Source organism: Leguminivora glycinivorella, chromosome Z (assembly GCF_023078275.1).
Source record: "Leguminivora glycinivorella isolate SPB_JAAS2020 chromosome Z, LegGlyc_1.1, whole genome shotgun sequence".
NCBI lineage: Eukaryota > Metazoa > Arthropoda > Insecta > Lepidoptera > Tortricidae > Leguminivora > Leguminivora glycinivorella.
This window is the reverse complement of record NC_062998.1, coordinates 10247021-10519104: the sequence shown is the minus strand read 5'-3', so window position 1 is coordinate 10519104 and position 272084 is coordinate 10247021. Positions and strand designations below refer to the sequence as shown.

Genomic DNA, 272084 nt, shown 5'->3' with positions numbered 1-272084 from the left:
TAATATGCTCACGCGACGCGGCAAACTTTCCGTCTTTAAATCCGTAGTGAAATCTGTGCAATTGTTTGTTTGGATGCAAAATGTGGAGTGGTGGAGAGTGACAAAGGGCCATATGAAAAAAACTTTTCGGCAACATGTCCCTCAGCTCGATCCTTTGCGTTTTCTGGCCAAACACTATCCGAAATCAGGACCTATGGAGTATATGCCAGCAAACACCCATTGGTGAGGAAACCGCGACACAAAAAGGAACATGAATAGCACACTATTTGAAGAAGAGAACGAAATAACGCAACCATTGCTTTCGCGACGCGCATTTATTGTGTAAAATATTTAAAGGTCTAACCAGGACGTATTTTTTGACTGAGTAAAATGACTAACTATAGTGATTTTAAAACTATACAATAGTAGTTTGCTCCGAATTTAAAATTCTCATTCGTGGAAAACCAAAGCGCAACTTTTTGATTTCCAACTCAATTAGACCAGTGACATCTGCATATATTTTTCGTCACATTTACGAGTAAATGGGGTACTTACTTAACTCTCAGAATCCATTCTAATGTTATAAATGGGAAAATGTGTGTGTCTGTTTGTTTGTCCGTCTTTCACGGAAAAACGGAGCGACGAATTGACGTGATTTTTTAGTTGGAGATAGTTAAAGGGGTGGAGAGTGACATAGGCTATTTTTTGTCTCTTTCTAACGCGAGCGAAGCCGCGGGCAAAAGCTAGCGTTATAATAAAGCAAAAAGTGAATATTGCTTCTAGTTTTTTATGACTAAATGAATCGTATTGCTTTTCATAAAAAACATAAAAGAACAAATTTTATATGTCACAGCTCCATCGTAAAAGTCCATGTCAACTTTAAGTAACTGACACCGCTCATTGTATTATCTATTCAAATTTCAAACAAAGTACCTATTTCAACTGATTTTGAATGAGATAATAGTATTTTATGCAACTGGTGGTTAAAAGAGGTCAAAAAAGGTGAGTGGCGTGGGTAACAATTTGAGGCGAAGCCGAAAATTGTTAATAAAGACGCCACGAGCATTTTTTGACTCAGTTAAACACCGTTGCATACAATACTTTTTCTACGACCAAGCACTTATTTTGAAAGAAAATTATAAATTCAACAAATACCTACTTTCAGTCATCTTAGTTATCTAGGTGGACCGCCTACCATTTTGAATATGCAGTTTGAGTGCAAACATGAAAATAAAACTGTCTATGGTATGGTTCTTTGAAGCCTGGCCACTAAGACGAATCGAGCCGAGTTGAATCGAGTTCTATACATTTGAATGCGATTCGACGCGTCGCCAATGAACGCAGCAGAAAACGAAGGAGTCTCAGAATAAAAACGAAAACGCTTAAAGGACAAGGATATTTGTATTCTAAATGCGATACTAATATCCTTATTAGCAGGATCAAGAAGGTCAGCAGATATAAATAATGAATTCTTATTGCTATTCGCAGTCTACGAGTGAAAACAAACGTTAACTATTGTGACTTAGGCTAGGCCGGCGGTTTGAACTAAAATGTAAGTTGATTTATTGTAGCGTTATTAATAGACTTGTTAATACATAATATACATAATAATATATTCGACGCAACAAATGCTATGAGATAGGAAGGCTTGGCGAGAGCTCGTGAAGGCCCTTTGCACCTCTATGGTAACGTTGGACTACAAGAACAACATGTTTTCGGCATAATATGAGAAAAGTGCGAGGTAATATAGCTACATTTGCTACAAAAATAATAAAACAACAAATCAAAGACAACTAGACAACTAGGGAACAAACCAAATTATTTTATTGAATATTTTTCGATTTGTTCTTTTTTCAAGTAGTCACACTACTATATATAAATTATAAATTTAAATAGATATCATACACGAAAGAAAAAACGGCAAGGCCCACTGGTGGCCGAGCCGGGAATCGAACCCGGGTCTTCAGCTTACGCGGCTAACGTCTTCACCACTAGACCACCCGCCCCACCTGGCCAGGCGCGCGCCGGGCGGGTGGTCTAGTGGTGAAGACGTTAGCCGCGTAAGCTGAAGACCCGGGTTCGATTCCCGGCTCGGCCACCAGTGGGCCTTGTCGTTTTTTCTTTTGTGTATGATATCTATTTAATTTTATAACAAATCAAAGCTTATAAATATTTTTTTAAAAGGAATAAAAAGTAAGATTGTTGATACAGCAATACCAAATAATACTAGGGTCAATTACTCTTGCTGACTTCAATTTAGCTAGGTACTGTACTGTAGTTTTTTTATCCGATAAACGTATCTTAAAAGCTCTATAGATAGGTATTGCTGTTAAATGTTACTCAAAAATAATTTTGTTATCCTATGAAAGTTAAAAAAAAAAACGAAAGAATTTGATTTGCGACTGATTATTAATTTATTATAGTAAAATGTAATTGTTATACCAAGTAAAAATGTTTTAATCTTTTGGTTTATTAATCGTGAAGCAAAATACCATCGTATTATACTGAAAACATGCAAAAAAGGTACTATTTCGGCACTTTTAATCCTCAAGGCCAATCCGGCCGGATCCGGATCCGCCGGATTGGGGCTAAAATCCGGCCGGATCCGGCCGGATTGGAGGTCAGACCGGATTGCAATCCCTACTACTGAATAAGCGTGTGCAGTTACGAAAAGTCTCAGTTTTGTGACGACAGTTAAGCACGAAATCCTTGTGAAAATCGGCTTTTTGCCTTGTTTTAACAACATTATAAAATAGTCTACGAAATGTAGATTTTTCTTTGAACAACTCTCACTAATTGGGTACTTACACTTTTTTATGAGGACTCCACTCTCACTAATGGTTAGTACAGTTTTCTAGAATATATTTTATGTTTACGTGTCATCTAGTATAACATAGGTATGTACGTTACTTTCAGCGTGCTACCTCTGTTACGATCAGTACGTGTTCTACAAGAGCAAGTCCGCCGGTCTGTACAGCACGAGCTACAGCCTGCAAGGCGTCTTCCAGTCCATGTTCTCCAAACACCAGACCTGGCTGGCGCTGCTCATCATCCTGGCTATCATCCTCGTCGTCGTACTCCTCATAGTCATCTTCTTGAGAAGCAGAATCACCATCGCTATTGCTCTTATCCGTGAAGGAAGCAAGTGAGTACTACGATAACATTTTGAGCGAAAACGCTTGCAATTAACATGGTTTATTTAAACAAACGTGTAAAACTTTGTTCAAGAATAAAGCATAAGCATAGCATAAGCATTTATTGCATACATATTAGGTCTTAATTAGGTACATAATATGGACCCTGCAAGGGCGCAGCAATCTTAACCTAGGTATAAGTATTAATCATAAATAGCTTTGATCAATTTAATTTGACAGCTTCTTTATTAAATTCCAAATTGGTAGTTCCAACCTATGTCTACTTTAATCTAAAACATCATTGTTATAATAAAATACGCGACAAATTGTTGTTCCTTCTAATGATAATCGACAAATGAATCTTTTGATATTTCCGCAGAGCCGTGATCGACATAAAGTCGACGGTGTTCTTCCCGATATTCCCCTGGATAATCCAATGTGGCGTGCTGGCTTACTTCGCCACAGTGCTGGTGTACCTGCTGTCCATCGGCGAGCCCGAGTTTAAAGTCGTCGGCATGAACAACACCTGCGACTGCGGGGGATTTTATAAGGTAAGTAACTATAACTAGCCACAATCTTGACTAATAGATAATCTAAACAGTCTTGCGGAAATGGAGATGGATCGGTCATACCCTTTGAAGAGGAGCTACCAACAGCGCCAGTATCGCGTTTGAGTGGCGGCCTCAAGGAGGGAAGTGAGCCCGCAAACGCCCCGTACACACCTGGAGGCGGAGCGTTATTGAGAACGAGCTGACGGAATATGGACTGAGCTGGAACGAGGCCAAGGCGGTGGCTCAAGATAGAAAGGCATGGAAGGATCTTGTGGAGGCCCTATGCACCTATGGGGTGCCTTAGGACATTCAACAACAACAACAAACAGTCTTCGGTTATATTGGTTGACTACAAACGCTGTTCGAAACATCGGGATATATTATGTATTACAAATTCATTATACGCGATATATTCCGATTCCACGTAGTTTTATTTTTCACAATCATATTCATATAGGTAAAGCGGTAACATGTGCCCTTAACTCTTCAATAGAGGCACCATAAGGCTCGATGCGATACATTTGATATATCCATGAACATAATTTAGCAAAGGATTACGAAAACCCTTCATACATTACAATATAGGGAATGCTTTATTGATGGTAAAATCGCTTTGTATTCCCTTATTTGCAGGACCAAGACACCTGCAATCCGTCGGTGTTCATTGAGAAGTGTAAACAGGTTGGGACGAACAGGGCGTGCGAGGACGCCATCTGCCACTTCTCCGGCTTGGCCAGTCCTCACGAGGTCAACTACATGCACTGTAAGTTTGTATACCTAATCCGTTTTAGACACTGCCTGTCCCCAGTCCCCGTATTAACGATCAAGAGGATCTCTGGCGTCGGTGTTACTGCGAGATGCGTGGTGCGAGGACGCTATCTGCTACTTCTACGGCTTGGAACTCCTTCTTTCCTTGTTCTCATGGTTGATTTTTTCTTGTTAAAAGGTAAGGTAACATCTATCTACCCTCTAACGTTTATTAAGTATTGATTAATCTCCACAAACTAAAAAACTTTTTATGCCGAGAGTAGAAGTAAATTACCTTATTGCACGCAGAAATCTCTTCATCAAGTGTCTTTTTTAAGCACGAGCCACAATTAACAGATCCTTCGTAAACAACATCACTTAACAAAAAACCCTCGAAGTATCGGTCCCTACTATAACGATTGGTTTGTCTTTTGTGCAGTTGTGAACTTGCTGGGCTGCTGCTGGGCGATGTTCTTCATCAGCGGCTGCGCGGATATGATTCTCGCTGGCGCCTTCTCCAAGTGGTACTGGACCTTTGACAAGCGGAAGGTGCCTTTCTGGACACTTACTGCTGCTATCTATAGAACAGTTTGGTAAGTTGGTGAAGTTTAGGTGCTCCTTAAGTTGTGTTGTTTGTAACAGACCATTTTCTTTGCATAAGTATCGTTAATATCGGTGCCAATACTGCCAATGCACCTATTTGGACTGGTTTGGGTGCGAGGGTTTTTAGCTTCGACCTTCTAAATCAGAAAATTAAATATAAATTGAACAAGCTTGCCGTACGTCAGATACATTCGATCCTTGGTAAGTTGGACGCCACAGCCCAACGTTATAACACGCACCTCTTTAGGTACCATCATCACATTTCCATGTTGCTTTTTCATGAAACTAAATTGAACTACTCTGTAATTTTCAGCTTCCACTTAGGGACCGTGGCATTTGGCGCCCTGATCATCGCCATCGTCCGCGTCATCCGAATAATGCTGGAATACATCGACCACAAATTGAAGAAGTTCGACAACCCCTTCACGCGCTGCATTCTCTGCTGCTGCAAGTGCTGCTTCTGGTGCTTGGAGAGCTTCCTAAAGTTCATCAATAAGAACGCGTATATAATGTGTGCCGTGCATGGGAAGAACTTTTGCACGAGCGCGCGAGATGCGTTCTCTCTGCTCATGAGGAATATCATAAGAGTGGTGGTTTTAGATAAGGTTAGTTAACTTTGAGTCGTGTAGGTGACAAATTTTAAGTAGGGTAGACACATCTGAAACGTGGCTCGATGCTGGTGATTCCTCAGTATGCGATGTGCATAGGATAGGATATATGTATAGGAATACATAGAACGCAGTTCGATGCTAGGATATGTATTTCCATTTCACTTACCTAGTTCGCGTGGCTGCAGCTGCACTGTGCATTCAACTGCGAAAAGCGATATCACAGCTGGTGGTAATCGATTAGATGATGCGTAGGCATGCACAGTGTTTCGCATACTCGTATTTACTTGTACAACGCCCAAGCCTGGAAATTATCTACTCAAATTCATCTAATACATAGTTTCGTATGACTAAAATACTTATCCCCTGTTTCAGGTGACAGACTTCATCTTCTTCCTATCCAAGCTGCTTCTATCCATCGGCGTGGGCTTCGCTGTGTACTACCTGATGGAGTGGAAGCTCGTATACGAGGTGACGCAAGGCGAGCGGCTGCACTCCAACTATGTCCCGGCCATCCTGCTGGGTGTGGCCACCTATCTCATCAGCACCATATTCTTTAACGTGTACGCTATGGCTGTGGACACGCTGTTCCTTTGTTTTTGTAAGTAGTGACTTCATTATGCTTGTTTCTACTTTACCATTAACGCTTTTTGAGAAACAAGGTTTTTATGAATGTGTGGTGGCCATGAAATTTGTTTTTGCCGGGAAGAATACCTCTTCATGTATAGTAGCGGTCACGTGGGGCGGGAACAAATAGTACCTAATACTGAATTGAATATATGATACTAGCTTTTGCCCGCGGCTTCGCTCGCGTTAGAAAGAGACAAAAAGTAGCCTATGTCACTCTCCATCCCTTCAACTATTTCCACTTAAAATTTCACGTCAATTCGTCGCTCCGTTTTGCCGTGAAAGACGGACAAACAAACAGACACACACACTTTCCCATTTATAATATTAGTATGGAAGTATGGATGTACATTACATATCATCCAAAATGGGTGAATGTAGGTACCTAGATATACCTACAGCTGGTACTACAACAGAAAAAACTGCGACACGAGAAATACTCGTACTTATAAATTGCTAAGCGATCTATCACGATCCTTAGGGCTAATTTTGCTCTGAAGGGCCCTGACTCGGCATTACAAATGCAACGTGTCTATTTTTGTTCCGACCTATATTTATTCAAAGTGTTGTTACGCATCGCTATGATTTGTGGTCTCATTTCAAATGAATCGTTTGTTTCAGTGGAAGACTGCGAGCGGAACGACGGATCTTCTGAGAAGAAGTATTTAATGTCGAGAGATCTTATGAGGATACTCGGTAAAAAGAACAAGAAGGATTAATTCGAGTCATTGTAAATTTGGAGTACTTCGTTCATCTAGGTATATGATATAACTCAAGTACTCGTTACCTAATGCAATAAATGTAAATGTAACTTTTTCTACGACTATCTTGTCCAAAGTATTTATTATGAAACTATTTGTAAACTTTTACATTTTTATGCGTCTTTTCAAGTACCTTAATTAACCAATGCTACAAGCCAAATATAAATAAACAGGTTGCAGTTACATACGTAATTGCTGTTGTTGATTATTTTGGATCGAATGTCTCAAAATAATAATAATTATATTATAGCATATTTAATACTGATGTGCAATTAAGTGCCAGCGATTATCTAATTTTATAATGTTAGTATTTACGTTACTAATTGTGATATGATTGATTATAGATTTTTATTGATATACTTTTAGATAATTGGGCTGTTTTATTTTTAACCGGTTCTTTGTGACCCCAGACTAGGCAACAAGCCTCGTAACACCAGGCCACCAGTAGGTACTAAATTCCTACTTCACAAACTCGAGATAATAATTGACTCGAGAGAGAAGATTCTTTCTTACGTGCAGTTTTATCCCGCAATTATCAATAAACCAGCTAGTGTGCTAGCCTGGCCTCTACTACCTAACTCAGCTGGGTTCAAAAATTCGACGTTAGTCAAGTAACATGAGTACAGGCAGTAGGTAGGGAACTGTTGTGTCAATCAATATTTTTCTCAAAAATAAGGGCAAGTAATTTGTCACCTCACAAATAAGTTCCAATTGTATAACCTAACCACAAAATTTAAATTTTGAAGAAACCCCCCACAGTGGACCGATTCCCATCAAACATGGCTAAGAATAAGAACACTCCCGAGTCCCGACTAATTCAGCTTTAAAAAAAAAAAAAAACAATATAAATCGGTGTATCCGTTCGGGAGCAGACAAACACGTCAAACTTATAACACACAGTGTGTGTGTGGATTGAGTGAGCACCTTCCGAAAATAAAAAAAAATATGCTGATCATTTAGTAAAAGTTCTAAAACAATTGTAAAACGAATCTCTGAATTTGTAAAAAGATAAATCAAAAGATACAGCCATTAACATGTGCTCACTCAGTTCTCACAAACTACCAACGAAAACAGTGAATATATTCATTTAACATATAATATTTATATACTAACATTTAGTAAAAAATAGGCCAACCTACCTCTATAAATATTAGATCACCTAGTGACGTATTAAATTTTTTACAAATAGTTTCTTATGCTCACTCAATCCACACACTTTGCTGAATTTTGATGAAAAACATAAGATTTAGACCGCTATTATATGTGTATAGTTTAGTAAAAGTGAAATAGGAATTTGTAAAATACAAAACGAACCACTAACGTGTCAGGTTTTTTTATAATAAATTTTTGTAAGTGCTCACTCAGTCCACACGTTTTGAGAAAGTTAAAAATGTAAATATCTTACGATTTGTAGCACCTAAGACACTCGAAAGTACTTCAACATTTAGTAAAAATTTTTACTAAATATCAACCATCTAATATTTTATATTCGTTGTCTGGTTTTAAAGATATTCAGACATAACTTTTCTCATACAAATGTATCAAGTAGGGTGACCACACTATGTCGGCTCCTGATTTTCCCCACCTTCCCATTGTCATATTGAGATTGGGGAGTTTCGTTCGTTCAATTTTGATAATATTAAACTAATACCATATTAATTATCCATCTGCAAACTGTTTTTAGGTTATGTTCTTGGCCTAGTGATGATGTGTATTGTGTAATTTTTATCGACGTCAGGATAATAATCATATCGACATGCATGCATTAAAAAGGACATGAATGATAATTGGTAAGAAACAAAGAATATAATACTTCACTAGTAAGAAACCAGAACCTGGTAATCTAATCGCGCTAACAGATGAGCGTACCGGATTTGTAAGTGGGAGCGAGAAATAGTTATTCTTTTCTCGCTCCCACTTACAAATCCGGTAAACTATTATCAAAATTGAACGAAACTCCCCAATCTCAATATGACAATGGGAAGGTGGGGAAAATCAGGAGCCGACATAGTGTGGTCACCCTACTTGATACATTTGTATGAGAAAAGTTATGTCTGAATATCTTTAAAACCAGACAACGAATATAAAATATTAGATGGTGGATATTTAGTAAAAATTTTTACTAAATGTTGAAGTACTTTTGAGTGTCTTAGGTGCTACAAATCGTAAGATATTTACATTTTTAACTTTCTCAAAACGTGTGGACTGAGTGAGCACTTCAAAAATTTATTATAAAAAAACCTGACACGTTAGTGGTTCGTTTTGTATTTTACAAATTCCCATTTCACTTTTACTAAACTATACACATATAATAGCGGTCTAAATCTTATGTTTTTCATCAAAATTCGGCTTTTCAAAAGTGTGTGGATTGAGTGAGCATAAGAAACTATTTGTAAAAAATTTAATACGTCACTAGGTGATCTAATATTTATAGAGGTAGGTTGGCCTATTTTTTACTAAATGTTAGTATATAAATATTATATGTTAAATGAATATATTCACTGTTTTCGTTGGTAGTTTGTGAGAACTGAGTGAGCACATGTTAATGGCTGTATCTTTTGATTTATCTTTTTACAAATTCAGAGATTCGTTTTACAATTGTTTTAGAACTTTTACTAAATGATCAGCATATTTTTTTTTATTTTCAGAAGATGCTCACTCAATCCACACACACACCACACACCCTGTCCTTTTTGCGTCGGGGGTTAAAAAGAAAAGGAATGAAATAAAAGACTTCGTACGAATCCATAAGATGTTTAATTCTATGCTGCGTAAGAAAAGCGACGTCCAGCATAGCCTCGGGCGCGAGGAAGTCCTTGACCGCATCGTACTTGAGGCTCTCCTCGTAGGCGAAGTTGATGCTGGTGTCATCGAGCATCACCTGAGACGCCACGAGCGCTGCGATGCAGTTCTTCACGCGCGCCATGGCTTCGCGGTCCGCCAGGCTTACGGGCTGCAAACATAATGTATACTTCAAAAGGCATTCCTAACACAAGTTCAATAAGATGCCGGATCACTCTTCATTTTTAACCAAAGGATGAATGCATCGAAAGTATCACATTTTTATGGCCTGTTAGAGGGGGCGTCACATTCTAACGAGTATAAGTGCCAAAGTGATGCACGACGCAATAGGAGATAAGACCATGATACCACTGCAAATATGATTTATTGCAGAATTGTACTACACCTAGAATTTTTTAGAATAGGGGTTCACTAAAGCTTCAATAGCTACTCCTCTGGTAGTGTAGGTACCTGTACAAACACCAAGTTCCAAGCAATGCACGAGCTAGCAGACACTCTTCCATTATGGAGTCCAGTGAGAAACTGTATACTTAAGAATCAAAGAAAAAATTTCAAATCTGGCTGTTGTGTACAGCTAAGAAGGTGGATATTGTAGTGATGATAGCTTAACTAACCTGTGTTTCATAGTTCTGAATTTCTTCTTTATTCTCCTCTGCCATAATATCCTGCCGCTGGGGGCTAAGCCATATGTAGCCGTTGTTGCCAATGATCATTGATATGCCACAGGGCAGATTGTGGAAATGGTTTTTCCTCCGCTTTATCAATGATGGGAACACCTTTACCAGCATTCCTTGGGGCAACTGGAATGTCATTTATTACAAATTAGTTATTTATAGTATGTGTGAACAAAGTACTTTGTGAACAAAAATCAATATAGTACCTAATAAAGTGTTAGTGGCAAGGAATGAAGAGGAACTAATTAGTTACTAGCCATATAGTAAAAACTATCATACCTTTCCATATTTCAAGCTCCTAGTGTGCAGTGACAAGGATCCATCATGGAAGACATTCTGCACCTCAGCGCTGATCAGATCACCTTCTTGTAAATGCTTCCTCATCATTTGCTCGTCTTCTGCAGACCTGCGGCGCTACAACACAAACTTTATACAGAACCAATATTTGGAAGACTTAAATGATATACTAACTAGGACACTTTTTTTATCAAGCCTGGTAAGTGCCTGGTAGGTAAAGGAGTTCAATAACAGAATAATTATTATCTACTACAATTATTACTACTGTACTCTATCTACAAATAATATAAAAGAAACGAAAATAACTTACTTTAAAATCTGACATCCTATCCAATATTAATTGGGAAACCACTTATTTTAAAAATAAATATAAAAATTGTTATTTATGTAGAATAGTTGAGGAGTGTCTTTTCAAAAGGACTTACTTCTATTGGTCAACAAGGTTTATTTCTCTAGGAAGACAGATAAAAATAACCTCCGTTGACTTGTAGAAATAAGTCCTTTTCAGACACTCCTCAGTTATCAAAATTATCAACATATACATATAGTTTTCAAAGATAGCAGCGATGACCTGGCATAGAACCAGAGTATATGGAACAACAATTAATACCATAAAAGTGGCATATATATTTAGGAGTGTCTCCCGACAATAATTATATGGAAAATATGACCTGACCTATGCTATATGGAAAACAGTACTTAAATTTTTAGTGTCTCATACAAAACTTTGTTAATAGAAAACATGATATCATTCTGGTCTTGCAGATTGGTTAAATCTGTATTTCTTGTAGTTTAGTGGCTTGTGTTGGTCATGAATGAAAATCGGTTATAAAAGAACTAATTTCATTTTGCATGTTATAAATTGTTCTTAAGGTTCTTCTGTTGGATTAGTAAGCGCTCAATTGGGTGTAACGTAAAAATTTATAATACTTACCAGTTCTCCACCAGGAAGATTTACAGCTGAGAGCTGCAATATTGAATCCAAACGTGCATTGGTCTCCACCTTCCATCGCTTCTGCTGGACCTCAACGACCCTCCCGACCACTACATCGCCTATTTCACCTACATAGCGGCTACGAATAGGTTGGATGCAGATCAATTTGTTGACTTTCTGCATAACTCCGGCCACAGACGCCACGAGATTGTCGTCAACCGATGATGTTCCATGGCCACTGAAAGATAAAATTGTATTCATAAAACATTATTGCGTTTTTACAATCTGCTCGAATACTGTACTGGTTTTTATCAATAATCTTACCGCATAAAATCTTGCATGCCAGTTATAACCTCTCCAGGCGTATAAAACCTGGGTAAATCTGTGCTAGATGCTACACTATGATTAACCCTTTCGGATGCTAATCTGATAGAGACACGACCAGACATTTTAACAGATATTATGAACTACTTTACAACAAGATAGGAAAGGGAATTAAATTTCACACATAAAATAAGTGTAAACATTGAAGCAGATTCCTTCCATACATTTATTATGACAGTTACTACCTACCATAGATTAGCTACATGCGAAATAAAAAATGGGACTTCGTTTTAAACTTATAAGAAATGTACATTTCTGATGTTGGCTAACTGGATTTTACGTTGAAATTACTCTAAAATAACGAAGTTGTATTTATTGTACCATAGATTATAAACCGATTACAAGAAAAAAAATACCACGATTATTTTGACACTGACAGATCACAGGCAAGCAAACTGCAAAGTTGCAGGCTGCACGACTAGCATAGCGTCTAAATAGGATGTTTAAAATTTGTTGTTCTGAGTTAAATAATTAAATCACCAGATTAATAACAATGTCTGCTGCAAACGCAGCGCCCATCACCGCTACGGACAGCCTTACCCAAGCTTTGAAAGCTAATATCATCCCTAACCAAGAGTACTTATTACAGGTAAACTATTATATTCATGTTATTTACACTGTTCTAGTTTTGTACTATGATCTAATTTTGTAGATTAATTGCCTATAATGCTCCTCCATTGATTCAGACTAACGCTAAGCAGCTATTATTAGTTCCAAAAATAGTATTTCTCTAAAGGTTTTGTGTATGTGACAGGGTTCAGTACTGGACTCTGCTGTGGAGGTTTTGTTGCATAGGCTGCGTGGGCTGTGTGATAATGTGGACGCCGGCCCAGAGACATTTGACGACCAAGAAGTATGCTTCAGTCTTCGAGATCCTAATCAACAGGTGCTGTTTTTACTAGCCTTGCTAAAATAACAGATTTGTACAGTTTCCCTTTCTTGTAGTGTCATTTTTATTTCAGTTCATTTACTAAGCAATATGCAGAAGTTTGACTGAAACAGAGACAACAGAACATTTTTAGAAAATTCTATAAATATTGCGGTACTACTAAGTAGGTACAATTTCAAACTTGTTCTAAATAAACAGTTAGTCTATTTTGTCAAAGTTTAAGAAAGTCTTTTTGAATTATTGCCATGTCAATCCTGTTCTGTTTGAGTGACCACACTATGTGGGACTACAGAATCAATTTCTGTGGTAAGTTTTGTTAGCCCATTTCATGCCTTTAGAATACCAAAATGTTCATTCAAGTATTTGTATCAGTGCTTATTGCTTAAAATTGAAATTCCAATCCATAATTTCCAGACAGCCCCTCTAATGCTACGCGTGCGCAAGGCGCTGGACGCGCGCGACATGCCATACCAGCTTCGCTACATTGGCCAGCCGGACCTAGGCGACAAGAACCGGCCCACCGTGGTGCGTTCCAGCCTTGACATTGCCTGCAATGGCATGCTGCTCGAGTTCCTTAGTGAGCTTGGTTGCCGGATCGAGTTTGAATATAGTGTTAAAGGTGGGTCATCTCCGCAGCAATTTTTATAACCTGGGCTGATGTATTTTAATGTACACAAGCTGTAAGTTGACTTGGTGTTGACTCTGTTGCCCTTATTTATTCCTTTTGAACAAATGCAAAATCAATATGACAGAGCCACCTTGTATGTAAAACAAATTAGTGAATAGATTATATTTGCATTTACAGGGTACATGTTTCGGAAAGGAAGGATGAAGATAACAGTTGCAAAAGTATTCAAGATACCACAGAACTCTATGCCTCCTGAGCCTATTTCACAGAGCTATCTAGTTGAGCTCTCGGTAAGTGTATTGTTATATAATTATTAGTTTATCAGGTAGACAATATTTCTTGTATAGCATAATACTATGTAACTATTATAACCAAAATTTTTAATCAATTTGCTACAAATCTGAATATGCTCACTTTATGTCAATAAAATTATTCTGCCCACTTGGGAAACCTTTTCTTAACACTACCTTCTACAAGTAAATGCAGTAGTTACCAAATTTCTTGATTAGCAGCCATTGCCGCGCGCCAGCACGCAGGGCGGACGGGTTTGGTTATGCCATTGAGTCTTCTGTACGTATTTATTCTGTGACTAGAGTCCCAAATCCTGATGGTTGGGTTTATACGAGACTTTTATGCTGCTATTGTTGATCTGTCAATGTACATATACTTTTATCACAACATTTGTGTTGCAAGCTACGCTCACCACAACATAATCAACCATGAAGGTATAGCGGATCTTCGCATATGAGTCGATTGATTAATACTGCATTATTATTGTCAGGTGCTAGCCCCTCAAGGGCAGGACGCGATCGCCGAGGATATGCGCGCGTTCGCCGACCAGCTGCGACCTCTCGTGCAGCTCGACAAGATCGACTACAAGCGGCTCGGGCACATGACATAGCCCATGTTCCTGGCTTAGGCCGCGCCGACCGCCCCCGCCGCCGGTCGACGCCGCCTCAGCCAAGCCCGCTGGAGGCTACTCTTGATGCGATTGCGTCTGTTTCACTTCGTTCGTATCCTTTCATGTCTACAAGTAGTCTTACACCTTTCATTTTTAAACCCTCGAACACCTTGTCCCGGTATACTATGCACGCAGACACCAGACAGTTTATACAGTTGTGAGCTGTGTTCGCCTGTTGACTACGTGCACGACGGGCACTGCTCTCATTTTGTGGGCTTTTCCATGTTAGTTAGTATGATGTATTAATTCTAACGGCCGCCACTAGAATATTAATGTTGGACATGCCCATAAGATGACGTGCATTTGTGACAATTAGCTCCATTCTGCCACGCACGTTGCCAATAATTGGCTAAGCATTTGATGTATTACTTTTTGCGATTGTGTAAATAATAACAATTGAAGGTTAGTAGTTCAGTGGTGTTCAAGGGGTTCTTAAATATGACATTATACAGCCAATGCCATATATAAAATACTATATCCCTTTTCTTGACAAATTCATTTTAACTGTGAGTTCCATTTTCATTTGCATTGTCAGGCAATGTAAAAGTGTATCAACATTAGAACATTACCTATGATATTTTATGGTATGTACTGATTGATGTAGTGCATAATACTTTACCATCATATTTTGTCGGAAATGTTCGTATTTGTCGTGTTGATTAGTACTGGTCGTACTGTGACTGCTCAAATAGCATGAGACCATAGTGCGTTTCCGTGAAAATACGATGAAAAAATATTTTGCACTACATCTGTACTTACCTACTCATAAAGTCTACATATATAATAGTATGTATTAATATATTGCTAAGAAAAAGGATATAAGTATACATTAAACACATGATACCTAATCATAGTTATACAGTAGCATTAAGGTTATGCACTTATATTACAACAGGTATACAATAATTATGCAAGTTATTCATTACTCATAAGAAGACATATTAATTATCTACATCTGTAGTTACGAGTAGGAATAATTAAAATTGAATGATTTTATGTGAAATATTGATAATAGTCCAAGCATTAGCGTACAACTAATGCATGTATTTAGACGACAATTTCTGAATTATATTACTATGGAGTTATGGACCATAACCACGTCTCTTCTGTAGACACCAGCACCAGCAGCGGCTGGTCCATACAAGCCGATTCCCACCGGCTTGTCTAAAATTGATTACCTATACTAGTAAAGTACCTAATGTTAAGGTAGGTTTATTTTTGCTCAGTGTTGTTTAGCAAAAATGTTCACCAGCCGCCAATGGTAGACATTCATAATCAATAGTTATCTTTCATTTGGATATTGGGTGCACACAGAGATATTGACTTTGTATAGATCTTTTTGCGCTTTAATAATGCACAAATTTAATTTACCTACAAAATGTAACAAAAATAATGGGATCCTAAATTATTGACAACTTTTTTCGTATCCAACGTATCGTAATTATCTTTCTCTATCACTCTTCAATATTGTTGTGTCAGTGACAATAGGGAATATTACGGCAATATTATTACAGTACTATCACAATCCAAACGATAGAGAAACTTATGCATACTATGCATTGAACAGTCTTTCGACAAGTTTTGATTATAATATTGACATATCAAAGCAGTTTGTTTACGACGTGTTGCTTCCCTGTCACACTTACGTGCGAATTTACAAGTTGGACAAAGGGGCAAGACGAACATGGTTTGACGGCCTACCAGTGGCGGGGCGTCGATACAACTCGATTCCCTAGGGGTTCCCTAAAATTCTCCAGTATCTGTAGAAGTCCATACAAAACAGATCCCGAAAACCCCTCCGGCTTTACCAACGAAAATTTTCACGCCCCGCCACTGCGGCCTAGGTAATATTCCCTATTGCGTCGGTCGTCAAGGATTGGTATGTTGTGTAGCCAGAACGTTTTAGGTACCAAACGCTTAGCCTGGTTTGTGTCATGCGGACCGACCGCGTGCGGAGCGATCCTCACGACCAATTTGTATGAACGCTCCCTGTAATGTAACGCTCCCTGTACTTCATACATTTGGTGCGATCGGATCGGTCCGCGTGACATTAAAACCAGCCTAAGGCCCCATTTAGACGGTACGAGAACTTATATGCGAGCTAATATACATTGCGGTATTTGATGACTGTGCTGAATTGTATGTAACCTCAACAGCCCGCAATGTAAATAAAATCGCATGCGAGTTCGCGCGCCGTCTAAATCAGGCCTTAAACAAATTCCCAATATTTTTGTTACGACTCGTATATATTGCACAGTAGTCGTCAATAATGATCATGAATGGATAAAGTGATACGTATTGAATAAATGATTTATTAAGCGAAGTCCGGGTTTTTGTGCGCTCCGATGACCACCACGTGGTCCTCGTCGTAATCGTTGTCCTCGTACTTGAGCCCGTGCACGTACGCGAAGTTGCCGAAGAACAGGCACTCCCCGTAGGTGGTTTGCTCGAAATCTACACAAATAGCCCAAATAGGCAAACATTTAGGGTCGGCTCACACCGGAATGGCAGCGGCCGACATATTTAAAAAGACGATACTGGTCTTTGACTTGACTAACTCAAACAGGTCGCGCGGCGCCGCGAGTGGCCGCTGCCACCCACTGTTCGCCGCTGCCATTCCGGTGTGAGCCGATCCTTACTTATACCTACTTCGAAAAGAAAAGGACGGGCATGCGGCTACTAAAAATAGTGCCAACACAGAGGTGATATTAGTAACACCAGCCTAATGCGAGATAAGCCTATATCCAGGGCCGTCTTTCACCCATTAGAGGCCCTGGACAGGGGTACTTTATGATTATAGGGCCAGTATGACCATAGTAATAGACCCCCTATTACTATGCCTGTATCCTATATGACCTATATCTCCTGAAGTCTCCCGCCAGTTATGACCAGACTCTGTCCAAGGCGGCAATTAAGAGGATACGGTAGCGAAAATGCTAAAATGGAAAGGAATGCACGTTTTGCGTATTGTATGTTTTGCTAGTAGTGCGCATGTTCAGATTTACATTATGCGATTGTACAATGTGCTTTTGTACGTTTTATCTTCTGCACATTTTGCATATTTAGCACTTTTGCCTGTTGTTACATTTTGCGCGTTGTGTAACATTTTGCGATAGAGGGGTCTCGCCTATTCAGAGAGAGAAGTATGCTCGAAAATTGCGAACTTTGGTGTTCGTGTCAGACTTGTTACCAACCAGTAGCATGGATACAGTTGTACAGATCCATTACGCAGTGGTTGTCGAATATGTACGTGAGGTTAGTTGTGAAGTCGAAAGCGCAGATTTTCCGGTAGTACGTAGGACAGATGCCGCACCTGCAAAATCATCGTGATGTAGGTGAAATAATAAGTCAAGGAACAAGTATGACATACACATACCAATATTAAAATTAGTTTTAGACAACTCTATTCATAGGCACTGGTCCCACCAAAAGCAAGTAAGCGATCGATGAGCTATCGACGTTAGAAATGAGCAAAAGACAGTCACATATTTTTTTAGTTCTACTTGATAATATCTACAGACCTGTGTCCGTCCGGCGCCGGATGTTTTCTGTATGGCAGTTCACTAAGGACATTATAATAACCTGAAACATGTTAGTTAGATAAGTTGTAGAAAGAAAAGGGACACTGGTGGCGGAGCCGAGAATCGAACCCGCATCTTCTGCTTACGCGCCTATCGTGCTCAACTGCTCTACACCACCTCGGCAGCCGCGGTACCGGTGTATGTTATGTTATCCCTGAAGGCTAGGCGCCTTTTACCAACTCTAAAGGCGAACAATGTGTGCTTGTACACTCACGGACTTTAATTGTTGAGCCATTTAGAGGCCATTATAACTTTGTTATTTCATAGTTAAGCTATGTCGTATCCAGTATAAAATGAGCTAGAAATGGATCCACAATTAAAGTCCGTGACTGTACCTATTATACGAATCCTTTACAGGCTTACGATAGTTATGATGGTGCTGCCATCTATCGAACTAGGGAACGAATCAAATGAAGTTGTAAATAATTCTTTTTCTGGACCAGATTAAGCTTTTTAAATAGCTATTTTAGCCCTAATTGAAAGAGCAGTCAGCTCAAAATACGGGCTTCATAAACATTTTAATAAACAAAACGATTTACCAAATAAACATATAAAAACTGTACAATGCAATAACCGAGGATGCAACATGGCTGCTACATAGAAATGTAAGAGTATAGGAAGGTTATCATATCGCTTAATTAAAATTATTTTATTGCTAGTTTAATTTTTAATGAAATCGTCAGACTTCATTTGGAAATCAGTGTTGTGTAACATTTTTGATTGTGTCTTGCCTTCTTTTGCGCGTTTACAGTGTTCAACGTAAGATATACAGTGTGTAAATGGAATACGGGCAAATCTCCTAACGGCGGTTAATATGGGTCATAAGAAATGTACCTAAAAATATTGTCCATAGTCCATACAAAATAATTCGGCCTGCAATGTAATGTAAAAAACACTTGCGTTAGATGAATGACCTTTAGGCACGCCACAGATGGTCTTAAAAATTCATTATGTTATAAAACCGCCTTCAAAAAAAAAAGCGTGTTACAAAACACGGAGAAACTAAAAAGCCAAAAATAATAAACCTTCGAATTCAGATTTCTTATCGGATTGCAATAATCTAAACATCCAAATTATAAACAAATCAATTATTTTTGTAGTCGGTACCAGACCTGTTCGTCGCCTTGCTATTTCCTGTTTGCCCTACCCAACCATACGCAGGCTGGTCCCGACTCCAAAAATAATTGATTTGTTTATAATTTGGATGTTTAGATTATTGCAATCCGATAAGAAATCTGAATTCGAAGGTTTATTATTTTTGGCTTTTTAGTTTCTCCGTGTTTTGTAACACGCTTTTTTTTTTGAAGGCGGTTTTATTTTTTGTTAAAAAGTTAATTTATTTGTTGATTTTTAGTGGTTCCTAGTGATATTATATGTATCAGTCCGAATATATGTACAGTAGTGAAAGAATTGTCCTTTAACTCCTAACCATTGAGGAGTTGACCTTCCATCATCAGCTCTGCCACACAAAATTATTACCATCAGGCGCAAATACTGGTGCACCTTTGAAAAATACACAAAAAACATTACATGTGCCTATAACATTTGAAGAGTTCCCTAGATTTCTCCAAGATCCCATCATCAGACCACGACTTGGTGCCAATGGGACCATCTCGGGGTTATACCCGTTCGATCAAAAAAAAAATTTTGAAAATCGGTCTACGATTCTCGGAGATATCGAGTAACATACATACAAAAAAAAAAAAAAAAAATCAGTCGAATTGAGAACCTCCTCCTTTTTTGAAGTCGGTTAAAAAAGATTTGTATGCAATGTGGCGTGCCTTAAGACGCTGACAGCACCCAATGGCCTTCACGCTAGCTTACACTGTCTAATCGTATGGGAGTAAGTGAGAGCGCGATGTCACTAAAAGAGGGCGGTTAGGTATGAAAAGTGCGGAAAAATATTAAAATAAAATAGAAAGATGCATTATTTGTGCAAAATGTTTCGTTAGTGTTTTATATATGTATACCTATTTTTGTTAATGTAGTATTAATTAAAGACAACTAAGTGAATAATTGAACGACACAGAACCGTTTAATGACGAACTCGAGACCAATCATTGCAATTTTTTTCTATCGAGCCGATTTCATTAAATCGTGTATCGAGTACGGCTATGTTCGTTGAAATATAATGAAGAATAACATATAATTTACTTGCCTTACTAAGACTAATATAATAGTCTGTCTTAAAAAACTGCGCAAGTTACATCAATTTTATGCAATTGGGTGTTGTCAGCCCCTTAAACGCTCATACCGTGTATGTAATGTCATTAACTGTCATCGCAACCATGTGTACAGTAACCTACATTACTGCTGATAATAATTTCAAAAATTTATTGTGGTTAAAATTAAGGATAACTTAAAAACACCTCTTAATTTTAATGATAATACCAAGGACGATATAATACGGGACAGACAAAGCCCATACAAAAAAGCGTACCCCTGAAATGTATGGGACTTTTAGGCTTAAAACTAGATGGCGCTGTTTCGTAGCCTGGAAGTAGCCAAAATCATATTTTCCTCAAATATTTTTGCGTGTTTTTAGTATTTTTTACAAGAAAAAATGATATGCTTCTTTATTTTAATATCATAATATTACGTGAATGTACACATTTTGAAAAAAATAATTTGTAGGCATTATTTAATAGGTGGCACTAAAAAATCGGAATACGATTCTTAGTATGAAGACTTTAAATCCTACATTAAATTATTCTTGATAATACTGGTGAATTCTATGTCTGGGTCTGGGTTAATTTATCGGCCGTAGAAGGCATACACACTGTATTGAAATATCTTGTATGTTTTAGTGCTAACTGTCCCAGGCTGACCCGCCCCGTTCACACTGAAAATTTTAGTATGTACGAGTAGGTACCTATAGGTATTCATGATTCATGAATTTCATGATGCATGTAACAGCGTCGAAATATCGCGAGCTCGACAAAAATCAAAAAGGTACCTATCCGTAATCACTGTCTAGATCCCGGTCAATATAATTCCAAAATAACATTACACACATCAACGTTATTAACATTTATTTAGACAATAAATATTATTTAAATAAGTCCAAATTTGTGCGGCATACCTATATGTAAAAAAAAAGAAACTGTGACTGACTGACTGACATATCAACGCACAACCGAAACCGCTGGCCCTAGGGATCCCAAATTTGGCTCGTAGGTTCCTTATAAGGTGTAAAGGAGCTCTAAAGGGTTTTTCAAAATTCACCTCCTAAGGGGGTGAAATGGGGGTCCAAAGTTTGTATGGGAAAACACGTACGCGGGCGAAGCTGCGGAAAAAAGCTAGTGATCATATTAAGTAGAAAAAATTGTTATTAAGTAACTTTGTACTAAAGAACAAGTGTACAAGAAATGTGTCCTGTAACGTAATTGCCGGTTTCAAGCGCCGTACCACGGATCACCGACACTGTCTTGATAATTATAATGAGATATTAATTTATATTTATTATTTACCTACACGACATTACATGTGCCCCGTAACCCCTAGGTAGATAATGCTGACCAGACGTCCGAAGTCCTTTAATAGCTTCGTAAGCCGATTTTACACTGACCGATTTGTTGTAGACGTTGTAGTTCATTAAAAATTAATTAAAAATGTTTTTTTTGTAACTAAAGTAAAAACTATCTAAGTTGGCATCAATATACGACACTCTTATACCGTTGGAAGGGAAACACTGCACAGTCCACGCCATAAAATTCCTGTGTAATCCTAATATTCCTAATGAAAATATAATATTATTATTTTATCGCACCGTAATTACAATAGATATAGTATTATCTATGGATAGAAACATATGTAATAATATGCATAATAATCCATAGGGATGTGACGACCCCATCGCCCATTGGTTTTACCAGTGCAATCAGTCAACGCAGGGCAGCTTGTGGCGAGCTGTTGGGGAACAGCGACCCCACGTACCCGAGTGCTCCTGGGGAGTTCTGTTACCCGTAAGGCGGGTGGGTGGGACAGTACTCTCTACCTCTGGCTTGCCTTGGCTGGCCGTCCAGAGTGGAGTCGTTAGGGCTACATGCCCCAGGGGTGGAAGTGAAAATTTGCATAAGACACGAGTTGGTACAGTGGCTTAACAGCCACTGGGCAGAAAGCGGTGTACACCTCTCGACACCCTTGAGTTCTCACACCGGTGTTGCCCTTGAGCCATCTTGGATGTCGCTTTTTGTGGGGGGCCATCTTGTGGGGACGAGTCACCGTCTGCCGGAAATAAAATTGAATACCGTTTTATTGGCAGGCGTCCGAAAAATTTTTTATCCATAGCCCAGTATTTAGTCCATCACTTTCATCAAAATAGACCAGTTCATTTTAGATTCCATTAACTCTCAAATAGTCCTTACACCCTGGCGGGTGTTGCCTCTGCGTGTGTGGGCAAGGGCAACATCCGCTCGGTGTACCCCTTACATTACATTAAAGTGTCGAAAGGGCTTCTACGCGTTGGCTTCGGCCCCGCGCACGCCTCCCAAAGGTCCGGAACACCATTGTTCCGTGATGGGAAAGACATACTAATATTATAAATGGGAAAGTGTGTGTGTCTGTTTGTTTGTCCGTCTTTCACGGCAAAACGAAGCGACGAATTGATGTGGTTTTTACAAAATTATGACACTAAATAGTGAATTGGGGGTGGGGCCCCCAGATAGTTTTTTTTTTTCGAAGGTGGGGTATCAATGGAAAGGTCTTTTATGATATAAAGTTTTCTAGAGTGACATCCTAGGCTGTTTATTGTCTCTTTATAACGCGAGCGAAGCTGCGGGAAAAAGTTAGTTAATAATAAATAAGCAAATAGGATTAGTTATTTGTTTTACCTACAAGGGGGCAAACTTGTTTAAAAACGGCACGAATATTGAACCACGAGCGTAGTGGTTCCAGAAGTGAAATTGAACAAAACCACACCAACACAAGAAACATACTAAAACTGAATAACATAAAAACTCAATCAAATCCGTCAATTTAATTAACATTCATGATTCAAAATAGAACGTAAGTACCTACCTAAATTATATCAGCCAGTTTAGGTAGGATATCAACTTAAAATTTCTAGGAAGGTATGGAATTACTTTGCACTCTTGTTGATAAAATTCAATTTTGTCGCCTGTCTTTAAAGGATTTAGGAGAGCTTTTACCAGTTGGTGTGGTGAAAAGAATAATTTCACCTTGGACCATTAACTCGAATCCTTCTCTACTCTCTGGATTGTGTGTGTGTGGATTGAGTGAGCACCTTCCGAAAATAAAAAAAAATATGCTGATCATTTAGTAAAAGTTCTAAAACAATTGTAAAACGAATCTCTGAATTTGTAAAAAGATAAATCAAAAGATACAGCCATTAACATGTGCTCACTCAGTTCTCACAAACTACCAACGAAAACAGTGAATATATTCATTTAACATATAATATTTATATACTAACATTTAGTAAAAAATAGGCCAACCTACCTCTATAAATATTAGATCACCTAGTGACGTATTAAATTTTTTACAAATAGTTTCTTATGCTCACTCAATCCACACACTTTTGAAAAGCCGAATTTTGATGAAAAACATAAGATTTAGACCGCTATTATATGTGTATAGTTTAGTAAAAGTGAAATGGGAATTTGTAAAATACAAAACAAACCACTAACGTGTCAGGTTTTTTTATAATAAATTTTTGTAAGTGCTCACTCAGTCCACACGTTTTGAGAAAGTTAAAAATGTAAATATCTTACGATTTGTAGCACCTAAGACACTCGAAAGTACTTCAACATTTAGTAAAAATTTTTACTAAATATCCACCATCTAATATTTTATATTCGTTGTCTGGTTTTAAAGATATTCAGACATAACTTTTCTCATACAAATGTATCACGTAGGGTGACCACACTATGTCGGCTCCTGATTTTCCCCACCTTCCCATTGTCATATTGAGATTGGGGAGTTTCGTTCAATTTTGATAATAGTTCACCGGATTTGTAAGTGGGAGCGAGAAAAGAATAACTATTTCTCGCTCCCACTTACAAATCCGGTACGCTCATCTGTTAGCGCGATTAGATTACCAGGTTCTGGTTTCTTACTAGTGAAGTATTATATTCTTTGTTTCTTACCAATTATCATTCATGTCCTTTTTAATGCATGAATGTCGATATGGTTATTATCGTGACGTCGATAAAAATTACACAATACACATCATCACTAGGCCAAGAACATAACCTAAAAACAGTTTGCAGATGGATAATTAATATGGTATTAGTTTAATATTATCAAAATTGAACGAACGAAACTCCCCAATCTCAATATGACAATGGGAAGGTGGGGAAAATCAGGAGCCGACATAGTGTAGTCACCCTACTTGATACATTTGTATGAGAAAAGTTATGTCTGAATATCTTTAAAACCAGACAACGAATATAAAATATTAGATGGTGGATATTTAGTAAAAATTTTTACTAAATGTTGAAGTACTTTCGAGTGTCTTAGGTGCTACAAATCGTAAGATATTTACATTTTTAACTTTCTCAAAACGTGTGGACTGAGTGAGCACTTACAAAAATTTATTATAAAAAACCTGACACGTTAGTGGTTCGTTTTGTATTTTACAAATTCCCATTTCACTTTTACTAAACTATACACATATAATAGCGGTCTAAATCTTATGTTTTTCATCAAAATTCGGCTTTTCAAAAGTGTGTGGATTGAGTGAGCATAAGAAACTATTTGTAAAAAATTTAATACGTCACTAGGTGATCTAATATTTATAGAGGTAGGTTGGCCTATTTTTTACTAAATGTTAGTATATAAATATTATATGTTAAATGAATATATTCACTGTTTTCGTTGGTAGTTTGTGAGAACTGAGTGAGCACATGTTAATGGCTGTAACTTTTGATTTATCTTTTTACAAATTCAGAGATTCGTTTTACAATTGTTTTAGAACTTTTACTAAATGATCAGCATATTTTTTTTTTATTTTCGGAAGGTGCTTACTCAATCCACACACACACTCTGGATTTCATTTAAAAATCCTTAATTGCAACATGCAATGACAAGCGTCTTATTTGCCAAACGACGTATGAAGGGTACAATAATGAGCAATCTTATGCTTTTTTCGTAGGTGATGCCCGTGCCATGTTGCATTGCATTAGGCAGCGTTCCCACTTATGCGTCGCGTGTCTCGGGGCGCGCAAAGGGCGTCCGCGCCACGCCACCTGAGTGTAATTCAAAAAGCGTCTCCTCAGTACATTTTGTATAGGAAGGACGTAAGGCGCGCCGCCAAGCGGCGCGGCGCACAGTGGATCGAAATGAATAAAAAATGGACATTCGCATTTTTTTCCAAAAATCCTATTTTAAAAAATGCTCTTCGGCTTAAAATGATATGAGAAATATAAAATGTTATATAAAATTTTTCAAAATGAGGCTTATTTTAAGCAGAAAAAAATAAAATGTGTTTTTTTTGTATGAAACTGAAAAATAGGTATCTTATTGTAAGAAAACCGTAACCGATCCCGCTTTCAAACCTTTACAGTGTCATTGTCCTACTTTAGAACAGTAGAAAATAGTAAAAACCTTATCTGAGTAGGTGCCCGTTATTTTTTTGTAGTCCAATCAAAAGTCAGTAAATACAACATTTTTCTTAGTGCTTTATTTTTTTATTTTCATAAAAAAAACGGTATATTCATGACAATTTAGTATAAAAATAAAATATATATGACATTTTGATACAGATAAATACAAGTTTTTACAAGGAAATGGTTAAAAATTACATTGAAATCGAAACATTTATTGCGATGTTTTTAGTAACTATGATAGTAACAAAAAGTTAAAATTTACTTGAAATCAACAATAACAATATAAGTTATAAAAAAAATACATTGTATAGATCTATTTTATTCACCACCTTCTTCTACACTTTCAAACATTTCTATATTTTCAGTGTCATCAGTGCTTATGTTTTCTATTATTAATAATTCCAAAGCTTTAGAAGAGAGGGTCTTTTTAGTCGCTTTACTTAGCGGTGGCCTCAAAAAAGACAATCTTGGATCAGATGACACCAAAAAATTGTGCAATATGTCTTCGTTTGTTTTTGTTCGGCTACATTTTCTAGAATGATGCTCCCTCACATTGCGAAAATCTTTATTTCGTGCTTCTGATGCTTCTTCTGACATCTTTCCGATGGGCAGCATACCAAAATGTTCAATTATGGAATCAATAGCTTGTGGACACTGGGTATATCCCCACTTAAACACTTACTCTGGGATTAACCCTTTATGGTAGATAAGTAACTAACGATAATGAATATGATCTGAGCAATTAGTATAAATGCTTAACTTGCATTATAGCGAGGTTGCTAATGTACCCATTACTTAATTACATATTATTGTAAAGGTTAGAATATCTAAGTTATAAATTAGTGAAACGATTTGAACGTTGATATTTCAACGACACATCATTATTTATGATTATGAGCATATTGTGAATGTGCTTACTAATCTCCATGTTTTGAAGTACAGAAGAAGGTGGTGAATAATAAAGATTTTTAAAATGCATTTTTTTAAATTGTCATAAATACACCGTTTTTTTAATATAAATAAAAAAATAAAGCACTAAGAAAAATGTTGTATTTACTGAATTTTGATTGGACTACAAAAAAAAACGGGCACCTACTCAGATAAGATTTTTACTATTTTCTACTGTTCTAAAGTAGGACAATGACATTGTAAAGGTTTGAAAGCGGGATCGGTTACGGTTTTCTTACAATAAGATACCTATTTTTCAGTTTCATACAAAAAAAAACACATTTTATTTTTTTCTGCTTAAAATAAGCCTCATTTTGAAAAATTTTATATAACATTTTTTATTTCTCATATCATTTTCAACCGAAGAGCATTTTTTAAAATAGGATTTTTGGAAAAAAATGCGAATGTCCATTTTTTATTCATTTCGATCCACTGTGCGGCGCGCGCCCCGCCGCCGCCACGCCACCTGGGGCGCGTCTTACGTCTTTCCTATACAAAATGTACTGAGGAGGCGTTTTTTGAATTACACTGAAGCGGCGTGGCGCGGACGCCCGTTGCGCGCCCCGAGACACGCGACGCTCTGGTGTGGCCGGTCACTTAGGGGTAAGAGGAAATCGTACGTTGCTCCTGGAAAGTTATGTATGAAAATCTTGGCAGGAAGATTTTTTTTGATTGGGATATGTACATTATAGGCCGAAGTTATTTTTCATCATCCCTCCCCATCCTCCCCCACTGCGTCACCCCTCTTCCCCCCCTTAAATAGCCGAAAATGTGGTTTTTCTCAATTTCTGACAAAACCGTTGAAGATACAGAAAAAGCGTGTAAGAACAAAGTAATCCTTAATAAATTTACTACAAATCATTCATTGACACTTTGGTTCTAGCACTTATAGTTTTCGCGTGATCCATCACGAAAGTTGGTCCTTTGCTGCAATTTTCTTTAGTGAATGTTAAGTTTTCTCCCAAATTGCTTACGAAATCTGTTTGATATTACTAAAATATTATAAACTGAAAATGAATTTCAGGGGGAAAAAATCACTACCATGGGTGGAACTTGAACTCACGGCTTTTGGATTTATACTCCAGGGCTCTACCAACAGCTACCAAAAGCTCATCCCCAGTCAGCGATATACTATATGGATCAATGGTACTCTTAGCGACTACTACCGTGAAAATATTACGTCTTAAATAGTTACTGGAATTCCAAGACATATTGGAAATTCCACCCATGGTAGTGATTTTTCCCCCTTAATTTTATTTTAGTCATGAGTTTACAATATTTTAGTCATATCAAACAAATTTCGACGATTTCGTAAGCATTTTGGGCGAAAACTTAACATTCATTAAAGAAAATTGCAGCAAAGGACCAACTTTCGTGATGGATCACGCGAAAACTATAAGTGATAGAACCAAAGTGTCAATGAATGATTTGTAATTTATTAAGGATTACTTCGTTCCTACGCGCTTTTTCTGTATCTTCAACAGTTTTGTCAGAAATCGAGAAAAACCGCATTTTCGGCACTTTAAGGGAGGGTAGAGGGGTGACGCAGAGGGGGGAGGAGTGGGGAGGGTTGATGAAAAATAACTTCGACCTATACCGTACATATTTCAATTAAAAAAAAATCTTCCATTAATTATGCCGAAATTTTAGCTAATTTCCCCGTACTAAAAGGAGGCGGTCGATTTTCGTTGTCTGAGTACCCACAACACATGCCTTCTTGAGCTTACCGTGGGACTCAGTCGATCTGTGTAAGAATGTTCTATAATATTTATTTATTTATTTTATTATTTATTTCATTATGGAAAAAAAATATAATTCATTGGATTGCTATGCCGATACGTTTCATTTCTATCGATTTTTTAAATTGCCTACCTACTTAAAAAAATTAAAAGAAGAAACCCGATTTCATTTTTCAGGGTTCCGTACCAAAAAGGTACAAAAGGAATCCTTATGGTGCCGCTCTGTCCGTCTGTCACATTCCTAAATATCTCGAGAACTAATACTTATGCTATCGATTTGAAATTTGGAATAGTTATGAACATTGTTAACCTCTACAAATTGAAAGTATTATTTTTATTTATTTATTAATATTAATTATAGAAATTGGCCAAAATGAAAGAGGGGCAAACTGTAAATGTCAAGCTACTGTGTCCAATGGGGTATCGTTAGAAAGAGGTCAAATTGAACATATCAAAACTATTTTTTATATTAAAAAAATAAACAAAGAATTTTGAAGGAAAATGTAAAAAAAACGCATACAATAATGGTTATCTGTGAGGAAAAATAATCCCATTTCATAACCGGGTAAGCAAAGAAGAAAAAATATTCTTTGTAGAAAACTGCAAAAAATAATGGTTTTCTACGAAGAAAAAAAATCCTATTTCATAACCCAGTTAGCTAAGAAGAATTATTTTTCCTCATACAAAACCAGTTATCAAACTTGGTTATCTACGAGGAACAAGGGTTTTTTTTTCCTATTTAGGTATGTTCAATACTGTTAATATTCAGGGGGAAAAAATGAGATCTCCGTTTGTACGAAAAGACGAATTCGCTCGGTCCGTCAGTGTCTTGCTATTATCAAAACCGATTAAAAGTTTAGCCATAATAAGCTACAGGTCACTGACAAAGTCAAGTTAATTAAAGCAGTAGGTAGCTGATACGGTGACTCATTAAGATATGTAGCTATGATCGAGACTTCCTCGTCTCTAGGCGAAAAAGTTGCAGTTAATAATAGAAATGTGGAAGAAGTATCCAATGACAGAAGCGCAAACTGATGATGGCTAAAACTCAGTCGTACATTTCTTGGAACTCTTTACTTGTAATATCGTTAGTAGGTATTTAACTATAGGTATGGGATAGCTATTATAATACGTAGGCGGGTGGATCCATGGACGTCATTAAGGATCCGTCAAGTCATGAGTGAAATCACTCTTAGGAATCTTATGACTGGGTCTACAATAAATTAATTTTCCCTACACTAAGGGCCACTTTTTTTTTTCGAAGTGGAATGCGTTTACGCATTCCCCCAGCCTTCAAAGGGGCCAAGGTCTTACGGGGGATATGTGGGACTCGCTCCATCAACCTGCTGCTCCTCCGAGTGAGGAGCGCGGGAGGAGAATACCCACTAAACCACTCTGGGCATACGACTTGACTGTTCATGAGGGGGGGACCGTGGGCCCAATTGTGGTCATTCTCCACAGTACACTAAGGGCCACTTGCACCATCCGCTTAACTCAAGGTTGGTGGTCTATCAACTGTCAAATTCCATATTAAATGTTGGATAACGTCGGGTTAACCCTGCATTGTCGGTGGTGCAAGTGACCCTAACTGATACAGGCTCTCTTGACATTTGAAAAACGCATGAGAAATGTTTCATTTTATCCACATGTAAGTAGGTAAAGTAATTTTAACATGGTACCTATCTTGACTGGAAGAATTGACTTTTTAAATCATACATTATTTTCGTTTGGTTTGAGATACCTATTTGATGTTTTACTTTACAGTTAATGTTTATCTCTGGTTGGTATGGTTGGTGTCCCCTAGGTCGTAGTGGCAAAATGTTTCTTTCATTCTGTGACAAAATTGTTAAACAAAATTTCTTCGTGCCATCAATCAAGTTTCTTATCGAACCCCACGCTTTGCTTTTGTGTCCATATTGGGTTGGTCCATAACTTTCGCTTGTCCTGCTATCAATATTATTAATATTAAAGAGCTTGCTTCAATTTTATTATTAATAAATTGCATCTATCGCTTAAGCCGTTTTGAGAAATTATTAGAAAATATATGCGCATCTGTGCATTATGAAAATAAAACCCAAGTAAAGCCATCAAATTGACTTGTGAAATCGTTAGGTAGTTACGAGCGTCGAAGTGTTGTGGAAATGCGATGCGTGGGCACGGACAGGCGCGCAAACCTGCTTGGTTGAGCTTGTCTAATGATCTGGTTGCAGCGGGTGGGCCGGCGGGGCGCCGCCGCCCGACCAGACTTGACGGCGCTGCCTGCCCGCCAAGAACGCTCGACGGTTCAATCCTTATTCTAGTCACTTTGGAGGCTGAATTAATCTTATTTTATGGAAGGGAATGAAAATACGCAGGTACCTCAAATGACACTTTGGCCTCTTTGTGCACTTTGTATGTATGAAATGATGTACCTACGTAATACAAAATGTAATGTGCGCGTTTAACGTTTTCCAATTTCGTCTTGACCTTTTACTTTATATCTTAAAAAGAAAATAAACTATGAAAAAATAAAATCGATTAGTTGAAATAACCCGCCAGTCGAAATAGTCCCCCTGTACTTTATAAATAGTGTTAATATTGTTTTTGGGTCAAACATAGAGGAATTGTTGGTGAGGGGTAGGTATGTAAATAGGGGTACTTAAATATACCGGGTGCGGGTAATTAATGGACAACCTTTTAACCACCAAGAGGGCACCTTATACTGGTCGTATAATGTCGATTTTCTGTACCAGTATCTATAAGGTGCCCTCTTGGTGATTAAAAGGCCTGTCGCCTGGTTTTCGAGATTTTCACACTTTTAAAAATTTTAATACTACCTAAAATTTTAAAAAATGTGTGAAAATCTCAAAAACCAGGCGACTTTTACTAAACCTTAATGTCGATTTTCTGGACCAGTATAAGGTGCCCTCTTGGTGGTTAAAAGGTTGTCCATTAATATCCATTGAAATTTTAAAAAGTGTGAAAATCTCGAAAACCAGGCGACTTTTACTAAACCTTAAAGTCGATTTTCTGGACCAGTATAAGGTGCCCTCTTGGTGGATAAAAGGTTGTCCATTAATTACCGGGCACCCTGTATATCTTTTGACTTAATAAATGATTTTAAAAAAATGAGCTACGAAAATACAAGCATAGGTCGTACCTAAAGTAAAATATTTATACAAAAATAATTATAAGTATATTAACATGGAACAATTGAGTAACTATTAGCTAAGGTCTGAGTCACTGAGGTATGAATTACAATATTATGTGGTAGGGCATTTGTAACTCGATCTGCGGCCTTCGTCGCGCCGCTCCGCTGCGCTGCCCGCGTGTCTGTGCATTCAGTAATCCCTTAAGAATGCCCCTTACTCATTAATGCCCTTAATTGCTAAGACAGCTCTTTGATAAAACGTTACTGAGATTATTATTATGGTCAGCCAGGTGTTCACGTGTATGTGTAGACATTCTGGAAACAATAGCAGTTCAAACAACACAAACAACGCTTACCGTGCGTTACAAGTAAGCGTTGTAGCAATCAGACATCGCAACGCTGATACCGTAACTGTACAATAATTAACCTAGGTAGGTTGATTTAGTTAGGGAGGAAAGGTCACAATGATAATTGATAGTACATGACATATATGTCCTAAGTCCCAATTGTTTAGTGCAACAATGTCTTATTTACAATAATTTATGCAAGTAAGTAGGTACATATATGCTTTTAACTCGTTAATTTTTCTACCACAGAGTGACACCAAAAATAAATTAGTTTTTTTGAAAAACAATAACGACTCCAGTAATGGATCCCCCATTATGGACTGTGAAATAAGTTTAAAATTTTACTTTTAAAGCCAACTGATACTCAATGAGTCAATTTTATATATCCCAAATAAAATTAGTTTGGGTTATTTTAACATAGGATTGTTTCTTGTAATTTTTGGTTTCGTAAATTGTTCCTTGTCCATCATAGGAGGTACGCAGTTTTTCGGTTCCAGTTATGGACACTCGCAAAATAACACAATTTCTTTATATCTTTGGAGTAACAAACTAGTATGTTTTATACCTTATTTCACGGTTAAGTAAAACTCAGTGCAGTAAGTAAAACTCAATCAAGTTTACACCGAGTATTATTTTTTTAATTATTTGATACATGAACTCAAATATCTTAGCAACATTACTAAGAAATCGTCCGGATATTTTTTTTTCAGGAAACTGATGACTTTTATCTTGCCGCCAAATCCTTCAGAAATAACCGAATTAAATGAAACTTCAAAATTAAGCAGCTCTGTGACTTGTTTATGGTACAATGCCGTCAGTTTTTAGAAAATAATTTTAGATACTTATTTTTAAGGATTTGTGTTTTTTTTTTGTCATTATGGCATCACCGTCCATTATAGGGTATTTTACATTAGGTACCTACGTACCTTATTTCCACGATATTTATCATTCCGCACAGAATCTCCTCATTAAGAAAATTCCTCACCCCAATCAGTAATTAGGTACCTATAGGTACGAGTAACGCTAGGTAATTTACAAACTATAATATAATATGCAGATACGTATTATCACCGTAAGTATAGTCGAGTGCAATGCATCGAGTGTGGCCTCCATGATATGGGTACTTGCACGTGATGTCAAGCAAATCGCAATTAATGCATTTTCCCAACTAAATAGCCATGGCAAATTCAATTGCACAGGTTACTGCGCTGCCTAGCTCTGTAATCAGAGTAATGTACAGGTACGAGTATGAATCTGAATGCATAGGCTGAAGTAATATTTCATTCATTATTTATGAACAAAGCATTAATTAAAATGAATATGGTTAAAATAAAAATATATTTAAAAAAACATTGAATTGACTGCAATTGAAGTGCAAGAATATTCGATTTGTCTTTTGTTTTGTTTTTGTGGTAACATTATATTTTGTGTTAAAACTTCGAACACATGGGTTTGATGGGATACTAGGGTGAAATTGCTAATAAAACTTTTCCAATCATAGATATTGTATAATTTATCCACAAAAGCTTTTAATCATTTCATTTCAGATCACCCTGTATTAGTTGGACGTCTTTTCACACACAAGTGACAAAGGTAATGGGTAGTAGTACTCTATAACTAACTGCTGCCTAGTACTTACTTACACCTAACATTTATAGAAAACATTATTCATATGGCTTTAGTGTACAGTCACCGGCTAAAATAAGTGATGATTTCTGTACCTTGTCGCTTTTATCATTTGACAACTTCGTATGACATTTCAAACAAGATTCTAATGTGTGTATGTATTTTTTTTGTAAATTACCTAATGTTGTGTTGCAGTAAGACATTTAAAAAAATGTTTTTATTTTATTCATCTTAGCTAACTAATCGCTCATTTGTTTTGACCCCGTTAAAATATTATACATTTATATTGTTCCGGATACCTGTACCTAGTGTAATGTTACTCAAAGGTGTATAAAACTATACGAATACGTATTATGTACCTACTGTCACAAAGTCTGAGAAAAAGGCAAAATATCCTCGGCGGCTTTTAAGTGGTCCTGAGGAGCAGGGGCGTATTTACCCTAGGGCCATGGGGGTTCTGACCTAGGTCGACATAGCGGGTTCTTTCTTAAAATTATGTAAATACTTTATTATCACTTAATGGGGCGGCAATACTAACTGGACCCGGGCGATAAATCGGTTGCTGCTGGGGAGCCGAACACGTCCTTCTCAATCAAGTCTTACATGATCACGTACGAGACGTAGGGGATGCGCTCATGGCTGGATGTGTGATAGTCGGTTTGGTTGAGGCAATTTTAACAGAAAATATCACTGAAATGTTATTGGCATGTATTAGAGTATCAAGACACTTTGTTTACCGAGAATTTGCCTAGCACGGGACGCGAAAAGTAGATATTGAAATATTTTTTGCTGTGGACGCTTAATAGATAGTGTGCTAATAGTGGCGCTCACTCTCTACGCACTTACGCATTCATACGTAATTAGGTATCTATTAATGCGTTAATGACTTCAATTCAAGTTCTTCAAGCTTCCAAAATAAAGAATCGTCTAAATGAATATGCCTACGTAAGAAAAGAAGCGTTTGTCAATAATTATAATCACAGCGAAACGAAATGGTAAATCGGAGTCAATCTCCCCCATCCATGTAGCTGTGCTTAGTGGCTAGTGCTTGACAATCGCTTCAGGCTGTGAATGGTTTTTCAATTACCTAGTAGTGCACGCTTGACCGCCTCAACTCAGACCCCTAAATGTTTGCCGAAGTACGTTTATTTATAGGAATGCGTGACCGGTGGCGCTAACGCATCGGCTCAGGGTGAGTGCAGTGTAGAGCGACTAGCGCGAGGCGCCACTTTCACTGTGGGTGTGTACGCGCATGCCGCGAGACCGAGACTTCAACCGGCCCAGCCTATCACGCATCCGGCGTCGAATGATCACATTTGGATAACGTGTGGGTTCTGTAGGTATATACGTATCGATCGAATGACTAATAATCTGGTCGGTTGGCGGTTTATATGTATCATATAAATATATTTTAGACAGGTGAGTTATGTTGTGGATAAAGAGAAAAGAAAGCAGCGCTTGCTACTTATCCAAGACCTAAGTGATTCCTAGTATAAATCTCATCTCATACAGAGCTAGGGCACGTTAAACAGGGCTCGGGGTGGGGGACAGGCAGCATCGGCTTGGCGGCGCTTCGCCTGCCGATAAATTATACACGCACACCGACACACGTTACAACTAACTCGACCCACACACTCGCAAACCATGTTTCCACGTCACTGCACACATTAGCAGGTATCTGTACGTTTAAATGTAGGTATCTGTTGATCCAGAACACTGACAGTGTCCACAAGCGGACCTATTTATTTTCTTTGTGCCGATGCTATTTCAGTTGCATTTATCTGTCACATGTATTGTATGCAAGTAGGATGGTACCACACATGTTAATAGTGGTGTAGAGTAGGTACAATACAAACAACTAGATAAACACAAGCACATTTTATAATTTTATTGTATTAATGGTACGTATATTATGATTTGATCATGGTAACTAGTTATCAGTATCAACAACACCTTCATTAAGAAAGTGACTAATTAATAGCGTCCGTTTTTAACAAAGTATTTATTATAAAATAATAATAAATAATTTGCACCCATTCTTTGGCATATTCTTGCCCTACTTCCAATGACAAAGTAAGATTACCAGTATTACCACAGTGGGTATGGTATTCTTTGCCCGTTATTATTTAAAAACTGATAGGTTGCGTTTATCACTCAGCCGTAGTAGTAGTAGTCCTACGCCTACGGCTCGTGAAAAGTCTCGGAGAGGTAGATCTCAGTGTTGTCCAACATCCGACCTCCCTCTGCTCGGCCTTCGACATCGCGCCGAGGTCAAGTCGCATGTCACCGACGTGGGTTGGACCTGTCCAAATATCCTGATCTTTTCCTCACGATGCTGTACCTTCCCGTGCCTTTTGTGTTACCTGACTTGTACAGTCATTTTGCTGTGTCACACTGTGGCAGTGGCGCATTGTATTGTATTACAAATGTCAACTACGAGTACTTAAGTAGAATCAGTAATGGAATCGATACGACATGGAGGGAAGTTTCAGGTTTGTCCAAGCCTATGTAAATTTCTGTACATAGAGTAATTTATAATCTGTGCGGAATGATACTTGTGATTGCGTCGTAAGTAAATATTTAAGAATTGCATGTTAATACCTAATTGCTAGATTTTAAGTACCCATAGTTACCCAGTCAGAAACTGGATCTTTTGCCCGACGTGACATGTTAGCATATGCAATGCACCCGAGAAGATCGGCCACAATAGCGAATCGTTGTCTAATCTTGTCACAAAACAGATTCCCACAATAGCGTGATGAGGTATTTGATTCCGTCCGGTACGCAACGCGCGTGTGTGTAGCGCCAATGTGTCGGTGGCTTAGCGTGGTGTCGGTTTCCGAGAAGCGGTTAGATGTGGCGCGGGCGCAAGGCGCGGGCGGAGGGGGGCGCGGCCCGGGCGCCTGCCCTGCCAGACAACTTGTCGCTGAGCCCCGCTGCCCGCAGCTCCTGCCCCGTTGCCTCTCAGCAAATTACTTGGCGCACCCATCGTCTAACCTGTTCGACGCATATCACGCATACAACTAATGTGTTTTTAATACAAACTAAATTGCGTTCTTGTGGTCATCATATTTTGCTGCACTGAGTTTTCCATTGGCTGTAGGTTACAAAAATATAGATACTTAATTAATTAGACATATCCTGTTATGTTAGGTACCTACACCTACGAATAAGCCTGACTTTTTACCATGAAAGATATCAATGTTACAATAGATATACTTACTTATCTTGAACAACACACTGCATACTTTTACAATGAATACTTACATAAGTTATGACAATTATCAATTCACGAGGGTGGGGTGGGTAACTAACCAAGAGCAATGACTACTTATTTGTTTTAGAAACCAGGTCAAACACTCATTGCACTCCTTAGATTTGTTGCTAGTAAGTATATATCGATAAAAAAATGTCATATTAAGTATTTATTTTTACTGCTTTTCGTAACTAGCATATTATTCGTGGATTAACAAGTCAAACAAAGCTGCTCCACGTATCTGGCTTATCAGGGATTACGCGTCAGAAGCACCGGAGGCATCATCCCGTTGCGCCACGATATTTACGACTTCGATTACGTCCTCTCTCGGGTGGTCGTGTTGTGCACATACCCAATGCTTATATACATCTTATCAACCAGAGTTTATCAAGTGGCAAGCGGTTACACTTAAGATGTCCACTACAAGACAATTACCTACCTAAGAATAGGTACATTAAAAATGCATTCATATATTACGTTAATTAGATATATTTTGTATTTTTGATCCTATTGACGCCGATGCATCCGTTAGATCGTCATACTTCATGCAATATACCATGGAAATTTGTATAGCAGCAAAGGCATACATGACATATAGATATGCTTTTATTTCTCAGTCCTTTTTAGGGTTCCGTAGTCAACTAGGAACCCTTATAGTTTCGCCATATCTGTCTGTCCGTCCGTCCGTCCGTCCGTCCGTCCGTCCGTCCGTCCGTCCGTCCGTCCGTCCGTCCGCGGATAATCTCAGTAACCGTTAGCACTAGAAAGATGAAATTTGGTACCAATATGTATATCAATCATGCCAACAAAGTACAAAAATAAAAAATGGAAAAACATGTTTTATTAGGGTACTCCCCCTACATGTAAAGTGGGGGCTGATTTTTTTTTTCATTCCAACCCCAACGTGTGATATATTTTTGGATAGGTATTTAAAAATGAATAAGGGTTTACAAAGATCATTTTTTGATAATATTAATATTTTCGGAAATAATCGCTCCTAAAGGAAAAAAAAGTGCGTCCCCCCCCCTCTAACTTTGGAAACATATCTTTAAAAAATATGAAAAAAATCACAAAAGTAGAACTTTATAAAGACTTTCTAGGAAAATTGTTTTGAACTTGATAAGTTCAGTAGTTTTTGAGAAAAATACGGAAAACTACGGAACCCTAACACTGAGCGTGGCCCGGCACGCTCTTGGCCGGTTTTTTACCTCTTACAATTGAAATATAATTTTACAGATTCATTCACAGTACGTCATGGTCGGGCGTCGTTCCTGAAATAAGTAAAAAGTCACTGTCACGGCATTGACCCTCGTTGCGAGGCGAAGCGTCCGACATTACGCCAAGGTTAATGAGATGACTGATTCTACAAATTTGTCAATGCGCGTCAGAGCCCTGTACCATGCCTGTACCTCAACTCGGAGTGCGACGGATGTGCGAGCTTTTTATACCCTGCAAAATATAGCATATATACGTACGTATACAGTAAAAAAGAGGCGTATTTTATGGACTTTGCACCCCAGGTTAGCCGCCTCATTCAATTACGATGAAGTATTTAATTTTCTAAGGAAAAACCTGCTTCAGCTCCCCAACAAGAGCCTGCCGCCCCGGACCATGATCTAGGGTAAATACGCCCCTGTGCACGTCACCCTTGTGTCCAAAAAAAATGTAAAGAATTCTAGAACGATATCCCTAAATACCTTTCAACAAGTACCTAGTAAACATTACATTTTAGGTATAATATAACCGAAATCGGTGACTAAACACACATGTACCAAATATTCAAGTACCTATGGACTCGCGGGCGGGGCGAGAGCGCAATTTGTGCTAGACTGGCTGGTGGTCTACCTAGTACCTACCTATGAATTATGCCATAAGTTCGTTCTATTTTAGTCTCCTCCAACTTCTGCTTTAAAAAATAAAAACCGGCCAAGTGCGAATCGGATTCACCCACCGAGGGTTCCGTACAAACTTTCTTTCAAACTACCTAATAATCTTATGTTTCTCATTATAACTCTATAATGACTTCACTAGAAGCTAGAAGTACTAATGAGCATTATTGTGTATAGCGCCATCTCTCGGTACCCCACTTGACTTGAACTTGAAATTTACAGTTTACCCCCCTTTCATTTTGGCCATTTTCTACAATTAAAAGTCATAAATTAAAAAAAAAAATACTTTCTACTTGTAGAGGTTTACAAGGTTCACAACTATTCCAAATTTCAAATTGATAGCGTTAGTAGTTCTCGAGATATTTAGTAATGTGATAGAGGACAGACAGGCGGACAGAGCCGCACCATAAGGGTTCCTGTTTGTACACGTACCTTTTTGGTACGGAACCCTAAAAAGCTTAAAAATGAAACGGTAGCAGGTACATAGTTATTTAGCTCTCTTACTGAGCTCAAGATAACAGTGTCTAGGTATACCGACCTACTTCAATTTGTACATTTGGTAAGTACTTTATTATTGAATTTCTCAATAACTTTCTGCCTTTCAGTATTAATTCAATTAAGTACAAACTACGTGCAATCGAAATGAATTAAGTAGGTATTTTGTATAAAAATTTACACAAGCAACTAAGTAGAATACCTAGTCAAGTACTTACATAAATTCAATGCAATCAAGTTAAAAGCGTGTCTATTGACGACTGAGATTTAATTGATATTTATTTATATCCTACTTAAGTCCTAAGGCTAAAATGTAAACATTACGAAGAGAAAGGAAATCTTAATATGTCCTTTCATATAATTTTAGAAATATTTGGAACTTTATGCACGTGAAACAGGTTCCAAGACCAAGTAAGCACTTATTTAATTATAATATTGATATTTATTTAGAAATGGATACCTACAGTAGTCACTGGGCACTATCCGCCTGTTCGAGCAGCCAAAGTCAAAGGGCGGGCGGACCGATTGCGTCAGCGCGCATTCGCTTCGTCCACGACTTCTAAAGAGCGCCGACACCTATCACTTTGGATAAGACAGACGTATCAATTAACCCTAAACATTGCCAACTGTTTGCGTTGTTTTCGTGTGAAAATCCTGAAAAACAAGCAAACTGACGTCACTTAAAGTTAATTGAATGGAAGAAATGCCACGTGACTCCGAGAGAAAATTGCTGGGGACCTCAAATGTTACGCCACTGAGCAGGGTGTTCTTCGCTCACAGAGGACACTGGCAATGTGAGCCGCAGCACAGTGATAATATTATAATTAGTCGAAGTCGGTGTGAGTAATGGCGTCGGAAATAACACGCGCGGAGCGCGTTGGCGCCAAGCGGGGCGATCGGCGCAGCCCGAGCAGCGCGGACGCACGTAGCGCGACCATCATTATCATCACAGATTTTTCTTCTTGTAAAGGATTTTTAATGAGATGGGCTGTACTATAAACGTAAATTGAATGTTATTGCCAAAATATTATATGACTATCGATAGTAGAGTTTGCCTACTTACCTAGTATCCGACGCGCTAAGCAGTTTCGTTTTCGTTTTATGCCGAAATAAGTATGTAGTGTTTACTACAGGTAATTTTTCTTCATAAAAGCCTAGTTAAATACAGATGAATAATTCCATTTGGGTATCTAGTCTTAGATTCACATGGAAAGGGAGCGGGTAGCTGATGGGCAACACCGCACGGCCGCGCCCGCGCCGCCGCCTCGTCTGTCTTGTGACTTGAGCTATTTTAATGTGCTAGTGTGACGGCGAGCTGATTTATTTTGAAGTTTAGCTCTAAGAGACTTAATATGGCTTCTATTATGAGTGCTATCTCTATACATAGGTATTAAATTTTCGAACTTAGAGCTTATTGGTGAAGTCAATTAGGTATATTAGTTTACCATGCATGAGAGAAGCAGGTTAGGTTAGGAGATTTTAATACGAGGAATGAAGACTTAAGACTATTTACCAACTGAACTGACTTCTTAATCCTCCTAAATCCTTGAGATTGCTAAGTCGTGACATTTGGACGGTGATTTTTTCCCAAACCGCACCGCACCGCACCAGGCTGCTGATATAAACCAAAGCAGAAGCACTCGAAGGCACTCCGGTGTCTCCGGTCTCTCAAAGTTCGTTTATTTTTTTTTCACCACACCAACTGATAAAGGCTTACTTTGCTATTCGAAAACAGATAGCAAAATTGCATTTTATCCACAAGAGTGCAAAGTAATTTCATACAAATTTCAACTTGAAGTCTTCAGCTGGCTGGTATCATTTATGTGTAAATGATGATTTTGAATCATAAATATTGATTAGATTGATAGATTTGAATTTGATTTAGTTTGATGTTTTAGTTTGTCAGTATTTTGTTCGTGTTGGTGTGGTGAAAAATGTTGTGTTTCACTCGGTGGCAAAGTTTGTTTAACCTTCGTGCCTTGAAACCCTCGCAACGCTCAAGATTCAATTTTTGAACCACTCGCTACGCTCGCGGTTCAATATTGGAATCTTTTGCTTGCTCGGGTATCAATATTGGCACGTGCGGTTAAAAACAACTTTGCCCCCGTGTAAAACAAATAACTATTTTTCTTTAGTTTGATTAGATCGTTGAATTGAAATAGCACAATTATTTAGTTGAAGATTGTTTTGTAGATATCATATCACACAGTCGTCTTCTACGACAGCGCGGCACCCATACGAGTAAAGAAAAGGGGATGGTGAAATTCTTAAACCGGCATAACTTGCGCTTTAAAAACGCTTATGTACAAAATCCTGTAGATGGCTTTGGCAGCACTGTAGGTAATCTAGACACGTGGTAGCGTGTCAAGCCAAGTTCAAGTAAAAGAACTGGCGAGCAGCACCGTGCGTAATATTACACGACCATTTGGAGCCACTTTTGACCCCCTCATAATTCAAAAACTATTTTAGGTAAACGTGTCAAATTTGGCTCATATATTGAGACTTGCAAGATATATATCGACGCTGGAACGGCTAATTGACTAACAGACCATTTTTGGGCATATGGAGTTATATATGTCGCAGGGAAATGGCCAAAACAGAGATTTGATCAAATCTCTAAGGGATTTGATCAAATCACACAGGATGTCAAAATGGCGAATCCATTTCATCATTTCTCTAGAAAATTTCAGTCATTTGACTAAATCCCTGACTCTGTTTAGTGATATCACAAAATCGGCCAATAGACACGCCAAGTTTTGTCATTTCACTAGATTTGTTTAAGGATTTGATAAAATCCCTGAACCACGTCAGTAAGTTGACGAAACGAGCTTATAAAGTCAACTAGTTTTATCATTTCGCTATATAGAATAAGTGAAGAAACAAAGCTAAAAATGTTTCATTTTAAATTATTTTCATATTTATTAAAACATTTTGTCTTTTCACTGAACTTGCTTAGCGAAATGATAAAACTAGTTGACTTTATAAGCTCGTTTCGTCAACTTACTGACGTGGTTCAGGGATTTTATCAAATCCCTAAACAAATCTAGTGAAATGACAAAACGTGGCGTGTCTGTTGGTCGATTTTGTGATTTCACTAAACAGAGTAAGGGATTTAGTCAAATGACTGAAATTTTCTAGAGAAATGATAAAATGGATTCGCCATTTTGACATCCTGTGTGATTTGATCATATCCCTTAGTGATTTGATGAAATCTCTGTTTTGGCCATTTCCCTGCGACATATACATCATTGGAATCAGCGATTTTTTCTGCGTCTAACGAGCCGGGTTTCAAAACGATCTGATGACTTTTTTGGCTTGTTAGCAATTTGGAAAAAGGCAATTTACTAAAAACATTTTCCCTAACAAGCCACATTTTTTGACAAATTATCGAGATACTGGCTATATATTAAAGCCAAAAACACTTGTTTGGAATTTTGGATGTTAGTTAATTACGTTTAGTGTATTAATTTTATATGTTTTAGTTTATTAGTCATTTAACCGGAATCAAAAAATGTTATGATTGCACGTTAACCATTTTTCTAGAACCGTGATATTAAAGAACTGCACGTTAGCCGTTTATCCAGAACCGCGGCAGTCAAAAACTGCACGTCAGCCGTTTATCCCAACCGGCGAAATAGTGGCTTAGGTGGTTTACACAAACACTTTTCTAATTTTATATTTTTTTAAAAACAATCTGAATGTATGACACAATGCTGTTTTATTTAATTGAAATTATTGTATTATGTTTAAAAAATGCATAATACACTTACAATATCTTGCACAAATAAATTTAACTGAATTATAGATTCTTTCATGAGAAATACAATAGTTTTCAGTATGACATCTCATCTAAAAACAGGTGTTAGTTTTTGGTGAAGTACCTTTTATTTATACCAGTGTTTCATAATGTTAGCTAGTGGCTGTTATGCATTTTCTTCGATTCTACTTTTGTTTGAAACGTCTTATTATATGTTCTTTTGGGTTGGGTTTTAAAGCTAATAGTTGCATAAGTTAAGTATCCATTCCCTAAGAAACTATGAAAATGGTGGTTAGACCTTTATCCTGGCTTTGAAAAAATGACAATTGTCTAACGTGCACTTTATTTCGTAAATACGTACATATATCGGAATACAATCATATTGATCAAATAAACAACACAAAGACCTCCAACTTCGTGGTACGTCACTTTATTGTATAATAAATAAACAAAAAGTTATGATTTTTTTTTCCAAAAAAAACATTATATTGGTTCTCCTGTAAAGTTTGCAAAATGCACGTAGTTATTTAGATAATAACGTCCAATATCGTCATTCATCATCATCCTCCTTGCGTTATCCCTTGCGTTTGCCACGGCTCATGGGAGCCAGTTCCAGATGACCTAGAAAGTTGAAATTTGGCATGCAGATAGGGAATCAGGTAAAAACACGGGAAAAAATCAGAAAATGGTAAATTTTGATAAAAAAATTCCCGCGTTAGTGCTTACAACTAAGAGTATAGTCGACTTTCGTAATTATTACTGTATTAACTGGGATTTAGAATTAATTATTGTTTCAATATTTAGCGCATATAATTTATCTACAAAAACTAATGATATCCCATCAAAAACATAAATGTGAAATGAGAGCCAAGTTCAATAAGATGATACATACTTGGTTTGTTAACTTCAACGAAAAAAGAAGTGAAATCTAAATGGGTGCCAAGTTCAATGGTCCGTCCTGAAATTTATTTATAACAACATAAAATATAATTTCTTCATATTACTTAGGATAATATATTGTAGTCTGAGGTCAGACTTGGCTTCCAAAATTGGGCTTGCTGGCAGAAACTAGTCATCCAACATAATAATTCGTATATGAGAATGAGAACTCGCCAAGTCAGACCTCAGACTACAATATATTATCCTAAGTAATAAGGGGGGGGGGGCGTCACGTGGTAAAGGCTCAGGCCTCAGAGGGGGGTCTCGTGGTCTATGTGTATGGCCAACCTAGGCTCGGGGGGGGGGGGGGTCATGAAGTGAAGTGGTCATGTTTTATTTAGTTTCCTTACGATTTGACAAACCACATGATATCCGGTTTACCAGTGTAGGTTCACCGTAACGAAACTTATGATCAATAGTTGGAATTCCCCTTCGGCGGGGTAATTAACATATTACTTTCATTCTTTCATTTAATTTCTGCCATCTCATATAACAATCGCATTTTAAAGTATACGGAATCTATATTTTTGGATGAGATCGAGTCAGATAAAATAAAACCTGGAATAATCTATAGATAGTAGTTTTAGGCAGTCAAAGTTGTACTTTAAACTTACTTTAGTAGTCACAGTTATCCCGCTTGACCTTTCTTTTTATTATTATTTATTTTAGCGCCATTATTAATTGAAATACATAAGTAGTAAGTAATAAAATCAAATGTACCTATTAAATTTACCAAGACATAATCATTTTATCCCTGATTTAACTATAAGTAAGTATGTTTGTGTCCAGTGTCACCTTAAATCGTCCTCAGACATGCGTGCATTACATTGAATAAATCGAGGGTCCTGGCCGAGTAGAGCGATTTGTTGCGCACCGGCCCAGTTTGAAATGAGAACCTATCAACACGCATTATCAATGACCGTGAGAGGACGACGGGGGGAGTCGAAGGCTAAAACCATAATACAAAATGATTACTTGATGGACGGCAAATCACACCGCGAGGGAGCTTGATGCCTACCCGCGCGACACACTCTGAGCTGTTTAGGACCTCAAAAAGGAGTGTGCGTGTGGATTAAGTGAGCACCTTCCGAAAATAAAAAAAAATATGCTGATCATTTAGTAAAAGTTCTAAAACAATTGTAAAACGAATCTCTGAATTTGTAAAAAGATAAATCAAAAGATACAGTCATTAACATGTGCTCACTCAGTTCTCACAAACTACCAACGAAAACAGTGAATGTATTCATTTAACATATAATATTTATATACTAACATTTAGTAAAAAATATGCCAACCTACCTCTATAAATTTTAGATGACCTAGTGACGTATTTAATTTTTTACAAATAGTTTCTTTATGCTCACTCAATCCTCACACTTTTGAAAAGCCGAATTTTGATGAAAAACATAAGATTTAGACGGCTATTATATGTGTATAGTTTAGTAAAAGTGAAATGGGAATTTGTAAAATACAAAACGAACCATTAACGTGTCAGGTTTTTTTATAATAAATTTTTGTAAGTTCTAACTCAGTCCACACGTTTTGAGAAAGTTAAAAATGTAAATATCTAAAGATTTGTAGCACCACAGACACTCGAAAGTACTTCAACATTTAGTAAAAATGTTTACTAAATATCCACCATCTAATATTTTATATTCGTTGTCTGGTTTTAAAGATATTCAGACATAACTTTTCTCATACAAATGTATCAAGTAGGGTGACCACACTGTGTCGGCTCCTGATTTTCCCCGCCTTCCCATTGTCATATTGAGATTGGGGAGTTTCGTTCAATTTTGATAATAGTTTACACATATAATAGCGGTCTAAATCTTATGTTTTTCATCAAAATTCGGCTTTTCAAAAGTGTGAGGATTGAGTGAGCATAAGAAACTATTTGTAAAAAATTAAATACGTCACTAGAATCGTCCTACGATAAGTCTGCATAGATTTTAATAGCCCCGCCTCTGCAAGGGTTAAGTAAACGTCATAATTTCATCAAAGTTTGACGTTTAAAATAACATCTGCACCGGCGAGGGTGTGAAAATCGTTGCAAACTTATCGTGGGACGATTCTAGGTAATCTAAAATTTATAGAGGTAGGTTGGCATATTTTTTACTAAATGTTAGTATATAAATATTATATGTTAAATTAATACATTCACTGTTTTCATTGGTGGTTTGTGAGAACTGAGTGAGCATATGTTAATGACTGTATCTTTTGATTTATCTTTTTACAATTTCAGAGATTCGTTTTACAATTTTTATTGTCATATAAAACAATCAAAGTAAAAATATACCTATACAAAAGACACTGAACATAACCTACTTACAAAATAAAACTTAAAATAATGAACTAAAACTACCTAAAAATAAAACTTAACGTAATAAACTAAAACTACCTAAAAATAAAATTTAAAATAATAAACCTTGCCCGCGTGGCAAGGTACCATCACGCAAGCAGCATTCCCGCGCTGTATTGCGATTGCAATCCTTTGCGCGAGAAAACTGCCCGCGCGAGGGTCCCCCGTTGACTCTCTCAACCGCCTGCCCAGCTCTCTGCAGAGCCCGCGCGCACCGCCGCCCCACGGACCGAGTGTCTCGACACCAAAAGCTACAAATTCGTAGTTGGTGCCGAGACAGCTATATTTATTTCTTTTGAAACGCTCTCGGGCGTCAGCCGCCGACCCGGCATTTTTAGTGGTGGCTGAAATGTAGGACGCTGCCAGCGTATCGGTGCAGGTAGCGTCCCACACCAGCGCACGGCCCATCCTCCAGGGAATCAACGACATCCCATCAGGGCGCTTGCCGTCGTCCCGCGCGATCTGGGGTTCTAAAGCAGCTGGGACGCCGGCACTGACGAGCGATCGCCTTAAGATGTCGTTGAGTGCCGCGTGGCGGGACAGGCGACCGGCGCCCGAAGAGCAGGATAGTCCGTGGTGCCCGAGACGATCAACTGCGGCCCCGCAAGAGGTGCAGCTGTGGTCAACACACACATCAGCCCCAACTCGGAGTCCTACTGCAATTCGGAGGGTTTGCGGGTTAATGAATGTGCCTATGTGTGGTGAAGGGTAGGCATGTAACCATTGTCCAGACTCGGGCCGGGATACTGCCAGGAGCCTTGCGTGGTCTTTACCCGAGGACGTATGGAGTAGGGATTTTAGGACGGTATCACAGGCTATGTTATCCCAAGCTCTCTGCCCTTTAGGTCTGGAAGGTATTTTTAAGTTTAGTCCAGCTACCCAGGCATCCTTGGCCTCCTCCATGCACGCGAACTCCCAGTTTGATGCCGCTGGGGCATTGAGGATTTTACCTGCGAGATCAAACGTGCTTATGGATTGAGGACAAGAATGCCGGCAGAGCGACACTAGATATTTTTCGTGTTCCTAAACCGCCGAACCTAATGGGCAAAGAAGCCTGAGTCCATGACTGGTCACTGAAGCGAACATTTAGAATTGATTCAACTTGTGCCTTTAGGAGACTGTCAATAGGTTGAACCAGATTTGAGAATTTCCAGATAGGGCAGCATCGAAGCAAATATGTAAATTGGTTCCCAAATTTTCAAGCAAAATTTTAAAATAAATAAGGCTGAATGACTACTAATTTTCACCAAACGATCTGAGTTAACACGAAATTTGGAAATAGATTTTGCCAATATAGATGGAATAGCTTCATCAAAAATAGGGGACCCGAGTAGATGGAGATTGTCATTTGATAGAATTTTAATATTTGGTGCTAAATTTGAAAAACTTTGAAGTGTCTGTGACGCGAAAGAGGGATTACAATTTTCGGAAATGTATAATTCACATTTATCAAAGTTAAGTTTTAGGCCAATGTCGCTAAACTTTTGTATAACTACAGATAAATCCGTTAGAACGGATTGAGTGTCTCCGCCGATGGTGCCATCGTCCAAATACCAAACATTCAGCTTGGATGTAAGATTGTGAATAACTGAGTTAATAGCAAGGCTAAAAATGGCGGGGCCTAAAGGGTCACCCTGTTGGCACCCCACGGCAGAAAGAATTTCGCTATCCTTATAAACCAATTTTGAAGGACCATGATAACATTGGAGTAGAAAGTTGTATATTTCTGGCACATGATTTTTGATTACACTAAGCAAGGTATCTCTGTTGACGGAGTTAAATGCGTTTTTCACATCTATTTTTAAAAGAACTTGACATGCATCTGTTTGGACAAAGGTACGTACGGCGTGCACGGCGGCTTCGCAGCCACCACGGGTTCCAAAACCGACTTGCACGGGCTCGAAGAGTTTTTGTAGCTTAGCTCGTGTATGCCGCACGCACACTTTTGCGGCTAGCCGCCGGAATGTGGAACCAACAGCAATGGGGCGCACTCCACCATCCTTCTTTGATAGGGCTATAAGGTTAGCTCCGTAAATTATGGCAGTCACATCTTGGCCCACATCTCCTGCTAGCATAAGATTTATTAGTTTTGTCAGGCTTTGGGAAAGTTGTTCGCCGGCTACACCAGTGCCATGACTAGTAAGATCTATGAGGTGTTGGGCGGAGATACCATCCAATCCTGAAGCCGACCCTTTAGAGAAAGATAATAAAGCTGACATGATGTCTGTGCTTGTGGCGAGTAGACAATCTGAAGTATCTGTGGGAGAATCAGCAAATATTGGGGTGGAAGGGCCTGGAGGATGTTTAGCTTGTAAAGCGGCCGTTGTTTCTGGAGTGTCAGGGGCTAGAGAGTCGGTTGAAAAGAGAAGCCGTGCAGCTCCTTTAAGGTCGCCGTCATGCACTTTGTCTTCAACTTTTTTGCATATATTATAGTTCCGGTCTTGGCGTGGACAGGCGACCGTGATAGAAGGCAAAACAGAAGCACGGATGTTGTTTTTAATTTTTTGTGTTAGACTAATATTGTCATTATTTCTAGACACGTGTAAAATTTTGAATGAAAAAGTGAACAGTTCACGCCAGGAATCTAAGTTATTATAATTTATGCATTTGTCTATAATACCAGCTAGTGCTTCCGCCACTGCAGATCTGGCACCACGTGGAATGCGTTTTATTAAAGGAGTTGTCAGTTTAAGCTTGCCGAGAAATGTCTGGAGAGGAATTTCAGGCTGAGGAGGTGTGGATGAGCAGAGTGTTGTTTGGGGACTCGGAGCGAGAGGAACCAGGCACACCCGAACGTGGTGGATCCGAGTCTGATGTATGTGAAGGCCCTTTGGTGTAGTAAAACATTTCCTACACACGCAGCATTCCATTTACAGATCAGTTAATAATATAATAAGGCAATACTACTAAAAAAACATAGGTAACATAACTAAGTACACTAATAAGAAAATAGGAAACTTACAGTATAAGTATGAAAGATATAAAAATAAATAATATGTAGCACAATAATTGTCCAAACGGCTCGTTCAACGGATGTAGGGTCAATTTCGTCCAAGGTAGGTTGGCTCCGAGTGAGGAGTAGGAAATGAGTTTGCCACTCTTCTTACTGGTCACCTTTAGAGTGGCAAAAATGCACTTGCACTGTAATTTACTTGGTAATCACATCATGTATCTACATGTATTTGATAAAACCACTGAAAATTGTCTGAAAATCATGTTGTTTATATAAAATTTTCATTTTGACAATCAGTTGTCATTCTGATCAAAGCAGCTCAAAGGTATATTTATGTGCTGAGGCGGAGGTCTCCACGCGGAGGCTTTGCAGGAGGTTACACACTGTGGGAAAATCTTAGTTGTGCTGAAGAAATTTCCTAAATATGGTAAAACATTATTAAATTTCAGGAATACTTTAAGTTTTCGTGTTTATCCGTTGCCAAGGGTTTGACATTCATAAATTGACATTTTACAATTGTTTTAGAACTTTTACTAAATGATCAGCATATTTTTTTTTATTTTTGGAAGGTGCTCACTCAATCCACACGCACACAAAAAGGAAAAGTTCAAACTAGGATCACTTATTAGAAGGTTCAATGTCCTGGGCCTGGGACTCGTGAAGTAATGACATACATACATACCTACTTTCCGCGTTGTACTATTTCATCAGTTCATCACACATCCACGGTGTGCACGCAGGCATAGTGGAAGTTATAGAATAGCTTTTTCCCCTCACTAGCTCGGAAACACGAGTTTTGTCCTTTAATACCAGCGGGTAAAAACGCATTTTATCCACTAGTGGGTAAAGTAATTTGACCTTGAATAAAGTCAAATTAACTGCTTTAAAATTGATAAAAGTAGGTGAATCTAGTAATAAAGATGATTTACCACCTGTGGAACTACTGGAAGCAGTGATAAACGCATTTTTTGCGTTGTAGTTTCCTCGCTATAGTGAGGGGAAAAGTTTTGTGTTACACTCGGGTGCAAATGTATTTTACTTCTCGTGTGTTAAAAAACTCGCAAGATCAGGATTCTATTCTCGAACCACTCGTCTTCGCTCGTGGTTCAACAATAGAATCCTTTCACTTGCTCGTTTTTCAATTCCACACTCGGCGTTAAAATACAACTTTGCCCCCTTGTATAACAAATAACTATTTTTTATGAGTAAGGAATTGTGATTTTTTAGTAGTTTACCTTATTTCACTAAAGTAATATAATAGGTTTGTAAAATATAATAGGTATTGATTAGCTCAAAGGACCATGCGGATCACCCCAGACTATTTAAATCTTCTAGTTTTATCCACTCAAATTTTATTTCAAATAAAGTATGCCGGTCTTGCTCGCACTGACGTTATCATAATTTAACTATTTTAATTTTTTACTTTTTTACATACTTTAAACTTGGAGCGTAAGAATATCGCAAGACGTGATTTAGCTATAAAGACTCTCGTTTGCTATATTAAATTTACGTTACGTCCCATGTTACGCAATGTTTTATTCCCTACAATTTAGCGTATAAATCGCCAGTCTGAAAACGCTCTAAATAACAATTTAGCTTGTTAATTATTTTCCGAGCAATAAAAAATTGTACCTATCTAACAGTGGCGGCTGGTGAAAATTTCTGCTAGGCAACACTGAGCATTAAGAAACCTTACTAATCAATTTTAGGCAAGCCGGTGGGAATCGGCTTGTAGGGACCAGCCGCTGCTGCTATTTAATAATATGTAATTAGTATGTACATCCAAGCTGCAAGTGTATAGGTACATATTCTTCTAACAAACGGTCAGTCCTGATTTTATAAGGAACAACATTAGTCGGTGACCACAAACAACACTTCAAAAGGGATTTCTGGGAGAGACTGACAAAGGGGCCGCCTAATAACCGGCTGTTTGCGTCGAGGAAACAAACTCATTCAAAGGGCCAGCGCACAATGCTCGCTGCAGGTAGGTAAGCGGCCAAAAGAGTTATCTGTCGCGAGGATCAATCATTGCATTATCGTAATTGGTTCCGGACTGGAGCTTGAAAAATAAGTAATACTCTGTTGGCAATAGCGGGCGCGCATCGTTCAAGTCGCTATATTAGCGCACGTTCTTTCAGGTGGGCAGTAGTATTAGGAGTTTATGCTAGTTGCTGTCAAACTAAATATAAAAACCCAAGTAAAACGTACATATACTTATAATTCACCACCGTACTTACGAAATCACAACACCCTTATAGGTTATAAATATTTATAATAAAGCTAACGTTGCTTATCTTTAATCAAATGACAAGACACTACAATTCTCAGTATCCATAACGTTTTCACAGCGTTAATTGCTAGGATTTACATCATCATAACTGAGAATTATAAAGTAGGTAGGTATTTAATATCTGTTTCACTACTGTAGAATGGCCGTGTGACGTGACAGTTCCAGCAACGCAAGCTTAAGTATTCTTGCATAATCAAGTAAATATTATAATAAATTATCCGAAGCAGACTTCGCATCTAGTGCGGCTGGTGCCGTGCCAAGAATATCCTTGACATCATCGTGGGCTGTGCTATGCTACAACTTGTGCTTTATGGGCCATCACATCGCGCGGCGCACTCGTAAAATATCATATGGCTTCGGAGTACATTCGCAAATGCAGCAGCGTGCGGGAAACGTGTGCTACATTCATCTACTTATTAAGCGTAACAGATGTTCGACCGCTGCCAAAAAGCGCGATGTTCTTCTCAAAACACTATTTTAACGTTAAAATGTCACCTCAGAAAAGTAAACGGGTGCTAAAGCTAAAAAGAACTGATTTCGAAGGACTCCGATTTTAGGAACTATGATTGGGTTTTTTTCTACAAGTTCTAATCGTTTCAATGACAACCAAATTCTTAAACTAAATTTTTAGTAAGTAGTAAAAGTCTACATTGTTGGCAATTTAAGGCCCAAAGTGATCTTTACATTTAAAGCTCCAAGTTCAGGGCCACCCTATATAAGGCAGGGCCACGTCCGTTGTAGCCGGTTAAACAGAACTTAAAAACATAATTATAGCGGCTCATTAGACTTTCCACGAGTTAGCAATTAGGTACCGTTCGTTGCCACTGCCGCGCTGTATTTCTGTATACGCCCTCGCGAAAACTGCAATTTGACGATTTTTTGAAAAATATTCTCCTTGGTCTTAAATATCTGGCTAACCACGCCACACCAACGCTCGATGACGCAACTGGGCAAAATGTTCCAAGTTCGAAAATGTGACGTGACGTCTGTCGAAGACGCCAACGCGTCAGGCTGGCCGGGGCACGAGCACCGAAATACTTGCTGCTTTAGAGCCAGCCCTACCCTCACAGAACGGACGTGAATCACTGGCCATTAATAATCCAACCTCGGCCACTTATATTTACTTGCAGATACGAACAATTACAAGACAAGTGTTCTCTCTGAATGGCCAGTCCAAGACCGTAAGACAACGACACCCTGTGGGACTGCGACGGTTACTTCCTCGGGCAAAACATCAAACATCTATCATCAAGCCAAACAATAACCAAGTCGTTATGGTTGCGAGAGCACTGGAGCAGGGACGGTAAATTAATACAATTAATAAACAGCTGCAGGTATTTAAACGATCTCCTATTAATTAAAAACGAGTTCTTGTAAACTGAACAATTCGTGTTTTTGCGCGGTAGGTAGTCGGGCGTGGGCTGTTCTATTGAAGCCCAAACGGTGGGGCGCCGAAGTAAATACATACATAGCAGGCACCTACACCTACAGTAATTCATACTTATAATATAAATAATATACCAGAAGATATTTTCAGAGTTTTCATTTAAACTACCGACGACCGGTCTGGCGCAGTCGGTAGTGACCCTGCCTGCTACGCCGCGGTCCCGGGTTCGAATCCCGGTAAGGGCGTTTATTTGTGTGATGAGCACAGATATTTGTTCCTGAGTCATGGATGTTTTCTATATGTATATATAAGTATTTATATATTATCAAAGACATATATAACTCCGTATAGACAGATAAAGTCTAAGAAAAAAACGTACCTCATGCAGTACCATACAGAAAAAGGTACGGTGGCCTAGATGGCATTACACCTTTGGGGTACGCTCAGCTAGATGGCGCTAATATTAATATTTGACATTTTAAAACATATCAAGCTAAGAATATGGCCCAAATTGTCAAAACTGAGGTTCAAAAGTTTCAAGCCTGTGTCAAGAGATGGCAGTCTATGCACTGTGATTACACATTTTACTTCGACAGTAACTCTCTATAATACTCGATCCTCTTTGATATTATATACATATATCGTTGTCTGAGTACCCACAACACAAGCCTTCTTGAGCTTACCGTGGGCCTCAGTCAATCTGTGTAAGAATGTCCTATAATATTTATTTATTTATTTATTTATGTAATGTTTAAAAAAAACCATGCAATTGATTTAAGCCTCCGCGACATGAGCGTTTAGAGAGCGTGGCGTGAGCGGGGCGCGATGAGAGCGTACCGCCAGCGCCGCGCCCCGCTCACGCCACGCTCTCAAAACGCTCATGTGTGGCGGAGGCTATAGTTAGATTTTTTACTGTTAACATTTTCCTCGTGCTGATCTGATGAAAGTCTTGCTTTTGGTTCGATTGCCATATTTGTTTAGTTGTTAACAAATTTTTCCCCTCACTAGCTCGGAAACACGTGTTTTGTTAATACCAGCGTGTAAAAACGCATTTTATCCACTAGTGGGTAAAGTAATTTGACCTTGAATAAAGTCACATTAACTGCTTTAAAATTGATAAAAGTAAGTGAATCTAGTAATAAAGATGATTTACCACCTGTGGAACTACTGGAAGCAGTGATAAACGCATTTTTTGCGTTGTAGTTTCCTCGCTATAGTGAGGGGAAAAGTTTTGTGTTACACTCGGGTGCAAATGTATTTTACTTCTCGTGTGTTAAAAAACTCGCAAGTTCAGGATTCTATTCTCGAACCACTCGCTTCGCTCGTGGTTCAACTATAGAATCCTTTCACTTGCTCGTTTTTCAATTTCACACTCGGCGTTAAAATACAACTTTGCCCCCTTGTATAACAAATAACTATTATCCCCTTGGAAAACAATAGTTCATTGTGCAACGTGGGACGGAAGTTGAATATTGCTAACGATAGTAAGTTAAATCGCGACGGCTGGCCGGAGCGATTAAAAGATTTGAGTTGGTAATATTCTTACACTCCGAATTACACACAGTGTTTTTCATCATACTAGAGATTTCTAAACTCCCTAGGGAAAACGATCTTTCTATAACTCCCCTCTGCCCAGCTAGCGTGCAATATTCAGTGGGATGAAAATAACTAATATCACATCACTCATTTCGAAAGGGTACTATAATAAATATAATAATCCATACTAATATTATAAATAGGAAAGTGTGTGTGTCTGTTTGTTTACAAAGTCCGTCTTTCACGGCAAAACGGAGCGACGAATTGACGTGATTTTGTAAGTGGAGATAGTTGAAGGCATGGAGAGCGACATAGTGTACTTTTTGTTAGGGTTCCGTACCTCAAAAGGAAAAAACGGAACCCATATAGGATCACTTTGTTGTCCGTCTGTCCGTCCGTCCGTCCGTCTGTCAAGACCCTTTTTCTCAGGAACGCGTGGAGGTATGAAGCTGAAATTTATATCAATTACTCAGGTCTACTGTCCCTTGAAGCTGTGAAAAAATCAAACTTCTAAGCCAACGCAATCAAAAGATACAGCCGTTTATGCCGCAAATTTTCGACACTTGCAAGGGAATCAAAACCTACAGGGTGCTTCCCGTGAACTCAGAATCTTGAAATTTGGTACGAAGCAACGTCTTATAGCATAGATAAAGGAAAAATTACGAAAACCATAAATTTTTAGTTACATCACATAATATATTTTTTTTAATAATTTTAACCTTAATACCATTTCCTCATAAACGCGTAGAGGTATTAAATTGAAATTCATACCAAATACTCAGGTCTATAATACCTTTAAGCTGTAACAAAATCAAACTTCTATGTCAACGCAATCAAAAGAAACAGCAATTTAAGCTGCATATTTTGAAACTCGCAAGTACTCGCAAGGGAATCAAAACCTAAAGGGTACTTCCAGTCGACCTAGAATCTTGAAATTTGGCATGAAGCAACGTTTTATAGCACACATAAAGGAAAAATTCCGAAAACCTTAGGTTTGTACGGAACCCTCGGTGCGCGAGTCCGACTCGCACTTGGCCGGTTTTGTTTCTTTCTAACGCGAGCGAAGCCGCGGGTAAAAGCTAGTAATTCATATTTTCGTATTTTTTCGTAAGTAGGTGATGCTGATGTGAAAAGGTAAGCAAATAAATTGAATCCCTCACTAAGCTTAAGATTCCATTTTAGAGTCCCACGCTACGCTCAGGAATCTCAGGATTCAATTATTGAATCCTTTTGCTTCGATCAGAATTCATTTTACGCCTCCGCTGTATATGTTTAAAATCGAAATTTTATGTGACGTAATACCTACGTAATATATGGATGGCCCCTAAGTACGTCGCTCTTTTTAACTGTCATACTTGGGATTTTTAATGAATAAACATAGAAAACATTTTTTGTGAAAATTATTTAACCCCTTATTAAATTTCTATGATCTTTAGGGTCGTAAAAACGTTTGTTTTACATTTGTTTGCACCACGTGTTTTATTGCCCGTATAATTGTTTAACGTAATTTAAAATTTACTGCAAGAGTTTTTAGTTGCTGGTAGTCCTTGACGTTATTCTTTGAGCTCATTGTTTCATTTACCATGCACGTAAACGATTAACATGTTTATTCGTCATATTCGATAAACAATAGGTTAAACAAGCCTAAAGTTTGAAATTATGTGCAGTGAGTGGCATCAACCACAAAATGACGGACTGATCAACGTCACTCAGAGAATCGACAAACTTCCCGTATCGTGAAGTTTAAAGCAGACCGAACTTTTAGTAAACGACGAAGTTGCACTGAATATGTTTCAAAGTGCAAAAGGGCCGGTGCATTAGGTAATTCCGAATGACAGAAATGCTCGAATAATTTCAAAAGAGGAATCTTGATATGATGGAAATAAAAGTGATTTTTATGCGACTTTCGTAATTAAGCGACTTTCGGAATTACCCTAATGCACCTTACAGAGAGAATGCAACCCTAAATAAACTATATTCAGCATCTTTTATGAAGTTCGGCTACTTATTCCAATATTGCGTTTAAAGACAAATGACGGATTATATGAGTTTTACTGTTTTAGTCCTGACAATCGAGAATATAACCCAATAATCAACAAAAGTGTCGTTTTGTGAGCCTAAGTGCGTTTTCACATTATCCGATCCGATATCGGATGTCGGACCGATATCCCATACATTACAGGCGCCATCTTGGATTTTTTCTATTGAAATCCTTCCGACATCCGATATCGGATCGGATAATGTGAAAATGGCCTAACCTAACACGAAGAATGGCAACCAGCATATCGTCCTATTACTGCATAGTGCATTATACCAACTAATTATTATGTGTAAAAAAGTGATTGTGGAAATATGAGTTTTAATTTTCAAACAAATTATCTCAAAATCACTTTTTGTATAGATGGTGGTTTCTGTTCTGCCCGCACTCTTGCGCAAAGTTGTTCATTTTTATTAGGGTTCCGTAGTCAATTAGGAACCCTTATAGTTTCGCCATGTCTGTCTGTCTGTCCGTCCGTCCGTCCGTCCGCGGATAATCTCAGTGACCGTTAGCACTAGAAAGCTGAAATTTGATGCCAATATACAGGGTGGCCCATTCAAATCGGTCAGTATGGGAAAGTCTGAAACTGTAAGACATACGAAGAATTGTTCTTAGGAACCATGTCACCGATTTTGATAAAAAGAAAAACTGCATTCATACAATTAAAAAAAAAGTGTAACCAGCTGGGGAATCGAACCCGGTTGTTTTGAAAAAATAAACTTACACTATTTCTATTCAGATATCGTTTGTGTAGGTCTTAAGCAGTAAATATCTCTAAGAAACATAATGTCTAAAATAAATAAAATGCATTTTTTTCACATACTTTAATTTATCATAGTAGGTGTTAAAAGTGACCACCGTTACAATATTCAGTAAGTTCACTTCATCTTTACAACAGTGTACAAAAATAGCTATAACACCGTTGAAGACCTAAAAGTAGCCATAGAGTCAACTTTAACGCAGATTCACCACATGAAGATACAAAATGCAATAGTAAGATCGTTACCTATACGTGTTGAATATTGTATTGAAAAAGACGGTGGTCACTTTGAACACCTACGTTACCTATGATAAATTAAAGTATGTGAAAAAAATGCATTTTATTCATTTTAGACATTATGTTTCTTAGAGATATTTACTGCTTAAGACCTACACAAACGATATAGATCAGTCAATGAATGCTCAAAAGGGGGGTCTAGGTGGAATGGCCGAAAGCAGAAAGTTTCACTACGGGATGTTGTTAGGGGTAGTCAGGAGACATACATACTAAAAGTCCTCGGACTTTGGACGTGAGCTCGAAGAGGGGGGGATGAAAAAAGGTCCCATTTTTTAGTTTTTTGCTCATATTTCAAAAACTATGCGTCATACGAAATTTTGGTTTACTACACCTTGAAAGCTTATAAAATTCTCTATAACTTTGATCTAGAAACTTTTTTTCTATTCTCAACCATTATCTAGGTATGAGCTCCAAAAACTGTTAATTTTTAACCGACTTCAAAAAAGGAGGAGGTTCTCAATTCGACTGAATGTTTTTTTTTTTTTTTTTTTTTTGTATGTATGTTCCTCGATATCTCCGAGAATTGTGGACCGATTTTCAAAATTTTTTTTTTGATCGAACGGGTATAACCCCGAGATGGTCCCATTGGCACCAAGTCAAGGTCTGATGATGGGATCCTGGAGAAATCGAGGGAACTCTTCAAATGTTATAGGCACATGTAATGTTTTTAGTGTATTTTTCAAAGGTAAACCAGTATTTACGCCTGATGGTAATAATTTTATGTGGCTGAGCTGATGATGGAAGGTCAACTCCTCAATGGTTAGGAGTTAAAGGATAATTCTTTCACTAGTGTACATGTATTCGGACTGATACGTATAATATCAATAGGAACCACTAAAAATCAACAAATAAATAAACTTTTTAACAAAAAATAAAACCGCCTTCAAAAATAAGCGCGTTACAAAACACGGAGAAACTAAAAAGCAAAAAATAATAAACCTTTGAATTCAGATTTCTTATCGTATTGCAATAATCTAAACATCCAAATTATAAACAAATCAATTATTTTTGGAGTCGGTGCCAGCCTGCGTATGGTTGGGTGGGGCAAACAGGCAATAGCAAGGCGACGAACAGGTCTGGTACCGACTGCAAAAATAATTGATTTGTTTATAATTTGGATGTTTAGATTATTGCAATACGATAAGAAATCTGAATTCAAAGGTTTATTATTTTTTGCTTTTTAGTTTCTCCGTGTTTTGTAACGCGCTTATTTTTGAAGGCGGTTTTTTAAAAATCGTTTTTCCCCCCACTTTTTGCTTCATACATTGCTCCATATCTTGAAAAATATTTATCTTAGACAAAAGTTTTCTTGAAAAATCTTGTAGATCATTCAAATACCTTTCATAATATGTGTACATATACTTCTGGGTCATGTACCGTTGAATAATTATACGACTTTAAAACGAAATGAAACAACAAATGTATGTGATAAACGTGTAAAATATGTATTTCATGCACATGATTGTATTACGATGCTGTATAAATGCATTCACACAACAGGTAACAATACAATTAGCTGTACATAAAGGCCTTCTCACACCCACATCTACCACTACTACAATATGTAGTGCACCGGCAAAATATTAACTTCAGTATTTCTTCCGGAACAGCTGGTACTTTGGTTTGCACAGGAATCAGTAAGTAGCTTTCGTTCCGTGCCATCCCCATTCATCATCCTCCTTGCGTTATCCCGGCATTTGCCACGGCTCATGGGAGCCTGGGATCCACTTTGACAACTAATCCCAAGATTTGGCGTAGGCACTAGTTTTACGAAAGCGACTGCCTTCTTACTTTCCAACCCGAAGGGTAACTAGGACTTATTGGAATTAGTCCGGTTTCCTCACGATGTTTTCCTTCACCGAAAAGCGACTGGCAAATATCAAATGACATTTCGCACATAAGTTCAGAAAAAAGTCATTGGTATATTAGCGAGGGAGGTAAAAAAGTGTGGAATACTAATACAACTAACTAACTTAGTTTCGGAGGTAAAAACTGCAAATAACAGCTTAAGTTACAATTATGTCGTAACTCTTAAAAGTGTTCTACTACTATTCTATTTTTAATCAAATTTTAACGTAAAAAAAAGGTTTTTACTTGATGAATACTGGACCAAGTGCGCTAAAATACTCGTACTCTTAGATCTAGAAATCAAGTACTCTTAGATCATAAACTGTTATAAATTTGAAATTCTCATGACTGCAGAAATAACCTCATTGATTTTGTTAAAACAAATCCGAATTTTTATGTTATTACGTGAACAAATATGTTAGTTATGTTACTTTGTACCTTTGAACGGCTCTCCTCTGTAAAATCATGAGTTTACACTTGCCTCAGTATCCTTAGGAGGTATGGATATAACTTACACGTGTTTTAATTTACTCGCTGCCTCTTTGGGCGGGATGATACTAATCGGTCTTCTTTGTTTGTTTGAAATGCTGTCGGCCTCACACCTTACTACTGTCAACACTGCAATCCTCTATAACCTTGTGTGTTACTGTGTTTGTTGTCCCAAATAAATCAAACAAATTGAAACTGTTTCTTCCATGTCATCTGGATAAGATGTGACAACTATATCTCAGACAATATCCTCCCCGCCGTTATCATCAGTGTCTTCCTCTATCCTGGGGGTGTCGTTGACTTTCGATCCGGAGGTTGCGGGTTCGAACCCGGCTCGTACCAATGACTTTTTTCTGAACTTATGTATGTGCGAAATGTCATTTGATATTTGCCAGTCGCTTTTCGGTGAAGGAAAACATCGTGAGGAAACCGGACTAATTCCAATGAGTCCTAGTTACCCTTCGGGTTGGAAAGTCAGATGGCAGTCGCTTTCGTAAAACTAGTGCCTACGCCAAATCTTGGGATTAGTTGTCAAAGTGAACCCCAGGCTCCCATGAGCCGTGGCAAATGCCGGGATAACGCAAGGAGGATGATGAATGGGGATGGGTACGGAACGAAAGCTACTTACTGATTCCTGTGCAAACCAAAGTACCAGCTGCTCCGGAAGAAATACTGAAGTTAATATTTTGCCGGTGCACTACAAATTGTAGTAGTGGTAGATGTGGGTGTGAGAAGGCCTTTATGTACAGCTAATTGTATTGTTACCTGTTGTGTGAATGCATTTATACAGCATCGTAATACAATCATGTGCATGAAATACATATTTTACACGTTTATCACATACATTTGTTGTTTCATTTCGTTTTAAAGTCGTATAATTATTCAACGGTACATGACCCAGAAGCATATGTACACATATTATGAAAGGTATTTGAATGATCTACAAGATTTTTCAAGAAAACTTTTGTCTGAGATAAATATTTTTCAAGATATGGAGCAATGTATGAAGCAAAAAGTGGGGGGAAAAACGAATTTTAAAAAATTAACAGTTTTTGGAGCTCATACCTAGATAATGGTTGAGAATAGAAAAAAAGTTTCTAGATCAAAGTTATAGAGAATTTTATAAGCTTTCAAGGTGTAGTAAACCAAAATTTCGTATGACGCATAGTTTTTGAAATATGAGCAAAAAACTAAAAAATGGGACCTTTTTTCATCCCCCCCTCTTCGAGCTCACGTCCAAAGTCCGAGGATTTTTAGTATGTATGTCTCCTGACTACCCCTAACAACATCCCGTAGTGAAACTTTCTGCTTTCGGCCATTCCATCTAGGATCGTTCGTTGACCAAGCTAATATCTGAATAGAAATAGTGTAAGTTTATTTTTTCAAAACAACCGAGTTCGATTCCCCAGCTGGGTACACTTTTTTTTTTAATTGTATGAATGCAGTTTTTCTTTTTATCAAAATCGGTGACATGGTTCCTAAGAACAAATCTTCGTATGTCTTATAGTTTCAGACTTTCCCATACTGACCGATTTGAATGGGCCACCCTGTATATAATTATATATCAATCACGCCGACAAAGTGCAAAAATAAAAAGTGGACAAAAATGTTTTATTACGGCGCCACGTGAAAAATGAAAAAATCACAAAAGTTGAACTTTATAAAGACTTTTCAAGGAAAATTATTTTGAACTTGATAGGTTGAACAGTTTTTGAAAAAAATACGGGTAACTACGGAACCCTACAACTGAGCGTGGCACGACACGCTCTTGGTCGTTTTTTTGTAAAGTCGAAACTTCAGGGGGCCATGTGTACTGAAAAACGTCGTACGATACACGTGCGAAAAAGGAAATTCGTGACTTCCTTTTTTTCATAATAAAACTACCGTGAGACACAGACATATTAAACATGTAAAATCGGGTAACTCACGTAAAATTGTCGAAAGTCTTGATCTATTAATATCTAAAACTAATCTCAAAATTTTTAACACTAATGATTAAAGAATAAATAAATAATAGTTATTTGTTTTACAAGGGGGCAAAGTGGTTGTTTGGCCGCGCGTGCCAATGTTGATGCTCGAGCGGGCGAAAGATTCCAATGTTCAAAGGGTTCAATCTTGAGCGTTGCGAGGGTTTCAAGTCACGAAGGTTGAACAAACTTATGAGCAAAATATACTACATTCAAGATTTATAATAACAATATTTCTACGTTGTGTTTTTCACAAATACTGCATAATGGGTACTTACTTATATATATCCATACATAAAAGCCTTTTGGTCTTTAGAATCTCACTAGTGGTAACACTAATACACACGCGCGCGTACACACACACACACACACACGCACGCACGCACGCACGCACGCACGCACGCACCTACACCCACCCACACACACACACACACACGCACGCACGCACGCACGCACGCACGCACCTACACCCACACACACACACACACACACACACACACACACACACACACACACACACACACACACACACACACACACACACACACACACACACACACACACACACACACACACACACACACACACACACACACACACACACACACACACACACACACACACACACACACACACACACACACACACACACACACACACACACACACACACACACACACACACACACACACACACACACACACACACACACACACACACACACACACACACACACACACACACACACACACACACACACACACACACACACACACACACACACACACACACACACACACACACACACACACACACACACACACACACACACACACACACACACACACACACACACACACACACACACACACACACACACACACACACACACACACACACACACACACACACACACACACACACACACACACACACACACACACACACACACACACACACACACACACACACACACACACACACACACACACACACACACACACACACACACACACACACACACACACACACACACACACACACACACACACACACACACACACACACACACACACACACACACACACACACACACACACACACACACACACACACACACACACACACACACACACACACACACACACACACACACACACACACACACACACACACACACACACACACACACACACACACACACACACACACACACACACACACACACACACACACACACACACACACACACACACACACACACACACACACACACACACACACACACACACACACACACACACACACACACACACACACACACACACACACACACACACACACACACACACACACACACACACACACACACACACACACACACACACACACACACACACACACACACACACACACACACACACACACACACACACACACACACACACACACACACACACACACACACACACACACACACACACACACACACACACACACACACACACACACACACACACACACACACACACACACACACACACACACATACTCACACACACACACACACACACACACACACACACACACACACACACACACACACACACACACTGCACACACACACACACACACACACACACACACACACACACACAGAGCGTGGCACGACCATTTTCGAGAACTGGCGCAGGTAAGTACTTGTAGTACGGTACTTCGCGGTCCATCCCAAGGCCGTATTGAAGAGCAAGTTGCTGGTGAATGATCCTGGCTACGAGATTATGTCTGTGCAAGTACTCGCCGTTAGCTAGATGAGAACAACCGGAAATGATATGCCTGAGTGACTCTCCGGGACGGCGGCATGCCCGACAAATGTCGACCGTACCGTCCTTCAGGATATATTTCCGGTAGTTGTTCGTCATCATAACTTCGTCCGCAATTGCACAGGCAAAACCCTCGGTTTCTCCGAAGAGGTCCCCGAATCGTAACCAGTTCACCGATGCGAGCAGATCTACATCGGGTCCCGTGAGGGCCTTGTAGAACCGCCCGTGTAGCTGCTTGCTCTCCCATACCTTATTATTATTATTTCCTTTATTTATCTTCCTTCTTAAGTTAGGTTTTGTACAATATGAGTATAAAAGTAAAATAAAAATAACACAAAACAATATAAAACATATAAACACATTATAAAAAACCTAACCTAGGGTGCCGCCAGCAGCGGGGCAGGGCCCAAGCTGCCGGTGGTTAGGGCTGCAGAGAGAGGAACCGTCGGACTATCCGCGCCGTGTCCAAGATCACCGCCTTCTGCATCTGGCCCTTGATCCATCCACCTAGCGAGAGTCTCTTAAGATGGTGGTCGAGACTCATTATTATTATTATGTTTGTTCTTTACATATCTCGGGACCATGGGGTCCCGGACCTTTGTAAGGCATACGTGGGGCCGAAGCCAACAGCGCAGAGGCCCTTTAGAACAGTTTAATCTAAATGTAATGTGACACAAACCAGCGATTATCCCTGTCCGCACTATAGTAATGCACCCAAGGACAAGCCCCGGTTAGTGTAGAACTATTGTAAGATAAAGGTACAAAAAGAAACCGGGCAAGGACGTATATAAGGGGGGGGTTCAGGGGGTTCAAACCCCCCCCTTAGGCAGAGCCGGATTAAGGGTAGAGCGACTGGAGCGGCCGCTCTAGGCGCCACATGGTAAGGGGCGCCAAAATCGAGAATATGGAAAAATCCATACAAATAATTATACGTTGCGTGGGCGCGCACATACTTATCACAAAATGGCGAGAGGATTCGGAAATTAATCCACCTATTGAAAATCTAGATTTGTAATTCAGATTAAGTGGAAAGTTGCACCATATTGCCATTCATAAGGGCGCTGTTGCTAGGGCGCCGTAAAAGGAGGATTCTAGCCCTTGACGAACCACATTGTGCGGCGAATGGCAAAGTTACGTCGCTATCCAAATGCAAAAATATGAGTCTACCTGATAGTCCAAAGCGGAGTTCCTCATAAAGCCAAAGACGCAAAACGTCTCAGGGAGGCGCAATTTTGTGAGTCGCAGCAGATGGTGAGCGAATTTCAAAGCACTCAGATCACTTAGTGGCAAAATACCGAAATGGGCGTCCCGACGGTGACGATCGAGTCCGCAGTTAATCTCTTAATTAACTCTTAAGCATTAATATAAAAATAATAGATATGGCGAAATATAAGGCCTAAAAGTCGGGAACATAGGCGCCCTGTGAAGTCAAAATACCCCAAAATATTTCAAAGACCGCAGCTCTGCAGAGTGCAGATGCAGACGATAAAAGCTTGAAAATTCGCGGATTCGCCGCTGGCGGGTTGTCTTAATTAATCGAGTCAATAGGAAAAAAAATCGCGCTTACTATTTATAATTATCTGCTCTTTTAGTTAGGACAAATTCCGAATCTGCTTTCCTGACTTGGCCACTATAGTGCCCCATTTTGTTTGTTATTTTGTGTACATGATATTCACGTTCAGCCACACGTAACTATACTAGGGTGCGACTACGAAAGTTCAACCATTTATCCCTTTCGCACTCTGTCTGATGAAATCCATAAATTTTGTATTGCGTTAATCTTCAAATTACGGCATTACTATGAAAAAAATTTCGCGCTCGCTACGCTCGCGATTTATTTTCCTGCGTAGTGAATCTTCTTCCCAAGAGCGCCGAAAATGTATACCTTGGCGATGAACTAGTGGCACCTCGTACAACTGGTCGCCAAACCCATCGCAATAATGTTCCAGGGGAAACTGCGGAGATATACTACCGGCGAAACGTATATTCCTTTCTTGGAACATTTGATATCCGAGTTAGATCCGAGTCATTGGTCAACCCTGGAGCCTGAAAAAAAACCTAGACCTGCTATTGGGGCCATCGACCAGTGTGATCCAAATTTCTTTCCTTCGATCAGAAAGTTGCTATTGATACTGGCCACTTTGCCAGTATCAACAGCAACTGCTGAAAGAAGTTTTTCAACCTTAAAAGGTTAAAAACATTTTTGCGTAATAGGACGGGACAAGAGCGCCTCACGGGGCTAGCCCTTATGTCTATCCATAGGGAAATAGCTGCCGTAATAATAGACGCTAATGATATTGTCAATCAACTAATTTTAAGAAGAAAAGTTTTATAACGAAGTAGTGTCTTTTATTTTGCATCATTATTAATTAAATGTTTGAGACCTCTTTTTATCCGATTGAGTTCATGACCCGGACCCCCCCCTTAGACTTTCTATATATACGTGCTTGAAACCGGGCTATTATGTTGAGTTGCTAGTGGATTCGTAACCGGTGCTATTGGAAAAACTATGGCACCTGCCTTACTCATATGTTACAAAACATGACAAAATAGGCAGGCGGTGACTCGCCAACTCACTATATGGGTCCCCGAAAACGGCCGCTCGCACGGAGCGACAAGGGCACAACATAGCGTGAGGGACTCAGGGTGTGGAGAGGTGTGCGCCGCTTTCTACCCAGTCTTATTATTATTATTATTATAATTTTTGTATCCTATAACTAATTGTGCATAGACACCTATTGTCTTGTATATTGCGTCTTGTCTAATGTTATTTTTTACGTACCTAATCCGGGAGAGGTGGTGCTTCCTGCCGTCATACAGTTTTTACTAGTACGGAGGAATTGTTTCCTACCCTATTTTTATGTACAACATACCCACTGTAAAGTTATAATTATTTACTAAGGAAATAAATAAATTGAAATTGAAATTGAAAGTCGCACGACATGTTTCGCTCCGTACCGAGGAGCATTTTCATTGAGCACGCGCGATGCCGATGATATCCCGACGCAGACTGCGGGCCGCAGTTCGCTGCGACCGTTGGCTAGGCGCGGAGGTCGGCGGCGGCAGGGGCGGTGCGAAACTACCCTCACTTTCGGCATAATTGTCATTTGTTGGGTTGCACACTACACTCCTTTTTTCGCACTTGTATCGCAATGTACTATTTAACACATAGTCTGTGTTTGCAATGATATAAGGATATAATATCCTCGCACCTGTGTATCGTCGTAGAAGGCGCGCGACGGCCCTCGCCCCGGCTCGGCCCGTTAGACCCGCCGTCGCCGCCGCCGCCACCGCCAGACGGCTCGTCGCCCGCAACGACCATAAACATAAAAATGCTCAAACTGAGCTGTTAATGCTATTCTTGGCTTGGCAACTTGTACACGATATTCTGGAACACCTGATGAAATGATACACAAAGATTGAACAAGGCTCGAAAAAGTACCTACATCCCTATTATGTGGGAATTGTGGGATGTACTTTTTCGAGCCTTTTTGTATATTACGATACAAGTGCGGAAAAGAGGAAGTTCGAAACGAGTGGTGATAATCGACACGTTACGAATTTCCTTTTCGCACATGTATCGTACGACTACGACGTTTTTCAGTACAGATGGCCCTCCGAAGTTTCGACCTGACATAATAATGAACCACTTCTCTACGTGTACTACTCTACTAGTAATCTCATAACTCCCGGAAAAAAGCTTTTTCTGTAACTTTCGCTACGCCTGCGTGCAATTACACCCGTACTATTAAGCAAGTATGATAAAAATAGGAACTAACACTTTCTGTTTTAAATACCGTCCGCGTCCTATGCGAAAGGTTTGATGGTTTGAACTGTACAGTCAGCCAAAAAAGTGGTCTACCACTTTTCGACCTTATTTGTTTAAAACAGAGTCAGAAAGTGGTAAACCACTTTCCTGGCTGACTGTACCATGCAGAGTTTAAATTGAATAGAATAGAATTTATTTCAGTATAAAAACACAGTTATACAATGCATATACATAAAGAGAAGAAAATAAAAGACTTATAACTAACATGTACACTGTAATTACACTGAAAAGGTAACCCGGTCCTACTAGAGCTTATTGCAGCTGTAACCTACACATAATATGACGTAGGTATACGATTTCCCATGATTCATGTAATAAACGTTACTGATTAGCCTGAACGATTTCAAGCCCATACAAAATAGCGTACCCTTGAACCTGAAATGTCCGGGCCTTTAGGTTTAAAATTAGATGGCGCTGTTCGCAGCCTGGAAGTGGCCAAAATCATATTTTTCCCAAATATTTTTGCGTGTTTTTATTTTTTATAAATATTTCTTTATTTTTTTACACATTTTCAAAAAATAGTTATTTGTTATACAAGGGGGCAAAGTAGTATTTTAACACACGAGAAGTAAAATACATTTGCACAAAACTTTCCCCTCACTATAGCGAGGAAACTACAACGCAAAAAATGCGTTTATCACTGCTTCCAGTAGTTCCACAGGTGGTAAATCATCTTTATTAAATTACTAGATTCACCTACTTTTATCAATTTTAAAGCAGTTAATTTGACTTTATTCTAGGTCAAATTACTTTACCCACTAGTGGATAAAATGCCCTTTTACCCGCTGGTATTAAAGGACAAAACACGTGTTTCCGAGCTAGTGAGGGGAAAATCATATTGTAGGCATCATCAGTGTAGTTATATATATGGCGCTAAAAATCGAGGTACGATTCTTAGTATGAAAGTATGTAAACCCATACTAATATTATAAATGGGAAAGTGTGTGTGTGTCTGTTTGTTTGTCCGTCTTTCACGGCAAAACGGTGCGATGAACTGACGTGATTTTTAAGTGGAGATAGTTGAAGGGATGGAGAGTGGCATATCTCTTTCTAACGCGAGCGAAACCGCTGGCAAATCTAGTCCTATACATTGAGTAATTACTCAAAGGTCCTATATAAATAATCTTTGCTGATAGCTATTGCGCCACTTACTAACAACATTGATCAAGAGATTCAAGAGTGATAAGAGAGAATAAAGATATCTTTATTAGGTATTTGGAATTTGGACTTCCATCACTTTATTAACGGTTACAATTAGTGAGAAGAAACTTCATTTTCGTTGGTGCAAGTGGCCCTTAAGACGATACGGTAGGGGTCAATTCTCCATACAAACGCTCTCGAAGTCTCGACTATTTCCTCCCTGGTTTTAGAAGATAGAGCAATGATTTTTTCAACACAGATTGTTATTATTTTTTTCTACTCCCGTGTTGTTATTCGTCATTTACCGTGTCGTGCATAGATTGTTAAAACCCTACATAAAAGATGCCCGCCCCCGGCCGGCGCCCCGCGTACCCACGCATACGATATAGCTCTTACAGCATTGTTAGGTAGCCGTTAAGGGATATAGCGGGCTTCGGGGGCGCCGGCCGGGGGCGGGCGGCGGCGCGGTGGAGTGCGAGCGACAGGGTGAGTGCAGAAACATTGCAGAGGACAAGTCAAAATACTTGTAGGAAACAGTGCGAATTTCACGAAAGTTATTCTAGAAAACTATTCAAAAGTATGTGCATGGTCGTATAAAAAGTATTGTACGCAACGGTGTTTAACTGAGTCAAAAAATACTCGTGGCGTCTTAATAACAATTTTCGGCTTCGCCTCAAATTGTTACCCACGCCACTCGTCTTTTTTGACCTCCTTTAAACGCCTGTTGCATAAAATACTATTATCTGTGTCGGAACGTTTTGATTTTTTTGATATTCTGCTTTTTAAAGACTATAAAAAAAACCTTGTACTTTTGGCTGTTGAAAAAAGTGTAAACAAACCGGAGCTGTCAAATTTGAGGGTTGTTTATTAGGTAACGTTTGGTTCCTGATTTTTTTTTTCTCTATTTAAAAATAAATTGAGCTCACTACTATTTTCCATTTCATTCCACTAACATGTTTTGTTTAATTTGACGAAACATAATACACCTTCATGAATACAAACATATCGTCGTTACATTTAATTAATATTATTATTTTCTTCAGGGAATCATGAACCAAAAAGTACCCAATTTTGCAGGGGTTTAAAACTCATGGTTGCATTTTAATCTGGATGTAACACTACTAAAATAGAAAGGTACTAGACCTTACGCGATTTTTAATTTTATCTGTTTGACATTTTCCATTGCTTGTTATCAATCATCATCATCATCTGTTCGGTCTGTTCCAAATTTGATATTTGTGTTTCTGAGCTTCCGTTTCTCCGTATGAGATGATGATTGTTATATTTATGTATTTTTTATACTAGGTGGTAGTTTAGTTAATTCAGTAATATTTATAGGTACCACATTAATTTGATGAAAGACAGAGAAATATAAAAAAGCAATAGAAATAAAATTAAGACTATCTGTGCATAAAATAATAAAAAAAACCGGCCAAGAGCGTGTCGGGCCACGCTCAGTGTAGGGTTCCGTAATTTTCCGTATTTTTCTCAAAAACTACTGAACCTATCAAGTTCAAAACAATTTTCCTAGAAAGTCTTTATAAAGTTCTACTTTTGTGATTTTTTTCATATTTTTAGGGTTCCGTACCTCAAAGAGGAAAAACGGAACCCTTATAGGATCACTCGCGTGTCTGTCTGTCCCTCTGTCACAGCCGATTTCTCCGAAACTACTGGACCGATTTACTTGAAATTTGGCACACGTATGTAAACCTGTGGCCCAAAGACGGACATGTAATTTAATTAAATGAAATTTAATCACTTTTGGGGGGTAAAATTGAAAATTAAAAATCAAAGTTATTAAAACTATATTGTGTTACATATCAAATGAAAGAGCATTTTACCAGCATCTGAAATATATATTTTTTGTTTCGGTAATTTAGAAGTAATTTCAGAAAATAAGCAAAAAATGACCATTCCCCCCCTTATCTCCGAAACTACTTAGCGTAAAATTTAAAAAAAAATACACGAGATAGCCCTCTACCTGTAGATTACAGGAAAACCTATTAGAAATCTACAGTCAAGCGTAAGTCGAACTTAAGAGAAAAAAACTTAGATTACGAATTTCACTCACTGCCGCTGCAAGTAGTTACTAAACGTCTTAAAATTGTGTAGGCGCGTTGGACAGGTACAAAAGAAATTAATTTCTGTTTCGTTTTGTTTCAGAAATTGTTAAAAAAAAAATTCATTTTCCAAAATGACTTAAGTTCCTATTAAAAAGGAGGCGCTTAAGACCGTTTAGAACTTCACTGACCATAATATTGCCCACATAGGTCCAAAAAAAGGTGTATATATACGAAAACAAAAAAATTGTGCCACCGACAACCAAAATCTGAAGTCCATTTTGCTCTATCTCTTATCGTTTCCGAAATATACGAAATTGAAAATACGAAATTTAGTGTACGTTGCCATTACATCTCGTCAGGCGCTCATGACCTGTTTGTATGGAAATGTCGAAATCCGACTCGCACTTGACCAATTTTCATAGAAACTTGTGTTTTATTATAGTTTTGAAGGAGGTTTCTTGTTTTTAACCACCAACGCAAAAACGACGGAGTGTTATAATAATAATAGGTTTGACGCTTGACATGTCTGTCTGTCTGTCTGTGGCATCCAGGTGGCATCATAGCTCCCGAACGAATCAATCGATTTTGATTTAGTTTTTAATGTTAAAAGTTAGTAGGTATCGACCGTAAATTGGCGAAATCCAACAAATTAACACATGTGATGGTCTGATGGACCCTGCCGTCTATAATAAATTGCCGCAATATGTGGTTGAAGCGCCTAGTGTGTTGAACTTTAAGTATCGCTTAAAAAATTGGCTGGTCGAGCACCCGTTCTACACTTAAATATGACAATTTTTTTATTACCTAATTAGAAAAATATTTTTGTTCATTTTTTATGTGAATATTGCCTAACTTTTTGTAATTTCAATCTTCTGTCTATTTATTCTCTAAGTATTATTTTTGTATGAATATTATTTTTTTAAATCAAATCTTGACGGAAGAAATTTGTACGGAACCCTCGGTGGGCGAGTCCGACTCGCACTTGGCCGGTTTTTTAAACATAGGGTTCAAAAGTTAGAGGGGGGGACGCACTTTTTTTTCCTTTAGGAGCGATTATTTCCGAAAATATTAATATTATCAAAAAACGATCTTTGTAAACCCTTATTCATTTTTAAATACCTATCCAACAATATATCACACGTTGGGGTTGGAATGAAAAAAAAAATCAGCCCCCACTTTACATGTAGGGGGTAGTAAAACATTTTTTTCCATTTTTTATTTTTGCACTTTGTTGGCGTGATTGATATACATATTGGTACCAAATTTCAGCTTTCTAGTGCTAACGGTTACTGAGATTATCCGCGGACGGACGGACGGACGGACGGACGGACGGACGGACGGGCGGACAGACAGACATGGCGAAACTATAAGGGTTCCTAGTTGACTATGGAACCCTCAAAATAAAATAAATAAATAAAATAAAAATATTTCGTTCTATTATATGTGTTTAATGGTGAAAACATATGTATATTCTTAAGTAAAACGCAATACTTTATATATACGTTATTTTATTCTGATGAGGACGATGACGACGATGAGGATGAAGACGAAGATGATTCTGTCACATTTATTATTATTCTGTCGGCCAAATCGTCAATCTTGTTGTCTAACTCTTTTATTTTCTTCTCTTCCTTGATGACATGTTCTTCGCATCTTCTCCAGTTTTCTAGTTTCACATTAGCAATGTGCGTTTGCCGACCCATTATAAACTTGTACTTACACTCGTTTTGTCTTGTACATGTGTATTTGGTAAAATTAAGCGAAAGTACATGTTTTTGGAATGGAAAGGACTATAGTAGTGAGCTCAATTATTTTTAAATACGAAAATTTTAACAGGAACCAAACGTTACCTAATAAACAACTATTTGACGGTTTGTTCACAGTTTTTTTTTAATACCTAAAAATACAAGGAATCGCATTGTTACTCTCACCTTACTTACCATTTATGCGTTTATAATCATTAAAATTGGCTCACCATAAATAAAAAGTACCAAGTAAGTAGCCACCTACAATTGTGTTCTTCGATCTGGCCTTAAAAGGTTCACTACCACTGGATCTGTCAAATTTGACGGCTCCGGTTTGTTTACACTTTTTTCAACAGCCAAAAGTACAAGGTATAGAGCCAATCAAAAATTTCCAAAAACGGCCTTTTTCATTGTGGCGCAAAAAAAGGTGTAATACTCAAGATTGGTAACAATTAAAAAAAATCTAAACGGTCCGATATAGACGGTTATTTGATTGTTATTCAGATTCTCAAATTTCGTTCCGATTGATTAAGTTTTAAAGGAGGAAAGAGTCGAGAGCGGAACCTCGATTTTAAAGATTTTTTTGAAATATCTTTTGTTCTTAATGGACAATTTTTTTCGACAAATCTAGTTAATAACACTTGTATATTTAACTAAAATTACCAAGTTGAAAGGAGGGCTCCTTTCCAGTTTAGCATTTTCGCTACCGTATCCTCTTAAGGACATGGGTATTTAAGTAGGAAAATACCTACATATTTCAATTCAACAAAAATCATGATGACAACAAGAAAACGCTGCTGAGCCGATATGAGAGCACATCGCTAATTAGGAAAAGGAACGATATGTTATACCTACCTACTATTATTACCACCAAATAATAATCTCATAAATGACTTGCAAATCTTGCAATATGATAAATTATAAGTTAATTTAATACGTACTGAAATCTTCCCTGTTATAATTTATTTGTTTCATTTCACATTATGTAATTCTCATTTGCAGTGATGTGCGGTGCAGGGTTAAAAATACACATATATGTAGGTACAGTAGGTACATAAGTAATAGGTATATGTATCTTACTCATGGTCCTCATGAAACATAGGTAACCCATAATTTGCTACTATAGAGGATATTAGCCTATTATTATTACGTACTGCACAGTTGGACTGAATCACAGAAAACGATGAGTTGTCGTCAGCGCAGCGCTCGCGCACGTACGGCTGACCGAGTGACGCATTTTGCATCCGTAGGCTTATCTGCTTTATCTTAAACGTCAATTGAAAACCAATGAAGGCATTTATACACAGCTTAACACATCCACATAGAAGCTACCTGACAGTACTCACGTACCTACTGTTGTGTGGTACCTCAAATAACGTAATGATATTATTGAATTATTAAAAATAGATTTAGATGACAGGAATCGTGATTGGTTGAAAATCGATGGAATTCTTGCAGCACAATCTAGTACTGCACAGTTAGAGTATTTATTTTAATTGCAATATTTAACTGTAGGTACAACAATTTCACTTAAGCAAGCATTTAGATAATAATTAATATACAAATATATCATACACCTATATATATTATTTGAATGGTTCAAAGCATGCTTTTCTTAATGTTGTATAGGCGCCCACATTTTTACATCTTTAATTTTTTTTCCGTTTTGTTTTTCTTTACATGTCAATATAGTATTGATACTCTGTTGGACAAAATTACTTAATGCATTTGATTGAGTACAAAATAATAATAATACTTAATAAAAAACAAACACTGTTATCTTTACAAAACAATTTCTTTTGTATGTAAAGTATTAGCTTCGTAATTCTTATGTGCAATTAAGGAAACTATAGGTCTGGTTTTTTGTTGCTTATTTTCTGTTATTTCTGAATCTTATACTTTTAAACGAGCAATTCTTGTATATTTATTTATTTATTTATTTATATATATTTTTATTTACACTGACGATCTCGGAAACCGCTCTAACGATTTCGCAGAAATTTGTTATGTGGGGGTTTTTGGGGGTGAAAAATCGGTCTAACTTATCCTTAGGTCCCGGAAAACGCGAAATTTCGAGTTTTCATGCGTTTTTCTTCGCGCGCCATCTCGTGTGCAGTAGTTGTACTGTTAAGACAGAATTCTTTCGGTCGATGTAAGTACTATTTATTGCAAACACTAGATGGCGACACAGGTCAAGGCTAAAACGAATAGAAAATACACTATTTGAGTTTTTGTGGCGAAATGCGCGCCATCTCGTGTGGAGTAGTTGTGTTGTTAAGGCTGAGAATTTTTTCGCTCGATGTAGGTACTATTCATTTTTGAACTAGATGGCGACACATGTCAAGGATACGAAACAGAACCGAGCGAAGCTCGGTTACCCAGATATTATCTTTAAAACCAGACAACGAATATAACATATTAAGTAGATGGTGAATATTTAGTAAAAAAATTTACTAAATTTAATGTGTTCTCAAAGGATTGATTAATTTTATATTGTTAAAGTTAAATACCTCTAAGTAGGTACATACCTATGATTTTTTTTTGTTCAACATGTTTCATATAGAAGTACTTATAAAATTTCGTATGCCAATACGTGTAGTTATTTTATCCTTTCTAGCTGGTTAAAAAGCGTCGTGATGATTCAAATGTAAGTTATGTCATTATTCACGTTATCATTATACTGCAGCAAATTAAATTTGAGTAAACTGGTAATAGTACATTACGATTTACGATACAAGTGCGTAAAAAAGGAAGTTCGAAACGAGTGGCGATAAATTAAAACACGACCGAAGGGAGTGTTTTAAATCGACACGAGTTACGAATTTCCTTTTTGCACGTGTATCGTACGACGTTTTTCAGTACAGATGGACCTCTCGAAGTTTCGACCTGACATATAATTAACCACTTCTCGCACTAGTGCGTAAAAAAAACACCAACTGTACTGAAAAATGCGTTTAAGGTGCAATGAAACCATTACGTTATAGGTAGGTACACGTTTGATTTATGTACATAAGTAGGTATCTGTGATGTTGTGCCATTGACCTAAACAAATTTTAATTCAGCCATACACAATACGTATTTCCTATAGACATAGCAAAGGTTAAGAAGCTTAAGCTCTTTTTTTATTTTGAGTCCCAAGAATTGGAGAAAGATAGAAAATGCTGGAATATAAATGTATTCCACCTTATTATTTAGTACCTGATGATGATATGATTGTTACGCCGCCGTCAGAACTATGATGGGTACATAACCATTCGTTGTGTGTCGGCGTGATGGAAAGGAGATTAAAATTACTTTTAGCTGTCCGTTAATGCTAATTTAACGACTGCTTTTAATAACTATTTTGAGTGACAGGTTAGTGTACGTATAAGGTATTAGTAGATCATAAAAGCCTAGTACTTAAGCTACTGTAGAGACTTGCACAGCATCAGTGTGCTATTATGAGTGCAGCAACTAAATGTAGGTACTTATATATGGCATATATATAGTGGTTATAGTGTTTCTTCGACATCATGATTAAAATAGCCTCTTGCCTTTGCGATTAAGTCCCACAGAAAAGTCGAAAATGAGATGTCAGCACTTACAGTAAAAATAACAGTAATGTAAGATACCCAGAAAGTACTCAGTGGTACTAGACTGGAATATAATAGTATAACATGTAAACGATTATTAATTACGGTTTAACCATAACTTCGTCCGACGCTGCGCACGTGCGGCTCGTATTCTTTCTAAGGATTTTGTAGCATTTGGATTTCGTGAACATCAAAGCACCTTCCGAAAATTAAAATTATGCTGATCATTTAGTATAAGTTCTAAAACTATTGTAAAACGAATCTCTGAATTTGTAAAAAGATAAATCAAAAGATACACTTATTAACATGTGCTCACTCAGTTCTCACAAACTACCGACGAAAACAGTGAATGTATTCATTTAACATATAATATTTTTATACTAACATTTAGTAAAAAATATGCCAACTTACCTCTATAAATTTTAGATCACCTAGTGACGTATTTAATTTTTTACAAATAGTTTCTTATGCTCACTCAATCTTCACACTTTTGAAAACCCGAATTTTGATGAAAAACATAAGATTTAGACCGCTAGTATATGTGTATAGTTTAGTAAAAGTAATATGGGAATTTGTAAAATACAAAACGAACCACTAACGTGTCAGGTTTTTTTATAATAAATTTTTGTAAGTGCTCACTCAGTCCACACGTTTTGAGAAAGTTAAAAATGTAAATATCTTAAGATTTGTAGCACCACAGAAACTCTAAAGTACTCCAACATTTTATATATTTCAGCATTTTGGGACTAAGCTGTTTTGAAAGTTGGGTCAAATATAGACAATAGAATCATAATAGTTAGATATACTGTGCAACAAACCCAAACCGATTAAGAGACATTTAACAGATAATTGCAAGTTTTGTAACTTTAACAAGACTGAAATAATCTCATAACAGTCATAACTCTCATAAGTGTTCCTGGGAGGAAAATTTGTAAAGAACACTAAAATAGCGTGTTTTGACAACTTCATAGCCCGATATTAGATTAGGTACCTACGCACTTATCGCTAAAACTTTGTACTATGTACTTACTATAATAGTTATTTGTTATACAAGGGGGCAAAGTTGTATTTTAACGCCGAGTGTGGAATTGAGAAACGAGCAAGTGAGAGGATGCTATAGTTGAACCACGAGCGAAGCGAGTGGTTCGAGAATAGAATCCTGAACTTGCGAGTTTTTTAACACACGAGAAGTAAAATACATTTGCACCCGAGTGTAACACAAAACTTTTCCCCTCACTATAGCGAGGAAACTACAACGCAAAGAATGCGTTTATCACTGTTTCCAGTAGTTCCACAGGTAGTAAATCATCTTTATTACTAGATTCACCTACTTTTATCAATTTTAAAGCAGTTATTTTGACCTTATTCAAGGTCAAATTACTTTACCCACTAGTGGATAAAATGCGTTTTTACCCGCTGGTATTAAAGGACAAAACACGTGTTTCCGAGCTAGTGAGGGGAAAAAAGTAGTAGGTAATCTAAATGTTATTAATGTAGTAATAAGTATATCCTATTTACTCAGTTCCGGACGTTCCGGTAACAATTATCATCGCATGTTACTTATAAGAGTTATAAGAAAGTAGCCATAATTAAGAAATTAATGAAATATTATTAGGCCTGATTTAGACGGCGTGCAAACTCGCATTCGATTTTAGTTACATTGCGGGCTGTTTAAGTTACATACAATTTTACACAGCCGTCAATACCGCAATGTAATAAAACTCGTATGCGAGTTCTCGTACCGTCTAAATCTCATCTACTAAAAATGGGAGAAGAGATTAGTTTTAAAGCGTGTACTAGTATATACATTTTGTAGGCATGTGAGTAGGGTAGGGTAATTTTATGATGGTCTACAATAAATCTACCCGCAATTATTGACTTCAACGAATTTATATGTCATGGACTCATGGATCATATCACCGGTTCGTTTATTAAAACACCATCAGCGTTGAGTATTAAAAAATTAGTCGTTAAGCTCTTGTGTCAAGTTTTGCCGGCATCGGCAGTGACATTAAACCAAAATATGGTGATAGGATCACTTCAGATTCCCGAAGGTCAAGGTGACCAAAACTAGGAACCCCAAGTTAACTCAAGGAAAAAGGCATTTTCATGAAAAATTTGATACTTCAGGATTTGCCTGGTTTTAGGTTTAGCTGCCTATGTCGATAGCGTCGACATACTCATGCATACTTACTTGTGGTTTTACGATTAAATTAACCACATTTGACAGACACATCATCGTCACGCAGCAGACGACTAAGGAACTTCCCATACAATTTAATGAATGCTTTAACGGTAACAGACGGTTTGGTGCAACCGGCCCTAAGTATTTGTTTGTTTGATCTGCATTTTATAGCTGTCGCACGCAACATTGTTCTGGTCTTTAATGTTTCTTCTTGTCCGGTATACCCTAAACCCTAACCTTCGAACTGTTGCATCATCGTAGGTGCACATTATACTTACCTTTTGCGATTTATATCGAGCAGGACAAATATTAATAACTTTGTTAACATGTGACTGTTATTTTAACGACGTGTTTTTTCTTTTCAAAGTACCTATTACACAATTTACACATGATATTTTCGTAAAGTAGGTATAATTACTTAAATATTTCCTACCTACCTTCAAATTTGTAAAAGAAATCGGTATGCTATGCTACCCACCTTACCCAGGATAAATGGGTTGAGTCCGATAAAATTAAAGTCTGATTAACCCTATAAGGTCTATAATTAGTATAATTTCCTACAACCCTACGAATTATAGCGCCGTGATGCATATTATACCATATGCAATTCCTATCTGGACAAACAAATGGTCTATCGATGAAAACGAACGATGCTGAGATATGGCTGAGATGGCGTTAGATTACTTTGTGATTAGTTGAAACAAAACCTCCTAACTAAAGTGCTCATCAGTGACTATCATTTTCATAACCACAGGATTATCTATTTAATCACACATTGTTATTCTCGAGAATCTTCTAATAAGCATAATTTAATTAAATATTTAGTATACCTTCAATATAGTAAAATTATAAGGTTCATTACTGCACTGATTTTAATCTATTATTAAATAAGCCGATTTTAACTTAGTGAATATTTATGTATTACGCAGGTAAAATTAAGAAAAAACGTATTTTCAGGTCATGAATTTAAGCCAAAACTAGCGTGTACTGTACTGTACCTAATTTATAACGGTAATGAATAAGGAGAGGTAGGTAGGTATTCGCCAAAAGCACATAATATAAATTCAAATCGCTTTGCTATAAGTAAAAATCGCAGACATAAACAAAGAAACTTAACATAGGTAGGCATCGGCAGACAAAGGTTTGTTAGTTTCATCAATTTTTCGATGAGCGGACAAAAGATATTCCTGGAAAGGGAACAATTCGATATCCTTCGGTTAGGGCGGGGGGTAGTTTCGGAGAGTCGAGAATTATCATTACAAGGGAATCGGGGACTAAAGAGGCGGCAGGTACCGGGCGCGGGGCGCCGGCGCTACCTGCGCAAGCGGCCCGCGCCCGCGGATTAATCAAAATGCCTTTTATTAAAACAATTCTCTTTATTCATTCATTATAATAGTAATAATTGCATTAATACCTAATCAATCTTTATAATAATGTACGCTTCATAAACTCCACAATATAAAAATAGGTTCTTATACAATACACAAAAATAAGCAGTCATCTCGAGATGACGGCATAATGCACTATGGCGTGTGTACATTAAGGCACGATGATGGAGGGCTACGCCCCGGGAGGCGTCAGGCGGGCGTCGGAGACTAGATCACAGGAGGAGCGGGGCCTGGCCCCGGCTGCAGGCTCTCATCTGAGCGGCGCCGGGAATGAAGGCACGGGTGCGCACCAGCGCGGCGCGGCGCACGCGGTCAGCGCGCAGCCCGCGCTCGCCGGGCTCACGGGCATGAACGCGTGCAGCACGTGCACCTGCGGCGGCGGCGGTGGTCGCTCATCCTCCTCGTCAAGGTACGGCCGGAACAACTTGAACGGCTTGCGCGCGGGCTCCGGCGCCGAGCGGGGCACGAACGCAGGCTGTGGCGCGGGCGGCGGGGTGGGGCGCCGCACCGACAGGTCTATCGGTTCAGGGCTCACCGGCAGCGGCGTGGGCACCTGAACAGGCGGCGTGGGAAGTACTGCGGGCGGCGGCGACGGCAGCCTCGCGCTCTCGGGGGAGCCGGCGGAATATGGCGGTGGTGAAGGTGCCGGCTGCGGAGCTCGCCTCAGCAGCGCGGCGCGTAAAGCGGGCTCGGCCTGTAGCCACTTCTGAATCTGACGGCGATGGATGCCAAATTTCCTGGCAGTCGCGCGCTGGTTCCCGCGACATTGAGCGTCACGTCTGTAAGCTTCGAGAACTTGAAGTTTGAATTGTGGTGGGAAAATGCGGCGCGAGCCAGCGCGGCCGTCGGGGCGGCGGTCGGAGGGCGAGTGTGCGTGGGCGGCGGCCATAGTGTGGACACGTGTGCGCGTGGCGGCTGTCGGCGCCGGACTGACTGTCGGCGGATGTCGGCGCTCGCTGCCCGCGGCACCGCCGCACCGCCGACCCGCGCGGCGACGTGAGCTCGCGACGCGAGCCGAGTGTGCCCATAAAGGCCGGTTCACAATGACCAACAAAATACACTTGTTTGTTATGTCTTAAAATTATTTAAGGTGTCTTATTCATCAATTTCATAACGGATACGAAACGCAGTAGGGAATTATTGAAATTGGTCTATAATTCGTCTATAAAAACACATTTTCAGTGTTAATAAGTTCAGTAGTATATTTTAAGTTTATTTCACAACAACGTAAAGCGTAAACTTGTTTTATTCTAAACCTATTTTTTTTATATTAGTATTTGTAGGTAAGGAAAGGCTAGTAAAGTTTTTAACTAACAGCTAGGGTCAGTTGAAAAGCAAAACTATCAGCACTTATGAGAACAATGATAATTATTCAGTCAATAAAAGTTTATTTTAACTCCTACAACACAAATTGTATCGACAGTCAAAGCATGATGTTTTATATTTTTAATAAAATAAAGAACAGTGTGAACGTCTGCCAAGGCAGTAATCTCGCTTGCCTCATTCTCGGCGTGAAAAAATGCCGCAAGTGGGAGCCGATAGCACGTAGCGCCACCATTGCTATCTTTGTTTAACCCGTAAGGCGCGGCAGAGAGAGCGGGATAGATACTTGCCCTGCCTGGCCGCTGCTACATCCGTTTACGAAACAAGTTTGCATGCGACGTTGCCGGGCGGAGCAGCGAGGCGCGGGCCGCGTTCATGAGCTCAGGGTGGGGGGCGCGGGCGGACAAGAATGCGCACGGAACGGCAGCGACGCCGTCCGCGGCAGACAGGGTGTCGCCGGCTCGCCGCCGTAGACAGGCCGTCGCTCGGCGGCGCTAGCCCCCCTGCACCCGCGCGATCCCTCCGAGCCCGCAGCGTACATCAACAAGTTATTTCGGCCCAAACCTGTGTATGGTCAGAAGATCTCAAGTGATATGCCGCGTGGGAGTGCTTATTGCGTTTTGAATCGCATCGATGGCTTAGCGCCATCGCCGTTTCGAGGAAAGTTGTTTTTTTTGGTGCGAACGACGGCCGCCTGCCGCGCTGCCTTGCGTCCGGCGACCGTGAAAACAGCGATCCACTCCCCTAGCGATCAACTTTTAAATTATAGGTTAATACCTGCGTGCTCCTATTTAGGTACCACTGTAAACTGAAATGGGAATCGCATCCTTTCTGCTATCTTGCAGATCTTCTTGGATCAGTTTCTACATAACCAAAATGTAGACGCATCCTCAGTCGACGTTTAAATTTAGGGTAGTTTGTAAATTTTAAACTTTAAAGTACCTACTCCAACCGTCGTGCGTCGTCGTTAGGTGTCTTTTTAGAGTTCCATACCAAAAAGATACAAAATAACTCTTAAGTAAATAAATTATGATGCGACTCTGTCCTTCTGTTTTCGTTTCGTTTGATTAGCGAATTGCGCCATTTGAACATAACCTATAAAGGTTCCATATTAGGTACGATTTTTTGTTTTATTATACATAGGATAGCATAAAACTCAAGAGTAAAATTTGTTTTACATTTAAGTTTTTCAGTAAAAGTATAAAAGGGCAACTTAATGCCAAGAGGCATTCTTATGCATGGACAATACGTAAATAGCAAGTTTGTGTGCAATTGTGCATGCGTTTTTTTAGATGTGGGTAGGCAATATAAACACATATCGTTCTTAGAACTTAGAAGTCTATAAAACCGGTAAAATAAAGAGAATCGACCCATTTAGAAATTATTGAAAAGTAATAGCGAGTTTTTAGTTTGGACATTAAAAACTAAGTGCCTCACGAATTACTAACGAAAATTTCATTATAGTTAATGCAATATTTATTACCATTTATTTTAATTACATATACATATTCATATTTGACGTATGCACGTTAATTGCGTTATTCTGTTGCAAGAAGCGTTTATTGGTCAATAGCCGCCATCGCCAATTGTTATTATTATCATTATCAATCACTAAGAGAAATAATTTTTAAGAAAAAAAAACCGTCGCCTTTCGGGTTCTGGTGAAAGCTACTTGCGAATGTTGGATTATGTAGAAATGTGTAAGTATTTTTTAAAACTGCTTTTAATGCTTTAATTATTAGATGGCAACACAAATGAATATACTTATAACGTTAAGGTTTGAGGAGCTTCCTCAATTCCTCATGAATCTGATTACATTATAAGAAATCGAAGCTTGACAAACTTTGACTTGAAAACTCAATATGCTTAACAAACATAACTAAATAAATGTCACTGTTCTGAACTTAAATGCATGCTTTTCTTACAAAAATACCTAAGTCACTATGAGTGTGCCGTTCAGATTTGAGGAGTTAGGTTCTGACTATCATCAGCAGTTCCACTGTACCAAATGTCACTGTTCTAGACGTAAGCGCATGCTGTTCTTATAAAAATGGCAAAGTCACTATAAGCGTGCCGTTCAGATTTGAGGAGTTTGGTTCTGGCCATCATCAGCAGTTCCACTGCACCAAATGTCACTGTTCTGGTCGAAAGTGCATGCTGTTCTTATAAAAATACCAAAGTCACTATAAGCGTGCCGTTCAGATTTGAAGAGTTCCGTTCTGGCCATCATCAGCAGTTCCACTGCACCAAATGTCACTGTTCCGTACCTAAATGCATGCTGTTCCTTTAAAAACACAAAAATCACCATATGTATGCCTTTCAGATTCGAGGAGTTCCCTCGATTTCTCCAGGATCCCATCATCAGAACTGGGTTCTGAGAAAAATGGGACCAATCTGTATGCATATACATTCAATCAAAAAAAAAATTTCTAAATCAGTCCAGTAACGACGGAGACATCGAGGAACAAAGAAAAAAAAACATAAGACGACTTGATAACCGTCCTTCTTGAGAGATATGAGGCGACGGTTAAAAACAGTACGATACAAATTTAGCCTTTTGTTGCAATAATGACTTATTTATTGCGACAGAACAGAAACAAATAGGGGCACGAAACGTTTGACTCACGAAACTGACAGTAAGTTAACTACGAAAGGGCCTTTCATAAATTATAATCGGGTATATATATAATAATATAAGAAGTGGCGATTTCACCGCCTGTCATCGACCAAAGCTCCGTGTACGGAACATTATGCATTATCATAATTCACAACAGTGGCTGAATATGGGATGAAGCTCCATACACCGTTCAAGAACTACTGTGCGATTTTCGTTACATTGCATTGTAGTATTTGGTCGACCGACTGAATTCATTGCACTCTGGAATCGTAGTTTATAAGTAGGTATAATGTAATGGAGATAGATACCTATTGTATCTAAATGGTGCTCAACTTGGTGAAGAAAGGTATAAGAATGTAAATAAGACCTGAATTTCACAGCTACTGAATGACTGGAATGAGTGATTTAAGCTCGATTATTAAAATCAAAGACACGAAAAAGATGCCGAGAAGAGAAAATACATATTAATAGTACGTTTGATTTGAAATAGTCGAATCGGATAACAGAAACGAGTACTTGTATGTACTCGTAAGTATGTAAAATATAGGCGAGGATTCTGTTTTGTATTTTTACACCGACCCTAGATGTCTTGAACTTGAAGGCAAAGTAAATTATAAATTTAGTATTTTTATTATTGCAGTTTATTAAAAAAAATGATGTCGGTAGGTATTTAATAAACGGTAAAGCGGTAAGTAAGACTATTGATGTAAGTATAATTTATTTTTTGCTCAATATAAGTTTCGATTATAGATAAGGCAGAAGAAGCTTTTTTTATATTTTATAAAGAAATGTTAATCAGATGCTGAGAGTGCCGACTTGCCGAGAGCTGTCGAGAGGTTGAATATAGTCTTCATAAGTAGTTAACGTATTACAAGACCTTGCTTGGTGGGCAATATGTTAATATGTCGGCCTAGCTATATCATCAATTATTCAAAAGTTTTTCCTGCTACCTATGACATAAAGGGTTATAATTTAGTACTTTATCGAGAAACCAATGTTTGACCTAGTATTTATCCCCCGGGTGTGTTTTAAATTAAACGAGTATTGCGAGGTTGTGTCACTTGTGTCTCGAATTGGCGGGGGAATATTATTCCAACACTTTGAGGCTAAATGCCAAAACTCCCTTGGAAAGCAGTTGTCTTGAGTTTGTACGGAACTAGGATAGGTCACTTGCTCTATTCATTTGAAGATTTAGGTAATATGACGTAATGCGTACATTTAGTTCTTAATTCAGTATTTTACAATAATGCAAAAACCCTTTCACGAGTTTATTTAAGAATAAATAAACAGGGTAAGTACTTGACCGTCTGACTTGAGGTTTCTCAACGTAAATATTGAAACGATAACATATTTGTAGACTATAATTTATGTATCTGAAAATTTTAGTACCTACTTACCGGTCGATCTTTAAGACTTCAACAAATTAAGCAATTACACAGGAAAAATCTACATACTTGCTAAATGTATGTATAGTAACTAATTTGCTAATACGTACTTGAGATTAATGAAACTATTAGTAACATCAATCCGACGACCGGTCTGGCCTAGCGCGTGGTGACCCTGCCTGCTACGCCGCGGTCCCGGGTTCAAATCCCGGTAAGGGCATTTATTTCTGTGATTAGCACAGATATTTGTTCCTGAGTCATGGATGTTTTCTATGTACACCGTGTCCAATAAGTTTGAATACAGCACAAATAGCCAATAAAACAAAATGAACAAATAGTTACTACATTATTATTATATTTTATGAATGGCACTCTTATTTACTACATTCACAACAAATGTTTTGGAATAACTCCAGCATTAACTTGTTTACCAGCCTCAAACGCTTCTCAAACGGATCACACGCGGCACGCACCGTTTTCTTCACATTTCATCCCAAATACTCTCGATAACCTTTTTGAAATGATCTAGGTTTATGATTTTATAAAAATTTAGTCTTCAAAGCATGTATGACCATACAAAATAGTCTAATACGCCTAAACCTGGAGGCCTGGGTGGCCACTCATGTTTCGGATAAAAAACTGCCAAATTAGTCTGATACTACGCTAGAATACCATTTGCCGAATGTGCTGGAGGTGCGTCTTGTTGGGACACATGATACTCATTCCCAAGCATCCTTTTTAACTTTAAGGCATTTTTTCTCCAAAACCTTGGTTTTAAAGAAAAAAACGTTGATTTTAACGCTTTTATCTGTAAGTACTGAAGGTAGTTTACCTCGCTTACATACTGCATCCCACACCTGGGCCGATGGTGAGCTCTGGAACCTAGGCACATTTTTCTAGTTGCCCGGAACGTTATCTATCCTCGGTACCCATAATAGTTTATTTTGGACACGTGGCGTCTGTTTTATCACATACAGATTCTCCTTATAAAAAATAACTCGTCACCTGCGTGCCGAGCAAGTATTTTGTTGGCACTTTACCTCTTTGTTTTTCTTAGACACTTCGGAAATTTCATGTACTTTGTGCTTGTATTTTATTAAGAGGAATATACTCTTTAGTTTAAATAAGAATTTGATGGCCTGTGATCCCTATATCTTTAGAACTGAGGTAAAATGTGAGTATTCGGACTTATTGGACACGGTGTATATATGTATTTGTATATTATGTATATCGTTGTCTGAGTAACCCACAACACGCTTCCTTCTTATGCTTACCGTGGGACACTCAGCCAATCTGTGTAAGAATGTCCTATAATATTTATTTATTTATCAGTTTTTGTTTACCGTAAAACCACCCAACTAATGCTGTCCTTCCTGATACTTTTCATGGTACACAAGCTTTTTCATATAATTACAAAATATATAGGTATTTATGAGTAAATGTCGAATAAAGTTTGAACACAAACAAGCCGTTTCACTGTATGTAGTTTTTTCTCTCATTTATAAAAATAGTTTACATTATAAATATTATAAACATGTCATCGAAGTAATAACAACACGTGAAGGAAAATTCGTTCGACTTAACTTTAAACCTAAAGTAGTTGAAAGTTTTGGAGTTTGGGTATTTTACGGTACTTTCTACTGTGTATTTCACTGTGTAGATTGATCTCGCCATTCTCGCCAAACCGGAGGGCAGTCATCTGCGCAAGTACATTGATTCAAATTACACCATGCTAATATGGGGCCCACGCAGGCGGCGGGCTAAACAACTTGTCTACTGAATCAGCTTGTATCTCTTGTAAGTACCTACTTTATTTACTAGGCTATCTAAGTATCTATCCATAAAATAGGTACTATAGCTTCCTGAGACCTGGCACGGCATCAATTGTTTCGTTTCAGAATCTATCAAAGTTCAATATGTAGGTACAATAGACTGTTACAGGGAATCTTAGGAGGATGATTTGTAATAAATAAATAAAAATATGATTAATATATTACTTATATATGCATGGGAAACGTTCATAGTAAAAGGAAAACAAATTTCAAATAAAAAAAAAAACAAAATTGAAATTACTATCCATCTTTCCTTCATTTAAAAGGGGTTTATTTTCTTTTTCTTCGTATTACTTATGTTATGAGCTATCAGTTGGCTCTTCGTTCTGAATCAAGTCAAGGTACATAGCTAGGCCATAGATTAGACAGCAGGTATAGGCACCTACTTACAACTCTAGTGGGTCCCGTGTAGGTAGTGTAGGTACTAACTAACATTTTTCTACTCTGCTTAATAGTTCACCTACTTAAAGGTTTTTAGGATGTCTATGTGAAATCAAACTAGGCGTCCCTAATAAGTGAAATTCTATTCCCATATGTATTTAAACATAGGTATCGTTTGTACGGATTTCTGGCAATCATGATAGCAGCATCATATGTAACTGTGAGAGTCAGGCGAGCGATCACGATGTAGTGCCCGCTGACAAGGTCATGTGCTCGGTAATTTAATCCACCATGACATCATGGCGTTGGCCGGAGTACAGTGGAGTAATATTCCGCCGACCACGCTCGTTTTTGCACAAGTCCGAGTACCTCGAATAATTAAGCAAGTACTGGAACAGCAGAGGCGGACGTGGTCGCGGAATGTAGGTAGATATACAAGCTGTTATCTTGGTCGTCCACCTCCTTATATTACACGTGCAAACTCATTCTCTGCATCAAGCAAATCTCTGCAACGATGTAGGTGGCAGTGGTGGTATATTTTGTTAATTTCTCTGGTCAGAACACGTAGGAACTATCGAACCAACTGATTCATTTTCATACCCACTCGGCAGATAATTCGTTTGAATCTTTCAAATATGTAAGGTCTATCGCTTATAATGCACTTAGGTCGTTTTAAATACTAACGAAATTATGTTACTACACACATGTCAGTGTCTAATAAAATGATAACAAGTTCATGACCAAGGAAACCCTATCTGCAAGCAAATTTCGATCTACTTACATTAAGACGGTTTGACAAAATGAGCTTATGGTGGGTCATGTATTCATGATTTAGTTGTATTGGTTCGATAATACTTAAGCTATCTGTTACTCTGAACGTCGGCAAAGCACTTATCAAGTTACAAGGCAACTATAATGAGTAGATAGGTACACATACATGTATTGTACCTAACTTGTTTTTTTTTTCAGTCAGCTGCAAATAAAATATACTTCCCAGCATAGAAGTATATAAGCAAAAGTACCAAGTTAATTCGATAGTTTTGCTGACTGTACAGCATCAATATTAGCGGATGAAACAATGCACTAAAAGTATCTGACATCCTGAAAAATTTTAAAACTTTTCTTCAGATTCGTGGTCAGACTGGAGAGGTTTTTTTGTCTCTGACTCTCTTTTTAGTTCGCGGTTGCAGAAGATTCTATACTTCTGAATTCTGAAGCGTTATTTATCGGTTCTACATACAGTAAACTAGTAAATTGTTTTGCTGTAGTTTAGGACTACTAAAGCCGTATATGTGTTATGAATGGTGGTTAACTTTTCATAGTAAGTGGATACAACCACAGGATACAACAAACGTGTCAAACTAACGGCGGCTGTAATACGATGGTACCATAACACTCAAATGAGCTAATCAAAGTAATCAAACCCACAGACACATCGACGCCGCAGCCTGTTCGCCATACCAATGAGACAACAACGAATACAAAACACACTAACAACCAGCGACCGAACGAGATAAGAACCCAAGTACCCATAAAATAAAAGCGGTTATCCAAAGCGGAGTTCGTAGAGCTATAAACTTCAGTTTTACTCGATAGAATACCAATAACGACTTATGCTGACTCCAGAGCGGAGAATAATGATCCTTCTACAAACCAACTAGAGTGAGAAGTACTCTGTGTAGAAATCTTGAGAGCAAATGGAGGCAAGCGTCGAGCGAGCACACGTGCGTTCGAGCCTCACCTAAATGGAATGAAGACCAGTTTGGGCATAGTAGGTAAATCTCTTAGGGCCCATGCCTATTGCACAATGGCTAACGAACAAAGGCATTGAGTTTCATTAAACATTAGCGGGTTGTATAATATATCAAAGTCATACTTAATTTACGGGACCCCTTTCTTTCCCATAAACTTTTTGGTCAGAATTTCGTTAGTCATAAGTTGTTATTCATATATTTTGTGGTCATAAACATCACTAGTCATAATTTTTGTTACGAATAATGCTTAATGGTACTAACATTAACAACCCATAATATTGGATGCCATAACCTTAAAAGTCATAAAGTTGATGAGTATAAAATTGAAAGGCATAACAATAATTATCCAGAAATATTACTAGGCATATTTTTGAAGCCCTACTGATTGTTCTGCATACAGTTTTAAGGCATAAACCTCATAAGTCATAATCTTTGTTACGAATAACGTTTAATAGTTCTAACGTTTAACAACTCATATTATAGAATACTATAATCTTAGAATCAAGAAAGTTGATGAATATAACATTTAAAACGGATCCCTTTGTTAGCCAGATTATCATTAGTCATAATTCTGAAACGGTTTCATTAGGGTCACCTATAGATAGGTTAGGTTAGGTTTGTTTTATGGCAATCCTGAAGCGTTACGCGTTTTTGAGAAAAACCAAATTATGACTAACGAAAATGTGGACAATCGATACATTATACCTTATGACTTTATTGGTAGTCCGCATTTACCTCACGTCCATTAGAACAGAAATAGGACCCCTGCCCCCCTTCTACTCGTTGACGAAGCCGAATACTACAAAAATCAGCATGCAAAGGAATCAGAACCTAGGTGAGAAATGAGGATTAAAATACTCAATGAGCTCACTGATTTTCCCGCCAAGAAATGGCGGGAAAATCAGTGAGCTCAACGAGAAAATTTTCATTTCTCGGGTAGGTTCGTTAGTTACCTTGTGTCATTCCGAGCAGAAATAGGAGCCCCGCATAGCGGGGCTCCGTCGAATCGCTAGCGGGGCCTAATATTCTTAAAAGCGACATGAAAAAATTAAACACATAACATGTAAAAGACAAAATGGCGGGAAAATCAGTGAGCCCAACGAGAAAATTTTCATTTCTCGGGTAGGTTTGTTAGTTACCTTGTGAAAAACTAAATTATGGCTAACGATAGTGAACACGAACAAACATTATGACTTCAAACTTAATGAAAAATAATATAGATACCATTGAATGTTATGATTAAAGTTCAAATCAAGAAAGTTGATGAATATAACATTTAAAACGGATCCCTTTGTTAGCCAGATTATCATTAGTCATAATTCTGAAACGGTTTCATTAGGGTCACCTATAGATAGGTTAGGTTAGGTTTGTTTTATGGCAATCCTGAAGCGTTACGCGTTTTTGAGAAAAACCAAATTATGACTAACGAAAATGTGGACAATCGATACATTATACCTTATAACTTTATTGGTAGTCCGCATTTACCTCGCGTCCATTAGAACAGAAATAGGACCCCTGCCCCCCTTCTACTCGTTGACGAAGCCGAATACTACAAAAATCAGCATGCAAAGGAATCAGAACCTAGGTGAGAAATGAGGATTAAAATACTCAATGAGCTCACTGATTTTCCCGCCAAGAAATGGCCCAACATGGCATCAGTGAGCCCAACGAGAAAATTTTCATTTCTCGGGTAGGTTCGTTAGTTACCTTGTGTCATTCCGAGCAGAAATAGGAGCCCCGCATAGCGGGGCTCCGTCGAATCGCTAGCGGGGCCTAATATTCTTAAAAGCGACATGAAAAAATTAAACACATAACATGTAAAAGACGAAATGGCGGGAAAATCAGTGAGCCCAACGAGAAAATTTTCATTTCTCGGGTAGGTTTGTTAGTTACCTTGTGAAAAACTAAATTATGGCTAACGATAGTGAACACGAACAAACATTATGACTTCAAACTTAATGAAAAATAATATAGATCCCATTGAATGTTATGATTAAAGTTAATGTGGACAGTAATCATTATTACTTGCGAAAATATACTTTACGACAATTATGACAAACATGTTTATTGCTTTCAACATTATGTCCATAATACAAAATGCAATTTGATTATTATGCCAAACAAAGTTTATGACTAACAATAATGATGACTTGCAAAAATCTGACCTCCAATTTCTGACATTCAACTTTATGACTAATGATAATATGACTAAGTATTAAAAATTATGACTAACGTTATGGATTGTAAAAATCGGACTAAAAAAATTATGGGAACCAATAGAGACCCTTAATTTACTCAACAGATTAATACATTGGCGCTAATACTTTTCCCACCATTTTACGAAAGTTTAAGAAACACGACCTTGGATATTATAATCTTGGCTGTGTGTAAAACAATAAAATAACTGACGGTAAATAATAACGCGTATATTTAATAGTTTAAACAGTCCCTATCAATTCTATTGTCATACTTCGTCCCAGGTACCTACCTACCGCGATGTCGTTTATTTCCAAGTATAAGGATGTTGCTATTGTTTTTGTGGCCCGGCCCATAGAGATCAATAACAACGATAAATGTATTTACCAGAACTTCGGATTGATACTTCTCAAACGTTGACTATTATTTGTTCCTGGCCGGGGCAGGGTTAATGAGCATTTGTCTTATGTTCTTATTCTTCTTATCAGCCGTTTTGGGTAAAATTAGACTTTTCAAGACTCGAATAATATCTGCATCTACAGTATTTTAATGCATGGTTAGGTGTAAAATTTTCTAGTGACTCTACCCACTCGCGATATTTCTAACCTAACCTTTTCTGGTAGCAGTAGGTACGGGACGCAGTAACGCCGGTTTAATTTAATGAATTTACTCCAAAAGGTACTTTTATGAAGTTTTTATCAAACATGCGTTTATATTTCCATATGTTGTTTTAACAATTACCTAAATGTGAGGAAAAACTAATAAATTATTGATTATAAGATAGCCATTCATGTAATTCAATACCTATATACTATTTTTTAATGAACCAGACTGTTAAATTTATGTTTTTCATTGGCCGTTTACCACGAATACCAAGACAGACAATCTAGGTCCATAGAATATTCGGATTTCGTGTGATATGTATTTTACAGAAACTTCGACCGAGATAACTCAGATAATACTAGAATCAATTAACAATCGACCGTATATCCATACTAATATTATAAATAGTATTATAGTATATAAATTTGAAAGTGTGTATATCTTTTTGTTAGTCCGTCTTTCACGGCAAAACGGAGCGACGAATTGACGTGATTTTCAGGGTTCCGTAGTCAACTAGGAACCCTTAATAGTTTCGCCATGTCTGTCTGTCCGTCCGTCCGTCCGTCCGTCCGCGGTTAATCTCAGTGACCGTTAGCACTAGAAAGCTGAAATTTGGTACCAATATGTATATCAATCACGCTGACGAAGTGGTAAAATAAAAAGTGGAAAAAAATGACTTGTGAGGGTACCCCCCCTACATGTAAAGTGGGGACAGATTTTTTTATTTCGTTCCAACCCCAACGTGTGATATATTGTTGGATAGGTATTTAAAAACGACATTATCCGACGGTCTCTTACCTCTGTAAACGTGCCCGCAATACTAGAGCCAACCGGTAGACCCGACGGAATGTCGCTGATACCGTGGAGGATGGGACGAGTACTGGTGTGGGATGCAACCTGTGTGGACACACTGGTCCCGTCTCATCTTCACGGTACCACAAAGAAAGCGGGCGCGGCTGCAGAGGGTGCAGAGACATATAAAAGACGCAAATACGGAGGTCTCGACGCCAATTACAACTTTGTTGCTTTTGACGTCGAGACCCTCGGTCCGTGGGGCCCGGGCGCCCAGATTTTATACAAGGACTTGGCGAAGCGGCTGACTGATTCTACGGGGGACAAAAGAGCTGGCAGCTTCCTCGCTCAACGTATAACAACGTATTGCAATTCAGCGAGGAAATGCTGCCAGCATCTTGGGCACTATACCTCAGGGACCCTCTTTAGACTTAGATTTTTAGTTTTCTTTTTAATTGCATAGTTTATGATATTTATTGTATGGAATTTTTATTTAAGTGTTATTAATAAAGAAAAAGTTAGTAAACATAAAAATGAATAAGGGTTTACTAATATCGTTTTATGATTAAATTAATATTTTCGGAAATAATTACTCCTAAAGGAAAAATAAAGTGTCCCCCCCCCTCTAACTTTTGAACCATATTATGTTTAAAAAATATGAAAAAAATCACAAAAGTAGAACTTTATAAAGACTTTCGGGGAAAATTGTTTTGAACTTGATAGGTTCAGTAGTTTTTGAGAAAAATACGGAACCCTACACTGAGCGTGGACCGACACGCTCTTGGCCGGTTTTTTAAGTGGAGATAGTTGAAGAGATGGAGAGTGACATAGGTTACTTTTTGTCTTTCAAGCTGTCCGCAATTTTCGAATTTAACGCGAGCGAAGCCGCGGGCAAAAGCTAGTTTATAATAATTCAATTTTGGGTTCCATTTTGTTGGATGGATGGATTGATACTTAGGACCATTTTGTTGTCCATCCGTATATTATGGTTGTACATGTTTAGACGAACACGTGAACGTTCTCAGGAACACGTGAACAGTGCGTGGAGTTGATATTAAAACCATTTACGAGTAAACAGGTTTTCAATCTTTTGTCTGTTTTGTGATCGAGAAAGAGACTACACTCCATTTATTTATAAACAACATAAAAATAATACAATAAACACTTAAATTAAAACTTACAATAAAACTTATAAATAAAATATTTGGCCCAGGTCTTGCTCGTTGGGTAAGGTGCCCAGAAGGCTGGCCGCATTGCCCCGCTGGATAGCAATGCTGATCCGCTGAGCAAGGTATTGACCAGCCCTCTGGTCACCAGAAGCGTCTATAAGGCGCTTAGATAGCTCCTTGTAGAGGCAACGCGCACTTGGCCCCCACGGCCCCATGGTTTCGACCCCAAACGCCGCAAATATGTAACTACTGCCGAGGGTGACATACTTGCGACGCTTGAGGTCTTCAGCCAATGATGCAGCCGCCCCAGCACCAACTTTGGTGCCTGGAACATGGGACGGCGCCAGGGTATCTACACAAGTAGCATCCCAGACAAGCGGCCGACCCATACTCCAAGGCACCAGCGTCATTCCGTCAGGCCTCTTGCCGTCAACCCTGGCCAGTCCATTGGGTTCGAGGACGGCCGGCACTTTTGCACTAACAAGGGCCCTCCGGATGACATCGTTGAGGCTGGCGTGGCGAGGAATTCTCCCAGCACTTCGGCTGCATGAAAGGCCGTGGTGGCCAAGATTATCCACCATAACTCCGCACTGACACCGATGGGGCACATTTGTTGATGCCCCTATTCTGAGGCAGGTAGCCAACCGGAATGTGGTATTGTCCAGCAATGTACCTATTGTGATGGATGGTAGTGTCTGCAGCCACAGACCCGACTCCCATTCCGCAGTAGCGAGGAGGCGAGCCCGATCAGTCGAATCAAGAGCCGTCTCTAGAAGGCGGTCCCTTGTTAGACGACAGAGAGGTTCGTCCCATTGCCTCTGCGAACATGGGTTGACAGGCGGGTCTGTGTTGGGGCATGTTAGCTGCCAAACATTCTTGGCCTCGGTACAGTGCGCAGCCTCCAGGACCCCAATGGAAGGGGCTAAAATTTTCCCGATGAGGATTTGAGCACCGTGTACCGAAGCCAAGAAAGCAGGCAGCGCCACACTAGAAATTTTTCGGATGCCCAAGCCGCCCAACCTGATGGGTAGGCTAGCCTGGGTCCATGTTCTTTCGCCAAAGGATATATTGAAGATGGTGGTGAGAGTTTCCAAAACTAAGTTATCCAAATTTGAGATCAAAGAAGGGTGTTTCCAGAGGTGTGAACCACGGAGGATGTATGTAAATTTTGGTACAAATAAACAGTGTTTTATGATGCAATATGCCGAATGTATGTTAATTTGAGCCAGACGATGTGTAGATGCTTTAAAATTTTCGATTTTTGTGTCTATGAAATTATTAAATGATTGGTCCATGATGGGGCAACCAAGGAGGTGAAGCGTTTCTTTGTTAATAGTTTTTATTCCAGGAGCTACTTGTTCGAACTGTTCAAATACTTGCTCTTTGTTTGGACAAGTCTCTGAAACAAAGAGTTCGCATTTCGAAAAGTTGAGGGATAAGCCAATGTTTTTTAAGTCAGTTTTTAATTTTTCTAAATCATCAAGAACTGAAATTGCTTCACCACCGAGGGTGCCGTCATCTAGGTACCATATGTTCAATTTAGAATTTAGATTTTTAATTATGGGATGAATGGCGAGACTGAATATTGCTGGACCGAGAGGGTCGCCTTGTTGACAACCTACGGAAGAAAACAAAGGGTCAGTTTGGTAGAACAATTTAGAGGGGGAACTGTAGCACTGCCAGAGAAAGTTATAAGTAGATGGAATTTTATCCTTTATTTGTGTCAACAAGGCGCCCCTGTCTACTGAATTAAAAGCATTGGAGACATCCACCTTCAGAATAACATCTCCTGCTTGGCGCTCTACATATGTCCGTACAGCGTGGACAGCAGCTTCGCAGCCGCTCTTGGAGCCGAAACCGAGCTGTATAGGCTGCAGTTCGGAGGCAAGGTCCTTAAGTATAGCGCGGCATGCTATCTTGGCTGCGAGTCGACGCAGAGTGGAGCCAACCGCAATGGGCCGAATGCCGCCGTCTTTTTTAGTCAAGGCGCATAGGTTGGCGCCATAAAGGATGTCTGTAATCTCTGGAGGGACTTGACCAGCCAACATGATGTTTACAAGGGCCGTCAAGTCCTTCAAGAGATTTTCCTTTGTGTCACCGCAACCACAGTACAGGAGGTCTTTGAGATGCTGTGGAGACAAACCGTCAAGGCCTCCTGCAGAGCCATTGGGAAATGATAGTATGGCTCCGAGAACATCCTCGGCGGAGGCGGTCAGAGCGGGATGGTTGGCTTGAGGGGGATCTGGAAGATGAAGGTTCGGGTCTGAAGGTGGATGTTTAGCGGCGAGAGCTGCGAGGGTTTCCGAATTGGCCGGTGCCACTGCATCATCAGAAAACAAGAGGCGGGCGGCTCCTTTAATATCACCATCAGAGATTTTAGTTTCAACTTTTTTGAAAGAGTTAGAAAGAGACTTAATTTGCTATCAAATTATAAATCCGATAGCTTAGTTCAATAACTAGACTAGCTACTGTAAATATTTTAAAATATTAATTAACTTGTCTCGCAATGTACTACAATATGAAAATATTAATAATTTAATTATAGGAACTTCATTAATAAACTCCTATTATTTGGTTCAGACTTCAGATATAAATTAGAAACATAATACAAATTCAATATTATTTTGTCATGCTTGATTCTAATACAAAACTTGATACGGATTTGATAGTCGACCGAGCCGACAACAATACAACAATCTAGAAAACGCCAATCAAAACTTAAGTAATTTATGTAAATGGTCACTCAAATTCTTATAATAATTGAATCGGAATCGAGTACTACAGCATTTAAGCACAAGTTTACTCTGCGGACACTCGATGTACGATTGTCATCTAGGCCCATTGAGGTGATCAACATAATTTTGATCGATTACGAATAATATAAGCGTTGGCTGGATGCTGTGAAAGACATGGAAGAGAACGATCTCACACCAGAGGATGCCAAAGACCGGTCATAGTGAGAATATTGAGTCGGAAAGCGGACTCTGGCACTCGCCTGGATAAACTGAAATAGATCCATACTAATATTATTAATGGGAAAGTGTATGTGTCTGTTTGTTTGTCCGTCTTTCACGGCAAAACCGAGCGACGAATTGACGTAATTTTTTAAGTGAAGATAGTTTAAGGGATGGAGAGTGACATAGGCTACTTTTTGTCTCTTTCTAACGCGAACGAAGCCACGGGCAAAAGCTAGTATTATATACGAAAGAAAAAACTTCAAGGCCCGGCCCGGCCCACTGGTGGCCGAGCCAGGAATCGAATCCGGGTCTTCAGCTAACGTCATTACCACTAGACCACCCGCCCGCCGGATGATGACTACTTGAATAAACAACAAATCAAAAAATATTTAATAAAATAATTTGATTTGTTCCTTAGTTGTAATTCCTAATGGTTAGGTTAGCTCTTACTAGCACTCGCTCTGTGCTAGTAATATCTACACGACCAACGACGCTGCCGCGTTTAACATGTCCACAATATATGCATTTAATTACTCGTTCAACAGTACACCTAGTATAAAGTTTATATAAGAGCTCATATGCAAATGCGCATGAGGTAGAGATATGGATATGCGTGCGACAGACGAAGGCGCCGGCGCATCGGCGCATGTGTAATGCGTTCCATTTCTCACGGACGTTTACTTTAAACAAATAAGAGAACTATAACGCGTATTACTGCACCGACCCGCTTGAATAACAATTTCCACATTCCATTATCATTATACAGACAAATTAAGTATTCATTAGTTAGCTTCACAATACAGGTCATAAGTGTAGGTATTTCCAGTAAATATCCATTTAATTCTGGGAATATTATCATTAGCCTAATCGTCGTTTATCACGTCAATTAGGAAACTCGATACTGATAGGAAACAAAACAAACTAAGATGATATGATATCGACATGTCAAACAAGTCTGACATTAACAACTATTAAAATCGAGGTTCTTTGGTGTTTCCTTACCATAGACTCAACCAGATATAGTATACAATAGGTATTATATTGTTAACCAAGGGATGGAAGGTATTTACCCATTTCTTCGAGGTAGTTTTAGATGAAATGGTACCTTTCACGAGTCTTAAAAACTCTGTACTTAGTTCGATTTGAAATCGAGGAATATACACGTGTATTAAAACATGACGAATAAACTTGTTATTCCTCAGTTACATTTTGAATCTATGCAACTTGCTGGAAATTGTCAGACCAGATCTTCCCTGGTCATGTACTATACGGTCAGAGTATAGGAATGAATCGAACAGCTCCACCCCCTTAAGATAATTATTATGATTAGAGTCCCCACTTATGTGATATTCAATAAAACCCATCACGTGGCGCGAAAATGTCCAACATCGGCAACCGGTTTCGGGGCAGTGGCAGACATAAGCATAATTGCCGTATAAGTTCCACGTCTCGAAGACACATAGGCCCTTTCTGGTAGTGACGAGTCTGCCGGCCTAGCCGGAGTGATAATCGTTGACTTTACGTGGCGATCGAAACGCAGTCTGGCTCTTTCGCGCCACTGCCACTACAGAGGAGCTATAGGGAGAGCTAGCTACGATACGCTTACGAAGCGTAAGCGATGGTGACGTTGGCTAGGTACCCTGGTCATCATGTTGTGCGCCCGCCCGGTCAGTACCGGTCTCTCCGCTCGCCTCATTCACATTACGCTTTCTACGGCGACGATTGTAAATAATAAAATATTAAATGCGCCTGTCTAAATATCAGGTATAACACGATATCCTTAGTGGGAAACTGTATTTTTCTTTTACAAACATAATTTACGCACTAAGACTTATAAGTGACCAGGATTCAAGTCAATCAAAATTAAATTAATTCAGTTAATTTAATTACTTGAGAACGGATCTGAGTTATTGTTTACTTAAATTGCTATTACAGTGGTTATAAGACTATTCTAATGAGCTCAAACTCATTAGGGCTAAGCTGTTAATAATATTGCCGAGGTTCAGGTCATAATAAATGGCCAACTCAGGTCCATCTATTTAGATCCTAATAGATAATTAAACTATATGCACGTATGCACCACAAAATACATTGTTTGCTCCGTCATGCAAATGGGTCGATTATTTTTTAGATTTTGATTAGTTATTGTTACTTTGTTTTACACCTGCCCGACCTCGACCGGACAAGAATCTCATAAGACAAGTGCTGAAAGTACAGGGCATAGAAATAATATGCTGGGCGTTATCTAGAATTCTTAGGTATTTAAATATGCATGTACATATAATACCTTGATTAACGCCACACACAATAAAATCACTGCAACAATCATCTGCTAAGATGTCGTGGCCAATGATGATAAAAAAAGTGGGTACTACTATGCTGTGGTTACAATGATTAAGCCGCTTCGGGCCTCCCATTAATTATAATAAAATATCTGACTAAAAGTAAACTCAAACAAGATAGAAAGTAAGTAGGTACATACGAATAACTACTTTAATTTGTCATGTACGTACATTACAAAGTTACGAGTCCATGGTATATTTCATGTCTTGACCAAGTTAAAAGTAAATGAAGAAATGAATATATTTGGTCATAATAAATGATATAAAACTGTTACTATTGTTTTGCACAGGCCACGGGCGGCGCCTACGTGCCACCACCCGCGTTGTCGGCCAGTTACGCCGTTTCAGTAAATACTCTATGCACTATCGCTCAATGCTAATACTGACACGATCACACGATGTACCTACTGTTTCGCATCTGATAATGATATCATTGCCACTTGTCCGCGCCGACTGCAGCGGAACGAACAGAATATCTAAATACTAAGATTATTTCTTTTGTCTCGGGACAGTAAGAAAATGGAATTGTTGATATAATATTACAAAACAGTTTCGTAGCGACGTTTTTCTTTAAGGACACCTGTACTACAGCTAGATGTGATGATTATGTTTAAATACGGTATGTGCGAAATGTCATTTAATATTTTTCAGCCGCTTTTCGGTAAAGGAAAATATCGTGAGGATGAGGAAACAGGACTAATTCCAATAAGGCCTAGTTACCTCTGGGCTCGAAGGTCAGATGGCAGGCACTACGCCAAATCATGGGATTAGTTGTCACAGCGGACCCCAAGTTTCCATGAGCCGTGGCCAATGCCGGGTTAACGCAAGGAGGATGATGATGATGATGATGATGTCCGTATGTTACGAAGAGTACCTACATTTTATACGAAAACTCGAAGAACGCAAAACTTAGGAGCATTAAGCAGTTTCAATAGTAAATAAATAAGTACCTCATAATGTTATAATAGTATTTTATGCAACTGGTGGTTAAAAGAGGTCAAAAAAGGTGAGTGGCGTGGGTAACAATTTGAGGCGAAGCCGAAAATTGTTAGTAAAGACGCCACGAGCATTTTTTGACTCAGTTAAACACCGTTGCATACAATACTTTTTCTACGACCAAGCACTTATTTTGAAAGAAAATTATAAATCAACAAATACCTACTTTCAGTCATCTTAGTTATCTAGTGGACCGCCTACCATTTTGAATATGCAGTTTGAGTGCAAACATGAAAATAAAACTGTCTATGGTATGGTTCTTTGAAGTTTGAAGCCTGGCCACAAAGACGAATCGAGCCGAGTTGAGTCGAGTTCTCATACATTTGAATGCGATTCGACGCGTCGCCAATGAACGCAGTAGAAAACGAAGAAGTCTCGACTCTGCGAATTGGTTTGTTAAGTTGTTAGCAATGTATTTACTGAACTGTAACAGCTATATCGTGCTACTGCTACTAAATGTTTTCAGGGTATAGACTAGATAGACTTGTCCTGACATCTTTTATGTAGGGTTTTAAAGTTCTATGCACGACCTTGTAACTCACGAATAACAGTACGGGAGTAGAAAAAATGATAAAACGAGAAAATTGACCCAAGAATATACCGATGTAGTTTTGGACGTTCTTACTGTTTCTTTTTAGACAATGATTAACTTTTAAGAACTTTCAAGTAAAAAATATTTTTTATTTACCCAAATTCGTTTTACCAAAAACGTCTTAGGTAATATTATGCTAACACTAGCTAATAGCAAAATCAGAAAGTAGTAGAGCACAGTAGCTAAATGATACAAAGTGGGGCTGTGTGTATTATCTGCAAGGAATGGCATCGTCACAGGCTAGTCACAGAGTTACATAGCAATTACGAGTAGGTATCTGCAATTGAGCGTTAGGTCAGTCACCGCATGCAAACTCGTGTGAGTCGTATGCAACAGATTTTTGCTCTAGCATAATACATAGGTGCCTAATAGATACACATATTGTTAGGATTCTTGGACTAAAGTTACTGCTATATAAGAAACATCCCTAATTACATAAATTTGTGTATGTCAGGGAAATAGGATTTTTTTTTAAATGATAGGGGAGATGCGATTCTCGACAATAATTAAGTCTTTACTATTTAGTAACATAGCTATGTACGTTATAAGTTTATTTACTCGTGTATTTATGCTTCTTATAGGTGTGTTGAAAAATATCGTATGAAATATTGATCATTAGATACACATATCGGCGTAGGGTAAAATTAGGAGTAAACAGTTTTAATATAAATATCAAATGCTCCGAACTCTTGTGAGAAAAAACGAGTGAGTTTGTATGAAAAATGATTTCGCGCGGTATTTCTCTTTCTTTTTAACATAATCGAAATCGTACTAGTAAATGTATAACGTGTTGTTACAAATCACAACGACCGTTAAACAGATGGTAGCCATATACCTATCTATAATTCCGATGCGAATGGCCTGGAAAATGGCAGGATGTTTATCGCACTGTAACATTATCAGTCACGCGGATAAATCCGTTGCATACGTTCTCGATTTCTCGACATCATAATATATTATTATCTCCACTTTGTTTTGGTTTAAAGGTGAACATCGCTAGTTAGACTAATAATTAAACAGGCATGCGTACCCATAAGATAGAATTATATTGTACGAAAATACTTTTAGCTTGTGTAATGCAGAAGGAACATATTCCCCCCAAAGATTTTTAACTGATATGTTTCAATTTTGCTCCATTACATGCACCCTTTTAAGGTGCCAAAAGTCTGCAAGGTGATAGTTGAAGATGAACTAGTGCACTCGTACCTAAATTTTTTACCCGAAAAGCACATTTTTTGGATCTTTTACCCTCTGAATCTGCTTGACAAAAATATCTAAGTGGTAAATTATATAAGTAATACATATTTTGAGCGTGTGTGTGTGTCGACCTACGTAAACATTAGGACAATTACCTAGCTATTAATTTAAGAAACTGATTTTGTTTTATCTTTTGTTATACAATGTACTGTACTAGGTATACAAAACGAGTTCCAGTTTCCAAGTTGGCAGTTATTATCGATTTACCTTATTGATTAAGTTGACATTCTAATAACATGTGGCTACTTATTGAGTTCAGGATCTAACATGTATATTGACGCGGGCAGCGAATGCGTCATCGTCATCAACCGCAGCCAAGTCGAAAGGATTTATAGGCATAAAAATATTATGGTCACATACCTACGGCTTTTCAGGCCCCGTAGCCGAATGGCATTTCTCCGACGCCAAACGAAAGCGATACGCCGCTGGCTCTGTCGCGCCAATACGCAAGCGCGATAGAGATAGATATCTACTAGCGCTTCGTTTCGTGAGCGTTTCGTGAGCGATTGTGCCATTCGGCTAGCCACCCAGGAAGGACTGTGGAACGAGTCACGCGAGTCTGATTCGTGATTCCGAACGACGCTCGTATAATATAAACATTGCCTAACTTACTGATGAACTCAAAGTCTAAGCACAAACTACCAACCCAGTTAGTATTAATAGATCCTGCAGCCAGCTAGTCTGGTCTGAGCGGTCTTAAATGTAAATGAATCGTTACTGTAGCACGCTGGTGCCATTTATGCAATGGGTGCCCGGCGAGAGCGGCCCGGCGCCTAGCCAAGTGACCACGGCCATCTAATGCAATCAGTTATTTGTAGCTCAGATTATTCCATCGATTAGATCATAGCATTAATTAAACACGACTGCCTCGATATAAAACAAAGATTACACTTAAATGGCTATAAATTAAAAACACGCGAAATTAGAATAATTAGGTATCCATTCAGTATGTGAGCACTGAGCAGTAAGTTCAGTAAAGTTATGAAAAGTACAGTTTTCCGAACGCAACAAAAAAACACGATCAGTGAGAATGACAGAATAACTAACACCCGCTTATATTGAGTCTTCAGTGCGAAACTTCCTTTAGGTACCTACTCCAATTAGCTCCTTGGATTGCAACTGTAAATGAAACCTATAAAATATTTATAAGATTTAATAATCATAAACATCATCAATATTTATGTACCTATCGCAGTATGCATTCTTTTTTTAGCGAATGAGTAGATACCATCAGGAAAGCCACATTTACCTATAAGCATGCACGATAGATAACATAGATATTATATTAGATAGTACCTAGATATAATTCATATCCGCTCTAATCTAATCATTGCAGTAACGTCTTTTGATTTCAAAGAAACGAAATATACACAACAGTGGAAGAAATTGACGCGACGTTTGTCATCACGTGGGATGGACTTCCACAGGCGGATGTAGATAACATTTCACTGCGATGACATAATATATTTACAATTATACATATGTACAAATACAGATAAACCTATACGAATAAAGCTGTAAGAACGTAGAACTGTAAGTGTAAGTACCGTGGAGTATGTTTTACATATCAGATTGCGTGTTTACTTGTTTAGTCTACTGCGATTAAATTGTAATGGTCTTTCTTCAGGCTCTTTAACACGTTCGTTAAACTGAACTGCTCTGAATTGTAAACCTTAGGCCGTTTTCACATTATCCAATCCAATATCGGATGTAGGAAGGCTGTCAAAGGAAAAAAATCAAAGATAGTGCCTATAATATATCAAATATATGTATAGGATGGATATCGGTCTTACACCCGATATCGGATTGGATAAGGTGAAAAGGCACTACATTGAACGTGTTAAGACGAAAGGGAACGACCGAAGTCATTATTTTCCTGCCCGGACAGGACATTTACATTTTTGAAAATACATTTTATTATAATTAAGTAAAAGTTCGTGTGGTAACGGGTTAAGAATTTCGCCACCCCCTTTCTTCTGTGGGTATCGTAGAATTGGACTGATTGTGGCGTATGCGAGAGGCTAGCAACCTGCGATATCTCAATTTCGTTTTCCCCTCACTTACCTCACTAGCTCGGAAACACGTGTTTTTTCCTTTAATACGCGTAATAGTATTTTATACAATCGTGATATAATACAAAGCTTTTCAGTCGAGTACCATGTTTAGGCCACGAAGCTTACTGAGTGGCCTAATAGTACGGTACGAGAGTGAAAAGCTTAATTATATCACTATTGTATACAATACTTTTTCTATGAGTCATCATTTTCATCATCAATGGACGAAAAATATCACCCACTAGTGGATAAAAACGCATTTTATCCACTAGTGGGTAAAGTAATTTGACCTTGAATATAGTCAAATTAACTGCTTTAAAATTGATAAAAGTAAGTGAATCTAGTAATGAAGATGATTTACCACCTGTGGAATTACTGGAAGCAGTGATAAACGCATTTTTTGCGTTGTAGTTTCCTTGCTATATTAGTGAGGGGAAAAGTTTTGTGTTACACTCGGGTGCAAATGTATTTTACTTCTCGTGTGTTAAAAAACTCTCAAGTTCAGGATTCTATTCTCGAACCACTCGCTTCGCTCGGGGTTCAACTATAGAATCCTTTCACTTGCCCGTTTTTCAATTCCACACTCGGCGTTAATATACAACTTTGCCCCCTTGTATAACAAATAACTATTTCATTAAAAGAGTGGCACTTAAACGAGGAGTTTCATGTGCTCTGCCTACCCCTTTATGGTATAAAGGCGTGATTGTATGTGTGTACAGCCCTACGTTTAATTGCCGTGAAAACTAGGAGCCAAAAACTGATTAGTTAGGAATACATAAAACTTTGATGTAAAAATGATAGTTAGCATATAGCTATGCTCAAAAATATTGAAACAGTCTAAAACAACCAAATTCGGTCAAATTAATTTTCATCATGTCGATACCCAGAGAGGAAAGAAGACTATCGAGGATCTTCTCCTAAAACTTTAAAATACTTTTTTCTACTCGTCGACTTCAATCTGTCAATTAGGACACCACAAACTAAACTATAAGTGCTAGCTTTCCGACACTGTGATGTATTGCCAGATTAGTTACTAAAAAAAACGTATAAAACATTCTTCAATCAAATTGACTTACTTTTCTTTGTATTATACGAAAAAAAACTCAATCAAAAACCTTATTTCTCCGGTATTTACCTCCTGCGTACTATGGGAACACTAATAATAAAAAAATATGCCCGATATGTCAGAATTGTCAAAAGTCATTCACCGATTCAGATATTTATTTTGCGAAATAAACGTTTTTCGACGATTTACTTAAGTTCTGCGCTATGTATTGCATAGTGAACCATTGTGGAAGTAAATGGAAACCGAAATCCGACGTAAAATTTCACAAGTAAGTACTTATTTTACCAAAATGTTCATAAACCTCGCTGGCAATAAATTTTCTGCTATTTTGCTTGTAATCTTGGTTAGTTCTTATCATTATATTGTTTTCATTGTCTCAAATTATATCAAAATTCCCACGAATAGGTTTAGAACGATAAATATGACCTTTAAAGAAAAATAATGCTATGTGTGGTTTTACGACTAGGGTGACCAATCTTTTTTCTTGCATGGTATTTACTCTTATTGAATGGAGCTAAATCTATCAACTTGGTACGGTTTCTATGTTCATAGTTCATATCACAGTATAATAATACCAACTTTATTGTTTATGTCTTTACAATTAACATGAATAATATTAAACTTTTCAGTGTTCCAAAAGATGAAGGAAGGAGGCAGCGTTGGCTGTCGATTGTACCGATAAAAGGAAATGTTTCAGAGCGTTCGACAATTTGCAGATTTGCACTTTAAGCCTGAAGATTATGACACAGAAAGAAATTTTAAAAATCGGTCCAGTAACGACGGAGATATCGTGGCATAAACATTAAATTGAGATACATATATATATATATACATGCGAAGAGAATTGAAATACGTACGAATTGAGAACCACCTTCCTTGAGATTTGGGGCGGCGCTTAAAAATAAAGATACTGTTTTAAAACGTCCTAGTATTTCATTATTTCCCCATTGACAAATACTTCCCTTATATTTTTGTGGCTATTCCCACTAGTTACCACCAAGTTTTTACCTGTCCTAACTACTGGGATTTTCCCCACATTGTTAATTACCACACCGGGGTTGATAGCTACTGGGATTAGTTTTCCCAGTAGTTACTACCAAAATATTATTGTGATAGTTTAAAGTGACTGAAACATTTTTTAATAAATACAGGTGTCAGTAAAAGAAAAGTTATATTTTAAGCCTCGTGTTGCAACACTCACCACGCTCTTATTCTGGAACGGTTCTGAAAAAAAAATCCCAGTAGTTTACCACTGGTAAAAACTGTACCGTATTTTGTGGCGTAAGGCAAAGTAACTGCAGAGTGGTATAGAAATGGACCTTATTGGCGGTTGACAAATTAGTAAGGTGCATTAGAGTAATTCCGAATGACAGAAATGTTCAGATAATTCCGAAAGGGGAATCTTGATATGACGGAAATAATGGTGATTTCTATGCGACTTTCCTAATTAGACGACTTTCGGAATTGCCCTAATGTACCTTACTTTTTGAGTTTGTGAGGATGGATGTTCACTTTCGTGATAAAACGATTGATCGGATTTGAATTTAATAAGTTACAAAATTAATCAGTCGTATAAACGTAATACGTCAAATTCCGCGGGATATCCCTAATGTATGCTTAATCATGGACATTGGACACCCTAAAGAAAGAGATGCAAGACCGGCGTGACGTAATTCAAGGTCAAATTTTCTGGCTTCAACGTAATGTTCGGCACGCAATATCCATGGTATATAATATTCTTGGTGCTAGCTTTTCAGTGTTGGATACTCTATGGCAGGGCAGTTCCGACTCAACTATAATATCTCATTATAGTTGACTTTAGTTAACTGTAATAATTTCAAAAATAGAACTTCATACAATTTCTATACTAATTTGCGATACCTGGCAAATTGTTCTGCATCTGAAACACATTTTTTTTAATCTATCGTGTTATCGACCAATCAGAGATGGTTATTATAAACAATTGGTTGCTAGGTAATTCGATGTTGATACAATAGTCATACTTGTTATGGAGAATTTTTGGCCAAAAGCTGCACTTTTGGATGGAAGCAAGCCGCTTTGCATGGTGATAGTAGACATCATAGTAAACGATTTTTTCCGAGGATATCGAAATTTCATCCCTTAGGAAGCCGAGCGTAGCGAGGTGTTTTATGAAAATTAAAAAAATTCTCTCTTTTTATTGTATCGTCCGATTTTGACAAAACGTATCTCAAATGAAAGGTATTGATTTGTGTAATTTAAAAAAAATACAAAGAAAAAAATTTGAAAGAAAAGTAAGAAAAAAAAAAAAAAAGTAAATTTACGTCTCGCACTGAATAACTTCAAAGAATGACAGACAAAATGTACAATGTCGATATACGAGTTTTTTTTTAATCGAAGACAGATAAATTTTTAGTTGAAAACTGAAGACCGCATCGAAATCAGATTAGCATTTTTTAAGATACAAGTTGCCAAAGTTGGGAAAGATCGCTTTATATGGCCACTTTGAAATTCCTTTGCCAGAAAGTCAGAAATAATATGTTTTTCTGACACAGAAAAATACATAGTAACAGTACACATCAAAATAAAATTAAAAATTCCGAGGATATTATAATTTCATCCCTTAGAACGACGAGCGTAGCGAGGTCGGTTACGAAAACCGAAAAAAAATCTCATTTTTTTGTACGTGGTCCGATTTTGACAAAACATGTTTCATTTGAAAGGTATTGCTTTATGTAACTTAAAAAAAAATATTGAAAAAAATTGGAAAAAAATGTAAGATTTTTAAAAAAAAACCTTAATTTTCGTATCACACTGAATAACCGCAAAAAACGGTAGACACGGTGTATAATTTCGATATATGATTTTTTAAAATTATAGACAAATAAATGCATGATTATAAACTAAAAACCGAATCGAAATCGAATCAGTAAAAATGAAAAAAAAAAAAATGAAAAAGTTTATTAGGTTAATATAAGGGGGTTACACAACGAGGTTGGGATTTTCTTTTAAGCAAAATTTGCTTGTGACAGAAAACCCCGCTCTTCCAGAAAGAGAGGGTATAAACCAAAAAAATTGTGTTTCTAAGATCAGTAGTTTTTAAGATGCAAGTTGTCAAAGTTGGCTTAGTTTATAAATAGTAGTGTGACTACTTGGAAAAATAACAAATCAAAAAATATTCAATAAAATAATTTGATTTGTTCCCTAGTTGGCTTAGTTTGTTTATATGGTCGCTTATAAATTCCTTAGCCAGAAAGTCAGAAACATTATATTTTTCTTACAGTTAAAAGTATGCAAAGGTAATAGACATCATTATAAACATTTTTTTACAAGGATATAAAAATTTCATTCCTTAGAAACCCTTAGAAAGACGATCCAATAAAAAAAACTGCCTTTTTTTTGTTTTTCGTAACAGACATCGCTACGCTCGGCTTTCCAAGGGATGATTTTTTTATATCCTCGTAAAAAATTGTTTATTATGATGTCTATTACCTATGTATACTTTTAACTGTAAGAAAAATATAATGTTTCTGACTTTCTGGCTAAGGAATTTATAAGCGACCATATAAACAAACTAAGCTAATTTCGATTCGGTTTTTAGTTTATAATCATGCATTTATTTGTCTTTAATTTTAAAAAATCATATATCGAAATTATACACCGTGTCTACCGTTTTTTGGGGTTATTCAGTGTGATACGAAAATTAAGGTTTTTTTTTTTTTAAATCTTACATTTTTTTTCCAATTTTTTTCAATATCTTTTTTTTTTAAGTTACATAAAGTAATACCTTTCAAATGAAACATGTTTTGTCAAAATCGGACCACGTACAAAAAAATGAGATTTTTTTTTCGGTTTTCGTAACCGACCTCGCTACGCTCGTCGTTCTAAGGGATGAAATTATAATATCCTCGGAATTTTTAATTTTATTTTGATGTGTACTGTTACTATGTATTTTTCTGTGTCAGAAAAACATATTATTTCTGACTTTCTGGCAAAGGAATTTCAAAGTGGCCATATAAAGCGATCTTTCCCAACTTTGGCAACTTGTATCTTAAAAAATGCTAATCTGATTTCGATGCGGTCTTCAGTTTTCAACTAAAAATTTGTCTGTCTTCGATTAAAAAAACTCGTATATCGACATTGTACATTTTGTCTGTCATTCTTTGAAGTTATTCAGTGCGAGACGTAAATTTACTTTTTTTATTATTTTCTTACTTTTCTTTCAAATTTTTTTTCTTTGTATTTTTTTTTAAATTACACAAATTAATACCTTTCATTTGAGATACGTTTTGTCAAAATCGGACTTACACAATAAAAAGATAGAATTTTTTTAATTTTCATAAAACACCTCGCTACGCTCGGCTTCCTAAGGGATGAAATTTCGATATCCTCGGAAAAAAACGTTTACTATGATGTCTACTATCACCATGCAAAGCGGCTTGCTTCCATCCAAAAGCGCAGCTTTTTTTCATAACTAGTATGACTACAACAGTGAACGACGCTATTAACATTAATTTTAACTTGAATGATGATATTTTTCGTCCATTGATGATGAAAATGATGACTCATAGAAAAAGTATTGTATACAATAGTGATATAATTAAGCTTTTCACTCTCATACCGTACTATTAGGCCACTCAGTAAGCTTTGTGGCCTAAACATGATACTCGACTGAAAAGCTTTGTATTATATCACGATTGTATAAAATACTATTATACATAGAATTGATCTAATCCAGAATCGGAATTTTCTTCTGATCGGAATAGTGAACGAGCAGCTTGGTCGTGGTCGGTGAGAGGAAACCTGTTTCGTGGGACCGCGTCCGTGGGCGTCTGCCCGCGTAGTGTCGAGGAAGCTGCTTCGGCGATACAAGTCAAAACTATACCGGCGTGTGTAAAGTACCGTATTTTTGTATGAGCATGCATAGAGTAGTAGGTAACCAAATTTGTAGATTTTACCAGTATGTACACGTTTACGGGCTTTTATTATAAAAAAAGTTCTACAGAAAAATCATGAATGATGAATATGATAATATGTATATTTTCACCTCACTAGCTCGGAAAGCTTTTTATTCTTTAAAAACAGATAGCAAAATCGCATTTTATCCACAAGAGTGCAAAGAATATTTGAAATCCGAACGTGTCATTAGTTACTTTTTTAAATATGATTTCAAATAGATTTTTCTTCTTGATTCTTTTTGAAACTTTTGTGGTGTCGGTCGCTGCATCGTGTTGTGGAAATTGTTTGTAATAAACGCAAATTGACTTGAATACTAGCTGTGGCCCGTGGCTTCGATCGCGTTACATTCGAAAATTGCGCAATGCTCCATACAACCCCCCCCCCCCTTAATGAAGTAGGGGATTAGAAAGAGACAAACGTAGCTTATGTCACTCTCCCATCCCTTCAACTATCTCCACTCACGTCAATTCGTCGTCGCTCCGTTTTGCGGTGAAAGACGGATAAACAAACACACACACACACACCTTTAAGATTTTTTAAAAATGTTTTATTTTTATAATACATATTAGTAGGTATGGATTTAGGGGTTTAAACGTGGAGTGGAGAGGTATATTGACAGACATAAAACTACATACAAACACAGACAGATACTTTTACGAGACTGTGTTTCCTAAATGGAGTGTTAACCCGAGGGTTAACCCACCATTTTCGTTGGTGCAAGTGGCCCTTAGAGATTTAAGCATATTAAAATAGTTGGCTAAAAGAGTCGTGTAATGTATGGGGTCCAATACATCCACGACTCTTGTCTATCCGAACAGACTCAATGTATTTAAAAGTAGATATATTGAATCCTGAACGCAGCGAAGGTTTACGTGGGTATTTTACCAGTGGCATGACGAGGGACTTTATAATAGAATACTGAAAACTGAAAATTTATTAATTTAATATACTGTTCTAGACCATATTTGAGGCGTTCAATACGTTTTATCAAATTTATGTTGTTACACTTGAAACTTAAGTAACTTTTTAAGGTAAGAAGAGTAGTAGGTATACCAATTATACCAAAAGCAAAAAATCTTGTCCTAGAACATATGTCACTTTGAACTCCCTTGTTAGCTAAGAAAAGTGCCACTTTGGTTCCACCTAACAGGGAAGACTAAGTCCTTTTTAGGGTTCCGTAGTCAACTAGGAACCCTTATAGTATCGCCATGTCTGTCTGTCCGTCCGTCCGTCCGTCCGTCCGTCCGTCCGTCCGTCCGTCCGTCCGTCCGTCCGTCCGTCCGTCCGTCCGTCCGTCCGATAATCTCAGTAACCGTTAGCACTAGAAAGCTGAAATTTGGTACCAATATGTATATGAATCACGCCGACAAAGTGCAAAAATAAAAAATGGAAAAAAATGTAAAGTGGGGGCTGAATTTTTTTTTCATTCCAACCCTAACGTGTGATATACTGTTGGATAGATATTTAAAAATGAATAAGGGTTTGCTAAGATCGTTTTTTGATAATATTTATATTTTCGGAAATAATCGCTCCTAAAGGAAAAAAAGTGCGTCCCCCCCCTCTAACTTTTGAACCATATGTTTAAAAAATATGAAAAAAATCACAAAAGTAGAACTTTAATTATAAAGACTTTCTAGGAAAATTATTTTGAACTTGATAGGTTCAGTAGTTTTTGAGAAAAATACGGAAAACTACGGAACCCTACACTGAGCGTGGCCCGACACGCTCTTGGCCGGTTTTTTATAATAGGTGAGGTGAAAATTTTTCGCCAGTATCGGGAGCCGAAAACGGACAAACCGACAAACGCTCGGTAAATCGAACAGGTTGTGATTCAGAGGAAGGTGGGTCCATTTAAAACATCGCAAAAAAACTAAGGTGCCAATAAAGGGACGGAAACCTATTATTTGTGTGTCATTCTGGTATCGAGACTGAAGAAAAAATGAAGGGTCCCTTCTAAAGAAATGGATGGCTCGGAATACAATGAGCCCTTTGTGCGCGCAGGCGCCGATCGGTCTGGGCGCGCTGCGCGCGGCGCGCCGCTCAGTCTAGCCCGCTCGGCTCTATCTATCTGATACTCGTATTATTCGGACTCGCTTTGTCACACACGTACTGCGATCCCAATATGGCGGTTGGGACGCGCGCGGCGCGGGCGTGCGTTACATCTGCATACAATGCTGTCCCCCGCGCCGCGCTCCTCGTCGCCGTACTCCTGCCTGAGCCTGCGCCTGCGCTTCCTTTCCTTAATAACGACAGTTTAATCCGACACACAATGAATCCGCTTGCTACCGTTTACCGACCATTGATTCGACGCTAGGAAATCTTTCGTATAATACAATACATGCATTATTCCGTAACAAAACGATTTAAAAAATTCTAAGGCTTGCCACAGACAGTCTTAAAAATTCATAAAAATTAAAAAAAATTGTATGCAATCTGACAGTTCAAACTGACACTGACAGATCTGTCAGTGTCAATTTGCATACAATTTTTTTTATGATTATGAATTTTTAAGACTGTCTGTGGGAAGCCTAAGTGTAGTAAGTGTCAATTTTTAGGCGCTTAGTAAAACATTCCTTATAAGTAGTTCTTTTTCTAGACTAGAAACAAGTGCAACGCAGATTTTGATATCTAAGTACATTAAATTACTTGATACGTAACTTTAATTATTGTAGTTATATATACAGTCAGTTCAATTACGAATCAAAATTAACAATCACTAAAAAAAATATAACTAATCAATCTAATCATGATAAACGATTTCTATGTAACCGTCGTCGTGATTTATACGTTTACCTACTTATGCAACCATTATACATATGTATATTAATATACCTATGTATTATATAAATACAGCATTAATCATTCCTCACAAGACAATTGTGATAGATACGAGAATAACGTGTCATAACATCACGCCACTGCAGTGCTACGTCGTCACCTGACTCACCGTCATTTGCCTTGACGCAGCAATTACTATGAATGTTTATAGCTAGGCACTTGAAACACCGGCATTCCTCCTCGACGAACGTCCTCCTCTGTGTATCATAATTATACCAGCAAACTGATTTGAAAGACATCACATGACCTAGATGATCAGTATTTTAAATCTTTCTATTTATGATTAAGAATTTTCCAGCTGCCCGAGATAGATATCCATTTATAAAACACGCACATACTCGTACACGTTATTTTATAATATTAAGTTGAAACACTAACAAGTTTTCAATCTAATGTAAGTATAATATAGTGATGCGACGCGATCCCAATGCTTGAATTCTCAGAAATCTTCCGCGGTCTTATGGCATCTCTGATCCTTCGTCAAAAAAGATAACATCAAGTTAGCAACACCTTTTTCGTTAAAATATCGTTCCATTTAAAAGATCTGTTTTTGTTTCTTTCTTAGTTCTTGCATGAAACATAAGTTCTGTTTATTTGAAATCGGAAAAAAACAAATGGTATATTCTTTGGAATAAGATATAAATAATACATGTAGTCGCTCGAACACATCGGCTGTAGTTCAATGGGTCCAGCCATATAAGTTAGCACAAAGTTGTTTTCGAGCCCTCACATTCTTAGTCTATAGCTGCTTTACATTATTGTGCATTTAATTGGCTCGCAAGAGTCGGTCCTTATGCCATTTATGGTATGTTGTCGAGAATCTAGTTCTACTTGACTGGCGAGGAGGCAAGGCGCGGCTTTACGGGGCTCTCAGCTCTTGCTTTCTTGCATAGTCTCTCCATATCACAGCAATAACTTCTTGACAATGAGACATGAATCTGTAAAATCTGTTCTGCTGGTTTATTGACGCCTCGTTGTCAATTTATAAGTGTTTAAATCCCCAAGCGCACGATTGTTTCGAGCGATATCCTCAAGCGTTTTTTGTTCCACGTAACGACGTAGAGATCCACTCAAAAACATGACAGATAGACGCGGTCAGAGCAGGATAAAGTGCATTCTTGGCCCATTCCATTCCATCCCTCTGACCCGCGGCTCTCCTATCATGTTATTATCTTGATATATTTTTTGTCAGTTAGTATTTTAAAATAAGTTTAGTGTATAAAATAGTCAAGAACTCAAAATGTAAACCTACCGAATAAATAGGTACTTAATACATTTTGTAATATGCGTTATTCATATTTAATTAATTTAATTATAAATAAATATATACTGTAAAATAGATTGCAATTTCGGACAGAACGTGTCCGAAAAATATTCCGCACTTTATTTCCTTTATTTGTTTCAGTATTTTAGCTACTCGGGCATTTTTTTAAATTAAAACGCAATATGTGGTATTAGAGAATGTAACGTATGCGGAATGAAATCTGGACAAAGTTTTGATATCGTACAAAGTAAATAAATAAACTAAAATAATGTATAAATGCCAGATTAAAGTTTACATATCCGTCATTTAAACTGGTAGTTTCATGAGTATTGGATTCCTTTTCTCGAAATGATGGTCAATCGAGAAGGACGACCTAGCGAAACTGTTTGTAATTTCTACATACCAATTTTCTGTGACCGAATGCAAAAGCCCGAGGAAAGTTTTGTAGGAAGGATTAGAAGCTAACAGTCAATTTATAATATTTTTGCGTCCTTTTTCTTTACAAAAACTACCGCAACAAAGCGTGGTTCAAGAAAACATTACAGCATTGGCAAGTTTTCTGGGAGAGATTTGATTAAAAGAAATGTCGGCCCCCTAAGGCACAAAATCTTACAGAGAGCTCGAGACAGCATTCGAATGGGGCAGCGAAAGTGATAAAAATTATCTTGAAGACATGAGTATCGATACACATTCAAAAAAAGTTAGACCTATAGTCTTCAAAAATAAAATAAAAAACTTTGAAAATGCTGCTACGCCGTTAAGTCAAAAAATGTAAAAAACAGCTGTTTTTGCATTTCTGGGTTTATGAATGACTAATAATATGTCGAGTAAATGGAATTTCATGACTAGAAAACTATTATTTTGAGAACACTAATGATCGGACAAGAATGTGAAAAATGTCGAGCATACGACAAAAAAAGTTATTATCACATGGAAGATAAATTTGGACCTTAAAAAATGCTAACATTGGTTTTGTCGACACCGATGGACATAAAGTATCACAAGTTCTGTTAGAAGCTTCTCATTGGCGAAAACTAACTCTTTTATTTATCGATATTCAATACATAATTAAAATCACGAAAGATATCAAAAATAAACTATGTTATATTAATTTTATAAGACATTGAATTTTGTCCAGATTTCATTCCGCATAAGTTATAAATTAATCAAAAAATCGGGGCTATCAAGCGACGCTTGATGATGAGCTTGTCGCGTTCTTGGCACAAGTATGCAACAGTTTTTCAATAAATTAAAAAAAAAGGAAAAATAACAAAGTGTTTCAAGCTTTCAAGGTATGAACGCTCACGCATCCTTGTAGCTGCTAATTAGATATTAGTCAGGGGTGTCTAGTAGGGGTCGGGAACAAATTCGACGGATGTCGCGCCGCTTCCGCCCGTGCGCCGGTGACGCCATTTGTTGCAAATTAGAACCAACAGGGCGGCGTTCAAAATCTTCAAACGCACCGCTCTGCGTGTTACTTTACTAGCAAACATGTGAGCGTATTAGGCTACGCTCTACGCTAGAATATACGTAGAAATAAAATGGCCCATGCTTTTATTGCCGACTGTACCTTTCTTTCAACAGTCATCTACTGTTCTCCGAGGAGTTTCTTAAAACCCCTTACTCGATGAGGATACGACATTTCATAACAGAGTTCCTATAACCACCTTTCTGCTTCATCATCTGATCAGCTGCATGATACCATAATATTGGATTATCACATAATTATGTGTGCAAAATTTCAGCTACTACAACTACTTACTTACTACGTTTTGACCCAAACTAACATACTAACAAGGCAAGTTAAATTTAAAAGCTTTTAATAAAAATACTATCAGATTTCACGGTTAGGTTGTTCTATCGATTTATATATGTAGCTTTATGAATGTTAACTAAACATCAATTTGTACAAAAAGGCAACCGGCAATCTTCCTGGTTTTATTTTGGTATAATTACAAAGTTTTTTAAATAACTAAATCTCAGATGTAAACCCCAAGTGGAAAGAAAGTCTCTGTTTGGAACGTATCTGGGACAATATCCTTCCAATGTTTAAAATTCATGTCTTAAATTAAATTAAGACTTGACCCGTGTTAAAATTGTTAAATATTGTAATAATCATCATCATCTTGCGTTATTCAGGCATTTGCCACGGCTCCGCTGGGATTCGCTTTGACAAATAATTCCAAGATTTGGCGACGAAAGCGACTGCATTCTGACCACCCAACCCCGACGGGTAACTAGGCCTTATTGGGAATACTTAGTCCGGTTTCCCCACGATGTTTTCCTTCACCGAAAAGCGACTGGCAAATATCAAATGACATTTCGCACATAAGTTCTGAAAACTTATTTAAAAACCGATAGGCCACTAGCGCTTTTTTTAATAAGTAATAATTAAGCAATATAGCCCATCTAACCGAGAATCAATCAAAGCTGTGGCGCCATTTAAATGGAACTTTTTTTTCTTTACGTATCCGAGGTAAAAGTTACCAATGTTTTTTCTTAGACTTTATTTGTCTTGAGTTACGAACATATTTTACTTAAAATGTGAAAAAGCCACTGAAGTCATATTCCGTGTAGTTTCATATTTACTTATTTATCCATACTAATATTATAAATGGGAAAGTTTGTGTGTCTGTTTGTTTGTCCGTCCTTCACGGCAAAACGGAGCGACAAATTGTCGTGATTTTGTAAGTGGAGATAGTTGAAGGGATGGAGAGTGACATAGGCTACTTTTTGTCTCTTTCTAACGCGAGCGAAGCCGCGTGCAAAAGCTAGTAGCTGATAAACTAAAATAAAAAGGTAAATCCGGTTATCTGACACCATCAAATTTTGAATCTTTATTTACCGACATTGTATGACGTAGGACGTTGCTCGTAGCTCTTTTAAGAAGCAGATGTTCTAGTCGAGACACATAGCGCCATCTTTGGAAAGACCGCGGGATTAGCTAAGGGGTGACTGACTATAAGGCCTGATTTAGACGGCGTGCGAACTCGCCTGCGATTTTAGTTACATTGCGGGCTGTTGAGGTTACATACAATTTTGCACAGACATCAAATACCGCAATGTAATAAAACTCGTATGCGAGTTCTCGTACCGCCTAAATGGGCCCTACTGGTCAAAGCCTTATTAGTGCAATTCCCGAAAAATTTGTACATTTGGATCACGTCTCCGATTTTGATAAAAATTGGTAGGCTGATAGAGTCCATGATGCTGAGCAAGATCCACTAGGTTTCCCAGTGTCCTATGTAGTCTGTATGAAACCTTCCTTTTTTGTTACCAGATTTCTATACATTTTCGGTAACAAAAAAAGGAAAGTTTCATACAATCAACCTAGGACATTTTGGGAAACCTAGTGGATCTTGCTCAGCATCATGGACTCTATCAGCCTACCAATTTTTATCCATATCGGAGACGTGATCCAAATGTACAAACTTTTCGGGAATTGCACATAATAGGTACGCCAGGAACAAGTACTAATATCATAAGGGTCAAATGTAAAATGTACTTCTGTTCTGTTATAACTTTAACTGGTACTTAGGGTTCAAAAGGGAGTAAACATGTCGATCGAGAGACCCGAAGGAAACCCTTGTGCCTAAACCATAGAGGAATAAGTAAGGGAATATTTGTATAGGCATAGTTATAGTGACATGTAGTGACAATCACGCGTCAAATAGCGTGAATTATCAGTATCACTACTCGATACTAGGTGGCAACAGTGTTTCGTCTGCCAAAAAATTAATATTAGAACAGTTTACAACTTATATTACAAGCAGAAGGAATTGAAAACAGAATACTGATTAATACTATTGTAATATTAGCTAAAAATTGGTGAACATTAGAATCTTCGTTCGTCGCGACATCTATTGACAAGTAGCAGTACTGATAATTTACGCTTTGTGGTACTGCTTTAAAAGTTGTACAATAGTTTAAGTATCTTGGCCACTGGGTAACCGAAAACATGTCAGATAATGATATCGAGAGGGAGCGCAGGGCGTTGTGTGTTCGGAGCAACATGTTGGCTCGCAGATTTGCTCGTTGTAGTAATGAAATAAAGCTAACGCTTTTTAAAACATACTGCCAAACATTCTACACGTGCAATCTGTGGGTCAATTTTACGCAACGGGCATACAGCGCACTGCGTGTGCAATATAATAACGCGTTTAGGGTGTTGTTTGGGCTGCCGCGGTACTGTAGTGCGTCAACTATGTTTGCTGAGGCGCGCACTGATGGTTTTGACGCAATAGTTAGAAAAAGGTGCGCGTCACTGCTCAGTCGTCTCCGTGACAGCCCAAACAGTATCCTAAGTGTGCTGGCGCAGCGCTGGGACTCGCCTTTGTTTGCGCGGTGGGTCCGGCGGCTGCACGCGCCGCCAATCGCCACTCCACGTCGTTATTAAATTTATTTATATATAGTCAATAGGTATTAAGTTAGTTTTAGTACTAACATAGTTTTAAGGATTTGTGATATTTACTAACACTCTATGGATTTTTAATTTTCGAAATAAATATATTGAATTGAATAATTTACGCTAGTTGACGCGTGATTGTCGCTAGATGTCACTTAACTATGCCTATACAAATAACTCGCATTTACTGATGTATGGAGTTACAACTCTTCCCTTACTTATTCCTCTACGGCTTAAATGTAGCCATTAAAAGAAAATCTTTTGGTAAAATAAAAATAAAATATATTGAACAAGGCGAGGGTTTACTGGTAAAACCCGATAAATCGAAATAATTTGTCCTTGAAATAACATTGTGGAAATTGCACATAGTTCGAATTTCTAAAACTACTTTTTTTATGGGATAGGAGGCAAACGAGCAGACAGGTCGCCTGATGGTAAGCGATCACCGCCGCCCATGGACACCCGAAACACCTTTGCTCAACTTATCAGGTTTCACCAATAAACCCTCGAAGGGTCTGTAAACTGGTTCATGAACTGAATACGGCATTGAAAGATCGATTGAGGATTCTAGACCTGAGGCTGAAAGACCGTTAAACCATGCTATTTCAGTCAGTCTCAGTACAAGATGTACTGTCACTGACTGAACTAGCATGACAAATACGAATAGTCCTGCGGCGCTGGCTATATTTTGGGCCCTAAGTTAAAAAAATATTAAAGTCGATTTTGTTTTCGTTTATAAATACATTGATAACATATAAATTTAACATTTCGTTTTAGGTCACATTCCTAGGGTGCTTTTTTAGTAATTTGGTAATTTGTGGTTATAATTTTTAATTTGACCTAATGTGGTAAAAAAAATATTCGAGAGAAAAAATGTAACTGTATTGCATTTAGAATGATATTTTTAGCGTGTATACGTAGTTTGGGTCAATTTACTCGAGTGCTATATGACAATTTGTCATACCTAGCGAAACAGACACAAAAAAATATTCATGTTAAAAAAAATAAGAAACGTCGCATTGCCTCCTTTAAATATATCAATAAACTGAAATTGTGTTTTCCTACTCCAGTGCTTGATAAAATTTGTGATAATTTAGCAAAAATAGGTGTTTACCATTCCAAAAAAATATTAAAGTTACTAGAGTTCTTATCTTATTAACTAAAAAGACAAGATAAATAAGATACGTGAATTTGGGTAAGTTTAATAGAATGCTTCGAAAAATAATACGGTATTAATATTTGCGTTCGATCAAGTCAAGCGAGCGCAGTGACGCGGGTAGTGTAGGTATTATGATACCGACCGCGCGGCCGTGGCGCGGCAGCGGGGAAGGGCAATGACCTCTCTCGACATTCGACAAACCGCACGTTGTGTACAAAACGCCAAAATTTATTTCAACTGTGCGCATCACGCTATTTAATGCTAAGCCTGAAAGGGTTGTATTTGATAAGACTACTAGAGTAACAATTTTAACTTAATATACCTATTTTCAACATGCGTCAGTAAATAATTTAATTTATAAATAATAAATTTAGTATACATCGTGGAATCTACTACTACTACTGCCAAATAAAATAATGCGATTTATCATCTAAGTACTTTAGACTTATATTTAAGCGTGTCACTCACTATGCAGGTAGCTGAGCGCTTATCTTTCAATATGAATCCACATACATAAAATATATATAATTCAATGAGCTAACACACGCGCCGCCGATTATTCATATTTTATTTTGAAATACATGTGGGGAATCGACGTTGGTACGAGATCATATTATATCGTAAAATGGTGAGGAATTTATATGTAGAAAATACAGGATTATAAAGCAAAATACAGGATGTATTTTTTATAACCGGCAATATTTAACGTGGTGAAGTCATATAACTGATATCGAATACAAAACACTAAACGCCCAATGGACTTGCCTCGCGTGACGTCACGTAGTGTTTTTAGGGTTCCGTAGTCAACTAGGAACCCTTATAGTTTCGCCATGTCTGTCTGTCCGTCCGTCCGTCCGCGGATAATCTCAGTAACCGTAAGCACTAGAAAGCTGAAATTTGGTACCAATATGTATATCAATCACGCCAACAAAGTGCAAAAATAAAAAATGGAAAAAAATGTTTTGTTAGGGTACCCCCCCCCCTACATGTAAAGTGGGGGCTGATATTTTTTTTCATTCCAACCCCAACGTGTGATATATTGTTGGATAGGTATTTAAAAATGAATAAGGGTTTACTAAGATCGTTTTTTGATAATATTAATATTTTCGGAAATAATCGCTCCTAAAGGAAAAAAAAGTGCGTCCCCCCCCCCCCTCTAACTTTTGAACCATATGTTTAAAAAATATGAAAAAAATTTTTTATAAAGACTTTCTAGGAAAATTGTTTTGAACTTGATAGGTTCAGTAGTTTTTGAGAAAAATACGAAAAACTACGGAACCCTACACTGAGAGTGGCCCGACACGCTCTTGGCCGGTTTTTTAGATAAAAATTAAACGAAATCTTTCCTCAAATTACTATTAAGCCAATCTTATCCTATCCTACCTGTCGTTTAAACAAAGATGAAATAAAATAACTTAATTCTTTGCATGTTAATTTGGTTAAATATAACTTATATATTTTCTTTAAGAATATCATATACTTTTAAATGAGCAATTCTTGTATATTCATTTATTTATCAATTCTATATTCTATTCTATTTTTCTATAGCTGCAACCCGACTGACATTTTTCCAAAAATAGCCAGGAGATTTTGCAGGTGGCAGTATTTGGTGTGGCTGTGGTAGTATAGAGGTTGATCTTGCGACCCCGGAAAAATCCGACCGTCGGTCTACCGGTTCCGGGTAAAAAAATGTTGAACGGTCTGGCCAAACGGCAGGAGATAGCCGGGGGGTGCTCGACCAAAATGTCATAGAGGACCCTGGGCAGTTTTTGACGCCACCATTTTTTTTTTTCAAAATGGCCGACTTTTTTTTGAAGATTTTTCAAGTTTGTCGTAGAGTGCTCAAATTTTTGTTGTAGAATCTCCAAGAGGCCTTGATCGGAATGAAATAAAAGAAATTGAAAAATACTACAAATGTGAGAAAACTGGCCACTTTTGTTTTGTATGGCAACTTTTAAACGGTAAGAGATAGCCGGGGCTGCTCGACCAAATGTCATACAGGGTTTTAAGTAGAAAAAAGTTTCATTAAAAAAATCAATATGGCTGACTTTTTTTTTAAATTTCAAAATGGTCCTAGCGCGCTGAGATTTGTCACACGGGTGGACGGCCACCCGAAGATTAGCTTCGCTGAAATTTGTTATGTAGGGGTTCTCGGGGTTGGAAAATCGATCTAGCGTAGCCTTAGGTCCCGGAAAACGGCGAATTATGGAGTTTTAATGAGTTTTTCTTTCGCGTTAGTAAACGTTAAATATGGTCGTTAATTTCGCCCCGCGCACATCGGCTGCGCTTAGCTCAGTCGTACGAGGTCGGTCTAATGTTCGCAGACAGATTGCAGGTGTCAGGTTTTCGAATCCCGGCCAGAAATTAAGTTTTAATTTTTTGTTTTGTTTTTTTTTGTTCTTGTATTTATAAGTTTTTTTTTCTAAAGACGTGATATAATAAAATAGAACCGAGCGAAGCTCGGTCGTCCAGATGTTTTAGGATATTATTTATTGATTGGCTGCAAGAAATGCCTAGGAGTATTGGCCGAACGGTAATTAACAAAAATTACACAGTCAAAAGGTTAATTGTCATTAACCATTAAAAATTAATGAACGCCAATTGTCATTAAAGTTAATGTATTTCGAAAAATAACAAACAAATTATCATCGTAATTAAAGAAATCGTCACGGTGAGTTCGTGGGTGAGCAGTATCCAAGATAGAGCTGACACTGAGCTGACACTGGCTCGGCTGTACCTAGTAGAACTCAGGTTTGGTACAATATAGAGATTATATAAAGACACGCTGTTTTGGTACGACTCATCATGATAAGCGCTTGGGAAAGTAGTACCTAAGCTTTAGCTCATGCTGAACCCTGAGTCCTGTTAGCGTAGCCAGCGTTTTTGGGTATCTCTTTATGATATCACTGCATGATTTGTTTTGTTGATTTTTACGCTGGGTGACGTTTGCTCTTAACGCGGTTGTACAAAATGGCCGAGGCGATGCAAGTCACGGACGTCTGAAAACTGTCACGACTTCGAAACTAGTCTCCAAAGTACTATATAAAAAGTTTTCACAAAACAACAGTTAAAGCTTTTGAAATGGTTGATACTGTAGGTATCTCGAAAATAATAGATACATCATTTCCTTATTGAGGAATTATACTATGAAATAATAAAATCATCCCCTATCAAAAATAAACACGCCAGTGTTAAAGCCTGTTAAAGGTATGGCAAAAATCATCGTTTTGAACTATGATTTTAATATATATCCATAATTTTAAACAGGCCTATCACAGCTCTCGTTAAATATTACTTAGATACGAGAGACTAATACGATTGGTCGGCCGAAGGCAAGACAACTCATTGTGATTCGCTGAGATGCTGCTGCAAAAGAATACAAATAGATAAACCTTTTCATTAAACTTAACTATCTTATAATTTAATCTGGGGGCACGGCAGTACCCCCGCCAAGTCGAGCACGAAGCCAACACTGCCGTACCATCCTTTACTGGAACCATTTCGCCGCATTTTCAGGCCCCTATTTGAGAACCTCTGGATAAGACCGGAACGCAGAAATTTTCGTCGTCTAGTAAGCTATAATAACATACTTAAAACTCAAAATTGCAAGTCTGTACGTCGCAACACGGGTGAATAGCCGCCCCAAGATTAGTATACAAAAAGAAAATTTCTAAAAATTCAAAATGGCTGCCTTTGAACGCCAATTGAAATTTGTATGGAGGTTTTTTTAATCGCCATAGCTCCGTAACGGTAGGAAAAAGGTTAAAGTGCTTGAACTAATGTTGTACAGTTATCTTAGGTCCATCGAATGGCATTTACAAAATTTCAAAATGGCCGACTTTGAATTATTTTTTTTTATCTTCGGTCCGAGCGCGGTAAAATTTGGCACGTGGTAAAAACGGGGGCCAAAAATAGGAATGAGAATTTTTTTTTTTGGAAAAGTCAAAAACGGCGGCGAGAGGGGACAAAGTCAAATTTCCCAAAATCAAAGTCGGTCATTTTGAAATTGTGTAGTTCAAGCTTTTTTGACCTTTTTCCTACCGTTACGGAGATATGGTTATTAATTGCCCACAAAGGCTGCCATTTGAAATTTTTCAATAATATTCTTTTTGAATACTTATCCGTCGGCCGTCCACTCGTGTGCCAAATCTCAGCGCGCTAGGACCATTTCGAAATTTAAAAAAAAGTCGGCCATTTTGAATTTTTTTTAATACAACTTTTTTCTACTCCGAGATCTGTATGACATTTGGTCGAGCACCCCCGGCTATCTCTTACGATTTAAAAGTTGCCATACAAAACAAAAGTAGCCAGTTTTCTCACATTTGTCGCATTTTCAATTTTTTTTTATTTCATTCTAATCAAGGCTGCTTGGAGATTCTACGACCAAAATTAGAGTGCTCTACGACAAACTTGAAAAATCGTCTAAAAAAGACGGTCATTTTGAAAAAAAAATGGCAGCGTCAAAAACAACCCAGGGTCCTCTATGACATTTGGTCGAACACCCCTTGGCTATTTCCCGCCGTTTGGTCAGGCCGTCCAACATTTTTTTACCTGGAACAGGTAGACCGACGGTCGGATTTTTACAGGGTTGCAGGACAAACCTCTATACGGCCACACCAAACACTGCCACCGGCGGAACCTCCTTCTGGCTGTTTTTTGAAAAATGTCAGTCGTGTTGCAGCTTTATATTATACTAGCTTTTGCACGCGGCGTCGCTCGCGTTAGAAAGAGACAAAAAGTAGCCTATGTCACTCTCCATCCTTTCAACTATCTCCACTTTAAAAAATCACGTCAATTCGTCGCTCCGTTTTTCCGTGAAAGACGGAGAAACAAACAGACATACTTTCGCATTTATAATATTAGTATGGATAGATAAATGTAAGTAAAAAAAATACATACGTATTTTGATTACCATTTTTCTAAGGTAGGGTTAAATTCGAAACCAATTGAGGTAATGTCGAAAATCTGTAAAAAGGATACTAATGCCATATAATGAGAATAATTACAATAATGGCTACCGCAGTCTCACCACCTGTGTTTGCACACACGCGCGCGCACAGAGACACACGCGGCGGGGGACTTTGTTTTATAAGGTGTACAGATATATTATGCCGCCGTGCGCTTCGTGTCCATTATAAATGAAAATTAAGGAAAATATAGGAAATAATATTCAAGTTACAATTTATTGTTTTTGGGTTTTGTATCCATTTGCATCCATAAATATTTCCCGTCATAAAAATTACACCCTGTATTGTGGAACTAAAAACTGAAATCAATAGTTACAATAATATAATCACGGTGTATGAATAGGAGCGCCGGATCGAATTAGGTACTTCAATATCGGGACAAAAGGTTCTGGAGTTTCGAGGATTTCGTAGGGAAATGTAAAATAATAGTGCATTAGGGTAATTCCGAAAGTCGTCTAATTACGAAAGTCACATAAAAATCACCATTATTTCCATCATATCAAGATTCCCTCTTCGGAATTACCAGAGCATTTTTGTCATTCGGAATTACCCTAATGCACCATAATAAAAATTTACGATAGTTTAGCTAGTTTACTTCGTTTATTTTAGATAGTAGACCTTTACGTGTTTTCGACATTTATAATTGGTCTGTTTTCGTTACTAATATAATAAAGTTCTTAAGGTTACCTACTATGTATAAGTTTTAATTGGGAAGACTTACAAAAAAATCGGGAGAATCCCGCCAAAGCCCGACCCTCTGGCAATCTTAAATTATGTATGACTGCGCACGAGAAGTAGGTACCTACGCCTCGTGTCACAGCGCGGCGTCGCGCCAGCGGCATGCGCCAACCTGATTGGCTATCGGTTGCGCGCCACACAGCGCAAAAATTTAAAATACTACTCTATTGCGTTGCGTTTTATTCTGCCAAATATTGAAAACCCATGGATGAAAGTGACCCAAATTAAAAATGATGACTTGATATCATTTTATAATAATATAGACGTCAACTTATTAACATGAAATTTTTTTTCAGGCTTTGACAGGGTTTTTATTAAAAAAAAATTTTTTTATATATAAGCAATGGATAAAATGTGACACACTTTAAGAAAATATATATATAATAATGTCCTGAATGGTATAAGACTTCACTTACCAACTCTAATATTTTGTTAGGTGTTTTAGGGCCAATATTAGACATTTTTAAAATATCATTAAACCCATGGATGAAAATGACCCAAAATGCATATGTACATCGGCAACCACGTTGTTTTTATATAGATACAAATAATTTCTTCTCGAATATTTCTTTGACTGAACACTGCTTAAAAATAGAAATACCTAAATTTCGAGCTAAGCAGGTACCTAGGACGACCCAAAATATTATTTTTATATTTGATCAATAGTCTAAAAACTATATGCAAAAAAGAAGCAACGTGAATATTATCGAAACCTCAAAAGCTATCGCTACCCGACTAGAACGCTTCCGGAAAAATACGAAGGAAACCCTTTTCGCACTACATCTGCACCCTAGAAGGCAAAATGTGCCGAGAAAGACCGAGAATGCTACGATAATAATAAAGCTTTTGGTTATATGTATGTAACTGCTGTGCTTTAATGCAAAGTTGACACTACAACACGCGTCCGATTTATCTCTTGTTTGATGTACCTACATTTGTGTCAACACTTATTATTGACCCTTGATCTAGCAATACGTACCTACACATACCTACAACTAACATCGTAATAGATTTAGATACTTACTGCATAAATCTTCTATGTTGGCCTCCTAGATAACCTTTGACGAGCTGGGAGACCTCTTTGCATTATCTTGAAGGCATGAAGTCATACTTAAAATATTCCATCAGTGCAATCTTAACTTGAGACATATTCAGGAGTTCAGTACTACAAAGAAATTATTCTAAACAGAACTACCAGGCACTGTCTTGTCTACTTTAAATAAATCGCAATAAGCAAGTAATGTTGTGTGGTAAAAATAATCAAAAATGTATTTGTTCGATTTCATTTTCTTATTAAATTTTGTTGAGTAGCAATCTAGCAATCCTCATTACGTCTATGTTTGCTACAGTAATCAACTTTTATAATAAAGCAACAAAAAAGAAGCAAAGAGGATCAGAGGCGGATTAGTCTACTGAGACTCAGCGCAACTACCTGACACAACACAAGCCTTGTTTTCACAAAACATCTGATACATATATGTATTTATAGTATACTTTCAGTAGTCATACTATTCAATATACTCTATGTTAGTATCTCTCACAATGGGCAGAATAATGCTAAGTCAAGATGTCAATAGATTGCGCCGCAGCTAAAGAAACGCTTATCGCTATATCACTCTTCCTTATTAGTGCGACAGAGACTAATCGTATCGTTCGCGACAGCGTAAATGATTGGCATATTAGCCAGATCTTCTAGAGTCACTAGACAATATACTAATCCGCCACTGAAAAGGATTGTTAACCTCATAAGATTAATGAAGAAAACTATTTACTTGTGTACACATTTACTTGCTTAGACTACGCCCCAAACTTCTTCAAAGGCGGAACACAACTTGGCACACGTTAGTGCCGCCGAGAGAGGGTAGTTGCTAACAGATATAACATCCTCGGCATAGTCCACTTCCACTTTCCCATGTGCCATGGCGCCCACGATGAGGACAATAGGGCTCATCATTAGGAACGAGTTCCCTGCAGCTTTGCACTGTCTTAGAACTAAAGGACATGGTGATTTTCTTGACTCCCACGGGAAGGTGAGCAGTCACCGGATTTTTAATGACCTTCAAGAGCTTCATGGGACCATCTGATGCTCTGATAGCGAATTTATGGAGAAGTTGCACTGAAAAATATTGAAATATTAAAATTAATAAAAATAATAAGTAGACTTAAACAAGAGTTTATATGTATTTTAATATAAAAACTATATTAGTGTTGCCTTAGTCATAAATTTCATTCAAATTATGAATTACAAACATGTGTCTCGTATGATCATGTGAAATGAAACTAGCACAGGGCCAGGAAAAGTGGTGTACTAGAAGAGAGACCTATTCTCAGCAGTTGGCGATAAAGGGCTGATATGATGATGATGATGATTACATATTCATAATTGCTATAAGTGATGTAAATTTGCATAGCATAAGATTTACCACCTATTAATAAATATGTATTAATCTTGAAACCACAATCAAATATGCAATATAGTATTTATCTTTACTTTTATATTAAATGTGGATGTTGTAATGTAAGTTTTATAACTGCATTTCAAAAAATTTTGAAGGTGATAGATTAGTTAGCTGATTTTTTGCTTCATTTTGTAGTTAAATATAATATTTTAACTTCTGATTAGCAGAAACGTCTGCAATCGATGCCACTAGGCTTAGAATAAATTTAAAAGTGGAAAATGTCTGCCTTGGGTGAGACTTGAACTCACGGCCTCTGGATAAATATTCCAGCGCTCTGCCAACTGAGCCACCAAGACTTCAACCAAGCCAGCGAAGGCAGACATTTTCCACTTTAAAAAAAAATAATATTATTATAATATTGTTGTTAAGCATTTTTATATAAACACATTACACACAATCTTTTTATTTGTATTTTAGGAGTAAGATTTCATTGGCACATAACATATTTACTACAAAGTGAGCAGTAGCTAATAATATAATATGTATTTTCTGGTTACTAGTAAAAATTGGCTATGAACTGAAAATTCACCTAGCAACTATGGTTATATCCTGGCAGTCAATAAGATAATCTTACAATATACTACTATAAGTTTATGCCAAAAATATTATCAAGATTTTTTTGATCCAAAAAACAATAAGGAACATGACATCATGGCAAGTGCTAAATCATTAAATAATTTCGCATAGCACATTCGCTACAGGCAAGATTTCAACATTACATCTCATACTAGTTCCAGATTAAGGGGTTCCCATGTCACGCTACAGGTACAGTAATAGTTTTATTTTGTATTAAACATAAACTTCTAATATGTTGTGGCAGGCAAGTATGGTCACGCGATAAATGATAAACCATCCCGCACTTACAAATAGTGCGATAGGTACGGACCAATGTTTTATCATTTATCATGCGACCATGCTATCAGTGCAGCACATTGCAGAGCGTTTTATACATAAATTTGATTACAATTCTAGCTTGAGAAGTGCTTCAGCAGGTATTAAATGTACATAGCTTTGTCGGATTCTACTCACCTAGACTAGACAGAAAAATAGATTTTGCAAGTAAACAGAGTGATACATACCCATTAATCCAGCAAATCTCTTGAATGTTCTCGGTATCCGAGTTTGTGGATTAATTTCTATGAGCACATTCTTTTCAGTATGAATATAGACTTGAAGTAGACCAGCCCGGTTTAGAGGCGAGTCCATCAACATCAGGAGGGACTGGTGCGTGATGTCAGGCCGACATGAGCCTGGGTCGCGGTCATTCTTACGAAGAATGTTTGCATGGTCATCGCAGTTTAACAGCTCAAAACTATTCCCAGCCTGAAATTTTATAATATATATCCATTATACATACCATATCACTTAAACTTGTCTCATTCGTCGACAAAGTTAGGTAAACATCAGAATGGAACTAACCTTACCTTCACTGTTTCCAACTGAGCGCCTTCTAATATCACTATTAAACGTTTTTCCTGTTTCTTGATATGAGATGTGACTAAATGTCGTGGAACTGGGTCATACTCGAACTCATTGTCTTTATCATTAAGTTTTCTCTTCTTACCCATGGTGGTTTTCTATTTTACGCGTAGTTTCTTAGTAAACAAAAACGCGTGTCAAGAGGTTTTCGCCTCTTACCAAATACGACGTCGAGCCGTTCTCACAATATTATGAATTACTTCTGATTTACCTATTTACAAGATTAGAAAGAATACCAAAACAAAAAAACCTTAAATAATTACACACGTGCTTACGCGAATAAACACGTGAAAATGAAAATGGCGCCAGGTGACATATATTTTTGTTGCCAATGTAAATAATTTGTTTAACTGTTTTCCCATAAACAGCCTCAAAATGGTTTAAATTTTCCATATATAGACCACAAAATTGTTTCAAATATATTGAAAGTTTCTCATTAACTTATAGATCATTTCATTATTTATGATGTTATGATGAATTTTCCTGTTCAATCCGTTCAATCTTTTCCATTCACTATAACTGGCAACATTGTAGACCATAGATAAAGTAAAAATTGCAAGAATAGGAAGGAAGAGATTATCCTGACAAATTGTATGTAGGAAAAACACATTTGCGCCAACATGTAGACAATAAAAACCCAGATTTTGCGATTTCTAAACTTCTTGTATCTGTGTCCCGAACAGCCTTGAACATTGACAGCCGAAATTGGATGACAGAAGGAGTAGAGAGACATCGAGCTCGAGTTCAGTGTTGTCACATCTACCTATTTATAGGTAGATCTACCTATTTTGCCTCCCGTCTACCTGTCTACCTATTTCGGTCCTAAATCTACCTATTTTCTGAAATATTACTATTGTAGAAAATTCTCCATGCGTGTTACGAAATTAAGTTTTACCTGTCTTATAATTACAGCATTTTACTTAAATCGGAACGTGTTTAGTGAATAATCTGTGGCTGTCAGCTTGAAAGTCTTGATGTTTGACAGTTTTGACACTGACAGCCTGGTAGTGACAGTGACAGTGTCATTTGACAATGACATGACACTGACACTTCTGACAGCCTGACAGTGGCAGCTCTCGGAGACGTTAGCTTGTGTTTAAAATATTTTAACAAAAACATGTATAAACACCATAAAGAACTCACCAAGTAAACCAATAAATATATTTTTAATGGTTTAGGAGCATTTTTAATCATTAAAACTGGACTTACCTTAGATGGTATTAAAACAGGTAGATCTACCTATTTTTCGTTTCTAATTCTACCAGTTTCTACCTATTTTTTCACCCTGGTCTACCATTTTGTTCAAATTGTATGTGACAACACTGCTCGAGTTGCAGAATAAAAAATTGAAAGGATTTCTTTTCGTTGTGATAAGAGGACTTATAATTTAATTTATTTAAATGCGTCGTTAGCTGCTTTGTGTCAATTTTGTAATGGCGAATGACAGAGAAGTATTGCGTGAAATATGGGACGGAAAGTTACCAATATGCTTTCAATTACATCAAGAAGAAATAATGGAAATCCAGCAGCCCGATCCGTTCTATGTAATGGTTCCAAGATTAAGTTATTTTCCTTTGGTCACTGATAAGGTAAAATGTTCTTTTAATACTAATACGTTAAGTTTATATCGTTCTACACCAACATGTTTTCCTGTCTAACAATAGAATTAAGTATAAACATATATTTTTGGGTGTTACATTTGTGTGATTCAGAGTGTAAATGTATATTTCCAGATGAAAAGACATTTTCTAAGATATATATCTCAAGAAAATTCAGATAATGAGATGTGGTTAGATTTCAATGGACAGCCTCTCAAGTGGCACTATCCAATAGGGTTTTTGTTTGATCTCTTCTGTGGGAATGACCCTCAGCTGCCGTGGAACCTCACTGTGCATTTCACCAAGTTCCCAGAAGCTGTTCTCCTGCATTGTCCCAACAAGTAAGCTTTTATAATTAATTTCTAAATATAGGTTCATTCATTTTAGTTTTATCATGTAAAATGTCACTAGTCTGACACTTATGTTGACTTTCTTAAGCTGGCTCTCCAAAACCTGATGTCAAGACAATTTGATTTACTGGAGATTTGAGCAAATCCACAATATTGTCACTACTTTTAAAAAAACTTGTATCTTCGTCTGTCAATGAAAAGGAAATTGTAGTAAGTATGTAACCCTTGTTAAGTCTGGTTAGCTTTAGTCATAGTCTTTAGAATTGTTCTTCAGCGTAGGAAAAGTAAATGTAATATGTAAATGGTAATGTTTGTACTGACTCCACGAGACAGGCCTAGCCTAGTGTGGTGGTCGAAGGTAAAAAGCTTTTGTAACACTTTTTGGCAAATAAACTATTTTTATTTTATTTTTTATTTATTTATGTATGAAATGCATATAGACTTACTGCGTTTTAACTTAAAAGTAGTGACGATATGTATATTTATAAAAAGAATAAAATTGTGTAATTTAACTAGACTATCAAAGTGCGGGATTATCAAGATTTTATTGTATAATCAATAATCATGCAATGTTACCCACATTTTTTTTAAGTAGTCTAAATTGTGTCCCGCTGCTGGGCAAAGGCCTACCCATGTTATTATAATCTGAATTTTAATCTTTTATCAAATTTCACATGTACACTAAAGTTGCAGTAATTTATAAAGAGTTACCTACCACTCATACGAGGGCTGATTGAAAAGTTCGCGGCTTAAATATGAAATCAAAACCAAAGTTTTTTTATAATATTTTTATTTCTCTACGTAGTCCCCGTTAAGGTCTTTGCACTTATTCCATCTGGATTCCAAAGCCATTATACCACTTTTAAAAAAAATTTCCTCCAGGCCTTCAAAATAGGTATCCACTTCAGCTTGGACCTCGTCGTTGGTCAAAAATTTCTTACCACCCATGTGTTTTTTTAAGTTTGGAAATAAATGGAAGTCCGATGGTGCCAAATCGGGTGAATAAGGCAGATGCGGCAATAATTCAAACCCGCAATTATGAATTTCTGCCATTGACTTTAGTGACGTATGCACGCGTGCATTGTCCTGGTGGAAAAGAACTTTCTTTGTCAGCACTCCAGGTCTTTTTACTTTCAAAGTCGACGTAAAAGTCGACGTAATCGACGTAAAAGTTCGCAATAATAGTCCGAGTTTATAGTCGTACCTTTTTGGAGATAGTCAACCATTATTACACCCTTTGCGTCCCAGAACACTGATGCCATAACTTTATTTGCCGACAAAATGGCCTTTGCCTTTTTGGGTGGCGGAGATCCAGCACGAACCCACTGTTTTGATTGCTGTTTAGTCTCGGGCGTATAGTGGTAGACCCATGTCTCATCCATAGTAACATATATGTCCAAAAAGTCTTGAGGGTCAGCTTCATACAGGTCTAGACAGTCGCGTGAAATTGTTAGACGAGTGATTTTTTGTTCCACTGAAAGGAGCTTTGGAACCCATCTCGCCGACACCTTGGAAAACCCTAATTCGTTAACTATAATGTTTTGAGTTTTTTCATAGGAGATGCCTACGATGTCGGCTATTTCTCTCACTTTTAACCGTCGGTCTTGGATTATCATTTTGCATACAGTTGCCACATTATTTGGATTGGTCGCAGTAGTTGGCCTCCCGGAGCGAGGGTCATCTGCGATACTGACTCGTCCCCGCTTGAATTCAGCTGCCCACTTTTTTACCATCGTATATGATGGACCGGATTGCCCTAATGTACACTGCATATCTTCATAAATTTGTTTCGCAGTCAATCCTTTTTTATGAAGATATTTAATTACATCACGTTGCTCCAAATTGTCCATTGTGAAAAAACTGCTTACACGTATTTTTAAATGAGAGGAAAAACTTATTTTAAAATATTGCATTTAATTAAAATTTCGCGGGATGACAACTAAATAATGACAGTTCAAAATGACGGCAGAAAAAGAAACTAAGTTTTTTTTTTAATGGTCAGGCCGCGAACTTTCCAATCAGCCCTCGTATAAAAGAACCATCATAAAAAACTATCATTAGATAAGAAATCTAAACCGTGTATTAATCTTCCAGAGATGTTGTGGAAGCACATTACATGTCCACAGTAAAGGAGGCAGATGTTCTCAAGCACCGGGGCCAAGTCATGTCTACTATGCAGAAAAAAGATCACAATCAGTTATGGCTTGGCTTACAGAATGGTAAGGAACTTATGTTGTACCCGGGGCGGCTCACTCCGCGATTCTTTCGCCGCGCTACAAGTACATCCTGGCGGCCGCGAGTTCGCGGCCTACTCAGGGGTGGCGTGCGTTCTCACGGAATGCACGTTCGCACTTTCTATTGTTACTTTACGTCGCGAGTTTTTTTAAGGTTCATATGCGATGTCCGCGTGTCGAATGGCTAATAATACTTAGTTAAATAGACATCATGAATAAAATAAATACCATAGGACATTCTTACACAGATCTACTACTAATTAAGTCCCACTAATTAAGTTCAATAAGGCTTGTAATGTTGGAACTTGAACAAAAATATATAAATACAGTATATTTACCTAGAAAGTACCCAAGACTAGAATATAATAGTATAACATTTTATGTGAGTATTAATTCGTTTTAATCCATAGGTAACCCTATCGCCGGACGCCGCGCACGTGCGGCTCGTTTCTTTGTAAGAATTTTGTAGGTATTTAAAAAGGCGGCATTTTGTAAACATCAAAGCAGTGGGCCTTCTGTACTTGTACTATTATATATTCTGTGGTTATACCATATTTCAGTCCAGTGGTGGGCAAACTTTTATCATTGAGGGCCAAAATGTTTAAGGCAGGCCAGATTTACAGCAAAAATGCAATTTCAGTACAATGCTGGCCATATCACATGCTATTTTGAACGACCGTTGGATGACCGGATAAAAACCCCTCACAGACCGGACACCACTGTTTTAGACCTAAAAAGAATATATTTTAGATCTATAATGTTTAAGTAGCGACTGACACCGCATATCTTGTCATACCTACAATGTTAAAAACTCAATTTCTTTACAGACAAATTTGACCAGTTCTGGGCCATAAACAGAAGACTGATGGAGTCGCACGGGGACAGCGAAGGCTTCAAGCACATTCCAATACGAATATACTCCGACGACGGAACCTTCAGTCAGCATCTAGTCAGTCCAAAGAACAGTGATAACAGTAGGAAAATACTCCAGCAGATGGTAGCAGAACTATTTCCGGATAAGCCTGATGGTTTGTGAACTTTATGTTACATGTAGTTTTATAATACATATGGCAGTACTTTAGTTACTTTACTGCCAGTTGGCTTTATAGGCGAAGCTTGAAACTGAAACTTAAAATACAAAATCATTTATTCAGCAAATACAGAGTATTCATTAAAGTTAAACAAATTAAATTAATAGAAATATTAACAACTAAAAATATTAATCATAAGCAAAGTAAAGAAGTTAAGAATAAAAATAATGATCAGAAATCTATGACACAGGTGGTAGACCTTTAAATATCCAGAATTCCAGACTATACAACTTCACGGCAAAATTCCGGTGAAGTACAATTACGGCTGGCGGCGCGGTTACAATTACAATGCTGGTAGGCAGAGCCATTGTCAGACAAGGCACTTTATAGATCTCTCCCTTCAGTAGGGAGATTTGTAAGCACCCATGAAGCTGACATGTTCACCTACCGTCAAAAGCTTCGATAAATTTAAAAAAAACATTGAATTCGACGGAGCCGTCGGTGACAACCGTAGATCGGCGCCAACCTGTTTGCCACTATAGTCGCGCCATGACATAGCCGAACTATTACGAGTTAAGGGTTTCTGCCAATCTGCCATCTTGCAACATAAAATACTAACCTTGTGCCCTCGACAGTAGAAGCAGGCTCCCCCTCTTCCTCCTTTTTAAATTTTAATTTATTTATTTCCAGTGAAGTTACGGACGCACGGCATCTTGATACCGCGCGACGCGCCGCTACAGTGGCTGTCTGAGCACCTTAGCTACCCGGACAACTTTCTGCACCTTTGCTTGTGCTAACTTTGCTTAATAGTAACATATATACTTAATCATCAATAAATTTAACGCATTCCTTAAATATTTCGTTTTAACTTTGTCTTATATACCTGGAAGCAGCCTGGGACGAGCTTAGTAAGCTATATTTTTAGTCCCATCAAAGAGAAATTACATTGACCGAAAAAGATGATTCCAATTTGAAAATTTCGCGGTTATAACACCATTGCATAACTGCCTAGGGAGAACGATATTTCTATGACTCGATCCGCCTGCGTGCAATTCCACATTTACTGCGGGTGTTTAATGAAAAGGAACTACTTCAATGTGGGTTTGTTGCAATCGTGTCTAAAGGTAAATAATAAATAAATGTCGTCTATCAATGAAATAGTTATTTGTTATACAAGGGGGCAAAGTTGTATTTTAACGCCGATTGTGAAAATACATTTGCACCAGAGTGTAACACAACACTTTTCCCCTCACTATAGCGAGGAAACTACAACGCAAAAAATGGGTTTATCACTGCTTCCAGTAGTTCCACAGGTGGTAAATCATCTTTATTACTAGATTCACCTACTTTTATCAATTTTAAAGCAGTTAATTTGACTTTATTCAATGTCAAATTACTTTACCTACTAGTGGATAAAATGCGTTTTTACCCGCTGGTATTAAAGGACAAAACACGTGTTTCCGTGCTAGTGAGGGGAAAAGAAAATTGTAGTAAGTATGTATGGATTGAATACATAATATAGACTTACTGCGTTTTAACTTTGAGGAGCAGTGTGAGATACATTGAGATACAAGATTTTTTCAAAGTAATGACGACGATGCTCTTATAATATAACTTAACTAGCTTTTCCCCGCGGCTTCGCTCGCGTTAGAAAAAGACAAAAAGTAGCCTATGTCACTCTTCATCCCTTCAACTATCTCCACTTAAAAAATCACGACGATTCGTCGCTCCGTTTTGCCGTGAAGGACGGACAAACAGACACACACACTTTCCCATTTATAATATTAGTATGGATTGACTTGGATAATGTGTATGTAATAAAACAAAGTAGTACTTGTAAGAGTTGTAAGTAACATTTATTTTTTAACGTTGATGGACGAAAACATAATATACAGTATAAAAAAAACTTAATTTATTTCGATTATTAGGTATCACTGCCATCACTGCGGAACTTGATAAAAACGAAATAAATAAAGAATGATGTCATGCTACCCAGAACTATTTATAGCTGAGCTTGAGATCCAAAAGCACAAAAATGACACAACATTATCTTGGTACAAATAAGGAGGTAACTTTCCAGAGAGATTCGTAGCTCGGTGCGACGTTCTCAAAAAAAGCGTTCGCTTGTAATAAGGACGCGTTGACAGGTTTTTTGTATAGATACGAGCCAATTTCGTCCTTATCATGAGCGACAATGTGGTAACTTTTATTGAAAACTCACATATTCAGATATAAATTACTTAATATAGGACAGCGCAACTGTACAGTCAACTACAAAGAGATGTATCCACTTTTTCACCTTATTACAACGCAATAAGGTGAAAAAGTTATTAGCTTTAGATTCCAATATACCTATTTTTTTATGATCTCGTTCCCAGATTCATACTTGGAGAGTGCTATGTACTCCTTAATTGTCATTTTGTATCAGACTGAGAACTATAAGCAATTAAATCAATTGTGTAAGATGTAATACATATGATGTGGATGTACTGTAATAAATAAACAAATAAACAAAAAAGTGGATACATCTCTTTGTAGTCGATTGTACATGTTAATTGGCAGATTGGCACCATACAAAATGGAAGTAGTTAGTAATATAGCATAACAAAGAAAATATTTTTTGGGATTACGGGTTAACCATTTTTCCCCTCACTAGCTCGGAAACACGTGTTTTGTCATTTAATACCAGCGGGTAAAAACGCATTTTATCCACTAGTGGGTAAAGTAATTTGACCTTGAATAAAGTCAAATTAACTGCTTTAAAATTGATAAAAGTAGGTGAATCTAGTAATAAAGATGATTTACCACCTGTGGAACTACTGGAAGCAGTGATAAACGCATTTTTTGCGTTGTAGTTTCCTCGCTATAGTGAGGGGAAAAGTTTTGTGTTACACTCGGGTGCAAATGTATTTTACTTCTTGTGTGTTAAAAAACTCGCAAGTTCAGGATTCAATTCTCGAACCACTCGCTTCGCTCGTGGTTCAACTATAGACTCCTTTCACTTGCTCGTTTTTAAATTCCACACTCGGCTTTAAAATACAACTTTGCCCCCTTGTATAACAAGTAACTATTGTTAGATACTTTTGTCATGCTTGCGTATTTTACTGAAAGGCCACAGATTAAAAGTTAGGACACCATTTAAGTATGAAAAAATACTTTTAGATCTCTTCATTTTTATAATAAATAGTGTAAATTAGTAGCTAATCATTAATTTAAACATATTTGTGTCCACGGCCGGCAAAACGTCACATTATCTCACTTACCACAAGGACTATCCTATCAAAGCGACGAAGTAGGACTTTGCCGGCCGCGGTCACATATTAAGGTACAAAGCAGAACATAGTTCTATTTAAAATAAGAGTATCTAATACTCATACTTACATAAGTCGTGTTTTGTATCCATAGATAGAATAGATCTTATCTTATGACAATAACATAATCTAAATATAGTTTATACCTCTCACGTAGAATAGTCATCCCTATGATACTTCAATAGCTGTCACGAAACTGTTTGGAGACATTTTTTCAACTCAAAGTTACATTACAAGCAAAGACGATATAATACGGAACAGACAAAGCCCATACAAAAAAGCGTACCCCTTTTAGGCTTAAAACTAGATGGCGCTGTTTCGCAGCCTGGAAGTGGCCAAAATCATATTTTCCCCAAATATTTTTGCGTGTTTTTATTTTTTATGAGAACGAATGACATGCTTCTTTATTTTGAACATTTTGAAAAAAATAAAATAGGTATTATCAGTGTAGTTATGATAGTAGCTAGCACTAAAACTCGAGGTACGATTCTTATTTCTTAGTATGAAGATCGTAAATCCTATATAAATTGTCCTTGATTACAAGTAAAATTAAGGAACAGTGAAGGCAAGCATAACGGGCAAGTAATTTCAAATGTTTTACATTATTAACCATGTCCTTTGGACACACGTCCCCTAGTTGATATTTCCCCCTGAACCTTATTAAAAACACAATAACAAGATACTTCGTCAAGTTATTTTTGAATGATGCCTGACCAAAATACTTTAAGGAAATGTCACAGGCAGCAACATTCGACGTGAGAGAACGTGTTTCTGAAAACTTCCTACTGGCATCATAGATTAAATATATGATCATACCATCCCATTGATCCCATACATTAAAATGCGACCGCCTAAGAAAGCCATAAATCTATGTAAAAAGTGACACAACGCCATCTACAAGTATAATCGAAAGCTACAAGACATTTTTTTTTGTGGCGCCATCTATGTGTGTAGTGTATGCGCGTTCTTAGGCGGTCGCATTTTAATGTATGGGATGGTATGGTATTCTTATAATTTAATGGCATAAAAGCCGAACTAAACTGCCGGGCTCCTAGACTGTTCTTTTAATGTGTAAAATGATAACTTTGACCTGTAACCAGGTTCGGCGGGCAACTCTCATGTCATCGATTGGCGACATCTCCCTATTTAAATATATGATTACCACGGGAAGGGTGCCACAGTATCTCGCCCGCTAGATCTATCCCACTTTTTAACTGTATTAATTAAAGAGGTACTTGTAGTCTAGGTACCTCGCAGGCGCAATACTGTCGCGCCAATCATGTCCTAGCCCGGCTGGTAGGTACAATGGCTCACAAGCTCAAACACAAGTTCGAATCTTGGAATAAAAGTGAACACGATTTCTTAAATTGTCACAATTGAAACTTATTTTGCCTATTTATAGTTCACTGTTTTCCTTCTTCGGTTTGTGCTTCTGTACTACGTAGGGAATGTGCTTCGTGAACCTCTTGCAGCCGTTGTTCGCGAAAATTGGCTGCGCCTCGCTCGGCCCGTACGTTATTACCGACATGGCATCTCTAGAAATTATAAAATTATAGGATAAGATCAAATATGATCTAACACGACTATTGACGAAAGTGAGCAATGAAGAATGGATTAAATTTTAGGATTTGATAAAAAAAACGAAAGGGATGATCTAAGGCGCAAGTATTAATCGCATCGCGCTAGGTAATGCGAGCTAAGCCTTAAGCCAGGTTTAGAAGAGCAAGTTTTGAAACAGTAGTATATGCAAGAAAGAGATGCAGATATTCGACTGTTTAAGCTCCTCTCAGAAATAGGGTATGGCCGATATTACATTATCATATATCTTTGATTATAGGTCTGTATGCCTCCCTTTTTTTTTCAACAAGAAGAAAAAGGACAACTTACGCCATCATCTGGTCCGTGGGGTCGGCGACGCCGTGCGCGCGCAGCTCGGCCAGCGCGCACTGCTCCACGTGCTGCTGCTCCAGCGGCAGGAACGGGATGTAGTGGTCTATCAGGTGGTTCGCGATCGTCGACGATTGCTTGAAGCCACCTGAAAACAAAAATTGTTAATTCTTTTATTTCCTCTCATGTCCCATTGTCTGAAATAAAATCTAATAATTTGACCTGCTTTCCGGGTTTTTGAGGTTAGTTGGGTGACAATGCTGATGATAGAGTCAGTATGAACTTATGAAGTCATATGTGATAAAATTACACCAAATTCTGTTCAGCGGTTTTAAAATTGTCTATGAGTAATATTCAGGTACCTAGTTGCCTGTGGGAAAAGAAGTACAATCAGAGATACAATATACATCTTAGGCATCTTAAATATACCTACGTCTATTTCATACAAAATAATAATAGCTATTATAAAAGTTTATACCTGTAAAATATGCCGTTTTACGAATGATAGGTTCAAACATGTGGAACTCTACATCACTCCTCTTCACTCCCTGTCCATAGAGATCCAGAAGAGTGGAGGCTATCTGACCTCCTCCAATATTAGAGATGAATATGAATATGCTGTTTCTGAAATATAAAAATTTGATCTTTAGAGTAGGTATAAATATTTTTACTCATAAAGAGTAGCAGGGAATGGCAGGTCTACCAAGCCTCAGACAGACTGAAATTACCTGTCATAGAATGTCAAATTTCATACAATCACCTGCACTCCAAAAGCATCCTAACCTGACAGAGGCTGAAAAAGTTTTCAGAGCCTACCTGGTTGAGGATACGTTCCCTAACAGACACTTACAGCAAGGAATCAAATTGAAGCTCATAACTTTAATGAAAATACATGGTGTCCCTAAAATCAATGCCAAAACGAAAGGGGGCGATAGGGCATCTCATTAGCTATCACATTAAGCAAATTTGTGAAGTGAAAGATGTCATATAAAATGTTGTTGGTTTTAGGGACACCAGGTAGAGTTAGCAAGATAATCAACCTTGACAAATAAGCTTTTGTTTGTACTAACCTAAAGTCAACCCCATCTACAGACTGATGGTGATCTAGGAATGGCTTCACAGTGTCAAGAATGCTGGGACACATGTCATGTATTTCATCAAATATTATTAGAGATGTGGGACAGCTCTTCACAACCCTGAACACTTCGGACATTACTTCCTTCTGTAAAATGTAAATTAATTTTGTAAGCAATAGAATAGTCAAATAGAGAAAGAAGACAAAATTTTTCTGTGATCTTTTTATGTGTAGGTACATTATTAGCTCTTTTTAACTACTAATAAATGTTAATATGAATGTATAGTGATTTATTTTGTAAATTCAAGAGAGAATAAATCAAACTGATGTGGGATGTAAAACAGTTTATTAAAAAGATAAAAAACTTAAGACATCTATTAAACATGGGTCCATTGTAGGGATGTTACGAATATTTGCATTCGCATTCGCATATGCTAATGATTCATATTCTTTTAAACATTTGCATTGACATTCGCATTCGCTTCAAACGATGCGAATGTTTTGCGAATGCGAATATGTGCAAGTCGCAGCTTGTTCCTCGCCCTACTAATTGCTACTTGTCGACTGTCGACTCGCGCATGCGCAGATAGCTCAAATTCGTACGGCATGAAGTTCGTACTCGGCATTTTGACCAATATTAAGCATTTTTACCTAGCGGGTTGTTGGTGATTGCTTGGTTTTTATTTTGGTTGTTTATGAAATTCAGCAATATTCGCATTCGCACACTCACATTCTGAATGTTCGCATTCGCGAATGTGACACATGCGACATTCGTGACATCCCTAGTCCATTGTTAGGTACCATGCAGGGAAAAGTTAAAGGCCAGCAGGGAATTGTGTAAGCATCCATGAAGCTGATATAAATCACCCAGTCTCCAAAGCCTCAATAAAAACAAAATTAGAAAAAAAAATCCACAGGTCAAAGATACCTTCTTCTTGTCCAAATCCTCACAATTAAAGTCTTTGTCTCCCATGAACAACTTGACATACTGGCTTTTAGTGCCCTTCTTGTATAGAGCCTCAGCAATCATATTAGAGGCATAGTTCTTGCCCACCCCTGACCAACCGTGAAGACTGATCACTAGCGCCTTCCGGTTGCTGTTGTTGAGCACTGCTTCTTTGTGTGCACTTATGATACTGCCTAGCTCATTCACTAAAGGCTGTCCAAACATATACTTGGATAGTGATGACTTTAACTCTGAAAAAAATCATGACATTGTTTAAGATATTAAAGCAATGCTTACACATTATAACAGTGCTAGCTTGGGTAATTTTTAATGCATACAGTATGGTAAAGATGATCTTAAGTAATCAACTTAATACAATTATAATTTATTAAGATTACTAACAAACAATAAATTAAGTTAATACTTACTCTCAATGTCATATGGGACATATTTTGCATTACAGCATTCCATGAACCGACAATATGAGTTCTCTTTTATTGTATCCCATTTGTACCAACCACCTGTTATAAAAGCTGCACCCATCAAGGACATAGTGATAAGCTCTGCAACCATACATTCTAGCAGACCACAAGTTATGATCAATATTAGAAGTAGACTACAGTATTTCATTTTGACTAGTCCTTAATCTGCTCAATTTCTTAATAAGGAGCAAGTAGTTGATTTCCCCAAGTATGCAGCTTATTGTTTTTCTTAACTATTTCATATTTAGTTCCCTCAAATTTGATTATTACAAAGACCACAGGTAGTTGTTGGAGCTTCTGAAAAATATAATTTGTAAGATTTTAAACACTAATGGAATTGATTAAATCGAGGTATTTTTAAGGGGCCATATTTTCTATTTTATTCACTCTTACCCAATATGTTACAGGTACCAGTGGACTTTGAATAAAATCAAATAAAAATAAAATTACGATATCGTGCGTGCTAAGAACAATATGTACTATGACAGCATCGCGATCGTGACAATGACAGTTGCCATAATTAAGAGAGCGTTTGGATTCTTAATGAGTTTCCTTTGGTTTGGAGTTTGCACTCCAGTCAGAAGCAAACCCATTGTGAACCAGTCTAATTTACTCATTTTCTGTTGCAAAAAATGCCTGAGTACAACGTTTTGGTCTTGATTTTATAATCAAATGAACTAAAAGAGAACCCTATTCAAGCCCTATTTCAATAAGATATACTGGGATTCTTATCCGGTTTCTGAACGTCCTTCAAACACGTCAAACTTCACGAACTTGTAAAAAATAACCTAGACGGGGCCGGTTGCTTGATTTTGTATAATTTTAATGTTATAAATACCCATTGTGTTACTAATTGTTTCGTACCACCTCTTTACCAATTCCGCTTCCAGATATGCCGTTAAACTAATGCAAACTTTATTATCATAGTTTACAACTTTGAAAAGTAACTTTGTCGTGTCAGCTTTAGACATGGAGAAAACTAAATTTAAAGTAGAATCCGGAATACAATTGTTAACAAGATTGTCTACTAGGAAAACTACAGTCGACAACTTCTACCCAAACCTGTTTCAATCAGGTCCAAAGCCAGGTGAAGTGATTGAAATATTTAGTAACAGAAGCTGTTCATTCCTACTGATAGACATGATTGCCGAAGCTGTACTTCCTATACAATTTGGTGGTGCCGAAAAAGGTGTTCTAATCATAAATACAGATGGTCACATTAGCTTGCAAGCATTAACTGCATCATTACAGAATAAACTTCAGACAAAATATAATCTTGGCCTTCACAACAATGACTATCCAATGGTGCTCAATGATATGATTGATAAAATTTTCATATTGGATGTTTTTGATGCAACTCAACTAAACACCACATTTCAAAACTTAGAAAATATTTTAACAAAACATAATAGTATATCACTATGTGTGGTTGATACACTGACAGCATTCTACTGGTCAGAACAGAACTTCAAGATTACCAAGATGGATATTTATTTGAGAAGTCTTCTTCGTGTTCTACAAAAATCTGTGCAAGGCCATGAAGTGACTTTGTTATACACTCGGCCAGAGTACTTTAGCTCCAGCAAAGATTTAGTGGAGAACACTGAGGCTTGTGCTGATGCCCCTACTTCTGAAAAAGTGAATTGCAGGATACAAGTGTTACAGAATGAAGATGAAACCTTCACTGCAAATGTCACAACATGTAGTCATATCACCAGAAATAATTTTAAAATACTATTTGATAAAATAAGTTGGTTGTAAGAAAAAGTCTGTAAATAACTTCAGTTGATTTTATTGTGCTGCTATAGTATATTTTCTAACATTTTTTTCATGCACTTAATGTAATTAAAAAAAAGTATAGAAATGATGTAGAGCTAAAATAATAGACTTAATTTAATACATAATAATACTAAGAGATCAATCTTATAAAAGTTAAGAAAAGGATGAGATTCAAAAGATCTGATATCACTATGATATTTGTGTTTCTTAGAATAAAAGTTATCATTTTTTGAATTTGATATTGTTAAGATTAAAACCTACATAAACTACAGTGTCTACAGTACATACATAGTTTTCCAATAACCATTCCAGATTGACTTAAGAAATGTAAATATTATTACCAGTCTTAGTACTATCAATGTTAAGATATTTGTGTAATACTACCCAGCGTTTCCATTACTACTGGTTAAAGTATAAGACATATATTATAAACATCAGATTTTAAGCTGTATATGTTGTATGATTGGCATGATTAGCTAGGCTGTTAATGTTAATTTAAACCAAGTGAAACCATTTTTTATAAATTCTTTACCCATAATTGTCCATTTTTTTATCCAAACCATCATTAAAGAGATTGACTGCTAAATTTATTAAAAGCACTTAATATCACATTTTTAATGGATTCAGATTTTATACCAACTGTGTATAGTTTCCTATCCATTTATAATTCTTATAACTGAGCTGGCTCTTCTGGGTTACATCACACAATACATGAATAATGTTAATATATAAAATATCAGTACAACACCTATTGCTTTTTTTTTTATTTAAATCAGTTCCTAATGTGGCTAACAAATGTTCAAGTCCTATGTGATATTTCTACTAATACTACTACTACTATTGTGATTATGTTTTGTGCAAATAAGTAAGAATTGTGAATTCAGTATTGTTAGCTGTAAGCTATAATCCTATTGACTTACTGAGTAGGTTACATCATTAAATAAATAAGGTATGTGAATGCTACTAAGCCATGACTGAAGTAATTAAGGTTTTCCCATTTACTGAGAGTGTGGTTGAAAGAGTAGCCAGATTCCTGGACAGCAAATGATGCTTCAAACATTACTCCAAGATAAGCAAGATGTATTATTGTTGTTAAGGAAAACACCGTGTTGATAATGACTGCTAGGAAACTATTCTTTTTATGCCTGTGGTGGCATGCTTTTGTACATGGGTTAGCTAAGCAGCAGACTTCCAATGCTGATGCAACCTTATATCGAAAGTTATATTCCACATAAGAAAAGGTTCCAATGCTGAGCAAGACAGCTGCTAATTGGAAATTCAGACCATGAAGCAATGAAGAGACCACATAAGTTGACAGCAGAGCTGTAAAGTGCCCAAAAGGTTGACATGTTTTAAACACATAATTCTTCAACCATTGATGCATAGGCATATTCCAGTACACTACTACTTGCACAAGAGATCTTGGAAGCTCAATAAAGAATGGTCTTGTGACGGTTAGTTCCGAGTGACAGTCATTTGTGAGACCAAAACCTGCACTCAGCATTGTTACCACTGACATACTTGAAACAAAATAATGGGACATCCTAAAAGCTTGGGCATCTCTATATGCAACCAACCACTTGGTAATATTATCTGGCACATACCATGGGACAATGCAGTTTGACAAAACTAAAAACAGCATTGACAAAGCAAAATTTAATACAATTAATTTTATCCACCTCTTTGATAAAAATTTTACTACTAGGCAATTACTATAAGTATGGAAGGAGATCCATGGCCCAAGAATACAATTGGCTGGGCACATCATGTAACCACCAAATTCAACAGGATTGATCATAGTTTTAAAAAGGTTTCTATCCAAATCTATAGCTACTGATATTATTTTCATTGCAGCTATCATTTGAATGCCTCGAATCTGCTGCCACATCTTGGGATTAATCACATATACCTCACAGAGCAGTAGGTAACCAATGGTAATGAAAGAGATTGTTACCCCTCTATGCGTGTTGGTTATGTAGGACAGAGCCAGTATGATGATGTAGGAGCTGGCGGTCAGACCCACGGTCCACACGAAGGCGGCGCCTACATTGCAGTACAGCAGGAAGGTTCCGATGACGAGCGACACGCTGTGCCGCACGTTGTGGGGAATAGGCACCCACTGGATTATACAGCGCAGAATAAAGTTCGCTAATATCAAGTCCCTTGCAAATCTGAAACCCTCGTAGAGGGTTGGTTCGCCACATAATGCAATGTATGTCCAGGTGTTTTCCTCAATGTAATCATCTTCTTCATACATTATTTCTTCATCAATTTGATTGTACTTTTGATGAAATACTGTATTTACAGCATACCGGCAAATAGCGCGTTAAAAATGATGTGTATGCGTAACTTATAACACATAATTGAATGAATACTTTACAAATAAATGGAATATGCTATAGTGTAACAGCACTAACATTTTCTCTTTGAGATAACAACAGTTTTAATACAAATTTTATACTTTTATGTTGAAAAAGATGCAAAGTGAAGACAATAGGTTCAGTTCATGGGCTGTCAAACATATTGACTCGCGCGAAATAGATAAGCTGTCTCGCTTTCGCGGCATTCAGATCAAAATTCAGATGCCGTTCCGGACAGGACGATTTTAAACTATGTTAAGTTGGTAGTACTTTTTTGTATAACCGAAATTCAAATGTCACTGACATAATAAAAATCTACCTACTCTTCTAAGCCAGTCTTGCGTACTCTGTGGTGGTGCCCAATCTACTTTCTCGTTCGCTTGTGTGGGCTTGTTTCTCATATTTCGTATTTCTTTGGTAATTCTAGAAATTACGTGTTTGGATTAATACTGAAGACGTTATAAACATACATTTTAATCTTACCATAAGTAATGTGTATTTGAAGTGATCGAACAGAAGAAAATTTAGTCAATACATCGGTCGACGCGCCGCCATATCATCTAGCGACGCGAATTCGCATGATTCAAGTGTGACATGGTGTAATAAGATAATCATTGCTTAAAGATGGCTAGTCCGTCTCCTCAGAGCAGTCCAATGCCCCCGCCCCAGGCGCCAAGTCCTATGGGGCCGCCTACACAAAGCCCGGCACCTCCTCAGTCGCCTCACAGCCCGTACAACCAGCAGCATGTAAACGGGCCACCGACACCGCATCAGGCGGGGGCTCCTCAGGGCCAGATGTCGAACCACATGTCGCCCGGGCCGGCGCCTCACCCAATTGCGTCTAATTCAAACGGGCCCCCGCAGCAACATCCCGGCATGCCTCCTAACTCGCATCAGATGCCGCCTCATATGGTTGGCGGGCATATGGGCAGTCCGGGACACGCCATGCCCACTGGCTCGCATCCCTCTGGTCCTAATGGGTTGGCCATGCCTGGAGGAGCACAGCATCCCAGCATGCCTGGGCAAGGCCCTCCCCATGGATACATGCAGCATCAAATTGGGCATATGGCTCCAGGACAGGTATACTATAAAATTTAAGATGTGTTACTACTTCATTTAAATTAAAGATCAAATGCGAATGTCAAACATTTACTGTTCATATTGTCTTATGCTCAATCAGAAATAATAATCATAAAAATTAGTAGCAAGTATTTCTTCATATTATTAATTAAATAGTGGCCCATACAGATTGGCAGTGAATGAAAGGATTTCATTTATTCCCCTTGCTAGTTCTAAATGCAATGGGCCAATATCTGTTACTTCTGGCAAAATATTATCATAGTGTGTCAAGTAGAAGGTTATTACCACAGGTACATTTAAATTTTCTTTCACCCAGTCTGCACTATTTCCAGTATAGTTAACTGAAACAAATTTTGTAATTTGTACTAACTTATTAAGAAGATTAACAAATCATATCTATATTTTTTTCAATACATTATTTAGGAAATAAATCAACTTTAGAGTGTTTAACTTACAGGTAATAAGTTTACCCATTTGTAGTAGTACCCAATGATAAGCAAGCTTCTCAAAAACATATAATTTATAATAAGATTCATTAAATACTACCTTTTAAGTGACTTATAATATACACTTTACTAATGGTATATTGAAGGTTTAGGCTTACTTATTCTAGCTAAACTGAATATTAAGATATATTTACATAGAAGACTTCTGGTGGTCCCATAGTAATAAGATTTGTTGAACTTTGTATTTAAATCGTGTGCTGTTTGCCTTAGTATTTCCCTCTGTAAAAGAATACATAATTATTTACAGATCCCAGCAATTGCTATTTGTTAGTTTACACAAAATTAATCATTTTTATGAGGCATAATAAAGGAGTAGTAGTGAACTCTTGTGAAAATTGCATTTCTCTGTCATTGCTAGTAGTTGTGATGTTGAGTAATATAAGTTTTTGACATTGCATTAGAGTAAAGGCAGTTAAGGTGGATACTATAATATTGTACATAAATATATTGTATAATTATATACATTTTATTTATCTTTTAATTTAATTTGTATTTCTTTATCTTTAAAGGCAATCTTTTAATTCTTTTCTTGCCAAATTCTTAAAAAATGAGAATTCAAGCCTCAATTGCATCTGATGTAGCCTAATAGAGGGGGCTTAATGATATACCTTATAAGATACATTCTCGAGAAAAGTGTTAATATTTATCCACCTAGATAATTATTAGTGCTGTTCTAAATCTAAGTAAATGATGATTTAGTTTATACAAATTAGATAGCAATATGACTTTAACTTCTTGTAACATATTTTGATACAATAAGCTACTTAGCAACAGTTATCTAACAAAATGAGTATCTTTGGCAGTAAATATTACATATTAACAAATCCTGTTTACTTACAATAGTATCAATATTACTTTGTTGTTTATCCCTAAATGCATATGGTGTAGTAATTAAATTATCAAATCCTTTAACATTGAAGAAGGCCAACATATTTGGTGCTATTTTGTCCAAGAATTCAGACAGATTATATGTCTCTTGTTCCGAAAGAGCATTGTCAAAGTACATATTGCCACAGGCTCTCTCCCCTGCAAAATTAATACATTTTGTAGCAATTCTACAATATTTGCACGGCAGTTTTATGTTTGATTGCTTAACAAACCCTTTCCACCCAGTCTTATATGATCATGCAATGCAAGTTAGTTACAGTTAATATGGCACTTTTTGATGACCGTTACATAATTAGTTTTCCATTAAGAAAGAGCTAAGCAACTTTACTTAAAGTAAAGTTTCTAGGGTTTACTAGAAAAGTCACTTTTGGTAATGCAGTTTCCATACAGTACTTAAGGCAAATTATTCATTAGTCTACTTTCTCATGTGTATAACTTACCTCTAGCTTTGTGTAACCAATTTCTATCAAGATTGACACCTCTGGCAAGATCAGGGTGGCACAATATTCGGGGCTGAATAATTTTTCTATTCTTGGCCCAAAAGCGATCCTAAAATTAGTATATAATTAATTTATTCAGCAAATATAAATATTGTGCAAATTTAAATTAAGCATGTTTGGATAGACAAGAGTACAGAATGTATTGGGCCCCATACATTCCACAACTCTGCCCTTTCCGAACAGAACTATAGAAAATGTGTCTTACATACTTTGTACAAGCTATAAGTGTAACCATCAGGATTTAGTACAGGGAGAAAATATGCATCAAATTGTTTTGTAAATGGATGAAACTTTTCATCTAGTAGATTCTTCATATAAGCAAGCACTAGGGCTGGTGAAATCCAATCATGCCCCGTCTCCCCTCCTAATATAAAAATTGCTGGATTATTATGTCCATATGTTTTATTGCCAGGAACTTTTAAAATTACAATATCCTTTTTCTCATGTGTCTTGCCAAGTAGAATCTTTTCAATCTTTTTTGCGTATTTATTTTCCCAGTACTTATATAATTTTTTTATCATTGGAAAATCTTGAAACCCGTTATAAATAATCATGTCATCTTTTAAATCTCTTGAGTCCCATGCATCTTCAGTCAGTTGTGGAGCCCTTTAGTAAAAAATAAGAAATATATGTATCTTCACACAATTACTGCATTAACATAAACTTACTTAATATATCAAATCAACATACAACTTAAATTGTTTAAACTTTGTGAACAAAGCATCACTGTTGTTGACAATACTCTCAAATTCCGTCAGATATTTGTCTTCAACTACAACATGCATGGGTATAGCTGCTTCATTTGTAACTCCATTTAAAAAATGGCTATGATCATAGTTTCTATGAATAATGTACAATGTTTGCCTGTCCCTCTTTGTTAATGCTACAAATCTGTATAAGGTATAATTTTTACTGGCATCACACGTCAAGAAGCTAAGAAACAGTACGAGAGAGCAGCTACATATCTCTATTGCACGCGCCATTTTGGTAGTAAAACTGTTATGATAATCAAGTAGGCTATGAGGGTTCAATACTACTGAAACTCGTTATAAATTTCACTTGACCATTCCTTCGTACTAGAGATGGGCCGAATATTCGGTATTCGGCATATTCGGCAAGTTTTTCAATGTTCGTATTCGGCCGGATAGTTCGGTTAGATTGCCGAATATTTACCGAATAAACAAAGTAAATAAATAGCGCAAGTTGTTTCGTAATTCATGGGATAGTAACATCCTATTTCAGGATTCTAAGGACGAAAGGGGGTTAAAAATGCATTAAATATAAGTACCTACAATAATTATGTAAAAAAGTAAAAATAACGTAGCTTAAGAAACAAAAATCAAAATGTTCTTATGCACTAAATTATAGGAACATTAAGAGCCTTAGTTAGTACCCATTACCAAGCATTGAAAAGTTTTTAACTCTAAGCCGGGTTCTAAATATAGTGGAACCGAATATTCGGCCGAATGTTCGCTTCGGTAACAGCTGAACCGAATGTTCGGCCGAATATTCGTATTCGGAAAAGTCCGTATTCGGCCCATCTCTACTTCGTACCAATGAGTTACAGTACCTACTTTTTTCGTAGTTAGATATTTTATTCACACAGTTTTCGTATTGTTAGTTAGTTAGTAATTCGTACGTAGAATTGTTAGTTAGTAATTCGTACTTATTCTAGAATCAAACAAATGTTGATTTTATGAGTAAATGATTGTTACAAAATTTAGGGGGACGCAAAATTGAATGTTCACACAGTACTATTCTACAATGATTACAAATAACAATGGTATAATTATGACTATACAGGCACCGATGGCTATGGGCGGTGGTGCTCCGCCACCAGGCAACGGTCCCGCGGGGCCAGCCGGCGTCCCACTGCCGCCGCACGGGCTGCCGGCCGGCGCGCCCGGCCACATGCCGCACCACGGCCTCATGGCCGGCCAGGGCCCGCCGCCGCACTCGCCCGCCGGGCCCGGCTACGCGGCGCACGGGCCCGCTGCGCCCGGCACGCCGCCCAACCAGCCCTCGCCATCGCAGCCCCCCGCCGCGCCGCAGCACCCGCCCTCGGCGCAGACTCCTCCGCATCAGGGCGCCCCTCCCTCCACCTCCTCCAACGGCGCGTCCTCCTCCTCGCCCATGCAAGGCTCCATGGCGACGCCTGGTCCAGATAACTTACACGCGTTGCAGCGCGCCATCGATTCTATGGAAGAGAAGGGGCTACAGGAAGACCCGCGGTACTCGCAGCTTCTCGCTCTTAGAGCTAGATCAAACGCTCAGGACCCTAGTAAGGGTCTGTTCTCTAACAACCAGCTGAGCCAACTCAAGTAAGTATCTCCAAAATTACCATTACAATACATTGTTTAAAAAGATCGAACTATCATTATCAAATCATTACAGGGCCCAAATAGCAGCATACAGAAACCTGGCACGCAACCAGCCCGTGTCGCAGCAGATCGCTCTCATGGCAGCCGGCAAGCGCACGGGAGACACGCCGCCGGAGTGCCCCACGCCGCCAGCGCAGCCGCCGTCGCCGTACAGCCAGCAGGGGCAGGGACAAGGCCAGCCCGCGGGCAAGGGCGCGGCGGGCGACACCGCGCGCGGAGGCGGAGGGGCGCCGCCGACACCCTTGCCTATGACCGGGCAGATGGCGCCGCCTACTCAACCTACACCGCCGCTGGTTAACCCGGTATGTTATTGCGTCTCGTTTTTATCTTTTTCTTACCTTTCAAGCACGTTAGGGCAGCAAGGGTAAGCACATCTAAGCGTATACACGTAGTTTCAAATTTAGTGCGCTCCCTCGCTCTGGAGCGCATCTACGAATATTTGTGTTCAAACTGAAATACAATAGTACATAATCATGGATAGCACTGATATTTACAATGCTTCTTATTATAATGGCACAATCTGTCTTAATGTACTGTATTACTATCTGGGGGGTGCTGCAAAAAGTCGATTCATAGATGAAAGGGCGCAACGAGCACTCCTCAAAGTCATGTAGTTTAAAAAAAGCAGATTTCCTACTGACATACTATACCAAATAAGCGGACTTTTATCTGTTAGAAAAATGTATATAATGCAGACTATTTTAAGGAAACACAGGACTTTACCATTTAACCCAAACATCAAAAAGAAAAGACTGATCGTAAACGTAGTGAACCCATGTAAAACACGTACCTCATTTGGCAGATCACACTATAACATAAAATCAGCACACCTATACAATAAAATTAATAAATTATTACTGGATATACACTCAAAATCTTACTATGAATGTAAAAAGCTCCTAACATGTTGGCTACAAACTAAAACGTACGATGAGGTAGAGAACACTACACTCTACACATATACTCCCGCACGCACTCACACACACACACACACACACACACACACACACACGCGCGCACACACACACACACACACACACGCGCGCGCACACACACACACACACACACACACACACACGCAGGCGCGTGGAAATTCAAATTCAAATTACGAGTAACTTACTTAATATAGGTAATATTTGATTTAATTTAATTTGTATTTGTAGCTTTACACATAGGCTTAGTTTAGTACTAAAAGTAGGATTACATAGTAGTAATAATTTAGAATAGTATTAGTTAGTATTATTGTAACACTATACCTACCTAAGGAAGAGCGGTGTCTCCCGACACAAGCATTTTTATGTTTAAGGCGAGATGATCTGTCAAACTAACCAAACCAAGGGGGTGAGGTGCGCGGCGTCCGGGCAGCCCCGCCCGCGCGGCTCTGTTCGCTTGTCGCACACGGGAACTCATATTCGCGCGGCAGCATGACACAGACGGATCGCAGTATAATGATCGCCGTATTTTAACTGGGCTTTCTTAGTTTTTTCATGAAATAGGAGGCAAATGAGCAGCTGTATCGCCTGATAGTAAACGATCACCGCCTTATTTTGTTTTATTAGGTTTCATCATTTGTGTAAGTAATACGAATGATTTAATAGTTACAGTACTTATGTTTGGTCAGCGTTGTCGTTGCTTTTAAGGACGTCCCTAAGCTACAATCAATTTTATCGATTTTATCGGATTCTCCAACTGCCATCGTCGAAACTTCTTAGTAATCGCACTTAGCTACAGATCGACAGGGTGAAATGAAAAGGACCATTCAAACTTTGCATAGTTACTTTTGATATTTTATTTATTTAAACTTTATTGCACAAAAGAACAACTTAGTGTACAAAAGGCGAACTTAATGCCATGAGGCATTCTCTACCAGTCAACCTTTGGGCAAAGCAGAGAAGATTGTAGGCGGTGCATTAAGAGACCAATTTTGAAATATCAATCAAAAGCTTAGACATATAATATATTAACGTACATACAATTACATACTATTTTTACATAAATAACGATAGGTTATATAATACATAGGTACTCATATATATAAATTATATATATATATATATATATATATATATATATATATATATATATATATATATATATATATATATATATATATATATATATATATATATATATATATATATATATATATATATATATATATATTATTAACCTGTCAGAAAGATAACATTCAATTCTACCTTAAGCTGCCAGCAAAGAAGTCGCGCACAGATTTTTTAAAAACGTATTTGTTGGGTAATTTCCTAATGTTAGGTGGTAGACCGTTCCAGAGGCGGATGACCTGAATGGCGAAAGAGTATGACATGAAGCCCGTACGGTGAAGAGGAATAGAAAGAGTGAGATTGCCGGTAGAGCGAAACTGACGGACCCGCGAAGCATCAGAAAAATTAAAAAGAGATTTTAGATATCCAGGGGAGTGTGGATCATTAAGAATAGAATAAAGAGTGCAGAGCATGCGAATATTACGCCGTTGACGAATGGGAAGCCAGCCGAGCTGTGAGCGAAATGCGGACACGTGATCAAATTTTCGAAGACAGAAGATGAATCGGATACAATTGTTAAGGAGTCGGTCCAATTTGTCAAGAAGCTCCTCGTTCAAGTCAGGACAGCATACATCACCATAGTCGATAATGGGTAAAATCAGGGTGTTAACTAGCAGTGTTTTAGTTTTGACTGGCAAGAAGTGTTTGAGCTTGTTGAGTGCGTGAAGAGTGCCCGTAACCTTCCGACTGATTTCGGCAATCTGCGGTCTCCAGCTTAAAGTGCTATCCAAGTGCACTCCCAGATCCTTAACGCACGAGCTGAAAGGAATAGGAGTGCCATTGAAGTGCACTGGACCTATCGTCTGTAGATCTAGCTTGGCAAGTTGTTTAGAGCTACCGATGATAATGGCCTGGCACTTTGCGGGATTTACAAACAGGCCAAACTTTCCCGACCATTGCTGTATATGAGAGAGGTCCCCGTTTAACTTCTCTATGGCAGCCAACACATCGGTCACTTTGCACTGGTCGTAGAGCTGTAGATCATCGGCGTAAAGATGGTATGCGCAACGAAACTCTGGGGTAATAAAGTTAATAAAAGTGGAGAATAGAAGTGGAGAGAGAATACCTCCTTGGGGTACACCAGTGGCCAGATCGCACCAGTCCGACGAAGTCCGACCGACACGCACCGCTTGCTTGCGGCCCCCAAGATAAGCAGAGAACCAACTAAGAGCTGAAGACGATATTTTAAGGTGATTCAAAAGAGCAAGGAGGATGTCATGATCGACAGTATTAAAAGCATTTGTGAAATCGATCAAGACAAGTACTGTGACCAATTGATCCGCCATGCCACGTCTGATGTCTTCAGTAACTTTGATTAATGCAGTGCAAGTACTGTGGCTTGGTCGAAAACCAGACTGAAACGGGCTCAACAGTTTGTTGGAGAAAATAAAATCAGAAAGTTGTCTGTGGGCAACAGCTTCAGCGATTTTCGACAAGAAAGGGAGAATTGAGATGGGTCTAAAATTACTAAGTAGAGTGGGGTTATTAGTTTTCGGAAGAGGTATTACAAAAGCTTTCCGCCAGAGTGCAGGAAATTCGCCATTTACTAAAGAGAAATTGATGATATGAGTAATCACAGGAAGCGCAGAATCAAGAATCGAGGCTATCATGTAACGACTCACATCATCACACCCAACGGCTTTTGACTTGATGGCTCGAACAATATTTTTTATTTCTGTTTGAGAAGTTGGAAAAAAAGAGAAAAAAACAGATAAAGATGAGGGTAAGGACGAAATAAATGAGAGGGTATTTGTCTTAATATCGTCAGTTACGGAAAGAGCAGAAGAAAAGTGTTTATTGAGCTCATCAAGTGTAAAGGGAGTGCCATCGTATCCTTTTGTTTGTTTTCCTAGGCCCAGTGTTTTGAGGAATTTCCAAACGTCGGCCATAGAGGAAGAAGAAACATTGTGGTGAATGAACCGACGCTTCGCTGCACGCACCATCTGATTACACCGATTGCGGGCTCGCTTAAACAATAAAAAGTTATTTTCGGTACGGTCGCGCTTATACACTCTGAAGGCTCGGTCCCTTCTCCTCATGGCCATACGAACGCCTTCGGTGATCCAAGGTGCCGGGGGTCGCCTGACACGAACAGTACGCATTGGTGCATGTTTATCAAAAAGTCCTAATACGGCGGCGTTAAAAAGTGAAACCTTATCGTCAACAGAGGAAGCCGAAAACACTGGTGCCCAGTCAATAGCTGCTGCATCACGGGACAGAGCATCGGGGTCTAATTTGGTGAAACAGCGCATAGTTATGAGTGCAGGCTTGCATTTTGGTGGTTTAATTTTATAACACGCATATATCAAATCGTGATGAGAAAAACCAGGAGCCAGATGCTGCCCGTGCTTTACGACGAGGTCAGGACAGGACACCAAAATGACATCCAACCAAGTGTCAGAAGAGCTAGTGTGATGAGTTGGGGCCAGTGGAAGAAGAGAGAAATTAACAGATTGGAGAAGTGTTTTCAATTTACGGCTGTGAAGCGAGTCTTTACACAGGTCAGTATTGAGGTCACCCATTATCAAGTGATGTGAGTACTCCGTGCTCAAGGACTCGAGAATTTGTTCTAAGTTTGAAAAATAGTCAATTGTTGGAGGACAGTAAATTACCCCCAGAACGGCCTTGACTCCTTTAACATTCACCTCAAGAAAAATCCACTCCGCAGACCCGGTGTAGTGAGAATTTGTACAGTTTAAGATTCTATACGGAATGGTGCTCCTGAGGTAAATTGCCACACCGCCGCCACCCTTTCCAGTACGGTCATTTCGTATTAAAACATATCCAGGTAGGGCGTAAGAAGTTGAGTCGAGTGAAGGCTTTAGCCAGCTCTCAGAAACCAGAACTGCATGTATATGATCTGTTTGAAATGTGTCAATTAGGTCTGTATAATGGGACGGGATGCTTTGGGCGTTGATGTGGCAAACGTTAAAGGAACAAGAATCGAGATCCTTAGTTAAAATTTGGTTTAAAGAGTATGAAGTGTTAAGTGAATTAATTGATAGAAAAGCCGAACTATCATTGCTGGCAGAATAAAATGTATCATCTTCGGACATGAAATACAGTAAATATAGATAAATATATCAAATACTAAAAAATCCTATAATAACAGTACAATATAAATACATTAACAGCACAAAACAGTCATACAATCCTTGCTTATCCTGCCGGTTCACCTGTTAGAGATTACAAATAATGCAGTACAGAGTAGAAAAAAATCGCAATTAAACATGACAACCAGTCAATTAAACATAGTGAAATAAAAATAAAAAACAAAACAAGTGATTTAAAATAAAACAAAACAAGTGATTTAAAATATGTCTCAAACAATATCATTGCAAACTGTGACTCAAATGAATGACAGTGGTAAGATTTGACAGTTGACACTCTGACAGTTTGACGTTAAAAGAAACGTGACGTGTTTTATTATATTAAATAAAAGTAAATTTAGAGGGTAATGAAATATTGAGCCAAAGTTAAGAAATTGCGATATGAGACTGCAAAGTTTGCAGTGCAAATATATGTAAACAGAAATTTTGGACCTACAGAATCTACACGTTAAGTTTCGATACGTTTACCTAGTAACAGAAACACTATAACATACTAGTAATGCGACACTGGTTTAACTGCACGTCGAGCTCGGCCAAGCTGGCCGCTGGGGTCAGCAGCAGCAGCGGCGTCCTCCTCTCCAACTGGCTCCGGTGTAGACGTCAATTGCGGCCGGCCCTCGCCTTCTGCAGACTTCAGCCGAATGATGTCGTCCTCGGACTCAATGAGTTCGCGTTTACCAGTACGCAGCTTGACGTGGATGTTGCCGTCCAGAGACCAACAGTTCCTCATGCCAAACGCCTTACGTCCCTCAATAAAAAGAGCCTGCCGCTGCGGAGTCAGGAACTCGGCAAGAGAGTATGGGGATCCCTTGAAGGCCGTCTTCTTTTTCCAGACTGATGTTTTTAGTCTGATGTCGGCGAAACGCACCAGAACTGGTCTGCAACGACCTTCAGCGGCCTTACCTAGCCTATGACATACCCTGAGACTAGGCGATGAGACATCCTGGATTTTCAGATGTTCGCAGATGATACTGGAGACTTTGTCGCTTACATTTTCAGCGGCTTCCTCTGGTATACCGTTGAATAACAGAAACTTTCGCCTGTGCCTCATCTCCAAAATCTCCTGGGTTTTACTGAGTGCATTGATTTGCTCTCCCATGATTTTGAGCAATGCCAGCGTCTGCTCCTTAAACACCGAAAGTTCCTGGCTGACACTGACAATCGTCGCCTTGGCGGCTGGGGAAACGTTAAGCTTCTGCTCAAAACCAGAGAGCATCCTGCGGACACTGCTCTCCAGGCTCTTTTGCGACTCAATAATTTTCATGAAGTTAGACATAGTGTTTCTTTGTTGAATTTGGAGGTTATCTTTAAGTGTCAAATCACCAGCAGGATTAAGCAGTTAAAATTTACTGTGATTTAGTTCATCTACAGTGCTGCTAGTATTGATTCCTAATATTTTGTAGAAGAATGGAATTTTGATAGTGCCAAATGTAAATATTGTAAGTATTTTCTAATTTATTACATATATTCTACAAGAGTGATGTCTTACTGTTTTTAATTCTACCGCCCAAAAAGCTATATATCATTATGAACAACTTTTATTAAGGGTCCAATGCTGAAACCACGAAAAAAAATTGGATGTTCCATAGAAATGAGCTGTATCATAACAGTCGAAATGTATACAATAGATTTTTTTTTGCGTTTTCATCATTAGGCCCATAATAAATAGGAGCATAATTTGAAAATTACGAGTTACAATTATTTACCTGCAAAGATAATACTGTGTAGAGAATTTTATGGAAATATACCTACTTCTCCTAAACATCATAACCGTAGCTTTTACGGTTTTCCTGAATATATAAAAAAACTGAAAATGGGGACATAAAAATGGGGAGGCGGGAGGAGGGGAAAGATTAACATCTCGGCGTGTTTTCTACTTTATGTAGAAGTTTTTTCTCATAAACCTATTGTTAACAGAACACAGTAACCATCAGCTTCTTTGACCATAGACTTTATGTAAAAAGATATTATGTCATGTCACTGTTGTTTAAAAAGACACATAAAATTTGTCAGTCGTGAATAAATAACGCTTTTTCTTTTTCATATTGAAAGCCTTTAAGCTGTATATATGCCAAAGTTTCGAATTTTATTCTTGTTTATGAACCTACAACTTCAAACATGATGAAGTCACTCAGCCAGTCACTGATGTAATCTGTGCTATTTATATTAAGATATGAATAAAATCTAAAGTATGAAAACTATGCAATTGAAACTTTGTCTATTTAATAAAGTTGCTATTGATATCATATCCTGACAATTATATTTATCTGGTTTAAACCAGACCCAAAATTCGATGATTCAGAAGAACGACAAAATGCTTCAAGAAAACAGCTTTTCTCTTCGCTTGACTCGTGTTGGCGGGGGCACTACCGCCACTACCGTACCTCCAAATGGAATACAACCCAGCACAGGATAAATTATCAATACCATTCTATGCCTACCTTGAATTCTCAAGTAATATTCATATCAAGTATCAACTAATCTCATGTAATAAATTCAATAATTGTCAAAGGAGTCAGACAGCTTGTTGAAGGATTCATATAATCTTTTTTGCAAATTAGACAAATATCTTTAAATATCAAGTTACAAATAATCATACCGTAATCACCCAAATAAAAATAAATTGTCCAGCTTTATCAATGTATGATTATGGACTTTCATCAAAATTTATTGAGAAGTTAAAACACTGAAATCTTTTAACTATTGTGGAAAAATGGCGATAGTTGTCAAACAAAATTTCTGTCAGGCTGGCCACATGTTTGGCATAGACACAGAAAAAATATAGACGGAGGGTAGCACGATCTAATTAACCTTATACCAAATTTTGAAAGACAAAATGCCTACCGTACCTGGCCCCGTAGCCGAATGGCATTTCTCCGACGCCAAACGAAAGCGATACGCCGCTGGCTCTGTCGCGCCAATACGCAAGCGCGATAGAGATAGATATCTACTAGCGCTTCGTTTCGTGAGCGTTTCGTGAGCGATTGTGCCATTCGGCTAGCCACCCTGATCTTCAATCAGTACTGTACCTACCGCCGCCTTTTCTTTCGAACAATTCAATATTTTTATGAAAATTTTGCGTAAGTTTGTTCACTAGCTGGATATCAGTCATATATTTTCTAAGTGGAAAAGTTGTGCTGTAATGACGTCACAGACCCGTCATCTAGGGGTTTCTAAAATCTATGATGTTTAGATATCGTAAATGTCACTTGATAAACATCATATGAAAATGAAATACTTACGTGTATATATAAATTATCATTTTCTTATCTTTTCACGGGCTTTGATTACAATTTTCTTTATTTATTTGTTTTCTAGCACGCAATTATTTTTTCTGCCTTCTCAAAGCTTTGTTCCCCATTGCTTCAATGACACGTGACCACGCGGAGAAAACTGACACAGGTCCATCCTCTGAAAGCGCCGCCGCGCGACTGAAGAGGCCATAAGTGCCATCGAAAATGTTTTCAATTTCAAAACAATTAAAAAAAAAATTTTTTTTTGCAAAAACAGGATTAGTAACAGGTCTTAAAATTGGGTTCATAGTTGTTCCATCTTTTTTTGCGGATTTGGTAGTATTTGGTAAATATTATATTATTTTAATGACGCTACCGGCACAAACTCATCAGATTCGTCTAGATAATCTTATTACCTATATATTGAAGTAAAAAACAAGTCAAAAAAGTTCTTAGCATAGCCATGGGAACGATTTATTGTTAAGAGAAGAGGTAACTTTGGAGTCATTTTCTATCGAGTGAAGTTGTAACATTCATGTTGTTCAACTCCATAACATACTCACCAGATCCTGAAATTTAACATATTTCGTTTTCAGATTTTTCCATTGCGTTTTCCTATGTTTTTAACGGCTTCAAAAAACGAGTGCGCGCAGCGCCTACGGAAATATATCGCCTTAATGGGCGACTCCATCCCTAATATCATTAACATTATGTATCCCATATTTACTGAAATAAAGAATTTTCGTATTTGTATTTGTATTTTTTGTTGTATTTTTGTATAATGTTATCAGCCAATGGGCCAAGGAGCGCCTCGAGGTGCGGCGCCTGTCAGACCGCCGGGCCCGGGCAACGCCGCCGCTCCCACCAGTCAACAGGTAAATATATAAGTATACAATTCCTACACAGAACAATACATGCGCATCAATTGACTCTAGTAAAACTAAACTAGAAACTAGACGGTAAAATAACAGAAAATATTGTGCTATAAATTGACCTATGTATGGATTCGCTTTTCACATATCCCGATTCTTTGTTTTAGCCCGGTGCGCCCACTCCTGGTGCGAAACAAAATCGCATCACGAGCATACCCAAGCCCGTGGGAATCGACCCGTTGCAAATCCTCAACGAAAGAGAAAACAGGTAACGTTTCTTTTGTTTAATACATACCATTACTGTTAGTTCAATAAACAAGCGGATTACCTTCTGTAAACAATTTGGCCAACCTTGCCGCTAGTAGTTAATTGATAAACTTGCTGAAAAAGAACATAATTATATTGTATATCCCGCTATTAATACGTAACATGCTGTGTTAATGACTTCTATACACATTGTAGTCGATCTTGTAACATTAGAATAACTTACGAATATCAACTGAATTTGTGCGTTTGCTTGCAGAATTGCCGCTCGTATTGCGCATCGGATGGATGTGTTGTCCAACTTGCCGGCCAACATATCGGACGACCTGCGGCTGCAGGCACAGATCGAGCTGAGAGCGCTGCGCGTGCTCAACTTCCAGAAACAACTGAGGGCTGAGGTGAGCTTTTGTTAAAAATATAAGAATAAACATTAAAATTATACCAAATTATACTCTATGTGGTCATACTCTTAAGTATGTCGTTTAAATTTTTGCATAAGTTTTATTGAAAGCATTATATTAGTGTGTGGGCGTAGGCGGTAAACTACAGTTAACCACCAAAAAAAGCTACCTAATGCAAGTGTACACTTGTCTTCTGGCGACTACGACATAATACGGTCTTCTAAATTTCTATTCAAATGATATATTCAATTCAAGTATGGTGGTATTTGTTGACAGATCCTCGGCCAAGTCCGCCGCGACACAACGTTAGAAACAGCTGTGAACATCAAGGCGTACAAACGTACGAAGAGACAAGGTCTTCGCGAGGCGCGTGCCACGGAGAAGCTGGAGAAACAACAGAAGCTCGAGGCCGAACGCAAGCGTCGTCAGAAGCACCAGGAGTTCTTGCAGACTGTGCTGCAGCATGGTAAGTAACATATACCCGTGCTATGACTAGTTTATAGACCCGAGTGGCAGGGGCTGTTAGAGGCACGTGCCACATAGGAGCTGGAGAAACTACACAAGCCTCGAAGCGCAAGCGTCGCCAGAAGCACCAGGGTGGCTAGCCGAATGGCACAATCGCTCACGAAACGCTCACGAAACGAAGCGATAGTAGATATCTATCTCTATCGCGCTTGCGTATTGGCGCGACAGAGCCAGCGGCGTATCGCTTTCGTTTGGCGTCGGAGAAATGCCATTCGGCTACGGGGCCAGGAGCTCTCGCAGACTGTACTGCAGCATAGAAGTAAAGCACAGATAGTCATGGCGGGCGATTTGTATTGAATACGCCTGTCGCAAGTTGAACCCACACATGTAGATGGGCCCTTCTATTGCGCAATACACGCACTTCACATCCATGTTTGTGTACATGCGAACCACCAGCGAATGAATGATTATTTTTTGATTATTTTATTTGCATAAAACAAGCGTATATACATAGGTGTTCAAAAAAAAAATATCCACAGCACGATTCTTGTTTTGCCCCGACAGGCGTACAAATATTGTTTACTTATGAACTAACAAAACTTAACTAACTATATACAAGATGTATACTAGTCTTACGCACTATATTTATTCATGCAGTTCTGTACATAAAGCATTTCCCAAAACAGCATAGCTCGCAACAGTGACAATAAATCAATTATATATAAACATTTAATTTGAATTTACAATAAATAATTAGTATTAAATAATTGATTATAATTTACAATTTATTACATATTCATCAATGGAGTAATAACAATTTTCAATTAAATGATTAAACAATGTCTTTTTGAAAACCAATGGGTGTAATTCTTTAATGTCATCAGATAGGATATTGAATAATTTGATAGCCATACAGTAAACGTTTTTCCTGGATAACGCTAATTTAGTCATAGGTAAAAGCAATTTAGTTCTATGTGTTCCACGTTTGGAGTTGGTTGTGATAATTTCTTTCAAAAATATTAAGTGACGGAAGAGGCAGTATACGTTTGGATTGAAACAAAGACTTACAAGGCGCTAAAAATTCTGCTCCGCATAGAGTTCGGATACATTTTTTTTGTAATTTAAATATAATATCTGCGTCTACTGAGTTACCCCATAGTATGAGCCCGTATCGCAATATGGATGCCACATAACCATGGTATGCGGTAAGAGCTGCTTCCTCCGAAACTACATTTCGCACGCGATTTAGAACATATACAAAGCGATCCAGCCGTATACGCAAGTCATCTATATGAGCTTTCCAATTACAGAAACTGTCCAATGTTATACCTAAGAATTTAGCTGCCTCTACTTCTTCAATTATAGTGTCATTATAGGTTACCTTCAAATTCATTTTCTTACTTTTGCATGTTAAAAATTGTATCACTTTGGTTTTGTTTAAATTAATGTTAAGGTCATTGATTTCTAGCCATATTATTATGTCTCTTATTGCGTCGTTTATATCATCATTAAAGGTCATAGTGTCGTTACATTTTACGAGTAAGGTAGTATCGTCGGCGAATAAGATACACTCCTGTTTTGTAGCATTGGGTAGGTCGTTAATGTAAAGCAGAAACAACAGTGGACCTAGTATACTTCCTTGCGGTACTCCTGTCGAGTCGTGAGAAGGTAAGCTCTAAGCTAACAACTGCGACACATCCACCAGTAGCTTGTCCGTTCCCTACTTCTTCCCTGCTCGTTCAGGCTTCACAAGATTAACATGTGTGTAAGCGGAGGCCGTCCGATCTTTAGAGACTTATTATAAAGTTAATTCAGTCAGTAAAACTTAGATGAAGCAAACGTATCTACTTAGCATGTCAAATGGAGTCAGTAAAATCCACTGAGTTAATTGTCCGTCTTTAATCGCAGCTTGCAGCTTTCGGGCGTCAATTTTTGTAAGTTGAAGTCAACAAAAACATTAAAAATGCCTCTTTACGTGATATTTAATTGCAACAACACAAATATTATGAACACTCAAGGGCCTGCGACATATTTAAAATCACAGGCAAGTATCAACTTCAGTACAAAATCTGACACTCTTGGCCGCCATACAAATAGATGAACTTGTTTCTTCTAAATCTAATTCTGTGGTAAAACTACTATAACCCCTGCACATAAATTTGTTGCTAACTGCACATTAGTCATATTGACTTGTATTTGCAGCCAAAGACTTCAAGGAGTACCATCGCAACAACCAGGCCAAGCTGTCTCGCATGAACAAGGCGATCATGAACTACCACGCCAACGCCGAGCGCGAGCAGAAGAAGGAACAGGAGCGCATAGAGAAGGAACGTATGAGACGGTAAGAAATCGAGAGTGAATAGACTTCTTTTATGTAAAATAATAATGTATAATAATAAATGCATGCTCTATTCTATCTTAGGGCTAGTTGCATAGACCACAGATAACAGACAACATACATCAAAGTCACGTAGCAGAAGTCTATGGATATACAAAAAAATAGCGACCGCCTGGGGACAAACAGTTTGGTGCAACCGACCCTAAGCGTTTACCGTGTTTGATGCAACTGGTTTTTAAACTGCATCCGCATTTGCGATTGGGTAAAATTATTCGCGGATACTTGCGTTTTTCCAATAAAAAAACACGTTTTTTTCTCCGTGGAGAGCCGGGAAAGGGACCTTTTTCCAACAATACTCAAATAGGCTGGACTGAGTAATAAAAAAGAAGTACGACGATATCAGATTAGGATAAGTAACTTAAATAGAAATAAGAGACTGCCCAAAAGTAGATGATAAGAGCTTGCATACGTGATGATACTGATGATGATAGGATGAATTAGAATCTTTTACGCCGTGTCTTGCGTGGGCGACGGTCGCGCGACGGTCGTCGCGCCTCATACTTCCATATCGATAAGGTTTGATTTCGTATGCGTCGCATCGCCGTCGCGCGACCATCGCTCGACCGTCGCCCACGCAAGCCACGGCGTTAGTAATATGTATTTAATTTGTCGTCAGTTTGATGGCGGAGGACGAAGAGGGTTACCGCAAGCTTATCGATCAGAAGAAAGACAAGCGTCTCGCGTTCCTGCTCTCTCAGACCGACGAGTACATCGCCAGCCTCACGGAGATGGTCAAGCAGCACAAGCAGGAGCAGAGGAAGAAACAGCAAGAAGAAGAGCGTAGGAAGCGGGTGAGTGGGGTTTGAAGTTCGTTCTAGAAGACAAGCGGCTCGCGTTCCTGCTCTCTCAAACCGACGAGTACATCTCCTGCCTCACGGAGATGGTCAAGCAGCACAAGCAGGAGCAGAGAAAGAAACAGCAAGAAGAAGAGCGCAGGAAGCGGGTGAGTGGGGCTTGAAGTTCGTTCTAGAAGACAAGTGGCTCGCGTTCCTGCTCTCTCAGACCGACGAGTACATCGCCAGCCTCACGGAGATGGTCAAGCAGCACAAGCAGGAGCAGAGGAAGAAACAGCAAGAAGAAGAGCGCAGGAAGCGGGTGAGTGGGGCTTGAAGTTCGTTCTAGAAGACAACCGGCTCGCGTTCCTGCTCTCTCAGACAGACGAGTACATCGCCAGCCTCACGGAGATGGTCAAGCAGCACAAGCAGGAGCAGAGGAAGAAACAGCAAGAAGAAGAGCGCAGGAAGCGGGTGAGTGGGGCTTGAAGTTCGTTCTAGAAGACAAGTGGCTCGCGTTCCTGCTCTCTCAGACCGACGAGTACATCGCCAGCCTCACGGAGATGGTCAAGCAGCACAAGCAGGAGCAGAGGAAGAAACAGCAAGAAGAAGAGCGTAGGAAGCGGGTGAGTGGGGCTTGAAGTTCGTTCTAGACGATGACTCTTACGCTTTATGTGCTGAGAGTCGCAGTACTCGGAGTGTAAGTTTAGTAATATTTTTCGCTGATGGAGATGGAACAACACATGACGTCGTACAACCGGCTACCTAATGAATAATGATTCTCCGACAATTTTTTAGCCGATTATTGATTCGCCGATAACGATTCGCCGAATGCCATTAAGCACTATCGCTGTCACTTTTGGTCGAATAACGTTACGTATTACGTAGAATCTTGGTTCGCATACAGTTCAGTTCGCTTCTGTGCAAATTATCCGGATATTGGACATTTTTCATTTGGCAAAGTAATATTTTCGTTTAGACCACGTTTAGTCGAATAACGTTTCACATTTTATACATTCACATTGTTAAAATATATTCGAATGAATGAATTATCGCTGTTGTAAAATGACGCACTTAATAGACACTTTTTTTCTTAAACAATGTACTTATAATGTGAAATTCTTTACGTTGCGATAATAATTTACATATACTGGCATCATTATATTCTTGAACAGAAAAGTGCTAATTTCGGAATGGGAGAACCAAAAATTTTAAAAGTATTTGGCGAGTTGAAAACAAAAATACATAATTTACTAAAATTAATCCTTAGAATCAGAACATGATGATTAATATAAATAAGTAGTTGAAATAAATGTGAGTTACTCTATAAACGATCTAACAACTAGATGTTTGAATCCGCAGAACAGTTTGTACGCAAGTTCCAGCCAACTCACCAAAAAAAAAATACCAAATGATCACTCGACATATTGTGTTTCGGCCAATTTTTACAATTATTAAATGACTAGCTTTTGCCCGCGGCTTCGCTCGCGTTAGAAAGAGATAAAAAGTAGCCTATGTCACTCTCCATCCCTTCAACTATCTCCATCTAAAAATCACGTCAATTCATCGCTCCGTTTTGCCGTGAAAGACGGACAAACAAACAGACACACACACAACACTTTCCCATTTATAATATTAGTATAGATTATTCGACGGAAAGTAAATCGGCATATCAAATTTCTGCTTACCGACTCCGTTTACGAACGAATATTATGCGAAATGAGAATCTTCCAATCGTTATTCGGCCAAAAAAGACGTCGGCGAATCGTTGTCGGCGTACCGAAAATCGGCGTATTTTATTTCGGAATATCAATCGGGCACCCGTACAACCAACATTATTAAAATTGAATTACGATACAACTTTTTATCGTTGTAAGATAACCTTAGTAATGTGTTAAGAAAAAAAAACTGCCATTTGTAATTTACAGGTTATTTTGGTAAGCCTTATGTAAATGTGCACACACATTTATACTTAATTTCGGAAAACAATCAGAGATGGCGTTTCAGATGAGTTTCCTTAAAAAGCTACAAGAGGGCTCTCTTTGCCTAACATACCTTCCTTGCCTTAAACCAGATTTAAAATACGCAATCATTGAAGGATCTGGTAAAGTCTAAACCAGTCGTTAAGTAAGCTTTCTTTAAATGGTGCAGAATAACACCCCCATGGTTGAGACATGGCGCTCGTTACTAATTTTGCTGTTAACAGAAATATTAATCTTACAGGTTAAATAGCTTGAATTGTTGTGTTGTTGTTGTGTGTTGTTCAATTGTTATCTTTAAAATTAAAAGTGTATACTTACACTTTACGGTTATTAGTAAATTCCTCGAGTTAACTAACAAACTTCGTAACTAATTAATTCGTTATATACAAAGGAATTGTCAAAGTTAATGTGTGTAATTTCAAATGTTATGTGAAATCCCTAATCCGCAATTCCGCATAGGGCTAACATGGCGACTATAGCCCGAGCCCTGGCCTCTGAGAGGAGGCCTGTGCCCAGCAGTTCGACGTATATAGGCTCAATTATTTATTTACTATTTATAATGTGTGCGCAGAAATCGCGAAAGAAAAAGTTGCTGGAGGGCGGTGAGATTGACGCTCTGGATGACAGCTCGCAGACTTCCGACTCAAGGGTCAGCGTCATGGACCCCAAGACCGGCGAGGTAAGTTATTGACGTGAACTCAGAGCATATATTATACTAAAGAGCGGACAAGCCGCTCGCGCCCTTATCGAATTTGTCATTGTGTGTGTGAGCGATGATATGGCTTGCTGGTCGTTCGCATGTACACAGCATGGAAATGATGCACGTGTATTGTGCAATAGGAGTGTCCATCTACAAGTTGTTTGTGTGCTTTGTGTGGGTTCAAGAACTTGCGACTTCCTAAGGCCGATATTCTACTATCATAGAAATATGATAATAGGCAACATGCCGTCCTTTTTCTTCACGTTGGAGAGAGAGGAAGGCATACAGACCTATGATTATATGATAGCGTACTTTTGGCCTAAGATGTCTGTGGATGTAACAGTACCTCACCACGACATAGATGATTCGTCTTTTTTAATTTTATTAATATAATGACACAAGGGTGCGGGTAGTCTTATCTCGACGTAATCTCGCGCCAATCATGGGTTAGTCCTTCAGAAAGAGTTCTGTAAATCCGCTCCGATCCGCTTTTTCCTAGATATTTATTAGCTATATTTTATTTTAACACATTCTAATTTCCCTAACTATATCACTGCAACTGTTTTTAGCAAATTTTTTAGGGTCATGAGGTAGATTTGGTCCAATCCGATTTGTTAACATCGACGATTTGGTGGAAATATCGTTCAATAATCTCGAGAAAATTGACTAGCAAAATTAAAAGCGAATACACTAATATAAAGCGTTCGTATTTTTAAGTCGGAGTTCCGTCGTTACATGCACAAAAGGAACCCGGTGGTAAACAATAAGTTTGTTTGTTTTGTTTTGTTTCGACCTACGTACACCTTGACAACAATACAATCCAAGTACCAAAGAAAATGCTGTACAAAAGTTGACAAATTAAGGAAATGCTACATATTGTTTTCCAAAAAGTTCCGTTGTGAAACATTTTTATGCTATTGTTGAGGTGAAAAATGATTACGTGCTTGGTTTTAGCATTAAAACCTTCACATAATTTACTCAAAATGACCGCCTCGTTTTTTTATACAGGCCTTTAAGCGGGCTGGCCACTCGTCAATAGCGGCACGCACCTTTTAGTCCGTTGCTTCTGGAAAGTTATGTATGAAAATGTTGGCATAATTAATGGAAGATTTTTATCGCTCGTCCTATAATATATTTCTAAAACTAGATAAATGTAGCTATTAAATAATAATTTTTATTTTAAAATAACTATTACAGTTTTTATAATATGTAAAAAAAATAATCCCGTTTTAAGATTTTCCCATTTTATTTTGTATTTTTGTTCTAAAGTACATTTTTTTTGTTCCAAAAATGAATTCTTCGTCCTTAATTTATCCGAAAATGATATATCGCATGCCCTATTTTTTATAGTTTTAGAGAAATATGGTTTCAAAGGAAGCGCGGCGGCGCTTGCCTTCCTCCCCTCCTCCCTCCTAAATTAAGGGGGGCTCTCAATGACTCCCGGTCTTTATCTACTCAGGGCCACCCAGGGAACAACTGTGCCAAGTCCCAGTGCTTAATCATAAAATGCAGGGTGTTGTGCAATAGCCACCCAGCTACACCGTGCCCGAATCATAGTATTCTCCGTTTAACGAAATATCAGTACATAGTATGTGTTGTATTGCACGCGCAGGTCTCTCACCGCCGCGCAGGTGTAGTCGGACCATAACTCGACAGTATACACGCTTGTACAAAAACTGAGGAACAGCTGTCTTTTTACGCTGTCACTAGTTCACTACATTTGGCGAATCTTCTAGCCAACATGTTTGCCCTTACTGCGGTGGCTCGCCTCTGCCTTTCTATGTCCTCCTGGTCTTTTAAACTGGATAAGATGTGTCCAAGATATTTGACTTCGTGTACTCTCCGCAATTGAACTCCATCAAGCAAAAGAGGTGGTACATGTGTGGGCAGCGCAGGCCCGCGCACTTGATCAGGGTAGAGCGAGACATAGTTTTGGCGCCCTTATTGTTAAAAATTTTTTCGGGTTCGAAGCTAAAATACCAATGGAAATATCAACGGAGTCCTTATAGTTACGCTATGTCCGTCTGTCACGTTATAGTCATTTGACTAATAAGTAACTAAAAGATAGCATAGGGTCTCATACTAGACAGAAATAATGAACGCTAGCGAAGCGAGCGCGAAATTTTTTTCTATTATTGAGAGAGGAATTTTATATACATACTTAAACCCAAATGCAGATTTTTAATAGCTGAATTCACTCCTGGCCCCTCTCGCCATTTCGGACTCTGTGTGCGCCCATGCAATATAAAACTTTTTGATTTAGACTTTTCCACATTTACCATTTTGGCTCCCCTCACCATCTGGCGCCTAGAGCGGCCGCTCCACTCGCTCTACCCTTAATCCGGCCCTATGTGGGCATATGTGCTGCCTCCATGAGCATAAATTCAGACTTGTCCGGATTGTATCTCATGTTATGCTGGCTGGCGTATCTCTCGCATTCTGCAAGTATCTTACGCATAGCTCCCACAGATGGTGCTAGTAGGACCATATCGTCTGCATATTATGCGATGTGATTTATCATTTGCCCATTGATGGAGCAGCCAACCTCGGTACTGGTTAAAGCCTGCGACAGCCCATCCATGTACACACTGAAGAGAGCCGGAGACATACTGCCTCCTTGTCTCACGCCACAGTTTAGCCCGCTGGCTGTGGACAGAGTTGACTTCCATCTTACTACGTTCTTCTGCTGGGAATACCACTTCTCCAGTATCTTAATAATTGGCGTGGGCGCTTTCCGTTCCCGTAGTTTATTCCACAGCAATTGGTGGTCAAATACAACTCAAGTGGACTTTCTATCACTATAGGAGTTGTGCCATCAAGATGCAGAACCAGGACCCTCAAAAAGGAAAAAGTAAAATGTAACTAATTCTGTTTTATTTTTCTAATTTACTAAACTTCAAAATTTTACTGTATTTTATTTCTTCATTAGTAATAGTCAAATCGATGCAAAGTTAGCTTAGACAATTTTTTCAGATAAACGGATATCAAAGAAAGTAAGATCGAATAGATAGCACTTTCATTACTTTCAACCTAAAACTTTTAGGGTAAACTATTTTACCTTAACCAGTCTACCAGACTCTTGGCCTCTCTATTTATAGATTTTTTTTTTGTTTACCAAAGTAACCATTCGTCTTACTGACCTTTATTTGCACTAAAACTAAAGCAAAATAAATTTTATACAATGTTATATCATATCATGAAGTATTTTGCAGATATTTGTCCAAAAATATTGACAAAACGCTACAATTTATAAATGCGTCAAAAATTAACCTTTTTTGACGCTTCATATCTCGAAAACTATTTGACGGACATTGATAACAAAGATGTCAAACTGTTTAAAATTTAATGCGCTTTCAACATTACACAGCAACTTTTGACCAAAAACGCATAGTTTTTAAAAAAAAAAATAAAAAACAAAAAAAGTCCGATTTTTTTACTTTTTTTTTTAAATTACGAAGTTAGCACACTTTTTTTTTGCTTGCAAAATATAGTCTTACATTCCCCCAAGGACTCCAAATAACATACCAAAAATCCAGCTTTACATCACACTTTGTTTTTTTAGCCGATTTTCATGTAAGATTTGACCGGTGTAACCGTCTGTGACGGTTTTTATGCCAAAACCAAGTAATCATTCTAGTTTGAATGGATGAGAGTTGTACATCGTCATACAAAGAAACGCCCGCGCCTAAAAGTTTAGTATGATCTTTTAGAAACCATTAGTACAAATTGAGCATGAACTCCTCAATGCCTCAGTGATTGTTGTTTGATGTTTTTATATAAGAATACAGTTCCAATGTAATCATGAATAAAACATCACCAGGTACTGAAAGGCGAGGAGGCACCACTACTCTCGCAGCTGAAGGACTGGATGGAGGCTCACCCCGGCTGGGAGGTCCTCTCCGACTCGGAGGACTCGGGCGACGACAGCGACGATGGTACAGTCACGAGCTTTAATTTGGGACCCACCTAAGGTTGAATATCGTATAGCAAACTTTGGCTATTTAGAGCTAACATTTTAAAGCTCAATCATGTCAATGTCATAATGTTTACCATCGACAACTTTACGTTTCTAGGGGCAACCGTGTAAAAACGTCAACCGGAACGAGGGCAAACGATTATTACCGATGTTTTCCGAGTAATAGGCTAGTTTCCTACTAGTCAAATGAGCTTCTTTTTAAGAAATGTCAAAACAGTTAGCTAAAGGTGCTAACTCACGGCCGCACAAGCTGCGCACCGCACCAAGGTCATCCCATTACTATCCTGCAAGTGGGAGTGAGAAAGAGTTATTCTCTGCTCGCTCCCACTTGCAGCTGCGGTGCGGCCGTGAGTTAGCTACTTAATATGGAATTAATATGGCAACCGACTTTATAACGTCACGGTCAACTCATCAACTTATTATTTCTATGCCATTTATTAAATAGAAATTATGTTTAAAAATAACTACTGTCTATATTTTTCTTCTAATTATCTCGTGTATTATTTCGTGCACTGCATAAAATATTTTATTTTAAGTAAAGGAAACTACCCTATCGTTACTTGGGTAATAACTTTTTGGTCCGGTGGTTTATTTTTTTTTAAATCTGTGATACGGAAATAAACAATAAGTAATAAAGTTTCAATTGATATAATATTCATATAAAACAATTGACATATTAAGATCTTTGTCAAAACAAACTTTTTTATTCTTTATAATTATTTATTAAGACATGACGCAAGACTACAACGAAATTAATTTACATCTTTTCAGTAAAATGTTTAACCAAATATTCAAAATCGCGTATATCCACCGTAGTTATCAATCACAGCCTGGAGCCGGTCACGCATGGATCCAATCAATTTCTCACATATGTCAGTACCCTTAAAACTTTCCCAGACTATGTGGCAATGATCCATAAGTGCTTCTCTAGTTCTTTCGTTTCGATTTGACCATTTTTGGACCATTAAGCCCCATAAATTTTCGACTGGATTTAAATCGGCACTCTTTGCAGGCCACGGAATAGGATTTATATTTGCTCTATTATTGTGGAACCAATTTCTAACGATTCTTGCCGTATGAATGGTTGCGTTATCTTGAACAAAGTTTATTGGAGCAACATCCTCTTGTGGATATATAATATAGCTGCAATGTTGGAAGGACACTCTCGTCTAATAAATCGACATAATCTTGAGCAGTGGCCCTGGGTGGTAAATCGACAAGTTCTCCAATGCCGGCTGAACTAATCCAGCCAGACATGTTAACTGTAATGCGACCAGACGCGTTGTTAGCTAAGACGTGGTCTTCGGTGTATCGCGTCCTGTCGATCCTCCACAAATGCAGTCTGCCTGTTTGGGAAGATTGAAAAGTCTTTTCATCGATGAAAGCCGTAGTCGTCCAATCAAAATTTAGATATCGACGTGCGAAAATAAGTCGAGCAGCTTTATGGGCATCCGTCAAAGCATTTTTTTTTGCAGGCCGCCTGTGATGCACGCCCATGGCGTGAAGGTGCCTTCTAATTGTTGAAGGGTGGACTTCAAATGCTTCTGCAAAATGCCTCGTTGGCGTAAAGGCATCCATAATATATTGCATTTGCATCAGGCGGCTCTGCTCTTGTAACTTGCGGGCGATGGTTGTTTCGACGTAAGTCTATAATATTTTCCTCGTTCCCGTGACGTCGAACCCAACGGCGAACTGTGTTCCTTGTCACATTTATTTGGCGTGATATCTCGCGGATTCCTACTCCTTGTTCGTGCAAATCAATAACTTGTAGTCGTATTTGGTCACGATTAGCCGCAAGCATTTTATTAATTGCAAAATTATATTTTCTTAAAATGTCACAATAAACTATTTTCTTGACTGACACTGACACGACATATGTTCGTAATTAGAAAATCGTAATGATCATAGACTAAGGGTAATAATAGCTTTTTGCAAAAAGGTTATCATTTCAAGGGTCGATTAGATAAGACATTTTATGTCATAGCTTGACATTCAACATTATTGCAGTTTCGACCTTATTGCATTATGAATGTTCTAACGACATTTAACGAAAATGGGTCACAAATTAAAGCTCGTGACTGTACGTGATCCCGACAGTCGGGTTCTCTGATCCTAATAGTCGTTTTTATATATGGAATTTTGCACATTATCGGCTTGTAGAGTGTAGTACGTTCTGCGCGTTCAGGTACTGAATTTGTTAAGATTTCGAGTGATAGTACATTGGCTGGACGTCGTGAGAGCGGACATGCAAGAGAACAATCTCACGCCTAATGGCCGCTGTACACATGAGGCCAACGGTTGGACCAACCCTTGGTGGAACCCCTTGGCCAAGACACAGTATAATAAAGGGTACTATCGTACAGTATGGCCACTCCCGCTCCCCGCTGAAAGTGCCGCCCACCCCCTCTCGGTTACCTCACAGTTACCGCCTGTCAAAAACGCGAACAGTCGGCCTGTCATATTTCACTCATACAAGCATAGTACTCGTTCACCTACACGATCTTAGAATGTGTGCTAGGATCGCGCCTCTTTCATATATTTGATCGCCAGTGTCCGAGGTGTGGCCAAGATAAGAGTCGCTGTTTACACATTGGTGAACCAATCACTTGGCATTGGCCCTTCATAAAAGATGGACGTAGAATGGAAAAGGCTAGATAATTCTAGGTCACATTGTCAGCAAAATTTAATTAATAAATAATATTAACAATTTTTGAAATATTCTGATTAGACATTTATCTTTTTAGCCAATACATTAAACATTTGCAAGGGTATTGTATTTCCTAAAATCAACACTATTATTGGTATAGATAATCTTATTATTTTCGTAAATCTTTCACTACTGTCCTCTCTGACGGCTGACGACAAACTTAATGAGGCGCCAAGATCCTTTGATGTGTGGACAAAAAACCGACACCAGTCGGTTGGCCGGCCAGCGCTAGCGCCAACTGCCAACATACGGCCAAGTAACCCTCTACACGCTTGGCCAAGGGGTTCCACCAAGGGTTGTTCCAACCATTGGCCCCATGTATACAGCGGCCATAAGGATTCCAAAGACCGGGCAAAGTGGAGACGACTGAGCAGGAAAGCGGACCCTGGCGCTAAGCCGGAAAAACGCTAAGTCGAAGAAGAAGTACATTTCATCATAAATTAAGTGTGTTTTTCAGTACACCTGCCGCGTGAAATGATGGTTGCTGTGTTAGTTTCTTTAAATCTATTCCGCTTATGTTTACGTTGTTTCTCTTACTATAGCGTACTGTGCGAAATGGCGTGGAGCAATTATGAATAAATTCATTGATATATTCGCCATGCGCTTTTGCAGTAGTCATACTTGTTATGGAGATTTTTTGGCCAAAAGCTGCACTTTTAGATTGAAGCAAGCCGCTTTGCATGGTGATAGTAGACGTCATAGTAAATGATTTTTTCCGAGGATATCGAAATTTCATCCCTTAGGAAGCCGAGCGTAGCGAGGTGTTTTATGAAAATGAAAAAAAATCTATAGTTTTATCATATCGTCCGATTTTAACAAAACGTATCTCAAATGAAAGGTATTGATTTATGTAATAAAAAAAAATAGAAAAAAATATATTATAAAAAAAGTAATCTAAGAAAAAAATTAAAATAGTAAATTTACGTATCACACTGAATAACTTCAAAGAATGACTTTTCTTACACAGAAAAGTACATAGTGACAGTACACATCAAAATAAAATAAAAAATTCCGAGGATATCATAATTTCATCCCTTAGGACGACGAACGTAGCGAGGTCTGTTACGAAAACCGAAAATAAAATCTAATTTTTTTACGTCGTCCGATTTTGACAAAACATATCTCAATTGCACACTGAATAACTGCAAAAAACGGTAGACAAGATGTACAATGTCGATATATGAGTATTTAAAATTAAAGACAAATAAATTCATGATTATAAACTAAAAACCGAATCGAAATCGGATCAGTAGTTTTTAAGATACAAGTTGTCAAAGTTGGCTTAGTTTGTTTATTGAGACCGTGCGCGACGACACGCCACGTGACAGGTGACCATTATGGACAATATTGTCGCCGCTCTCAAGCGAGAAGTAAGTAAACATTGTGAAAAAATTAATGAAATTTGTGTTATTTTACTATATTAGACAATTTTGGACGATGGTGGTTACAACATTATCGCCAATAACATTAAAATTGTTGTTTTCAGTGAGAAATTAACAAACTGGTGACTAAAACGGGGTTTCGTGTCATCGCTCACGAAATCATTTTCCAACCTAAGACGATGAATAAAGACAAGAAATTAGTGCTAGCTGGGCATTTTCTAGAGATTGAAGACTTTTATCCACCATTTGTACCTATGTGCAATAAAGTATTAATAAATCATTGGCTTTTGAAATTGTTGATCAGTTCACTGCTATGCTATGTCATTTTCATAGGCTAACTATAGGTATTATAAATATCATTTACAGGGTACAGGGTTTATTGTAAAATAAAAACAAACTAGCTATTATAACTTTTAATTAGGTATAGTATACATTACAAGAACTTGTTTCATTTACTTGAAAATATTGGAGGTTTAGCAGATATCACATCAAATATGTAATCATCAATGCGATGAAATAAGTTTTCAGGAATTTTATTTAAAATGTGATAAGCCTTCAGCGGATGTGGACTACTTCTGCTTTTATTGTTCTCGTGCTCCTTCGTCCGATTGAAACCTCGATATTTACGCATTCTCGTCAATCCGTTTCGATTTGTACACAGGACCACACTTAAGGAAACAAATAAAATGATTTTGGAACATGACTGGGATTGGCTTCCACGTCGGCTTTTAAAACTCCAATAAAATTTGCACTATAAATTCAATTCAACACTTGTATCAAAAGATTACGCACTTTTAAGTAAAACTTCAGAGGTTGGACGACACTTTTCTTCTTACGGCAACTATTCACTTAAACGGTGGTTTCCTTTCCACCACGGTCTTGGAAATAGCTAATATTTAGTCGATATTTTTCTTGGGAGTTATTACAATTCACCATAACAAATTTTACTAGGCCCATATTAAATTTATCTCAAAAACGATATGAAAATGTTTACTGCAATATGGTTTTGACAGCGTAAGTCAGCGACTAAAATGTCAATTTTGGCCGTAGTGAGCGCTGTGATCGTTTTAGCTACCCCCTCCACCCGCTTTGCACCCTGCCAATATGTTCGCTTATAAATTCCTTAGCCAGAAAGTCAGATACATTATATTTTTCATACTCATTTAAAGACTGTATCGTTAAGTATAAGCAGCGCCGGCCCGTGCAGTCGATCAGGGTAGAGCGAGTTTGAGTTTCGGCGCCCTTGGGAAGAAGTTTCACTACGTAGGAAAATAAATCGCGAGCGTAGCGAGCGCGAAATTTTTTTCATAGTAATGCCGTAATTTGAAGAATAACGCAATGCAGAATTTATTTAAAAAAAAATGTAAATACTGTTAACCTAGGGAAGAGCGGGGCCTCTATTGACTCGATTAAAATTTAACCCTTAAATGCATGAATTTTTCTTTTAACGAGATATATGATAGACAATGGTTTTCTGACTCTGGGAAAAATAATTAAAAAAATATTTAAGATCGATTTTTATACTAAATCAGTGTTAGAAGTTAAATAGGCCAAATCTTATTTACATAAATATATCGTAATTGATGAGTTTTATTTAAAAAAAATGACTACTATTAAAAAGGTACACTATTTATGGAACCTCTATGATAAAATGTTTAAACATAAACTAATTACTAACTCCGAAAAAAACAGCCTAATCACATACTAAAAATCGCCATTGTCCTGTTTTTCACACTTTTCCGCCATTTCATCTTAATCCTTAAATAATAAATAGTAAATCATTAAATTATTTAATTTATTTAATTGTTTATTAAATAATAATAAATAATTAATAATAATTAAGCAATAAATGTGATTTTGGATAGCTACATATCGAGCCACGGGCCATCAAATATATGTATAAGGACAAAAAAAACCTGGTCTAAATGTTGACATGTGCATAATTTTGTATTATTATGTTCCGAGGATTCATTTCCGACTCCTCTCGCCATTTTGTATGATCTGAAGGTATTGGTAAGCACTATTTGATATAAGAAGGTCTGATATTGATTTTATTTTAGGGAGTTTATGGTACTTTCATTAAGGTCTAGCAAATACATTTCGGACAACCCTTATCTGGCATAATTTGAGAATATTCCAATGACTCATTAGTACGATTTCAACAAACAAAGGTTAATATGCTGCCAAAACATATTCTTTAAGAGTTCTCTTCATGGTTGTTCAATAGGGCACTTGCAGAATAAATGCGGTGAATTTATATAATTTAAAAAAAACGCATTTTGAGCAACGTTTCGGATTGCCGTAAATTTTTGATGCAAGCAGGATAAGAGAAACAGATAAAAAAATTAGCCATAGGCCAAAGTCTACTAGACATTCATGGTGTTTGAACAGTCCCTAAACCAGATCGACATAAACACTGTATGATAGATAAATTCGACATCAAAGTCGAAGTTAGCGTAAGCGCCATGCCACATTCTCTAAATGGCCGCCATACACAGATCCCAAACTTTTTTTTTAAATAACAGTGGCTACACTATGTCCAGATATTCTGCTTTGTGGATCATGTGTAGTTGAGGTTCGCACCGTACAATTTTTATTCGCAATCGTATCGTCTTGTACGCAGTTTGTGAATTTTCTGGTAGCATTTGTCCGAAATCGTAATTTGTACTCGGGAAGATTAAGTCAATACTGTCTAAACCACATGCTTTACGTCGAGTTTCTAGGACAAAATGCGCACCTTATTATGTGACTTATTAAGCCCATGTCTTGTTATAAGAAAAAAATATAATAGAAAATAAATACGGCTACTCAAAGTTGTGTTTATACTTAACGATACAGTCTTTATTTATAATATTGTTACATATTATACGTCACAATTGATTTAGGTACATAATTATTATATGGTATATTAAAATTATTGTTTTAGTATTCGTAGTTTGATATGTCGAAATATGTTAATATATTTTTAAATTACATTAAGGAACATTGAGCATTATATAATATTAGAATAAAATGAATACAATGTTTTGTGAATGTCAATTAAATAATTTAAAAATATAAAATTCATTCATGTCATAAAAAGCGTGGGTGAGAAGCCATTTTTTTAATGCTCGTGTGAATTGGCTCGAAGATTCTATACACGTAATGTCTTTGGGCAGTTTGTTAAAAATCTTGGGACCTTGTACTGTATGTACCTCTTATCTTATCTCAATCTATTATTATCAATGCATACTTCTAACAGTTAAAAGTATGCATTGATAATAGACATCATAATAAACGATTTTTTCCGAGGATATAAAAATGTTATCCCTTAGAAAGACGAGCGTAGCGAACATTTTAAAGCGGCCATATAAACCAAACTATGCTTACTTTGGTAACTTGTATCTTAAAAACTACTCATCCGATTTCGATGTAGTTTTTAGTTTTGAACTATAAATTTATCTGCATTTGATTTAAAAATAAATCTTATATCCAAATTGGACATTTTTTGTTAATTGTAAGAAGAAGAAGACCATCAAATAAAAAAAACAGTTTTTTTTTTGTTTTTCGTAACAGACCTCGCTACGCTCGTCTTTCTAAGGGATTAAATTTTTATATCCTCGGAAAAAATCGTTTATTATGATGTCTATTACCAATGCACACTTGTAACTGTAAGCAAAGAGGATCGAGTGTTATAGAGAGTTACTGTCAAAGTAAAATGTGTAATCACAGTACTTAGACTGCCATCCCTTGTCACAACTCACAAGCTTAAAACTTTTGAACCTCAGTTTTTGACAATTTGGCCCATATTCTTAGCTTGATATATGTGTTAAAATGACAAATATTAATGTTAGCGCCATCTAGCTGAGCGTACCCCAAAGGTGTAATGCCATCTAGGCCACCGGGCCTTTTCTGTATGGTACTGAGGTACATTTTTTTCTTAGACTTTATCTGTCTATACGGAGTTATATAGTCTTTGACTGTAAGAAAAATATAATGTTTCTGACTTTCTGGCTAAGGAATTTATAAGCGACCATATAAACAAACTACAGCCAACTTTGGCAAAAGTTTTTCTTTTAGTTTTTAGGGTTCCGTAGTCAACTAGGAACCCTTATAGTTTCGCCATGTCTGTCTGTCCGTCCGTCCGTCCGTCCGCGGATAATCTCAGTAACCGTTAGCACTAGAAAGCTGAAATTTGGTACTAATATGTATATCAATCACGCCAACAAAGTGCAAAAATAAAAAATGGAATTTTTTTTTTATTAGGGTACCCCCCCTTCATGTAAAGTGGGGGCTGATATTTTTTTTTCATTCCAACCCCAACACGTCATATATTGTTGGATAGGTATTTAAAAATGAATAAGGGTTTACTACGATCGTTTTTTGATAATATTAATATTTTCGGAAATAATCGCTCCTAAAGGAAAAAAAGTGCGTCCCCCCCCCCTCTAACTTTTGAACCATATGTTTAAAAAATATGGAAAAAATCACAAAAGTAGAACTTTATAAAGACTTTCTAGGAAAATTATTTTGAACTTGATAGGTCCAGTAGTTTTTGAGAAAAATACGGAAAACTACGGAACCCTACACTGAGCGTGGCCCGACGCGCTCTTGGCCGGTTTTTTCTTTTTCTTATTCTTACATTTTTTTAAATATTTTAGTTACATAAAGCAATACCTTTCAATTGAGATATGTTTTGTCAAAATCGGACGGCGTACAAACAAATTAGATTTTTTTCGGTTTTCGTAACAGACCTCGCTACGCTCGTCGTCCTAAGGGATGATCCTCGGAATTTTTTATTTCATTTTGATGTACTTTTCTGTGTAAGAAAAATATATTATTTCTGACATTCTGGCAAAGGAATTTCAAAGTGGCCATATAAAGCAAACTTTCCCAACTTTGGCAACTTGTATCTTAAAAACCGGCCAAGAGCGTGTCGGGCCACGCTCAGTGTAGAGTTCCGTAGTTTTCCGTATTTTTCTCAAAAACTACTGAACCTATCAAGTTCAAAACAATTTTCCTAGAAAGTCTTTACAAAGTTCTACTTTTGTGATTTTTTTCATATTTTTTAAACTTATGGTTCAAAAGTTAGAGGGGGGGGACGCACTTTTTTTCCTTTAGGAGCGATTACACTGGTTAACAAATTTTAAGGTTTTGTTAATCCATGAAATGAGTTGTGCTAATTGCGAAAGAATACCTCTAAATATACATTTTGATGTAAGTTTTAAGGTCGAGTTAGCTCGCGTTTTTTTGTGGAATCAAATAAAAATCTTTTGACTTAAGATAACATTATATTCATAAATCACATATTATAAAATTTAAAAATGAGTTAATATATTGCTGTTCCGTTTATAAATAATATCTACAGCCTCTCTCTTCAACGTCCAGCAGTAGTTTGCTAACATAGCAGGACTCCATTTGCCCTGGTATCGCTGTTCCATGCCTGAACTTTTTGCGCGTATTAAGCCCTTCTGTCTTATTTATTCAAAAATAACAATCTTTAATGTGATCCTTTTAGGCAAACATGATCGGCGGCCGGATAGCCAATCTCGCAAGTGTTTACCACAACTCAAGCATATTACATTTACATGCGGAACCCAGGGCTTGTCTTGATTTTTCACTGGTATTCCAATAAAGTTCGTAAGCACGACAGATTCTGGGACTGAAGTTTTCGCTCGTATTTTTTGTAGTGAATTTACCACAAACGTAACAAAAATTGTTAGGAATACTTTCACAGGAACGAGGCATATCAAAAATATAAATTCACAAAGTTTTAGATCAAACTTCACAATAAAAACTAAAAACAAAATTTGTTTGATACACTTAAGATGTTGCTGTATGTTACAGTGCTATTACCACGTCATACACTAATTGTATTTTCACGGTGTTTGTTAGCGAACGCCAGCGCAATCTTAACGTTCTTTATGATGTATTAAATCTAGTAAAGTAAAGCTGTGCTATAATAACGAACAAGTCGAAACTTGCGAGAGTGCGGCGAACGCAATACAAGATTAAACTTGCAAAGCTCGATAAATCGAGCTAAGACACTTGTAATATTATAATTGATGATTAGTATTTACCAAGTACTGTCTATTTTTGTATTTCATCATTCATGGGCAAAACCATTGTTAACCAGTGTTATTTCCGAAAATACTAATTTCATTAAAAAATGATCTGAGTAAACCCTTATTCATTTGTAAATACCTATCCAACAATATATCACACGTTGGAGTTGGAATGAAAAGAAAAATCAGCCCCCACTTTACATGTAGGGGGGTTACCCTAATAGAACATTTTTTTCCATTTTTTATTTTTGCACTTTGTTGGCGTGATTGATGTACATATTGGTACCAAATTTCAGCTTTCTAGTGCTAACGGTTACTGAGATTATCCGCGGACGGACGGACGGACGGACAGACACTACAGACAGACAAGGCGAAACTATAAGGGTTCCTAGTTGACTACGGAACCCTAAAAATCCTTCATTGTTTAGGATAATATAATTATACTACCACTAATATATACTGCACAACTCCCTCACAGCATTCTACCATTTTTATTATTTTTCTTTCGTTTTTACTCAACACGTCAGTACAATTTCAAGCCAATTGGTTATCGACTAACAGCAGTAAGGGGCAATCCGGGAAATATATCAAGGGTCTGCCTGAAAACCAGCGTTGTAGTTAATATGCTGCAACATTATGCTAAGGCAAGCTCCTGGTCAACACACATGGCATGAATATTTTAATCTGACATCTGTAACTCATTTTCTTAGATGTTTAAGTCTAAATTTAAGTTTTTTATGGCAACAAATATAACGTAACACTTTTCTATAACAATTTCATGTGATGTTAATTAAAACTTTTCTATGTCTATATCATAATCAATCCGTTCATTTGTCCAATTTTGGTCACACAGAGAAACGCGAAAGGAAAGAAAAGCACCGCGACGAAAGGAGCGACAAGGAGAAGACAGAAGAAGAAAAGGCGCGCGACATGATCAAGAAGGCCAAGGTCGAGGACGACGAGTACAAGACGGAGGAGCAGACCTACTACAGGTGAGTACTTGCTCTTATTCAACCTTTAGAGTCTTCCAGTAACTCCGGTTTCCAACACATCGAAGGGCTCAAGCTATATCTGACCGTAAACCAAAAATGCGGGGGAAACGTGCACACTGTACCACAGTATAATAAAGAGTACTATCGTACAGTATGGCCACTCCCGCTCCCCACTGAAAGCGCCGCCCACCCCCTCTCGCTTACCTCACAGTTACCGCCTGTCAAAAACGCGAACAGTCAACCTGTCATATCTCACTCATACAGCGTTCACCTACATGAGCTTAGAATGTGTGCTAGGAACGCGCCTCTTTCATATATTTGTTCGTCAGTGTCCGAGATGTGACTGTACTGTGTGCGTAGCCGAATGCACAAACGCTCACGATAATATCTCTTTCGTAGCTATCTATCTCTATCGCCCTTGCGTATTGGCGCAACAGAGCCAGACGACATTTCTGTGGCGTTTCGTTTTCATTTTGAGTCGCAGAAATGTCATTCGGCTACGGGGCCAGTACTACGTGGACTTCGTAGTGCAGGGCAGGCCCCACATAGCCGAATGGCATTAATGACGAAGCACATTACACACCGCGTACGCCCATCGGGGTATGTTCTTCTGGAGAGGGAAACAGTGTGAATTTGGGCTGCTTTCGCTGCTCGATGCTTAGTGCTATTCTGAAGTCTGATAGTATCACTCGAGACGAGACAGGTTTTTCGTTAGCCAAACCAAAGACATATGTAACTCCGTCCGTAATATAGACAGATAAAGTCTAAGAAAAAAACGTACCTCAGTGCCATACAGAAAAAGGCACGGTGGCCTAGATGGCGTTACACCTTTTGGGTACACTCGGCTAGATGGCGCTAATATTAATATTTGACATTTTAACACGTATCTATATCTATATTATTATTATTATTATCTATATAAACGGCAAAGTCCTGAGACTCCTGAGTGAGTGACTGACTGACTTAAATCAACGCACAGCCCAAACCGCTGGTGCTAGAGGTAGAGGTTCCAAATTTGGCACGAAGGTTACTTATAAGGTCTAGGGGCGCACTAAGGAAGGATTTTTCAAAATTAATTCCCTAAGGGGGTGAAATGGGTGTTCAAATTTTGTATGGGGATCTACCTTATTTCTGAGATATGAACTTGAACCTTCGTATAAAGGTAATAAATTAAAATAAAAGAAAAGTAATTTCAGCGTTTTTTGATTTTCATCCTCTAAGAGGGTTAAAATGGGGATCAAAGTTTGTATCGGAAACAAGTTTTATTTTAAGCCATAGACGTGAAACTTGGTAAAAAGGTAGTCAAGTATGAAAGAAGAAAAGTAAATTTGACCTACTTTCACAGAATATATAATAGTACAAGTACAGAAGGCCCACTGCTTTGATGTTCACGAAATGCCGCCGTTTTAAATACCTACAAAATTCTTACAAAGAAACGAGCCGCACGTGCGCGGCGTCCGGTGATAGGGTTACCTATGGATTAAAACGAATTAATACTCACATAAAATGTTATACTATTATATTCTTATATTCTTGTATATAAATACTATTATATTCTTATATTCGTATATAAATGTTCTACTATTACTGTCTAGGTATATATACTGTATTTATATATTTTTGGTCAAGTTCCAACATCACAAGCCTTATTGAACTTTTCCGTGGGACTTAATCAGTAGTCGATCTGTGTAAGAATGTCCTATGGTATTTATTTTATTCAATATGTCTATTTAAGTAAGTATTATTAGCCATTCCACACGCGAACATCGCTAAAAAAACCTCGCGACGTAAAGTAACAATAGAAAGTGCGAACATGCATTCGGTGAGAACGCGCGCCACCCCTGAGTAGGCCGCGAACTCGCGGCCGCCAGGATGTACTTGTAGCGCGGCGATAGTATCGCGGAGTGAGCCGCCCCTGCTACTTTCTGAATTTAAACTGAAACTTTGCATGCGTGCTCAATTTTTACGGTTTCTGGAACTCTCTCGATGAGTATTAGCTGCCTGTAGAACAAAAGTCAGCGATAAAAATAACCAACTATTTGTATCACCTAAGAAAACGATGTTGACGAATTTGTGGTATGTGTAAAGTACCCCGTGACGATTATTTTACAAAGGATTTTCTATTTTGATCTTTAAACTTAGATGCTGCAGACCCACAGATTACCTAAACATACGTACATACAATCACGCCTGTATCCTATAAAAGGGGTAGGCAGAGCACATGAAACTACTCAAGTTTCAGAGTCACTCTTGGCAAATATAGGGGTTTGCAATAAAACGAAAATTTTGACATTGTAGTGTCAGGTCAGGTTGCCAGCCTCTCGCCTACGCCGCAATTTAACCCGAATCCCATAGACGACTTCTACGACACCCACAGGAAGAGACGGGGTGGTGAAATTCTTAAACTGCCACCAAATCGTTTATGACGTATTTGCCGCTCTTCGGTTACAATTCTGCAGAGTTACTGCCTGTCATACTTCCGTGCATTGGTGACATTAGACAGACTGAAGACGCCGAAATGCTATTGGTCCATAAAATATCTCATTAAAGGCGATCTGCCACTGACCCTAAGTCCGTTTTCAGATTATCCGATCCGATATCGGATGTCGGAAGGATTTCAATGGAAAAAATCCAAGATGGCGCCTTTAATGTATGGGATATCGGTCCGACATCCGATATCGGATCGGATAATGTGAAAACGCACTTAAACGAAGACTCATGGACATGTGCATACTTCCAATTCTCACCTACGGTGCACAAATTTGATGGTGTTTGACGGCGAGTTACAGGTCCAAACTCGGGCTTTGTCTGCGAGCTATGGAGGGCAGCATATTAGGTGTTAAAGTTAACGGATCTTATTCGGAACACCACGCTGCGCTCACAAACAAAAATAATCGATGTAGTTCGGGAAAGTGGCCAAGCTGGAGGGGGACTGGACTGGTCATGTCTGCCGAATGTCGAATGAGCTATGGGCCAAGATTACCACAGAGTGGCAGCCCAGGCCAAAACGGGGACCCGGCAGACCACGTATGCGATGGCGGAACGAGTTACACTCCTTTTCGAGAGAATGGCCGAGGACTGCTCAAAACCGGAAGGAATATAAAAATCGGGGGAGGTCTTTGCCCAGCAATGGGACAACCCATCAAATCGCTGCCGAGCAATTTGAGGCGTTTTGGATTTAAATTTTAAATAAGTTCGCCTTTGTACCTCCTCCTTCTTCATTCTTTTAAATTTTATGTCTTATATATTTTATGTTGGTGGTACAACACAGAACACCCCAATAGAAGCCAAATGCAAGCGATATTGTTCGAGACGCAAATCACCAATCCTTGCGGGGTGAGGCGGGCGCGCACGGTGCTGCCATTGGTCGTTTCAAATAATGGCGCGCCTTTACGATTAGCAGTAGGGATGGGAATGGGACATGTCTATTATAGACAATGGTACCGGTACCAGTACTGTGGTGAATTTGTTTTGCAACAAATTATAATATTATAATTAAATTATAATAAGGCCTAGTTACCCTTCGGGTTGGAAGGTCAGATGGCAGTCGCTTTCATAAAACTAGTGCCTACGCCAAATCTTGGTAGTAGTTTCCAAAGCGGACCCCAGGCTCCCATGAGCCGTGGCGAATGCCGATGCCGGGATAACGCAAGGAGGATGATAATTGTGATAGCATCTCAATAAAAATCATTCTAGTAACTAATAACTAAACTGTGCATTTTTACTTACGTTTACTAAGTTAAATAACCAACTAAATATTCTAAACTAATCAATGAACTAAATACCACTACAGATTCTAAATAATTATTCACTATTACAAATCTGCTTTCTTTTATATTTCATAAAATGGTAGCACATGGTACGAACGGCAGTACGAAGTTCCCGCAACAGACATAAACTAACATGGCCCCATGCCTAGTCGTTTACGTGAAAGGGATAGCATATCACATTGTTAACTCGGTAAAGAGGGATGGACGCGCCTCGGCGCCGCTCAGCACAACCATATTGACCAGTATAAATGAACTCCGCGGACAATAAACAATATTCAACAAAATAATTAATTTGACTTAACTGTGGAATGTTATTCCATCTTTTTTACATGTAGAAGTGTTAAAAGACTTGCCACACCACTTTATGCTGTAAGAGACCATTGTTTGCAACCAAAATTGATTATTTAAGATTTTTTCCCGAGCGGACACGGACACTGTTAGCGGGTCGTATACTTGGGCGCTACTGATCGGTGTCGCACGCGTTCAAACTTTTATAAACCTGATTTGTCGTATGCTTGGTGACCGCGAGTCGCCCTGTAAGGGCCATCTTGTTGTATTGATCTGTGTGGTACAATAAAGAATTTACTTACTTATTTATCACCTCTCCCCTTCCATTGGTACTTTGGTACCAGCCACTGTGCAACTAAGGTCTAAAATGATCCACACCTGGATAGGAAGTGTCTTCGACTAATTAGTCTTCTCTTTTTTTGGTTATTCTGTTTTGAATGAGTACCTATATCTTTGCTCATTCCTGTTCTAAGACCCTAACCAGGACGCTTTTGTTTATAGCCTACGAAAAGAGTTTTCAACTTTTTATATTAAGTATCCGATCCGGTCCAAGATGGCATCTGGTACGGGCGTAGGCATTTATGCAAATGACTAGTGACTACTGTGGTAGTATCAGCATGGACAATTATGCCACTGTCTTTCAAGCCGAGACATACGCAATAATTACCTGTGTACATAAGAATATAGTTAGACAAACCCAAGGAAAGAATATTCAGCGATAGTCAGGCGGCATTCAAAGCCTTCACATCGCTAAGAGTTGACTCTAGACTGGTATTAAACGGCATCCAAGCTCTTAACAAGCTTGGAAGGCAAAACAAGGTGCAACTGGTATGGATACCGGGGCACGAAGGCTTCATTGGCAATGAAAATGCTGATGAACTTGCCAAGGCCAGGTCTGAAGACAACGTCACAAGGAACCATTAAAACGGCTATGAAAGACCATACAAAGGCTAATCACCAAAAAGAGTGGGATACCCTGGTAGGTCTGAAGCATTCAAAGCTCTTTATGCAGAGGGTAGAATCTGGATGGAGCAAAAAGCTAGGAAAGCTAGGCAAAAGACAACTCCAAATTATAACGGGGGTGTTCACAGACCATTACGGGATCAAAGGAATTTTGGCCAAGATGGGACAAGCTGACTATACAGATTGTCGCATGTACGGCGAAGAGGAAGAGACCGTCAGACATCTAATGTGTGAATGTCACGCCCTCGCCAGACAAAGAATGAAGAACTTTGGAGCAGGCTACCTAGTACAAAAGTACATCAGAGAGCTACCCATGAGCCTCATCATCCGATCCGTGGAGATGGTCGAGAAGCTCCTGAATAGCTGAAGGATCTTAAGATCGAAGGGGGAAATTGCACAAAAGATCCCGATGGGTCAAAGTGTATCCGGAAGGGCCCCCGCAGATTTAAGATAAGATGAGTATCCGATCCGATCGAGCGAAGGACCGACTCCTATACATTCTCGAAATCATTCAAGGCGACATCTTTGATTTTTGCCTTTGACATCCTTCCTACATCCGATATCGGATCGGATAATATGACAACGCTGTATGGCCCTATAACCATCATCATATCCAATGATGTTGTCTCACGTTCCACTCTACACAAGCCATCCTCTCTACCATCCATTTCCAAGGTAAAGGTGTTGTCAGAAAAACTTCTCGTTATACCTAACACCTAACTTATCACTACTACTAACTGTCTTATATCAACAGCTCACTATCTGATTGCAAGATTCTAGTCATAGAACTAAAGATAGAGAGCTAGGTGTGTTTTAATTTGTACAGTTTGCTGATTTACGCAAAAAATAAATAAAATATGTAGGTAAATTTCGCATTATGGCGCTCATCTATCTCAGCCGTTATCAATTCCACGCTTATACGCACCTGTAACATTAATTTTGTTCCATTTCATAAATTATCCGAAATTATCCGAATTATTCGAATATTCGAATAATAAAAATTGTATTATCCGAATTATTCGAATATTAAAAATCCGTCGGATAATGCAAACTCTAAATGGGACATTATAGGCTCTCAATAATAATAATAATTGGTGACATTCTGATTTCAAAGTTGGATTAAAAGTATAAGGCAGGGTTCTTGTATTTCATCATGACCCACATCTCCTCAATGGTAATGAGGCAAATTCTTCAATTGAATTTTAGGTATTTTAATAAGAAAATGATTCTTATTGACCTTTCCGTTGGTTACTCGCGTTCTTTTTTTACTTTATACAACGTGTTTCACTTAACACTAAAAACCTAGAAACTGTTTGTTCAGAATCGAGAGTAGAAAGTAGAATCGATTGAGCTGTCTTGATGGGGGTGATTTTTTTTTTTGAAATGTTTATTATTAGTTATTTTTACGTGCCCATTCTACAAATTCGTAATACAACATTGTGTATATTGCATTGCTAGAGGTTGTATACCTTTTTCAGTATTTAGGGGTATTAATAATGGCTGGTTTACTTGGACGATTATTTTTTCCACTACGAGTTTGACATTGTGTCAGTTTAATTTTAAAGTTTATCATAAGTCGTAACCACTTGAACTCGTACCTGATTACAACCTTGTCACTTTGAATGTTGGGTTTAAATTTGCTTACTGCGTCACCTGTTCAATTTGAAGTTTACTGTGACAAAGCTTGCTTTACAGTGACATAGTTGTCTATTGGTAAACCTTATGTCATTGCAGTAACGTACACAAATAAATAGTTTTAAGGTTTATGATGGTAGCTAGCAATTATTTTATTGGGTGTAGAGTTAAAAGTCGAGTAGAGCTGTACAGAAAATGAAAAAATCAATTTAAAAAAATAATAATCATCAGATTAAAAGATGAATATTCCAGATACGTTTAGAAAAATATAAATCACTTGGGGTGTCTGAGGTTTTGAGTGATACCGGAAACACGGTGTATGACCCCCCGGGAATATCAGTCTGTCACTCTAGCAGGACTTTGCCGTTTATTAATTATTAAATTTATATAGAAGATATTATGTACTTAGTCGGTCCTAAAGTTCTGTCACAAATAAAAATAATGATAATAAAAACAAAAGTACCAATCAGTTTTTAATAAATTATATATCAATATAAAGTACATTTAATAGAGAATGAATATAACTTAAAATTATTCAAAATGACCTCCATTATTTTTAATACAGGCCAATAAACGCCGCGGCCAGTCGTCTATCGCAGCACGCACCATATTCATGTCTATTTCAGCGACTGCTTTTCTTATAGATGACTTCAGGCTCTCCAAATTTTTATGTGGTTTAGCACAGACCTTCTCCTCTAAGACCTGCCAAATTTTGTAGTCCAAAGGATTAAGGTCCGGACTGGAGGAAGGCCAATCTTCGTGTCTTATAAAGTCGATTTTTACAGGCCTAAGTTTATGTATGTATGTATGTGGTGCTATAGGTACAAGAGGATGTATTTGTATATGTACATTAAATAAAAATAACGAAAGTACTTTTCTGCGCGTGCGAAACCGCGGGCAAAAGCTAGTCAATGCTATGAATATGGGCTAAATTGTCAAAACTGAGATGCAAAAGTTTTGAGCCTGTGTCAAGAGATGGCAGTCTATGCACTGCACTGTGATTACACATATTACTTCGACAGTAACTCTCTATAACACTCGATCCTCTTTGGCCAAACTAAGAACTCTAAGAAGCCACTCAAGCCATTAACCTATTGTACTTACTTAGAAAATAATTGTGTTTGTCTTCAACAGCATCGCCCACACGGTACACGAGTCTGTCACAGAGCAAGCCAGTATCCTGGTGAACGGGAATCTGAAAGAGTATCAAATCAAGGTAAGACTAAACAAATTCTTTCGTCCACGTAATAGTACTTAATATGCTAAGTACTATTATGTGGACTATAGAATATACCCTCTTGTTCATAATCGTACTCTAAAGTTATCAAGCCGATAAAGCTCGTTTGTCCTTTTCTATCACACCAATACGTCGGAATGGGACAAACGAACTTTGTCGGCTTGATAACTTTAGAGCACGTTTATGAATAAGTTTTTTTGCAAAAAAATCATTTTTGGCACAAGCTTTTATCGCCGACTGTACCTTACCTGTACCTTTCTTTCAACAGTCATCTACTGCTCTAGACGTTTCTAAAAAACCCTTACTCGATGGGGATACGACGTTTCATGACAAGAGTTCCTATGACCACTTTTCTGCTCCGTCATCAGATCAGCTCCATGACACCATAATATTGCATTGTCACGTGATTTACATATATTATGTGTGCAAAATTTCAGCTCAATCTGAAACCGGGAAGTGGGTCAAATTTAGCTTCTACGTTTTGACGCACACTAACATACTAACAAGGCAAGTTGAATAAAAGCTTGTAAAAAGGGGGTTAGTGTCTAACTACATTTAGTATGAACTTTATTGCACCAATCTAACACATTCTGCATTTATATTTTAACTACTAACTAAATGAACTACAGGGTTTGGAATGGCTGGTGTCGTTGTTCAACAACAACCTGAACGGCATCCTGGCCGACGAGATGGGTCTCGGCAAGACCATCCAGACCATCGCGCTGGTCACTTACCTGATGGAGAAGAAGAAAGTCAACGGGCCGTTCCTCATTATTGTGCCGCTCAGGTAAGAATAATACTAGAACAGAACTTACTTTATTTACTACTTATTATCTACAGGAAAATCGCATAATTCCAAGTCACAAAAAAGTTATGTTAGAATGCTGAGCTATGTTATATACCTCTATGATCATGTGAGTGTGTTCTAATAACGTCCCACTTTTTTGCTTACCATAAAGACGAGATTTACTTGTATCTCTATATGAATAAAACTGACAAAGCGGCTTTATAGCAATCGACAAAGTGGGACATATTACTAAGCACACCATTTCTAAAATTGTCAATTTACAATTTCAATTTATTTCTTCATAACAAAAGTTACATATTTAAAATCGTTGTCAATAGAAATTGTCAACAATGTAAACAAACCATTATATAAAATATCGATATTTTAGAACAATTTTATTATTTTAAAAGTTGAGGATCATAATGTGAGATGAATTGTTTAAATAACACATTAATTTAGCCAGTATCTGATGAGAGTTTGTTTACATTGTTCACAAATTTATTGACGGCGACTTTACAAAAATTACAATTATGTCCATCTTAGTAACTATAGGTATAACAATTTTATAATAATCATATACAATTATTTTTTCTGAATGTGTCGTCTAATGAATGTAAAATAATTGTACTTTATTGAGTTAATTCACACGTTTTCACGTTCGCAGTACTCTATCGAACTGGGTGCTCGAGTTCGAGAAGTGGGCGCCAACGGTGGTAGTCGTATCATACAAGGGCTCACCGCAGTCGCGGCGGCTCGTGCAGAACCAGATGCGCTCGACCAAGTTCAACGTGCTGCTCACAACCTACGAGTACGTCATCAAGGACAAGGGCTGGCTGTCCAAGGTAAAACTTAAACCCTTTTAGAGTCAGACCAATCTAAGTTACTTATCGCGGTACTCTATCGAACTGGGAACTGGAGTTCGAGAAATGAAGAAACTTTAACCCTATGACATGACGTAGTAAATGAATTCTTAAATTGGACGATTTTTTTATTGGTGTTTCAGACACTTAAACCTAAACCCATTCTGCATTAGGAAATATCTACCCATCTCCTAATGACAATATCGCAAAATGTTACAGTTGGATTTGTCAGTTTTTGAAGTAAAGTCACTCGTTCGTTAATAAGCGATTAGCATCTAAGGGCCCATTTAGACGGTACGAGAACTCGCATACGAGTTTCATTACATTGTATTTGATGGCTGTGCCAAATTGTATGCCCGCAATGTAACTGAAATCGCATGCGAGTTCGCACGCCGTCTAAATCAGGCCTAATGCTAGAGCACTAGCATGGCTCCTAATACTAAGTACTTGCAGGAATACACACAACTGCTGTATATAGTATTCGAATAAATAACTTTGCAGTTCAGTATTTTATAATACGCTATAATTGTGTTATGTCCCGTAGCTCCAATGGAAGTACATGATAATCGACGAGGGCCACCGCATGAAGAACCACCACTGCAAGCTGACACAAGTTCTGAACACGCACTACATCGCGCCGCACCGCCTGCTACTCACCGGCACGCCGCTGCAGAACAAACTGCCCGAGCTGTGGGCGCTGCTTAACTTCCTGCTGCCGTCCATCTTCAAGAGCTGCTCCACGTTCGAACAGTGGTTCAACGCGCCCTTCGCCACTACCGGAGAGAAGGTACGATCACACGCAGGGGTAGGACAGTGAACATTGCTCGCTGCTCACCGGCACGCCGCTGCAGAACAAGCTGCTTGAGCTGTGGGCGCTGCTTAACTTCTTACTGCCTTTAATCTTCAAGAGCTTTTTTAAGTTCGAACAGTGGTTCAACGCGCCCTTCGCCACTACCGGAGAGAAGGTACGATCACACTCAGGGGTAGGACAGTGAACATTGCTCGCTGCTCACCGGCACGCAGCTGCAAAACAAACTGCCCGAGCTGTGGGCGCTGGTCAACTTCTTACTGCCTTCAATCTTCCAGAGCTTTTTTAAGTTCGAACAGTGGTTCAACGCGTCCTTCGCCACTACCGGAGAGAAGGTACTACGATCACACTCAGGGTAGGACAGTGAACATTGCTCGCTGCTCACCGGCACGCCGCTGCAGAACAAGCTGCTTGAGCTGTGGGCCTGCTTAACTTCTTACTGCCTTCCATCTTCAAGAGCTGTTCTACGTTCGAACAGTGGTTCAACGCGCCCTTCGCCACTACCGGAGAGAAGGTACGATCACACTCAGGGGTAGGACAGGGAACATTGCTCGCTGGCACTCACCGGCACGCCACTGCAAAACAAACTGCCCGAGCTGTGGGCGCTGGTCAACTTCTTACTGCCTTCAATCTTCAAGAGCTTTTTTAAGTTCGAACAGTGGTTCAACGCGCCCTTCGCCACTACCTTCTTCTTAATCTGAACTGTCCTATGATACCAGAGTGTTCGATACAATCTATAAGAAGACAAAATTGTATTGTCAGCGTTTACGTCGCAGAGTCATTTCATTAAAAATCAGCGAATGTTTTAGATAGGTCAGGGAACTCCCTGAGCATCACATTTAAAACTCTAATTTTCATCTAGCTCAATTAATCCGCAAAACCTTTATTTGTGAGTGTGTTTAGTAAAACTTCCCACTTTGTCAGATACCATTAAGGTGGCTCGCTTTCCATACAAAAAACATCTACCATTTATTTAGTCACCGCACACTACAACTAAATAAAAATATGCGCATACATCTACTATACATTATCCGTCGTCGCGGTAGTGAATGAAATACATTGTTTCATACAGAAATCATGGACAAATCCATGTGAATTTTTTATTAATTTTACGTAAATGTGCGTGCCAAATTTTGTGTACAGACACAGAGCCGTCATATTTCGCGCATTTTTAATTGACATTGTCATCAGTGACACTTGGCTCTTGACAAGTAATTATTAAAGATATTGGTTTAGTTAACTCAAGCAGACTCAGAAACAATGACGCATTTTGTCAATAAAGATACATATCGTATATTTCGGCACTGCTAATGTAAATCGAAATGGCGTCTTGGTCAAATGCACCGATTATGAAGCAGGTGATTCTGAGTTCGCAGTTTTTTTTAATCATTTGACCTTTTTTTGGATTTTTTTTTATATATTTTTTAAATGGAATATTTGACTATTACTATATTGCTTTCCTATTTTTTATTTTCATACAAAAATACAATACAATCCTTTATTATGCCTTTGTTGATAAAATAAAATATTACACGTCTGGTATAATACATTATACATAGGTCAAAGTGTGGGCATAGTATTAGTAATGTATTGCATTTACTGAGCTGGTTGACCTATGTTATTGTTGTGTGAATGTTTTTCTTCAACAACTAAATGGTTATATACAAGAATATGGGTAGCTTTTGCACATTGTAATTTTTCCTCAGTCACCCGTTGACCACGAACGCTGTAAAAGTGTTCGAAACATCGGGATGAATTTTAAACTCATTATACGCGATTTAATCCGTTTTCATAGTTTTTATTTCATGAGTAACTATCGCGGTAACTGAAGACAATATTAACTAATTGGTTACAAATAATAATTATCATCAAATTATCATCAATATAATCTGGTCCAGGCAGGCAATTATGGTCACGCGATAAATGATAAAACATCTGGCCGTCCCTATAATCGCACTTACTAATAGTGCGACAGGGACGGCCTGATAGTTTATCGTCTATCGCGCGACCATGCTACCCGTGCTGTACTAGCTTTAGCCCGCGGCTTCGCTTGCGTTAGAAAGAGACAAAAGTAGCATATGTCACTCTCCATCCCTTCAACTATCTCCACTTAAAAAACATGTCAATCCGTCGCTCCGTTTGGCCGTGAAAGACGGACAAACAAACAAACACACATTATCTTTGGTGAAACAACGAATTCTTCCACTTCAGATTATAGAGTAACCAGCTTTTCCCATTTATAATAAACTAGCTTTTGACCGCGGCTTCGCTCGCGTAAGAAAGAGACAAAAAGTAGCCTATGTCACTCTCCATCCCTTCAACTAAATCCCCTTAAATAATCACGTCAATTCGTCGCTCCGGTTTTGCCGTGAAAGACGGACAAACAAACAGACACACACCGTTTCCCATTTGTAATATTAGTATGGATTTGACATTATTATTTATATTTAAATAATTATATATGTATAGCCCAATTTCGTCGGTAACAGCGTGTTACGTAATGGCGTCGTTGGTGAACAATCGTCTGTCACGCCGTGAAGGTGCGTTCGATTCCCAGGATTCTATAAACTTTTTGTATTTTTTTGGATATAAATTTCGTTTTTTTTATTGACCGAGCAAGAATGGAGAGCCGAAGGTATCAATTTTATCTTAGAGAACATATTGATTTTTTTATTGTCATTTTGATTTTCTATTTATTAAGTTGAGATATAAAACACAACTTTTAATACCCTCGCTAAATATAATATTTTATCGAAATCACTCCTTAGATAAAAAAAGTCCACTTGAGTTTTTAAAGCATTACGTTACTCAGTTAACTATTGCATTTTCATTTACTAATTTAAGATTTCAAAAGCGATTTGAATACCCTTGCTCCATCCAAAATAAACAATTAGAAAAAAAAAACATTCGGATCGTAGTTTAGAAACTAAAATTTATCTATTCTTTTTGGAATTTTTTAAAATATCAGATTAGGATAATTATGTTAGAAATTCTGAGTTCGACGAACCCAAAAATTATTACCATGTAAGATAATAGGTTTTTAATCTTTTTTGTGGAAAACGCTCAGTAACTACTGTACGAGTACATATACATTTATGTATAATAATAAAACAAAAAATAGTGTCACATAGTGTTGTGTTCCTGCTGGTGAGTAAGGCTGCCAGAGCTCAACGAGGGTGCGGGGTGCTGACGACGGGAGGACTTACGGAACTAATTTGTTCCGTCTATTGTCCTTTGAGTCGTCGGCAATCCAAACCCTCCTTTGAACTTGTACACTCCTTTTTGCTGTGCGTACGCAGCAAAGGGGAGTGTACAAGTTTCTAATGGGGCGGCAACGCGCATACGACACTCTTCGAGTTGCAGGCGTCCATAAATAAGACTGCGAGATTTACTTGTATCTTTTTATGAATAAATTGACAAAGCGGCTTTATATAAAAATGTGGGACGTTTTCCCGTGCACAATTGCACACTCACATTTATACATTTATGGGTTGTCAGTGACATAAGTTGTGTTACAGGTGGAACTGAACGAGGAAGAAACGATCCTCATCATTCGCCGTCTGCACAAGGTGCTGCGTCCCTTCTTACTCAGAAGGCTGAAGAAGGAGGTGGAGAGCCAGCTGCCCGACAAGGTGGAATACATCATCAAGTGCGACATGAGCGGCCTACAGCGGGTCTTGTACAAGTATGTATAGCTTTATCCTAAGCATTTATAGCCGGTCAACATAGTTTCTAAGTACGTGAAATTGTAACTTTCGATGGGATGATATATCATCGCGCCTACATTTTTTAAATTTGCCGTGGAAATAAAATAAATAAACAAGGCTTCTGTTGCGGGTACTCAGACAACGATATTGTGTGTATAATATACATATACACACAATACATAGAATACATCCATGACTCGGGAACAAATATCTGTGCCCGGCAGGGTCACTGCGCGCTAAGCCAGACCGGTCGTCAAAAATGTCTTAAGACTATATGCCATGGTCATGGTCCAAAGTCTTCTGTCTCGGTCTGAGTCCTAATGTTTTTTTTTATTTTCCAGGCACATGCAGTCTAAGGGCGTGCTACTGACGGACGGCTCCGAAAAGGGCAACAAGGGCAAGGGCGGCGCCAAGGCGCTCATGAACACCATCGTGCAGCTGCGCAAGCTGTGCAACCACCCCTTCATGTTCCAGCACATCGAGGAGAAGTTCTGCGATCACATCGGCACCGGCGGCGGCGTTGTGTCCGGGTAAGATACTTCTACAAAAATATAATAAAATACAGAATCATTGTGACGTAATAAAGACAAGGCGCTCATACACATCATCTGCAGCGGTGCTTGAAGATTTCTCTTCTCAATAAGACGCGACTGAGTTTTGGGTAATGTGCTGAAATTTACTGTCAGCAGATTTGCGTAGTTAACTTTGACGAATTCAGCCATCATATTTTATTATTTCTAGAACTCTAACCCCCTTATTCATAAACGTTCACTAATGTTATCAAGCCGATAAAGTTCGTTGGTCCCTATCTATAACACCGATACGTCGGAAAGGGAGAAATTAACTTTATCGGCTTGATAACTTAAGTGAACGTTTATAAATAAGGAGGTAAGTGTGTGGATGTTCCTAAAAACTATTTGCGTTTTCGATACCCCTGTGTCAATTCGGCTTTCTGCGAAATATTAATGTATAAAATGTATATTTTGATTGGTTAATATTTTGATGAGTCTAATAGAAATGAATGTTGTCTCCCAGGCCGGACCTGTACCGAGTGTCGGGCAAGTTCGAGCTGCTGGACCGGATCCTGCCGAAGCTGAAGCAGACTGGGCACAGGGTGCTGGTGTTCTGTCAGATGACGCAGTGCATGACCATCATCGAGGACTACCTGTCGTGGAGGGCCTTCCAGTACTTACGGTCAGTGCTTATGCGGATATTCCCTTCTTTTGAACTCTATTTTTAAGTAGGATTCAATTCGTATAATGATGACGCCCTTATACCTTATAAAAGATTTACACTAATTAGCGCTGCTAAGCAATTTGAGCCACTGCATACGTCCTTGTTGAAATTTTAGGCCTTCATAGGTATTACCTGTTATATAATTTCTATGACATTAGGTTTTACGTTTCAACTGTTGAAAGCACAGTTATTTTCCCGAAGAATCACTAGCCACTACCAACTGAGTTGGCAGTACAGCAGATAAAATAATGTCCGAAAAATTGCAATAAAGCAAAAAATTAAATTCTGGATAATGGAAATTCTGTCGGAATCTTAGTCATACATACATGAACAAGAGGTTAATGGAATACTTTAAAAAATATATAAATAATGTGTAGGTTGGACGGTATGACGAAGGCGGAGGACCGTGGCGACCTGCTCAAGAAGTTCAATGACGTGGACTCTGAGTACTTCATCTTCTTGCTATCTACGCGTGCTGGCGGTTTGGGTCTCAACTTGCAGAGCGCTGACACCGTCATCATCTTCGACAGCGATTGGAATCCGCATCAGGTACACTATACAATTAACTAAAACGAGGGGATGACGAGACGAGGGAATGAAACGGGATGAGCTAAAAGCCCTTCCACCAGCGGCTATAACTTATAGCCACTGGTGTGCTTTGCTGCCAGTCATAACCACTTGACAGTCCAGCCCGCGCGACCATATTCCGGTCAACCGTCCGGGTTTTTAAGCGACGCGCGCAGCGCGCTGCGCATTCACAACTTTTTACAAAAACGTCTGTATCTTCTAAACTACACAAGGTATAGTTAAAAAAAAAATACTTCGGTATAACTGAACGTACAGTACTTGAAATAAAATTATAGTGATAGTAAAATATGTATGATCATATACTATAAATCAAGGTTAAACTTATGTAATCGAAAAAAAAAATGAAGAAATTTTTTATTTGACTATTACTTAAATTACAGGAAATTTTGAGCGATGACCCCCTTTTTTTATTACGTATTAGAGAAATATACTATTTTACCTTTATAATGATACCACAACCAACACATACAGTTCTCATGAAGATATCCAAAAAAATTAAACAAATTCAAAATCAAACACAAACACGCGGAGTTTGACAAGGCACTGCCGAATTTATTTTTTCATTCACTAAGTAACGAGCGTACACTGCCATCTATACTTTTTGTAGCAAACTATGTAGTTAGGCTACGTTATTGTATCAAGAGAATAAGTAAATAATGCCGCAATATTTCGCTAGAATTTTTTTTTGGATACTATGCTATCGTAGGACTGTCAAGTGGATAAGCACGAGTATTTATAAACAAACTTGGCTATGCGAGCGTACCAACGAAATGAAAATTGATAGGCGTCGTGGTCGAAGTCGTCCGAGAGAGTAATATAAAATGAACTAAGCTAGCCAACTGCTTAGTGTGAGGCATGAGCGCACGCTCACAATGGACGTGCGGCGTGCATGTCAAACAATAGGGAACTAGACTGTAGTTCAAATAAAATATTTTATACCATGCACGAAATAAAGCATCAGATAAATATTAAGAAAGTTATTTTTAAATCCAATTTCTATTTAATAAGTCAGGTATAAATATATAAAGTAACTGAGTTTACCGTGACGTTACTGAATTCGATTTCATATAAATTCCATATTAGCAATTCGTTCAAATTCGTTTTGACAGTTCTTAAAAAGAAGCTGATTTGACTAGGAGGCAAGTAGCCTATTGAAGCTCATACTAAGTGTCCTGAGTGGACGCCGCATAGCACGCCCCGCCAACCCAGGGTCCACTTAGGCCTTACACTTACAGACATGATTATTTCACTACAGTATTCAGCTATTGCTAGATATAATATGGATTTTATTGGTTGACAGGATTTGCAAGCTCAAGATCGAGCGCATCGTATCGGTCAGCGGAACGAGGTGCGAGTACTGCGGCTCATGACCGTTAACTCCGTCGAGGAGAGAATCTTGGCTGCAGCGAGGTTGGTTACTATAGTTAATTACTATTTTCTTGCGCATTTAAAGTAGATATAGTGACCAGATCATTGGATTTGGTAATTTTATGGTATGGCATTGTATAATTCAATGATTTATCCAGGTACAAGTTGAACATGGACGAGAAGGTCATCCAGGCTGGTATGTTCGATCAAAAGTCGACGGGCTCCGAGCGGCAGCAGTTCCTTCAGAGCATTCTTCACCAAGACGGGGACGATGAGGAGGTACGATCGCTTACCTCTCCTTAAGGTCGCTGTTTTCTATTGTTTTGTTGAGAGTAAAGAATTTCTAAAAGGACCTTTTTCACAGGAGGAGAACGAAGTCCCAGACGATGACCTGATCAACGAGATGATAGCGCGCTCGGAAGAGGAGCTGGAGATATTCAAGCAGATCGACATCGAGCGGCGCAAGACGGAGACGCAGTCGCGGCTCATCGACGAGTCTGAGCTGCCCGACTGGCTGGTCAAGAACGATGATGAGGTCGTCTGCAATAAGGTGAGTATAGAATAAGCCCTTTTTCAGTACAACACTGTGTGCTTGCTGCATTCAGTCCCATTGAGTCGAGATGCTCCGTAAATTGCGATTTTGCAATTCGTATGTAGCATAGAATAACCGCCTCGATATCTAAATCAAGCGAGCGGCGCCAACCCGAGGCGATGGCGATGTCGTCCCTCTACTCTTAGAAACTTAAGTAGGTCGGCATCGAATCGATTATCATCAGGAAAGAAGCAGTCTTTGCATGACAACACACATAATAATACACTATTGGCGGTTAATGCAAAATTGCAAACCTTTTTCAAACAAGGAGTGGCACAAAACCATCTAATTAAGACTTGTAATTTTTCATTAATAATTGGGAAAAACGTTAATTGCTTATCTGTATCCATCCTTCCATCAGGGCCAAAGCTGGAGCTTCGTCGACGAAGACGAGATCCTCGGCCGCGGCTCCCGCCAACGCAAGGAAGTGGACTACACGGACTCGCTCACCGAGAAGGAGTGGCTCAAGGCCATCGATGATGAGTTCGAGGATGAAGAAGATGATGAGGATGATGACGAGGTGCTCGACAAGAAGCGGAAGAAGGGCCGCAAACGACGGTAACGTTCCACTGATATTTTAGCTTTTGTTTATTTATCTGTGCTCGAACTACGCTCTCAGCTAGGAGTGGCTCAAGGCCATCGATGATGAGTTCGATGATGAGGATGATGACAAGGTGCTCGACAAGAAGCGGAAGAAGGGCCGCAAACGACGGTACCATTACTACTAATATTTTAGCTTTTGTTCGTTGATTTAAGCTTGGACTAAACCAGCCATTCTCAAAGTGTGCTCCGCGGACCCCTAGGGCTCCGCAAAGCCTCTCTGGGGGCTCCGTGTGAAGTTTGGGTACCTGATATGCAACTTCAACTCTCTTCCATAAAACCAAATATTCACCAATTGATAAAAAATAACAGTTTCATGTAATACCTCACATTAGAATCTAGTGATTAGATTTTACTATCATGATTGCTTATTAAAATAAAGATTGCAATAAAAAGGATTTAAGGGTTCCGTCAGATGTTTTACTTCCTAAAAGGGTTCCATGGTAAAATAAGTTTGAGAACCGCTGGACTAAACAAACTCTTAGTCGAGATCATACCTTTTTACCCGATTGCAGTAAGGGCGTATATAATTTATTCTATGTCTCATTTTACGTGATTTAAAGCTTACATTTTACCTAAAGCTTAGTTCCATGTTAAAATAATCGTCATGTTAGTCGGAAGAACATCTACACTCAGTTCAGGCTTACTTGTCCAATCATGTAAACAAACACTGCTGGAAAACATTATCTCAATTTTCTCTGGAATTACACATTTTAACCATCACTTAAAATGTTATTATTCACTAATTAAACTCACAACGTATTGAAATCAATCAAAAAACCACTGAATAATATCATTTCTAGAACGATTTTCATCAATAATTGTACACTCAGTTCAGGCTTACTGGTCCAATCATGTAAACAAACACTGCTGGAAAACATTATCTCAATTTTCTCTGGAATTACACATTAACCATCACTTAAAATGTTATTATACACTAATTAAACTCACAACGTATTGAAAATGAAATCAAAAAACCACTGAATAATATCATTTCTAGAACGATTTTCATCAATAATTGTAATTACGAACGGATGACATAAAAAAATCCTGACATTACTAAGTCTAGATTGTCTATGAGTCGCAATGTTGGGATGACAACTTATCGTTATGAACGATCGATATTAACGTTAGAGTTTGTATAGCTTGGAAAAAATGCGTTGATATTAACTACAATAATTTATCAGATTTTTAACCGACTTCTTTACGTAGAAGGAGGAGGTTCTGTATTCTGTTTCGTATTTATGTTTTATGTACTTATGTTCATCGATGACTCCGAGAGCCACGATCCGATTTTAATCATGTTTCTGAAGAAAGCGAAAGTGAGACAAGCCTTTTTCACAGGATTTTTCAAATGTGACGAAAAATAATTAAATTTTGGTTTTAACATACCTAGACATTGTGTGACGTAAAATTGAAAATCCTCTGATGACGTCAGCAGCGAAATTATCGTTAATACATCATTTTATCGACACTTCCAATCCCTAGTAATTGTCTTTGACCATATTTGACGTTTCGTTTGTTTACTATATTGGACAAGTAAGGCTGAACTGACTTTATGTCTATCTATGTTGTTTGGGGGCAGGGCCGGATTAAGGGTAGAGCGAGTGGAGCGGCCGCTCTAGGCGCCGAATGGTAAGGGGGCGCCAAAATCGTCATTGCGTGGGCGCACAAATAGCCCAGAATGGCGAGAGGAGCCGGGAATTATATTCAACTATTGAAAATCTAGATCTTAAGAGAGAAGTCTGCAGTGGATGTAGATGTGGTGACAAAGATTGAGATGGGTATGTTCAGGTGGTTCGGGCATGTAGACAGGATGGATGAGAGGAGAGTAACGAAGAAAGTATATGAAAAAAGAGTGGAAGGGTCAGTGGAAGACCTACGCGAACTTTTCTTGTTCAAATCGGGGAAATATTGCAAAAAGGCCAGGTCAGAAGTACTCGAAACCGACGAGCGTGTATGAGAAACGTTATGAAAGTGTGTGAAGCGAAAGTGATTTGTCAGGATCGTAGTAAATGGAAATCCGTGATCTCTGCCTACCCCTCTGGGAAACAGGCGTGATTGTATGTATGTATGTAATGTATGAAAATCTAGATTTGTGATTGTGATTTGTGATTCAGATTATCTGAAAAGTAGCACCATGTCCAACATTCATAAGGTGGAAGCTGTTGCTAGGGCGACGTGAAAGATGTTTCTAGCTCTAGCCAAACCACATTGTTGCGAATGTTGCGATGCCGAACGACAAAGTCAAAGTTACGGGACTATCCAAACGCTCAGTGTTTATCCACAATCCAAAGCGGAGTTCCTCTTAAAGTCAAAGGCGCAAAACGTCTCAGAGAGGCGCAATTTTGTATGAGTCAAAGGAGCGTCAGCGTGGTGACTTCTAAGCACTAGGAAACCGAAGGTCACGTGTCGTAATGGCAAACCACCGATGCCCATTATGGCATCCCGACGCTGACAAAAGAGTTACTTTACTGTGGCCTAATTACTTAACTCCGTGTTATAAAAATAAAACTGATGACGAAATAAGTCCTAGAAGTCGAGAACGTAAGCACCCTGTGAAATCTAAATACCCCAAAATATGCCAAAGTTCTGCAATTAGAGTCGAACTTCTCGACTTCGCAATGTCTGTCCAAGTTGGACATTGTTTTTCTCTCCCATTCCTTGCCGTGGCCCTGAACTGAAGCTCAAATCCGACTGTTATCAGTTCTTGGTCTACCAGAGCTTGTGGTCTTTGGTCTCTTTTGTTTCATTACAGTCATTTGTCTTGTCCTAGTGAACTCCTCAATGAACACGCCGCGCAGGAAAACTTTAACCTCGCGTACGTTTGGCCTATGAAAGACAGGGGCTTCACACCTCCCCATAAATACATACATACATAATAGGAAAAATTTTCGCGCTCGCTTCGCTCGCGTTTACTAATTCTGCCTGTTACAAATACATGTGATATATTTTAGTTAAATACTTAGTCAAATGGTTGAGGTGTCAGGCGGACACAGCGAATCTATAAGGATAGCGTTTTGGCTTCGGACCTTAAAAAAATTTAAACAAGGGGGCGCCAAAACCATATCTCGCTCTACCCTGATCGAGTGCGCGGGCCGGCGCTGTTTGGGGGGCGTCAATTAATCACGTCATACTGTATAGGGGGGGAGGAGGGGGTCATGGAAAAATCACCAAATATCACCATGGGGAGTGGGAGGGTTAGGAACATATCACGTGTATTTTTTTTGTGATACACTGTATTATAGTTAGTAAAGAAAAAAATCATATTTCTGATCTTTTTTTTTATATCAACTTTTACATAACCAGACTGTCAAAACCTGAGCTGAGTTTTAAAAATTCGCGCGCTGTAATTTGCCTCGCAGTCGGCACTTGCGTTGTGCAGTGCAAAGAGCTGTGTGCAGTCGATTATTTTTAATTCTCAAAGATTTTTGCAAACTATTGCCCTCATCAGCTCATCACGTATATTTAATAACACTTAAAAACCGGCCAAGTGCGAGTTAGACTACGTGTTGCGATGGTTCCCTACATCACAAGAAGAGCTTAAGCCCTTTATGCTAATAATCGATATTTTGATCAATTTCTAAAAAAGACGAAACATAAATGGATGTACATATTATGTAATATTCAAACGCACTCTCACAATTTCAAAATATTTGATAACTCCGTGCAGCGGCAGTGAGTTAAATTCGTAATTTGAGTTTTTTTCTTTTAACGCTTGACTATAGATTTCTTATAGGTTGTCCTGTTATCTATACATTAAAGGCTAATTTTTGAAATACTTATAAAACGCTTTTTCATTTGATATGTAACACAATATAATTCATAAAACTTAGATTTTTAATCTTTACTTTTACCCCCCAAAAGTGGCTCCTATAGTTAATTTTCTTTTATTTAAAGTACTTGTCCGTCTTTGGGTCACAGGTTTTACACATGTGTGCCAAATTTCAAGTTAATCGGTTCAGTAATAGTTTCGGTTCAGTGGTTTCCTTTTTGAGGTACGGAACCCTAAACATTTATTAAAAATGTAGGGGTGAAGGTTTAATTCCCATAAAAATAAATTATTTCGTGCCTGTTTTGGTTGATTCGTTGTTTGTACATATTATGTAATATTCAAACGCACTCTCACAATTTCAAAATATTTGATAACTCCGTGCAGCGGCAGTGAGTTAAATTCGTAATTTGAGTTTTTTTCTTTTAACGCTTGACTATAGATTTCTTATAGGTTGTCCTGTTATCTATACATTAAAGGCTAATTTTTGAAATACTTATAAAACGCTTTTTCATTTGATATGTAACACAATATAATTCATAAAACTTAGATTTTTAATCTTTACTTTTACCCCCCAAAAGTGGCTCCTATAGTTAATTTTCTTTTATTTAAAGTACTTGTCCGTCTTTGGGTCACAGGTTTTACACATGTGTGCCAAATTTCAAGTTAATCGGTTCAGTAATAGTTTCGGTTCAGTGGTTTCCTTTTTGAGGTACGGAACCCTAAACATTTATTAAAAATGTAGGGGTGAAGGTTTAATTCCCATAAAAATAAATTATTTCGTGCCTGTTTTGGTTGATTCGTTGTTTCATGTATTCGAATAAAGTCTACTTAAGTTGCGAATGGGGGGGTCAAAAATAAGCCAAAAACGTATGACGTGATTAATGAACAGAGAACAGAACATAAGAACGATTAAAATAACCATGTTATCGGCTGTGTTCCTCCGAGTAAAGTAATGCTGAATAGTGAGCATTGAAAATGAAATGAAAATGAAATATTTATTTTTCAAGTAGGCATATTACAATGCGCATATGAACGTCAAATAAAGCTACGCCGGCTCTAACCCTACGCCTCAGCCTCGAGAAGATTTCAGTCCCCCCTCAGTTGGGAGGGGGGTATCCACTATGGGACCGGCAAGAAACTCGGCGGGCAACTTCTTTTCAAAACATTACATCTTATAACTAACATGCATTAAATAACAAGATACAATTTAACATGCAAAAGTATTCATCAAAGAATATGAACAGACTAGGTACTCTATGGCAATTAATTTCAATAAATTATATTATTGCTTAATAATACGTCGTTCTTCTTCAGAGAAAACATATCAAATTGTCACAGAAGAAAAAGATAATATGAATCTCAATATCATTAAATATGTAATTTACCTACACAACATAAAATATAAAATATTTGATGTGCTTTCTTATCTGAACTGTGTCCTCTATACATAATACAATTATTTTAATTGCTATTCGTTTTTTGTAGTTTCTGGTTCGGGCCATGCATGATTGTCTGTCAAATAGTCCTCGACTCTGTAATAAGCCTTTAACATCAATGATTTTTTTAAGTAGTTCTTAAGAGCTGGGAGGGGTAATCTCAAAGCAGTGTCAGGTAACTTATTATAAAAATGAATGCATTGCCCAACAAATGACTTCTGTACTTTACGGACACGAAACTTCTTTATGGCAAGCTTATTTTTGTTTCTAGTGTTATAATTATGGATATCAGAATTCTTAGTGAAACAGTCTAAATTCTTAACAACATAAATTATACTATCATAAATGTATTGGGAAGCTACAGTTAAGATATTAATTTCTTTGAAGAGTTCTCTTACTGATTCACGTGTTCCTAAGTTGTAAATAGAACGAATGGCTCTCTTTTGTAATACAAAGATAGTCTGTATGTCAGCTGCTTTGCCCCAAACCAGAATACCGTATGACATTACACTGTGAAAATAACTATGATACACTAGGCGAGCTGTCTCAACATTAGTCAGTTGCCTGATTCTCCTAACGGCGTATGCGGCTGAACTTAATTTGCTTGCTAGTTTCCTTATATGAGGACTCCATTGTAGATTTTTGTCCAATGTTAAGCCAAGGAACAGTGTTGTATCTACCATCTCTAAGCATTCATCATTCAAAAGTATTTTTGTATCGATTGGTTTAACATTCGGCAGAGAGAATCGAATACATTTGGTTTTCTTAGAATTAAGAAGTAAATTGTTGACAGTAAACCACTGCAGTACATCAGCTAACGTGCTATTAATTACATTGTAATCCGTAGATTTTCGGTCAACATTAAAAAGCAGTGATGTATCATCAGCAAAAAGTACTATTTCACAAAAGTTTTTTACTATACATGGCAAATCATTTATATAAACCAAAAACAGGAATGGACCTAAAATTGAGCCTTGTGGCACTCCTAATTGGACAACAGTCCCGCTAGAGCGAGTTTTGTTAACAACTACTGTTTGTGTTCTATTGCTAAGGTAAGAAGACATAAAGTTTAGGGCATTTATAGACAAACCATAATGTTCTAATTTCAAAATGAGCGTTCCATGATTCACACAATCAAAGGCTTTTGAAAGATCACAAAATATGCCAATTGCATCACAAGAATTTTCCCAAATATTATATATATGTTTAATGAGTACCGAAGCAGCATCGGTCGTGGAACGGCCCCTTGTGAAACCGAACTGTTTGCTTGTAAGTAATCTATGTCTGTTGAAGTGTCCCAGTAGATCATTTAACATTAGCTTCTCAAAGACTTTACTTAGAACAGGAAGTATTGATATGGGACGGAAATTGGTTATATCACTCGAATCACCCGATTTAAAAAGCGGTATGACTTTGCTACATTTCATAAGATCTGGAAAGGTACCTTGTGAAATTGAAATATTATATATTACGGCCAAGTAAGGTGCTATTATATCTATGACATGACTAATTACTTTAACTGATGTTCCCCATAAGTCTTCCGTTTTCTTTAAATTGAGTGACTTGAGTGTTTTAACAATATTTACAGAGTCTACTTGATTAAATTCAAATGAATTATTACATTTCTTAACATTAGCACAAAGTAATGAATGGGCTTGAGCCGCAGAAGAATGTAAACATTTTGTGGTGTTAACGGCTATGTTTGAGAAATAATCTTCGAATGCCGAGGCAACATCGCTGTTCGACATTATTTGTTGATTATCTGATACAATGTTGACTTGACAATCGCGTGATTTACATTTACCAGCTTCTTTATTTATAATACTCCAAGTTGTTTTCACTTTGTTGTCCGACACTTTCAATTTAGAACTAATAAAGTTTTTCTTGGCAGTTAAACACACTTTCTTGAAGATTCTTGAGTAGTTTCTTACATAGTCCAGGAATTCTGAATTCTTGTTCAGCTCTCTCTCACCATAAAGTTCATAAAGTCTTTTTCTACTTTTGTGAATACCTACAGTAGCCCATTCACTAAACTTTGTTTTAACTTTTGACCCACTAATAGATTTCACTTTGAAATTGTTATTAAATTGATTAAGAATTACATTGAAAACTTCTTGATACAAATGATTACAGTCATAATGCGAAAATGGTATTATAGACAAACTATGTTGAATTTCATTTTTGAATGATTCCAAGCGAGATCCAGTAATGGGTCTATATGTTATTGTTTGTGGAGTATCATGAATAACGTTTAAGAAAGCTGCCCTTTGGCCGCTGTGATCGGAATGAAAACAGTTAAATAATTTCTTATCTATACATTCACAGTTACAAAAAATATTATCTAGGCATGTTGCACTAGTCACACCTACCCGGGTAGGTTCAAGAAATAAATTAAATAAATTAAATGATTTAAACAAACAGAGCATTTTAACAGTATTACTAGATGACTCGAGCAAGTTAACATTAAAATCTCCACATACAATAACATGTTTTTGGCCCTTGCACACTAACTTCAGAACATTTTCCATTGTAGATTCAAATATGCTGAAGTCAGCTGATGGTGGTCTATAAACACATACAATAATATATCTGTCTAATTAAAATTGTTGCCAAAGCCGGTCGGTTATTTTATTACTACAGTGCGCGGAAAACTTTTAGACTATTACACGCGGTGGTAGGGTCAAGTTCGCGCATCGTACAATTATTGCTTCTAGGTAAAGCTACATACATGGTCTAAAAGTTTGCCGCGCACTATATATTCAATTCATGGACAAATTAAAGACGTAACGTTATTTTGCCAGTCGCCAAGAGGACTCTGACGAGGAGGACACACCGAGCTCGTCCAAGAAGAAGAACAAGACCGAGACCAACCAGCTCAAGAGGACGCTCAAGAACGTCATGAAGAAAGTCATCGACTTTACCGACGAGTGAGTACTTACTACAGTTTAACCCCCTTATTCATAAACGCACTCTAAAGTTAACAAGCCGATTTTTCTATCACACCAATACGTCGGAAAGGGACAAACGAACTTTATGGGCTTGATAAATTTAGAGTACGTTTATGAATAAGGGCCTAAGGGTTTAGACGATACACGAAATCGCATGCGATTTTAGCTACATTGTGGATTGTTGAAGTAACTTCAGCACATCATCATCATCATCATCATCCTCCTTGCGTTATCCCGGCATTTGCCACGGCTCATGGGAGCCTGGGGTCCGCTTTGACAACTAATCCCAAGATTTGGCGTAGGCACTAGTTTTTACGAAAGCGACTGCCATCTGACCTTCCAACCCGACGGGTAACTAGGCCTTATTAGAATTAGTCCGGTTTCCTCACGATGTTTTCCTTCACCGAAAAGCGACTGGCAAATATCAAATGACATTTCGCACATAAGCTTCGAAAAACTCATAGGTACGAGCCGGGGTTCGAACCCGCGACCTCCGGATCGTAAGTCGCACGCTCTTACCGCTAGGCCACCAGCGCTTTTTAAGTAACTTCAGCACATCAATTAAAAACTTTTTAACAAAAAATAAAACCGCCTTCAAAAAAAAACGCGTTACAAAACACGTAGAAACTAAAAAGCAAAAAATAATAAACCTTTGAATTCAGATTTCTTTTCGTATTGCAATAATCTAAACATGCAAATTATAAACAAATCAATTATTTTTGTAGTCGGTGCCAGACCTGTTCGTCGCCTTGCTATATTGCCTGTTTGGCCCCACCCAACCATACTCAGGCTGGCCCCGACTCCAAAAATAATTGATTTGTTTATAATTTGGATGTTTAGATTATTGCAATACGAAAAGAAATCTGAATTCAAAGGTTTATTATTTTTTGCTTTTTAGTTTCTACGTGTTTTGTAACGCGCTTTTTTTTGAAGGCGGTTTTATTTTTTGTTAAAAAGTTTATTTATTTGTTGATTTTTAGTGGTTCCTATTGATATTATATGTATCAATCCGAATATATGTACAGTAGTGAAAGAATTATCCTTTAACTCCTAACCATTGAGGAGTTGACCTTCCATCATCAGCTCAGCCACATAAAATTATTACCATCAGGCGTAAATACTGGTGTACCTTTGAAAAATACGTTCAAAACATTACATGTGCCTATAACATCTGTAGAGTTCCCTCGATTTCTCCAAGATCCCATCATCAGACCCCGACTTGGTGCCAATGGGACCATCTCGGGGTTATACCCGTTCGATCAAAAAAAAAATTTGAAAATCGGTCCACAATTCTCGGAGATATTGAGTAACATACATACAAAAAAAAAATAAAAAAAACCGGCCAAGTGCGAGTCGGGCTCGCGCACAAAGGGTTCCGTAGCAGCAAATATAATAAACCAATAACTTAACCAAAATTACAGTTAAATCAACCTATCTCAAAAACTATAAGAGATACTTTGATCAAACCAAAAATCGTTGAAAGAGTTAATTAGCATGCATCACCTCTATTTTTTTTAGAATTTTATACCCCGTAGTTATAAAAATAGAGGGGGGGGACATACTTTTTACGACTTTGAGAGCTGATATCTCAAAAACCGTTCACTTTAAGAAAAATGTTTTTTAGAAAACTTTATATCATTTTAAAAGACCTTTCCATTGATACCCCACACGGGTATGTACATCGAAAAAAAAATTTTCATCCCTCAGTTACATGTATGGGGGCCCCACCCCAATTCTTTTTTTTACTATTTAGTGTCATAATTTTGTAGCGGTTCATACAACACATATTCCCATCAAATTTCATCACTGTAGTACTTATAGTTTCCGAGTAAATCGGCTGTGACAGACGGACAGACGGACAGACGGACAGACGGACAGACGGACATGACGAAACTATAAGGGTTCCGTTTTTGCCATTTTGGCTACGGAACCCTAAAAATAAAAAACATTCAGTCGAATTGAGAACCTCCTCCTTTTTTGAAGTCGGTTAAAAATACCGCAACGCGATGTAATCAAACTAGCAAGCGATTTCTTACACTGTGTGCATGACCCCTAAGAGTAGAACAATTAGGCGTTGAGAACAAAAACACTGATACATCCAAAATTTAACTACAGTCGAAGAGGATCGAGTAGGTATATCTAAAGAATTACTGTCGAATTAAAATGTCTAGTCACAGTATACCTATGGACTGCCATCTGTCGACACAGGCTTTAAAACTTTTAAACCTCAGTTTTGACAATTTGGCCCATATTCTATCATCATATATAAGAATGTCCTATAATATTTATCTATCTATACAACGTGTTTCCGGTATCACTCAAAACCTTAGACACCCCAACTGATTTTTATTTTTTTAAACTCATCTAGAGTCATCATCATCCTCCTTGCATTATCCCGGCATTTTGCCACGGCTCATGGGAGCCTGGGGTCCGCTTTGACAACTAATCCCAAGATTTGGCGTAGGCACTAGTTTATTTACAAACTCATCTAGAGTATTCATCTTTTAATCTGATGGTTACTTTTTTTTTAATTGAATTTTTAATTTTATGTACAGCTCTACTACTGGGGACGCTATTGCTATGTCTTGTATGGGAACCCTGCATTTTATGATTAAGCACTGAGACTTGGCACAATTGTTCATTGGGTGGCCCTGAGTAGATAAAGATCGGGAGGCATCGAGAGCCCCCCTTAATTTAGGAGGGAGGAGGGGGGGGGAAGGCTGGCGCCTCCGCGCTTCCTTTGAAACCATATTTTTCTAAAACTATACAAAATAGGGCATGCGATATATCATTTTCGGATAAATGAAGGACGAGGAATTCATTTTTGGAACAAAACCTGTGTACATGCTTGGACCAAAAGTATGGACCATAACCTTCCCATAGATATAATATACCTAGACTTTGAACGCGCATTTGATAAGGTTCCTCATAAGAGACTACTTTTGAAGCTGGAACATTTTGGAATCCGTGGGAAGCTGCTAAATTGGATAGAAGGATACCTCGCAGACAGGACCTTCAGTGTGCGAGTCGGTGACTGCTTTTCTCAACCACTTGGCGTGCTAAGTGGAGTACCACAGGGATGTGTCCTATCTCCGACTCTGTTTGGACTTTTTGTGACTGACTTAATAGCACTTATAGAGTCGGAGTCATGCTTCTTTGCAGACGACGGAAAGTTCTTCGCTAATCCTCATGTTTCTTCTGGTCAACTGCAGGCCGACTTGGATAGGTTAACGACGTGGACTTCGCAGTGGATATTGAAATTGAACGTTAATAAGTGTGCCGTTCTGCACCTTGGTAAAAGAAACCCTATGGTCCAATACATGATAGGAAGCTCCCCAATTGCTGCAGTGACATCTCAAAAGGATCTTGGCGTGACAGTTACCAACGACTTAAAATGGGGTGAGCACATAAACAATATAGTAAAAAAGGCAAACTCGTTCCTGTATGTTATAAAAAGGTCCTTTCAATGCATATCTGTGGAAGTTTTTAGGAAAATATACAAAACATATGTACGACCCTTGCTTGAGTATGCATTCCAAGTTTGGAATCCATACTTTGTCAAAGACATTGACCTTTTAGAGAGTGTGCAGCGAAGAGCCACCAAGATGCCTTTCCAGCTGAGACGCCTACCTTACGAGCAAAGGCTAAGTATACTGAAGCTGCCCACGCTTAAGGACAGGAGAGCGAGAGGAGACCTTATCGAATGTTTCAAGATTTTTACCCACTGTTACAACCTCCCCGACATTCACAAAGTAGTCGCTATGAGAAGTACCAGCCGCGAGACCCGAGGTCACAGCCTAAAACTGATTCGCACTCCTACTACTACTAAAGCTGCATATCATTCCCTATCCAATCGTGTTGTAGCGGCTTGGAACAGTTTACCGGATAGTGTTGTTACTGCTCCCTCAGTGAATGTGTTTAAAAACAGACTAGACAAGTGGCTTTTAAATAATAAGATAGTGACATGACTTTGCTAACTATAAATCATGAGACACTGTGTGACATAGGCTCATCAGCTGAATAGCTGCTCGCCTATAATTGAATAATAATAATAATTATTATTCACCAGCAACTTGCTCTTCAATACGGCCTTGTGGACCGCGAAGTACCGTACTACAAGTACTTACCTGCGCCAGTTCTCGAAAATGGTCGTGCCACGCTCTATTGGGATCGATCTATTATCACTGACAGGACTATTGTAGCCAATAAGCCTGACATTGTGATAATAGATCGACTGCAACGCCGGGCAGTGCTCGTTGACATCACCATCCCCCATGATGAGAATCTCGTGAAAGCCGAGAAGGACAAGTCCAGTAAGTACCTAGACTTGGCTCACGAGATAACCGCCATGTGGGATGTTGAATCAACGATCATTGTTCCGATAGTCGTTTCAGCGAACGGTCTCATAGCGAAGAGTCTCGACCAACATCTTAAGAGACTCTCGCTAGGTGGCTGGATCAAGGGCCAGATGCAGAAGGCGGTGATCTTGGACACAGCGCGGATAGTTCGACGGTTCCTCTCTGCAGCCCTAACCACCGGCAGCTTGGGCCCTGCCCCGCTGCTGGCGGCACCCTAGGTTAGGTTTTTTATAATGTGTTTATATGTGTTTTATATTGTTTTGTAAGTGGTTTTGTATTTTACTTTTATACTCATATTATAAACAGCCTAGCCTAAGATTTGAAAGAAATAAAGAGAATAATAATAAATATGTATTTTAGAACAAAAATACAAAATAAAATGGAAAAAACTGAAAACGAGATTTTTTTTTATAAATATTATTGCACATTTTATGAAAACTGTAATGGTTTTTTCTAAATAAAAAATATTATTTAATAGCTACATTTATCTAGTTTTAGAAAATGTATAATTTGTTATAGAAATATATTATACGATGAGTGATAAAAAATAATTTACATCGCCCGATAGGGTGATTTGAATGCTCATTTCAATAAGTTTTGTCAATGATTTCAGGTATAATCACTATTTTTAACACACGAAAGCCGTAATCATTGTATTTTATGGCTATTTTAGTGATTAATGTACTTAAAATAAAAAAAATACAAAAAAAAAATGTGATAACTTTTTTATAACATTATCCTATTTTGTTCTTTCTATACAATATATATCTAAAAGCAATAAATATGAATGAAAAGCCACATTTGTGTAGTTTATAAAAATATATAGTTTGTTATATAAATATATTACGAAACGCGAGATAAAAAATAATGAAAGTGACGTGGCAGGGCGATCTTGATGTACGGTACGGGTCAGCTTGTATGATTCGATGAGGTGAGGTAAAGGTACTCAAAGCTCTCAAAGTGTACTTATTTAGAGTACTTCAAATTAAACAATATACTTCTATATAGTCTGAATTTAACTATTTATATTACATGAAATGATCGATTGATATGATAGGTCAGATATATACATCTGATCCTAATACATCTTGTGAAATAGTAGTTATCTATATGATTTGCATAATTTATGGATAATTCTTACTTGACATATTTATTATTCCAGATCTGCGTCCTGTACTTTTCAATTCAATTCAATTTAATTTCAAATATTTATTCAAGTAGGCTTAATTAAATAAGCACTTTTGACATGTCATACAAAATATTAACAATTACAGCTTAAGAATTACAGATAAGTATTACAATAATAATTATATTACAGTTATACGAAAATATATTAGTAAATAATACAATACAACAGTATAATATGGCAACTAAATATTATATAAACGGTATTAGCTAGTATTTAGAGTGCGCTCAGTCCCAGGCGGTTTTGGTTAACGAGTGCCGAAAATAGTTATTAACCAAAAAAGACCGCCAAATTAACAGCATTTCACCGACAAAAGCTGCCTTGCACCATTTTTGTAAGGGTTATAGGTATGTCAAGGTGTCCATTTATGGGGTCAACTAAACCCAATTCAAAATTTGCCATTATTTGCTACTTGTGGCTGGACGAAAGTCTGTAACAATTGGGATTTGGGAGCCTACTTGCCCGCAACGTTGCCTGTTGCTGCAGAAACATGCCTCGAAATTGTCGGATGCAGGTGTAATAAAAAACAGTGCCGCGTAAGGTGCAACCGTAAAAAAAGACTTTTTAAATTAAATGTTCGGAGCTGATGTGCTTAAGCAGTGGATGTTGTGATATATACATAATTAAATTCAGACTATTCATGTTGTTTTATTTGAATAACTCAAAATAGCTACACTTTTTGAGAGCCTTGAGTAGTTGAGTACTAGCCCCGATACTACACATGTTTTCGTCTAGTCAGACCATTTTCTGAGGTTCTCCTTTGTACAAAAGCAATGTCTTATTTCAAAAATCATTAATGTTTAATGCTAATACGAATCTAGTTTATTTTTTATGGCACTATTGCGCAATAACTAACTATCATTGATACTGAAAGGAAGAATATGACGATTTTTATTTTATCTTTTATGCATGGGTAAAACCGATTTAAGGGGGCCCAAAGGAAGTAACTAAATTCTGCTAGTAAACTAAAAAATCTTCAAGCCTATGCATGCAGAACTGCTTTAGGAGAGGAGAACGTGATTAAGACATTTTTTTTGCAATATAAGTCACATGCAATTTTATTTTACAATCAAAATAAACTATATTATAGGACTTTTACAATTTTCTGTACTGGGTCGTGATATACCTACATGTGTAAACGTTATTAGAATAAGTATATTTCTGTATTACTAGACGAACTCCACTGCATAGCGGGTAGTACCTTTACCTCACCTCATCGAATAATGCAAGCTGACCCGTACATTAAAATTTTCATTTTCATTATTTTTTATCTCGCGTTTCGTAATATATTTATATAACAAACTATTTTATACTTTTAAACGAGCAATTCTTGTATATTTATTTATTTATTTATTTATTTATATATATATTTATTTACACTGACGATCTCGGGAACCGCTCTAACGATTTCGCAGAAATTTGTTATGTGGGGGTTTTTGGGGGTGAAAAATCGGTCTAACTTATCCTTAGGTCCCGGAAAACGCAAATTTTCGAGTTTTCATGCGTTTTTCTTCGCGCGCCATCTCGTGTGCAGTAGTTGTACTGTTAAGACAGAATTCTTTTGGTCGATGTAAGTACTATTTATTGCAAACACTAGATGGCGACACAGGTCAAGGCTAAAACGAATAGAAAAATACACTATTTGAGTTTTTGTGGCGAAATGCGCGCCATCTCGTGTGGAGTAGTTGTGTTGTTAAGGCTGAGAATTCTTTCGCTCGATGTAGGTACTATTCATTTTTGAACTAGATGGCGACACATGTCAAGGATACGAAACAGAACCGAGCGAAGCTCGGTTGCCCAGATATTATATTTTTATAAACTGTATAAATGTGGCTTTTTATTGAAATTTATTGCTTTTAGATATAAATTGTGTAGAAAGAACAAAATAGGATAATGTTAAAAAAAATTATCACATTTTTAATATTTTTTAAAATTTTTGTATGTTTTTTTATTTTAAGTACATTAATCACTAAAATAGCCATTAACTACAATGATTACGGCTTTCGTGTGTTAAAAATAGTGATTATACCTGAAATCATTGACAAAACTTATTGAAATGAGCATTCAAATCACCCTATCGGGCGATGTAAATTATTTTTTATCACTCGTCCTATAATATATTTCTATAACAAATTATACATTTTCTAAAACTAGATAAATGTAGCTATTAAATAATATTTTTTATTTAGAAAAAACCATTACAGTTTTCATAAAATGTGCAATAATATGTATAAAAAAAAATCTCGTTTTCAGATTTTCCTATTTTATTTTGTATTTTTGTTCTAAAATACATATTTTTTGTTCCAAAAATGAATTCCTCGTCCTTCATTTATCCGAAAATGATATATCGCATGCCCTATTTTGTATAGTTTTAGAGAAATATGGTTTCAAAGGAAGCGCGGCGGCGCCAGCCTTCCCCCCCTCCTCCCTCCTAAATTAAGGGGGGCTCTCGATGCCTCCCGATCTTTATCTACTCAGGGCCACCCAAGGAACAACCTGTGCCAAGTCTCAGTGCTTAATCATAAAATGCAGGGTGTTGTGCAATACCGTCCCCAGTATACTTGACTTTTAGCTCAACACTCAATAAAATAATTGCTAACTACCATCATAAACCATTAAACTATTTATTTGTGTACGTTACTGCAACGACATAAGGTTTACCAATAGACAGCTAAGATGTCACTGTAAAACACTTTAAAGCTTTGTCACAGTAAACTTCAAATTGGACAGATAATCGCAGTAAGCAAATTTAAACGCAATATTCAAAATGACAAGGTTGTAATTTGGTACGAGTTCAATTTGTTATGACTTATGATAAACATTAAGATTAAACTGACAAACAACGTCAAACTCGTAGCGGAAAAAATAATCGTCCAAGTAACCAGCCAGTATTAATACCCCCAAATACTGAAAAAGGTAAACAACCTCTAGCAATGCGATATACACAATGTTGCATTACGAATACAATAGTATAGGCACATAAAAAATAACTATTAATACTAATTTAAACAAAAATATTACCCCCATCAAGATGTAGCTCAATCGATTCTACTCTCGATTCTGAACAAACGGTTTTCAGGTTTTTAGTGTTAAGTGAAACACGGTGTATAATATAAAGCTGCAACCCGACTGACATTTTTCCAAAAACAGCCAGAAGGAGGTTTCGCAGGCTTGGTGTGGTCGTATAGAGGTTGGTCCTGCGACCAGACCGTCAGGATAGATCAGACCGTCGGTCTACCGGTTCCGGGTAAAAAAATGTTGGACGGCCTAGCCAAACGGCGGTAGATAGCCGGGGGGTGCTCGACCAAATGTCATAGAGGACCCTAGGCAGTTTTTGACGCCGCCATTTTTTTTTCAAAATGGCCGACTTTTTTTTGACGATTTTTCAAGTTTGTCGTAGAGCGCTCAAATTTTGGTCGTAGGATCTCCAAGGGGCCTCGATTCGAATGAAATAAAAAAAAATTGAAAAATGCTACAAATGTGAGAAAACTGGCCACTTTTTTTTTGTATGGCAACTTTTAAACCGTAAGAGATAGCCGGGGTGTGCTCGACCAAATGTCATACAGGTCCTGGAGTAGAAAAAATTTGCATTAAAAAAAGTTCAATATGGCCGACTTTTTTTTTGAAAATTTTCAAAATGGTCCTAGCGCGCTGAGATTTGGCACACGGGTGGAAGGTCGCCCCAAGATTTGTATTCAAAAAGAAAATTTTGAAAAATTCAAAATGGCGGCCTTTGAGGGCCAATTGAAATTTGTATGGAGGTTTTTTTTTTTAATCCCCATAACTCCGTAACGGTACACAGAAGTGAAAAGTGCTCAAACAAATGTTATACAGTCATCTGAGGTCCATCGAATGGAATTAAAAAAAATCAAAATGGCCGACTTTTTTGTTTTGAAAAATTTCAAGATGGTCCGAGCGCGCTGAAATGTGGCACACGGGTGGATAGCCGCCCCAAGATTAGTATACAAAAAGAAAATTTTGAAAAATTCAAAATGGCGGCCTTTGAAGGCCAATTGAAATTTGTATGGAGGTTTTTTTTTAAATCACCATACCTCTGTAACGGTAGGGAAAAGGTTAAAAGTGCTTGAACTAATGTTGTACAGTTAACTGAGTTCCATCGAATGGCATTTACAAAATTTCAAAATGGCCGACATTGATTTTTTTTTTATCTTCGGTCCGAGCGCGTTCAAATTTGGCACGTGGTAAGAACGGGGGCCAAAAATAGAAATGAGAAAAAAAATTTTTTGGAAAAGTCAAAAACGGTGACGAGAGGGGACAAAGTCAAATTTCCCAACCAGCTTGAGGGAGCGTTCCATAGTCCGAAGGTCATTTCTCGAAGGTCGCGAGGCCGCAGGCCGAGCTGCGTACAGACAGTGCCCCAAGCAAAACAAATATAAGTAAAAGTGTCTAAAAAGCGACGTGGCGGGCCGGAGGCCCGACGCGGAGCTTCGAAACCCAGCGAAGGCCGAAGGCCGAGCTCCGCGTAGGGCCGAAGGCCCGGAGCGTCCCTGAGAGGCGCGCCAACATTCCTACAACCCCCACAGTAACTACGCGTAGGGCCGAAGGCCCGGAGCGCGTCTGAGAGGCTCCCAAGCACGCCAAGGCCGCAGGCCGAGCTGCGGGCAGAGAGTGCTCCCAAGCAAAACAATAATTAAAGTGTCTAAAAAGCGACGTGGCGGGCCGGAGGCCCGACGCGGAGCTTCGAAATCCAACGAAGGCCGAAGGCTGAGCTGCGGGCAGAGAGTGCTTCCAAGTACGCGAAGGCCGCAGGCCGAGCTGCGGGCAGAGAGTGCTCCCAAGCAGAAAAATAATAAAAGTGTCTAATAAGCGAAGCGGCGGGCCGGAGGCCCGACGCGGAGCTTCGAAACCCAGCGAAGGCCGAGCTCCGCGTAGAGCCGAAGGCCCGGAGCGTCCTTGACTGGCGCGCCGGCGCAGGCCGTAGGCCCGTCGTGAGCTTCTCAAGACACTTTTACTATTGGGTCGTGTTTAAGCTCCAACTTCCCTACAACCGCCACAGTAACTACGCGGAGGGCCGAAGGCCCGGAGCGTGTCTGAGAAGCTCCCAAGCACGCGAAGGCCGTAGGCCGAGCTGCAGGCAGAATGCTCCCAAGCACGCGAAGGCCGCAGTCCGAGCTGCGTACAGACTGTGCTCCCAAGCAGAACAATAATAAAAGTGTCTAATAAGCGAAGCGGCGGCCCGGAGGTCCGACGCGGAGCTTTGAAACCCAGCGAAGGCCGAAGGCCGAGCTCTGCGTAGGGCCGAAGGCCCGGAGCGTCTCTGATCGTCGCGCCGGCGGACCGGGAAGTTGGAGCTTAAACACGACCCAATAGTAAAAGTGGCTTAGATAAGCGAAACGACGGGCCGGAGGATAGTAAAAGTGTCTTGAGAAGCTCATCAAGACACTTTTACTATTGGGTCGTGTTTAAGCTCCAACTTCCCTACAACCCCCACAGTAGCTACGCGGAGGTCCGAAGGCCCGGAGCGTGTCTGAGAGGCTCCCAAGCACGCGAAGGCCGTAGGCCGAGCTGCGGGCAGAGAGTGCTCCCAAGCAGAAAAATAATTAAAGTGCCTAAAAAACGACGCGGCGGGCTGAAGACCCGACGCGGAGCTTCGAAACCCAGCGAAGGCCGAAGGCCGAGCTCCGCGTAGGGCCGAAGGCCCGGAGCGTCCCTGATCGGCGCGCCGGCGGACCGGGAAGTTATAGTAAAAGTGTCTTGAGAAGCTCACGACGGGCCTACGGCCTCCGGCCCGTCGTTTCGCTTCTCTAAGCCACTTTTACTATTGGGTCGTGTTTAAGCTCCAACTTCCCTACAACCCCCACAGTAACTACGCGTAGGGCCGAAGGCCCGAGCATGTCTGAGAGGCTCCCAAGCACGCCAAGGCCGCAGGCCGAGCTGCGGACAGACAGTACTCCCAGGCGAAACACTATTGTAAACAAAAAGTCTAAACTAAAACCTAAATGTCTTCTCTTACCACGGTAACCACTACTATATGAGGCGAATTACTCAGACCAAGGGTCATCACCCCAAACCGAATAAGACAAATCCCTCTTACCTAACCCTCGGGCCCCGCGCACCTTTAAAAAACTAGTTTATTTATTTATAACCAAAGGTGTTTATAACCATATAGGTGACCGTACATTTCTCTTTATGGTTCAGAGGTAGGTGGGTGAATCAACTTTTTCTTGCCTGTTATTGCCGTCGTTACGGTCCCCTGAGTCACGATGGTTTTATGAAAAGTTATGCTACTTAAACTATGCAACCATGCATTTTTCTGGTGTTAACAAGCCCTTTCCTTAATTTGCCACCTACAAACATGGACTACCTGCATGCTTGCATAATTTTGCACCCATGTTTTTGTCTTAGACTTTATTTTTGATTCTAGTTAAAATGTTAAAATTGTTATTTAGCGTTTGTATCTTTATTATCTGTGTATCTTTCAAATTTCTCAATATTCGACTCTCTTAGTTACGTACAATTTCGATCTAAGTACGGTGAGCCCCACCGCAATATACATTTGTGTCGCTTAACTTCAAACTCGGGTACATCCATTCTGCTATAAGGTTTTTCAGATTACATATATTTGTATTGTATAGGTACACAATCAACCTTAAGACGATACGGTAGGGGTCAATTCTCCATACAAACGCTCTCGACTATTTCCTCCCTGGTTTTTGAAGATAGAGCAATGATTTTTTCCCCTCACTATCTCGAAAACGCGTGTTTTGTCCCTTAATACCAGCGGGTAAAAACGCATTTTATCCACTAGTGGGTAAAGTAATTTGACCTTGAATAAAGTAAAATTAACTTCTTTAAAATTTCTAAAAGTAGGTGAATCTAGTAATAAAGATGATTTACCACCTGTGGAACTACTGGAAGCAGTGATAAACGCATTTTTTGTATTTTACTTCTCGTGTGTTAAAAAACTCGCAAGTTCAGGATTCTATTCTCGAACCACTCGCTTCGCTCGTGGTTCAACTATAGAATCCTTTCACTTGCTCGTTTTTCAATTCTACACTCGGCGTTAAAATACAACTTTGCCCCCTTGTGTAACAAATAACTATTTCAACACAGATTGTTATTATTTTGATCTGTGTCGGACCGTTTTGATTTTTTTGATATTCTGCTTTTTAAAGATTCTAGAGCCAATCAAAAATTTCCAAAAACGGACTTTTTCATTGTGGCGCAAAAAAAAGTGTGATCCTCAAGATTGGTAACAATTAACCAAAAAAGCGAAACGGTCTGACATAGATTATTTCATTGTTATTCAGATTCTCAAATTTCGTTCCGATTGATTAAGTTTTGCAGGAGGAAAGAGTCGAGAGCGGAACCTCGATTTAAAAAAAATTTTTGAAATATATTTTGACTGAGTTGTTCTTAATGGACAATTTTTTTCGATAAATCTAGTTAATAACACTTGTATATTTAACTAAAATTCCCAAGTTGAAAGGGGGGGGCTCCTTTCCATTTTAGCATTTTCGCTACCGTATCCTCTTAAAGCAGAATGGATTTACCCGAGTTTGAAGTTAAGCGACACATTTGTTTTAATTTCATTGTGATGTAAGGTCGGGCCGCGTGCTGTCGGAGCCGTTTATGAAGCTGCCGTCTCGGCGCGAGCTGCCCGACTACTACGATATCATCAAGAAGCCGCTCGACATCAAGAAGATCCTCAACAGGATCGAGGATGGAAAGGTAAGTGTGTCCTCTACTCTAGTTGCTCATAAATAACAATGTTTTCACTGTTTTTAACCCCCGACGCAAAAACGACGGGGTGTTATAACGTGTCTGTCTGTCTGTGGCATCGTAGCTCCCGAACGGATAACCCGATTTAGATTTAGCTTTTTTTTTGTCTGAAAGCTGAGTTAGTCGGGAGTGTTCTTAGCCATGTTTCATGAAAATCGGTCCACTATGTCGCGAACGGGGTTTTTTTCAAAATTTTAATTTTGTGGTTAGGTTATGTAATCTTTATTTAAAAAATGCACCCAATGCAATAAAGATCAAATTACTAATGGAAAGGACCTTATTGCACCTAAAGCATAATTTTATTATTAAATTTACAAATGTACGAACACCCTTTTACAGCTGAGTTGAATAATACTTGGCAACATTTGTATTTGTCATGCCAATGCAGTCTACCTTAGTACAGGTCAGGAGTTGACACAATTAAGTGAATGAAATTATCTGGGTGCATCACATTCATCACACGTGTCGCTAATACCATAAATGTTTCGTTCCTTCATAAAACTGTTAAAGGATTATGCCATGCACTATAGCAAATCAAGTTTGGAACATGTCGCGTAATAGCGAGAAAAATACTTTTTGCTATAACAATTTTCGTTGAATATTTACTATACAACACTTCATTTTACAAATATTTAATGAATTTTTATTATGTTTTACAATCTGACTATCGTTTTGTGAATTCATGTTATTTGGAGACATCTTTAATTGTTAAATACGATGTTATTTTCAAGGAGAAATAAATAAATCTATCTATCTATCACTCTAATCTGTCCACAGTACAACGAGCTAGCGGACCTGGAGCGCGACTTCTTCACGCTGTGCTCGAACGCGCAGGCGTACAACGACGACCTGTCGCTCATCTACGCGGACTCCGTGCGGCTGCGCACCGCCTTCATCGAGATCCGCCGCCGCTGCGACGCCGGACAGCTGTCCGAGGACTCGGAGGAAGAGAAAGGTCAGTGTATTTTATAGATATTGTCAATCAAGAGAGTACCATTGATGCTTTGTCTTTTTGAAAGCTTTTAGGTTAGTTCACCTCAGAATAACTCAAATTATCGGTTTAATATTCGGTTTGCATATTCTAAATAAACTGGATTTCTAATAGCTTTCCCTGGCCGCACTTCACTTCCTAACATTGCCAGTATTTTTAATTAACATCCATTGACAAGAAACAAGTCTCCTGACTCCTTGCTGTAAAACGTTGATGTTCTAACAAATTCGAATTGGAAGAGCTGATTTGATTAGTAGGGTATTTCTTAAAATGGCGACGATCCTGACGTTAATGTATGTTTAACAGCTCCATCAGCAGCAGCGGGAGAAGAGGAGGAGGAGTCAGACGAAGAATCGAGCCGCTCCGTCAAAATGAAGATCAAACTCAAGGGCAAGAGCAAGGGCACGCCCGGCCGCAAGCGCAAGCCTCGCAAGTACATCTCCGACGACGAAGACTTCGAGGTGGACTAGCGCGACTCGGCGGCCTCGGCAGACTCGTCCGACTCGTGACCTGCACGACAGCTCGACACATCCTGCGCGACGCCGCGAACACACCACTATCTCTAACAACTTTCATCTTATGCTGGAATACACCTCCCGAACGACGCCAAACAACAATTCACGGCTGTGGAATAGTATTCCATACGCGATTTATATTTCAAAGCCGCAAATTGTAGTTTGGCCCTGCATGAATTTTAGCTCACTTCTAGTGATTACTTACTAGAGTATTTAAAATGTATACCCACAGATGTCATATATACCATAGATCAAGCAAACGTATCTACTTAGCGTGTCAAATGAACTCAGTGAAATCCACTGAGTTGTCCGTCTTTACTCGCAGCTTGCAGCTTTCGGGCGTCAATTTTTGTAAGTTGAAGTCAACCAAAACATAAAAAATGCCTCGTTACGTGATATTCAATTGCAACAACACAAAAATTATGAACAATCAAGAGCCTGAGACATATTTAAAATTACAGGCAAGAATCAACTTCAGTACAAAATTTGACACGCTCGGCCCCTATACAAATATATGAATTTGTTTCTTCTATCTAAATTAAGTTCTGTGTGTATACCCATTTTACAAACAGACATTGTTATGAAATTATTCACTATATTAAATATTTAATGAATTTTTTTATTGGCAATTGACTGAACTGAATCATGTATGGTAAAAGTAACAAAATATGAAATACTATAAATAAGGACAAATCTCAGGAAATTTAAGCAAACTTAATAATTATTTAATGACTAAGTATAGCTGATTTAGATTTTCTAGCGGTTAATATGGTAAAAAAATCTTAATAATGATATTATAAAATGGAATTAAATATAGCACCATGCTTTCTTTATTGCGCTATGACATTTGCATGTTGACTATCTATCTTTTTAATTAAGAATATTTTCTTCATTAGGAGTTTAATAGTAGGGATTTTATTAAGGCAAGATTTAATGTAGTATGAACTTGACTAGTTATATGCGTGCTTTGGCATAAATAAATCAATTTCTGTCAATATTCGTTTTATTTTAAATCCTTGTAGATAAATTAACTGATAACAACTGTAGAAGAGACAATTACATTTGGGCTGGAGAAGGAGTAGGTATTTTAAAATTTTAACGCCTACTTTAATTTACTGTTCTTGATGGATTGCTGAAAATAGCAGAAACAAACTTGGGTGCCGATTTAAGACTGCTAGATTTCAAGTTTTTCTCTCAATATCTTAACACACATTCCCTACCAGACAAAAAATGACGCATTATGTCAGAAACCGGTCATTCGCTTGTGTGGCGAGAAAGCATCTGAGCAAAGTTCGAGTGAGTTCTTGGTGTCGAATATGTTAATAGCTCCTAGTCGTTCAAATACAACAATTTGAAGTGGAAATAAGCGGTCGTTTTCCAGATATTTTCATGTGACGAAATCGAGCACTCGGAAATAAAAGATAGAATCGGATGCTAAAGCACGAGTACCTGCGGCTGTAGATCGCTTTTTGTTTTCTTTATTAAAGTTGAACAGTTATTATTATCCATTACAATTTGTGTTTAACTCATCGTATCCTCAGGCATGGATCCGTGCGTAAAATTAGGTCATCTTGCATGCATTTTTTTCCGAAACGATTTTTTGCTTTACATGGCACAGCCGACGTTGGAACCCAGGATTTTTTGACGCATCCGCACACGAGGGATTAAATAAAACAATAAAAATCGATGTATATTTTTATTTATTCTGAATCTTCCTACCATCCCTAGGGTGGAAGTCAGCCCACCGGTACTGCACATGATGTAAGTTAAGCACATGCTTGTTGAGTGACGAGCTGTGAGTAAAGCGCGCCGCGCACGCTGGACACGGGTACGGCTTTTCCCGAGAGTGCACGCGCCGGTGCCGGCGCAGGTCTCCGCCGGTGTAGAATGATAAGTCGCAGGAGCCACACTTGAATGATTTGTTGCCGGTGTGCCTGGAATTAAAATAATAAGTATGTGATATAAGAACTTGATACAAGTCTTTCAAGGATAATATACAAATACTAATGTATAGAGATGCCAATATCAACTAAAGTTATTGGTCTTACCTCTTAAGATGGACAATCAAACTCTTTTTGGTATTAGTTCTGTAACCACACAGGTGGCATTCAACTTTCTTCTCCAAGCTATGTTTTAACCGATGGCTCTGCAGCTCAGATGAAGTAACAAAAGTATCTCCGCAGTCCTCACAGTTGTAGTTGCGAATATTGTAATGCCTGTGCATGTGATCCTGAAGACTTTTCTTTGTTTTAAGAGTTTTGTGACAAATTTCACAGTTGAAATTTCCTTTTTCATGGACTAATAAGTGTTTTTTAAGTGAGAAGGCATGTTTAAACTGCTTTCCACATGTTGAACAGGTGTAGAAAGTAGTAAGACTGTGTATTTTGCGGTGCGCTGCAAGACTAGAAGACTGTGTAAAGCTCTTGCCACATACACATTGGTATGGCCTCACTCCATCATGCCTGTGCATATGGTTTACTAATGTTTGGCTGTGCGGGGTGTGGTATGGGCATTTTGTACAGTGGTAGAGTCTTGAAGCTCCACTGCCAGTTACTCTGCCTGCATGCTTACGCTTCTGATGCATACATACATCATGCTTGGCTAGAGATACCTTTGATCTCAACACTTTATGACATATACTGCACTGAAATTTATTAGGAGCATCAGAGAGAGGAACGTTAAATAGTTCATTGTGTTCAGTTTCTGACTTAATTTTAATTGTATCATCTGATGTGATATCATGATCATAAATATTGTAATTATCCTCAATAGCATTTATCGGGACATCTTCAGATTTATGAACTTCCGTCTTATTATCAAAATTATCACCATCTTCCGTCTCTGCTTTCATTTCTTTAAGAGAGTCGACATATCTCTCTTCAAATGTTAAACACTTTAACCTAAAATTATAGGCTACATTTAATTCATCTATACAATTTTTGCACATCACATTTGGCAGGTTCTTTTCAGAATTTAGTTTTATTTGGAAACATGAATATATTTTACTAAGAACTTCTTTAGATTCTTCATGATCATTAAAAATATTTAAAGCGTCTTCTTTTGTTTTGTTTAAACATATGCGGCACGTACTAGTGGAGCAGTTAGATAAGATTGAACTATACATATTTAATTATAAATTAATATAAGAATAGCTAAATAATCTGTAATAACTGTTTAATTTAACTTGTATTCCAAGAGAGAAATAAAATAAACATTAGCATTGTTTTTATAAGTTACCATTTCAACCCAAATATTCCAAATAAGCTCTTAATTTTCTTGCAATAGACAGTATATTCCAATAATCATTGGAATTATGACAGATTTGAAGAGTATTTTTGTTCACACTTTTCTTGAGTTGTATTTTTCCATTGTAACACTACAAAAAATTAAATGTATTGTTAGAATTATAATTACCCTAGCAGTTACAAAAAAGTATTGCATGTTCATGGGCACATTTAATATTTAACTAGATGTATGGCGTTATGTATCCAAAACCCAGATTTAACCCCAAAAAGACAAAGGTGTACAGATTTATTTAGATTATTGTTTGGATTCAATACTTTTCATGATAGGAGGGTAACAGTATTTTCGGTTTAAGAGTCCAAATATTATTTTCCTAGTGTGTTATGTCACATGGTTGCAAAATCAATTCCACCTTATGGCCGCTGTACACACATGGCCAACAGTTCCACCAACCCCCTTGGCCATGTGTGTAGAGGGCTACTTGGCCGTAAGTTGGCAGTTGGCGCTTGCGCTTGCCGGCCAACCGATTCGTGTCGGTTTTTTGTCCACACATCAAAGGATCTTGGCGCCAATGGCCAACTGCGTTTATGGCCCCTGTACACACATGGCCAACGGTTCCACCAGCCCTTTGTGAAACCCCTTGGCCAAGATAAGAGCCGCTGTTTACACATTGGCGAACCAATCACTTGGCATTGGCTCTTCATGAAAGATGGACGTGGAATGAAAAAATCTAGGAAATTCTTGGTCATAGACGTTGTCAGAAAAAAAATATTAAAAAATAATAACCCCGTAGTAAAATTAAATTATTTGCAATATTAACAATTTTTTGAATATTCTGATAAGAACATTTATCTTTTTTAGGAAATACATTAAACATTTGCAAGGTTATTTTATTTCCTAAAATCTACACTATTATTGGCATAGATAAACTTATTATTTTCGTAAATATATCACTACTGTCCTCTCTGACGGCTGACGACCAACTGAATGAAGCGCCAACGTGTAAACGCAGTTGGCCATTGGCGCCAAGATCCTTTGATGTGTGGACAAAAAACCGACACGAATCGGTTGGCCGGCAAGCGCAAGCGCCAACTGCCAACTTACGGCCAAGTAGCCCTCTACACACATGGCCAAGGGGGTTGGTGGAACTGTTGGCCATGTGTGTACAGCGGCCATTACACGTTGGCGCTTCATTCAGTTGGTCGTCAGCCGTCAGAGAGGACAGTAGTGATATATTTACGAAAATAATAAGTTTATCTATGCTTTGGTTTATCTGTAATGCTGTGTTAATTATTATGAATGCCAATAATAGTGTAGATTTTAGGAAATAAAATAACCTTGCAAATGTTTAATGTATTTCCTAAAAAAGATAAATGTTCTTATCAGAATATTCAAAAAATTGTTTATATTGCAAATAATTCAATTTTACTACGGGGTTATTATTTTTTAATATTTTTTTTCTGACAACGTCTATGACCAAGAATTTCCTAGATTTTTTCATTCCACGTCCATCTTTCATGAAGAGCCAATGCCAAGTGATTGGTTCGCCAATGTGTAAGCAGCGGCTCGTATCTTGGCCAAGGGGTTTCACAAAGGGCTGGTGGAACCGTTGGCCATGTGTGTACAGGGGCCATTACACATTTATACTAGTGGCGGTCTCACACAAAGTCCAACGGACATTAATGGAACTAAAATTGACAACAACCGGTTTAGCGGTTGTGGGTAGTAATTTTATAGATAGGCATAATTCGTGGGTAGTTGACTTTTGTTTTTGGTGTAATGAAATAAAAGGCATATTATTTGTTGCCATGTTTGAATGTTGCCAGCGCATGGCTGTTTATTCGAACCAATTCGAACACGGAACTCGGTGTAATTAATAAATATCTAAGTAAGTCTTAGTACAATAAATAATATGTTTAGATTATTTAAGTTTTATTAGATATTAGTAAGACTAAGTGCTACCGCCATAACAATTGGGAGAAATATTGAATATTTTTATTCCTGGGATCACTATGTTAAAAACCAATCACTACATGCGCATTGCAAGGGGTCATGTATTTCTAATGGCCGCTGTACACATGGGGCCAACGGTTGGACCAACCCTTGGTGGAACCCCTTGGCCAAGCGTGTAGAGGGCTACTTGGCCGTATGTTGGCAGTTGGCGCTAGCGCTGGCCGGCCAACCGACTCTCATCATCCTCCATGCGTTATCCCGGCATTTGCCACGGCTCATGGGAGCCTGGGGTCCGCTTTGACAACTAATCCCAAGATTTGGCGTAGGCACTAGTTTTACGAAAGCGACTGCCATCTGACCTTCCAACCCGAAGGGTAACTAGGCCTTATTGGGATTAGTCCGGTTTCCTCACGATGTTTTCCTTCACCGAAAAGCGACTGCCAAATATCAAATCACATTTCGCACATAAGTTCCGAAAAACTCATTGGTACGAGCCGGGGTTCGAACCCGCGACCTCCGGCCAACCGACTGGTGTCGGTGTTTTGTCCACACATCAAAGGATCTTGGCGCCAATGGCCAACTGCGTTCACACGTTGGCGCCTGTTTCAGTTTGTCGTCAGCCGTCAGAGAGGACAGTAGTGAAAGATTTACGAAAATGATAAGTTTATCTATACCAATAATAGTGTTGATTTTAGGAAATACAATACCCTAGCAAATGTTTAATGTGTTGCCTAAAAAAGATAAATGTGCTTATAAGAATATTAAAACAGTTGTTAATATTTCAGATAATGTAATTTTATCATTCACGTTGTCAGCAAAATTTAATTTATAAATAATAACCTCGTATTATTTATAAATTAAATTTTGCTGACAACGTGAATGACCTAGAATTATCTAGCCTTTTCCATTCTACGTCCATCTTTTATGAAGGGCCAATGCCAAGTGATTGGTTCACCAATGTGTAAACAGCGACTCTTATATTGGACAAGGGGGTGCTCCAAGGGCTGGCCCAACCGTTGGCCCCATGTGTACAGCGGCCATAAGGAAGTTAATGGGCCTTGATTCTGACCGAACCAATCGTCGTGTCGTATTTTGGTCCAGTAGTTTGCGACTAGCTTTTTACGTTGCGAGCGCCCTTAAATTTCTTCATATGGCAATCTTGAACATCTGTGTCAAACTGACAGTGACATTAATGTTTCGTAAAGATTCGGGACACAAAATATACTATGTTTTTAATAGTTTTTATCCAATTTGATACTATAAATTAAATTATAACTATTGTTTTATACCACCCACGGATTAGAAATAATTTTAAAGTAATGTCTGACTCCGAGGAATCAGATACGTTTAATGAGGAGCCAGTCAGGTCTTTTCATGATATTCACGACGAAATAGAAAGATGCAAGAAAAACCCGGCAACTTCGGGTATGTTTGTGTCTGGGTGGGATGATGCAGATGAAGGCGTGGAAGAAGTAAAGGATCCGAAAGGTAGGCTTTAGTTTTACCACTTTTATTACTTAATATCGCAAAACAGGCTTTGGCTTTGTTTCTTGAAACACTAACTAAAATATTTGTTTATAGAGAAAACTGCATTTATTTCCAAAAGAACTACGAATGCGAAAGCGCGCTGAGTCTTAAATTTAAGCTCAATAAAATAAAATATTTTAGGATCTGTAACACATTCTCTGACTTCTCTGTAGTCAATTTTTGCTCAGATACATTACATGTATACTTATGGAAAATTTCCTTTTTTTTCCAGCTAATCCTGTTGACCATGTTCTATGGGCTGCTGAAAATGCTGACATTGCAGCCCTCAAAGAACTATTAGCTGCTCAACCAGATCTAATCAATGCTAAAGACAGCAATCTGTACACTCCTCTCCACCGGGCTGCCTATGGAAACCATGTGACTACCATAACATATCTGTTGAGTGTTGGTGCTAAGTTAGATGCTAAAACTGAGTTCGGCTGGACACCGCTGCATTCAGCTGCTAATTGGAATAATTACTGGGTTGTTGCAAGACTGCTGGCAGCTGGTGCTGATCCAGCTGCAGTGTCCGAAGGAGGTAAAAAACTGATCAATCAGAATTCTTAAATTTAATTTCAGCACTGCATTCTCAGTATTTACAATAGATTGGTGACATAGTTATTATGCTTTTAAAAAGGTCCACACAGAACAAGCAGCACCCTAAGATGAATCAATATTGCATGAAAAAATTACTATTTTTATTTGGTTTTCTTCAAGACCTTTTAAAAAAACTTCAGTCCCAATAATGATTGGGACTATTTCGCCAGTGGCAAGGTGATATGAGCTAATATTAATTAGTGATTTTGGTACGGTAAGTACGACAGTGTACGGTGAGTTAGCACTTGTAAATTGATAGCTAGATTTTACAAGAGCATGTGGACTACCAGCCGTTGACGACAAAAAAGAGGCTAAACGCGTTTCGAGATTAATTCTTCATCAGCTTCTCACTACAACATTAGTTTACTGCATAATAAGCTATCGATATTACACTTTAAACAACATTAGTGAGCAAAAGAAAAAGAAATTATTCACGACTCGAGACCGCTAAGATGGCGCTCAAACCAGAAGAAAAAAAGTCTATTACCTAAAAATTCATAGTTTCAATGACAGTGCAATTGGAAACTTTTTCTGTGTTGATTTAAGATGTTAGGCTCATTATCCTAATAATTTTAATGAGTAAGAGCGAGATTTTTGCTGTGGGTCGAAAACTCAGTTGGCCTATAGTGTTACAGAGCAACTTGATTAGATATTAGCTTATTAGATGTATTGAGGAATTATTACATATGTTAATAAGATATCAGATAAAAAAAGAAGACATTTAGCAAGAGCTAAAAAAATATTTCTTTTGCATACCAAAGAAGAATTTTTATATCAGTAACAAAAATATCTTCTGATTTCAGACCAAACACCATTACATTTGGCAGCAGCAAAAAGTCACAGTAAATCTACTATCATCACATTACTCTTTCAAGATAACAGCGTGGAGGTGGCTCAGATGGTCAATAATGTTGGAGAAAAACCAGAAGAATTAGCTCGTGGGCATGGCATATATGCTCCACTGTTTGAAATGGTTATGCCTGCAGCTTCTTATATTAAATCAATTGGATTCACTTGCAATCCCTATTTAAGGATAGAAAAATCATCAGAACTGGAATGAGGGCAAATGATAAGTATGTAATTATACGGTACATTTATTTTCATACTAAGCATATGTAACCATAACTATGTTAATGATATTAACAAGTATTAATGATTTACCCAACACAATTTTGAGATTTCAAAGAACTATCCTTGTTAAAAGTAATTGATAAATATTTTTCATAATTATAAAAATACTAGCATGACATTCACAATTAAAAGATTATTCAAAAAAGCAAACGTTTTGTTCTTATTAGCACCTTACATTATTAAAACATACCTACATTATTTTTACCAGATATAGTAGAAATCTTGCAAAAGTATAGGTACACAGTAAGAATAAATATAATTTATGTCTTTTGACTCTTTCCATAAGATCGACTTGCCATAGTTTCTAAAACATGCATAGCACCAGGTACAAGGTATGTTTCAGTTTGTAAATTCTTTAAGCTAGCTATCAGATTTCTTCGATCAATTTTTTGCAATTCTGACAATATTTGTCTTGATTCTGTGGTCATGTATGGCAATAACAGGCAACCTATACCAAAACATTTACACCTTACACAATTTTTCCATATTTCAATTAGATCTGCATCTCTTATTACTGGACAAACTGGTAATAAATTAACTGCGTTTAAGCATTTCGATCTCTGACGTTCTGTAATAGGATAGTCAGCCTGCTGGAAAGGCGATAAGAGAATAGTTCGCCAGGCGTCGCATACAGTCTTGTCTGTTGCAGATGAGATCTTTAATAACAAAGGAACTAATTCATCGTAAAGTCCAGCACGCAACATCGAAGGAATTACTTTCTGAATTATTTTAATATTCCCAAACCTCCACGCGAGCTCCCCTGTTATTTTTAAACCTTCCACGTTTCCTCCAACTGCTTGTAGTAATTGATCAATCGCTCCAAGTTTATCATTCATAAACGTGGCAACGATCCAAGGCATGTCAATATGTTCAAGATTAACAATGTATAACAATTCTAAAAGGGTGTTCCAAAGGGAGTCCCGCTCCCTGTTGGTGACTTTTGATGCTGTGTCAGAGTCTATAATGCTCATAAGGCATTGGAGCGCTCTCAATTTTTTACTTTTATTATAATCGTTTTCGTCATCGAGTGCAATGCGAGATAGATAAATGGCTCCCATTTTAGGACAAGTAGCTTTCAGTATATATTTAGCGGTCGTCAAGTCTTTATTGTCAAGTCCAAAACTAGTTTTATTTCTGTTTTCCTCTTTCGATTTTTCTAAAATATTTTCTAAAATTTCTAAACGAATAGAGCTGATGTTGATGCCATTTTTGTCAGCGATTTCGTTTGCAGCCCGATTTATATCGTGCCGAGAAATCTTTTCAACGAAGTTTGGATGCAAATAAAGATTTCGAATAAGTTGCGTTGGCTCTCTCGATAGTCGAACAAATTCTTCGCATGCCCATTCCACCTTATGCAAAATATGTCTCGTTGAAAGAGTGGAATGCAGACGCTCCATTTGCTGTACCGCTCGATTGCCAGGCTGGACAGCAGACCAGCGTTGAGCAAATTGGTAACACAACTGCGCAGCTGCCACTTGGTCTGCCCCACGAGCACAACCTTGAAGAACGTAAAAGAGGCACGCTCCTGCCCATTCCATATTAGCTATATGCTTCACACATCTGTGTGCCGCCCGGAGCAGAGGCTCTTCTCGTGTGGTTAGACGCCAGGGCTCACTCTCTTTTGAATCAGTCTCCATACCTTCACTCTTCTTTCTAGACGTCATAGTTTGCTTGATAGCGGTACTGCAAATCATGTCTCTCGCGGTTTGAATATCAGCATCTAGTGAAAGTAAAGCAACTGCAGGCAGCCACTGCTCGTAGGTTTCTAGTGTTATTTCAGACTTCAAGTTCGCCCACATGTCTTCACGCATGAAAATGTGAAACGGTAAACGATGATGACCGATTTCCGGGAACATTCCTTTGACAGAAAATAGCTCAAATTCATGTTGTTTAGGGGCGGTTTTCCTGTTATAATTTTTCAGAAAATTTAAGAGATAATATTCTTTCATGAAATCGGTGGAAGAACCATATAATAAATGATAGATGCATAAGTACACTTCGTAATAATAGGGATTTATAGAAACAACACGACCATGTAACGTTACTTCACCGTTTTTCCACAGATCTGTTAAAACATCTTTGATGAAATCTTTGTCTTTTATGCTTTCCCATAATTTTACACAGTTCGGCAATAGATGGCTTTCATCGTTTTCATATTGTACACGACAACAACCTATGTCATCATTGAGTATTTTGTACATTAATTCCCAAGTAGTAAGCAAGGAAATGAGTTGAAATGACAGACCTTCATTGACAGGTATGTGCAAGGTGCGGCACAATTCTATAAGGCGTTCAACAGAAGTTTCTGGGTACTGTTTCAAAAAGAAGAACAGCACTACTTTAGTGTCCCATGTATCATCATTGTTAATTTCTGGTAATGCCAAGTCTGCCACGTTAAATTTAAATTTCGTTTTTAGTATGTATTGAGGCGAATATGCAACTGTGTTTTGGGTTAAACAGAATGCCGAAAATGAGCGTCTTATTACGGGTTGTGCCAGGTACGCAATAGCAGCGTGGGACAGTGACTCACTTTGACCACGTAACATATCTATAATCCACATTTTGTCTCCTTCGTCTTTGCTCAGGAGATCTAATAATATTGTTATCAATAATTCGTCGAGTTCTTGAGATGCTACAACTTTGTTTAAAAGTTGCTTACATATTTTATTCCTTATTTGAAGTAATTCGCCAGGTAAACCTTTGCCAGAAGAAGAAATGTCGTCTGCAATATTGACAACTATCCTGATTGGAATGAAATCGCCCCTACTGTGACAGATTCCTGGATTGCGGGCCAAATAATTATCTGGGGAAATGTAGAAATCAATTAGATCATTCAATGTTGACAACGAAGACATGGGTAAGAACATATAATGGAACTTCCATGCTATGGACAGATTTTTAACTACTATATTAGCATTCACTAAGGCTGTTAGCATTGATAAATATTTCATTACAGGATGAATGTGTTCTTCGGTACAAGTTGATACGAGTTCTGTGAGGATGTGGCAGCATTCTATGAGAATTGCTGAATTGTTTCCATCTTTGAAATTAGTCAGTACTGATGCAATCTGTGTATTACAGTGTTCCTGGGATTCGGCTGTTAAGAGAGCTTCAACTAGTTTGCGTACTTCATGATTTGAAGAAGTGCGATGGAGTAATGCTATCAATGTTGACCGCGAAGTTTGGTGTGCTCGAGTAAGCTGGGCTAGACATCCACTCATTTCTGTGTCAGTAATATTGACGTCGTTTGCACTCTGCTCACAATACATATCATTTATACTTAGCTTTGTTTCAAATGAGTTTTTCAAATAATACATGTTTTCAATTGTATTAATTTCTAAATCATTGAGCATTTTACTACCTTTCAAGAAATCGACGTAATTTCTTTCAGTAATCGCATCTTTTGAAGTTCCTTTTATTATTTGTTCGTATTTGATCATTACTGATTTCAACAAAATTTTCTTTTCCTTGCTTGGCATCTGATTAAAGTATTCCAGCGCAGCTCTCGTTTCACAGTCGCAAAGACATCGGTTTAAATATAATAAGCTGCCGTATTTCGCGTAACCTTTAAGTGCACTGCTAATAATCTTTAAGTCATCCAAATCAACGCTCGGTGATGTCATCAATTTATGCAAGACTAATTGATAATCTGTACATTTTAATGAAAATTTATATTTCTTCAAAATCACTTTAATCTTTGCATTATGCAATTCTCGCTGAATTTGCTCAGCGAGAATACGATCTGTAGCAGTTGTTGTGAAATCTTTTGTACCTGAAGATGCGGCTTCTACTGCGAGTTCTAGTACTATTGGATTCCATGGTACATCTAAAATCTTTAATACCTGAAGAAAACACTCTAATTTGTTTGTGTGTAATCGAAACGAATTGAGCAATATATTTAAACGGGTGCCGTCGACATCACCACCACTGCTTGCAGCTTCTATCTCAATGAATGTGCGTAGAGTATCATCAATTTCAAAAGAGTTTCTAGCACTATATGAAGGCAAATAGTGCTGCAAGAATGGCTCTAGATCTTCTGTGTAGCATCGACGTAGCATAATTAACGCGACTTCACTGGGACTCTGTGAACTAAGCTCACCCAGCAACATATTAATTTTATGTTTTTCTTTTAATTCAATTATATTCTTTATATGCGTCTTTAACATATCAAGATCATCCATTGACATTGGTCGTAGACAAATCGTTTTTAATGAAGTTTCTAATACCATGCCTATATCTTCTATAAATTTTAATCCAATTTTTGGCCAGTAACTAGATTTCTCTAGTGAAAAAACTCTTTCTGTCACCCACCGCACAAACAAATCTATATAAAAAGGGTTTTCATCTAGAAGAGGTGGGAGGAAATTTCTTAACCAATTTATTAAGGCTCCCATCTTAATATTGTTGGGAACAGCATTCAAAATGCCCATTATATCATTAGAATTTATCATTTGTTTTACAGCAGAATATTTGAGCCAACATATGGAAGATAGATCAAAATCACCTTTTGAGACAAATGTCATACATAATTCTACAAAGCTCAAATCAAATATGCTTAGGTCTTCATATAAATTGCTTCCTCTGAACTCAATGTACTCCAATATGTCTATTTTATTCATGATGTCACATAATGATTGAATCAGACTATCATCAGCTGATGCAAACACTCTCTTTTGTAAAGTATATGCAATGGGTTTGAATGCCACATTAATCTTACACAGTTTAAAGGCAGTAGTTACAAGGAGAGGTAAGTCTTCAATGGTGTCAAAATATGGTTGTATCTGGGGTAGTACCTGATCTGGGTCTGTTGTTGATGTCCAACTATCAATGATGGTTTTCAACTGAACTTTGAGTGTTTCTTGAGATGAAAGTTTCTGGATGGAAGAGTTGTTGTCCCGCTGGTCATTTGTTGAATCAAGTAGTGATTCATCCCAAGCACAGCAAATATACACCTAGAATGTACAATTTTACGATTACAAAACTATAGCAATTTTTAACAACCAGAAATATCTGCTAACAACATTACAATTTTTTATGAGAAGAAATGATGGATCTTTGCTTTATTCCATTTTTTTTTATGGTATAGGAGGCAAACAAGCAGACAGGTGGCCTGATGGTAAGCAACCACTGCGGCCCCTGGACACCCGAAACACTAGAAGTGTTGGAGGTGTGTTGCCAGCCTTTAAGATGGGTGTAATCTCTTTTCTTGACGATTTGAAGGTCATAACGGTCATTCCATCCAGTAGATTGCAGTGATAACAGATTCACTTTTTGGGGTGAAGGGGTGGTCATGTCAATACTGCACTGTGCTAATGTGCAATGAGTAATTCAAGATATTCTATTAAATTTGGGTATAACTCACCTGCATTTGATCCCAAACCAGATAGTAAAAGTAGTTGTTATATGACCCCAAAGGATAACATGTGATGCCATCTTCTTTAAATTGATATATAATACGGGAGTCTTTAATATCTACCAGCCACATTGATGCTCCATCGGAAATGATCAGTGAATCAGCCCATGGAACCGCAGAATTGAGTTTCGTTGTTGATGTCATGACTTCATATAAACCAGTTACAGGACATTTCAAAACCAAAGCTTCTCCCTCAGTGTATGCAATCAATCCATTTGTAAGCATATGAGATTCCACAGGTAAATAAGACCCACCATATTTATGTATTGATATGGTATGTTCTGTTTTGCCATCTATCATATCTTGTTCCAAATCTTTTCTTGAAAATAACACCATCAAACATTCTCCACTTTTACTGATTAGGATCACATTTTTCTCATTACTACGTAACTTTTGGATCTTATAGTTGGCCAACTTTTCACATGTTACCTGTATTTGAGATCCATTCGCTGGGTTTATTACTATGATATCACCCGACCTTAAAAGGACCCAGAGGAGCTCTCCGTGTACGTGTGTATTTGAGATTTTTGCATCGAAATTATAAATCTTGTCGTTATCGGGATCTTCTTCTTCATTTCGCGCTGTAAGATCACATAATCGCACTTTTTCTGTATCTTCTTGTATTATCAATTTGGGATGGATGAAATGAGCATTAACTAAATCGAAACTAGAAAACTTTTTTAATCTTGAATGCGTGATAGACATGATGATTTTTTGGGACTATATTTTGCATTAACGCTCGTTACGTTGAATTCAAAAGTCAACGAAATCACCACTACAAAAATATAGGTATGTCATGTGTCATAACCGTCAACAGAACATAAAAAATGTTGCTACTAGTAATATATAACAGACGGGCGTACCTGAAATGGACCAGACCAAAGTACGCGCGCTCATAAGGACCTAACAACTTTTTTCTTGGTTGGCAATTTGCTTGGTTATTTTTTTAGGTGTTTTCAGGAATATTCAAACGGTCTTTTTAATGTTGGTGCATTGCGTATATTTCGTACTTAGGTAATTAGTAAATATTAAGTTATGAAGTGATAGTGGAAACTGTATAACCACTGATAATACCAAAAGATAATACACATGATCGATCACATTGAGGTTATCTACTATTCTGTAAGAGAGAACGAGAAAGAGTTACTTGTTTCTCGCTCTCACTTACGTGCAGTTGTTGGCTAGCTATTAAAATTTTAAGCACCTAGGTTTTTAGGTTATAAATTGTTTGCAGCTGATCTCGCAGCTGACGTTTGTCACCGTACAAAATACATCCAAAGTACTATATAATATTCTATCAAAATATACAATCAAAGTCTATAATTATTATAGACTTTGATTGTATATTTTAAATTATTTTACGTTACCCAACTGTTTCACCCAACCAATTTGGTTGATATTAGGACCTGTCCGTCACTACACTCAGGCCCACTTGCACCAACCACTTAACTCGAGGTTAGTGGGCTATTATCTGTCAAATTCCATATAAAATGGTGGGTTAAACCTCCATTTTCGTTGGTGCAAGTGACCCTCGGGATTCTATTAAAGATCCCTCCGTAACACATGTCATTGATTACAATAGTTCTGGAATTTCTGGATTATGCACAGTTCTGATACAATCTACCACTTTTGTTGGTAATGTTCTTGCCCCCCATTTATATTTATTACTCACTTAGAAACTGCTGAACATTTACTAATTTTCCCTAATACCTAAATATTACTTTAAATTCACCCGAGTGCACGCTCTTATTGGGCGTGCATCGGGATGAGGCGTGCGGCAACTATGTCAGACAAACAATAAGTGTCCCGAGTCGACGCTGCGTAGCGAGGACGCGGGCGAGCCCGCCCCGTCGAACGCTCCGTTCCGTGTCCGCTAAGGCCTTACACAGCCCTTTCGTGCTTGAAAGGACACAATACCAAACTAATTACCTAACAGCCAATACAGTGAGACTGCATTTTACATTAGTCTGCGTGTAAATGCCTCTTTTTACATGGGGTTAAGTGTATTTATTTAATAAAACTAATCAAATCGACTCCAATGGCATTTATTGATATACTTTTACATGCCACTAAGCTTCTGCCTGGTTCTGCAGACGCTTGATGAAGGAATCCTTCTTCTGCTTGATTCTGTTCTTCCTCTCGGCCACGGTGAGCTTGCGTTTGTTCCAGCGTTTCTGTTTAGCCGGGTCTTTCTTGCTTTCCTTCTTTTTGTGTGATGGGTCGGCGCGGATGGCTTCATGTGCTTTCTGGTAGATGGTCTCAATCTACAAAATTAAAAGAATAAATATAATTGCATGACAAGATATCAACCAACTAAGGGTCGGTTGCACCAAACCGCCTGTCACCGTTAAAGCGTTCGTTAAATTTTATTGTATGGGAAGTTCCATAGACGTCTGCTGCGTAACGATGATCTGTCTGTCAAATGTGGTTGGTGCAACTGGCCCTAAGTGTAGCTACTTAGGTAGTAGTGTTCAGCTGTAGCAATAAACGAGACTCTTTGAATGACAACATTCAAAAAGCTATTTGCTATTGCAAGTAATTTTGTCTAACTTCGACACTGCTCACAATTTGAATGTAAAACAGTAATTTGGTTAGACGTTTAGTAGTAAAATTTTACAACAGGGGCCCCTAATATTGAATATTCAAAAATGTGATCACAACTGCATAAAAGTAATCTTTACTAACAAAATAATTATTTTTATTTTGACATAGCATTCATGATTTGACACTATTAATTGATGTGGTAAAGCAGAGGTTTTTGTGAAGTGATTTTGAACATTATGTTAGGATTCATCAAATTGGCTGAATTCTATTAATCTAAGTCACTTAAACTTACCGCATCAGCATTAACACCATTCTTAATGTATTTGCCGAACTGTCTCTTGAAGGCATCATCGTCATCCTGCTCTAAGTTGCGCATGTAGTCGGCAACGTGAAGACCGAAAATGTGTGACCTGGGCAATGATAAAGATTTAATTTAATTTTCATTATTTTGTTTCATGAGTGGCTAATAATGTAACTTGTGGGAACATAAGATTGGTTACTTCACAATATCTAATTTTTATTATATTAAAGCAAGTTACTGTAGTAAAAAGGAAATTTGTTAGCAAAATCGGTTTAAATGTTAAGTATTAACATTTCGACAACCATTAACCTTGCTAGTTTATATTGCTCTAATAGGGCTGTCCAAATAATCAACAAAGTATTATTCGGTGGATGAATAGAGCCTTCATTTAATATTTTAAGCTTCATGCTTAAAATTTTGAGAAATAATGTCTTACCTATGAACATCAGCATTGAATTTCTTTGCCTCTGCATCATAACCAGGGAATCTTTTGACTGAGTGAGGTACATTCAGGCCACCATCAACAGCACCCTTCATGGCTCCAAACACTCTTGCACCAGTGGTGGTGCGAGCCAGACCCACATCCAGGTAACATCTATAGAGATAAAATTAATTAGTACAGGGTACATGGCACATCATAATTCATCAAGGATTTGTGTAGTCAGTAAATACATTCAACATAATTTGTTAGCATTTGTACATTGCTCTCTGTCCGCCCTCATTATTGTCATCATCTCATTAAAAGTAATATAATAATTAAGCATACTTGCTATAGATCCTCACCTGAAAGCACTGGGTCCACTGGACTCTGGGACATGGAATTCATCACCAGTGACTTGTGTGGCACCCACATACAGGGAATCGAGGCCTAGCCTCTGCAGCAGTCGTCGAGCCAGCAACAGACCAGTGCAGTAGGAGGCAGCATAGTTTGTAAGACCGACCTACACAATATTGTTCCATTAGCAATAGCAATGTCATCAAGTATTGAAGATACTCTAGAAACATTTATCAGTAGTGAACATATAACAACAGGGTGTTGTGAGTTTGTACGTCTCTTCAGACCGCCCGTTCAGAATCATCATTTAATACCAGAAACATGAATTAACCACAGAGCATCTCAATAAACATACAACGAATTTACATGTGCTTAAGAGTTTGGTTAGAAAACTTACGCGCAGCAAGTTTTGGCTTTAAGGATATAGACAAAGTAAATTTTAGAATTCACAATAATGAATTCAGTTTACAGTAACATACCTTGACGCCATAACGCGGCAGTTCGTGGGAGTATGCGGCGCATACAATGTGGTCTCCCTCAATACGAGAGTAGGCAACCTGGCAGGTCACATCCTTGTTGGACAGACGGACGATCAGACGGTACTTGGGGGTGTTGTACTTGTTCTTGTCCTAAAATAACACAATCCACATGAAAATTCATAATAAAATGATTGAACATAATAATCAACTCGCAAGGCAAATATCCAATCAATCGCTATAAAATTATTAGCTAGGCTAAGTTTGGTTTTAAGTAAATTACCTGAACGATGAGACGCTTGCGGGCATAGTAGTCGGTTTTTCCCTCACGACGCCTCTTGAATTTAACTTGGAATCTCTTGAAGTACTGCTTATTCTTCACCACTTTCACGAAACCCTAGAAAAACTTGAGGTTAGAATTCATTTGCGATACAAGCATAACATCTAGAGTTAATTTGGTGTATCAGAGACACTTTATAATCACTATGTGCCACGGTCGAGAACAAAACATTGCTGCAGCTTGATAGAACATCTCACTACAGGTCAATTCTGCATCTTCCGTGGCCTCAGATGACGCGCATGTGTCGGTGTTTCATCATTTAGGTTATAATCAAACAAAATGTTTAAGATCAGAATTTAAGCAACGGATACGCACCATAATTAAGAATCACTAATGCACTGAAATAAATACTATAGCGTGGTATTATCTACTAATACAGTGAAGGCACATCTACTGTACAAAATATGTATGCTAGAGAGCGGACAACTAAATCTGGTTATATTTCGATCATCACATGTATACAATAGAAAATTTCACACTATTACACAGTAACACATTTAGTTATTCGCGCTTTCAGTAATATTTTAACTATAACCACTCACCATTTTTAATTAAACTAAAAGTCCGCGACAGTGGTATTCGCTTCAAGAACACCACCGGAAAAGAAAGCTTTTTTAAACACGTCCACCACCACTGACAATTCTTTCAAAAGTTGCCAGCTTATGACATGACACATTGTTCCCCATATTCAACAACCATAAACAAGATAGCAAATAAAGCAACTAACACATTGTACAAATTTAAGATAAATTTAACTATGAGATCGATTATAATATACAAAAGGATTACGAAACATACTTCAAAATTGTATAATTACCTATAACCATTTTTCAAAAATTGCTGTTAGTACTGTGCTACGAATTGTCATATGGTTTCGAAAACATAATGCTTTTATTAAATCTAATATCTGGGCGACCGAGCTTCGCTCGGTTCTCACAGAGAACCTCCTATAGAGTGGCAGTCTTGTATATTTGGTTCGCGATACGAGTGACCAGTGTTTGGGGTGCGAGGAGCGGGCGGGGAATGTGTTAAGCGCGCTGTGATTGGCCGTTTCAAGGACGGCGGGCAGTCGCGCCAGATGAAAAGGGACAGAAGTATGACTGTCCCTCTACTGACGCGTAAGTGGCCAATGTAAGTTGACCTATGCCGGCTCTGAATAAATTATAAATATGACTTATTTGTGGAATGTAATGCCGTCTGTTTTTAAATTTGAGCTTCTTGTTACCTTTCCACACCATTTCACACTACAGGTGGACATCTTTAAGGCATCAAAATACCCTTTTCCAATTTTTTTGTGCGAAAAACACGCGCTGCTTTCGGGTCTGTTACTTGGTCGATACTGATCGGGCACGGCGAGCGCCCGCGCTTATATCAGTGCAAATACTAGGAAGGCTGGCAACCGCGAGTCGTCTTGTAATAGATGTCTATAGGGGTTGGTCTGTGCTCGGTTCTGTTTCGTATCCTTGACATGTGTCGCCATCTAGTTCAAAAATGAATAATACCTACATCGAGCAAAAGAATTCTCAGCCTTAACAACACAACTACTCCACACGAGATGGCGTGCATTTCGCCACAAAAACTCAAATAGTGTATTTTTCTATTCGTTTTAGCCTTGACCTGTGTCGCCATCTAGTGTTTGCAATAAATAGTACTTACATCGACCGAAAGAATTCTGTCTTAACAGTACAACTACTGCACACGAGATGGCGCGCGAAGAAAAACGCATGAAAACTCGAAAATTCGCGTTTTCCGGGACCTAAGGATAAGTTAGACCGATTTTTCACCCCCAAAACCCCCACATAACAAATTTCAGCGAAATCGTTAGAGCGGTTTCCGAGATCGGCATTGTAAATAAATATATTAATAAATAAATAAATAAATAAATATACAAGAATTGCTCGTTTAAAAGTATAAGATTTAATACAAAAATACTAAAAAAAAACCTTTTTCTTTGCTAATTCTGCTCTTTTCATTTGTAATAATAATAAATATAGCTCATCAAAATCTCTATAGCAAAGACCTTTAGGGCCCCCACAGACGGGAAACAAAACTGTTTTGTCTCCGTCGCTCGGTCTATGGGCTAGTATGAAGGTGCGCACACGAGGCGACGCAACTTTTCATACAAATACGAAAGTCGCCGAGCAACTTTGTCGCCCGTGTGCGCGCAGCCTTACAGGGGACAACTCAATCACATTTTTTGCCATACGAAATTAAACCTTATTAGGCTGCGCGCACACGGGCGACAAAGTTGCTCGGCGACTTTCGTATTTGTATGAAAAGTTGCGTCGCCTCGTGTGCGCACCTTCATACTAGCCCATAGACCGAGCGACGGAGACAAAACAGTTTTGTCTCCCGTCTGTGGGGGCCCTTAGGGAGGGCGCAGACGGGCGACGCAACAGTTTTGTCTCCGTCGCTCGGTCTATGGGCTAGTATGAAGGTGCGCACACGTTGCGACGCAACTTTTTTGTCGCAGGGGTCAACGACAGGCCTGCGACGCAACTGTCTCCTTCCCTATGGGTTTCAATGCAAGTGCGCACACGGCGACAAAACAGTCGTCGGTCGGTTGTCAATGTTGCCAGTTATTCGAAAAAAAAGATAATTTTAAATGCAGATTGTTGAAGACGACATTGATATCTGTCTTTTAATTGAAGAAGTAGAGGAAAGACTGATTTTATATGACAAGAATTTAAAAGAATATTCCGACAATATTAAGAAAAAACGATGCCGGGTTGTAAAATCATCAAAACTTTTAAACACTCATTCTGAAGTACCAAAAAATTATTTTAGATAGGCTCTCAATTTCATGAAAAAAGAAAAAGTTGCATCCAAAATATCCAAAGATAAGGCTCCGCGCACACGGGCGACAAAGTTGCTCGGCAACTTTCGTATTTGTATGAAAAGTTGCGTCGCCTCGTGTGCGCACCTTCATACTAGCCCATAGATCGAGCGACGGAGACAAAACAGTTTTGTCGCCCGTGTGCGCGGAGTCTAATAGAATTAGTCTATGGTAATAGCTTTTTAGTAGTCTGTGGTTACGTCGCTGTCGTTCCCGTGTGCGCACCATAGATTTAGAATTATTAAACTAGATTGTGGAATCACATTTTTTGCCATACTAAATTGAACCTTATCACTGAGATAGAAAGGTGATCGTATCAGACTAGCGAAAACGGTCCACATGAGAGGGCATTGTTTGGGCTGGTGTCCCTCTCGCACGTATTGCCAGTGTTAATGAGGTTACCATAGTAGTAGTATTTTTATCTGTATATTACCTGACTTTATTACTTCTTATATTATTTTAGGGTTATATTCAAACTAGGGTTTCGATATATTTCAAAGAATTGGAAAATAATTATAATGTAATTATCTTGATACCAATAAATCAAAGATTTCTATAATTAAAAAATATGTTCAAATTGGTATCAGTAGATTTGGTAGTAACTTTGAAAATTGACTGGTATCCCCATTGTATGACAGTGATGACGTCACTGAATAATGTTGACATTGTCAGTAAGTGCGAGAGGGACACCAGCCCAAACAATGACCTCTCATGTGGATACACTTTTTGACCTAACTACTCATTCTGGTTTAACTGTAATTCTGTGGTGCGCACCTCGGAGACTGTCGCAAGGGGTGACGACAGAGACAAAAAAGTCGTCGAGCGACTGTCGCCCCCGTGTGCGCCCTCCCTTAGGCTCCGCGCACACGGGCGACAAAACTGTTTTGTCTCCGTCGCTCGGTCTATGGGCTAGTATGAAGGTGCGCACACGAGGCGACGCAACTTTTCATACAAATACGAAAGTCGCCGAGCAACTTTGTCGCCCGTGTGCGCGGAGCCTTACTGAAACAGAAAGTCGATAGACTAGCGAAAACGGTCCACATGAGAGGGCATTGTTTGGGCTGGTGTCCCTCTCGCACGTGTTGCCAGTGTTAATGAGGTTCCCATATTAGTGGTATTTTTATCTGTATATTACCTGACTTTATAACTTCTTATTTTATTTTAATGTTATTCAAACTAGGGTTTCGATATATTTCAAAAAATTTGATAATAATTATAATGTGATTATTTTGATGCCAGTAAATCAAAGATTTGTATAATTAAAAAATACTTTCAATTGGGTGTTAGTAGATTTAGTAGTAACTTTGAAAATTGACTGGTATCCCCAATTTATGACAGTGATGACGTCACTGAAGCTAGGAACATACTACGCGGACGTCCGTCGTAAAACGACCGTGACCGCGACCGAACAGTGTGCACGGAACAAAACATCCAGCAAGCCAGATTTCGATCGGACGTCCGTGCGCTCAAGGCCACGACCGCGTCCGTCGACCGATAGTTTGCACGGTTATGTGTAATTTCCATTGTCCAGATCCCCGTCCGCGGTCGATTCACGACGGACGTCCGCGTAGTGTGTTCCTTGCTTTACCGTGCAAACTATCGGGCGACGGACGCGGACGTGGCCTTGAGCGCACGGACGTCCGATCGAAATCTGGCTCTCTGGATGTTTTGTTCCGTGCACACTGATAGGTCGCGGTCGCGGTCGTTTTACGACGGACGTCCGCGTAGTATGTTCCTAGCTTGAAGCTAGGAACACAACACTACGCGGACGTCCGTCGTGAATCGACCGCGGACGGGAATCTGGACAATGGAAATACACATAAAGCTAGGAACACACTACGCGGACGTCCGTCGTAAATCGACCGCGGACGGGAATCTGGACAATGGAAATACACATAACCGTGCAAACTATCGGTCGACGGACGCGGACGTGGCCTTGAGCGCACGGACGTCCGATCGAAATCTGGCTCCTTGGATGTTTTGTTCCGTGCACACTGATAGGTCGCGGTCGCGGTCGTTTTACGACGGACGTCCGCGTAGTATGTTCCTAGCTTTATGTGTATTTCAATTGTCCAGATTCCCGTCCGCGGTCGATTTACGACGGACGTCCGCGTAGTATGTTCCTAGCTTTAATAATGTTGACATTGTCAGCAAGTGCGAGAGGGACACCAGCCCAAACAATTACCTCTCATGTGGACACACTTTTTGACCTAACTAAACAATCTAGTTTAATAATTCTAAATCTATGCTCTATAGTGAGTACAACCTTTACTTTATCATAAGTTGGCAACATCATATTTTTTGCTCTTGTAATATTTTTTTCGAGCTGTCACTCTTCGTTATGGCTTCCTCCTATTCGTATCCTGAATTATTTTTGGCGGGTTTTATATTTACCTTGCCGTTTCTTTACGAAAAAAGTGATGTTTTCCGATATTACCTGAAATTTTTCTTATATTATCTATATGTGCTAGTAATCTGCACGGTTTTATTACCCGTAGTGCTCCTATATCCGCGCGACGTAACTAACTTAGTGTAAGATATCGATTATTTTTTTATTCTTGAATGTCAATCTATAATTAAGTTGTAGAAAGTAAAATATATTCTTATATGTCGTGGTGCACAGTGTTGCTTCCAGGTTTTGCCGTTATGCTTCTTATATAGTGGGAATAGAATGGGAGCTGAGAGGTCTGGAGCACTGGGACAGCGAGCAGTGCTACATAGTCATTTCTAATCATCAGAGTTCTCTGGACATTCTAGGTACATACAAAAATATATCAAATTCTTATTATAAAGAATAAATTGTCCAAAATAGGTACACTTTATTTTATGTCAAGTTGTTCTACCTATACACAAACAAAGGGGTAACAAATCAATTTATATACATAATCATATAATACATGTATTTTAATAGCCCTGCACTAAGATTTGTTTTAATTTTGGTTGTTTTAAACCAGTTGGCATAGGCACTTTTCATGTAATGTGAGTAACAAATTAAATATTAAATCAGGTATTCCTTTTTGCCACTTAGGAATGTTCGAGATGTGGCCTCGGATGAAGCGCTGCACAGTGGTCGCAAAGAGGCCACTGATGTTCACTGGCGCCTTTGGGTTCGGAGCCTGGCTGTCAGGACTGGTCTTTATTGACCGCCTGAAGACTGACCGAGCTCGCCAGCTCATGAGGGAGGCTACTGAGCGTGTTATTCAAGAAAAGGTGACAAATTGATTATTTGGCTCCATTTTGATTATTAGCACACTTTTATGACTAGTTGCTACATTTGCCACTCAGTTTTTGGACGTATGGTCAGTCTTGGTCAGACCCTGTTATAACCATGTCCAAGTCCACACAATCTGCCATCACCTGTCACCATAATCTATGTATTTTTGCTTCAAACCTGCATACTTATTTCTTGTAGGACTTTTCAGCCTTGGTTTAAAAGAGTTTACGCGTCATATAATGAAATATTTATTTTGTAAGTAGGCATATTACAATGCGCATATGAACGTCAAATAAAGCTACGCCGGCTCTAACCCTACGCCTCAGCCTCGAGAAGATTTCAGTCCCCCCTGAGTTGGAGAATATAGAAATTGGACATTGAAAAGTTATGCTGAACAGAATTTTTATTTTCATAGACTAAACTCTGGGTATTCCCAGAAGGTGCAAGATTCAACAAAGGCAGCATCCAGCCTTTCAAAAAGGAGCATTCTACCTCGCCATTGACGCCCAAATACCCATCATGCCAGTTGTATTCAGCCAGTACTACTTTCTGGACAGTGACACCAAAACTTTTGAACCAGGTGAGTCAATAAAGGTGTAACTTGAGATAGTGTTTTTGTTTTTTGTTTTAATTGTTAAGCCACTTAAAATTGTACTAAGTATAAATGCGATACGGCTGCGATGACTTGGACTAGAACATGCGAGTTGCAATATACCTAGGTATATCCTTATGACACAGCACACCACACTGTTGTATACTGTTTGCGTAACGTGTGCGTTCCTGAGTGCACGGCTCTATAACTTTAACAGATGCGTATGTCTTATGATCAGGGCTGGCTTTCAATAGGCACGCCGCGCCGAATCGAATCTCAATAATTCGTCTTCTACATTTACTATGAAACTGTGTCCATTAGTGACCCGCCGAATCGAATTTACAGTTCATAGTATATGATGCGGCGAGCTCAGTGGATGCAAGCCTTCAGCCGGCGTGCTCTGACAGCAGGCAAGCATGGCCGCGCGATAAATGATAAAGCATCAGGCCGTCCCTACCGCACTATTTGTAAGTGCGATAGGGACGGCCAGATGTTTTTATCTAAAATGTAAAGCTTACGTAAATGTATTCCAGGGAAGGTAGTGATCACAACATTGCCGCCGATACCGACGAAAGGCATGACTCGAGACGACATCGAGGTGCTCTCCGAGATGGCACGCCAGAAGATGATAGAGGTATTCAACGAGAGCTCAAAAGACCTAGTCATGCAAAAGAAAATAGCTATATAAGTAAAAGGTCTTCTAAAAGGCATAGAGAAATATGTAGGCATAGTCCTTACAAAAATAGTAATAAGTTTTAACTGAGCTTTGCAAATCATTTTTGTAACTTCAAGCTTAATATGTATTAAGCTGGTTTTAATCTTATTAGTAATACTTTTTACCAGGCTTCCCTTACATCTGCTAACATATTGCTAAGTACGGAACGAATGTACATAACTGTGGAGTAAGCAAGTTTACATGTTTCTCTGTGCAAAGCGGCGAGACAAAAGGGTAAAACTATGGTATAAATAGCTCCTTAAACCATTATGTTAAGCAGATGCTACTGTCCTACAAAAATTAAGGACAATGACGGTACTTAAGGGCCAATTATTGGGTTAAATGGGTATTTAACCCAATAATTGGCCCTAATTACAAGCTAAAATGAAGTGTTATCCTTTCCATTAATCATTTTGTAAGTCAAATTTATTTAAATAGTATTTATGTACTTATTACGTTTACAATCGAATTCTAGCCAAAGCATACCAAAGATTTTCGAGTTGTTTGTTTGTGAATTAAGTTGTTAATACTCGTTAGTTTTAATCGGCACTTTTTGTCTGTTATTAGTTGTTTAGTTAGTTTATAAACACACACCATATTGTATAAATTGTATATTGATCTCGCAAAAGCTTAGCGAATCGGTAAAATAGAAGTATTTTTCCTGTTTTCCTGTCTGTTTGAGAGATAAAAAGGGAGATAGAACATAGATCTTACAAACACCAAGCATATTAGCAGGTAGACAACTGAGATTGACACCATACCAGTGGTAACACGTGGGACTTTTGGGACAAGCAACTACTAGACTAGCCCCAATGGCGGGTTCTAATACTAGCGCACTAGCGTTATAGCTAAGTCACTTCACCAAGGCCTATGCGCCTTAGTAACCAGTCATCATAATTTTTTTAACAATTTCGGTGTCACATAGGAGAATAAAAAGTATGAACAACCGTTTTCTTATGAACATTGATCCAATTAGGGTTAGGGGTCGTCTGCTGCCTATTTCATAAAAAAAATGGTTCATACCGTTCACATTAGACCAGGTACAAATTAATCCTACTTAATTACCAGCTAGATTTGGACGTACCTATGTCTTTAACTTAACATTCTTAACTATGCTGCACCGAAATTGCTAGAAAACTTACTATGTCTTAGTAACATATTATTGTGAGCCTTTGTGCAATAACCGGCAATAAGTATAGGTCATGGCAAATACCTGCGAATTTACGACTGCGGACTATTAAAATAATTTTAGGTTTAAGGTTCATCAGTAGATATTTTAAGCGGAAGCTCGTGCTTTACGTTTACAAGTAAGGTCAATACGGATAAGTGTGTCTGGCCTTCTCATTTCTCCTTTTTACTCATAGTCAAATGTTTTGCGAGTTCATGATGCTTAGACCATAATAAATCCTTCCGCTATTTAAGTTAACTTTGTTATTGGTAAACGGTTGCACTGTATAATGCCTTTAAATATTTGTTTGGATCTAATCCATTTAATATTCAAATTAATATCATCTCCGAAACAAGCAAAGTTTCTGATTAAATAGTTAAGAAGTACATTATAATGTAGGTACTGAACGATATTAAGAGTAAAGAAAGGCTGCTAAGTACCCTATAAGTAAATGTGGTAGAAATGTTCTACAGTGAAAAGGTCAGTACTTTAGTATTTAGCATAACACGTTCGGGTGTTTCCGAAAAAATTTACGCACTACATCTGTAAGCGTCTTTTCCTTATCTAAATGTAAATTCGTCTAAAGACCCAATGGCTGTGTTGCCAAGATCATCTCTTGGTTCGTGAGGTTGTGAGGAGCTTGTCAGTCAATAAACTTAATCCTAAGGAACAGGGTACTTTAATATTAAAAGTCCTGTACCTCAACAGAGGCGACTGGTTACTTGATGTACCTAATGTCAATGTTCTAGAAACTGGTTAACGAAAGTATTTATAAACTTTTTTTTTAACTATAAAACTCAGATTCAAACATATTTAGAAATATTTTAAGGTGGTTAGGGCCCATTTAGACGTTACGACATTGCGGTATTTAATGGCTATGCAAAATTGTATGTAACCTCAACAGCCCGCAATGTAACTAAAATCGCGTCTAAATCAGGCTTTACTCACGTATTAAAGTCGATATAACGCTCGACAAGTTTCGATCCAATGCAAAAACATGTCGAGCCATTTGTAGCCCAAAGAGGCTGTGGCGTCGTTTGCGATGACGAAGTTTGCGTCAAACGCGACTTTGTGTTGAAGTTTAATTATTTTATAGTAATGTTTACTTTTGCTTAATTAATATCATGTCGTGTTTAGTCTAGTAAAATGATTTACTAGACGCTGCAACAATCATCTGCAATAGATGAGGTGGCCATGTTCAATCTAGGTACCTAAACCACAGATTAATAATTAGTTACTACGTAAACCTAAACTAGACTTGTATACATATGCGTGATGATACACAGAACGCACCACCGTTCTCATCCAACGCTTCAAGGCAAAAGAACCTTTTCCTAACAGAAAATTCAGTAGCATAAGGATATATCTGGTGGAGAACCAGATAATTCAATGGTTTTTTTATCACGCAGTGGGCTCAACTTCCGCAAGCCATGCAGGGTCTACCTATGGAGCGTGCTAATTCCATAATCAAAACTTTCGTTAATTGCATAACTGTTACAGTATTTTCATTATTTAAAGTATTAATATTAAAACATATAACCCTTTTCCAGGCATGGTTATTGACAACACACTTTCATAAAATTGCAACCTTAGCTTATTACAGATTTCAAAGTTTTACTTAGATTGCACACTCGGGAAATGTGTTTTCCCCTCACTAGCTCGGAAACACGTGTTTTGCCCTTTAATACCAGCGGGTAAAAACGCATTTTATCCACTAGTGGGTAAAGTAATTTGACCTTGAATAAAGTCAAATTAACTGCTTTAAAATTGATAAAAGTAGGTGAATCTAGTAATAAAGATGATTTACCACCTGTGGAACTACTGGAAGTAGTGATAAACGCATTTTTTTGCGTTGTAGTTTCCTCGCTATAGTGAGGGGAAAAGTTTTGTGTTACACTCGGGTGCAAATGTATTTTACTTCTCGTGTATTAAAAAACTCGCAAGTTCAGGATTCTATTCTCGAACCACTCGCTTCGCTCGTGGTTCAACTATAGAATCCTTTCACTTGCTCGTTTTTCAATTCTACACTCGGCGTTAAAATACAACTTTGCCCCCTTGTATAACAAATAACTATTATTGCCCTAATGAACCAATAAAACTGGTTAAATTGGATTTGTGCGGAAACCTTCTGGGTCTGGCCTGGAAAAGGGTTAAGTAAAATAAGAATGAGTATACCTACTTAGTTTGAAAATATACGTTTGAATGTAAAGGGGTGAATCAACTTATTCTTGCCTGTTATTGCCCATGGTTACGGTCCTCTGAGTCACGCTGGTTTCAAGCAAAATTATGCAAGCATGCGTGTAGTCCATGTTTGTAGGTGGCAAATTAAAGAAAGAGCTTGTTAACACCAGAAAAATGCATGTTTGCATAGTTTAAGTAGCATAATATGCATAAAACCAGCATGACTCAGGGGACCGTAACCATGGCAATAACAGGCAAGAAAAAGTTGATTCACCCATAGTCAGACCTTTTTAATTAGATATATTATTTGCCAGTTCCTGTTAATTGTATAATTATCAATTTTATAAGTATTTCTCGGTGTGTATAAATAAACTAGTCGATTGTGAAATAAGGAAGACGCTTTATATTGTTAGCTAACTAAAATAAAAATGTACCTATTGGCAAAACAGATCTCAATCTCATCAAGTCTAAAAAAAAGGTATTTAGATATCCTGCGTCAGTGTAATTCAGCGGTGTACGGTTTTTTGAAATTGGTATTATTTTATAGTAAAAAGTGAAATACCTCAGTAAAAAATGTTTGTAATAAAATTGTACTTAATTTGTGTTTGTTAAGACAGTCCCTCTGTACTATTATGTAATGAGAATATTTTAGAATGAACATTAATATTAATCCACACGTGTGAGGTACAACTTATATCAGCTATAATGCCACTTTTATATAGGCCAAAAATTGTAATGTATTATGCAATCTGTATCCGTGTACCTAGCCAACATGCCAATCATTTGCGCTATAGCTAACAAAACAGTATTGATACGCTATATCTACAGAGAGACAATTAGCGTATCGTTTCGCTAAGGAGTGAGCGATTGGCATCTTGGGTAGCCCCCTGCTCTTCCTGGTTTGTGAAGCAAAATGCTGAGTAGTGAAAGGTTTCACTTCACATAGAATCATAGAGGAATAAGTAAGGGAAGAGTTGTAACTCCATACATTAGTAAATGCGGGTTATTTGTAGTGACATCTAGCGATAATCACGCGTAACGTAAATTATCAGTAAGTACTAGGGATGTACCGACTATTGATTTGGCCGACTACCGACTAGTCGGCACTAGGGTGGCCGATTAGTCGGCCAAAACAGTTTTTTCGACTAAATTCACATTTTTGAATGTCGTCTTTGGTCCTTCATTCGCGCTTTTCATGTTTTTTTTACGGGTTCAAAGTGATGGAAGGAAACGATGACTTGGTTATGAAGATGGTTTATTATATGAACGGAGAACGGAAGACACTGATACAATTTAGGATGTTAATAGTAGTAGGATCGAAACAAGAATGAATTCCCAACGCACCAGAACATTCATCTGACTTTTTATTCAAACATTTAAATTATGTTCTAAGTGCGTTTATGTGGTTACCTAACATTTTCTTTGGTTTACAAAGCATGCTGATTTTTCCAACACTGGCCCTTAAACCAAAAACAGTCTTGTTTCAACACACAAACAAATTCATAACTAAAGAAGTGACCTACACTTCACAGTAACAATAAATCAATTAACAAAAACATATGCACTGAACTTTCGCTACAATGCATCAACCAAGTTCAGTTATTCACATTATGAATTGTAATTATATTGATATGCAATCATTTCAATATCATGTAATCACTATCATGTATAAGCAAACTAACAAGTAACTGAAATAACCATGATGGTAATTACATTAAGAACACATTCTTAGTGAGCGTCAGAATGGCGGGTGTACATCAAGCAATCCTGGTGTGGTATACGTCAGGAGTTAGTGCTAGCAATGTGCCAAATGTGCGCCAAAATTCGAGCAATGTGCTCTTTGAACTCCAGAGATATTTAAGAAACTAATGACACCCGCCATTCTGACGTCAGGTTGGCGGGTGTACTTTCAGTTCTAGCTAATAGCTGCCTACTCAAGAGTGAAAGTACTGCCTGAGGTTAGTGCTCGCAATGTGCTTCCACATGTATGAAACACAAACTAATTCAGAGAACCGTTGAAGAGTAATATGGGATTGAATAAATATATCTATGAGTATCACTTTTTTGTGAAAAGCGCCTGCATGTTAATGCTGCATTGCAGGCAATGAACATTGCTATTTTATTTCAGCAGGCGTTATAGATATATTTATTCAATCCCATATTACTCTTCAACGGCTCTATGAATTAGTGTGTGTTTCATACATGTGGAAGCACATTGCGAGCACTAACCTTAGGCAGTACTTTCACCCTCGAGTAAGGAGCCATTAGCTAGAACTGGAAGTACACCCGCCAACCTGACGTCAGAATGGCGGGTGTCATTAATTTCTTAAATATCTCTGGAGTTCAAAGAGCACATTGCTCGAATTTTAGCGCACATTTGGCACATTGCTAGCACTAACTCCTGACGTATACCACACCAGGATTGCTTGATGTACAGCTAGGGTGGAGCGAAAAAACACTTTTCTGGAATTAGCAAACCTAATAGTTACCAATCAATGCCCCTTAGTCTATGAAGCCTTTGTGCAAATTTTCGGCTTTTTAAATCAACATCTTCTGCCTCCGCATTAGGGTTGAAATTTTGAAAATCTCATACAAACATAAAAATTCAACTTTCACATAAAAAAAAAATTTCGGCAGTATTATGCTTAGTATATGTTATTGATACCTATCATTATGAGAAACTACAAAAAGTTGCGAAAATAGCGTCAAGAATCGCCAAAGTTTGTCTAGTTTCAGTACATTCGCCAAAATAGCCGCTAAAGTACTGAAAATTGGCGATTTTTAACGCTATTTTCGCAATTTTTGGTAGTTTCTTGAAATAATATGTATCAATAATGTATACTGAACATAGTACTGCCGAAAAATATTTTTTATCTAAAAGTTGAATTTTCAGGTTTGTATGAGATTTTCAAAATTTCAAACAAAATGCGGAGGCAGAAGATGTTGATTTAAAAAGCTGAAAAATTGCACAAAGGCTTCATAGACTAAGGGGCATTGATTGATAACTATTAGGTTTGCTAATTCCAGAAAAGTGTTTTTTCGCTCCACCCTAATGTACACCCGCCATTCTGACGCTCACCATTCTTAACTATCAAATAAATACAGAGTTTTAACGCATTTACTTACATGAAAGTAACATGAGCTGTCTCACAAACTTATCTTATACTTTTAAACGAGCAATTCTTGTATATTTATTTATTTATATATACCGACGATCTCGGAAACCGCTCTAACGATTTCGCTGAAATTTATTATGTGGGGGTTTTCGGGGGTGAAAAATCGATCTAACTTATCCTTAAATCCCGGAAAACGCGAATTTTCGAGTTTTCATGCGTTTTTCTTCGCGCGCCATCTCGTGTGCAGTAGTTGTACTGTTAAGACAGAATTCTTTCGGTCGATGTAAGTACTATTTATTGCAAAGACTAGATGGCGACACAGGTCAAGGCTAACACGAATAGAAAAATACACTATTTGAGCTTTTGTGGCACAGAATATATAATAGTACAAGTACAGAAGGCCCACTGCTTTGATGTTCACGACATGCCGCCTTTTTAAATGCCTACAAAATTCTTACAAAGAAACGAGCCGCACGTGCGCGGCGTCCGGCGATAGGGTTGCCTATGAATTAAAACGAATTAATACTCAGATAAAATGTTATACTATTCTATTCAGGTCTTGGGTACTTTCTAGGTATATATATAGTGTTTATATATTTTTGTTTAAGTTCCAACATCACAAGCCTTATTGAACCTTTCCGGGGGACTTAAGCAATAGTAGATCTGTGTAAAAATGTCTTATGGTATTTATTTTATTCATGATATTTATTTAACTAAGCTTTATTAGCCATTCCACACGCGGACAACGCATATGAACCCTAAAAAAAACTCGCGACGTAAAGTAACTACAGAAAGTGTGAACGTGCGTTCCGTGAGAATGCGCGCCACCCCTGAGTAGGCCGCGAACTCGCGGCCGCCAGAATGTACTTGTAGCGCGGCGATAGAATCGCAGAGTGAGCCGCCCCTGTTTGTGGCAAAACGCGCGCCATCTCGTGTAGAGTAGTTGTGTTGTTAAGACTGAGAATTCTTTCGCTCGATGTAGGTACTATTCATTTTTGAACTAGATGGCGACACATGTCAAGGATACGAAACAGAACCGAGCGAAGCTCGGTCGCCCAGATTAGTGTTTAACTTTACACAACGCCTTTGTCAGTATATCTGCCAACATATCATTAGTATTAAGATACTCAATAGTAATCGTATTACTATTCACAAGTTGCCGAATAAAGTGGTGGCGAATATCTATATGCTTGCTCCTAGCATGATGTAAAGAGTTCCTACACAATTTCTGCGCTGACTGATTGTCATTGAAAATTGTCGGCACAATTTCTTCGTTAATAATTTCTTTTAGAAATGTACGAATAAACAAACCCTCTTTACAGGAGTTCGACAAAGAATAGTATTCGGCTTCGGTTGAGCTAAGGCTAACTGTTTTTTGTTTACAACTTGCCCAAGTAACAATTGACTCACCTACTTTGAAGACATATCCCGTGTACGACCGCCTGTCCACGGTGTCTCCACCCCAGTCTGCATCTGCGAATCCAGTGATGTCCAGCTGCTTGCCTTTCTTAAAAGTCAAACGGAGATCCATGGTACCTTTCAAGTAGCGCAGGACTCTTTTCGCCGCTTTCCAGTGGGTCTCTGTAAATGATTCATTAAATTGACTTAAGTAGCTGACTGCGTACGCAATGTCTGGTCGGGTACAGATAGCAATATACATTAGTGAACCTACTAAACCTCTATAATCATAGGTATCATCTCTTTGATTTCCCTTAGGTAATTTAAGTCCGGTTTCCATAGGAGTAGGCGAACACTTACATTCTTCCATTTTATATTTCTTCAGCACCATCGCGATATAGTTCGATTGATCAAGAGTAATTTGGTTTTCTTCCCTACACAATCTCATACCTAATACTTGATGAGCTGGCCCTAGATCTGTCATGTCAAATTCTTTCATTAACTTGACTTTGACATCTAGCTTATCACGTTCATTACCTGTTGAAAACAATATGATGTCGTCAACGTAAAGAGCAATGATTATAAGCGACCCCTTTTGGCGCTGAAAATAGACACAAGGCTCAGATGACGACTTCTTGAACTTCAACTTATTACAGAGAACATGATCAATCTTCTCGTACCATGCCTTTGAAGCTTGTTTCAACCCGTAAATAGCTTTATTTAATTTGTAGACCTTACTTTCTTGACCTTTAACTACAAAGCCTTCCGGTTGTTCCATAAACACAGTCTCCTTCAAATCACCGTTGAGAAATGCTGTTTTTACGTCAAGATGTTCAATTTTCATACCATACTCAGCAGCTAAAGCTAGCAGAATACGTATTGTGGAGTATCTGACAACTGGTGAAAACGTCTCCTCATAGTCTATGCCATATTGTTGAGTGAAGCCTTTAGCTACCAGGCGTGCCCTATATTTTAGGAGTTCACCGTTCAATCCACGTTTCACTTTGAACACCCATTTGCATTTGACAGGTTTTTGTGACTCTCGTCGATCTGTCAATGTCCAACATTTGTTCTTAATAAATGAATTGTACTCACAAGACATAGCTTCTTTCCAATTGTCTGCATCTGGACCACTCAGTGCTTCTCGTACAGTTCGTGGAGCATCTGGATCGCACGTACCCGCCAATAATCCGGAAAGTATCGAACCCGATGAACTGTCATATTCCGAAGTTTCTGTACTCTCCTCCTCTGGAATATAAGTTTTATCGGCCGAAACATCACATTCACTAGAGCTAGACGAATCATGAATTGTGATTGTACTCGTTCGATCGTTTGTATTCTGAGAATTTGTTGTCAAATTAACATCATCAGACGTACCACTCACTACAGACGTTTCTGTTTGTAAAGAAGATGGGTCAGACAATTTGAACTCAACATTTTTATTTACATCTGCATTTTTAGTTTGTGTAAATATTTCAGTTGACACAATGACATTGTCAATGTCATCATTTGATGCTTTTTCAATGAACGTATTTTCTAAAAAGGTTACATCTCGAGCTTTGATGCATTTTGTTGGTTGTTCCGGGTCTACGAGCCTGTAACCCTTTGTATGCTCACAATACCCAACAAAAATGTACTTTTTGCATTTCGGATCTAATTTCGAACGCTTTGAAGTCATAGCATAAGCCACAGAGCCAAAGATACGTAAATGACTCAGTGATACCTTTTTGCCACTCCACTTTTCTTCAGGTACCAAAAAACGACACAAACGTCTTCCTAGAATAATCATCTATGAAGAGCAAGAAATATCTAGCACCGCTGAATGAGGCCGATGGTATTTGTTGGTTGTTCCGGGTCTACGAGCCTGTAACCCTTTGTATGCTCACAATACCCAACAAAAATGTACTTTTTGCATTTCGGATCTAATTTCGAACGCTTTGAAGTCATAGCATAAGCCACAGAGCCAAAGATACGTAAATGACTCAGTGATACCTTTTTGCCACTCCACTTTTCTTCAGGTACCAAAAAAGTACACAAACGTCTTCCTAGAATAATCATCTATGAAGAGCAAGAAATATCTAGCACCGCTGAATGAGGCCGATGGTAGCGGTCCACAGACGTCTGTATGCACTAAACCCAGGACCTCTTTAGCCTTGTTGTGAGATTTCTTCGGAAACGGTACCTTACTCGCTTTGCCTTGGACACACGCTATACACGTTTCAAAATCTCCACTATCATACGATATACCAGAAGCCATACCTTTTCTTAAAAGTTCCATGCTTCTTCTGTTGAGATGCGAAAGACGACGATGCCAAACTTTCTCTGAAGCTGCAGAGACAGTTTCGTCGCTAGAAACCGCACGCTCCTCCTCCACTGCTGCGTTGGCCACCTGTTTGTTCTGTAAAGGAACCTTCGAACAAGCCTCAACAGTGTCAAGGATATACACGTCATTTTTCAAAGTAGCCGTCGCGGCAATAACCCCATTATCTAAAATTTCACAACCATCGGAGTCGAATACTATCTTATAGCCTTTTTTAGCCATGGCGCTTACTGACAATAAGTTAGCTGCTAAGTTAGGTACATAATACACGTCACTTATAGTCTTTACATTGCCATCACGTTGTTCCACGTTAACATTGCCTCTACCAGCCGTAAATAGTTTATCTCCGTTAGCCACAGTCACTTGCAACGATTTATCTGACTTCATGTCACTCATCATGTTCACATCTCGACAAAGATGACTCGCCGACCCACTGTCCACGTACCAAAGATCACTTTCAACGTTCACCGACAGCGCCGTGAGCAGAACCTTTGACGATGACATCACCTTGCTACTTTTCTTTTTGTTCAACGTCGGACAATCTTTCTTGATATGTCCCATCTTTTTACAAGCAAAACACCTGGGAGGCTTCCTCGCAGCCGCCAGAGCTGTAACTCCATCTCCGTCGCGTTTGCTGTCCTCACGTCGCAACGTCTCCTGCAGCAACTTCGCCGATACAACTTCGCTAGTCAACTTGAGGTCTGAGTTCTCAATTGCCATGATCAGCGGGTCGTAGTCCTCAGGAAGTCCGCTCAGCATGATTACCGCAACAAAGTCATCATCCAACTTTGCATCGATATCTTGTAATTGTTGTGCGACGTTCGTGATTCTGTTGACATATTTTTCCATACTTTGACATTCCGTCAACTTTGTGCTAAACAAAGTTCGCAACAGGCCTAGTCTCCGACATAATCCCTTATCTTCATAAGCATTCTGAAGATTCTTCCATGCTTTGTGTGCCGAGGTCACGTTCCTTATGTGCACGAAGGCCGTCGATTGCACGGATAATGCAATGCGTGCGAGCGCTTTCTGGCTTTTCTTCACATCTTCGGATTTTTTCTCGTCAACCTCTTTTTCCACAAATTCCCATAGATCTTCGTGAATCAACACCATTTTCATCATAAATTTCCAAGAACTATAGTATTCAATTCCCTTTAGTTTTTCCATTACGAGTGGAGCTGAGGAACTTATACTGGACGACGCCATTGCCGTCGGCAACCGTATTAACTATATTCACTTTTTATCACTCAAAACTTGATTTTTATTGAAAGAGCGCAGGCCCATGACCTGATGGAAGGAAACGATGACTTGGTTATGAAGATGGTTTATTATATGAACGGAGAACGGAAGACACTGATACAATTTAGGATGTTAATAGTAGTAGGATCGAAACAAGAATGAATTCCCAACGCACCAGAACATTCATCTGACTTTTTATTCAAACATTTAAATTATGTTCTAAGTGCGTTTATGTGGTTACCTAACATTTTCTTTGGTTTACAAAGCATGCTGATTTTTCCAACACAAAGGTCTATGAGAATATTTATGTACATTTTCCATTTTTAACGACCGGTTTGGCATAGCAGGTAGTGAATTAGTGATCCTGCCTATGAAGTTGATAGTCCTAAGTTTCTGTGATGACTGATATTTGTTGTTTTGACTAAGAAACGCATAACAAATAGGTACATAATACAACCACATCAGCTGTTGATTTATCTTTGTACTGTTTTTCTATCACTTGTGAAGTGCCGACTAATCGGCCTTTTTTGCCGACTAGTCGCCGACTAATCGCCGACTACAAAAGTGGCCGGATAGTCGGCTTTCCCGACTAGTCGGTACATCCCTAGTAAGTACTGCTACTTGTCAATAGATGTCGCGACGAACGAAGAGTCTAATGCTCACCAATTTTTAGCTAATATTACAATAGTATTAATCAGTATTCTGTTTTCAATTCAATTCCTTCTGCTCGTAATATAAGTTGTGAACTGTTCTAATATAACATTTTTGGCAGACGAGACACTGTTAACACCTAGTATCGGGTAGTATAGTGGTACTGATAATTTACGCTATTTGACGCGTGATTATCGCTAGATGCCCCTACAAATAACCCGAATTTACTGATGTATGTAGTTACAACTCTTCCCTTAGGTACTTATTCCTCTATGCATAGAATAAACATAATCAGAGAAAGGCTTCGAGTTAGACCGTTTTCACATTATCCGATCCGATATCGGATGTCGGAAGGATTTCGATAGAAGACATCCAAGATGGCGCCTGTAATGTATGGGATATCGGTCCGACATCCGATATCGGATCGGATAATGTGAAAACGCACTTAAATAACGTAGCCCGAGTGTTCAGTCAAATTGGTCATAGCCAATTGTCTTTAAGGCTCTTCCACTTCTTTAGTCACGCCTGTCGAAACCTGTATGCTTCCAACATTTATTCTTCTACCTAGTTTACAGGTCTCAATTATTTATTAGTATAAGTAACTCTGGAGAAAGGGAATCAGATAAGTCGCACGACGTTTTATTAAAAGGTAGGTTGTAGTAAAAAAAAATGGCCGTCGGGAATTAATTAATTATGATGCAGACATTAAGCGTTCATAATACGAACTATACGTACGCGTACATAATCCCAAAGTTTCATCCTTGAGAAAATGAGGAAGGTCTGTTGGCTCTGGGCTCTTAGTCTATAAGTGGCACCTTATATACGAAATTTCCACTATTCGTTTTTCGATAAAGGAAAACATGGACCAGCATGCCTGTTTCTATAAGCTGAATTATTACATTATTCATTCTATTGAGAATATGATTCTGGTCTGTATTTTGCCTACTTACATTAAATGCGATTTCTGATTCTTTTTCTCAGTGTTAGGTAATCTTATTTACCTACCAAGATGTATTAGTATAAACAATCTTGAACTTTAGGAATAGACTTAGGCCGGCAACAGACAGTCTTAAAAATTGACAGATCTGTCAGTGTCAGTTTGCATACAAATCTTTTCTAAGATTATGAATTTTTAAGACTGTCTGTGGCGTGCCTTAGGCCACTTATGTTGACGCACTGCAAATGTATACATGACTAGGAACATTTCAGTACAGAGTCCATAGCATTTACCTACTTGATAAGGTAGTGCAGAGAACATAATTATGTATAAGCAACACTCCTGACTGAGGAAGTTCGTAACTAGAGGATAAATTTTATTGTCACTACGCCTTAATTAGTGCAAAAGAGATAGGTGCTCACAATTTGTGAACTTCTGTCTGTAGGCCCTCTGATACAGTTTTGAAATTATAGTCATTGTCACTTAACGAGTGGAGTACTTAAGACCGTGTCATTCACGAAGGCGGCGCAGTTGCTCGTAATGTTTAGATTTGACAAATCTGCTCGTCATCGTGGATGGAGCACTAGATGATTCTATACGAACTTGACGGAAAAGTGAATGACTAATTAAGGTAAACATATATATTTAAACTAGCGACCCGCCCCGGCTTCGCACGGGTACTTTACCTACATGTAAACCTTCCTCTAGAATCACTCTATCTATTAAAAACCGCATCAAAATCCATTGCGTAGTTTTAAAGATTTAAGCATACATAGGGACAGAGAAAGCGACTTTGTTTTATACTATGTAGTGATATGCAATAAATCAAATATCATGAATGTAAGTAGCAATCATTTATGAAGTGTACATTATAAATAATATGACACTACACTGACCCTTGGGCTATTTTTCACTTTTGACAATTATCGTATGGCTTTTTAACACGGTCAGTGTCAGCAAGGAATGTCAGTTAGAAAATCTGTACAAGTGTTTCATTGACATACTTGACTACAATTTTCAAAGATCCTAATGGATTCTTAGATATGTGCAGTTTCAGAAATTATCCATTTCCGAAAATACCCTAAAATAAGCGGGAGATACATTTCCTAGAGTAGGTATACAAGCCAATATTGTACATTTAATCAATACCTACTGCATGAAAAGATAGTTCAATGGTTAAATATACTCGTATATGAGACATGAGGCAAAAAATCAAGTTGTACTTTACGAGATATGGTGTAGATATGTGTACGCGCACTGTACTTTTAGTGTACATACATGCTCCACAATATATAGGTATAAATGTGCCTTCAAGCTTGTTAAAAGTATTACTAATATATACTACAAGTTCAATTCCACAATTTAGCATTCCGAGAGCTGCTTTTGCATTATGACAATTTGTTTATCTTCGCGCAATATTTATTATTAATCTACATTCGCTAAAATTGTATTTTATGTAACATTTCTTTTTTGAATAACATCATTGTCGGTGTAACAAAATTTGAGTCTTATATACGTGTATATAAAGCTTGTAAAGATTTCAAGTTAATTTTACCGAAACGATACTCTTGATGACACTTCTAAATACAATAGTGTGAGACTTAATGTTAAACATGATTCCTCATTAAAATTTTATTAGGAATTGTCCTACAATCACTGCTAACTTACATGCCACTTTCTACTATCACGAATAGTTTATAAATATATAGGTATATATAAAAACAATAATAAATACTTTAACGAATAGGTACCAATATGTCTATCCAGATTGCCTCTTCTGTTTCCACCTTAATATTCTATAATACATAATTATGTACAATTCATCTAGGAAATAAATGAACAGTTCATCATGATTGATATAGCTTGTACCAATTTGTCTCATTCAATAAACACTCTACCGAATGCTTTTGTTTCAATTATAATTTATAACCATATAACCACTGACCAAGAGGCAGATTTTCAACATTAATGTCCAATTTCTGTGGAAATATGACGTCTGTCACTTTAGGGTCGGTTGCCGAATTTAGCGTCCGCAAAATTTTTATATGGGAATTTCTTTAGACTTCTGTAGTTGATGCAACTGGCCCTTAGTCTCCTCAAATTTGCGTCAAGTGAACTTACAAGGATTCTAGTCATTCCAGTTGTCCCCCAGCCCTCGGTCTCGTCGGCGCCGTCGTCCGGGACGAAGTCCAGCTTGCTGCTCGCCACGAGACTGTCCACCGCCACGGCACTCATAGTTGCCTTTTCTATCACGGGCGTCATATCCGCAAAGAAGTCAAACTCATCCGCAGCTTTCTTTATATTCTCGAATTTTTGATTTTTTATGTCCAACTCTGAAATGTCAATTATGTTTTTCTTTGCTTGTATTGCAGCTTTTTGTAGAAGTGAAGATTTAACCAATGGTTTTGGTATTTTGGCTTCACTCTCAACGTCTAGAGGGATGTCCTCAAACTGTTTGATATCTGGATGATTAAATACAACGTTTTTAGGGTTATTACTGTTGTCCCAGTCGCTCCAATCGTCTTCACTTGCCTCCGCTACATGTGTGTTTATTCTTACAGTTTCTATTTCTACTGACTCGCCCCCCACTGGTGAAGGCCTTTCAATCAAATGTGAGATGTTCTCAGTTTCGAAAACCTCAGACTTGTCACGACAAGCACGGTTTTGTTTGAACATTTCTTCTGAACATGACAAGTCTTTGAGAGACTTCCTTTGTGCAAAAGTGTTGTCATGGGCCCGGGCGAGCGGCGGCACATGCGGGCTGCTCTTTGAGTTGGGGCGCCCGTCGGTAAAGTATTTGGACCTCTTGCCGCCTATAACTGTGCTAGCTCCTAATATAGGCACTAGTTCACTCAGGCAAACAAGAGTTGAAGCTACCAAGTTGTCATCTGTATCTTTGATTCCGAGGAGCAACTGCAACAATGGCATTTTTTTTAAATATTGTTTTCAAAACAGATGTGAACTGAGGTAAAAGTACGAGTGCTTGGCAAGCTGCCCAGCAAAGCAATTAGCGGTGTCTCAAAAACAATTAATGCTATCGAAAATGGACATTTCTCTCAAATCTCAGAATGTTTATTTTATAGGAGATTGTGTTACAAGACTTACAAGGGAGCAAAATTACATATTTACGTCGAGGATGTAAATGTAATCCTGAACGAAGCGAAGGATTCTATAATTGAATCGTGAGAGTAACGAGGGATTTCAAAATACAATCATGAGCGTAGTGAGGGATTCAAATGTTAACGCCTAAGGTGGAAACCATTTTGCTACCTGCTATGTGACATGCATTAACTAGCCAGTTGTGAAATTTAGAATAAATAGGTACTTATAACGAGTTTCAGAACCTCCGACGCAAAAACGACGGGGTGTTATAAGTTTGACGTGTCTGTGTGTCTGTCTGTGGCATCGTAGCTTCCGAACGGTTGAACCGATTTAGATTTAGTTTTTTTTGTTTGAAAGCTGAATTAGTCGGGAGTGGCTAAGAAAGCCATGTTTCATGAAAATCGGTCCACTATGTCGTGTTCGCGGGTTTTTTCAAAATTTTAATTTTGTTGTTAGGCTATAGTTACTTTTACCTGAATTAAAGTTTTACGATTCACTAAATTACATATTATAGGAACGTCATTTGCTTTGCTTACCTCTGGAAGTATGTGTTGTGAAAGTTCCTCATGTGAAAACACATGAACGTATTTGGAAAAATGTGTTAGCAGCAATGTTCGTATTTGGCTGTCCCGAACTCCAAACAACTGCATAAGTCTTGGTTTGACGTGTTCTTTAAACACGCTAATACTGAAAAATCCAGGGTATTCACAATTCTGTGACCGATCTGGGGGAAAAAAAGAGTAGAGTTATACATATTATACTATTTTATATTTATTTATACGCCGGACAGAAGCTGGCAATTCTGATTTTGAAAATAATTGAAAGGCAAATTTAATGTTATTTTAAAATCAAGCAGGTAAGACTCCAGAATAATAATGCAGACAAATCTGCTTTTCATTTGCATATGCACTATTTTTTTTAATTGTCCTATTCTGTATAGTTTTACGATTATATGAGGTTCTTACCATGTTTAGGTTTTAAGATGAATGGTATTACATCTTTCCTAGCTGTTTGGTCCAACATAGTTAATCTAGAAAGTAGTAGACCACCCAATTGCTTCGCAACAGTTTCTTCGTGATAGCATTTAAGTGTCTCCAAAATGGTAGAAAAGAATTCGCTCCTTTCTTCTTCACTTTTTAAGGGTAGGAAATTAAGGAATTTATAAATAGATATAAATTCGTGATTAAAAAAGCTGTGTTGAAGGACTTCGGAGAGACTAGGTCGCATCTCCGGGTTATTGTTTTGAAGACTATTTCTGCAGTAATGTTTGAAGTCTTTCAAATGGGGCACCTGATCTGAAAACACAAGAGTTATGTGTCAGTAAAACATTTATTTTTTTCAGTTAAGATGGATTGTAATTAGACCTTATCCGTTATTGGAAATTTAGTAAATATAATGAATATAAATGATAAACTATCTCCATAGAACACCACATTCACACTATTTTCTATAAAATCTGTCACAACACACACCAAAATTAATATATAATATTGTCTACAACAATGTTGATTCTTATGCTGTTGTAGCAATCTTCTAACTCTTATCTAATATATTACAATCAGGCCTTATTAAATAAAGGTATAATTTACCATCTTCATGACCAGCAAACACATCATCCACAAGGGCAGCGAACCCATACTGGTCCACATTCTTTGTAACCTCTTGAGAATCCTCATTAGGGTCTACAGCCTTGTCATATCTAAAGATTAAAATAACAATTTACATCAATTAAAATTTCATTTGCATTCTGAGGGTCTCCCCAAACCTATCAACGCAGAATCGGCTTTCGCTGACCAAAAATGGCTCGTTAATATGAACATGCGTAAGCATGCGTTCAGCGACGAAGACGCGTAAGTGTTTTCATACTAATGAGCGATTTTTGGAGTCTGCGTCGATAGGTTTGGGGAAACCCTAACAGACATGAGTATGTATGTAAACATTTACTTTTTACAAGTAACTGCTTTAAGAATGGCGCTTTAAGAATTTAGTGTCGCAGAGAATACTAATATTATAATATTTATAATACAAGAAGTATTACCACTAACCTGTGTATGCGAGCATGCTTTAAATAAGCAGCTGTAAGCTCTTGGAACGAGCAAAGATACTCCAAGCCACCAAGTTTCCATTGCCCATCGCCAGTGACGTAGATGGCTTGCATACTAACATTGTTGTGAGACATTCCAGCCTGGAAACAAGGCATATTATCAGTATTAAAAATCACTGCAATCAATTCAACATATAAAGTTCTTCAAGCAGGAATGGCAGTGGGGTTGGGTTTAAATAGCCAATTCAAGGTAAATTAGTATGAAAAATCATCATTTACACTTATAGCCTGGGAAAAAAAAAGACTAGAAATTAAAGGGCCAACATCATTGGGTTGTCCCTTTCAATCAATATGTGAGAGAAAACATAATAGCATTATGATGTCACCACTTTTTAATTTCTACTCTTTTTAAACGCTATAACTGAAGTTAGGGACAATTCTCGTACTACCAGGTACACCTCACTAAGGATCTGATGTATGTTGCAAACCTATTAAAGAGGTAAAGTACGAACTGTCGCGGTAACCGAAGACAATATTAGGTAAAGTAAGACTAAAATTAAAACACATTTTTATTATTTTGATTGAAATAAATTATACAAAAAATAACAAACCTGTTGATGTAAAAATACTAATGCTCTCAGGATGTTATTCAAGCCGATGCATATCTGGAGTGGAGTCAGGGATCCCAGCACCTGTGTGAGTGGCTGCACATACTCTGTGGCCAGGTAAATGGTGGATCTCTGCTGCCATGCTGACACATAGCGCAAGATACATGGGTGTCTGTACTTCAACAAGTTCTGAAAGCAAAGCAAATAAGGTACTTGCACTACAATTCTGGACATGAGACTGATGTGTATTGTTAGGTTTAATTTGTAAATTGTTTAAAACATTTCTTACCAATGTACCACCTGTAAGAGATAACGTTTTAATGGACGGTCATAAATATTGCGTTGTGATTTGATGAAAATATAATTGTTGATTGATAAGAAACAGGAAAAAGTACATACATTAGAGAATTTCTCCAGAGGTGTTGACACTGTCCATAGCGGTCCCGATACCGTTTCCCCTTTGAACACAGACACGGAACCATCACTTTTTAAGCTAAAATAACTACAACTGTCGTTTATAGTCGCTCTATAATGGGCCCAAAAGTCTGTAATCTCAGTCGCCTTCTCTTCAATCTCCAAACCACTTAGTTGTGAACCCTCATTGCCCATCATGCGGGTGTTTTGCTAAGCCTATTATTCTTTATACATTTAGCAAATAAATTTAACTTGACTAGGCACAGTATTCTAAAACTTCGGGATAATCTAAATATTTTAACCTTGTTGTTCGATCTGTCAGTCTGTGTCGTGTCAGTCGGTGCGTTTCGTTTGTTCGTACAATGTCCAACGTAAGATGATTAAATTTGTACTTGAACGGACGAAATTCTTATGTCTGAATTCCGGACGTCTGAAGTTGTACAATTTGTACATGTTGGCACTACTGACGTACGGACGCCCCCATCGATTAGTACATTTTTGACGTGATAACGTCTAATAACTCGTTACTACGGGCAGCATGCACGAAAAAGATGACGTCATTGTCCCGTTTCCCAATTTAGCTTAAGCGCCATCTATTGGCGTACGTAGGAACTAAGCGGCTGATCGATGCGCTCGGTATGGTTGTAGCGTGTGGCCTGAGTAAAGCACCACAGCTGCGACAGATGGCGCGCCCGTGTTTATTATTTTTGAGTGTTTGTAATTTAAAAACATGAAAGATTGCATTAAAATAAGCATCTTTTATAGAATGAAGTTGTTTGAAAAACCTACTTATTTAGGAGTTAGAGCAGTACGAAGTTGCGAATTTTCCCATAGTATTTACTAATACACCGGTCAAATCTTACATGAAAATCGGCTAAAAAAACAAAGTGTGATGTAAAGCTGGATTTTTGGTATGTTATTTGGAGTCCTTGGGGGAATGTAAGACTATATTTTGCAAGCAAAAAAAAAGTGTGCTAACTTCGTAATTTAAAAAAAGTAAAAAAATCGGACTTTTTTTTGGTTTTTATTTTTTTATTAAAAAACTATGCGTTTTTGGTCAAAAGTTGCTGTGTAATGTTGAAAGCGCATTAAATTTCAAACAGTTTGACATCTTTTTTATCAATGTCCGTCAAATAGTTTTCGAGATATGAAGCGTCAAAAAAGGTTAATTTTTGACGCATTTATAAAATGTAGCGTTTTGCCAATATTTTTAGACAAATATCTGCAAAATACTTCATGATATGATATATATTGCAATATAACATTGTATAAAATTTATTTTGCTTTAGTTTTAGTGTAAATAAAGGTCAGTAAGACAAATAGTTACTTTGGTAAACAAAAAAAAATCTATAAATAGAGAAGCCAAGAGTCTGGTAGATTGGTTAAGGTAAAATAGTTTACGCTAAAAGTTTTAGGTTGAAAGTGCTATATATTCGATCTTACTTTCTTTGATATCCGTTTATCTGAAAAAATTGTCTAAGATAACTTTGCATCGATTTGACTATTACTAATGAAGAAATAAAATACAGTAAAATTTTGAAGTTTAGTAAATTAGAAAAATAAAACAGAATTAGTTACATTTTACTTTTTCCTTTTTGAGGGTCCTGGTTCTGCATCTTGATGGCACAACTCCTTTAGTGATAGAAAGTCCACTTGAGTTGTATTTGACCACCAATTGCTGTGGAATAAACTACGGGAACGGAAAGCGCCCACGCCAATTATTAAGATACTGGAGAAGTGGTATTCCCAGCAGAAGAACGTAGTAAGATGGAAGTCAACTCTGTCCACAGCCAGCGGGCTAAATTGTGGCGTGAGACAAGGAGGCAGTATGTTTCCGGCTCTCTTCAGCGTGTACATGGATGGGCTGTCGCAGGCTTTGACCAGTACCGAGGTTGGCTGCTCCATCAATGGGCAAATGATAAATCACATCGCATATGCAGACGATATGGTCCTACTAGCACCATCTGTGGGAGCTATGCGTAAGTTACTTGCAGAATGCGAGAGATACGCCAGCCAGCATAACATGAGATACAATCCGGACAAGTCTGAATTTATGCTCATGGAGGCAGCACATATGCCCACACATGTACCACCTCTTTTGCTTGATGGAGTTCAATTGCGGAGAGTACACGAAGTCAAATATCTTGGCCACATCTTGTAGTCCAGTTTAAAAGACCAGGAGGACATAGAAAGGCAGAGGCGAGCCACCGCAGTAAGGGCAAACATGTTGGCTAGAAGATTCGCCAAATGTAGTGACAGCGTAAAAAGACAGCTGTTCCTCAGTTTTTGTACAAGCGTGTATACTGTCGAGTTATGGTCCGACTACACCTGCGCGGCGGTGAGAGACCTGCGCGTGCAATACAACACATATAGTACTATGTACTGATATTTCGTTAAACGGAGAATACTATGATTCGGGCACGTCCACGACAACGCTCGTGAGATTGCATCGATGTTATTGACCCTCAGTGATATGCTTTAAAAACCAGTCCGTACAAGAACAATTTCGGAACAATCTGATTTAATTAATGAGGGTTTTCTACTCGTAAATATTTTTTCCGCCAAGCGGCGATCCTGAGGTTTTTCTGACCGTAAACTTAACTTACTAAATAAATGTTGATTTGATATACGCAAATATGTGTCTGAGTAATACTTGAACAGCCCCCAAATAATAATAATTCGTTCTCCGCTACGCGTCCTGTAAATATATGTAAACTATCCCATTTGGCCATTACCAATTATAATCCTATTTTTTAAATAACTGGCACTCTTTTGGTCTTATTGAAATTTTCTACATTTTCCTTTTACAATTTATGTAATAGCCTGAGTTGTTTTGCTGATATCTGTCTCAAAATATTAGCAAAACGAATATTTTCATAGAAAGGGGAAAAATGCTCTTTTTTTGACGCTTCATATCTCAAAAAATATTTGACGGACATTGATAAAAAAGATGTCAAACTGTTTGGAATTTAATGCGCATTAAACATTACAAAGCAACTTTTGAC

General features: G+C 38.1%; 15 protein-coding genes across 26 annotated transcripts in view; 6 read left to right on the top strand and 9 right to left on the bottom strand.

Moving 5' to 3' along the window:
- LOC125240570 (choline transporter-like 2) overlaps positions 1 to 7380 on the top strand; it is a 44339-nt gene extending 36959 nt beyond the window's left edge. For all 8 annotated transcript variants that reach the window (XM_048148515.1, XM_048148514.1, XM_048148520.1 and 5 more), the window contains 7 exons: positions 2896 to 3124; positions 3493 to 3664; positions 4298 to 4427; positions 4851 to 5004; positions 5328 to 5619; positions 5998 to 6223; positions 6871 to 7380. In XM_048148515.1, coding sequence (XP_048004472.1) covers positions 2896 to 3124; positions 3493 to 3664; positions 4298 to 4427; positions 4851 to 5004; positions 5328 to 5619; positions 5998 to 6223; positions 6871 to 6968 — 1301 coding nt within the window. In that variant the 3' untranslated portion in view covers positions 6969 to 7380. The remainder of the gene's footprint in view (positions 1 to 2895; positions 3125 to 3492; positions 3665 to 4297; positions 4428 to 4850; positions 5005 to 5327; positions 5620 to 5997; positions 6224 to 6870) is intronic.
- Positions 7381 to 9669: 2289 nt separating this feature from the next.
- LOC125241585 (exosome complex component RRP4) lies at positions 9670 to 12277 on the bottom strand. Its single transcript, XM_048150132.1, has 5 exons — positions 12042 to 12277; positions 11718 to 11955; positions 10766 to 10900; positions 10427 to 10612; positions 9670 to 9963 (listed from the first exon to the last, which is right to left on the bottom strand). Exons 1-5 carry the CDS (start codon positions 12164 to 12166, stop codon positions 9670 to 9672), a joined length of 978 nt encoding a protein of 325 aa, XP_048006089.1. The 5' UTR covers positions 12167 to 12277.
- Positions 12278 to 12367: 90 nt separating this feature from the next.
- On the top strand, positions 12368 to 14991 carry LOC125241314 (mediator of RNA polymerase II transcription subunit 18). The gene is made up of 5 exons (XM_048149727.1): positions 12368 to 12690; positions 12856 to 12987; positions 13405 to 13609; positions 13796 to 13908; positions 14400 to 14991. The coding sequence occupies exons 1-5, from the start codon at positions 12595 to 12597 to the stop codon at positions 14517 to 14519; spliced, it is 666 nt and encodes a 221-aa protein (XP_048005684.1). The 5' UTR covers positions 12368 to 12594; the 3' UTR covers positions 14520 to 14991.
- A 1884-nt stretch (positions 14992 to 16875) lies between these two features.
- LOC125241315 lies at positions 16876 to 18758 on the bottom strand. The gene is made up of 4 exons (XM_048149728.1): positions 18700 to 18758; positions 18101 to 18161; positions 17774 to 17892; positions 16876 to 17033 (listed from the first exon to the last, which is right to left on the bottom strand). Exons 1-4 carry the CDS (start codon positions 18746 to 18748, stop codon positions 16894 to 16896), a joined length of 369 nt encoding a protein of 122 aa, XP_048005685.1. The 5' UTR covers positions 18749 to 18758; the 3' UTR covers positions 16876 to 16893.
- Positions 18759 to 126915: 108157 nt separating this feature from the next.
- Positions 126916 to 129376, bottom strand: LOC125241094 (ribosomal RNA small subunit methyltransferase NEP1). The gene is given in 4 exon segments (XM_048149409.1): positions 126916 to 127094; positions 127096 to 127264; positions 128687 to 128930; positions 129032 to 129376. Coding segments are annotated over 4 exon segments (711 nt in total). The 5' UTR covers positions 129176 to 129376; the 3' UTR covers positions 126916 to 126940.
- A 330-nt stretch (positions 129377 to 129706) lies between these two features.
- On the top strand, positions 129707 to 135154 carry LOC125241785 (autophagy protein 5). The gene is made up of 6 exons (XM_048150411.1): positions 129707 to 129829; positions 130418 to 130675; positions 130820 to 131025; positions 133129 to 133253; positions 134096 to 134296; positions 134990 to 135154. Exons 2-6 carry the CDS (start codon positions 130520 to 130522, stop codon positions 135094 to 135096), a joined length of 795 nt encoding a protein of 264 aa, XP_048006368.1. The 5' UTR covers positions 129707 to 129829; positions 130418 to 130519; the 3' UTR covers positions 135097 to 135154.
- Positions 135155 to 138581: 3427 nt separating this feature from the next.
- On the bottom strand, positions 138582 to 142491 carry LOC125241112 (torsin-1B). Of its 3 annotated transcripts, none has more exons than XM_048149438.1 (7): positions 142394 to 142491; positions 141947 to 142297; positions 141501 to 141769; positions 140568 to 140719; positions 139976 to 140121; positions 139498 to 139645; positions 138582 to 139145 (listed from the first exon to the last, which is right to left on the bottom strand). In XM_048149438.1, the coding sequence occupies exons 2-7, from the start codon at positions 142146 to 142148 to the stop codon at positions 139007 to 139009; spliced, it is 1056 nt and encodes a 351-aa protein (XP_048005395.1). In that variant the 5' UTR covers positions 142149 to 142297; positions 142394 to 142491; the 3' UTR covers positions 138582 to 139006. The 3 variants fall into 3 exon arrangements, with proteins under 3 accessions (XP_048005395.1, XP_048005397.1, XP_048005396.1); XM_048149440.1 differs by having other exon boundaries at positions 140568 to 140716; XM_048149439.1 differs by having other exon boundaries at positions 141947 to 142294; positions 142394 to 142415.
- A 1770-nt stretch (positions 142492 to 144261) lies between these two features.
- LOC125241904 (protein-serine O-palmitoleoyltransferase porcupine) lies at positions 144262 to 146291 on the bottom strand. The gene has a single exon (XM_048150609.1). It carries the CDS (start codon positions 146034 to 146036, stop codon positions 144708 to 144710), a length of 1329 nt encoding a protein of 442 aa, XP_048006566.1. The 5' UTR covers positions 146037 to 146291; the 3' UTR covers positions 144262 to 144707.
- A 196-nt stretch (positions 146292 to 146487) lies between these two features.
- On the top strand, positions 146488 to 224577 carry LOC125240608 (ATP-dependent helicase brm). Its single transcript, XM_048148568.1, has 28 exons — positions 146488 to 147219; positions 150917 to 151434; positions 151508 to 151796; positions 160689 to 160772; positions 160937 to 161037; positions 161293 to 161431; positions 161711 to 161900; positions 164102 to 164240; positions 164914 to 165088; positions 167624 to 167731; positions 171573 to 171687; positions 182715 to 182853; positions 190644 to 190725; positions 191376 to 191533; positions 192198 to 192375; positions 192938 to 193180; positions 196720 to 196886; positions 197250 to 197438; positions 197944 to 198102; positions 198522 to 198693; positions 200033 to 200142; positions 200259 to 200379; positions 200465 to 200650; positions 201054 to 201250; positions 209305 to 209430; positions 222561 to 222687; positions 223516 to 223693; positions 224036 to 224577. The coding sequence occupies exons 1-28, from the start codon at positions 146764 to 146766 to the stop codon at positions 224197 to 224199; spliced, it is 5010 nt and encodes a 1669-aa protein (XP_048004525.1). The 5' UTR covers positions 146488 to 146763; the 3' UTR covers positions 224200 to 224577.
- Positions 147227 to 148926, bottom strand: LOC125240609 (carboxypeptidase A1-like). Its single transcript, XM_048148569.1, has 3 exons — positions 148564 to 148926; positions 147860 to 147944; positions 147227 to 147560 (listed from the first exon to the last, which is right to left on the bottom strand). Exons 1-3 carry the CDS (start codon positions 148729 to 148731, stop codon positions 147364 to 147366), a joined length of 450 nt encoding a protein of 149 aa, XP_048004526.1. The 5' UTR covers positions 148732 to 148926; the 3' UTR covers positions 147227 to 147363.
- A 1350-nt stretch (positions 224578 to 225927) lies between the features above and the next one.
- Positions 225928 to 240031, bottom strand: LOC125240785 (zinc finger protein 239-like). 3 transcript variants are annotated; one of them, XM_048148861.1, is made up of 3 exons: positions 238058 to 240031; positions 237489 to 237647; positions 225928 to 226178 (listed from the first exon to the last, which is right to left on the bottom strand). In XM_048148861.1, exons 1-3 carry the CDS (start codon positions 238811 to 238813, stop codon positions 226011 to 226013), a joined length of 1083 nt encoding a protein of 360 aa, XP_048004818.1. In that variant the 5' UTR covers positions 238814 to 240031; the 3' UTR covers positions 225928 to 226010. The 3 variants fall into 3 exon arrangements, with proteins under 3 accessions (XP_048004818.1, XP_048004819.1, XP_048004817.1); XM_048148862.1 differs by lacking the exons at positions 237489 to 237647; positions 238058 to 240031 and adding exons at positions 226293 to 227144; positions 227482 to 227589; XM_048148860.1 differs by lacking the exons at positions 237489 to 237647; positions 238058 to 240031 and adding an exon at positions 226293 to 227473.
- On the top strand, positions 230687 to 233809 carry LOC125240787 (ankyrin repeat domain-containing protein 49-like). The gene is made up of 3 exons (XM_048148865.1): positions 230687 to 230928; positions 231200 to 231505; positions 232368 to 233809. Exons 1-3 carry the CDS (start codon positions 230760 to 230762, stop codon positions 232622 to 232624), a joined length of 732 nt encoding a protein of 243 aa, XP_048004822.1. The 5' UTR covers positions 230687 to 230759; the 3' UTR covers positions 232625 to 233809.
- A 106-nt stretch (positions 240032 to 240137) lies between the features above and the next one.
- On the bottom strand, positions 240138 to 243216 carry LOC125240786 (60S ribosomal protein L5). The gene is made up of 7 exons (XM_048148864.1): positions 243087 to 243216; positions 242488 to 242601; positions 242208 to 242357; positions 241737 to 241894; positions 241390 to 241548; positions 240945 to 241062; positions 240138 to 240372 (listed from the first exon to the last, which is right to left on the bottom strand). The coding sequence occupies exons 1-7, from the start codon at positions 243087 to 243089 to the stop codon at positions 240178 to 240180; spliced, it is 897 nt and encodes a 298-aa protein (XP_048004821.1). The 5' UTR covers positions 243090 to 243216; the 3' UTR covers positions 240138 to 240177.
- A 4505-nt stretch (positions 243217 to 247721) lies between these two features.
- Positions 247722 to 249874, top strand: LOC125240741 (1-acyl-sn-glycerol-3-phosphate acyltransferase alpha-like). Its single transcript, XM_048148788.1, is given in 6 exon segments — positions 247722 to 247912; positions 248004 to 248137; positions 248409 to 248590; positions 249010 to 249061; positions 249064 to 249174; positions 249720 to 249874. Coding segments are annotated over 6 exon segments (825 nt in total).
- Positions 249875 to 263750: 13876 nt separating this feature from the next.
- Positions 263751 to 269401, bottom strand: LOC125240739 (protein-associating with the carboxyl-terminal domain of ezrin). The gene is given in 8 exon segments (XM_048148787.1): positions 263751 to 265056; positions 265059 to 265824; positions 266550 to 266737; positions 266979 to 267308; positions 267603 to 267712; positions 268059 to 268198; positions 268669 to 268854; positions 269065 to 269401. Coding segments are annotated over 8 exon segments (1950 nt in total). The 5' UTR covers positions 269278 to 269401; the 3' UTR covers positions 263751 to 265039.
- Between the last annotated feature and the right edge of the window lie 2683 nt (positions 269402 to 272084).

Coding starts and splice junctions, on each gene's coding strand:
- LOC125241785 (XM_048150411.1), top strand. CDS start 130,520: ATGGCGAATGACAGAGAAGTATTGCGTGAAATATGGGACGGAAAGTTA. Junction 133,254..134,095: donor ATGGCTTGGCTTACAGAATG/GTAAGGAACTTA, acceptor ATTTCTTTACAG/ACAAATTTGACCAGTTCTGG. Junction 134,297..134,989: donor ATTTCCGGATAAGCCTGATG/GTTTGTGAACTT, acceptor ATTTATTTCCAG/TGAAGTTACGGACGCACGGC.
- LOC125240786 (XM_048148864.1), bottom strand. Junction 242,358..242,487: donor GCAAGCGTCTCATCGTTCAG/GTAATTTACTTA, acceptor GTGTTATTTTAG/GACAAGAACAAGTACAACAC. Junction 241,063..241,389: donor TTCAATGCTGATGTTCATAG/GTAAGACATTAT, acceptor ATCATTGCCCAG/GTCACACATTTTCGGTCTTC.
- LOC125240609 (XM_048148569.1), bottom strand. CDS start 148,731: ATGTACTTTGACAATGCTCTTTCGGAACAAGAGACATATAATCTGTCT. Junction 147,945..148,563: donor AAAGTAATATTGATACTATT/GTAAGTAAACAG, acceptor ATTCTTTTACAG/AGGGAAATACTAAGGCAAAC. Junction 147,561..147,859: donor GACCACCAGAAGTCTTCTAT/GTAAATATATCT, acceptor AATTTGTTTCAG/TTAACTATACTGGAAATAGT.
- LOC125240787 (XM_048148865.1), top strand. CDS start 230,760: ATGTCTGACTCCGAGGAATCAGATACGTTTAATGAGGAGCCAGTCAGG. Junction 230,929..231,199: donor AGAAGTAAAGGATCCGAAAG/GTAGGCTTTAGT, acceptor TTTTTTTTCCAG/CTAATCCTGTTGACCATGTT. Junction 231,506..232,367: donor AGCTGCAGTGTCCGAAGGAG/GTAAAAAACTGA, acceptor TTCTGATTTCAG/ACCAAACACCATTACATTTG.
- LOC125241112 (XM_048149438.1), bottom strand. CDS start 142,148: ATGAAATACTGTAGTCTACTTCTAATATTGATCATAACTTGTGGTCTG. Junction 141,770..141,946: donor TGTCCCATATGACATTGAGA/GTAAGTATTAAC, acceptor GATTTTTTTCAG/AGTTAAAGTCATCACTATCC. Junction 139,646..139,975: donor TAAAACGGCATATTTTACAG/GTATAAACTTTT, acceptor TTTTGTTTTCAG/GTGGCTTCAAGCAATCGTCG.
- LOC125241315 (XM_048149728.1), bottom strand. CDS start 18,748: ATGTTGCATCCTCGGTTATTGCATTGTACAGTTTTTATATGTTTATTT. Junction 18,162..18,699: donor AGTTTTTATATGTTTATTTG/GTAAATCGTTTT, acceptor AACATGTTTCAG/GTTATTATAATGTCCTTAGT. Junction 17,034..17,773: donor CAACTGTATCCATGCTACTG/GTTGGTAACAAG, acceptor CTATTTGTGTAG/ATTTCGAGCAAACCACCTAC.
- LOC125241904 (XM_048150609.1), bottom strand. CDS start 146,036: ATGTATGAAGAAGATGATTACATTGAGGAAAACACCTGGACATACATT.
- LOC125241585 (XM_048150132.1), bottom strand. CDS start 12,166: ATGTCTGGTCGTGTCTCTATCAGATTAGCATCCGAAAGGGTTAATCAT. Junction 11,956..12,041: donor GGCATGCAAGATTTTATGCG/GTAAGATTATTG, acceptor TTTATCTTTCAG/TGGCCATGGAACATCATCGG. Junction 10,613..10,765: donor GGAGCTTGAAATATGGAAAG/GTATGATAGTTT, acceptor ATGACATTCCAG/TTGCCCCAAGGAATGCTGGT.
- LOC125240785 (XM_048148860.1), bottom strand. CDS start 227,368: ATGTATAGTTCAATCTTATCTAACTGCTCCACTAGTACGTGCCGCATA. Junction 226,179..226,292: donor TTGATTGTCCATCTTAAGAG/GTAAGACCAATA, acceptor TTTTAATTCCAG/GCACACCGGCAACAAATCAT.
- LOC125241314 (XM_048149727.1), top strand. CDS start 12,595: ATGTCTGCTGCAAACGCAGCGCCCATCACCGCTACGGACAGCCTTACC. Junction 12,988..13,404: donor TTCGAGATCCTAATCAACAG/GTGCTGTTTTTA, acceptor CATAATTTCCAG/ACAGCCCCTCTAATGCTACG. Junction 13,610..13,795: donor GTTTGAATATAGTGTTAAAG/GTGGGTCATCTC, acceptor TTGCATTTACAG/GGTACATGTTTCGGAAAGGA.
- LOC125240608 (XM_048148568.1), top strand. CDS start 146,764: ATGGCTAGTCCGTCTCCTCAGAGCAGTCCAATGCCCCCGCCCCAGGCG. Junction 193,181..196,719: donor TCGCCACTACCGGAGAGAAG/GTACGATCACAC, acceptor GTTGTGTTACAG/GTGGAACTGAACGAGGAAGA. Junction 209,431..222,560: donor GTCATCGACTTTACCGACGA/GTGAGTACTTAC, acceptor TTGTGATGTAAG/GTCGGGCCGCGTGCTGTCGG.